General features: G+C 43.7%; 6 protein-coding genes and 3 pseudogenes across 16 annotated transcripts; 5 read left to right on the plus strand and 4 right to left on the minus strand.

Annotated features, from left to right (window-relative positions):
* The window catches only part of LOC121578759, a 6,322-nt pseudogene extending 4,007 nt beyond the window's left edge, over positions 1-2,315 (plus strand).
* A 4,687-nt stretch (positions 2,316-7,002) lies between these two features.
* Positions 7,003-9,152, plus strand: LOC121578760 (annotated as a pseudogene).
* A 584-nt stretch (positions 9,153-9,736) lies between these two features.
* LOC121578514 (methyltransferase-like protein 7A) lies at positions 9,737-12,891 on the plus strand. Its single transcript, XM_041892880.1, has 2 exons — positions 9,737-10,427; positions 12,655-12,891. Exons 1-2 carry the CDS (start codon positions 9,909-9,911, stop codon positions 12,889-12,891), a joined length of 756 nt encoding a protein of 251 aa, XP_041748814.1. The 5' UTR covers positions 9,737-9,908.
* A 6,666-nt stretch (positions 12,892-19,557) lies between these two features.
* LOC121577569 (cyclic AMP-dependent transcription factor ATF-1) lies at positions 19,558-35,341 on the minus strand. 2 transcript variants are annotated; one of them, XM_041891278.2, is made up of 8 exons: positions 34,560-35,341; positions 32,638-32,738; positions 26,278-26,391; positions 25,657-25,754; positions 25,176-25,315; positions 23,203-23,382; positions 22,852-22,996; positions 19,558-20,513 (listed from the first exon to the last, which is right to left on the minus strand). In XM_041891278.2, the coding sequence occupies exons 2-8, from the start codon at positions 32,731-32,733 to the stop codon at positions 20,369-20,371; spliced, it is 918 nt and encodes a 305-aa protein (XP_041747212.1). In that variant the 5' UTR covers positions 32,734-32,738; positions 34,560-35,341; the 3' UTR covers positions 19,558-20,368. The 2 variants fall into 2 exon arrangements, with proteins under 2 accessions (XP_041747212.1, XP_041747211.1); XM_041891277.2 differs by lacking the exon at positions 34,560-35,341 and adding an exon at positions 33,639-34,351.
* Positions 35,342-38,290: 2,949 nt separating this feature from the next.
* On the minus strand, positions 38,291-131,084 carry LOC121577570 (disco-interacting protein 2 homolog B-A). The gene is given in 39 exon segments (XM_041891284.2): positions 38,291-40,519; positions 40,704-40,827; positions 43,530-43,704; positions 43,895-43,969; positions 44,088-44,145; positions 45,820-45,881; positions 46,266-46,436; positions 46,517-46,581; positions 46,584-46,684; positions 46,779-46,909; positions 47,177-47,286; positions 51,553-51,664; positions 51,847-51,968; positions 52,108-52,231; positions 52,335-52,415; positions 54,741-54,853; positions 55,009-55,210; positions 55,342-55,456; positions 57,889-58,016; positions 58,099-58,179; positions 58,327-58,463; positions 61,111-61,250; positions 61,488-61,602; positions 61,861-61,980; positions 62,080-62,173; positions 62,317-62,381; positions 62,516-62,618; positions 62,700-62,809; positions 63,084-63,207; positions 63,307-63,417; positions 63,891-63,982; positions 64,517-64,714; positions 64,926-65,045; positions 70,759-70,908; positions 71,006-71,371; positions 71,530-71,655; positions 74,241-74,420; positions 87,464-87,535; positions 130,869-131,084. Coding segments are annotated over 39 exon segments (4,911 nt in total). The 5' UTR covers positions 130,954-131,084; the 3' UTR covers positions 38,291-40,266.
* A 1,119-nt stretch (positions 131,085-132,203) lies between these two features.
* Positions 132,204-139,483, minus strand: LOC121577571 (cyclic AMP-dependent transcription factor ATF-7). 7 transcript variants are annotated; one of them, XM_041891287.1, is made up of 13 exons: positions 139,431-139,483; positions 138,429-138,490; positions 138,195-138,291; positions 137,365-137,492; positions 137,101-137,259; positions 136,489-136,652; positions 136,317-136,410; positions 136,040-136,159; positions 135,630-135,800; positions 134,772-134,831; positions 134,413-134,601; positions 134,082-134,187; positions 132,204-133,845 (listed from the first exon to the last, which is right to left on the minus strand). In XM_041891287.1, the coding sequence occupies exons 2-13, from the start codon at positions 138,474-138,476 to the stop codon at positions 133,613-133,615; spliced, it is 1,569 nt and encodes a 522-aa protein (XP_041747221.1). In that variant the 5' UTR covers positions 138,477-138,490; positions 139,431-139,483; the 3' UTR covers positions 132,204-133,612. The 7 variants fall into 7 exon arrangements, with proteins under 7 accessions (XP_041747221.1, XP_041747222.1, XP_041747219.1 ...); XM_041891288.1 differs by having other exon boundaries at positions 137,113-137,259; positions 137,359-137,492; XM_041891285.1 differs by having other exon boundaries at positions 137,359-137,492.
* Positions 139,484-152,480: 12,997 nt separating this feature from the next.
* Positions 152,481-191,506, minus strand: LOC121577572 (la-related protein 4-like). Of its 3 annotated transcripts, XM_041891294.1 has the most exons (18): positions 191,422-191,506; positions 191,131-191,295; positions 176,933-177,059; positions 176,399-176,560; positions 173,732-173,807; positions 169,405-169,541; positions 166,964-167,067; positions 166,495-166,605; positions 158,779-158,832; positions 156,650-156,868; positions 155,859-155,965; positions 155,331-155,372; positions 154,538-154,792; positions 154,098-154,149; positions 153,823-153,987; positions 153,488-153,615; positions 153,145-153,367; positions 152,481-152,957 (listed from the first exon to the last, which is right to left on the minus strand). In XM_041891294.1, exons 2-18 carry the CDS (start codon positions 191,242-191,244, stop codon positions 152,574-152,576), a joined length of 2,460 nt encoding a protein of 819 aa, XP_041747228.1. In that variant the 5' UTR covers positions 191,245-191,295; positions 191,422-191,506; the 3' UTR covers positions 152,481-152,573. The 3 variants fall into 3 exon arrangements, with proteins under 3 accessions (XP_041747228.1, XP_041747230.1, XP_041747229.1); XM_041891296.1 differs by lacking the exons at positions 191,131-191,295; positions 191,422-191,506 and adding an exon at positions 178,530-178,685; XM_041891295.1 differs by lacking the exon at positions 155,331-155,372 and having other exon boundaries at positions 191,131-191,500.
* Positions 191,507-193,188: 1,682 nt separating this feature from the next.
* LOC121578761 lies at positions 193,189-204,401 on the plus strand (annotated as a pseudogene).
* A 684-nt stretch (positions 204,402-205,085) lies between these two features.
* On the plus strand, positions 205,086-235,756 carry LOC121577573 (exportin-2). Of its 2 annotated transcripts, XM_045223843.1 has the most exons (26): positions 205,100-205,183; positions 206,354-206,394; positions 206,669-206,759; positions 206,903-207,045; positions 207,162-207,263; positions 207,475-207,620; positions 207,731-207,821; positions 207,961-208,068; positions 208,191-208,283; positions 208,390-208,557; positions 208,650-208,779; positions 208,916-208,981; positions 209,084-209,286; positions 209,404-209,488; positions 209,600-209,661; positions 209,795-209,931; positions 210,008-210,111; positions 210,335-210,432; positions 210,546-210,696; positions 213,971-214,179; positions 214,341-214,438; positions 214,573-214,658; positions 214,855-214,936; positions 230,277-230,423; positions 230,505-230,736; positions 234,727-235,756. In XM_045223843.1, exons 3-26 carry the CDS (start codon positions 206,675-206,677, stop codon positions 234,814-234,816), a joined length of 2,916 nt encoding a protein of 971 aa, XP_045079778.1. In that variant the 5' UTR covers positions 205,100-205,183; positions 206,354-206,394; positions 206,669-206,674; the 3' UTR covers positions 234,817-235,756. The 2 variants fall into 2 exon arrangements, with proteins under 2 accessions (XP_041747232.1, XP_045079778.1); XM_041891298.2 differs by lacking the exon at positions 206,354-206,394 and having other exon boundaries at positions 205,086-205,183.
* The last annotated feature ends 52,602 nt before the right edge of the window (positions 235,757-288,358 follow it).

Raw genomic sequence — 288,358 nt, forward strand, 5'->3', positions numbered from 1 at the left:
CGATTCGCCACCTGGTTATCAGAAGGGGGAAAGGAGAAGATTAGTTGTGTGTCGTCTGCGTAGCAATGATAGGAGAGGCCATGTGAGGATATGACAAAGCCAAGTGACTTGGTGTATAGCGAGAATAGGAGAGGGCCTAGAACTGAGCCCTGGGGGACACCAGTGGTGAGAGCACGTGGTGCGGAGACAGATTCTCGCCACGCCACTTGGTAGGAGCGACCGGTCAGGTAGGATGCAATCCAAGAGTGAGCCGCGCCGGAGATGCCCAACTCGGAGAGGGTGGAGAGGAGGATCTGATGGTTCACAGTATCAAAGGCAGCAGACAGGTCTAGAAGGACAAGAGCAGAGGAGAGAGAGTTAGCTTTAGCAGTGCGGAGAGCCTCCGTGACACAGAGAAGAGCAGTCTCAGTTGAATGACCAGTCTTGAAACCTGACTGGTTTGGATCAAGAAGGTCATTCTGAGAGAGATAGCAAGAGAGTTGGCTAAAGATGGCACGCTCAAGAGATTTGGAGAGAAAAGAAAGAAGGGATCCTGGTCTGTAGTTGTTGACATCGGAGGGATCGAGTGTAGGTTTTTTGAGAAAGGGTGCAACTCTCACTCTCTTGAAGACGGAAGGGACATAGCCAGCGGTCAAGGATGAGTTGATGAGCGAGGTGAGGTAAGGGAGAAGGTCACCGGAGATGGTCTGGAGAAGAGAGGAGGGGATAGGGTCAAGCGGGCAGGTTGGGCGGCCGGCCATCACAAGTCACAAGATTTCATCTGGAGAGAGAGGGGAGAAAGAAGTCAAAGCATAGGGTAGGGCAGTGTGAGCAGGACCAGCAGTGTCATTTGACTTAACAAACGAGGATCGGATGTCGTCAACCTTCTTTTCAAAATGTTTGACGAAGTCATCCACAGAGAGGGAGGAGGGGGGGAGGGGGAGGAGGATTCAGCAGGGAGGAGAAGGTGGCAAGGAGCTTCCTAGGGTTAGTTTGTTAACAAGAAATGTGTGGAGTGGTTGAAAAACAAGTTTTAATGACTCCAACCTAAGTGTATGTAAACTTCCGACTTCAACTGTACACTACAAAAGTATCTGTCAGAGTTCACCAAAGGTAGTGGCCCACATAGCATTTTGGAGATTGGTTGCGGAAGGGATTTGTACCAACCTCAATCCTCACTTCGAGAAGTATCTGCAAAAGAGCCTGGCTGTCAATGATCACCTAAGGTTTGAATGCTTTGTGATTGCTTCGGGAGAGGATATGAGGGCAGTGAAGGATGACTCGGTGGACGTTGTCATCTGCACGCTGGTGCTGTATTCTGTCAACGACATACCGCGAACATTGCAAGAGGCACATCGCATTCTGAGGCCTGTAAGTTGATTCTCTTTAAGGTATACATTTGAGAGCTTATGCATTGGAATGGAAGCACTAGGCTAGACTAACATCCATTCTCAAATTGAAAATATTGTCCATTTGCTGTTAACATAATAAAAAGCATAATAAAATAGAATGTATCAGATAAATGTAGAAAACAAGCCTACATCTGTCTGGCATTATTCCCTTAGGATTATATAACTGAAGTCCCACTAATGTTAGGGCTTCAGGTGTAGATTGTGCAGTCTTGATGATTAAAACTACTTTCCCACGAATCATGGCAACAGTGTTACTCAGATTATCTATTGGTAACATAGCCTGAGTGCCAGTCTGTTTGTCCTATCATGCCAACTCCTTGTCACTCATTGTCATGCCAATAATGTTTGGCTTGACAATGAACAATGGAGTTGGCATGATACCCGGACGACACTGGGCCAATTGTGATGGCCCTATGGCGTTTCATGGCCAGTTTCATGAGACACTGGGCAATCCTGTGCCGGAGATACTATATCACTGAGCAGAAATGCACTTATATTGTGTATGTGGCTAGTTTGGAAGAGTTAATCAAACAAAAAAAACACTGGTTTCAAAAAGTTTGGAATCAATTTCTTAGATTTAGTTCCAACTAAATAGTCAGTTCTGGCAGATGTAAATGTTTCTCTACTAAGCAGCGGTATGGACTGCAAGACTTTGTTACTAATGGTGAAACTTTTATTGATGTCCAACAGGGTGGTGCTCTGTACTTTCTGGAGCATGTAGAGTCAGACCCCTCCTCTTGGATATACTTCTTCCAGCACGTGCTCCAGCCGATATGGAACTACTTTGTGGTAGGATGAGAGGTTAACAGGGCAATATGGAAAGATCTGGAGGCTGCTGGGTTCTCTGAGATCAAACTGAGGCACATTGAGGCACCGATAAACCTCATGATCAAACCACACATTATGCGTAATGCTGTCAAGTAAAGTCTGCAGCTACATTCTCTGGGATTAGGCCTATCCCAGCACACTGTCTGATAAGTATTGTCATGTCATGACTTGCCCTCATGGGCTGAGGATCAAAGATACCGGCCAGGCAGAGGTTTGAACACCCCCTTTCCTGGGGGCCAGTTTTATGACCAGTCGTAAATACCCAGACCAGCAAGCCCCACGGCTTAAAATGGTTGAAACTCTACAGACCAACAGACGTGAAGCGTGAGCCAAATGTTGTAAAATTGTTGAATTTCTACAAGACCAGAAAGACCAGAAAACGTGAGACGTTAGTCCACACGTTTGAAATGGAGAAACTCTGAAACTCTCAACCTTTACACGAGATGAAGAAGAAGACAATGCACTAGACCTTATCATTTCAGTCTGCAGCTGGCATGTATAGTCGTCTAGAGAACTTTCACTAAAGACACGAAGTGGGAAGGACAATCCCTCTCAGACAACCGCTGGTATATCTGAAGTATCCATTCTAACCTGCACTATGACCAGAAACTCTACCAAGGACATTGGGATCTCTGGTGGGCAAACCAGAGTCCTACATCATCAACTCAACTATCGAGCACAGCTACACGTAAATACATGTTGCATAAGTATTATGATTACTGTGAGCATAGTCTCCAAAGGAACCACGATAGCTTGAATCTCTGTCTCTCCCTTCCACTCTGACCCTCCTTCTACCCAAGCAGTCATGCGATTGTTAGTCCAGTCCACTAGGGACCTGTTTTCATTGTATTACGTCAGTAATCAATAACCTATGTTATGTTATTGTGTTATTATTTAGATAGTTAGTAAATAAATAAATAATTAAGTCAATTTGTGTATTGCTGATTCATCAGTAAGGTTGCAGGTTCAAGGATTATGCGACGTTCAGAATGAGACTGATAAGAGGTCTCCCATCTGGATTACTGCAACTCGCTGTTGGCTGGGCTCCCTGCCTGTGCCATTAAACCCCTACAACTCATCCAGAACGATGCAGCCCGTCTGATGTTCAACCTTCCCAAGTTCTCTCACGTCACCCCGCTCCTCCGCACACTCCACTGGCTCCCAGTTGAAGCTCGCATCTGCTACAAGACCATGGTGCTTGCCTACGGAGCTGGGAGGGGAACGGCACCTCCTTACCTTCAGGCTCTGATCAGTCCCTACACCCAAACGAGGGCATTGCGTTCTTCCACCTCTGGCCTGCTGGTCCCCCTACCTCTGCGGAAGCACAGTTCCCGCTCAGCCCAGTCAAAACTGTTCGCTGCTCTGGCACCCCAATGGTGGAACAAGCTCCCTCACGACACCAGGACAGCGGAGTCACTGACCACCTTCCGGAGACACTTGAAACCCTACCTCTTTAAGGAATACCTGGGATAGTATAAAAGTAATCCGTTTGTAACCAAACCCTTAGCGCAACAAGCTGGATGTTCTTTAGGGAGAGTGGGAGCTCAGAATGCCAGGAGATGAGAACCACCGCCATCTAGTGGATATAAACTCACCAATGAAAAACTCACTAATATAATAAACTCACTAATATAAACTCACTAATGCCCTATGCACATAGTCATTGAACACTGGTCACTTTAATCATGTTTACATACTATTTATAAATCTTCTGCTGTACTACATTTGTTATTTTATTTATATTTGGGACTATTGTGTGCTTGTTGACATTTACTGCATTGATTGATAGGAACTAGGAACATAAGCATTTCGCTACACCCGTCATAATACCTGATTTGATTTAATGGGCCATTTTTATCCAATGATGAGCAATGTCTGTGTCTGTATGACATGTACAGGACCAGTACATTTTTCCTGGTCAGGAAATTATTCATCTTAGTCAGGGCCAAGAGTGTTTCCTGACCCCCTTATCAAACAAAAACTCTTGGTCTTAGTCATGTTTCGTATGATTAGTCTGGAGTTTTCTCCTGGCCCTATATTTGCCACAGCCTAGCCTACACTGTACAATCACTACAGTACATTACAATAGGCAATAATAACACTGATAATAATACGAATTTTGATTTCCAATCACTGGTCTTATTATTTTATGTGAAGAAATCCCTTACTGTCCTGCTGGGTGGCTGGTGCTGGTCTGGTGTGATGAACTGGACAGTGGTAGTGATGGGCTGTCCGTGTCCACTGTCATTCCATGACAACTTCCAAAGACTTATCATCTTTCTGCAGCAGACCTGTGAAGTATTAGTATTAGTATGGTCCTCTGTAGCTCAGCTGGTAGAGCACGGCGCTTGTAATGCCAGGGTAGTGGGTTTGATCCTCGGGACCACCCATACACAAAAATGTATGCACACATGACTGTAAGTCGCTTTGGATAAAAGCGTCTGCTAAGTGGCATTATATTATATTATAAGTATTACCAACTTATCAAATAGAAAACATTGACTGGTTCTGTGCAATTATAAGCAGGCAAGCCTATGTTTGAGTCACAAATGGGATGTAGAGTTTTATTTGTCACAGACGGAAATACAAATGCACCCATTACACATTAGAGTCTGCTGCTGCCTATTGAAATCACTGGCCACTTTAAGAAATGGGACACTAGTCACTTTAATAATGTTTACATATCTTGCATTACTCATCTCATATGTATATACTGCATTCTATTCTATAATATTCTACTGTATCTTAGTCCATGCCGCTCTGTCATTGCTTGTCCGTATATGTATATATTCTTAAATTCCATTCCTTACTAGATTTGTGTGTATTGGGTATATGTTGTGAAATTGTTAGATATTACGGAGCTAGAAGCACAAGCATTTCGCGACACCCGCAATAACATCTGCTAAACAAATAAACATTGATTTGATTTAATGTGAAAGTGTGGTAGGTAGCATCTTTTCTTCTTCTGAAAGTGTTTCCCCAGACCAATGTGTGAGTTTATGCAAACTAACAATCCAACACCAGGTTTACAGATAAATTGTGGTTGAATATCTTTACATTTAAAAGTTGTTCATAGGTTTATGTGATGATTACCTGATGTGTGTACACTGCTTCTAAACATTACAGTGGCCATAACATACCTGTAACATAATCAAAGACAGCTAAGCAGACAGATATACAAGATAGGCAAAGCCGGGTAAAGTAGGAGCTGACGTAATAAGTTAGTCATCTAAAAGAGGGAGATTTCAATGACAGCATTGAGAATTTCCCTCTGTTCAGTAGGCTAGAGAGCAAGCCTAATCACACATGGCTGGTATACAGGCATGAACAAACAGAGCAAAGAATGAGGGGAAAGGGGCAATAGTAGCTAATAATAGTAGCTAATAATAGTAGCTAATAATAGTAGCTAATGCATTTCAGAAGATAAGGTGCCTTTATTCTATTCAATTGACATGTGCACTTACGCCTATGGAACAAAATCGAATTTCTACAGTGCACGGTCATGTACACAGTGATGTAAAGTACTTAAGTAAAAATACTTTGAAGTACATTTTACATTTAAGTCATTTAGCAGACGCTCTTATCCAGAGCGACTTACAGTTAGTGAGTTTCAAGTACTGCTTAAGTAGTTTTTTGGGGTATCTGTACTTTACTATTTATATTTTGGACAACTTTTACTTTTACTCCACTACATTCCTAAAGAAAATATGTACTGTTTGTACCCATATATTTCCCCTGAAACCCAAAGTACTCTTTACATTTGGAATGCTCAGGCAGGACAGCAATATGAGCCAATTCACACACCTATCAATATAACACATTGTCAGCTCTACTGCCTCCGATCTGGCGGACTCACTAAACACAAATATTGTGTTTGTAAATTTGGTCTGAGTGTTGGAGTGTGCCGTTGTCTGTTCATAAATTAAAAGTACAATACATTTGTGCCGGATGGTTTGCTTAATATAAGGAATTTGATGTATAACATTTGCTTTTACTTTTACTCAAGTAAGAAAATGAAGTACTTTTTCCACCACTGTACTTAAGTACATTTTAAACCAGATACTTTTAGACTTTTACTCAAGTAGTATTTAACTGGGTGCCTTTCACTTTTACTTGAGTATTTTCCATTAAGGTATCTTTACTTTTACTCAAGTATGACAGTTGAGTACTTTCTCCACCACTGCATGTACATGCCATTTCTACAGTGCAGGTCATTGAACAGGGAAACTCCACAGCCAGTGTTATAAAGGTTCACAATAAACTAGAGGTGTCCCAATACTTGGACAATATCAAAATATTAGGCCTAACCCACAGTGACTAAGGATAATCATTTTTGAAGAAAAATGTGTGGATTAAAAAAATCATTTGGCCAGAAAATTAGAATTCTATAGACTATGACTGAGTCACATTAAAACTGTTTGTTGGTATTGGTATTTTATTAGGATCCCCATTTGCTGTTGCAGTAGCAGTGGCTTAGATTCAGGGCGGGATGTTTTTTACTCACTTTTTGTCTCTCCCACAACGTTATTCCTCTCTCGTACAGCGTCCATCACAATTACATGCACATGGCCAATTACGCAAAGTAGGTGATGGCGTCATTTAGCGACTTCTAGCGACTTTTAGGACAGCCAATAGCTACTTTCCTTACTGAGGAGTTGGCAACATTGAGTCTGCACAAACGAGCTGGCGGCAGTACACTTTTTGGGATGTAGGTCGACAATAAAACCTTAAAGAAGAAAAAGAAGTGCACAAATGCAAAATGACTGTTTTTATGAATTTCTTTATGCTTATTTTCAAGCTAGTAACCTTGCCCCTCTAATTAATGGAGGCAGTTGGCATATATGGCATCTACAAGCGTTTCTTTCCATTTCTTGTTTACAAGATATCTTTCACCTACAACAAAAAAATGCACGACAAAAAGAAGGACCTTTTCAGCGATCTCTCAGAGTTCACGGTTGGCAGTGGCCCACTTCGCATATTGAGGCCTGTAAGTTGATTATCTTATTTACATTGGAAACATATGAGCGTTTATGCACGGGAATGGAAGCAGTAGGCTACATCCATTCTCAAATTGAACATATTGGCCATGGTCTCAGCTTTCAGCATAATACAATTCAGTCTTTCAGAAATGCGAGGTCTGTCAACAGATATTACATAACTGAGGTCCCAACTAATTTAGATTAGATAGAGGTGTCTTGACGATTAAACCACTTTCCTACGAATCATGGCAACAGTGTTACTAACCGGTACACCCTGTATATAGCCTCCCTACTGTTATTTTATTTTACTGCTGCTCTTTAATTATTTGCTATTTTAATTTTTTACTGAACACTTTTTTATATTTTCTTAAAACTGCATTGTTGGTTAAGGGCGTGTAAGTAAGCATTTCACTGTAAGGTGTTGTATTCGGCGCATGTGGCAAATAACATTTGATTTTATTTGAAAATGATGTATTTTAGGAGCCAAAATGGCAACACTAACTTTCAATTTGCATTATAAACGTTGTCCATCTCACAAAGTTCTGAAACCAAGCCTATGTCGAGTTGTGGTTTTAATAAATGATTAATAGTAGCCTATAGGTTTTGCTGATAGCTGCTTTATTGAGGAACATTTTTATATGAATCTATGGCTGTTTGCTACATTACATCTTTTGGACTTTTTTAATTGATTCTTGAAATAAATGCCTAATGAGTTTAGTGCATCTGTAATACCTCATCAGAACCCAAAATATACGCTTGTTTTACTCTATTGTTTGTGACCAATGTAATTGTAAACAAACGTTGTATAGCCTCAACACTGGTTAAAACTACACATTTTATATCATGGATGGTCAGTCCTTGCATCCATAGCATCTGTCTATAAATTTGAGAGGGGTTACATTTCTCCATCCCTCGACTCTTTACCAAAACAGTGTGCGGGGTGCCTGCTTTGTTATTGTTTGAACTGAATGCACTGTTTAAAAATGAATGCTCTGGATAAGAGCGTCTGCTAAATAACTAAAATGTACATGTGAAATGTAATATGGGAAGCTGCAATGAGCTATCCAGCCAGCAATTTTATGTTGCACTACAATCAGCATTTCAACTGATCAAAGCTTTATGATTAGTTGATTATTTGAATCAGCTGTGTTGTGCTAGGGCAAAAGCCAAAACGTGCACCCATTGGACTGAGTTTGGGAAACACTGCTGACTACATGCACTGTAACTACTGTAAGTCAATTTAGCTGATTGAATCAGTAACTTCACGAGGTGCTGGGCCACGAACACACCACTGTGCAGGGTACTTGTACCACTGAACCCAAATGCCCTTGTGGCTATGGCTAGATTTAGAATACTTTGTTATTATGTTTATAAGTTGACTAAATAGTCAGTTTTAACTACGCTCTACTGACTGTGAATTTTTCTACTAAACAGTGCAATCTTTCTATGTTCTGCTGAATGGAGGTTTGGAAAGAAATACTTACCACTGGTAACTTTTATTGTTGTCAATGTCCAACAGGGTGGTGCTCTGTACTTCTTGGAGCATGTAGTGGCGGACCCCTCCTATTGGATATATTTCTTCCAGCATGTCCTCCAGCCGATTTGGTACTACTTTGGGGATGGATGTGAGGTAGTCAGGTCGACATGGACAGATCTGGAGGCTGCTGGGTTCTCTGAGCTCAAACTGAGGCACATCGAGGCACCACTCAACTTCATGATCAAACCACATATTATGGGCCATGCTGTCAAGTAAAGGCCTATCCCAGCAACTGTTTGACAAATATTGTCAACGCCTATGTATTCAGTGTGAATTTCTTGGTCATTGCTTTTGTTATTTACTTGTGCATAAATGTAATTAAACTGGCTTAGAAAATAGGAATGGCATACGTATACTGAACAAAAATATCAACACAACATGTAAAGTGTTGGTTCCATGTTTCATGAGCTGAAATAAAGTGAGCATTTCTCATTTGTCAAGATAATCCATCCACCTGACAGGTGTGGCATATCAAGAAGCTGATTAAGCAGCATGATCATTACACAGGTGCACCTTGTGCTGGGGACAATAAAAGACCAATCTAAAATGTGCAGTTTTGTCACACAACACAATGCCACAAATATCTCAAGTTTTGAGGGAGCGTGCAATTGGCATGCTGACTGCAGAAATGTCCCCCAGAGCTGTTGCTAGATAATTACATTTCTCTACCATAAGCCATCTCCAACATTGATTTAGAGAATTTGGCAGTACATCCAACTGGCCTCAAAACCACAGACCATGTGTAACCACGCCAGGCCAGGACCCCCACATCCGGCTTCTTCACCTGCGGGACAATCTGAGACCAGCCACCCGGAGAGCTGATTAAACTGTGGGTTTACACAACCGAAATATTTCAGCAAAAACTGTCAGAAACCATCTCAAGGAAGCTCATCTGCGTGCTCGTCGTCCTCACCAGGGTCTTGACCTGACTGCAGTTTGGTGTCGTAACCGACTTTAGTGGGCAAAAGCTCAACTTCGATGGCCACTGGTACGCTGGAGAAGTGTACTCTTCACGGATGAATCCCGGATGAATGCAATAGCTCCATCATGAGGCAGGATGAAAAGCTACCAGATTAGCACCTTCCTCCTGAACCGCCCTGATCCCTGTATCACCTTGCTATTAGCTAAATCCTACCTCACCTAGACTGCCTGCAGTGTGCTTCTTTTGTTCACATGGGAGGTTTCACCGGGAAAATGACACATCTTATGATGAACTTCTGCAAGTTAATATGTTTGGCGATAACCTTACCCCTCCAACTAATAGAGTTTGTGGGTTTATATGGCATGTACAAGCGTTTGTTTCCGCTTCTTGCTTACAATATAACTTTTTCATACAACGACAAAATGCACGAAAACAAGAGGAACCTTTTCCGAGACTTGTGCAAATTCTGCAACACGGACGGTACACTTCGACTTCTGGAGATTGGCTGCGGTAGTGGGGCCAACTTCAAATACTATCCATACGGATGCACGGTCATTTGTACAGACCCCAACCCTCACTTTGAGAAGTACCTGCAGATGAGTATGACAGCAAGCAACCACCTGACCTATGAAAGCTTTGTGGTTGCCTCAGGAGAGGACCTGAGGGTAGTGCAAGATGAGTCTGTGGATGTTGTTGTCTGCACGCTTGTGCTGTGTTCTGTCAACAACGTGCCACAGGTACTGGAAGAGGCAAGACGGATACTCAGAAAAGTGAGTTAATAGTTTCAGCTAGTAGGTTATGTGTGTCAGGCAAGGGAGACGTAGCCTGCCCTATAGGCCTAATAAGAGTTATTGTTCCAGCAAAATGATAATTGAGCTCTACTGTACATTTCAGACTCCAATAGTGAATTGAGAGTGCTCTAACTTGCCCCATGTTGTCCTTGTGTTAAAAGTTAAGCTTGTAGCGACGTTAAGTCTTAAGTATTTTTAGACACCTAAAGCTTGTGACAAATCCCTTGTCTGTAAACAAGAGGTGTGTGAAACCACCCAACACAGTATAAACACCTTGCCTAACCAAGCCATGTAATTATATCAATGTTATCAATAGTTTTACACATGTAGCCTAGGCTTTCTACTATGTCTTACATTTGGGTTAAGCCAAGCACATTTGACCAAGTCTACCAAACATTCGATTTGATATCTGGTGGTTGGGTGGGACTGGGATAGATAGTGATATGTACGTTTTTGTAAAGTTTCCCATTGCCTTTTCAGTCACCAGATCAGACACCTACAGTTGAAGTTGGAAGTTTACATACACTTAATTTGGAGTCAGTAAAACTAGTTTTTCAACCACTTCACACATTCCTATTTAACAAACTATAGTTTTGGCAAGTCGGTTAGGACATCTACTTTGTGCATGACACAAGTCATTTTTCCAACAATTGTTTACGGACAGATTATTTCACTTATAGTTCACTGTATCACAATTCCAGTGGGTCAGAAGTTTACATACACTAAGTTGACTGTGCCTTTAAACAGCAGAAAATTCCAGAAAATGATGCCATGGCTTTAGAAGCTTCTGATAGGCTAATTGACATAATTTGAGTCAATTGGAGGTGTACCTGTGGATGTATTTCAAGGCCTACCTTCAAACTCAGTGCCTCTTTGCTTGACATCATGGGAAAATCAAAAGAAATCAGCCAAGACCTTAGAAAAAAATTGTAGACCTCCACAAGTCTGGTTCATCCTTGGGAGCAATTTCCAAACGCCTGAAGGTACCACGTTCATCTGTACAAACAATAGTATGCAAGTATAAACACCATGGGACCACGCAGCTGTCATACCGCTCAGGAAGGAGACGCATTCTGTCTCCTAGAGATGAACGTACTTTGTTGCGAAAAGTGCAAATCAATCCCAGAACAACAGCAAAGGACCTTGTGAAGATGCTGGAGGAAACAGGTACAAAATTATCTATATCCACAGTAAAACGAGTCCTATATCGACATAACCTGAAAGGCCGCTCAGCAAGGAAGAAGCCACTGCTCCAAAACTGCCATAAAAAAGCCAGACTACGGTTTGCAACTGCACATGGGGACAAAGATCTTACTTTTTGGAGAAATGTCCTCTGGTCTGATGAAACAAAAATAGAACTGTTTGGCCATAATGACCATTGTTATGTTTGGAGGAAAAGGGGGGTAATTGCAAGCCGAAGAACACCATCCCAACCGTTCGGCACAAGGGGTTGGCAGCATCATGCTGTGGGGGTGCTTTGCTGCAGGTGGGACTGGTGCACTTCACAAAATAGATGGCATCATGAGGAAGGAAAATTATGTGGATATATTGAAGCAACATCTCAAGACATCAGTCAGGAAGTTAAAGCTTGGTTGCAAATGGGTCTTCCAAATTGACAATGACCCCAAGCATACTTCCAAAGTTATGGCAAAATGGCTTAAGGACAACAAAGTCAAGGTATTGGAGTGGCCATCACAAAGCCCTGACATCAATCCTATAGAAAATGTGTGGTCAGAACTGAAAAAGCGTGTGTGAGCAAGGAGGCCTACAAACCTGACTCAGTTACACCAGCTCTGTCAGGAGGAATGGGCCAGAATTCACCCAACTTATTGTGGAAAGCTTGTGTAAGGTTACCCAAAACGTTTGACCCAAGTTAAACAATGTAAAGGCAATGCTACCAAATACTAATTGAATGTATGTAAACTTCTGACCCACTGGGAATGTGATGAAAGAAATAAAATCTGAAATTAATCATTCTCTCTACTATTACTCTGACATTTCACATTCTTAAAATAAAGTGGGGATCCTAACTGACCTAAGACAGGGCATTTTTACTAGGATTAAATGTCAGGAATTGTGAAAAACTGAGTTTAAATGTATTTGGCTAAGGTGTATGTAAACTTCCGACTTCAACTGTAGCTACTTTTGATTGATTTGACTGGTTTTGTGAAATGAGAATATAATTTACCCATTTGTTGTCCAACAGGGTGGTGCTCTGTACTTTCTGGAGCATGTAGAGTCAGACCCCTCCTCTTGGATATACTTCTTCCAGCACGTGCTCCAGCCGATATGGTACTACCTGGGGGATGGCTGCGTGGTTACCAGGGCAACATGGAGAGATCTGGAGGCTGCTGGGTTCTCAGAGTTCCAGCTCAGACACATTGAGGCTCCGCGGGTCACTTTCATGATCAAACCGCACATCCTCGGATACGCCATCAAGTGAACTCTGGGGGGGGTGGGGGGGGTTCTGATAACTCTACATTAACATAATGTGTAAACTTGTTCTTCAACTGTTCTCTTTTTTAATTTACAGTTTGACTTTTTATCTACATATTTTATACTCTGTCTGACCTAATAAATAACTTTTCTATAAAGATTTGGCCAATATTAAGCAATATTTCTTAACTGTGAATTAAAGCCACTTCCTGCTATTCACAACTTATTTGCCATTCAGTTTAGGAATTAATGAAATGGACTAGGTTGCAGTAACAACAGAGTTGCTATAACTGTATACTACTACTCTCTACACAGCCCATGCAAGCAGACAGTGCATGTTTCTTTGGGTGCAGTTGTAAGTACATGGCCGTCACAACACTGAAGAGTGAATCATAATTCCTTGGACCTTCATGGCTTGAGGTCCCCAGTGGAGATTGTAGCTGTTGAATGTGTTTTTAGATAGTGTTTTTAGCAGGCTCCTTCTCTGTTGGAAGGTCTTGTCTTCTATAGCCAGTAGTATATACAATGCTCCATTCTACTCTTTGTTTAAGTAAAGCTATTCACTCCCATGTGAGGCCTCTGTCGATAATAGCGTTTCCACCTATACATCCATTCACTTGACAGGCTTCCATTGACCCAGGTTTATTCGACAAAATCAATATCGCAAAAAAACAAAAAACAAAAAAATGTGTAATGGAAACTGCAGGTAGGCTAAATGTTCTAAAGATCGACATTTTTATCTGTTCGACCAGGGTGGATTTTTCTTTTGTCTAACTTTATTGCGAGAAATGATGATAGAAACTCAATTTTTTGAATATATTATGATTGCCGAATAATTTTGAAGGTATGCGGAGCACATAATGTCAACCTCAGAGCTCCACTCCACCTGTAATTCTAAATGCCTACTGCTTGCAAAATAAAACAATTTTTTTACTTTTAAAATAATGTTTATTTGCAGGACAAGTATTGTCTTGACTTTCAAGAATGCCTGAATTGCTTCGCCTTTCTTTTCTGGTTGGCTGGTAAGTTTCACCATCCAATTATTTCAGAACTATATGAGTGCAAGTTTCACCATGGCGCGGACCATGGCGAAACGTTGAATATAAAAAATTTGTCAATTATTGCATTATTATATCCATGCTGTCTTTCGCGGGCAACCTGAGACATGAAACTTTGCCTTCATAAAGCATTCACACCCCTTGACTTTTTCCACATTTCGTTGCGTTACAGATTGAATTTAAAATAGATTAAATTGAGATATTTTTCTCACAGACCCTAAACACAATACCCCATAATGTCAAAGTAGAATGATGTTTTTTGAAATTGTTACAAATTATTTAAAAATGAAAAGCTGAAAAGTTTTCAACCCCTTTAAAGCAAGCCTAAATAAGTTCAGGAGTAAAAATTTGCTTAACAAGTCATATAAGTTGCATGGACTCACTGTGCGCAATAATAGTGTTTAACATGATTTTTGAATGACTACCTCATCTCTGTACACCACACATACAATTATCTGTAAGGTCCCTCAGTCCAGCAGTGAATTTCAAACACAGATTCAACCACAAAGACCAGAGAGGTTTTTCAATGCCTCACAAAGAAGGGCAACTATTGGTAGATGGGTAAAAAAAATTAAGCAGACATTGAATACCCTTTGAGCATGGGTAAGTTATCAATTACACTTTGGATTGTGTATCAATACACCCAGTCACTACAAAGATACAGGCGTCCTTCCTAACTCAGTTGCCGGAGAGGAAGGAAAACGCTCAGGGATTTCACCATGAGGCCAACAGTTACATGGCTGTGATAGGAGAAAACTGAGGATGGGTCATTGTAGTTACTCCACAATACTAACCTAATTGACAGTGAAAAGAAGGAAGCCTGTACAGAATAAAAATATTCCAAAACATGCGTCCTGTTTGCAACAAGGCACTAAAGTAATACTGCAAAAAATGTGGCAAAGCAATTCACTTTTTGTCCTCAATACAAAGTGTTATGTTAGGGCCAAATCCATTACAACACATTACTGAGTACCACTCTCCATATTTTCAAGCATAGTGGTGGCTGCATCATGTTATGGGTATGCTTGTAATTGTTAAGGACTGGGGAGTTTTTCAGGATAAAAAAGAAACTGAATGGAGCTAAGCACAGGCAAAATCCTAGAGGATAACCTGGTTTAGTTTGCTTTCCAGCAGTCAGCAGGACAATAACACAAGGCCAAATCTATATTGTAGTTGCTTACCAAGAAGACAGTTAATGTTCCTGAGTCGCCAAGTTAGTTTTGACTTAAATCTACTTGAAAATCTATGGCAAGACGCAGTGGCGACCCGTCATTCAGCCCCACCTGTTTAGCAGTTTTTTTGTTGCCTGTTTTGCATGTTATTTTGGCATTAATACGTGTCACATATCAGTTTGCAAACAATGTAAAAAATAATAATCATGAAGTTAATAAAGCTGCATACAAACATGGTCTCTTTTTTGCTTCCTTGAGTAAAGCAGCTCCAAAATGCAGGTGTTTCAGCCTAGCACAGTGCTTTCTGTGGTGGTGGGGCAGTCAGCGGAAAATACACAGCGTAGGGGTTGGTAATGTTCTCTAGTTGTCACTCATGGGGACACTACATCACCGCAAAATCTACAGGGAGAGCTAGAAAGTTCAAGCCCCTTGGGTGCTGCCATAGATTAACATTAGAAGTGCCCATCCAAAGCTCATTGGCCACAGATAAAATGACGTCAAATCACGTTATATCTGCTGTAGCTTTGATTGGACTGATCATGTCAACAATCATACTTAGCTAGCAAGCTAGACAAGCAGTCATCATCATGAATCAGGTCGACAATCTACTGGCAAATCCTTTTCAATCCTTGTCATATGAAGATAAATTATAGATAAAACGTATCGGTGCTCATCGGCCATTGGACATAAACATTATACAGCAAGTTTGAAATCGCAATTTCAACAATGAGTGGTTTGGAAGGAACCAGTGGCTAACTGCAAGCATTGCAAAGCAATCACAAGCCTGCTATTCGGTGGAGAGGGTGTGTGGTCCAAGTCTGGGTTTAAGGGTCTCTTTTCCAAGCTTAAAAGGATAAACATTCATATGCAACACCATCGGCCAGAAAGGTTGAATACATTGGCCATGCTGTCAATCCAGCTTGACTTCTGCCACGTTCAAAACAACTGGAAACTCGGAACTGGGAAATCTTGGACTTCAGTGAGTTCAAGACAACTGGGAACTCTGAAAAAAACTTTTTTAACGGTCATCCTACTCGGAATTCAAAGTCGGGAACTCTGGCCTCTTTCTAGAGCTCCGTCCAGAAGATCGTGAACGTCATGATTTGAACTGTTTCCGAGTTCCCAGTTGTCATGAAAGCATCATAAATCCACAGAATGCCAGACTTTGATGATAAAGTTTGATGACAAAATTTGCCCACAAGAAGGTCCGCCGCGCCACCTTCCTGTTCAAGTGAGCACAGCACAACAAGGTGAGTCCAAAAATGTATTGTATGCTGCTGCATAAATTATGTAATATCTTTTCGAGAAATGTAATCATCAAATATTTTAAGCACTTTCATTGTCTGCTTACAGTGAGGGAAAAAAGTATTTGATCCCCTGCTGATTTTGTACATTTGCCCACTGACAAAGACATGATCAGTCTATAATTTTAATGGTAGGTTTATTTGAACAGTGAGAGACAGAATAACAACAACAAAATCCAGAAAAACGCATGTGAAAAATGTTATAAATTGATTTGCATTTTAATGAGGTAAATAAGTATTTGACCCCTCTGCAAAACATGACTTAGTACTTGGTGGCAAAACCCTTGTTGGCAATCACAGAGGTCAGACGTTTCTTGTAGTTGGCCACCAGGTTTGCACACATCTCAGGAGGGATTTTGTTCCACTCCTCTTTGCAGATATTCTCCAAGTCATTAAGGTTTCGAGGCTGATGTTTGGCAACTCAAACCTTCAGCTCCCTCCACAGATTGTCTATGGGATTAAGGTCTGGAGACTGGCTAGGCCACTCCAGGACCTTAATGTGCTTCTTCTTGAGCCACTCCTTTGTTGCCTTGGCCGTGTGTTTTGGGTCATTGTCATGCCGGAATACCCATCCACGACCCATTTTCAATGCCCTGACTGAGGGAAGGAGGTTCTCACCCAAGATCTGACGGTACATGGCCCCGTCCATCGTCCCTTTGATGCGGTGAAGTTGTCCTGTCCCCTTAGCAGAAAAACACCCCCAAAGCATAATGTTTCCACCTCCATGTTTGACGGTGGGGATGGTGTTCTTGGGGTCATAGGCAGCATTCCTCCTCCTCCAAACACGGCGAGTTGAGTTGATGCCAAAGAGCTCCATTTTGGTCTCATCTGACCACAACACTTTCACCCAGTTCTCCTCTGAATCATTCAGATGTTCATTGGCAAACTTCAGACGGGCATGTATATGTGCTTTCTTGAGCAGGGGGACCTTACGGGCGCTGCAGGATTTCAGGTTTCACGGCGTAGTGTGTTACCAATTGTTTTCTTGGTGACTATGGTCCCAGCTGCCTTGAGATCATTGACAAGATCCTCCCGTGTAGTTCTGGGCTGATTCCTCACCGTTCTCATGATCATTGCAACTCCACGAGGTGAGATCTTGCATGGAGCCCCAGGCCGAGGAAGATTGACAGTTCTTTTGTGTTTCTTCCATTTGCGAATAATCGCACCAACTGTTGTCACCTTCTCACCAAGCTGCTTGGCGATGGTCTTGTAGCCCATTCCAGCCTTGTGTAGGTCTACAATCTTGTCCCTGACATCCTTGGAGAGCTCTTTGGTCTTGGCCATGGTGGAGAGTTTGGAATCTGATTGATTGATTGCTTCTGTGGACAGGTGTCTTTTATACAAATAAAAAACTGAGATTAAGAGCACTCCCTTTAAGAGTGTGCTCCTAATCTCAGCTTGTTACCTGTATAAAAGACACCTGGGAGCCAGAAATCTTTCTGATTGAGAGGGGGTCAAATACTTATTTCCCTCATTAAAATGCAAATCAATTTATAACATTTTTGACATGCGTTTTTATGGATTTTTTTGTTATTATTCTGTCTCTCAGTGTTCAAATAAACCTACCGTTAAAATTATAGACTGATCTTTTCTTTGTCAGTGGGCAAACGTACAAAATCAGCAGGGGATCAAATACTTTTTTCCCTCACTGTATATGCCCCCTTTATTTATCCTACGGTTCTGACTTGGTGTACAGGGAGAACACTGTAAGAACGGCCCATGTTCTGAATTCTGTCGCTGTACATTTCAAAAGTGCTGGACAAATAGTTATGACTATGTCCGTTTTAGCTCTTCTTAATCGAAATTACAGATAGCCTCTTATCCGCTCATCGTTCCCTAATGCTATAGTTTGTACATCTCAATTGTCAGTAGAAACCACATTTGTTTAAGCAAGTCAGCCATATCAGCTGTTTTTTTAAAAGGCAGTAAATGAGGCTGAATTAACTGTTTCGCTGCCAGACAAGGCTCTGCTGATCGCCAGGTGTAGCGGTGGTAAGGATTCACTCCATGGTGCTGAAAAGAAAGCTCTGCAGTTGGGACAGCTTTATGTAGGCCCTAACAGTTTGTGGGCACTGTTTGTCACCATTATAGTGCAATTCATGTTTTGTTTAGTGATGTGCTGTGTAGTTTGGCCCCCCAAGATCTTTTTGTGTCAGTAAAATTAATTATGCGAGAAATGGTGGTGGAAATGCCGTTATGCGCAAATATTGATATAATAACCATCATATCGAAGTAAACTTGGAGTCACATAATGATATGGTGTGTGGTCCTCCCACTATGACTCGGGAAACCATGCAGTTTATTAGGTTACAGATTAAATTATGTTGAACTTCACAGGGTGGTGAAAGTGCACAGTGATCTTGACGCTTTCTAATATCGAGGGTCATATTTTGGTGACATGATTGATGCTTAACTGCCTTTTGACGAATACAAATATTCTCGCTCTTATCCATAATAATCTCATAATGTAGACTAGCCTACCAGCATTGTATCTGCACGCTTTTAAAATATTAGCATAAATCTGTCCGCCAATTGGATGGAAACCTAGGTAGAGACCACAAGAGGTCGTAGTATATCCATAACCTCAAATACTTGTCACTAAATGGGGGCGACTGGACTAATTTCAGTCGCCCCCATTTACACTTCGTTTTTGACTAAAAGATCCCTTTAAGACTGGTTTTGCAATAAAATGCACTTTCAATTGAACATGCCTTTTAGTCCAGGGGTGTATTCACTTGGAACCAAACAGAACCAAACCAGACGTGGAGGGACCTACCTGAATTTGTCCAATAGAAACTCTCGTTATCGTTGCAAAACAGAACATTTTGCAACTGTTTGGATGTATTAATTACACTGATTATTTTAAAACAGTCTGTTGCAAAACGTTTTGCAACAGAAACCGTTTACTCCAAACGGAAAACATTTCACAACAAAAATGAGTGTTTCTATTGAACAAATTCAGGTAGGTCCCTCCCAGTTTCGTTCGCTTCCGTTTACTTCTTAAACGGTAAACGGTTTCTGTTGCAAGAAGTAATGAATACATCCCAGGAAACAAGTCCAAGAGTGAGCCCCCAAATACATTTTGGGTATAACTTTTCTTTTTTTAACCCCCAGTGAATAATCTGAGACTGAATTTGTGAAAAATATTTATTTCCATTTACAGAATGAGAGACATTGCTTTCCCTCTTTTTGTTTGATTTGCTCATCCCCCTCACCCTCTACAGAAATATAAAATAAATATTACCCTGACATTGCGTGATTGTCTTAGTAACAGCCAATTCAGCCTTACACAATGTTATATTTTCAAACACCCCTTACATCTCTCTGGACAAGGGTAAGGAATGAGACTTGTAACATTTCCTCATGGGGGAAAGAAAGGGGGGTGGGGGTGGAAATAGCTGGTTCACATAAAAGATACATGAATCACACCATGCAATAAGATACATGAATTGTAACCATACAATAACAATTTGGCTGCAAATTGTTTGATGTTAAAAACAGCAGATTGATCCTACTGCTACACTTTTCTTTAAACAAATTGGGGGGGGAACATAAGGAGCTGATTCTGGCAAAGGGGGACACAATTGGAAATTGAATGTCAATGATAAAGCTCACAATTCACGCCTCCCATGTGCTCATAAAATATACACAAATATAAACATTTAAGCGTTAGTTATCCAATCCATTAGCTAAAAAAAAAACTTTGATTAAAAACAGCCAACCTCTCTTTCACACCCTTTCATTGTCTTTTATATGGACACATCCCATTGCCACCGCTCGCGACACGTTTGTTAAAACAAAGAGTATAAAACAAACTGAGGAGGGTGATTTCAGGTCTGAAATGAAAGGTGTTCCCCGGTTAACCCCGCATTGTCCATGTGGCAGAGCAGAGCCGCTCGCTGACGGTAAAAGTCCCGCTTGCTGGCTGGCTTCTCTTCTTGTCCTCCTTGTTATCCTGTTTTGACACAGTATAGGTCCTTTAACGTCTTGAGTTCCTCAATGAGAGTCTTGTTCTGGTTCTCCAGCACGGCCACACGGTTCTCGAGACACTTGACGTATTCCTTCTTCTTCCTGCGACACTCACGTGCCGCTTCCCTGCCAGGGAGAAACACAGAAAACTGCTTTAGAGGATTACATTTAAAGGGATACTGTTAGATTTAGGTCGTCGTTCTACTTACCCAGAGTCACATGAGCTCATGGATACAATTTTTATGTTTCTACGTACCGTTTGTACATTATTTAAGTTAGCAAATCGTTAGCTTAGCGCAATTGCTGGAAGTCTCCATGTACAGTAGCCAGCTCCTCTCAAAAGCAGGGAAATAGACCTACAGTTGAAGTCGGAAGTTTACATACACCTTAGCCAAATCCATTTAAACTCAGTTTTTTACAATTCCTGACATTTCTATCCTAGTAAAAATTCCCTGTCTTAGGTCAGTTAGGATCACCACTTTATTTTAAGAATGTGAAATGCAGAATAATAGTAGAGAGAATGATTTATTTCAGCTTTTATTTCTTTCATCACCTTCCCAGTGGGTCAGATGTTTACATACACTCAATTAGTATTTGGTAGCATTGCCTTTAAATTGTTTAACTTGGGTCAAACGTTTTGGGTAGCCTTCCACAAGCGTCCCACAATAAGTTGGGTGAATTTTGGCCCATTCCTCCTGACAGAGCTGGTGTAACTGAGTCAGGTTTGTAGGCCTCCTTGCTCGCACACGCTTTTTCAGTTCTGCCCACAAATTTTCTATAGGATTGAGGTCAGGGCTTTGTGATGGCCACTCCAATACCTTGACTTTGTTGTCCTTAAGCCATTTTGCCACAACTTTGGAAGTATGCTTGGTGTCATTGTCCATTTGGAAGACCCATTTGCGACCAAGCTTTAACTTCCTGACTGATGTCTTGAGATGTTGCTTCAATATAGCCACATAATGTTCCTTCCTCATGATGCCATCTATTTTGTGAGGTGCACCAGTCCCTCCTGCAGCAAAGCATCCCCACGAAATGATGCTGCCACCCCCGTGCTTCACGGTTGGGATGGTGTTCTTCAGCTTGCAAGCCACCCCCTTTTTCCTCCAAACATAACGATGGTCATAATGGCCAAACAGTTCTATTTTTGTTTAATCAGACCAGAGGATATTTCTCCAAAAAGTACGATCTTTGTCCCCATGTGCAGTTGCAAACCGTAGTCTGGCTTTTTTATGGCGGTTTTGGAGCAGTGGCTTCTTCCTTGCTGAGCGGCCTTTCAGGTTATGTCGATATAGGACTCGTTTTACTGTGGATATAGATACTTTTGTACCCGTTTCCTCCAGCATCTTCACAAGGTCCTTTGCTGTTGTTCTGGGATTGATTTGCACTTTTCGCAACAAAGTACGTTCATCTCTAGGAGACAGAACGCGTCTCCTTCCTGAGCGGTATGACGGCTGCGTGGTCCCATGGTGTTTATACTTGCGTACTATTGTTTGTACAGATGAACGTGGTACCTTCAGGCGTTTGGAAATTGCTCCCAAGGATGAACCTTATTTTTTCCTGAGGTCTTGGCTGATTTCTTTTGATTTTCCCATGATGTCAAGCAAAGAGCTACTGAGTTTGAAGGTAGGCCTTGAAATACATCCACAGGTACACCTCAAATTGACTCAAATTATGTCAATTAGCCTATCAGAAGCTTCTAAAGCCATGACATCATTTTCTGGAATTTTCCAAGCTGTTTAAAGGCACAGTCAACTTAGTGTATGTAAACTTCTGACCCCACTGGAATTGTGATACAGTGAATTATAAGTGAAATAAACTGTCTGTAAACAATTGTTGGAAAAATTACTTGTGTAATGTCGACTTGCCAAAACTATAGTTTGTTAATAAGAAATTTGCGGAGTGGTTGAAAAACGAGTTTTAATGACTCCAACCTAAGTGTATGTAAACTTCCGACTTCAACTGTAACTACTCCAAAGCTGGGTGGTTGGTAATTTATAGTTTTACAAAGCTATATACACTGAACAAAAATATAAACGCAACATGTAAAGTGTTAGTCCCATGTTTCATGAGTTTAAAAAGTAAAATAAAATAAAAAACAGAAATGTTCCAAGCTTATTTCTCTAACATTTTGTGCACACATTTGCTTACATCCCTGTTTGTGAGCATTTCTCCTTTGTCAAGATAATCCATCCACCTGACAGGTGTGGCATATCAAGAAGATGATTAAACAGCATGATCATTATACAGGTGCACCTTGTGCTTGGGACAATAAAAGGCCACTTTAAAATGTGCAGTTCTGTCACACAACACAATGCCACAAATGTTTCAAGTTTTGAGGGAGCATGCAATTGGCATGCTGACAGCAGGAATGTCCACCAGAGCTCAAGGAACCAACTGTGCACTGCCACAACACTTCTCATACACCCAAAGTCCCATCATACCACGTCCTTATCCCCACACACACCTGTTCTTGGCGAGGCGGATCTCTCTCTTCATGGTGGGGTTGCCAGTCTTTTGCTCAGACATTCCTACAGGGGAAGTCATGACCACGGTCTGTTGCGCTGTGGGCGCCGTGCGGATCTGGTACGTCTGCATCTCTCCTCCTGCACCTGAGGGGGATGAGGCCAATCAAAACAATAGATGAGGGCATCTCCTCTTTATAATCTCAACACATTACAATGTGGTCTGCAAGCTGGGATCATTCCTTTTTTTTACACACCTTCAGGGAGGCTTCAGTGACAACGAGAAAACTACTGGGTACTTCTCCTTATGGTATCATCTCAAAGCTTACCGTGAGTCATGAAGCCATACTCACTCTGTACGACCACCTGGTTGCTGGGCACGAGTATCTGCTGTCCGTCGGGCGTCTGGGCGTACTGTAGGATGGTGGTGCCCTGCTGTTGGCCTGAGTTGGTCATGGTGAGAGTCTGTAACCCCTGAAGGCTCTCTGACCCCGTGTTGGCCAGTTGAATGGTGCCGTTAGGGGCAATGGTAACTACAGACAAACAGACAGGAAGTTAGGGCCGATGGTTACTACAGACAAACAGACAGGAAGTTAGGGCCGATGGTAACTACAGACAATAAACACACAGGAAGTTAGGGGCAATAGTAACTACTAGTGATGGGCACCAATATGGAAAGTCGATACCAGATGCTTTATAAAGTGTTTTAGCCTGTATGGACATTGTTTTGCGAACAGTAATTAACAGTTTCAACATTTCTACATGCCGTGTTGCATTATTCAAGTGTGTTAGCTCCCTACTCATGCTGCACAGAAGTTAACATGTTACATGGACACAGCAGATCGAAATGGCTTGCATTGAGCGGTAGCCCAGGTTCTCACGGACACAGGAGTATATCTCTTCTGCCTGTGTGACAAGGTCTTGAAGTCTGACATTACTTGAAGCTGTGGTGACTGTCCAACTCCTGGCTGAACCCTACATCACAGCCACTGACAAAGCACATGCCTGCAATCGTAGTGCAGCAGGGGAGAGTGGTTTCGTCACTCTAGCACATTCAGAGATCGATTTATAGCAAACTTGATCAAAGTAATCTAAAATAATAGACTTTCAACAAAAAACACTGTCATAGATGGACAAGATTAACATGAGATGAAAGGCGAGTTCCTAACGAGTTCAGGAAGCCAAGCTAAACGTTCACAGTGGTGGGGGCAGACGTTTTGATCAAGAGAGACCTTTAGAGAATGTGCACATTTTCTCTAACACTAAACATACAAATATGTATTTTACAGTTATAAGGAAGGTGAAATCTTAGTTGTTTTATAATTTGATTATTCTATATTTAGAGAGCATATAAGTAAGTTCAAGCCTTATTTATACAGTTTTGTTCAATAGGAAATACATCAAAATATTTCTAATTTGTATCATATTTGTACTGTGTACTTGAGCTTGTGTCCAAAAGTGACTACACCTCAGCAATTTATAACTATTTTTTGTCAGAAAGGTGAGGTTTCTTGGAGTATGCAGCATTACTAGTTATTTTTTATGGCCCTCTCATTATAAACAATTACTTTAGGCCATCATTGTAAATAAGAAATTGTTCTTAATTGACTTGCCTAGTTAAATAAAAGGTTAAATTAAAATAAACGTAGATTACATTTTAGATTACATTTAGTTACATTTGTCATTAAACTGAGGATTTCATCCATCGACATAGTCGACACACATTTGAGTATGCTTTATGTGGCCTTGCTGTTGCCTTGGGAACACACACAAACCATGTGTGTGTTCCCAATGGTATGCGTCCAGAGCACACACACCATGAACACACCACGGCAGCCATTTTGCACTCCCTGTCCCTTGCGGTGTGGTATATTTTCACAAAACTGCAGTAGCCCATCATTGATGATCCCTTACATTTTTTGACATTTTAGTCATTTAGCAGACGCTCTTATCCAGAGCGACTTACAGGAGCAATTAGGGTTAAGTGCCTTGCATCGACAGACTTTTCACCTAGTTGGCTTGGGGATTAGAACCAGCGACCTTTCGGTTACTGGCACAACGCTCTTACCCACTAAACTACCTGACGCCCATACTTACTCAACAAGTGCCTGACCACACCTCAGGAGCCATTTTGCACTACCCATCCCCTGCGGTGTGGTATATTTTCACAAAACTGCAGAAGCCCATCATTGATGATCCATTACTTAACAAATGCCTCCAATTCTAACAATATCCAACTGTATAATCTATTTATGATGACAAAGTGATGCATTGGTAGGACGTGTTATGTGGTTGTTGTAGTGCTATGTAGTAGGGCAACCCTTACTGTACTGGCCGCTGCTGGTCTGGTAGATTGTCTGGGTGTTGGGCATTGTAACTGTGGTCATGCCAGAGGAAGCAGGGTTGTCACCCTCTCCCTCGTTCTGTGACGCCACCTCCTCAGCAGACAGCTCATTGAGGATCTTTCTACAGACCACCAGGATAGAATTACCCATTATATGTCTGTCAATTACCTCCTTCTGCCAAAACAACAAACACTGTCTATGCTACAGAATCAAACTAATGAGACTGGAAAATGAATGGAGAATAGGTGGCTCACTATTAAACATCCAAAATGTAACATCAATGTAGCATCATTGTTGGATTTCAGTTCACTACTTCTAAATTGAGATTGACTGTTTTTGCACATCATCATGGATACTATTTAACATCCCAGTCCATCACCAGCAGTGACCTTTGCAGTCTGCACACACTTATTTTCACCATTAAATGGGCAACTTTGGACACAACAGTGCGGTGGCAGCTACCTGTAGGAGGGCCGTCTGGCCAGTATATCTCTGGTCTTCTGGGCGTAGGCTCCACTGTCTGAGGAGTCCTGGGAGTCGTCACTGTCTGAGCCCTGGCCCTGTGGAGGAGAGAAGAGATGCCAGGACATGGTGGGTTACTCATCTACCATGTTTACTTAATACCTAAAATCAGAATGTGGTGGTTCTAGGGTGTACAAGATAGAGATAATAATAATAATAATAATAATAATAATAAGCCACTTAGCAGACGCTTTTATCCAAAGCGACTTACAGTCATGCGTGCATACATTTTTGTGTATGGGTGGTCCCGGGGATCGAACCCACTACCTTGGATACCCTCCCATCAATCGCACATTTACCCCAGTAATACCATTTGGCAAGATAACGTGTAGGATAAAGGCTAACAGAGATTTAAGTTATGCTAGAAGAACAGGGGACACCTCACTGTCATCCAGAGGCACTGTAGTCCAGGGCCAGTATTCATACAGCATCTCAGAGATGGGTGCTGATCTAGGATCAGGTTCCCCCTGTCCATGTAATCTTGATCAGCACTCCTACTTTGAGATGCTTTATGAACAAGGGCCCAGGCCTAGTTCCTGGTTGTTGAGGAGCTCCTCTTACCTGAACAGTCTGCACCTGTGGGGACTGGATGACCGACGACTGGATCACCCCCTGCACCTGGAACTGACCCCCAGGGAGCTGGACCACCGTCACAGGAGAGCCCCCCAGAGCCATCTGCAAACACACAGTCAGATTAGAGGGTGACAGGAGTGAATATGCAATCCTGTACATTCAGTATGCTAGTCTGAATGGATCGTCACTTTTTTTTTTTTTTTTTCCATCTAGTAAAAACTCATATCGCTTCCTATCTCACTCATCAGCATAGCAGGTATTTATATGATAGTGTCTATAATGTTACCTCGTCAGCATATTCATAGGGTAGTGTCCTAATGTTACCTCATCAGCTTAGTGTCACGTCTCTCTTCCCCATTTCCTATTAGCAAGCATATGGAATGTCATTCACCTATTCACTTCAGCCTATGAGCATGGCACACTAAGGCAATTCCACCACGGTTGCTGATTAACCTATTGGCTCAATCGTTCAATAATAACTCCTTTCTTTCAATCAATGGGCCTGAATCTAGGGGAGTATTTATGTCAACTCAAACTGCGCTTCAGAGGGCATTTCTGCGTGGGAATTGTTGCTCATTTCACTATCCTTGGCATATTTTAGAATTCATGGCTGCTGAGCCGGTAACTGTAGGCTATTCAACAAGTGGAATTATTATAAGGGGTGGACCGCGGCCTCTGACAGATCATCATTGTCCACTATTTCAATTTGCAGAGGATAGTTCTCATCTCCCAGCTCAGTCAAGCACACGGCTACAGGCTACTTGCCCAGCTGACGTGTCACTTTAGCCTACCTTTGGTTCTCATTAGTGCATCGCATGTCCCTGGCGGCATTTTGATTCCCCATCATGCTGCCACGTCTAGCAGTTATCCCACGTTAATATAAATTAATTCACTTCAGCTATCAGATCCGGATGGAGCATTGTAAATGCACGTTTACTAGGGGTGTAATGATCCATCTACTACATCGATGTATCGATTTATATTCCTATGATCCAACTACATCGATCTGTGCTCGGCGAGTTGGCCTTTTGGACAACATATATCAATCTAACATCGTTTTAAAATGTAATAAATCGATTGTATCGATACTAGGAAATAACCCATTGGATTTAAGCACGTCAGACTTTATATGGATGTTTTTTCTTAGCACTTTTAATGATAAAGGCTTTAAACATTACTCGATTCAGTCTGCCTATCCGTGACGTCATCGCCCGCGCCAGCAGCAGCGCAAAGGCGCAAAGACAACAAAACATAGCATGGCGGACGACAGAGGAGAAGCCGACGAGCGAGAGATTATCAAGCCACCATTGCGGTCCTTACAAGAAACAGGAATCTAGGAAACTTCACCTGCACTGTCCAGTATCCAGGTATTTATTTCAGTCACACTGGTTGAATTTTTGGCTAAAAGGTTACTGAATCGATTTCAAGTCACTGAATCGTTTCGGATCGTATCGTTCTAAATGAACCAATATCGTCCTTGAATTGTATCAACAACCACGAATCGTGATTAAAATCGAATCGTTGTTAAAACGAATCGTTACACCCCTAACGTTTACGCATAGTCTCCGAGGCATTTTTAGACCCACTAGGCCAGTCTGGTAAACAATATGTTGTCTTGTGTCAAATGTTCTTTTGCAAGAAGTGCACGGAGATATATCCAAATCTATCGTCTGCAGGGACAAGGGTGCATATATGCTGCTGGTAATGGCTCCCAAGTATAATCCATGCTTCGCCTATTATCTGATGATACTCATCGTTACTCATTGTCACTTCATTCTTATGTTCTGCACGCAATGCATAGTCATTATAATATAGCCACTAGGGAGCCAGGCCCTGCCAGGCCCCCCCATACAATCAAATCGTATTGTCATATGTACAGGATAGATGTGATGTAGGCTTCACAGTTCAATGAGATGCTTACTGGTGGCAATCTTGTTCACTCATCAAATCACATTTTATTTCTCACATACACGTGTTTAGCAGATGTTATTGCGGGTGTAGCGAAATGCTTGTGCTTCTAGCTCCGACAGTGCAGTAATATCTAACAATTTCACAACATATAACCAATACACACAAATATGTACAGTGGGGAAAAAAGCATTTAGTCAGCCACCAATTGTGCAAGTTCTCCCACTTAAAAAGATGAGAGGCCTGTAATTTTCATCATAGGTACACGTCAACTATGACAGACAAAATGAGAAAAAAAATCCAGATAATCACATTGTAGGATCTTTTATGAATTTATTTGCAAATGATGGTGGAAAATAAGTATTTGGTCAATAACAAAAGTTTCTCAATACTTTGTTATATACCCTTTGTTGGCAATGACACAGGTCAAACGTTTTCACACACTGTTGCTGGTATTTTGGCCCATTCCTCCATGCAGATCTCCTCTAGAGCAGTGATGTTTTGGGGCTGTCGCTGGGCAACACGGACTTTCAACTCCCTCCAAAGATTTTCTATGGGGTTGAGATCTGGAGACTGGCTAGGCCACTCCAGGACCTTGAAATGCTTCTTTCGAAGCCACTCCTTCGTTGCCCGGGCGGTGTGTTTGGGATTATTGTCATGCTGAAAGACCCAGCCACGTTTCATCTTCAATGCCCTTGCTGATGGAAGGAGGTTTTCACTCAAAATCTCACGATACATGGCCCCATTCATTCTTTCCTTTACACGGATCAGTCGTCCTGGTCCCTTTGCAGAAAAACAGCCCCAAAGCATGATGTTTCCACCCCCATGCTTCAAAGTAGGTATGGTGTACTTTGGATGCAACTCAGCATTCTTTGTCCTCCAAACACGACGAGTTGAGTTTTGACCAAAAAGTTCTATTTTGGTTTCATCTGACATTCTCCCATACGCTTCTGGATCATCCAAATGCACTCTAGCAAACTTCAGACGGGCCTGGACATGTACTGGCTTAAGCAGGGGGACACATCTGGGACTGCAGGATTTGAGTCCCTGGCGGCGTAGTGTGTTACTGATGGTAGGCTTTGTTACTTTGGTCCCAGCTCTCTGCAGGTCATTCACTAGGCCCCCCTGTGTGGTTCTGGGATTTTTGCTCACCGTTCTTGTGATCATTTTGACCCCACGGGGTGAGATCTTGCGTGGAGCCCCAGATAGAGGGAGATTATCAGTGGTCTTGTATGTCTTCCATTTCCTAATAATTGCTCCCACAGTTGATTTCTTCAAACCAAGCTGCTTACCTATTGCAGATTCAGTCTTCCCAGCCTGGTGCAGGTCTACAATTTTGTTTCTGGTGTCCTTTGACAGCTCTTTGGTCTTGGCCATAGTGGAGTTTGGAGTGTGACTGTTTGAGGTTGTGGACAGGTGTCTTTTATACTGATAACAAGTTCAAACAGGTGCCATTAATACAGGTAACGAGTGGAAGACAGAGGAGCCTCTTAAAGAAGAAGTTACAGGTCTGTGAGAGCCAGAAATCTTGCTTGTTTGTAGGTGACCCAAATACTTATTTTCCACCATAATTTGCAAATAAATTCATAAAAAATCCTACAATGTGATTTTCTGGATTTTTTTCCTCAATTTGTCTGTCATAGTTGACGTGTACCTATGATGAAAATTACAGGCCTCTCTCATCTTTTTAAGTGGGAGAACTTGCACAATTGGTGGCTGACTAAATACTTTTTTTCCCCACTGTACATACACTACCGTTCAAAAGTTTGGGGTCACTTAGAAATGTCCTTGTTTTCAAAAGAAAAGCAATTTTTTTGTCCATTAAAATAACATAAAATTGATCAGAAATACAGTGTAGACATTGTTAATGTTGTAAATGGCTATTGTAGCTGGAAATGGCTGATTGTTAATGGAATATCTACATAGGCGTACAAAGGCCCATTATCAGCAACAATCAGTCCTGTGTTCCAATGGCACGTTGTGTTTGCTAATCCAACTTTATCATTTTAAAAGGCTAATTGATCATTAGAAAACCCTTTTGCAATTATGTTAGCACAGCTGAAAACTGTTGTGCTGATTAAAGAAGCAATAAAACTGGCCTTCTTGAGACTAGTTGAGTATCTGGAGCATCAGCAATTGTGGGTTCGATTACAGGATCAAAATGGACAGAAACAAATAACTTTCTTCTGAAACTCATCAGTCTATTTTTGTTCTGAGAAATGAAGGCTATTCCATGCGAGAAATTGCCAAGAAACTGAAGATCCCGTACAACGCTGTGTACTACTCCCTTCACAGAACAGTGCAAACTGGCTCTAACCAGAATAGAAAGAGGAGTGGGAGGCCCCGGTGCACAACTGAGCAAGAGGACAAATACATTAGTGTGTCTAGTTTGAGAAACAGGCGCCTCACAGGTCCTCAACTGGCAGCTTCATTAAATAGTACCAATTTGATCATGTCATGTTGATCTAGCGCCTGTTTGCAGTTTAGGCTTCAAGTTTGGTTTAAAGGATTCGTACAGACAGTGGCAAGACAAATTCAAGGACTCAAGTACTGAGCAAAGTACAGAGAGATCCTTGATGAAGTTTGGACACACCTACTCATTCCAGGGTTTTTCTTTAATTTTACTATTTTCTACATTGTAGAATAATTGTGAAGACATCAAAACTATTAAATAACACATATGGAATCATGTAGTAACCCAAAAAGTGTTAAACAAATCAAAATCTATTTTATATTCTTCAAACAGCCACCCTTTGCCTTGATGACAGCTTTGCACACTCTTGGCATTCGCTCAACCAGCTTTATGAGGTAGTCACCTGGAATGCATTTCAATTAACAGGTGTGCCTTGTTAAAAGTTAATTTGTGGAATTTCTTTCCTTCTTAATGCGTTTGAGCCAATCAGTTGTGTTGTGACAAGTAGGGGGGTCCATAGCCCTATTTGGTAAAAGACCAAGTCCATATTATGACAAGAACAGCTCAAATAAGCAAACGACAGTCCATCATTACTTTACATGAAGGTCAGTCAATACGCAACATTTCAAGAACTTTGAAAGTTTTTTCAAGTGCAGTCGCAAAAACCATCAAGCGCTTTGATGAAACTGGCTCTCATGAGGACCACCACAGGAATGGAAGACCCAGATTTACCTCTGCTGCAGAGGATAAGTTAATTAGAGTTACCAGCCTCAGAAATTGCAGCCCAAATAAATGCTTCAGAGTTCAAGTAACAGACACATCTCAACATCAACTTTTCAGAGAGGACTGTGTGAATCAGGCCTTCATGGTCGAATTGCTGCAAAGAAACCACTACTAAAGGACACCAATAAGAAGAAGAGACCTGCTTGGGCCAAGAAACACGAGCAATGGACATTAGACCGGTGGAAATCTGTCCTTTGGTCTGGAGTCCAAATTTGAGATTTTTGGTTCCAACTGTCGTGTCTTTGTGAGACGCGGTGTGGGTGAACGGATGATCTCCGCATGTTATGGTGTGGGGGTGCTTTGCTGGTGACACTGTCTGTGATTTATTTAGAATTCAAGGCACACTTAACCAGCATGGCTACCACAGCATTCTGCAGCAATACGCCATCCCATCTGGTTTGGGCTTAGTGGGACTATCATTTGTTTTTCAACAGGACAATGACCCAACACACCTCCAGGGTGTGTAAGGGCTATTTGACCAAGAAGGAGAGTGCTGCATCAGATGACCTGGCCTCCACAATCCCCTGACCTCAACCCAATTGAGATGGTTTGAGATGAGTGGGACCACAGAGTGAAGGAAAAGCAGCCAACAAGTGCTCAGCATGTGGGAACTCCTTCAAGACTGTTGGAAAAGCCTTCCAGGTGAATCTGGTTGAGAGAATGCCAAGAGTGTGCAAAGCTGTCATCAAGGCAAAGGGTGGCTATTTGAAGAATCTCAAATATATTTTGATTTGTTTAACACTTTTTTGGTTACTACATGATTCCATGTGTTATTTCATAGTTTTGATGTCTTCACTATTATTCTACAATGTATTTTTATTTTATTTTACAAAAAGAAAAACCCTTGAATGAGTAGGTGTGTCCAAACGTTTGACTGGTAGTGTATGTAAATGTCATATTGCACTGTCTATAAAATCAGCAGAAATAATATTGTGATACAATACTGTATTCCCCTCTCCCATCACTAATATGTACCAGCACGCTAGTAAAGATGTGAGGAAAGGCAATGGTCAAAGGAAAATTGATAGACGAGGACCAAGCAAGCCTCATTACCATTCTGATATTATTCACAATAGGACCCTCGTCATGTTCTCTGTGACAATTGGCAGTAACTCCACATGGCCCTCTCTAAAAGTTCACCTGTACAGTGCTTTCCCGTCAGTGACATCATTCCCATTACTAATCCCTACTTCCAGAAAGACAGTGAGTCATTATTAACCTGCTGATATCAGTCTGTTGGTTACCTGTTGGGCTATCTGTGAAATCTGTGAGGCTGTGATGGTGGTGGGGAAGGTGACAGTCTGTGTCTCAGTGCCATTGCTGTTCTGCACCTCTTCCATGGTCACTGCAGAGGCAGAGATACTGATACATTAAAAGGTCCAATGCAGCCATTTTTTTTTCTCAATATCAAATCATTTCTGGATAACAATTAAGTATTTACTGTGATTATGTTCAATTAAAATAGTCAAAAATAAACAAAAATAGCTTCTTAACAAAGATACATTTCTCAAGCAAGAATTGTCCTAGGACTGTCTGGGAGTGGTTTGAGTGGGAGGGGAAACCTGAAAATTAGCCTTTATTTGCAAAGAGGATTGGAACTCTTTCTTATTGGTCAATTAACTAATTTACTGCATGGTGATGTCACTATGGAAGGCCAAAACTCCATCCCCCCCAATATAGGCTGAACTAAAAAGGGCATTATCATTTTCACAATTTTACAGTATTATTCAAATAAAATAAAATTGTATTGGCCACATGCGCCGAATACAACAGGTGCAGACATTACAGTGAAATGCTTACTTACAGCCCTTAACCAACAGTGCATTTATTTTTAATAAAAAAGTAAAATAAAACAACAAAAAAGTGTTGAGAAAAAAAAGAGCAGAAGTAAAATAAAATAACAGTAGGGAGGCTATATAGGGGGGTACCGGTGCAGAGTCAATGTGCCGGGGCACCGGCTAGTTGAGGTAGTTGAAGTAATATGTACATGTGGGTAGAGTTAAACCTCTGTGTGGAAATATATATAAAACACAGGAAAATCACGTTGACTACACTGAGCCTTTAAAGACCACTAATTACTAAAACATTAAAATATAGAGACAACACTACACAACAGATAGACATTATTTTTACTGAGCATATTTGTTAGACCATATAACTAGGCTAGTCTGTCATTCAGTAAGAAAGGGATAGATGTATTTACTAACTTGTAAAATGTTAAGATTTCTGCATGTAGCCTACTTACATGATGGCTCACTGGTGTGTATGGGCACTGGACAGAGCCCTCTGGCAAGCCTATTTTGTAAATAGAGGGATATGGTGGACTGATCGGACAGGCAGAGCATCTCCATGGAAACCGAGGAGAGTCACCCATCCCTCCCCCTAAAAAAATATTGACTAGCTAGCTAACTGTTCATCATAGTTAGAATTCCTATGCCCATACACCAGGATATTTGTTTTTATCCATTAAACAAAACATATAGCTAGCTAACATTAGCTAATTATGTCTCACCAAGGATATGGTCTTACTAAGGACAGGATTTCAAATTCAGTACTAGCTACCTAAATTGCTGACAGCACTAAACTTTCTAAAGACTACCTGTGCTTGTGGTACCCACGTTAGCTAACTAACTAGCTAAACATTGCTAACTAGGTACCGGAGTTAGTTGGCTACGTTAGTTAGCTGGTTAACTACTGTGCAGCGTTTTCTACGGTTAGACAGCATCCTCTAATTTGAATACAACGTTTGCTAGCTAACGTTAACGATTGTTAGTTAGTCAATTTGTCAAATTAGGCCGGGTAACGTGTCAGTTAGTCAGCTAACTACTGTAACGTTAGTTGGCATGCTAAACATTGCCATTGGTGAATAAAACAGATTATATTATTAACATTTCTCCAGGTCTCATACGCCTTGTAGCTAGTTAACTAGTACTGTATGTGCTTTTGTCTCAATGAGCGAATTCGTGTAATACCGAGTCACTGGCACGCAAGTACCCGCGTCAACAGACGTCAGCAATACCACCACCTTCCCCTTCGACAACGACGAGCAGACGGAAAGGGAGCCGCCATTACATTATTAGCAACAAAGCACACCATTTCGCAATTCAAAGCGGAGAACATAGCTAATATATATGCAGGCGGTGACATTTTTGAGAAGCTGTATTACCTTTCAAATCCTTCGTGGGCCTCAGCAATTGCGTTGATTATCTCAAAAGCGAGTATAAACAAGGGGGGATTGTTGCTGGCTAATTGCTAAATTAAAGGGCGGCGCGGCAGCATTTCTTTTTTTTTTGTTAAAATATTTTTTTTTTAAAGGAAGGAGGCCCAGGAAACACATATGACGTAATTGTTTCCTTTGAGTACTGTGATTGCCACAGCAAGGAAAGTGTAAAAATCATTCTCAATCTTTCTGTATTTTGAAATGTAAATGTGATGTATTGTATTGATGTTAATCCTCTGTTTAAAATATAGTCCATTGAATATGAAATAAAGATCATTTTAACGCAAAAAGAAACAAAACAATAAGAGATGATGCAAACAACTGTATCTCATGAAAGAGAAATTAATCAGAGAGCTATTGTTTTAAAGCTGTCTTGTTAAAAAAATGAATTTAAAGAAAGTGTAGTGAAAGGTCAAAGAGGTCTCGTTCAGAATTATCCATAAGTATTACCCTACGAATCATTACCTGAAGAAACTCAAAAAAGACAAACATTTACAGTACTTTTTGTGATGAGCATCCAGAAACAGTTTTTCCATTTATTTTGGCATTGTCTACATGTAAAGAAATGATGGCAAGATCCCGAGTGGCGCAGTGGTCTAAGGCACTGCATCCTGGTTCGAATCCAGGCTCTGTAGTAGCCGGACGCGACCGGTAGACCTATGGGGCGGCGCACAATTGGCCCAGCGTCGTCCAGGGTAGGGGAGGGAATGGCCGGCAGGGATGTAGCTCAGTTGGTAGAGCATGGCGTTTGCAACGCCAGGGTTGTGGGTTCGATTCCCACGGGGGGCCAGTATGAAACAAAAAAAAAGTATGCACTCACTAAATGTAAGTCGTTCTGGATAAGAGCGTCTGCTAAATGACTAAAATCTAAATCTAAGATATTTGTAGATTTAAAATGGATAATATTTTTGATGACTTTTGTTTATTATGGGAGAATGTGCTGCTCGGTTTCCTTAACTATAATAAGGATAACGAAAACAAAATGTACCTCTTGAATGTAATTGTGCTAATGGTAAAATTGTATATTCATAAATGTAAATTCACTAATAAAAAAACACTTGTTTTCTATAAGGAGTTTGAGCAGTACATTAAGATCATTCTACATTCTTTGAATAAGAAAGTTGTAAAAACAGTCAATAGGTCTGTCTTTTAAGGCCTTTGTATACCTGTAATTATTTGTACCCTCTAGCATATAGCGTATATGTATGTTTGTTTGTATACTTCCTGTATAACTAGTGTTTTTGTAAAATTAAAAGTTAAAATTAAAGTGTAGTTAAACAAGGGGAGAATCTCAATTGCATACTCCTCGTGTCCTCTCTCCCCGCCGCATTATCAAACCCCATTGGAAGAGAAGGTCAGAGGGGCGGGACCTCTGGCTTTCTCATCCAATGGATTTTGAGAAGGAGAGAGGACCCGATGAGTATGCAATTGAGATTCTCCCAAGGGCTACCTAGCCAGGGGTGTATTCATTAGTCGGATTCTGTTGCAAAACGTTTTCTAGGAGCCAAACTGAAGCAAGCATAGCTGCGGGAAGTAGGGGTGCTGCAGCACCCACTGAAAATCAGGAGAAAAAAATGGGGGGCGGGGGGAAATTTTTTCTCACAAAAGTAGTGCACTGGGCCTTTAGTAGTCCTGTATTAGCGGACTGATATAGCCATCTGCAGCACAGGCAAAATTAACCATGCAAAACAGCCCCAGACCATTATTCCTCCTCCACCAAACTTTACAGTTGGCACTATGCATGGTGGCAGGTAGCGTTCTTCTGGCATCCGCCAAACCCAGATTCGTCAGTCGGACTGCCAGATGGTGAAGCGTGATTCATCACTCCAGACAATGCGTTTCCACTGTTCCAGAGTCCAATGGCAGAGAGCTTTACACCACTCCAGCCAACGCTTGGCATTGTGCATTGGTGATCTTAGTTTTGTGTGGCTGCTCGGCCATGGAAACCCATTTCATGAAGCTTCCGACAAACAGTTATTGTGCTGACGTTGCTTCCAGAGGCAGTTTGGAACTTGGTAGTGAGTGTTGCAACCGAGGACAGACGCGCTTCAGAACTCGGCGGTCCCGTTCTGTGAGCTTGTGTGGCCTACCACTTCTCGGCTGAGCCAAAACCAACGAGTAAATTTCAATAGTTGAAATGATCAACATGAGTAATGTCCTTGAACAATGCACCCAACATGCATTTGAAAGTTGTGAGAAAAAAAGAACATTTGATGCAAAATCTAAATGAGTGAAAATAATGGGGAGAGGGTAATATAATATAATATCATCAAGTCTTTATTTCTAAAATATATCATATGAGCTAAATCACCCCAGACCACAACAAAATCACAATTGGATCATCCCCATCACAGACCTGTTTTTAATTGACATTATTCATATTATCATTATTAACCAAATAATGTATATACACAGCATACCAAGAGTGCTTACACAAAATATTGATTTAACCCAGATAAAGAGATGTGTGCAGTGCTATATGTACAATACCACTAGTCAAACTTAAGACCTCGTTCTTTGTATATTTATTACAAAATTAATTTCCCCCAGCCTGTGTAAGGGGTTAAACTTCACGGCCATTGATTGCATAGTGTCAAAAACTATTTTGGAGAGAGCAGGAGCAGAGAGAAGAGGAAGCCCTTATTGACCACCCTGTCGTGGATGGATTGCAGCACTGAGTAACCCCCCATTTACTCTTCTTAATGTTTGCAGTCTTAGCAGTAATGCCAAGCAAGTCCTGGGACAAACATCTAAAACATGGGGAGTATTATTCACAGACTGCACCGGGGGACCACCTGGTCCTTCCCTGTTGTCAGAGTAGCCAACTATTGTTCTTTGAAATGTCTCCCAAAAATCTGATGCCTAACTTTCCTTGAATCTGATGCCTAACTTTCCTTGAATCTGATGTCTAACTTTGCTTGGTCTCTGAGTCATGCAGATAGACATTCCACGGTGAACTTTGAATGTAAATTCAAAGGCAGGATATGGCGCTATAACTTGTCACTGCTTTTGTTTTTCTGCATGGATAGGTTCAAATCATATGGCAACCATCTCATCTCTCTAAACATCGTAATTGCACAGCACAAGGGGGACAATTGTTTAACTCATACACATCTCTAGTACAGCGCAGTGCTGCAGTTAGTTCAATCTTCACACATTGTTCTTATTCATACATTATGACAAAATGAAATGCATCTTCTTTTCAAGCTTTTAAACTGTATTTACATTTACATTTACGTCTACGTCATTTAGCAGACGCTCTTATCCAGAGCGACTTACAAATTGGTATTGTTGAACATGACTGAATGTTAAATAAAGACAAACCCATTCACACTTCTCACATATTTAAGATGAAAAAAAACATTTAAAAAAAACTATTTACATGTTAGACAATGATAATTAATAGTTCATCATGGACTCCTATACCACTGCAAGGAGACATTACTTTTTTTTGAGGAGCACAGAACGGAAAGAGCATACAATATAATTATAATTATGTGAAAACTTCTAAAGTTTACAGTAAATGAGAAACCTTTTCCCAGAGTGCTACAAATTGTGTGTGGGGAGGAGAGGAACATATCAAAAGCTAAATTTGTGGATAATAATAATAATAATAATAATATAATAATATGCCATTTAGCAGACGCTTTTATCCAAAGCGACTTACAGTCATGTGCGCATACATTTTTACGTATGGGTGGTCCCGGGGATCGAACCCACTACCCTGGTGTTACAAGCGCCATGCTCTACCTGTTTCATCCACAGGACTGTGCCTAACTGTACTTGTTAATAAAATATTGAAGTTTACAAAAGCCATTGACGTTTACAGGGGGAAAAAACTGGTTCCAGTGATTTAAAGTAGAATATGATTCCATTTTCAAACCTGACCACTATGACAGTGTCCAATGTTTGATTACATTAAATATTACAGTCCTATTTTGCTAATTGGCTACCTTTTCGAATGCAAAATGTTGCATTGCCATATTCTCTCACTCACATTCTTCAATCCCTCAGCCTAGGACAGTCAGTGAAAAGTGCCCTGCATCTAATCTCATTTATCAGTGGTTCACAGAAAAAATAAGAGCTTGCTTTAATTTGCCACAAAACAACAGTCATTTATATTGGTTTAATCATTCTCCCCAAGCTCATAACATCAAAGCAATCTCTGGTTGGGGCCAGGAGTTATCCCTGACTGTACAAATCCCTGACAACCTTATTCATGGTGGGGTTGTTTTCATGGTCCTTCGAGTCGGATGGGACCTGACCTGGGGAAACTCCTGGCCCTATTAGCTAGTTCCTTTCTGCTAATCCTTAGTGAACTCTGATTCCTCAAAAAGTATTCCTCACAATTAATATGCTCCTTGAACATGAGGAATGTGCATAATTGGATCATTAAAAAATATAACATTTTTGGAGAAAGTGCAAGATCAGTGTTAAGATCTTTACAATTCAGTCTACCTTTAAAATGTTTAAAATCTTATGTACAATATATTTTTTGCTTCCATCTGCTCACAACTATGTTAGTTATCCAGACAACAATCAGGTGAGAAGGATGAGTTGAGGGTTTTTTCACATTTATACACATATTTTAAAAATAATATCTATACAGTGAAATACAGTATATCGAAAATACAGAGGCCTTGACGGGTACAGTACAGTAAATGGCCTCTAACTTCTACTCAAAACATCCCTTTGGATATCAATCAGGATTCTCACCCCAATAACACAAAAGGTTATGAAATGGAAGAACAGCAATGGAGAAAAACAAAACGTGAATGGGCAAAGTTTTATAAGGCAAGAAGTAAATCTAATTCAAGAAGATGAGAATGTGTTCCATTACATATTTTGCCTTTGTACAACTTCAAGCAATAAACCTGTGATGTAAGTACAGTACATGATGACTGACTGATTTAATTTATTCTACGGCTGCTGGTTGGTCTTGCTAATATGTGTTATTTAGTGTTCTAACATGCCTTCACACATCCTTCATAACCCCCTGCCTCAAAGTGCACGGATAGGAGGTCACTACAGGGTGAAGCAAGCACCAGTGTGAGTTTGTGAATGTGTGTGTGTGTGTGTGTGTGTGTGTGTGTGTGTGTGTGTGTACAGTACAAATGTGGCAATTTAGAATAAGTACAAGATAAGAAAAAGCAAATAAGGACTGGGAAAGACCTGGAAAGCTTTGGGAGGAAAAACAGTTAGAATGGAGTAAAATTGATGTATTTTGTACATATCACTCAACTCCAGGAAAAGATGTCATCAGAGACAGGAAGTCCTCATCCCTTGGCCCCTCACAATACCCCACAGATGATTGGATCATGGAGGAGTGGGGAGAGAGTTAAGATTGACTTCAGCACCTTAATACTCCCTGACACTCTGTGCAAATAGAGGGCCAGTCAGGCTGTTGAGGTGTTGTTTGATTTGGCAGGAGGGTTGTAGGGGGTGTGGCGAGATTAGAGAGTTCTCTTCCCGTCCAGTTCCAGTTGAACAGCTGTGTTTGGTGTAGACACACTCACTCACCTCCTACTGCCCCTTGTGGTACAATATGCATTGTCTGTGGAGTAGGTTGGTCCAAACCACTTTCTTCCTAACCCCCTCTCCACCAGCCGGAATCTCTTCCATCATACAATAACCAGCCCATCCCCCTGGCCCATCACATATTATAGGCCACATAGATGGGGTCCAGTTGGTCAGCCAGGAAGGAGTCCCGGAGGTGCATGCGCTGTTTCTCCCCCCTGGAGTTGATGGGTATGACCCCCGGGTCCACGATGACCACCACGCCCACGATGAGGTGGTGCTCCTCCAGCACCACATTGGTGACCAGGGGCACCAGGTCCAGGGCATCCTGCTCTGAGCCACACAGCTCAGCCACCACCACCAGTAGGTTGGTCCATGTGAACACCGCACTGCATGGGACACACAGAGAGAGAGGAGAGAAAGGGGTTATAATCAAATGTCAGACTAAGATACATGCGTACATGCGCATCTACACACATGCACGCACACACACACACACCTCACTCAAATTATGAAAACACAGACAAACCAATGGATAATAGTAAGGTTTCCTGGGACCCCCAGTGTTCTGACCTCTCTGCAATGCTGCGGTGAGCCCGGGACACAGATGTCTCGATGTCGATAGGGTGGTAGCGCAGTCCCCTCAGCTCCAGAGTCTCATCCAGGGAACCCACCACAAACAGGGCGTCATGACGATCTGACCGCAGATCGGGAGACAGACAGAGGTGCAAACAATACTGAATACTGGGAATGGTGGGATAGCTCATTTAGACCTCATTGGATCCCTAGTATATCTCCCTTTTCATGTTATCTATTAGCTTTAGCATCCATAGTAACACACGTTACTCAATTCAGTGCTTCCTAGTTCCATGTATCAAACAGTTATTTCAGTTATATTAAAACCAGTAAAATCTGGAGAGTCCCCTGCTGAGTACAGACCCATAAGTTTAATAAATTGTGACAATAAAAGAATAACCAAGCTCATAAGCAATAGAATGGCAAAAAAACAAGATATAGATTTATCAAAAATGGCTGTTGATGCCGAAAAGGCTTTCTACCATCTTGAAAGGCCTTTTCTATTAAAAACTTTAGAAGATTTCAACTTTCCAGCTGAAATAATAAAATGTAATAAACATATTATATAAATGTCCTAAAACCAAAATATACACAAGTAATACATTATCTGATGAAATTGCTTTAGAAAGGGGCACAAGACAGGAATGTCCTCTCTCCCCCCTCCTGCTTGCACTGGCAATTGAACCGCTTGCAGAAAGAAAGGACCCAAACGTAAAAGGTATTAGTACCGGTAAACATGAATATAAACTAAACTTATTTGCAGATGATCTCCTGATAATCCTGACCAAAAAAAACTAAATAATGGCAATAGGAAAAATAAAAATAATAACTCATGATCTACAGCAATCCTTTAAGTGGACCACAAAAAATATTAAATACTTAGGATGCTTAATAAGTGACGGCAAACAACAAATATATCAAGATAACTTCATCCCATTACTTAACAATATGAAAGCAGATCTAATTCAATTGAACAATCTTCCCATAAATCTTACAGGTAGAATTAACCTCTTCAGATTGGCATGACTCCTAAAGTTTATATATTTATTCTTAGTAATACCAATTACCCCACCGAAGACATTCTTTTTAAAAAGTATACTCGGTCATAACAGACTTTATATTGGCAAATAAAACTCATAGAATAAAAAGGAAAGTTTTACATCTTCCTAAGTGTCACGACTTCCTCCGAAGCTGCCTCCTCTCCTTGTTCGGGCAGGCTTCGGCGTTCATCGTCACTGGCTTTCTAGCCACTGACGCTCCTCATCTCATCATTCCATTTGTTTTGTCTTGTTTATTACACACACCTATTTCACCCGTGTGCCTTGTTTTCCAGTGTGCCTGATTTACGCACTGGAGTGTTTGACGCATTGCTGCGTACCGCTGTGTTTTCAGAATAAACCCTTTTATTCTGTGATTTACCCTCCTGCGCCTGACTCCTTCAAAAATCACTCACCACACTAAGTCTGACAGTAGTTTTAACCTTCCAGACTTGGAATTGTATCAACTCGCTACCCAAGGCTTTTACTTGTGACATATAGTTAAATACACTAAGGAGGAATAATGGGTGCATATTGAAGATCCGCATGCTCATCCCCAGAATCTTTTCACGTGTCTATTTTCAAAGGATAAAGCTAAGAACATTAACAACTTCATAACAATAACAATATGGAAGAAAATGAAACTGATTCTACAACAACCAATATATCATTCCGTAAAAACACAACCCTATGGAACAATCCTTGGATAGTGTTTCAGAATTCACCGATAACTTGGTCGCCATGGAAAACTAAAGGCATAGAAACCATAAATGACTTGGTAACAGGAAATACATTTATTTCCATGACAGAATTAAAAAGCAATTTTGGACTGACCAATGTAGATATTTTCAAATACATACAACTTCAAAGTTTCGTATCACGAAATGTCTATTTGAAATCTTTTGAAAATCAGAGCAATCTTGAGGGAATCCTATTTGAGTCAGAAAATGATATTCATATGATAGGTAAGATATACAAAACCTTAGAGAGCATATCCAACTGACAATCTCTTAGAAAAAAATATAAACTATTGGAACCAAGACTTAAAAATAACTGATGTTGGCACAAGATTGAGGGAATGTTGGAACATAACTAACAAAATTACAGTTAACTAAAATGTATGCTTAATCCAGTATAAACTAATGTATAGAATGTATTATTCAAGAGACAAAATTCACAAATTCTACAGCACAACGGCAGTCATGTCTTAAGTGTAAAACTAACACTGACTCAATCCATGCCTTCTGGGAATGCTATAAAGTCCAGAAGTTATGGGCGGAGTTAGAAAGTTGGCTGTCAGAAGTATTACAATGTAAATGTACTTTTAATCAGTCTGTCTGTATATTTCAAGACATGTTATATGAGGGTGCAGTGAGATACCTGATGGGTTGGACAATACTTTTCTTGTCAATCATCTTGAAAAACATATACTAAAAAACGGGAAAATCAACCAATCCTCCATCGTTAATACAATGGATAGGTCAAATGCTTTACTATCTAAATGTTGAAAGTGTGTGGGCGATGGAGAGAAACAAAATGGTGCCGCTTGAGACCATGTGGCAGAGAGTGATACGGGCGCTGGAGATGGATGGGGGTGTGAGCAGGTGGGTCTGGGCAGGGTGATGTCGTTGATGTTTGTGTGTGTTTGTATGCTGCCATTTGTATGTGTGTGTTTAGTATTGTTAAAAAAAAACGGGAAAAAATAACATTAGCATCCATAGCCATCCCTTTTCATGTTAGCCATTAGCGTTAGCCTCCATAGCCCTGACCAGGCCCAGCCACTCACCCCCAGCGGCGTCCAGTAGCTCAGTCCTCTTGACGAAGCCCAAGTAGCCAGTCCTGGCCCACAGGGTCGTGGGGTCTCCAAAGCTCAGCTTGGTGTTGAAGTGGTCGGCCTGCAGGCTCTCCTCTCCATAGATGGCATAGTAGCCACTGGCACTGTGAGGGCTGTTGATCCAGATCTGACAGACAGTAGAGAAGGGGACAAGGTACAGTTAAGGATGGAATAGGAGAGTTATGTATGAGGAGAACTGTTGGTTATTGATAGGGCTAGGAGTTTTTCCTAATTGTACCCTTCATAATGCCCATCCTTTTCTCTATGCCATATGTTGACATTTTCACTCTAATATTAGTGTTCTGATCTCCTCTCACCTCTCCTAGATGGGAATCTCCTAGAGGTCCTCTGGTCTCTGGGTTCACGATGATCACCCTGACTCCTGGTAAGATCTAGAGAGAGTGATAGAGTAGACAGACAGATGGTGAACAACAAACTCCCATAACAACACAACTTGTATCTGAGCACAAAGGGCATTTAATGTGTGTGGATTCATCAGGGGAGACTAACTTTGCCAGACTCCATCAGAGGGAGACTCTGAGGGGCTCCTCTCTCCACCAGCCTCACTCTGAGACAGAAAATGAAAGCACATTGTGATGGTGAACACAATACTGTAAAAAATGTCTTCCTCAGCATCAAAGCTGCTCACACATATTAAAACATACCACTAGGAGTCTACACTACCGGTCAAAAGTTTTAGAACACCTACTCATTCAAGGGTTTTTCTTTATTTTTACTATTTTCTACATTGTAGAATAATAGTGAAGACATCAAAACTATGAAACAACACATATGTAATCATGTAGTAACCCAAAAATTGTTTAACAAATCAAAATATATTTTATATTTGAGATTCTTCAAATAGCCACCCTTTGCCTTGATGACAGCTTTGCACACTATTGGCATTCTCTCAACCAGCTTCACCTGGAATGCTTTTCCAACAGTCTTGAAGGATTTCCCACATATGCTGAGCACTTGTTGGCTGCTTTTCCTTAACTCTGCCGTCCGACTCATCCCAAACCATCTCAATTGGGTTGAGGTCGGGGAATTGTGGAGGCCAGGTCATCTGATGCAGCACTCCATCACTCTCCTTCTTGGTCAAATAGCCCTTACACAGCCTGGAGGTTTGTTGTGTCATTGTCCTTTTGGAAAACAAACGATAGTCCCACTAAGCCCAAACCAGATGGGATGGCGTATCGCTGCAGAATGCTGTGGTAGCCATGCTGGTTAAGTGTGCCTTGACTTCTAAATAAATCACTGACAGTGTCACCAGCAAAGCACCCCCACACCATAACACCTCCTCCTCCATGCTTTACGGTGGGAACTACACATGCAGAGATCATTCGTTCCCCTACTCTGCGTCTCACAAAGACACGGCGGTTGGAACCAAAACTCTCTAATTTGGACTCCAGACCAAAGGACACATTTCCACCGGTCTAATGTCCATTGCGCATGTTTCTTGGTCCAAGCAAGTCTCTTCTTCTTATTGGTGTCCTTTAGTAGTGGTTTCTTTGCAGCAATTCAACCATGAAGGCCTGATTCACACAGTCTCCTCTGAACAGTTGATGTTGAGACGTGTCTGTTACCTGAACTCTGTGAAGTATTTCTTTTGGATGCAATTTCTGAGGCTGGTAACTCTAATGAACTTATCCTCTGCAGCAGAGGTAACTCTGGGTCTTCCATTCCTGTGACGGTCCTCATGAGAGCCAGTTTCATCATAGCGCTTGATGGTTTTTGCGACTGCACTTGAAGAAACTTTCAAAGTTCTTGAAATGTTCCGTATTGACTGACCTTCATGTCTTAAAGTAATGATGGACTGTCATTTGTCTTTGCTTATTTGAGCTGTTCTTGCCACTATATGGTCTTTTACCAAATAGGGCTATCTTCTGTACACCCCCCCTACCTTGTCACAACACAACTGATTGGCTCAAATGCATTAAGAAGGAAAGAAATTCCACAAATTAACTTTTAAGAAGGCACAGGTGACTACCTCATGAAGCTGGTTGAGAGAATGCCAAGAGTGTGCAAAGCTGTCATCAAGGCAAAGGGTGGCTATTTGAAGAATCTCAAATATAACATATACTTTGATTTGGTTAACACTTTTTTGGTTACTACATGATTCCATATATGTTATTTCATAGTTTTGATGTCTTCACTACTATTCTACAATGTACAAAATAAAGAAAACCCTTGAATGAGTAGGTGTTCTAAAACTTTTGACCGGTAGTGTATATGTTCTCACCTGTCATGGCGGAGGGACTTCATGTCCACATACACAGTGGAGGGGTCCGGTCCAGTGGTGCCCTGAGAAACACACAGAAAACTTGGATACACATCCACTGTACTTGGATCAGTCCTTAATGAGACACACAGGGAGGTCCTGCTGTACTAACTCACCTGAACTAAGGCAGACAACCCTCAGAGGCCTTTATTTACATGTATGTTATGTACAGTAAACAGAAGGCTCTAGCCTCCAGTTCAGGGAGACACTGGTCAGTGCATTAACCAACATGAGTCAAGGTTCAACCACAAATCATAGGAACATTGGCCATGGCCGTCAAAACATTTATGTTTTCCTTTAGCCATTAATAAAAGTATTTTTCCAAACAAATTAGTTATGCTTGCATCTTATGAAATTCCCTGTTGCCTAGTACCTCCTCACAGAACCAGTTCTAACTGGTTGAGTACCTGCATGCAAATGGCCAGGTTGACCCTGGATCCGAAGGCTGTGCTGACAGCGCGGGGTGAGAGGCCCAGGTCCTTAAATAGCTTGGAGAAGGACATGGTGAGGGCCAGACGAGGACGCTCCTCGGCTATCACCACACAGCTCCTAACACATGACAGGTTCAGACCCCGTGCCTGGAGGGAAAGAGAGAAGGAGATGGGGAGTTAGCGTGTGTGTGTGAGCATGACCATGACCATGTGTGTGTTGTACTCACTTTGAGTATCTCTGTCTGCGTGCCTATCCCCTTGGTGCAGAGCTCCATGACAGAGTAGGAGCAAAGGTGTCTCTGATGCGGTACTGGCTCAGGGTGCTCAGCCACAGGGGCAGACAGCTCTCCAACTCCAGAGGAGGAATTAGGATGGACTGGTGGCCCGAGTACACACTACACACAGGAAACAAGAGAAGGTAGGAGTTCAAAATGTTTGTATGAGAGAGAGATAAAGATACCCTGTGTGTGTGTGTGTGTGTTGTGTTACCTTGCGAGGCACCACAGTACGAAGCCCAGGCCACAGTAAGGGTCCAGGCAGATGGCTATTTGACGTGAGGAGTAGAGCTCACACTGCAGCTTGATGGAGCGACACAGAGCACTGACTGCCGCATGGGAGATCTGATGGACAGAGGCACACAGCCAGTCACACACACCTCCCAAAGAAACAACCAATAAAAGATGCAGAATCAACTGGTAAAGTCATGGTTATGGCTACCGCCATTGGCCACCGACATTGGCCCACTGTAAATCAGATTTGCAAAATGGGCTGTTGGCTACTGACTTTGCCGATGGCAGGCCGCTCATGGGCCACCATAAGTTTGCAAACTATCTGGGGCTGTTTTAGAGTATTGAGACCAAGGCATAGCCTCCTGTGGGTGACCTTACCTTGACCCCAGTGAGCATGCCCGTGGTGGACACACTGAAGTCCAGATAGGCGATCATCTCTGCCGTGGGGGGCTTATATATCGTTGGGGGTCTACGGCGAGGGAGGTCATCTGGAAGAAGGGAACATATACAACAAGATTGAGTTTCTCTGGCTCAGATTCTATGGTCAGATATGTACTGTATGTAAGACCTTCTATGGCAGGGGTTCTCAAAGTGGGGTGCGGAGGTACTGCAGGGGGTTCGCAGCCAAATCGCTAAATAAATAATTTAAAAAAATATATATACACACACACACACACATACATACATATATACACACACACACACATACACACATACATACATACATACATACATACATACATACATACATACAGTGGGGGAAAAAAGTATTTAGTCAGCCACCAATTGTGCAAGTTCTCCCACTTAAAAAGATGAGAGAGGCCTGTAATTTTCATCATAGGTACACGTCAACTATGACAGACAAATTGAGAATTTTCTTTCCAGAAAATCACATTGTAGGATTTTTAATGAATTTATTTTCAAATTATGGTGGAAAATAAGTATTTGGGTCACCTACAAACAAGCAAGATTTCTGGCTCTCACAGACCTGTAACTTCTTCTTTAAGAGGCTCCTCTGTCCTCCACTCGTTACCTGTATTAATGGCACCTGTTTGAACTTGTTATCAGTATAAAAGACACCTGTCCACAACCTCAAACAGTCACACTCCAAACTCCACTATGGCCAAGACCAAAGAGCTGTCAAAGGACACCAGAAACAAAATTGTAGACCTGCACCAGGCTGGGAAGACTGAATCTGCAATAGGTAAGCAGCTTGGTTTGAAGAAATCAACTGTGGGAGCAATTATTAGGAAATGGAAGACATACAAGACCACTGATAATCTCCCTCGATCTGGGGCTCCACGCAAGATCTCACCCCGTGGGGTCAAAATGATCACAAGAACGGTGAGCAAAAATCCCAGAACCACACGGGGGGACCTAGTGAATGACCTGCAGAGAGCTGGGACCAAAGTAACAAAGCCTACCATCAGTAACACACTACGCCGCCAGGGACTCAAATCCTGCAGTGCCAGACGTGTCCCCCTGCTTAAGCCAGTACATGTCCAGGCCCGTCTGAAGTTTGCTAGAGTGCATTTGGATGATCCAGAAGAGGATTGGGAGAATGTCATATGGTCAGATGAAACCAAAATATAACTTTTTGGTAAAAACTCAACTCGTCGTGTTTGGAGGACAAAGAATGCTGAGTTGCATCCAAAGAACACCATACCTACTGTGAAGCATGGGGGTGGAAACATCATGCTTTGGGGCTGTTTTTCTGCAAAGGGACCAGGACGACTGATCCGTGTAAAGGAAAGAATGAATGGGGCCATGTATCGTGAAATTTTGAGTGAAAACCTCCTTCCATCAGCAAGGGCATTGAAGATGAAACGTGGCTGGGTCTTTCAGCATGACAATGATCCCAAACACACTGCCCGGGCAACGAAGGAGTGGCTTCGTAAGAAGCATTTCAAGGTTTCAAGGCATTTCCTGGAGTGGCCTAGCCAGTCTCCAGATCTCAACCCAATAGAAAATCTTTGGAGGGAGTTGAAAGTCCGTGTTGCCCAGCGACAGCCCCAAAACATCACTGCTCTAGAGGAGATCTGCATGGAGGAATGGGCCAAAATACCAGCAACAGTGTGTGAAAACCTTGTGAAGACTTACAGAAAACGTTTGACCTGTGTCATTGCCAACAAAGGGTATATAACAAAGTATTGAGAAACTTTTGTTATTGACCAAATACTTATTTTCCACCATAATTTGCAAATAGATTCATTAAAAATCCTACAATGTGATTTTCTAGATTTTTTTTCTCTCATTTTGTCTGTCATAGTTGACGTGTACCTATGATTACATTTTTTTACATTTTAGTCATTTAGCAGACGCTCTTATCCAGAGCGACTTACAGTTAGTACATACATTATATATATATATATTTTTTTTTTACTTTTTTAAAATTATTATTATTATTATTTATTTTTTCATACCCCCCGTGGGAATCGAACCCACAACCCTGGTGTTGCAAACGCCATGCTCTACGAACTGAGCTACATCCCCTGCCGGCCATTCCCTCCCCTACCCTAGACGACGCTAGGCCAATTGTGCGCCGCCCCATGGGTCTCCCGGTCACGGCCGGCTACGACAGAGCCTGGATTCGAACCAGGATCTCTAGTGGCACAGCTAGCACTGCGATGCAGTGCCTTAGACCACTGCGCCACTCGGGAGTATATGAGTATGATGAAAATTACAGGCCTCTCTCATCTTTTTAAGTGGGAGAACTTGCACAATTGGTGGCTGACTAAATACTTTTTTTCCCCACTGTACATACTTACATACATACACACACACACAGTGCATTCGAAAAGTATTCAGACCCCTTCCCTTTTTCCACATTTTGTTACGTTACAGCCTTATTCTAAAATTGATGAAATTTATGTTTTTCCTCATCAATCTACACACAATACCCCATAATGACAAAGCTAAAACAGGTTGAAAAAAGGGTCCGATCCTTAAGAGGTTAAACAAATTATGGACAAGGGATCTGTGGAATAAGTTTAGAGAGTGTAATACAATACGATGTGATATTATTCATCTACAATTTCTGTTTTTAACCCTGGGCAACATGGGCCTAGGTGGCTCACAGGGATATCCACAGTCCTCCACATTTTTCAACTCAATACTTATTGTAATACCCAGAATGATTTAGAATGTTTTTTTTATTTTATTTTTTTACAAATGCACTGTTATCTAAGCAAAGTTCTCTCAGCCTCATAGCAAAATGTGTGGAATTGTAGGATATTAGCTTGAAAGGTAACGCTCAACCCCAAATTCAGCCTTTGCCCAACCTCTTCAAAAAAATGGGAGAGTGTAAACTTACATTTGGTATTACCATATCATTTTTGTATGTTCTCTATAGTTATGTACTTGAAAATGTATCAATTGACCAATTCGGCACATTTGGGCAGACTTGAAAATATTTATAATTGCATTGAGGTGAGAAGTTGTGGGTTGGGGATTTGCTCATAAATATTCATTTTGGGGGTGGGTAAATGTAGTTGTACCTGATCCCAACACTTTCTCACTTAAGTATACTCACCAGAAGTCCACTGGCACACTCTGATAATAAACCTATATGGATTGCGAACAAATACAGCTCTGGACAGTTAGCTCACAGTGGTAAGGTGCGGATTTCCTGACATCTATTGCAAATTAACTCACAGATTGGTCTTGGGTACTGTATAAAAACCTACAACTACTACCAGGGCAACCCCTCTCACAGGTATGCTTTCACTTTTCAGAATGAGACGTGTGTGGGCACAGGATGAATATTGTAAATTAAGGATTAAAATGTTTAAAAAGACATCTGCCCCGTGTGGGATTAGAACTCACAACCATTGAACTATGAGCCAGGCAACTGTTTTAGCAGACTGCGCCACCAGTCACTACAACCAACTGACATGACCACCATTGTCATCTATTTCTTGTTACAATGGATGTAGCTACGAATAAACGCATGATCCTCATAGCCTACATGTTTTTTTTCTTTGTCAAAGCACATACAGATGTATGAAATGGTAAGCAAAAACGTTGAATTTGGTCATATGCTGAAATGTGCCTTACTGCCTTTAGAATGTTGTGTAATGTCAGTCGAGTCAAGGAAGCATCATGCAAAAGATATTGGCACAATCCATTTACCAAGACCATTGCCAAATAAGGTGCGCTGTCACCTGCTTTTATAGTAAGCCTTGAGGTGGTACCACCCAGCTCATCTAGAAGGGAGGTAATTTCATACTGAACCCCTCCCTTGTGATGACACAGTTTACATCACGATTTCAATGGCAGAGTTGAACCGCTAGGGGCAAAAAGAGCTAGATTTACTACTAAAATACCAAAATATATCACTTTTGAGTTGCTACGAACTGTCAAAATGAAGACCAGAATTGATGTGTTTCACTATAACTAAGCCTAAAACATCTGGTTTTCGATGAAAAAAACGTTTTCATGAAAGTTACTCTTTAAAGCTGCAACAACAAAAAATATCTCTGCCCCATGACAAAATGTGTAGAATTTCAGGAAATTAGCTTGAAAATTAACAAAAATCTCTCAGATGCCAATAGGCGGCCCTTTAAAATGTACCTTCCCAGGGCATGAGACTTGGTTTGTCTGGCCATGCACTGCTGAAGTCATAGTAAAACTCCTTCTATGCTATTTTTATCTTAATCGAGTTGTGTTCTGATTATGTGGGGTCCCTGATGAATTCACTATCACAAAAGGGGTCCCCTGCACCACACTCTTTTAGAACCCCTGTTCTATGGTACCTGTGTCTATGATTGTCGGCCATGTTTTAATGTTCACAGTGGCAGCAGCCTCTTTGGAGCGCAGGATCCTCATGAGGTTCTGAGTGGTGAGGATACAGGCAGCTTTACTGACCTGGGGACAGACAGTGGCACCACAAACAACATGTTAGTTAGTAGAAAAGTATGGTTCCAACTTCCTACCTTTGGAAGACCAGAATAATGACACCCAAACATCATGCTCCTAAAATAGCACCCAACCTCATACACTCACGTGATCAAAAGATAGCACACATGCACACAAACACACACACTTACGTCGATGATCATGCGGACAGTTGGCAGTGTGGCTGCCAGGTTCTGTGGATGAGGAGGTCTGACAGTGACAGGAACACAGCCAGCATACAGGCAGCCATAGAAGGAGGCTATCAGATCAATACCTAGAGTGAGAGACAGAATGAGAGAGAGGGACTTTAACAGTAAGTCATCCTGAATGTGTATGACTATGCCACTTCTCAGTGTGAGTGTGACAGATGGACAGACGGACAGAAAGACAGACAGGTGGACGGAAGGACCCACCAGGAGGGTAGAGCAGTACCACGTTGTTCCTGGTGTTGATGGTGCCTTTCTCTGTGAGCGCCGCTGCAATCTTCTCTGCCCGCTTGTGCAGCTGCACACATGTTGCTGTGCATACCGCTACTCCCTGAAGACAGCGAGGGTAGGGGCAATGGGGTTTATTTAAAACTGGGCCCAACTGTATATGGGGGGTTCTGTTTATTGTCAGTCTATAAGAGTGAGAGTGCTACCTTTGCATTGAGCAGCACATAGAGACAGTGGTCTGGGTCAGTCTGTGCCCTCCACTGTAGAGCCTCGGACAGGAACTGGTGCTGAAGAGAGAAAAGAGAGGGTCAAAGGTCATTCCATAGCAATCATGTCAATATGGATATCAATTTTATATGAAACAAGATTTGTATAATACATTGATATAAAGTTAAGACAAAATAACCACAAATAAATATAATAGGAGTTTTATTTTGCTGATGGGAGGAACTCGATAGAACTTTAATTTCCTCAAGTTCATTCTCTTAACTTAAGTCTAAGGACATGAAGATGGTCAATACAGTCACTGCAGTAAATAAACCTGGAGCCAAAATGTCCTCCGTAGGCAGCTTTTCTCCCAGGAGGAAGGCAACTGTCACTCCCATTGGCAAAGCATTAGCCAACCTACTTCTTAAAATAATGAAAAACTGAAGTTGTAGCTAACAGCAATGATGGGGAGAGATCGATTGGGGAAAGAAAGCAAAGCACATAAAGAGGAGATATGGATGTCTGGATCTCGGGAAGATGGCTTGCCAGGGACTTCCTCTGAGTCCACACAACTCTGCAGATCAGCAAGGCGTGTGTGTGTGTGTGTGTGTGTGTGTGTATCAGCAAGGCCTGTGTGTGTGTGTGTGTGTGTGTGTCTGTGTGTGTGTAGCAACGGTCATCAACATTTTAAAAACTATTCTAATAAATGCAACAGTTGGACAATGGATAAAGATAATCCAAATGTCAGGGATTTTGGTGAGAATGCACTCATATATACATTTTCTAGAATCCACTCATATATACACATTTTCTAATGGTCTTTTTTAAATATATATTTTGTGTTAAAATAAAGAAAATTACACTGGGTGTATTTGCATATATGAAAACATTAACATAAAGGGGTGGAATAGGGCTGTAACCCCCACAAACATGCTCTATTTAGGCCTACCTACACTACACTCACCTGCCCTGTCTCGACTGCCTCATGAATTACTGTTGTTGTCACGTTCTGTTGCATAATTCAACAAGTGTGTCAATAGCAGGATACCCTCGGATTAAAAATCAACATGCTTGGCTCTAGATGATACCCAGCTATACTTTACATTGTTTGCAAGATCAGACATAATATCACTATAATCTGAGTGTTCATTTTCAGAAGTTGCTTTCATTTCAGCACATCTAATTTGTAAACATTTCAACTGTATTAAATGACTACTTTTTTCAATTCCAAAAAAATGAACACCCATCAAATAAAAAGTTATCTTTCTTCTCTTTCTTGTGATGTAAGTGTCGAGACGATGCGTTAAATCCCATACAAAGCTTTAGCGTTCTTATAGATGCAACGGAAAGACAATGTATTCCATTGAGCCCATTTCAGCCATTACCGGGGAGGGGGGGTTGATAGGTCATTACAAGCATTTCCGCGGTCGTAATGTTAAAGGGAAAAAAGTCAGGCACAAGCAAGAGTATCAAAGAGTCGCAGGAGTAAAATGAAAGCAATCAATCCAACGAGATTTAAGTGACAAGTAGATTTTGCACCCCTTAAACACAGGAAACAGATGGCTGAAAAAGACAGCTCCTCAGGTAGGCGGGCATGCGCATTGCTAGTGTATGTGTGTGTGTGTGTAGTATTTTGAACATTCAGAGGTGATGGGGGACAATGGAAGGCATGGGGCATCAGGTGGCATTAAGAGGTACCACGACAGACTGTCACCATAACTGTGCTGTGATGCAGAAAAATAACAAAAAACTGCGTAATACATTGGCACATGCAGATTCCGCGCATCACTTCTGACACCATGCAAGATCTCACATCTTGCCAGAACTTAACGATGCATCCATATAAAGATCTGCGTGTGCAACTGAAAAATGGCTCCATTCACATTGGGAGCTTCACTGTACAGCCCATTGCAGGCAGAAGCAAAGGTAGGATCAGGGTTTGGGGTGTAGGGGTTACAGAGTTAAGAGGGGGCAGTAGCTCTTACCATGATAGTAGGCCACATACGGAGCTATATACATCCAGAGAGACGGGTGCATTAGGACAGAGAAGAGAATGCATCATGTTGCCCACATGGTTTACCAGCTATCTTGTCCTGTCTAACTACCCAGCTAGCAAACACTTACTGGACCACTGGTGGCAAAGAGGCAGCACACCACTGCAGGCAAGCCCATATCGGACCGCTGTTTGCAACCAATATGGTGGTATTATGCCACTGGCACCCCAACAGCATACTGACCGTGACTATCCGGCAGTCGGCATGCCATTGCTAGTAGTTTTGGCTACCACCAGGTTATTAGTGCCAGATACCGCTATCGTCCCTACCCTGCTATGGGTCACTGTGCATGTGCTAGCTGGGTCCTTTCTAACTGGTGTGATGATGAGAGAGGTCCTGAGGTGGTCCTACCTTCCTGACCAGGTCCTGGTCCTCGATCATTCCCAGATCCCTGCCTGCTGCCTGGGCTATCCTCTTCCCTGCTACCAGGTTCCCCACCATGATGGAGGCTGGACCCACACCCACTAAAGAGAGGGAGAGAGAATGTGAGAGAGAGAGAGAGAGAGAGACATGAATATTTACAATCAGATAAACAGTCCCTAGCTCAAAAGTCCTGGCCACTGTAAGCCAATCAGTTGCCAAGTGTGCTGTATGATCCTCTGAACTGAGCCAACTGTACCTGGCTGTTTCTGCCGTGGTTTGGGGAGGTTGGTGACACAGGTATGGGGGCACATGAGGATGTTACAGGGGTGCAGGTTGCCGTCCAGGAAGTGCTGCTTGGTCTCGAAGATGTGGATCCCTCCCAGGTGGGTCTTAGGTAACGTGTTGGCAGGCACCAGAGCTAGGCAGTACAGACCCACCTGGTGAATACTGTCAATGGCCTGGACAATTGACACACACACACACACACACACACACACAACACCCCTCAGTTAGACAACTTCCCTAATCAAGTGTTTAGAGTAAATTTGGAATGTACCAAGAAAGAGGGGTTTGTAGAGGGGTTAGCTACCTGCAGTACTCTGCTCATCCACTGGAAGCTGTCCTCCTCACTGGCATCTGGCCTCTGCTCTGCCACAATAACTATCCTCTCATCATAGAAGACCGTCACAGAGAACACCGCAATCCTGACACACACGCACGGATGCAAGCACACACGCACACATACAATTAGAATGTATATTCTGCAAGGATCCATAGTCACACACATATATATTCATTACACATAAATACACATCCACACATAAAGCAGAGAACACCACAATTCCTACACACACAAAACCACTCTGATAACAAGCATTTTCACAGCTTGAGATTCTCTTCTCTGCAAGGAGCCAATACACACCACATCCTACACCCCACACAGAAATACGCTGTATACACTCATATTATCACAACAGTATTGTCACTATGGGCCTTCAGTGCTCACTAACAACCACCAGATGACAGTGGTGATACACAACAAACACTCAATGCCAGAGATGTATAGAGATCGCAACGTTGTATCTGTGCCATTATGGCGTCTGTGACATTTTAAAGTAGTCAATTTTCTTCTTCTTTTGATGTTGGAAAACAGTGTCAAGCTAATATTGGTGACTTACTGCCACCTGCATTGCTGGAGTCTTGAACAAAATCTTGTGTATCATTCATTTATTGTGGCCACTAAATGGCGGTGATATAGCTTAAAGCCATTTATAAAATAGGCAAACCAATTTGAAGAAGAAGACAATGCTCTGATCATTGGCTGATCGTTCCCAACCCATAGGAATCCCCACCCAGTTGACTACTTTAAAATGGTGGAAGCCCTCAATGAGAATGTCCATGCAAAAACATGTTATTTCCAAGTAATGATCTCTATATCTCTATACATCTCTATTCTCAAACCCCACTACAATTCTCTCCCATCGAGCCCACACTGCACAGATCTCATCCACTGTTGATTCAAATACAGTTGAAATCAGAAGTTTACATACACCTTAGCCAAATCCATTTAAACTCAGTTTTTCACAATTCCTGACATTTAATCCTCGTAAATATTCCCTGTCTTAGGTCAGTTAGGATCACCACTTTATTTTAAGAATGTGAAATGTCCGAATAATTGTAGAGAGAATGATTTATTTCAGCTTTTATTTCTTTCATCACATTCCAAGTGGGTCAGAAGTTTACATACACTCAATTAGTATTTGGTAGCATTGCCTTTAAATTGTTTAAATTGGGTCAAACGTTCCAGGTAGCCTCCCACAAGCTTCCCACAATAAGTTGGGTGAATTTTGGCCCATTCCTCCTGACAGAGCTGGTGTAACTGAGTCAGGTTTGTAGGCCTCCTTGCTCGCACACGCTTTTTCAGTTCTGCCCACACCATTCCTATAGGATGGGGTCAGGGCTTTGTGATGGCCACTCCAATACCTTGACTTTGTTGTCCTTAAGCCATTTTGCCATAACTTTGGAAGTATGCTTGGGGTCATTGTCCATTTGGAAGACCCATTTGCGAACAAGCTTTAACTTCCTGACTGATGCTTCAATATATCCACATAATTTTCCTTCCTCATGATGCCATCTAGTTTGTGAAGTGCACCAGTCCCTCCTGCAGCAAAGCATCCCAACAGCATGGTTCATGGTTGGGATGGTGTTCTTCGGCTTGCAAGCCACCCCCTTGTTCCTACAAACATAATGATGGTCATTATGGCCAAACAGTTCTATTTTTGTTTCATCAGACCAGAGGACATTTCTCCAAAAAGTACGATCTTTGTCCCCATGTGCAGTTGCAAACCGTAGTCTGGCTTTTTTATGGCAGTTTTGGAGCAGTGGCTTCTTCCTTGCTGAGCAGCCTTTCAGGTTATGTCGATATAGGACTCATTTTACTGTGGATATAGATACTTTTGTACCTGTTTCCTCCAGCAGGTCCTATGCTGTTGTTCTGGGATTGATTTGCACTTTTCGCACCAAAGTATGTTCATTTCTAGGAGACAGAACGCGTCTCCTTCCTGAGCGGTATGATGGCTGCGTGGTCCCACGGTGTTTATACTTGCATACTATTGTTGGTACAGATGAAGGTAGTACCTTCAGGCGTTTGGAAATTGCTCCCAAGAATGAACCAGACTTGTGGAGGTCTACAATTTGTTTTCTGAGGTCTTGCCTGATTTCTTTGGATTTTCCCATGATGTCAAGCAAAGAGGCACTGAGTTTGAAGGTAGGCCTTGAAATACATCCACGGGTACACCTCCAATTGACTCAAATGATCAGAAGCTTCTAAAGCCATGACATCATTTTCTGGAATTTTCCAAGCTGTTTAAAGGCACAGTCAACTTAGTGTATGTAAACTTCTGACCCACTGGAATTGTGATACAGTGAATTCTAAGTGAAATAATCTGTCTGTAAACAATTGTTGGAAAAATTACTTGTGTCATGCACAAAGTAGATGTCCTAACCGACTTGCCAAAACTATAGTTTGTTAACAAGACATTTGTGCAGTGGTTGAAAAACAAGTTTTAATGTCTCCAACCTAAGTGTATGTAAACTTCCGACTTCAACTGTACATGCACACACACAGAGTCCTCACCTTCCGCGATACACAGTCTTGACAGGCTCCACGGCCAGTGCTGTGGCCACCAAATCATCAGCGTTGTGTCTCCTCCCACTCACCATCAGCAGGCCTTCGTTCTTACCCACCACAAATATCAGACTGCCCTGTAGAAGGGTTAAACACAGCCGTCAATATACACTGACACACAAATGTACGCACGCGCACACACACGACAGTCCTACTTACGGGTCCTACGAAGCCTAGGAGACCAGATCTCACAAAGGGGATGTCTCCAATAGGAGCACCAAGAGTATTGACAGGAATCACCTATAGACAGACAGAAACAGATGTTTCATTAAAATGTCTAATAGAAGAAGGGTTGAACAGCATATTGGTGTGTCTGACCAGGTGTCTGACCAGGTGTAAGATGTGCTGTAACACATAAGGGGGAATTTAATGGTTGTGGGTCCGTACCTCAAAGGTGTTCTTGGTGACTCCTGGGAGGCCATAGTACATGTTGCCTCCGGCACGAGAGTTCACCACGATCTCCCCTATCTCATCTGTCTTACACAGCTGAGGAGGCCCTTCAGGCTTAACTATACACATCAGAGCTGCAGACACAGAGTCAGGCTTCACTATACACATCAGAGATACAGACACAGAGTCAGGCTTCACTATACAGATCAGAGATACAGACAGAGACAGGCTTCACTATACAGATCAGAGATACAGACACAGAGACAGAGTCAGGCTTCACTATACACATCAGAGATACAGATACAGAGTCAGGCTTCACTATACACATCAGATACAGTTGAAGTCGGAAGTTTGCATACACAAATGTCTTGTTTATAAACTATAGTTTTGGCAAGTAGGTTAGGACATCTACTTTGTGCATGACACAAGTAATTTTTCCAAAAATTGTTTACGGACAGATTATTTCACCTATAATTCACTGTATCACAATTCCAGTGGGTCAGAAGTTTACATACACTAAGTTGACTGTGCCTTTAAATAGCATGGAAAAGTCCAGAAAATGATGTAATGGCTTTAGAAGCTTCTGATAGGGTAATTGACAACAATTGAGTCAATTGGAGGTGTACCTGTGGATGTATTTCAAGGCCTACCTTCAAACTCAGTGCCTCTTTGCTTGACATCATGGGAAAATCCAAAGAAATCAGCCAAGACCTTAGAAATAAAATTGTAGACCTCCACAAGTGTGGTTCATTCTTGGGAGCAATTTCCAAATGTCTGAAGGTACCACGTACAAACAATAGTACGCACGTATAAACACCATGGGACCACGCAGCCGTCATACCGCTCAGGAAGGAGACGCGTTCTGTCTCCTAGAGATGAACGTACTTTGTTGCGAAAAGTGCAAATTAATCCCAGAACAACAGCAAAGGACCTTGTGAAGATGCTGGAGGAAACAGGTACAAAAGTATCTATATCCACAGTAAAACGAGTCCTATATCGACATAACCTGAAAGGCCGCTCAGCAAGGAAGAAGCCACTGCTCCAAAACCGCCATAAAAAAGCCAGACTACTTTTTGCAACTGCACATGGGGACAAAGATCGTACTTTTTGGAGAAATGTCCTCTGGTCTGATGAAACAAAAATAGAACTGTTTGGCCATAATGACCATCGTTATGTTTGGAGGAAAAAGGGGGTGGATTGCAAGCCGAAGAACACCATCCCAACCGTGAAGCATGGGGTGGCAGCATCATGCTGTTGGGGTGCTTTGCTGCAGGAGGGACTGGTGCACTTCACAAACTAGATGGCATCATGAGGAAGGAAAATTATGTGGATATATTGAAGCATCAGTCAGGAAGTTAAAGCTTGGTTGCAAATGGGTCTTCCAAATGGACAATGACCCCAAGCATACTTCCAAAGTTGTGGCAAAATGGCTTAAGGACAACAAAGTCATTGTATTGGAGTGGCCATCACAAAGCCCTGACCTCAATCCTATATAACATTTGTGGGCAGAACTGAAAAGTGTATGCGAGCAAGGAGGCCTACAAACCTGACTCAGTTACACCAGCTCTGTCAGGAGGAATGGGCCAAAATTCACCCAACTTATTGTGGGAAGCTTGTGGAAGGCTACCCAAAAAGTTTGACCCAAGTTAACCAATTTGAAGGCAATGCTACCAAATACTAATTGAGTGTATGTAAACTTCTGACCCACTGGGAATGTGATGAAAGAAATGAAAGCTGAAATAAATCACTCTCTGCTATTGTTCTGACATTTCACATTCTTAAAATAAAGTGGTGATCCTAACTGACCTAAAACAGGGAATTTTTACTAGGATTAAATGTCAGAAATTGTGAAAATCTTAGTTTAAATATATTTGGCTAAGGTGTATGTAAACTTCCAACTTCAACTGTATACAGACACAGAGACAGGCTTCACTATACACATCAGAGCTGCAGACACAGAGACAGCCTTCACTATACACATCAGAGCTACAGACACAGAGACAGGCTTCATTATACACATCAGAGATACAGACACAGAGACAGAGACAGGCTTCACTATACACATCAGAGATACAGACACAGGCTTCACTATACACATCAGAGACACCGACACAGAGACAGCGTCAGCCTTCACTATACACATCAGAGACACCGACACAGAGACAGCATCAGCCTTCACTATACACATCAGAGATACAGAGAGAGACAGAGTCAGGCTTCACTATACACATCAGAGATACAGACAGAGACAGAGTCAGGCTTCACTATACACATCAGAGACACCGACACAGAGACAGCATCAGCCTTCACTATACACATCAGAGATACAGAGAGAGACAGAGTCAGGCTTCACTATACACATCAGAGATACAGACAGAGACAGAGTCAGGCTTCACTATACACATCAGTGATACAGAGAGAGACAGAGTCAGGCTTCACTATACACATCAGAGATACAGACAGAGACAGAGTCAGGCTTCACTATACACATCAGCGATACAGACACAGAGACACAGTCAGCTGCACACATAAATACATGTACAGGAATAATAATGCACACATAATTACAGGAAACTATTTACACAAAGAAACAAACACATTCATATTTAAAAATGGACATGCCTTGGAGGTGATTTGGAATCACACTCTCGTGATGAGTTACTGTAGCCCTGCCTGTGACTTGTAAGCCAGTTATACACATACAAATGGATTTCACTCCTGATATCATTCCCCATTTCTCTCTCTCTTTTATACTGTGCACCCCCTATCCCCTATCCTCACCTCCAGGCATCACGTGACCCACGTCTTGCACGGTGAGGGCAGAGTTCTTGTCCTCCGTGTTGACCCTGATGACCCCGTGACTTAGACCCCCCATGGAGAGGATGGCCCTGGCTGGGAGGGGCGTCCCCGGCACCCCCGGCCTGCACACAGAGGGGTACAGGACGGGACAGGGATTTTACAGAAAAATATACACACACTACCGAAAGACGATCCTTGTATCAATACATGCTTTCAAACATTGAAGGTGCAGTACGTCACTTTCATTTTCTCCCATTTTTCTAGAGGCAAATCAGGGTCCTAAAAACACATTTGGCCAAGAAGCAAAACAAAACACAAACTGTTACATTCGCCAAGAAGACCCATCAGGCCTATCCTACCTGCGGATGGCCACCGTCATGGCCTCAGGGGAGGTGGCACAGGGACAGATGACCTCTGGCTTCAACCCGTGGATCTGGAACACGTTGAGGAAGGCATCACAGGACGACACCGACCCTAAGGGAGAGACACAGATATAGAGAGAGACATCTCACAACACTGACCATTTTTAGAGGGTATCCATTCTAACCATACAGGGCTTTGTTTTTCACTTGCAATTGTCCTATTGCATGTGGGATGTCTGCTGTCTGTCAGCCCCACTGACTGCTTGGAAGATTCCATGCAGACCAGTTCCAAGCATGTCTGCCATCTGTAGTTCCAGTGTGGCTTCCACACAGACTACATTTCCCTGCATGGACTACATTTCACACTCACAGGGGTTGGCTCCATCAGCGACGATGAGCATGCGCAGTGAAGCCAGGCTGGTGTCCCTCTGTTCCCTGTGTGCCATCATGGCCCAGTGCAGGTCACGACACTTCACCAAGGCAACGCGCGCTTTGGGGGAAGAGGAAGGACAAATGAGTACATGAACATCACAGTGTTCTCATGGTCACACAGAGGGAGAGAGTGTGGAGGTGGGGGTGGTGTAACTACCTTTGTGCATGTGGACCCTCTGAACCCAGGAGAGAGGGCAAGCCTTCATCACAGCGTAGGGCACACTGATGGTGTGGATCCTGTTCATTACACTCTGAAAGAAGAACAAAATTCAACTTATTAAACGGAAATACATATGATATGAAATCAGTAACTATTACAAAATTCAACTTATTAAACGGAAATACATATGATATGAAATCAGTAACTATTATCCTCCCATCACCACACACTCACCGTGAGAACTCCATGCCACAGGCCCATGTCCTTTTTAAAGTCCAGAACATTCACTAGTGTCTCACCTAAGAACAGAAACAGATAAGTCCCTATGAGAAGCATCCTTCAAACACTTGTTCCCTGTGTATCGTCCTCATAAAATGCCATAGACTTACTCTCACGATAGAGTATGTCTCTCTCATATAATGTAGTTACTCACCCTCACAGTAGTTGCAGGCCTGGGTCAGTGCTTGGCAATGGGTCAACATGGCCACCTTAGACACAGCCACACCCATCACTGTGCCCTCCTTACTAGCCTTGTACTAGAGGGAGAGAAAACACAATTACTTAGGATTGGATTAGGAGTACACACACATGCACGTGCACGTACACACACGTCTCACCTCTATGTATGCAGGGTCAGTGTTAGCTGTAGGGATGTGGGGCTGCCAGTCCTTGCCAGGTTTGATGAGGTACTTGGAGTCTGTCACCACCCACTTTAGCCGAGGCCAGCCTATAAGAGACAGTCAATATCATACATCAGCCAATCAACTTCATTAAAAAGAGACTCATAGCGAAAGAGGAAAAGTATCACATTTGGATCTCCAGAGACAATGGTTGTGTTTGAGATCGACCAGATTGCAGTCGCCGACTCGATGACTACAAACCACCTGGCTTCCTAAATAACTAATTATTATTTGTAGATCAGTCAGTCTACTCAGTCGGTCACCTGTGACGGAGTAACATTGATGCTCTGGAACACGGCAGTAAGAGAGGCAGCTCCTGACCTTTAAACTGTAGTATCTCTCCGGAGGGCATCTTGGGAAGTCCCTTCAGACAGATCTCACTGGTCAGTGCCAGACTCACACTACAGCTGCCCAGCAGGAAGCCCACCTGACTACTGCCTGCATCCTGGTGGCGGAACAACAATGAGACATGGAGTCAATCCCAGAGCAGATATAACAGCATGTCAATGTGGGTTTGAATAAGTTCCAATGGCATGTTCCTTACCTTGCGAGACAGAGGTACCTCTATAGGGACAGGGATGACCTCAGCCAGTAGGCAACCATAGAAGGCCACCAAGAACATCCCAGGGTCACTGTTAGGGTACACTAGAGCCACCTACAGGAAATAAAAGAAAAAACGAAGTTGATGTATGGACCTTAAAAAGGTGCACTATGCAGAAATTGCTCCGCCACTTCCTGGTTGCTAAAATTCGAATACTTCGCCTCATTTCAGTTTATGTGACAAAACAACCAAGTATAATGTAGTGTAGAGAATCATTGTACCATCTAAACTGCTGTCAAATATATTTTACATAACCAAAAATATTGTATTTTCAGCTGTTTGAAGCTTGTGTACAAAACCGAAAGTAAAAGACGAAAAACGTAAGCACGGGAAGCATAGAAATAGTGCACATAGAACATATCTACTGCTTCAATGATAATGACAGATCTATAACTAAAATGTCTATGTGAATTTGGTCACGTCGCCCAAAAATGTACATATTGCAGCTTTAATGTATGGGATTGTTTTGACGCTATATCATTACGACACAGAGGGAAGTAGAAGTAGTGTGAGTCTGTGTGTCTCACCCTGTCCCCAGGCTTGAGGACCTGCTCGTTCTTGGGCCCCAGTTTATTGAGTAGGGTGTAGGCCAGCTTCACACTGTGGCTCCACAGCTTTCCTGATGGAGGGAGAAGGGGAGGAGGGAGGAGGAGAGAGGAAAGAGGGAGGGCGGGCATCGTAAATAACAGTGGCACAATCTGTCAATCAATCTCATACTCCTCCTCTCATAACCCTCCATTACTTTGATTACTCTACCCACACCATGAGTACAGTATAGTACCAACAATAACCTGAAAGAATATAAGCAATACATTATCCAGGGCCAGGCCTTGACCCTCACTATATAGTAAGTTGAGTTATTTAACTTTAAGCAATGGTATTACCATGAAGGGGGGGAGGGTTGATACTGTGACGTACCGTAGGTCAGTGTGTACAGGGGTTTGTTTGTGGGCCTAGTTTCTTACCGTAGGTCAGTGTGTACAGGGCTTTGTCTGTGGGCCAAGTTTCTAACCGTAGATCAGTGTGTACAGGGGTTTGTTTGTGGGCCTAGTTTCTTACCGTAGGTCAGTGTGTACAGGGCTTTGTCTGTGGGCCAAGTTTCTTACCGTAGGTCAGTGTGTACAGGGCTTTGTCTGTGGGCCAAGTTTCTTACCGTAGGTCAGTGTGTACAGGGGTTTGCCAGTGATGTCCAAGGCGGTGAGGGCGGGGCTCTTGCCCTGTGTGGCCCCCCAGCGAGCCAGGGCAGCCTGGAGGGCAGGGGGCCAGTTACTGACCACCCCCAGGGGCTCCCCCTTCACTGGGATGATCTGACGGCCCTCTGGCCGCGGGGTGTTGGGGTCCGGCTGAGGCACTGGAGTAGGAGGGGGGGGGGAGCAGAATTAACCAGAGAGCACTTTTGAGGTTGGGACAGAGGGGTGGAAATGAAAACATTGTAGGTGACATTGACAGAGATATAGCCTGGTCCCAGATCTGTTTGTGCTGACTGGAGTTGGCAAGACTGCACTAACATCTGGGACCAGGCTAAGAGAGATCTACTGATTGAAGAATAAATGGTGACTCACCCTCTACGATCTCCTCCTGGTCGTCCATGAAGAACTCACTGAGGGGGGGCCTCTTGGGCCTCTTCAAGGTGTTGAGCAGCTGCTGAATCTTAGTGGACACCCTGCTGTTAACCGGGACACCTGGAGGGTGTGGGGTGGGGGTTGGAGGGGTGGGTCCGACAAACACTGTCACAAACACATACACACACTCTCCCTGCCCCGATACACGAAGGGAAGTCTTGACTTCACACACAATTCTGGCTTGCCTTATTTCGCCATAATATTTCTCCACTCGCAGTCTGCTAGTTTTGAATCCAAATCATAATTTCCCCCTGTAAGCGTTTTTTTTTCTTAAATTCTTTTTAGAATGAAAACCAGCAGACAAAGGGCTACATCTAGACCAGGACTGGGAGGGTCGGCATGAGGTAGAAGAGAATAGGAGTCATTGGTGTCATAATAGGAAAACACATGAGGATTCATTCGGTTTCAGAGGTTGGTTCTGGTTTCAAATATCTACTATTCTCCCTAAGATCATTCGGTACAAACAGAGGGTAAGAACAAGGCACAAACAGCACACAGACGTACAGTGAGGGAAAAAAGTATTTGATCCCCTGCTGATTTTGTACGTTTGCCCACTGACAAAGACATGATCAGTCTATAATTTTAATGGTAGGTTTATTTGAACAGTGAGAGACAGAATAACAACAACAAAATCCAGAAAAACGCATGTCAAAAATGTTATGAGGGAAATAAGTATTTGACCCCTCTGCAAAACATGACTTAGTACTTGGTGGCAAAACCCTTGTTGGCAATCACAGAGGTCAGACGTTTCTTGTAGTTGGCCACCAGGTTTGCACACATCTCAGGAGGGATTTTGTCCCACTCCTCTTTGCAGATCTTCTCCAAGTCATTAAGGTTTCGAGGCTGACGTTTGGCAACTCGAACCTTCAGCTCCCTCCACAGATTTTCTATGGGATTAAGGTCTGGAGACTGGCTAGGCCACTCCAGGACCTTAATGTGCTTCTTCTTGAGCCACTCCTTTGTTGCCTTGGCCGTGTGTTTTGGGTCATTGTCATGCTGGAATACCCATCCACGACCCATTTTCAATGCCCTGGCTGAGGGAAGGAGGTTCTCACCCAAGATTTGACGGTATATGGCCCTGTCCATCGTCCCTTTGATGCAGTGAAGTTGTCCTGTCCCCTTAGCAGAAAAACACCCCCAAAGCATAATGTTTCCACCTCCATGTTTGACGGTGGGGATGGTGTTCTTGAGGTCATAGGCAGCATTCCTCCTCCTCCAAACACGGCGAGTTGAGTTGATGCCAAAGAGCTCCATTTTGGTCTCATCTGACCACAACACTTTCACCCAGTTCTCCTCTGAATCATTCAGATGTTCATTGGAAAACTTCAGATGGGCATGTACAGTGGGGAGAACAAGTATTTGATACACTGCCGATTTCCAGAAAATCACATTGTATGATTTTTAAGTAATTAATTTGCATTTTATTGCATGACATAAGTATATGATCACCTACCAACCAGTAAGAATTCCGGCTCTCACAGACCTGTTAGTTTTTCTTTAAGAAGCCCTCCTGTTCTCCACTCATTACCTGTATTAACTGCACCTGTTTGAACTCGTTACCAGTATAAAAGACACCTGTCCACACACTCAATCAAACAGACTCCAACCTCTCCACAATGGCCAAGACCAGAGAGCTGTGTAAGGACATCAGGGATAAAATTGTAGACCTGCACAAGGCTGGGATGGGCTACAGGACAATAGGCAAGCAGCTTGGTGAGAAGGCAACAACTGTTGGCGCAATTATTAGAAAATGGAAGAAGTTCAAGATGACGGTCAATCAACCTCGGTCTGGGACTCCATGCAAGATCTCACCTCGTGGGGCATCAATGATCATGAGGAAGGTGAGGGATCGGCCCAGAACTACACGGCAGGACCTGGTCAATGACCTGAAGAGAGCTGGGACCACAGTCTCAAAGAAAACCATTAGTAACACACTACGCCGTCATGGATTAAAATCCTGCAGCGCACGCAAGGTCCCCCTGCTCAAGCCAGCGCATGTCCAGGCCCGTCTGAAGTTTGCCAATGACCATCTGGATGATCCAGAGGAGGAATGGGAGAAGGTCATGTGGTCTGATGAGACAAAAATAGAGCTTTTTGGTCTAAACTCCACTCGCTGTGTTTGGAGGAAGAAGAAGAATGAGTACAACCCCAAGAACACCATCCCAACCGTGAAGCATGGAGGTGGAAACATCATTCTTTGGGGATGCTTTTCTGCAAAAGGGACAGGACGACTGCACCGTATTGAGGGGAGGATGGATGGGGCCATGTATCGCGAGATCTTGGCCAACAACCTCCTTCCCTCAGTAAGAGCATTGAAGATGGGTCGTGGCTGGGTCTTCCAGCATGACAACGACCCGAAACACACAGCCAGGGCAACTAAGGAGTGGCTCCGTAAGAAGCATCTCAAGGTCCTGGAGTGGCCTAGCCAGTCTCCAGACCTGAACCAAAGGAAAATCTTTGGAGGGAGCTGAAAGTCCTTATTGCCCAGCGACAGCCCCGAAACCTGAAGGATCTGGAGAAGGTCTGTATGGAGGAGTGGGCCAAAATCCCTGCTGCAGTGTGTGCAAACCTGGTCAAGACCTACAGGAAACATATGATCTCTGTAATTGCAAACAAAGGTTTCTGTACCAAATATTAAGTTCTGATTTTCTGATGTATCAAATACTTATGTCATGCAATAAAATGCAAATTAATTACTTAAAAATCATACAATGTGATTTTCTGGATTTTTGTTTTAGATTCCGTCTCTCACAGTTGAAGTGTACCTATGATAAAAATTACAGATCTCTACATGCTTTGTAAGTAGGAAAACCTGCAAAATCGGCATTGTATCAAATACTTGTTCTCCCCACTCCTCCATACAGACCTTCTCCAGATCCTTCAGCTTTCGGGGCTGTCGCTGGGCAATACGGACTTTCAGCTCCCTCCAAAGATTTTCTATTGGGTTCAGGTCTGGAGACTGGCTAGGCCACTCCAGGACCTTGAGATGCTTCTTACGGAGCCACTCCATAGTTGCCCTGGCTGTGTGTTTTGGGTCGTTGTCATGCTGGAAAACCCAGCCACGACCCATCTTCAATGCTCTTACTGAGGGAAGGAGGTTGTTGGCCAAGATCTCGCGATACATGGCCCCATCCATCCTTCCCTCAATACGGTGCAGTCGTCCTGTCCCCTTTGCAGAAAAGCATCCCCAAAGAATGATGTTTCCACCTCCATGCTTCACGGTTGGGATGGTGTTCTTGGGGTTGTACTCATCCTTCTTCTTCCTCCAAACACGGCGAGTGGAGTTTAGACCAAAAGCTATATTTTTGTCTCATCAGACCACATTACTTTCTCCCATTCCTCCTCTGGATCATCCAGATGGTCATTGGCAAACTTCAGACGGGCCTGGACATGCGCTGGCTTGAGCAGGGGGACCTTGCGTGCGCAGCAGGATTTTAATCCATGACGGCGTAGTGTTACTAATGGTTTTCTTTGAGACTGTGGTCCCAGCTCTCTTCAGGTCATTGACCAGGTCCTGCCGTGTAGTTCTGGGCTGATCCCTCACCTTCCTCATGATCATTGATGCCCCACGAGGTGAGATCTTGCATGGAGCCCCAGACCGAGGGTGATTGACCGTCATCTTGAACTTCTTCCATTTTCTAATAATTGCACCAACAGTTGTTGCCTTCTCACCAAGCTGCTTGCCTATTGTCCTGTAGCCCATCCCAGCCTTGTGCAGGTCTACAATTTTATCCCTGATGTCCTTACACAGCTCTCTGGTCTTGGCCATTGTGGAGAGGTTGGAGTCTGTTTGATTGAGTGTGTGGACAGGTGTCTTTTATACAGGTAACGAGTTCAAACAGGTGCAGTTAATACAGGTAATGAGTGGAGAACAGGAGGGCTTCTTAAAGAAAAACTAACAGGTCTGTGAGAGCCGGAATTCTTACTGGTTGGTTGGTGATCAAATACTTATGTCATGCAATAAAATGCAAATTAATTATTTAAAAATCATACAATGTGATTTTCTGGATTTTTGTTTTAGATTCCGTCTCTCACAGTTGAAGTGTACCTATGATAAAAATGACAGACCTCTACATGCTTTGTAAGTAGGAAAAGCTGCAAAATCGGCAGTGTATCAAATACTTGTTCTCCCCACTCCTCCATACAGACCTTCTCCAGATCCTTCAGCTTTCGGGGCTGTCGCTGGGCAATACGGACTTTCAGCTCCCTCCAAAGATTTTCTATTGGGTTCAGGTCTGGAGACTGGCTAGGCCACTCCAGGACCTTGAGATGCTTCTTACGGAGCCACTCCATAGTTGCCCTGGCTGTGTGTTTTGGGTCGTTGTCATGCTGGAAAACCCAGCCACGACCCATCTTCAATGCTCTTACTGAGGGAAGGAGGTTGTTGGCCAAGATCTCGCGATACATGGCCCCATCCATCCTTCCCTCAATACGGTGCAGTCGTCCTGTCCCCTTTGCAGAAAAGCATCCCCAAAGAATGATGTTTCCACCTCCATGCTTCACGGTTGGGATGGTGTTCTTGGGGTTGTACTCATCCTTCTTCTTCCTCCAAACACGGCGAGTGGAGTTTAGACCAAAAAGCTATATTTTTGTCTCATCAGACCACATTACTTTCTCCCATTCCTCCTCTGGATCATCCAGATGGTCATTGGCAAACTTCAGACGGGCCTGGACATGCGCTGGCTTGAGCAGGGGGACCTTGCGTGCGCAGCAGGATTTTAATCCATGACGGCGTAGTGTTACTAATGGTTTTCTTTGAGACTGTGGTCCCAGCTCTCTTCAGGTCATTGACCAGGTCCTGCCGTGTAGTTCTGGGCTGATCCCTCACCTTCCTCATGATCATTGATGCCCCACGAGGTGAGATCTTGCATGGAGCCCCAGACCGAGGGTGATTGACCGTCATCTTGAACTTCTTCCATTTTCTAATAATTGCACCAACAGTTGTTGCCTTCTCACCAAGCTGCTTGCCTATTGTCCTGTAGCCCATCCCAGCCTTGTGCAGGTCTACAATTTTATCCCTGATGTCCTTACACAGCTCTCTGGTCTTGGCCATTGTGGAGAGGTTGGAGTCTGTTTGATTGAGTGTGTGGACAGGTGTCTTTTATACAGGTAACGAGTTCAAACAGGTGCAGTTAATACAGGTAATGAGTGGAGAACAGGAGGGCTTCTTAAAGAAAAACTAACAGGTCTGTGAGAGCCGGAATTCTTACTGGTTGGTTGGTGATCAAATACTTATGTCATGCAATAAAATGCAAATTAATTATTTAAAAATCATACAATGTGATTTTCTGGATTTTTGTTTTAGATTCCGTCTCTCACAGTTGAAGTGTACCTATGATAAAAATGACAGACCTCTACATGCTTTGTAAGTAGGAAAAGCTGCAAAATCGGCAGTGTATCAAATACTTGTTCTCCCCACTGTGTATATATATATATATATATATATATATATATATATATAACACCACTAGTTCATGACATGTGTTACCTCTTCTGTTACCTATTGCCAGTCAAAATAACATGTGACAGTGTGGAAAAAGACCAGAAGAAAAGAAAGCAACATGGTTTGGTTAATGATATGGTCCAGGCGGAAATCAACATGTTATTCAAGAAAAATACTATTACTTCAAAAAGGTTATTTTCGATGGAAATGCAAAATTGTATGAGTCGATGAGGACACACACTCACAATCTCACACATACACACTTCTGTACTCCTACATGACCCATCACACACACATACACAGCGACCCTAATAAAGATGCTATTCTTACCGTCGGCTGTTTCCATCATGCTGGAGCGACTCTGTCCGCGGCTCATCCCCCGGACCACGGGAGGGTTGTTGGGTCGGTCCACCTGAGAGAAGCCCCTGGCCTGGGGGGCCGCTGTTGTCACGTCTGGGGGGGCGCTGTTCTCTGAGGGACCTGGGAGGAAGACAGGGTCATTTTATCTGCTCAGTTAACCTTATATAGGGTTACAGGTCATGGCATTCTAGTGTCGTGGTCATGAGGACATTCTTACCGATGCGTGCGTGAGCCAGCATGTCAGCTATGACTGGATGCTGTGACTGTGACTGGGGCTGATACTGGGGCTGATATTGGGGCTGATACTGGGGCTGATACTGGGGCTGATACTGGGGCTGATACTGGGGCTGGGCTTGGGGCTGGGGCTGGGATGGTTGAGGCTGGGGCTTGCCCTCTCCGTGGGACAGGGTGGAGGAAGCAGAGGAGGAGGTGGACGAGCCCTGGACAGAGCGGTTGATCCAGGAGTCAGGGCTCTGCAGACTGGGTGGCTGCAGCAGAGCGGGAGGGTCCGGAGCCCCCAAATCGTCCCCCACTGACGACTGCCTCAGCATAGCACCCTCATCCTCTGAAGCTGACGACGAGTCTGAGATAGGAGAAAGCGTAAGAGAGATGGAGAGAATTAGAAAGAGAGAGTGTGATATTAAGATTAAACTCTATAGTACTAACAATAAAGCTTACTTAGGCTGTTCCTTAGGAAATAGAAGCAGTCAGGCTGATTTGAGGGGGTCAGTCCTACGCTACCTGGTGGGGTGCAGTTGATGACGGGCGACTGGATGTAGGTGGAGCGGCGTTTGGTGGGCATCGGCAGTGCCATCTTCTCCTTCTTGTGTTTGGCCAACGCAGCCTGCACCGTTTCTGTGTGGATATCTGAGGCAACGAGAGAGAGAGAGAGAGAGAGAGAGAGAGAGAGAGAGAGAGAGAGAGAGAGAGCGAGAGCAAGAGCGAGATTCCCCTTTAGAATTTGGATGATCGGATAGGGATGGAGAGGAAGAACTTGAACATGAGAACACCCACGGATAAACTGCCCATGACGGAGACCTTTCAATAATCATTATTCTATAGATATTGATGCATAAAGATAATCAGCACAGTAAAAGCTGAAGTGATGTTTGACTTTTAACCATCAGAGGAGAAGAGACGCCAGTTAGGTCCTGCTGTAACAGGAAACCACTGTTTGTGTGCTGGAGAGAGAGGGGCTATTACCATCCTCACCCATCCCTTACCTTCAGAAAGTATTCACAGCACACCCCTTGACGTTTTGGAATACTTATCTAATCAAGATATATTAGGGTTTTATTTTTCATCTATGTTTTACAACTGTTCAAATTTTTCTTACACTTTGACATTAGAGTATTTTGTGTAGCTCATTGACAAAAAATAACAATTAAATCAATTTTAATCCCACTTTGTAACAACAAAATGTGGAAAAAGTCAGGGGTGTGAATACTTTCTGAAGGCACTGTACATACACACATGCACACACCCACCCCCCACACAGGCACACGCACGCACACACACACACACAGGCACACGCACACACACACACACACACACACACACACACACACAGAGGAATCATGTGCAGAAGACACACAAGCACTTTCATGAGAGACACAATCAGAATACATAGGCTACATGTAAGAAAATCTACATAAACCATCATCAAAAACAACTCTTTGCATAACCAACACTATAGAATGTCATAAGATAACATTTGATTCTTCTAAAAATAAACTGCTATTCTGTTTCCATTCTTCCCATATGCTGCATGCACAATCATTCATCGCCATAGAAACATGAGAGAATGACCATCACACATGTCTGAGAGGCCAAGAGGCGTCTCCATTGATATAGGTGAGGTTGCCGGGTGTTAAGATGTTAACATTGTAACGCGTCTCTCCTCCACCTCTCCGGCCCCACACGGCAACCAACAAATGAACAGCAGAGACTACACACATACACTAGAAGCACCTAGCAACACACACACTGGCTGTTACCTTCCACACACCCATGTAAACACATGTAGGCTACAAACACGTGAACAGAACAAGCCCTTCTGGATCTAAACATCCATCATATCGCTGACACCTAATTCTACATCTCTCTGTCCTCTTGCCCACACCCTTGCTGTCTTCCTTTCTCTGTATATCTCCTCCCTCCATCTCTCCCTCTTCCCCCCCTCCCCTCTCTCTCAATGAGACTGAAGTGTCAGAAGGTTCATCATAAGGAGGACTAAACCACCCAGACCTGCTTCTCCCTGACCCCTCTCTTTATCCCTCCTCTCTATCCCTCCTCTCTATTTCTCTGTAATAGAACAGTGTTTTCCTCAATCCTCTTCAGTTCTTCTCCATTGTCCCTGCAGCTTGTGTTTCCTCCTGACTACCAGCTACCACTCCCCTTCCCTTGTTCCCAATCCTTCTTCACTTTGCCCAAAATGCAGTCGGACTTCCAGCAAGATCCCCGGAGATCCCTTCACATATCAAATGGAACTTGAAGAAAACGTTCATGCAGTTCTCTCTATCTGGTCAGCCATCCTATAGGATCCAATAGATCACACACAATGGTAGTCCTTCAGCCCCTCCGGCACATCAGACTGGCATTGATTTATGTGTGTGTGTGTGTGTGTGTGTGTGTGTGTGTGTGTGTGTGTGTGTGTGTGTGTGTGTCACGTGAGAGGCGAGACCAGTCTGATGCAGAGGCTGTCCAGACAGGGAAGGGAGGAGACGGAAGTGGAAGGAGAGAGAAACGGTAGAGCATGAAGCTGCCTAGAGGGAGGATACATTTACACTGTGTGCACCTCTAGTAACACAGACAGACAGACAGACAGACAGACAGACAGACAGACAGACAGACAGGCAGACAGGGAGCGAGAGAAAGAGAAAGAAAGAGAGAAGGTGGACAGAAAAATACTCTCATAGACTTCCCTGCAATCCTCAGTTCTTTCATGTCTTTTCAACCATCTAAAGATCCATTCTAACACTCCTTCCCTGCACTCTTTAGAATCTACAATCGAATTCTATGGTTCTGAGTTCATCATCCTGTTTAGTATTCCCCCTGCTCTCTCCACAGCCAAGCACATTGCCAAGCCGTGACATCACTCTGGACTCCCCTGTAGAGGCTGAACACTGTAAGGAGTATAGGGACTTTCCTTTCTCCACAACCCAACAGGACACACAGACACATGACCTCAAACAGTATTCACACTCCAACACACAAACGCAAAGCGGTGCTTCCCTTTTATTGTTCTATTTGAGACAATTATGGGATTACGAGATTCCGCTTCAAACCAGATTAGACCAAAAAATGACTGAAATTAAAGAACATACTGAGAGAATAGACCAAACCTAACATGAATGAAAAACTCAACATTTTTGCCTATGACTGGATTTCCTTAGGTGACTAATTGTCGATTGAAAACATAAACTTATGTAAGGAGAGAAGTTGTTGCTCACCTGATCGGTATCGGTCATCCCTGGTCCCTCCGCTGCGGTGTGGTCGTCGGGAGCGACGATCACGGTAGCGAGAGGAGGAGCTGGGGGGAGGAGCCTGTGTGTGAGCGTTGACATGGGTGGAGCCAGAGCCGTTGCTAGGACCAGGAGCCTGCGCTTCGTAGGCAGGGGGGGGAGGTTCCACTGGGGAGCACAAAATAATTAAGTAGATGATTAGGAGATCACAAGACAGTAAACAAAGTACATAGTATATAGTAGCTCATGTTCCACAGAGTACATGTATAGAGATGTGGCTATGTCCTTTCCATGGATACAGACAGAAAGGGCTCAGAACTATCCACGCTTTCAGTTCTTCCCTTGACCCTTGACCTGACTAGGCCTGTGGCAGTCATGAAAATTTGTCAGCCGGTGATTGTCAAGCAAATAACTGCCGGTCTCACGGTAATTGACCGTTAATTAACATAAACACATTTAGCATCTCCAGGCTTCCACACAGCCTACAAGCCACTGATGCAGATCTTTGGAACATCTACATTTTAACAAGTCTAATAAATCAATTGAATATAGCCTACACCATCACAATAAATCCATTATTTATTTTAGACAGGTATGAAAAAACATGATATGAAGAAAATGTAGTCTATTTCAGAAGAACAGAATAGCATATTCTGAGTTGTCCTTATGTTAGGTACTGATCTGGCTATGCCATATGGCTGTGAGCTACACTAGTTCATTTAGCAGACAAGATTTGCTTAGAATTCCGTGTCATTATTTTATATTATTTTATAGTATGAAGAACACAATTTCTCCAAAACAATTTGAGGGAGTGCGCACATGCAGCTATTCTGTGTTGAGCGGTTAACAAAGAAACATTACTCTTACTGAATTTCCACGTGGGCGAGGATATTGGAAATTTAATCAAAGCCTATTGGATGATAATTTATTTATAATTAGAACAAAGGAATTTATAACTGACTTTTTCAAACATAACATAGGTACAGCAAATCCACTTATTGTATGGGACACCTTTAAATGTGCCTTTAGAGGCCATGCAATTCAGTACTCATCTCGAAAACAAAAGCAATTTAGGTCAAAAGAGTTTATACTAACAAAGGAAATAGAAAGTCTAACAGAACAGATAGATGGCAATAAAAACTGTAACATAGAGGCTCAGAATAAATTAGAGGAAAAACAAAAAGAAATGGAGAAACTTATTCAAGAAAGATCAAGTGTAATATATTATAAAAAATAAAGCAAACTGGATGGAATATGGGGAAAAATGCACAAAATTCTTTTTTAATCTTCAACATAGGAATCCTACCAAAAATAACTTAATGAAACTGGTTACAATTGACGGAGTCACCCATGATTCACCAAATGATATTTTGAAGGAGGAAACGAAGTACTTTAAGCATATGTTTTCTTTTCAGTCGCATCCATCTCCTCTAACTGAAGCTAATTGTAGAGATTTTTTTCTATTGATAATGTAAAATTAACGGCCATACAGAAAGACTCATATGAAGGTGAAATTACAGAGAAGGAACTTCTGGATGCAATTAAAGATTTTAAGTCCAGGAAAACTCCAGGGTTGGATGGCATACCAGTCGAGGTATACCAAACCTTGTTTGATATACTAAGAGGACCCTTATTAGCATGTTTTAACCACTCCTATGTAAATGGTAGATTATCTGACACTCAAGAAGAAGGTCTGATCTCATTATTACTGAAACAGGATACAAGTGGAAAATATAAAGATCCAGTCCATTTAAAAAATTGGAAGCCCCTTACACTTCAGTGTTGTGATGCTAAAATTCTAGCAAAATGTATAGCGCATAGAATTAAAAAGGTATTGTCGGATATTATTCATTCTAATCAGACAGGTTTTTTACATGGAAGATACATTGGAGATAATATAAGGCAAGTATTGGAAACAATAGAACACTATGGAAAATATGGGAAACCAGGCCTGCTATTCATAGCAGACTTCGAAAAGGCATTTGATAAAGTACGACTGGGGTTTATACAGTGGGGGAAAAAAGTATTTAGTCAGCCACCAATTGTGCAAGTTCTCCCACTTAAAAAGATGAGAGAGACCTGTAATTTTCATCATAGGTACACGTCAACTATGACAGACAAATTGAGGAAAAAAAATCCAGAAAATCACATTGTAGGATTTTTAATGAATTTATTTGCAAATTATGGTGGGAAATAAGTATTTGGTCACCTACAAACAAGCAAGATTTCTGGCTCTCACAGACCTGTAACTTCTTCTTTAAGAGGCTCCTCTGTCCTCCACTCGTTACCTGTATTAATGGCACCTGTTTGAACTTGTTATCAGTATAAAAGACACCTGTCCACAACCTCAAACAGTCACACTCCAAACTCCACTATGGCCAAGAACAAAGAGCTGTCAAAGGACACCAGAAACAAAATTGTAGACCTGCACCAGGCTGGGAAGACTGAATCTGCAATAGGTAAGCAGCATGGTTTGGAAGAAATCAACTGTGGGAGCAATTATTAGGAAATGGAAGACATACAAGACCACTGATAATCTCCCTCGATCTGGGGCTCCACACAAGATCTCACCCCGTGGGGGTCAAAATGATCACAAGAACGGTGAGCAAAATCCCAGAACCACACGGGGGGACCTAGTGAATGACATGCAGAGAGATGGGACCAAAGTAACAAAGCCTACCATCAGTAACACACTACGCCGCCAGGGACTCAAATCCTGCAGTGCCAGACGTGTCCCCCTGCTTAAGCTAGTACATGTCCAGGCCCGTCTGAAGTTTGCTAGAGTGCATTTGGATGATCCAGAAGAGGATTGGGAGAATGTCATATGGTCAGATGAAACCAAAATAGAACTTTTTGATAAAAACTAAACTCGTCGTGTTTGGAGGACAAAGAATGCTGAGTTGCATCCAAAGAACACCATACCTACTGTGAAGCATGGGGGTGGAAACATCATGCTTTGGGGCTGTTTTTCTGCAAAGGGACCAGGACGACTGATCTGTGTAAAGGAAAGAATGAATGGGGCCATGTATCGTAAGATTTTGAGTGAAAACCTCCTTCCATCAGCAAGGGCATTGAAGATGAAACGTGGCTGGGTCTTATAGCATGACAATGATCCTAAACACACCGCCCGGGCAACGAAGGAGTGGCTTCGTAAGAAGCATTTCAAGGTCCTGGAGTGGCCTAGCCAGTCTCCAGATCTCAACCCCATAGAAAATAGGTGTAAAATAGTAAATAATGGCTATTTCTCAGAAAGTATTAAACTGTCAAGAGGAGTGAAACAAGGTTGTCCACTATCGGCATATCTATTTATTGTGGCCATCGAGATGTTAGCTATTAAAATCAGATCTAATAATAATATCAGAGGATTAGAAATCCAGGGCTTAAAAACAAAGGTGTCATTGTATGCTGATGATTCATGTTCTTTTAAATCCACAACTAGAATCCCTCCACAGCCTCATAGAGGATCTAGATACATTTTCTAACCTCTCTGGATTACAACCAAATTATGACAAATGTACCCTAATTAACTCTTTAGTATTATCCCAGTTTACCTATTTGCTTATGGTCTTGCCTACGCCTAGCGAACAGTTTTTTAAATTATATGAGAAAAAAATATTCAATTTTATTTGGAACGGCAAGCCAGACAAAATTAAAAGGGCCTATTTATATAATGAATATGAATTCGGAGGACAGAAATTATTAAATATTAAAGCATTAGACCTATCACTAAAAGCTTCAGTCATACAAAAGTTATACTTAAATCCGAATTGGTTCTCAAGCAAATTAGTAAGATTGTCTCACGCAATGTTCAAGAATGGCCTTTTTCCCTTTATTCAGATTACAACCACTCATGTTCAGTTATTTGAAAAGGAAATCATCTCGCAAATATCACTATTTCTAAAACAAGCCATAGAAAGTTGGTTGCAATTTCAATTTAATCCTCCAGAAACGACAGAACAAATAATGCAACAAATATTGTGGTTAAATTCAAATATACTAATTGACAAAAAACCTTTATATTTTGACAGAATGTTAAAAAATGTATAATCTTCGTAAATGATATCATCGGTAGGACTGGTGGAGTTATGTCGCACATGCAGCTAACAAAAACATATTGAAATGTCTGCTCTACCCAAAATTACAACCAAATAATTGCAGCCTTACCGCAAAAGTGGAAGAGGAAAGTGGAAGGGGGAGAAAGTAAGGAACTTGTCTGTCGGCCTTGCATTAAAGAACATAATTGGTTAAGGAAAACTGTGATAAATAAAAAAGTATATCAGTTTCATTTAAGGACCAAAGGATTTACAGCCGTCCCATATAGATTGCAAAATAGTTGGGAAGAGATTTTTGACGTACCGATCCCATGGTATAGTGTTTATGAACTGACATGCAAAACGACACCGGATTCAAAAATTTGAATCTTTTAATTTAAATTATTACATAAAATTCTTGCTACCAATAGAATGTTATTTATATGGGGGATACAATCTTCCCAGCTCTGCAGATTTTGCTGTGAAGAGACAGAATCATTAGATCATTTGTTTTGGTTCTGTCCATTTGTAGCTTGTTTTTGGACACAGGTCCAGGAATGGCTAAAGGATTGCAATATGTACCTGGAGCTAACCTTGCAGATAGCATTACTGGGTGATCTGAAAAGTCATAGTCAATCGATCAATAATATAATAATACTTTTAGCAAAAATGTTTATTTTAAATTCACAATCTGTAGAAGCAATGAGAATAGAAAGGTTCAGAACTTTTGTAAAACATCACAGTACGGTTGAAATATATATGGCAAATAGAAATCCTATATGGATGGTGTTACGAGATAGATGGGAGGTATTGAATGGAGTTGAAGGATGGGATAAATAACAAATAACAACAAATAATAACGATTAGTTACCGGAGTGTAACTCCAGTTCTATGAGTGGAGCGGAGCCCCATAGGGGAGCTCTGCTCCTAATGGTTTACCCTCTGCCCTAAGGCAGCAGCAGCCTGAGACAAAATTATGCACACACCTACAGCCAATAGGAGTACAGGTGTCCCTATAAGAGGGGGTGCCTCCCCTCAATCAGCCTCCCGAGATATTTTTCTTCAGCGAGACTAGAGAGGGTCGGCAGGGCCTTAAATCCTATGGGGCTCCGCTCCACTCATAGAACTGGAGTTACACTCCAGTAACTAATCGTTCTATATCGTGGAGCTCCGCCCCATAGGGGAGCTCTGCTCCTAATGGTTTAAGGCGGAGCGTAGCGCTCCAAAATGTACTCCCTGCCGAGCCTAACACTTCCCATCGAAACGAGAAAGTCAAGCCTAGCAATGGCTGCAACCGAGTCCCGCAGTACTGCAACTAAAAACCCCTACGGGCGTCACAATATACCGCGTCATCGGTTAAAAAACCCGCCCCACCTAGTCCAATGGCAATGCCAATGACTAGTGGGCAGATCACCAGAATAGAAGCCATACTAATCTGTACTAGCAGATAGATGTGCCTCAATATCCTGTGAAAACACTACCGACCACTAATGGAATGACATCAAGTGTCACTCTACATTATGAACGCGGTAGACCGCCTCACTCACTCAATGGAATCCCAGAGATTAGTGGGCAGGAACAAAAACATGAGTCATACTAACTGAACAAGCAGATAGATGACCTCATATTCTGTTAATCAACGCATGCCTCTACTGTACTGATCCTGTCAGTCAGGATTCATGTCACAAAATATGTTTTCTTATCCAAAGCGGACCTGATGGAAACCCAGTCCATAGTCCTGCTTTTCCCTCTCTTCCTAGCTCCAGATCTCCCTTCAGCTATGCTGAGTACAGACCGAGCCAAAGAGTTAGAAAACACATCTGTCAAAAACACGTCTTCCCTAACCAAAGCGGACCTGATGGAAACCTGTGTCCACAGTCCTGCTTCTCCTCTCTTTCTTGCTCAAGATCTCCCTTCAGCCACGCTGAGTACAGATCGAGCCAGAGAATTAGAAGACATATCTAAGAGATAGAAACGGATAAATGGAGACGGGCGTCGACCAGGATGCTGCTCTACAGATATCCTCTACTCCTGTTCCTCTAAAAAGGGCAGTAGAAGCCGCTACTCCACGAGTGGAGTGAGCTCTGATACCCTGAGGCAATTGCCGCCCCTGCTACCTCATAAGCTGTCTCAATGCCTTCACAAAGCCAGTGAGACAGCCTCTGTTTTGAAAGTGGTCTACCTAGTGCAGCCGCACCGTGACACACAAACAACTGAGGCGATGACCTAATCGCTGCTGTGCGCTCGACGTAACACGCCAAAGCGCGTACCGGGCACAGGCGATGGAGCTTCTCCTCACTCCTCTCTCTATGAGGAGGAGGAGAAAAAGCCCACAGCTCCACGGTCTGTGACCTATATGAACTCTTAATAACCTTCGGCACAAATGCCGGGTTAGGACGTAACACTGCTCTGCTCAGGTCACCATTGATGGCCAGGCAGTCAGGTCTCGTCGAAAGAGCACACAAATCACTGACCCGCTTAGCTGTAGTCAAAGCGAGCAACAGTGCTGTCTTGATAGACAGCATCTTGAGGGGTATTTGATTCAATGGCTCGAACAGCGACTTACATAGCGCTTCGAGTACCAAAGCCAAATCCCACTGAGGAAGCGTGACTCTAGGTGTTGGCCTAAGTTGCCGCGTTCCTAATAGGAAGCGTTTCACTAAAGGGTGACTAAAGACATTGTCTCTGCCAAAACCCTCATGACAAGCTGAAATCGCTGCTGTAAACACTCTAATCGTGGCAGGCGATTTTTGCTTATCAAACATGAGCTGCAGAAAAGAGAGAATACTCTCCACCTGACAGCTCATGGGGTCCACACCTTGTGTGACACACCATCGTGAAAACACGTTCCATCTACTGGCATACATCTTAGAAGTGGAACTGGCACGTGAACCCTGTATGGTCCTGATCACTGTATCAGATAACCCACTGCGCTCTAGCCTGTCCCTCTCAGCAGCCAGGCCTTCAGTGGTTGGCCGATTATGGGCAATTTCCCTATCGTGCCAGCCGCCTGAGACAACGCGTCCCGTCGATGTGGAATTGGCCAAGGTGGCGCAATCAACATCTGACTCATCTCCGCAAACCACAGAGCCCCCGGGCGATCGGGGCGCTATCAGTATCACTGACAGCCCCCTGACCTCACCCTGGCTAGCAGTGGGAGAATGCAGGACAGCGGAGGGAATGCATACAGGAGAACTCTCGGCCACGGTTGGTGCGCAAAGGCGTCCCTTCCCAGTGGCGGTTCGTCCTGTTCCCTCAGAGAGAACCACAGAGGACATTGCGCATTCACGCGTGACGCGAATAGGTCCACCTCGGCTCTCCCGAATTGTTCCCAAATCTGGAGAACAATGTCTGGATGCAGACACCACTGGTCGTCTCGAGGACCCCCTCTTGACATGAGGTCTGCTCCTACGTTCAAGTAGCCCGGAATGTGTGCTGCTCTCAATGAGCGAAGGTGCTCGTGAGCCCACAGCCACAATTCCTCTGCCGCCCGATGGAGAGCAGGAGACCTGACTCCACCCTGGCGATTTATGTGGGCTACTGTGGTCCGGTTGTCTGACCAGACCAGCACATCGCGACCCCGAAGGGTAGACGCGAAGTGGGTCAGAAACAGTCGAACCGTTTCCAACTCCAGGAGGTTGATGTGACGACCAGATTGAGGCCACACACCTCCTATCGCTTGTGTCTGACATGTCCCTCCCCATCCCGTCAGGGACGCATCCGTGAATACTGGGATGTGAGAGGACACCTTCCTATCGGGACTCCGTGCGTGAGAACGCGCGAGTTTCTCCAATAGTTTAGGTCTGCACTGAGCGAGAGGGGGAACCACCACCAACCGATGACGTTGACGCAATGGGTCTAGTCTTAGTTGGGCGAACCATCGCTGCGTCCTGCGCATGTGCAGGAGTCCCAGCGGAACCACAGAGTGGGCTGACGACATGAGACCCAAAAGTGACATGATCGACAGCGCCGTCACCGTGTGATTCGGACGACACTTCCTTAGGGCTAGCAACAAGGCTACCCTTCGGGGGTCCGAAATTCGAGCCCTCATCCTCACAGTGTCTAGCTGTATCCCCAGGTAGACAATCTGATGAGTGGGCCAGGGCGCGCTCTTTTCCAATTCACAGCGAACCCCAGACTTGTGAGATGCATCACTGTCTGTGTTGTGTGAGTGATCGCCAGCTCTGCTGACGGGGCGAGAACCAGTAGGTCGTCCAGGTAGGCTAGTAGCCGTATTCCCTGACGACGCAACGGTTCCAATGCCGCCTCCACACACTTGGAAAATGTGCGAGGTGCCAGGGCGTACCCAAATGGCATCCTCGTGTATTCGTACGCCACCCCTTGAAAGGCGAACCGCAGAAACTTCCTGTGACGCGGCTGAACCGGCACATGAAAGTACGCGTCCTTTAGGTCTATGCTCGTACAAAAGTCCCCTCTCTGGACACATTCCAGCAGACGTTTTGTCGTTAGCATTCGGAAGGGCCGTTTGGTTATGCTCTCGTTGAGAATGCGTAAATCCAAAATCGGCCTCACTCCCCCCGTCTTTTTGGGCACTAGGAAATAAGGCGAATATAGCCCTTTGTTCCTTTGCTCCCGGGGAACTACTGTCACCGACTCCTTCACCAAAAGTTCCGTAATCTCTGTCATCAGAGCGGCCACTTTGTCTGGCGTTTTCATCACCGTCTCCACCACTCCCCTGAACGGGGGTGGGATCCGGTGGAATTGGAGAGCATAACCCTTCTGCAACGTCTGTTCTAGCCAGCGTGAGAGGGTGCAGCTTCTTCGCCACTGCCAGCAATGCAGAGAAAGTGGCTGGGCGCGAAGCTGTGGTGCATCCAGTAGGAAGGACCTGTATTCCTCTATGGCCCTTACCGCCACTGTTCCCCAACATTGAAGTGGTGGAACAGCCCAAGGTGGGCCTCCCGTGAAAGGGAGAGGAAATGCGTTCTGAGAAAGAAAGAGGAGTAGGGACGTCGGTTAAACCCGTAACCGTCGTATTCCTGCCCTCCTTGAACGCATCGCGGGTCTGAATTGCGCTGACCGAGGCCACAGCCTGCGGCAGGGCACCATCCCAGCAAGCGATTGCGTCATCTTAGGTGACTGCAATTCGCTATCAGAGCCCTTCACTACAGTACTCCTAGAAGTCTGTAGTATGAGGTCTCTATGAGGTAAAAGAAGGCGGCGCCTTGATACCTTCTTAACTTTCACCTTCTGTGTGTGTTCAACTCTGCACCCCTGGTGGGTTGATTCACGCTCAGTGTGGTGAGTACTGGCTCGTTCTGTCAGGGGAGCTGATACTTTGGTTATACCCATAACACTAGTAATCCTGCCCTCCGTGAACGTAGCATGGGTCTGAATCGCATTAACCGAGACCTTGGTCTGCGATAATGCGCCGTCCCCAGATAGCTGCTGTGTTACAATGCCTGGGGGGCGCCGATACTCTGGGCACCTTGGTGACCGCGGTAATCGGGCCCTCCGTGAACGCAGCATGGGTCTGGCTCGTACTAGTGGAGACCTTAGTCTGTACTAGTGCGCCATCCCCAAATAGCGGCTGCGTCCTCATGTCAGAATCTGACCGGGACTGCTGCCTTCTATGTAAAGCACTTCTTATACGTGAAGTGTGATGTGACGACCTGATTGAGGTCTTCTGGATACCTACTCTTAGTGCCTGTTCAGCAACGCACCCTCGGTGGGCTGAACGGCTCTTAGAGTGGTAAGGAAGAGAGGGTGAGATTTGAACGCTCTCGGACGTATTATGGAAAAGAGGCTATATTTTGACAAAGTCAGGTGGAGCCAACTCTTTATTAAACACATCAACAAAAGCATTTACATCAGCACCCGTCCCTTCAACCGAAGGGTGGGGGGGAACAGTGGGCACGTTCGACACCATCGATGCGTCCTCCATCCTCTCCCCCGCGTCCCGTCACGTACGCCTCCTCTTGTCTCCCTTGGAGGGCCAGGTCGGCGTCCTCGTCACCTCCCTCACCGGCTGTAGTGGGGCTACCGTAGCTGCTGGGAGGGCCGAGCCCGCTCCCTTGCTGCTCGTGGCCGCCGGATGACGCCGATTACGCCGCCTCGTCGTAGACCCAGGTCTACTTAGAGGGGCGGAGGTAGATGGCCTTTGGGGAGGAGGGGGGCCGAGTCGTCCTGCCAACGGCAGGTGCTTGGCCAACTGCTTCTTCTCCTCCTCCAACTTTGAAAAACGCTCCGTCGCCTCTTTGACTGCGACCCCAAAGAGGCCGTCGTCAGAGAGGGGGGCGTTCAAGAGAGACGTCCTGTCTGCCTCTTTCATAGATGTCAATGACAATCAGAGGTGTCGTTCCCCGACCACCGAAGTGGCCATGGATCTCCCCGCGCAGACTGCGGACGCCTGTGTAAGGTGGAGTATGGCGCCAGAAATTCTGGACGCCTCCTCCACCTCCTCCGGTGCCATCTCTGTCTTACCCGTGGTTAAACGGGACAGAGATGCCGCCAAGAGGGCAATGTTGTTAGCTGCTGCTACAGCTTGGGCTCCCAACCCAAAAGACTTCTCTAACAGCGACGCTGTGAGTCGGTCCTTCTGGGATGGCAACGTGGCCTTCTTGGAAGAGGGCCAAGGGCTCGCACCCGGTACGAGATACGCCGCCATGGCGCTCTCTAACCTGGGGATTCCCTGACCCTGAAGCCTTCCTTCCACTCTCGTGAATGGGAGATACGCTTTTACAGGCGAACGTGCCGCTAAAGGTGCCTCCCATGAGCCTCCAACGTACCTAGCCAAAGAAGGCATGGCAGGAGCCACTGGCTCTGCCGCCTTCCTTGGCCTGGAATAAGGACCGCCCTCCATCATATCAACCTCCGGTGCGGAGGGAAGAGGGGGCAGCTTTATTGCCAGCCGTTGAGCAGCTCTCTCAATGAGACCCGGAAAATCCGCTCTCAGAGAGGCTGCAGCGAAAGAGAGAGCTTCTGATCTCTCAGAGCTCGTATCCCCTTCGCTATAGGGACTACAAGCCCTCTCGCTCTCCAAAGGAAAGGGGGGCTTGAAAGTATGAGGGACGGGGTCCGACTGTTCCATTGGAATGCCAGACCCTTCCTCAAAGTCCCTATCTTACCCGAGTCTGCGCCATCGGACGACGCCTCTGAAGCAGAGGCTAGTATCGACAACACATCCTCAAGGGGGATGTCCTCCCTGAAAACGCCCAACGCTGCTTCCTCTCCTTTAAAGAAAGGAGGGCGCAGGAGGCGCAATTGGGGACTGCAGACGCCTTCCTTGGCATGCTGGGATCCCAAACACACGAAACATAAGTCGTGGTGGTCACCGGCCGCCATGGAAGTGCATCTGCACTGAGCTCTGAAAAGAGCTTTTGGGGGGGGGGAAATCTCCCGGTGTGCTCATTTAGACGACGTTGATGACTGGAATATCAACGGCGTTTTCGTCCTGAGTCTTCGTGCTTCGTCTCTTCTTGGCTCTTCAGTCTAGTCATCCAGTCGCTGAAGAAAAAGGGAGGCTGATTGAGGGGAGGCACCCCCTCTTATAGGGACACCTGTACTCCTATTGGCTGTAGGTGTGTGCATAATTTTGTCTCAGGCTGCTGCTGCCTTAGGGCAGAGGGTAAACCATTAGGAGCAGAGCTCCCCTATGGGGCGGAGCTCCACGATATAGAACAAGATAATTAATAATGTAAGCATACTGTGTCCATAATAAGTATATAGGTTGTATGTTGGGAGCTTTTGGGAAAGAGCACAGTTAGAAAGATATGGCATATAGAAGCAAACCAGATGGACATCATGAAAATGATCGGAGAGGTTGAGAGTAGAAGAAGTTCAGGAGCAAAAACAAATAAAATAGAATTATTGTAAAATTGACTGTGTCCATAAGGTGTAGATAGTAAGTATAGGCTGGAAGTAGAGGCCTGGGCATTGTTGTTCACTAATTTACCCCAAGTAGGGAAAGGATGGCGGGGTTGAAAAGTAATAAAGGGGAGTATATATATAAAAAACATGGGGGATTGGAAGTGATGCAGACAATTACATTGATGGAAGTTACAATCTATCTGCAATATTAAGCAACAGGTCCTCCTATATGTTTAATTTAGAGTTATTTATGCAACTTTAGTTGTGATACAAGCACATATTGAATATGTTGGAAGAACTACCAATTAACTTTTCGTCAGCCAACAAGATGAGTAGGCCTAACGAACAGCAAAAGCACTAGCCTATGTCCATTTACTATCCCCCATAGTACAAAAGTTGACATATTCTATTCTGTACGAGAAATAAATAATCAAGCAGAGTCTGGGACAGTTGTGGGAGGCGATAGATCCCAAATGAATACAACCACTAGTGTTAAAAAAACGTTTAAAAGCAATGAGGCTGATGCAACAGATCAGAACATTTAGCTTAAAATGTTGATAAACTAGTACCAGGCAGTTGGCACGTTTGGTAAGCTACTAATGACAATCAGCAGCATCAGAGCTTGGAGAAGACTAACTACCATGACTAAACGGTCACGTGAAATTTGACTGCCATCATGACTCGTGACCTCCGGTGTGGTTGTAATACGGTCACCGTAACAGCCCTAGACCTGACGTCTATGTGACCAAGTCAGTAAGTGATGCTATGTTACATCACATGATGAAGAGTATTGCAGCCTCTCAAATAGAGATTCCTAATCAACTCAAGAGAAATCATCCTATAATCTGATACAATCTTACAAAATGTCATTAGGTTCTACATGTGCTTTTACAACATAAAGTATTTTCATAAATGTTTTAAAGATGTTTATAAAAGGATTCCGTCTAACCATAACAGCTCATCAAGACATTGTAAACATGGGAGCAGCTTTAGTAATTCCCGAGAATAGCTGATATTTACAGACAATCGTTAGTGGGCTAATAAAGAGGGAAGTGGTGCCTGGCTGTCAGGAGAGGATAATGGTCTTTCTCTGAACTGGACTGGAGGAAAGACTGGATAAACTGTAGTGACCGGAGCTACCACTGAGAGGAAGCAGTGAGCACCAAACAGCTATGACCATGAACATCATGATGATTTTTGTAAATAAACTAAAACCAAACAAAAACAGTAGTTGGATATGAAAGGTATGTTCTCATAGGCCTAAGTGTCACATGGCTCAAATTCTATGAGTGGGAAAAGAGGATAACTTTTTTTTTATCCAGGATAAGAGGATAGGTCAATGTTTCTTACCTGGTGTTTGAATGAAGAAGGGAAGCAGAAGTTTAGTCTTTTTCTTCTCATATCCCTTCTGAGTGATATCACCTGAGAAAGAAGAGAGCGAGGTTTACTATTGTGTTCAAACAATCACAACATGCAACACACACAATACTAGTTCTGCAGGCAGTACACATACATACAGTGCCTAGCAAAAGTATTCATCCCCCTTGGCATTTTAACTATTTTGTTGCATTAGAACCTGTCATTTAAATGGATTTTTATTTGGATTTCATGTAATGGACATACACAAAATAGTCCAAATTGGTGAAGTGAAATGAAAAAAATAACTTGTTTCAAAAATTGCCCCTAAATAAGATCTGGTGCAACCAATTCCCTTCAGAAGTCACATAATTAGTTAAATAAAGTCCACCTGCGTGCAATCTATGTCACATGAGCTCAGTATATATACACCTGTTCAGAAAGGCCCCAGAGTCTGCAACACCACTAAGCAAGGGGCACCACCAAGCAAGCGGCACCACCAAGCAAGCGGCACCATGAAGACCAAGGAGTTCTCCAAACAGGTCAGAGACAAAGTTGTGGAGAAGTACAGATCAGGGTTGGGTTATAAAAAAATATCAGTAACTTTTAACATCCCATGGACCACCATTAAATCCATTATAAAAAAATGGAAAGAATATGGCACCACAACAAACCTGCCAAGAGAGGGCCGCCCACCAAACTCACAGACCAGGCAAGGAGGGCATTAATCAGAGAGGCAACAAAGAGACCAAAGATAACCCTGAAGGAGATGCAAAACTCCACAGCGGAGATTGGAGTATCTGTCCATAGGACCACTTTAAGCCGTACACTCCACAGAGCTGGGCTTTACAGAAGAGTGGCCAGAAAAAACATTTGGTGTTCACCAAAAGGCATGTGGGAGACTCGCCAAACATATGGAAGAAGGTACTCTCGTCAGATGAGACTAAAATTGAGCTTTTCGGCCATCAAGGAAAACGCTATGTCTGGCGCAAACCCAACACCTCTCATCACCCCGAGAACACCATCCCCACAGTGATGCATGGTGGTGGCAGCATCATGCTGTGGGGATGTTTTTCATCGGCAGGGACTGGGAAACTGGTCAAAATTGAAGGAATGATGGATGGCGCTGAATACAGGGAAATTCTTGAGGGAAACCTGTTTGTCTTCCAGAGATTTGAGACTGGGACGGAGGTTCACCTTCCAGCAGGACAATGACCCTAAGCATATTGCTAAAGCGACACTCGAGTGGTTTAAGGGGAAACATTTAAATGTCTTGGAATGGCCTAGTCAAAGCCCAGACCTCAATCCAATTGAGAATATGTGGTATGACTTAAAGATTGCTGTACACCAGCGGAACCCATCCAACTTGAAGGAGCTGGAGTAGTTTTGCCTTGAAGAATGCGACTAGATGTACCAAGCTTATAGACACACCCCAAGAGACTTGCAGCTGTAATTGCTGCAAATAGTGGGTCTACAAAGTATTGACTTTGGGGGGTGAATAGTTATGCACACTCAAGTTGTCTGTTTTTTTGTCTTATTTCTTGTTTGTTTCACCCAAAAAAATATTTTGCAACTTCAAAGTGGTAGGCATGTTGTGTAAATCAAATGACACAAACCCCCCAAAAAATCTATTTTAATTCCAGGTTGTAAGGCAACAAAGTAGGAAAAATGCCAAGGGGGGTGAATCCTTTCGCAAGCCACTGTTCAGTTCCTTCAGAAAGTATTCACACCCCTTGACTTATTCCACATTTTGTTGTGTTACAAAGTGGAATTAAAATGATTTAATTCATAGTGGTAGAAAAATTCTAACTTTTTAAATTAATGTAAATTAAAACACTAATATATTTTGATTAGATACACTATATATACAAAAGTATTTGGACATCCCTTCAATTTAGTGGATTCGGCTATTTCAGCCACACCCGTTGCTGACAGGTGTATAAAATCGAGCACACAGCCATGCAGTCTCCATACATAAAAATTGGCAGTAGAATGGCCTTACTGAAGAGCTCAGTGACTTTCACTGTGGCACCGTCATACGATGCCACCTTTCCAACAAGTGCTGTTATTGTGATGTGGAAACGTCTAGGAGCAACAACGGCTCAGCCGCGAAGTGGTAGGCCACACAAGCTCACTGTCACGAGGGGCCGTAACGATACGATACGTAACGTCCTAGGTAACAATGACCAACTGGAACAAAAACCCACAAACACAAAGGGAAAACAGACAGTTTAAATATGGCTCCCAATCAGAGACAACCAACGACAGCTGACACTCGTTGCCTCTGATTGGGAGCCATATTTAAACTGTCTGTTTTCCCTTTGTGTTTGTGGGTTTTTGTTCCAGTTGGTCATTGTTACCTAGGACGTTACGTATCGTTTATTGTTTTGTATCGTGTGTGCACTTTAACTAATTAAAGTATGTTCGCTCAACACGCTGCGCCTTGGTCCTCCTCTCTTAACGACGATCGTGACAGAAAAACCCACCATACCAGGACCAAGCAGCGTGTCCAGGAGCAGGCAGCCTGGACGTGGGAGCAGATTTTGGACGGACAGGGGTCCTGGACCTGGGAGGAAATCCTGGCCAGGATGGATCGCCGGCCATGGAGTGAGACTGTAGAGAGGCGACGGAGAGAGGAGCAACGGCGTGATCAGGGTCGTCGTCGGACGGTCGAGAGGCAACCCCAAATAATTTTTAGGGGGGGGCACAGGGCATGGACGACGGGGCTGACGGTGGCAGAAAAGGGGCGTATTCAAAAGGCCACCAGGTTACGGGGGTCACTGGTAAAGGAAGGGAAGGAAGGTTTAGAGGCACGGCGAGAGGTACTGGGATGTGTTACCAGTCCGGTCCGGCCCGTTCCAGATCCCGGGGTAGAGCCAGTGGTGTGTGTCCCCAGTACGGTCCGGCCTGTTACGGCCCCTCGCACCAAATGGACGGTGCGCGTCGCCAGCCCGGTCCGGCCTGTCCCTGCTCCACGCACCAAGCCTACGGTGCGCGTCGCCAGCCCGGCCCGGCCTGTTCCTGCCACTCGCACCAAGTCTACGGTGCGCGTCGCCAGCCCGGTCCGGCCTGTCCCTGCCACTCGCACCAAGTCTACGGTGTGCGTCGCCAGCCCGGTCCGGCCTGTCCCTGCCACTCGCACCAAGCCAGGGGTGCGAGTCGTCAGCCTGGTCCGGCCTGTCCCTGCTACTCGCACCAAGTCTACGGTGTGCGTCGCCAGCCCGGCCCGGCCTGTTCCTGCCACTCGCACCAAGCCAGGGGTGCGAGTCGTCAGCCTGGTCCGGCCTGTTCCTGCCACTCGCACCAAGTCTATGGTGCGCGTCGCCAGCCCGGCCCGGCCTGTTCCTGCCACTCGCACCAAGCCAGGGGTGCGAGTCGTCAGCCCGGTCCGGCCTGTCCCTGCTCCACGCACCAAGCCTACGGTGCGCGTCGCCAGCCCGGCCCGGCCTGTTCCTGCCACTCGCACCAAGTCTACGGTGCGCGTCGCCAGCCCGGTCCGGCCTGTCCCTGCCACTCGCACCAAGTCTACGGTGTGCGTCGCCAGCCCGGTCCGGCCTGTCCCTGCCACTCGCACCAAGCCAGGGGTGCGAGTCGTCAGCCTGGTCCGGCCTGTCCCTGCTACTCGCACCAAGTCTACGGTGTGCGTCGCCAGCCCGGCCCGGCCTGTTCCTGCCACTCGCACCAAGCCAGGGGTGCGAGTCGTCAGCCTGGTCCGGCCTGTTCCTGCCACTCGCACCAAGTCTATGGTGCGCGTCGCCAGCCCGGCCCGGCCTGTTCCTGCCACTCGCACCAAGCCAGGGGTGCGAGTCGTCAGCCTGGTCCGGCCTGTTCCTGCCACTCGCACCAAGTCTACGGTGCGCGTCGCCAGCCCGGCCCGGCCTGTTCCTGCCACTCGCACCAAGCCAGGGGTGCGAGTCGTCAGCCTGGTCCGGCCTGTTCCTGCTCCACGCACCAAGCCTACGGTGTGCGTCGCCAGCCCGGTCCGGCCTGTCCCTGCTCCACGCACCAAGCCTACGGTGTGCGTCGCCAGCCCGGTCCGGCCTGTCCCTGCTCCACGCACCAAGCCTACGGTGTGCGTCGCCAGCCCGGCCCGGCCTGTTCCTGCCACTCGCACCAAGTCTACGGCGCGCGTCGCCAGCCCGGCCCGGCCTGTTCCTGCCACTCGCACCAAGCCAGGGGTGCGAGTCGCCAGCCCGGTCCGGCCTGTCCCTGCTCCACGCACCAAGCCTACGGGGTGCGTCGCCAGCCCGGTCCGGCCTGTCCCTGCTCCACGCACCAAGCCTACGGTGTGCGTCGCCAGCCCGGTCCGGCCTGTCCCTGCTACTCGCACCAAGTCTACAGTGTGCGTCGCCAGCCCGGCCCGGCATGTTCCTGCCACTCGCACCAAGCCAGGGGTGCGAGTCGTCAGCCTGGTCCGGCCTGTTCCTGCCACTCGCACCAAGTCTACGGTGCGCGTCGCCAGCCCGGCCCGGCCTGTTCCTGCCACTCGCACCAAGCCAGGGGTGCGAGTCGTCAGCCTGGTCCGGCCTGTTCCTGCCACTCGCACCAAGCCAGGGGTGCGAGTCGTCAGCCTGGTCCGGCCCGTTCCTACTCCACGCACCAAGCCAGGGGTGCGCGTCGTCAGTCCAGCACAACCCGTGCCTGGGTCACCGGTGCCTGGTAAGGTACCGGTCAACTGCTCCACTACGGAGCTGAAGCTAACCGCTCCTGCTACGTCCAGTTCAGCTCCAGCCAGCGGGGCCAGACCGGACCTGGGGAGGGTGGTGGGCAAGGCCGGAGCCAGAACCGCCGCCGAGGAGGTATGCCCACCCAGCCCTCCCCTGTTTTGCTCTAGTTGAGGCGCGGTCGCAGTCCACGCTTTTAGGGGGGGGTACTGTCACACCCTGGCTCTGGGACTCTATATGTTGAGCCAGGGTGTGTTCATTCTATGTGTTAGATTTCTATGTTGGTAGTTCTAGTTGTGTTTATTTCTATGTTGGCTAGAGTGACTCCCAATCAGAGGCAACGAGTGTCAGCTGTCGTTGGTTGTCTCTGATTGGGAGCCATTTTTAAACTGTCTGTTTTCCCTTTGTGTTTGTGGGTTTTTGTTCCAGTTGGTCATTGTTACCTAGGACGTTACGTATCGTTTATTGTTTTGTATCGTGTGTGCACTTTAACTAATTAAAGTATGTTCGCTCAACACGCTGCGCCTTGGTCCTCCTCTCTTAACGACGATCGTGACACTCACAGAACGGGACCGCTGAGTGCTAAAGCGCGTAGCGCGTAAAAATTGTCTGTCTTCGGTTGCAACACTCACTACCGAGTTCCAAACTGTCTCTGGAAGCAACATGGCCGAGCAGCTGCACACAAGCCTAAGCTCACCATGCGCAATGTCAAGCGTCGGCTGGAGTGGTGTAAAGCTCGCCACCATTGGACTCTGGAGCAGTGGAAACGCCTTCTCTGGAGTGATGAATCACGCCTCACCATCTGGCAGTCAGACGGACAAATCTGGGTTTGGCGGATGCCAGGAGAATGCTACCAGCCCCAATGCATAGTGCCAACTGTAAAGTTTGGTGGAGGAGGAATAATGGTCTGGGGCTGTTTTCATGGTTCAGGCTAGGCCCCTTAGTTAGGTACAGTGAAGAGAAATCTTAACACTACAGCATACAATTACATTCTAGACAATTTTGTGCTTCCAACTTTGTGGCAACAGTTTGGGGAAGGCCCTTTCCTGTTTCAGCAATGCCCCTGTGCACAAAGCGAGGTCCATACAGAAATGTTTTGTCAAGATCGGTGTGGAAGAACTTGACTGGCCTGCACAGAGCCCTGACCTCAACCCCGTCGAACACCTTTGGGTTGAAATGGAACGCCAACTGCGAGCCAGGCCTAATCGCCCAACATCAGTGCCCGTCCTCACTAACGCTCTTCTGGTTGAATGGAAGCAAGTCCCTGCAGCAATGTTCCAACATCTAGTGGAAAGCCTTCCCAGAAGAGTTGGAGGCTGTTATAGCAGCAAAGGGGGGACCAACTTCATATTAATGCCCATGATTTTGGAATTAGATGTTCGACGAGCAGGTGTCCAGATACTTTTAGTCATGTAGTGTAAGTATTCAACCCCCTGTTAGAATCACATGTTAGAATCACCTTTGGCAGCGATTACAGCTGTCAGTCTTTCTGGGTAAGTCTCTAAGAGCTTTGCAAACCTGGATTGTACAATATTTCCACATGATCCTTTTTAAATTATTCAAGCTCTGTCAAGTTGGTTGTTGATCACTGCTAGACAGTCATTTTCAGGTCTTGCCATAGATTTTCAAGCCGATTTAAGTCAAAACTGTAACTAGGCCACTCAGGAACATTATTATTATTTTTTTGTCATTTAGCAGACGCTCTTATCCAGAGCGACTTACAGTTAGTGAGTGCATACATATTTATTTTCATTTTATTTTTACATACTGGTCCCCCTTGGGAAACGAACCCACAACCCTGGCGTTGCAAATGCTATGCTCTACCAACTGAGCTCCACGGGTCTCAATGTCATCTTGGTAAGTAACTCCAGTGTATATTTTGCCTTGCGTTTTAGGTTATTGTCCTGCTGAAAGGTGGAATTGTTTCCCAGCATCTGTTGGAAAGCAGACTCTATTCCTTTTTTTTCATCCTAAAAAACTCCCCAGTATTTGTCGATGACAAGCATACCCATAACATGATGCAGCCACCACCATGCTTGAAAATATGAAGAGTGGTACTCAGTGATGTGTTGTGTTGGATTTGCCCCAAACATAATGCTTTGCATTCGGGTCAAAAAGTTAATTTCTTTGCCACATTTTTTGTAGAATTACTTTAGTGCCTTATTGAAAACAGGATGCATGTTTTGGAATATTTTTTATTTTGTACAGGCTTCCTTCTTTTCACTCTGTCATTTAGGTTAGTATTGTAGAGTAACTACAATGTTGTTGATCCATCCTCAGTTCTCCCATCACAGCCATTTAACCCATCACAGCCATTTAACATGGTGAAATCCCTGAGCGGTTTCCTTCCTCTCCGTCTACTGAGTTAGGAAGGACCCCTTTATTTTTGTAGTGCCTGGGTGTATTGATACACTATCCAAAGTGTAATTCATAACTTCACCATGCTCAAAGGGATATTCAATGTCTGCTTTTTTTTAACCCACCTACCAATAGGTGCACTTCTATGCGAGGCATTGGAAAACCTCCCTGGTCTTTGTCGTTGAGTTTGTGCTTGAAATTCACTGCTCGACTGAGGGCCTTACAGATAATTGTATGTGTGGGGTACAGAGATGAGGTAGTCATTCAAAAATCATGTTAAACACCATTATTGCACATAGTTAGTCTATACAACGTATTATCTGACTTGTTAAGCACATTTTTACTCCTGAACTTATTTAGGCTTGCCATAACAAAGGGGTTGAATACTTATTGACTCTAGACATTTCAGCTTTACATTTTTTATTAATTTCTAAAAACATAATTCCACTTTGACATTATGGGGTATTGTGTGTAGATCAGTGACACCAAATCTAAATTTAATCAATTTTCAATTCAGGCTGTAGCACAAGAAAATGTAGAAATATTCAAGGTGTATGAATACTTTCTGAAGACTGTATGCACCAAACCTACAATGGACAAATAGATTCAGTTGAGCAGAAATGAGCATTTCATGACAAAATTGTAACCACTTCTTTCCAAACAACAGTGTGTTCTTTATTTACAATACAAATGCTTTACTGGCGCAACTGTGTGTTGGCTATGTGTTCATTTTGTTCACACACCCAGCTATAGCCCTCAGAAAGGATACTGTAGCACACACACACACAGGCAGAAACACACACTAGAATGTCCAACTTTGATGAAGAAATACTAGAATATTCCGACCAAACGCTTTGAGGATTAAAGTGTTAGTGGTTTTCTTTTCATGTCTGAATTCTTCACATCTCAAAATCTGTTTGGGAAATAAATCTACAATATTTATACTTTTTTAAGGCACTTTGATGGCAGTTCTTTTTCCACTTTTTTCCCCTGACTCTTATTCTCTGTGGATTACATAAAATAATGTAAGAACATTTGTCAACAGTATTTTCAAATAGCACCTGACAAATCGGGCAACCCATAAACCCTGAAAGTAATGGTAAAGGCAAACGGGGCTAGAAACATAATTGAACTGCCTGTAGTTGGATTCCCAATTCCCACATCAGACTTTAGCAACCCTGGTAATGACCCTCTATGCTCAACAAGGTGTGGTGTATTACCCAGCTGTTCAAACACAGGCATTTTATATGTCACTCCCATTTGAGAGAGAGAGGGGGTGGAGAGAGATTAAGCAAATGAAAGGAGGAAGGAAAAGGGGAAAAGGGAAAGACAACAGAGATGACCAGAAAACGGTGATAGATTAAAGTAGCAAGCTACTAGTGTTTAGCGGCAGTGCTCTGACGGAGAAGGACATATGGAAAGACGTGAGCCGGCTGATGAGTGTTCAAATCAAATCAAATGTTATTTGCCACATGTGCCGAATACAACAGGTGTAGTAGACCTTACAGTGAAATGCTTACTTACAAGCCCTTAAACAACAATGCAGTTTTAAGAAAAATAAGTGTAAAGTAAAAAATAGATAAGTAAAAAATAAAAAATAAATTTAATTAGAGCAGCAGTAAAATAAAATAACAGTAGGGAGGCTATATACAGGGGTTACCGGTACAGAGTCAATGTGCAGGGTCACCGGTTAGTCAAGGTAATTGAGTGTCACGTCTCCTCCCGTTGCTCCCCTCCGTAGCTCTGATTCGCCGGTCTCCTTAGCCACCGGTCTGAGCGCACCACCTCGGCAACACCGGAATGGAAACCCAACGCACCCTAATCACCTCCAGCGCACCTGCACCTCATCACCACCCCTATTTAGCCCTGGACTGTTCGGTATGATATTGTGTGTGATTGTTTAGCTTCGTGTCGTTTACTCTATCTTTGTTATTTCTCTTTATCATTGTTAAGTAAACCTTGACCTTTTTATTCCTGCGTCTGCATCCTGCCTCTTTGTATACTCAGTACTCGTCACAGAATCACACACCAAACGAAAATGGATGCAGCAGGAGTTTCCCAGTGCCTCGACCAGTACCAGCAGCAGCTTGCCCAGTTGAATGCCGCCATGCAGGAAGTGCTCCAAACTCTGCAAAATCTGCCCAGCGCTCCGGTTCCACCTCAGGGAGCGGCGAGTGCCCCCAATCCACCTGTTTCCGTACTATCACCCACTTCTGCGGGAACCCTCATCCTACCGGAGCGCTATGACGGTAAAATCACTAAATGTAGCGGCTTCCTGCTACAGGTTTCACTTTATCTGGCGCGTCAGCCTGGGGCATATCCATCTGACCAAGCCAGGATAGCGCTGGTGATTTCGCTCCTTAAAGGAAAGGCGCTGGATTGGGCCACGGCAGTCTGGGAAGGAGAGGAGGCAGTGGCGCATCCCTACCCCACCTTCCTCGCTCGGTTCAGGGCAGTGTTTGATCATCCCACGGAGGGAAAGGACGGGGGTGAGCGTCTCCTCCATCTACAACAGCGAGAGGGGCCCGCGTCCAAGTACGCTCTGAACTTTCGCACGGTAGCGGCGTCTTCTGGCTGGAATGAGTGTGCTCTGCGCACTGCCTTCAGGAGAGGCTTACGGGAGGACATCAAGACGGAACTAGCATGTCGGGACGACGAGATGGACTTTGATACCCTCATCACCACGTCCATCCGTCTTGACGACATGTTGAGAGAGAGACGACGTCCCCAACACCTCCCGGAGCCTCGATGCTCACCCCATCTGAGCTATGGAAGCCGCCCTGCTTCTGAGTCCTCACCTATGGAAGTGGGCAGCACCCCCTACACCACCACGGACCACAGATCTCCTGGTGGCTCCCTATCTAGGCGGTATGACTCCCGTCGCCGCTCCGTGAGTGTTACGTCTGCTCCTATCACAAAACCATTGTTTTTAGTTCCCATAACGGTGACTGGTTATTCCTTCTCTTCTATTTCTACTGCAATGATAGATTCCGGATCGGCGGGGAACCTTATAGATAGGGAGCTGGTCTCTGAATGGTGGTTGCCCACCGTGCCACTGCTATCCCAGCTACACGTCACCTCACTGGACAATAAAACCCTTGGATCAGGCACCATTACGCACGTCACTCTCCCCATCACCATTCCCACACTACTGGAGCACCACGAGGAGCTGTCAATCCACATCGTCACGTCACCCCTTCACTGGATCGTCTTGGGATTGCCCTGGCTCAGATTAAACAACCCCACCATCAATTGGAGCACCAAGAGGATCACAGCCTGGTCCACCTCATGCCGGAAGACCTGCCTGCTGGTGGTTTGTTGTTCCACATCAGTGGAGAGTCCGGAGTCCACCCTCCAGCCCAACATTCCACGTGAGTACGCAGATCTCTCCGATGTCTTCTCTTCATTAAAGGCTATGTGTCTCCCTCCTCACAGGCCCTGGGACTGCGCCATTGACCTGCTGGAGGGACAACACCCCCCGAAGTGTCGCATTTACCCCCTTTCCATGGCGGAGACTGAGGCCATGGAGAAGTATGTGGCAGAGACCCTGAAACAGGGGTTCATCAGACACTCTACCTCTCCTGCCTCCGCCAGCTTCTTCTTCGTGGCCAAAAAAGGGAGGACTGAGACCATGCATTGACTACAGGGGGCTGAACGCAGTCACCACCAAGTACCGGTACCCCCTCCCTCTGGTTCCGTCGGCCATCGAGCAGCTACGAGGGGCCTGGTACTTTACCAAGTTGGACCTGAGGAGTGCCTACAACCTGATCCGAATCTGGGAAGGAGACGAATGGAAGACGGCATTCAGCACTACCTCAGGCCACTATGAATACTGCATCATGCCCTACGGCCTCGCCAACGCACCTTCTGAGTTCCAGTCCTTCGTCAATGACGTGTTCCAGGACATGCTGAGTAGACAGGTGTTGGTGTACATCGACGATATCCTGATCTACTTGGCTACGTTCGAGGAGCACGTCAGGGTCATCCGAGCTGTCCTACTCCGCCTCCGGGAACACAGCCTGTTGATGAAGGGGGAGAAATGCGAATTTCTCCCCCTCCTTCCTGGGATACCGGATCAGTCCTCAGGGGGTGTTCATGGAAGGAGTGAAGACGGACCAGTCAGGTCATGGCCAGTTCCCACCACCATCAAGGGCCTACAGAACTTCCTGGGCTTCGCTAATTTCTACCGGCTGAAGGAGAGGTTCACCACAGTGCCCATCCTAAAACACTCAGATCCTTCTCGTCATTTCATCCTGGAGGTGGACGCATCGGAGGAGGGCGTGGGTGCGGTCCTCTCCTAGCGGCACGGTAAGCCAGAGAAAATGTATCCCTGTGCCCTTTTCTCTAAAAAGCTTACCCCCGCAGAGAGGAACTATGGAGTTGGAGACAGGGAGCTGTTGGCGGTGGTCCTCGCTCTGGAGGAATGGAGACACTGGCTGGAGGGTGCAGTCCATCCATTCTGGATTCTTACTGACCTCCGGAATTTGGAGCACATATGGGCAGCGAAACGGATGAACTCTCGTCAAGCCAGGTGGGCTCAATTTCTCACTCGCTTCCAATTCATTCTGTCCTACCGCCCAGGATCCCAGAATGTGAAGGCCGACGCACTCTCCAGGATGCACCATACCGGAGAAAGGAAGGATCTGGGGAGTCCTATCCTGCCCTCGTCTCTCATCATTGCACCTGTCATTTGGGATGTGGACGAAGACGTCCGCCTGGCGGCTCAGGAGGACCCAGCACCTGCCAACGCCCCTCCGTGGCGCGTGTATGTACCCACCAGTGTCCGTGACCGCCTGCTGATCTGGGCGCACACTATCCTTACGGCAGGGCACTCTGCTATTACACGCACACTGCATTCTCTAGCCCCAAAATACTGGTGGCCCACCTTGGCTTCTGATGTCTCCTGCTATGTCAACTCCTGTTCCGTATGTGCCCAAACGAAGACACCTCAGAACGCCCCGGCAGGCAAACTAGTTCCTCTCCCATTGCCTCAGTGACCTTGGTCACACCTGTCCATAGACTTTGTCACCGACCTTCCACGTTCTGACGGCTTCACCACATTCATGGTGGTCGTAGATCGGTTCTCCAAATCATGCCGTTTTTTGCCACTTACTGGTCTTCCTTCTGCTCTCCAGGTCGCTGAGGTCCTGTTCCAACAGGTCTTCCGGCATTATGGACTTCTGGAGGACATCGTCTCGGACCATGGCCCCCAATTCACCTCCCGAGTGTGGAAGGCTTTCCTGGAGAAGATCGGGGCCACGGCCAGCCTCACTTCCGGGTATAGGCCTCAGTCGAATGGGCAGGTGGAGCGCATGAACCAGGAGCTGGGGAGGTTTCTTCGTTTCCACTGTCAGGACCGGCAGGGTGAGTGGGCAAGGTTTCTTTCCTGGGCAGAATATGCCCAGAACTCCCTCGTTCACTCCTCCACGGGGCTCACTCCCTTCCAGTGCGTCCTGGTGTACCAGCCGGCCCTGGCCCCTTGGATACCCAGCCAGACCGATGCGCCCGCAGTGGACGAGTGGTTCCACAGGTCTGGGACGCCGCCCATGTCCATCTCCAGAGGGCCATTCGTCGGCAGAAGGAACAAGCCAACTGCCACCGCAGTGAGGCCCCTGTATTCTAGCCTGGGGATCGTGTCTGGCTGTCCACAAAAAACCTCCCTCTCCGCCTGCCCTGCAAGAAACTGAGCCCCCGGTTTGTGGGGCCATTTAAGGTCCTCCGTCGGATAAATGAGGTATCATACCGGCTGCTCCTTCCCCCTCACTACCGTGTCTCACCCACTTTTCATGTGTCTCTCCTCAGGCCGGTGGTTCCTGGTCCTCTGTCGGATGCCGTCCCCCGGGGTACGCCTCCTCCGCACCTGGACATTGACGGGAGTCCGGCGTATGCGGTGAGGGACCTGCTGGACTCCAGGTTCCATGGGGGACGCTCCATTACCTGGTGGACTGGGATGGGTATGGTCCTGAGGAAAGGAGCTGGGTTCCAGCTGGGGACGTTCTGGACCCCCAACCTAATTCGGGACTTCCACCATCGCCGCCCTGACTGGACCCGCTCCTCGTCCTCGGGGTCATCCTCCTGGCCGGCGATGTCCAGCGGCTGGAGCCGCGCGTCCGGGGGGGGTTCTGTCACATCTCCTCCCGTTGCTCCCCTCCGGCGCACTGGGACAATGCTAATAGTCCGGGTAGCCATGATTAGCTGTTCAGGAGTCTTATGGCTTGGGGGTAGAAGTTGTTAAGAAGCCTTTTGGACCTAGACTTGGCGCTCCGGTACCACTTGCCGTGCGGTAGCAGAGAGAACAGTCTATGACTATGGTGGCTGGAGTCTTTGACCATTTTTAGGGCCTTCCTTTGATACCGTCTGATACCGCCTGGACCTATAGAGGTCCTGGATGGCAGGAAGCTTGGCCCCAGTGATGTACTGGGCCGTACGCACTACCCTCTCTAGTGCCTTGCGGTCGGAAGCCGAGCAGTTGCCATACCAGGCAGTGATGCAACCAGTCAGGATGCTCTCGATGGTGCAGCTGTAGAACTTTTTGAGGATCTGAGGACCCATGCCAAATCTTTTCAGTCTCCTGAGGGGGAATAGGCTTTGTCATGCCCTCTACACGACTGTCTTGGTGTGTTTGGACCATGATCGTTTGTTGGTCCACAATCATCTCCTTTGTCTTGATCACATTGAGGGAAAGGTTGTTATCCTGGCACCACACGGCCAGGACTCTGACCTCCTCCCTATAGGCTGTCTCATCGTTGTCTGTGATCAGGCCTACCACTGTTGTGTCGTCGGCAAACTTAATGATGGTGTTGGAGTCGTGCCTGGCCATGCAGTCATGGGTGAACAGGGAGTACAGGACGGGACTGAGCACGCACCCCTGAGGGGCCCCTGTGTTGAGGATCAGCGTGGCAGATGTGTTGTTACCTAACCTTACCACCTGGGGGCGGCCCATCAGGAAGTCCAGGATCCAGTTGTAGAGGGAGGTGTTTAGTCCCAGGGTCTTTAGCTTAGTGATGAGCTTTGAGGGCACTATAGTGTTAAACGCTGAGCTGTAGTCAATTAATAGCATTCTCACATAGGTGTTCCTCTTGTCCAGGTGGGAAAGGGCAGTGTGGAGTGCAATAGAGATTAAATCATCTGTGGATCTGTTGGGGCGGTATGCACATTGGAGTGGGTCTAGGGTTTCTGGGATAATGGTGTTGATGTGAGCCATGACCAGCCTTTCAAAGCACTTCATTGCTACAGACTATGCCTCGAAGCGAGCATAGAAGTGATTTAGCTCGTCTGGTAGGCTCGTGTCACTGTGCAGCTCGATGCTGTGCTTCCCTTTGTAGTCCGTAATAGTTTGCAAGCCCTGCCACATCCGACGAGCATCGGAGCCGGTGTAGTACGATTCAATCTTAGTACTGTACTGACTCTTTGCCTGTTTGATGGTTCGTCGGAGGGCATAGCGGGATATCTTATAAGTGTCCGGGTTAGAGTCCTGCTCCTTGAAAGCGGCAGCTCTCCCTTTAGCTCAGTGCGGATGTTGCCTGTAATCCATGGCTTCTGGTTGGGGTATGTACGTACGGTCACTGTGGGGACGACGTCATCGATGCACTTATTGATGAAGAGTGTTGGTGTGACTCCAGTGACAGGATGAGAGGAGGAAGTGGAGGGAGAGAAAGAGTGGACTAAATATGGAGAAACACGTTGGATGCCAGTGCAGGATGGTATGAATCAGAGATATACACAGAGAGTGAGGGGGAGGACAGAGGAGGAGAAGAGAGGAGAGATAAGGGAGAGGAAGAAAATGGAGGAGAAAGAGCGAAGGGGACTTGGGGGAGGAAAGGAGGGGTGCACAGAGGTGGATTCATGTAGAAGTGGGGTGATGGCAGGTCATAGTGAGCGTGTCTAAGTCAGCCTCTCTCTCTCTCTCTCTCTCTCTCTCTCTCTCTCTCTCTCTCTCTGTCTCTGTCTCTGTCTCTCTGTCTCTCTTCTCTCTCTCTCTTCTCTCTCTCTCTTCTCTCTCTCTCTGACTCACTGAGCTCTCTGCCTGAGAATCTGGCCTTGAAGCAGAGCAGCCTCTCCGCCAACCGCCTCCGTAGGCACTGCTGCCACACACACGCACACACTCTCCCACGCATACACAATCCATCTGGAGTGCATTCACCTCGTTATCCGCCCGTTGAACACAGATGATAAATATGCCCTCCCTCAAGCCCTCTGTTCTACCTCCTCCCCCACCTCCCTCCCTCCCCGTGAACAGCTGTTGAATGAACCCCTGACCGCCCTGCTGAGTCCGAGATAACATTTAAATAACGCTTTGATAAAGGCAGAGGGTTTCCGTTGTCTGACGGTTAGCTGAGATGACATTTCAATAACGCTTCGATAAGGGCTGAGGGTTTCGAGTGTCTGACGGTTCACCTAATCTGAACGGGTTTATCTGAGGCCAAAAATTACATTCCTTCTGGGTAGCATCATCTCAGAGAGCTCTCAGCGGGCAGCGGACATAAACCCAGATTACAGATTAGAGGCCTGGCTGAGGAAAAGGTAGGAAATGCCAAGGTGAGTTTTAGATGTTGCAGTGGTCTCCTTCTATAGGGATTCTAAAGGGATTAGAGTGCTTTTCCCTGAACAGACAGAGTCAATAATATACACATAGGGATTCAGTATACAAATACAGTTGAAGTCAGAAGTTTACATACTTAGGTTGGAGTCATTAAAACTCATTTTTCAATCACTCCACAAATTTCTTGTTAACAAACTATAGTTTTGGCAAGTCGGTTAGGACATCTACTTTGTGCATGACACAAGTAATTTTTCCAACAATTGTTTACAGACAGATTATTTCACTTATAATTCACTGTATCACAATTCCAGTGGGTCAGAAGTTTACATACACTAAGTTGACTGTGCCTTTAAACAGCTTGGAAAATTTCAGAAAATGATGTCATGGCTTTAGAAGCTTCTGATAGGCTAATTGACATAATTTGCGTCAATTGGAGGTGTACCCTTTGGATGTATTTCAAGGCCTACCTTCAAACTCAGTGCCTCTTTGCTTGACATCATGGGGAAATCAAAATAAATCAGCCAAGACCTCAGAAAAAAGACCACAAGTCTGGTTCATCCTTGGGAGCAATTTCCAAACGCCTGAAGGTACCACGTTCATCTGTACAAACAATAGTACGCAAGTATAAACACCATGGGACCACGCAGCCGTCATACCGCTCAGGAAGGAGACGCGTTCTGTCTCCTAGAGATGAACGTACTTTGGTGCGAAAAGTGCAAATCAATCCCAGAACAACAGCAAAGGACCTTGTGAAGATGCTGGAGGAAACAGGTACAAAAGTATGTATATCCACAGTAAAAACGAGTCCTATATCGACATAACCCGAAAGGCCGCTCAGCAAGGAAGAAGCCACTGCTCCAAAACCGCCATAACAAAGCCAGACTACGGTTTGCAACTGCACATGGGGACAAAGATCGTACTTTTTGGAGAAATGTCCTCTGGTCTGATTAAACAAAAATAGAACTGTTTGGCCATAATGACCATCATTATGTTTGGAGGAAAAAGGGGGTAACTTGCAAGCCGAAGAACACTATCCCAACCGTGAAGCACGGGGTGGCAGCATCATGATGTGGGGGTGCTTTGCTGCAGGAGGGACTGGTGCACTTCACAAAATAGATGGCATCATGAGGAAGGAAAATTATGTGGATATATTGAAGCAACATCAAGACATCAGTCAGGAAGTTAAAGTTTTGTCGCAATAAAGTCAAGGTATTGGAGTGGCCATCACAAAGCCCTGACCTCAATCCTATAAAAAATATGTGGGCAGAACTGAAAAAGCATGTGCGAGCAAGGAGGCCTACAAACCTGACTCAGTTACACCAGCTCTGTCAGGAGGAATGGGCAAAAATTCACCCAATTTATTGTGGGAAGCTTGTGGAAGGCTACCCGAAACGTTTGACCCAAGTTAAACAATTTAAAGGCAATGCTACCAAATACTAATTGAGTGTATGTAAACTTCTGACCCACTGGGAATGTGATGAAATAAATAAAAGCTGAAATAAATCACTCTCTACTATTATTCTGACATTTCACATTTTTCAAATAAAGTGGTGATCCTAACTGACCTAAGACAGGGAATATTTACTAGGATTAAATGTCAGGAATTGTGGAAAAACTGAGTTTAAATGTATTTGGCTAAGGTGTATGTAAACTTCCGACTTCAACTGTACGTAGTCTAGCCTTCACAGAGACACAGGTCAATAGGTCTATTTTATTTAGATGCACATTGAAACAGAGTAAATTACCCAAATGTAGGGATGCATCAACATGGACATTCTGGGACAGACAGTGATACATGGTGACATGTTTCTATTTGATCACACAGCCAGTTCCTAAAGAAGAGCCAGTGTCATGGTTACATGGTTTCCCCAGCAGCTAAAGCCATGTTAGTCTCTTTATGTCCAAACTACTTCTGTGAACACACACTTCTTATTCTGGAAGCATCTATCTGGTAGTAGGTTTTACAGTGGCCAAAACCATTCTGGGATTTTATTTGACCATAGGGAAAATAGTTTCTACAGTGAGGGAAAAAAGTATTTGATCCCCTGCTGATTTTGTACGTTTGCCCACTGACAAAGACATGATCAGTCTATAATTTTAATGGTAGGTTTATTTGCAAAATACTATCCTCATGGACAAAATACTATCCTCATTGACAAAAGACTATCCTCATCAATCTATAATTGTAATGCCACAGATGTCTCAAGTTTTGAGGGAGTGTTCAATTGGCATGCTGACTGCAGGAATGTCCACCCGAGCTGTAGCCAGAGAATGTAATGTTTATTTCTCTACCATAAGCCGCCTCCATCGTCGTTTTAGAGAATTTGTTAGTACGTCCAATCAGCCTCACAACCGCAGACCACGTGTACCACGACAGCCCTGGACCTCCACATCCGGCTTCTTCACCTGCGGGATCGTCTGAGTAGGGAGCGGGGGGGGTGCCGAGGAGTATTTCTGTCTGTAATAAAGCCCTTCTGTGGGGAAAAACTCAATCCGATTGGCTGTGCCCCTGCCCAGTCATGTGAAATCCATAGAAATCATGTCACAGCAGGACACAGGATGACATATGGTCCTCTCACTCCCCCTCCACAGCACCCTACATGCACTTATGTGTGTTCTGTGTAGTGATGGGAAATAAGGTTACATATTATTTTTGACGATATATCATATTGTTTTGTCAATGTCGCAATATCATTTTTGTGCTAGTTGGCTGTACCTGCATCAAACTCCAGTATTTTTCCTTCATAGCTTGTTCTACATCTTCTTTTTAAATAGGGAGCCAATTTTCTTTCAGCACATTATTTCCATGACTGATCAAAACTCGTTTTCTCATGGGTCTCTCTTGTCTCTCTGCAGCAGACATATGGTGAGCAATATGTTGGAACATCGAATCGCAATAAAATCACAGTATCGAATCACAATATATATATAGAATCGCAATAGATATCGTATCGGCACCTAAGTATGGTGATAATATTGTTTCGTGAGGTCCCTGGCAATTCCCAGCCCTAGTTCTGTGTGTGTGTGTGTGTTCCACCATGCTATCCAAGGCTGATGGACACACTCCATAAGGCGATCAGAGGGAGCATGTTCAAGATTAATATGTTTCACATCGTTCCAAGACGTAATGACTTTTAGGGTATCTTTCAACTGGATTAGGCTATAGTTGTTGGGCTAACTGTTTGGTATGTTGCACAATATCTGGTGGTGGGTCTGGGAGAGCTAAGGGAACTTGTGTGAATCACAGCCAAACAGCCCTTCCCAAGGAACCAGCATGTTTCTATCTGTGTAACAAACATCCTACTAAAACCTCCCCCAGGGTTTCCCCTACCAGCAGCCAACCAGCCCACTCCTGCCAAAAGATAACCCCCCTTCAACCCACACACACACAGTATCGCCACCCATCTGTCTCACTAACTTACAGCTTCCCAGTGACACCATGTTGTTAGGCTAGTCTGTTTAGCAAGAACTTACTCCACTTTTCGAACTCAAATAAAACCCTGTTTTCAAGGAACCAACCAACCACATCCCTACTGATCCTTCCTACCCTGTTCTATTCGCCTCTACTCTGCCAAAATATACCCCACACACACCACCCTCCACTGAGCCAACCACACCTTTGTCTGTCCTCCTGCTCCTCAACCCTCTCTCCCAACAGGCCTCTGTCTGCCTGCCTGTCTGTCTGTCCTGACCGCCTAGCCTGCTATGACTCACTCTCACTCAAGTTGTTCCTCTCCATCCCTATCCGATGATCCAAATTCTAAAGGGGAATCTCTCTCTCTCTCTCTCTCTCTCTCTCTCTCTCTCTCTCTCTCTCTCTCTCTCTCTCTCTCTCTCTCTCTCTCTCTCTCTCTCTCTCTCTCTCTCTCTCTCTCTCTCTCTCTTCTCTCTCTCTCTCTCTCTCTCTCTCTCTCTCTCTCTCTCTCTCTCTCTCTCTCTCTCTCTCTCTCTCTCTCTCTCTCTCTCTCTCTCTCTCTCTCTCTCTCTCTCTCTCTCTCTCTCTCTCTCTCTCTCTCTCTCTCTCTCTCTCTCTCTCTCTCTCTCTCTCTCTCTCTCTCTCTCTCTCTCTCTCTCTCTCTCTCTCTCTCTCTCTCTCTCTCTCTCTCTCTCTCTCTCTCTCTCTCTCTCTCTCTCAGCAGGAGTCATTGTGAGAGCGACTGGAATTATTTTCACTCTGTTGGGTTTCGGTGTGTATATATACATATATTGATTAGTTTAGATGTTTTAAGGTTATCTTGTCTAACTATCACTAAGCACATATAGGGGTGGTGGGATCATTGAGGTTGTTTTTCTCGAGGGCACAACCAGCGGGTGGGGCTGGTTGCAATGGCCATTCGCGGAGGTTTAGAGTTTGAAAAACGTAGTCGGCGGCATGGAGTAAGGATTCCTGTTGCGGCCGGGTGTTCAGTGGAAGAATGTAGCTTAGCAGTTAGTGCTATCATTGGGTATGATAGCATAAAATCAGCCTCAAGGATGAATAGCGCTGTAGTGATATTCTTAGATTCCATTGAAAAGGTGAATACGATAGTTGAAAGTGGTGTTGTGTTGCGGGAGACACAGACGTCGGTATTTCCTCTTATGAATCCGGCGAAGAAAGTTATACTTTCTAACGTGCCACCCTTTGTTAGAGATTAAGTGTTGGAGCGAGAGTTATCTCGTCATGGTCAACTTGTATCTACAGTAAAGAAGGTTATTTTTGGATGCAAATCACCTTTGCTGAAACATGTTGTGTCTCATAGGAGACAAGTGCATATGATTTTAAAGAAGGACACTGACGAAATGAATTTAGCGTTCACTTTTCAGATTGATGGATTTGATTATGTCTTCCACGCTTCTACTGAATCAATGAAATGCTTTGGCTGTGGAAGAGAGGGGCATTTGGTACGTTATTGTCCCAATAACGATCGCGCAGAGCCCGGTAGCAGCTCTAGTGCTGGTGCAGCTAATGCACCCCCGCGAAGGGATGAACATTCTAAGGGTGGAGGAGAAGGGAGAAGGTGGGCAGATGTGGTTGGGAAAGTAGGAAAGAAAGCAGTGTGGCTACGGGGGCAATTGTGGTAGATCAGAACAAAGAGAGAGGGGAAAAAGTCGGTGAGATTGCGACTGCGGTCGCTGAGGTGGTGCTGGAAAATGAAATTGGAGGTCAAGAGGAGATTGAAATAATGGAAAAGGAAGCAGCTGTTTTCAAAGTACCGAGGAGTAAGAGGAAGAATTTAAGGGGTGGTGAAGGGTCTAATTCTAAGAGGAAGGTAGAGATTGATAAATCAGTTGAGGATAAACAGGTTGTAGAGATGGTGGAGTTTTCTTCTGGGGAGGATAGCGAGAGTGAGTCATCTGACGCGTCACAACAAAATAGTGAGAGAAATGGGGTGGAAGGGAGGTATGGGATTGAGAAGGTACGTCAATTTCTGAATTTGACAAAAGGGAAGAAATATATGCAGGATTATAATGTAACAGATTTTTTTCCTGAAAGTGAATTGTTTATTGAATCCGCAAAGTTTCTGGTGTCAAAAATAATGGGGGGAGGTTTGACAAGCCCTGAAATTGCTAGAGTCAAGAAAGTGGTCACGAGAGTGATAAGTGATGTAAATTCTAAAGGAAATGAAAGAGTTCAGTCGCAGCCTTAACTCTGTAAAGAGATGTGGTTTCTGTGTCTTCCTCTGTATTATTTTTTTCATCCATGAGCAGTTTTAAAATGTCTTCTTTAAATGTAAATGGGGCGAGAGACGTTAAAAAAAGACCCGTTGTGTATGAGTTATCTAGGGGAAAGGGAAGTGACATAAGTTTTCTACAAGAAACGCATAGTAATATGGGAAATGAAGTTATGTGGCAACAGGAGTGGGGGGGGGACAGTGGTGTGTAGTCATAAAAACTCAAAAGTGGGGGGTGTGGCCATCTTGTTCTCAAAAGGGTTTTTGCCTTTGTCATATGAGGTTGAAGAGGTAGTTGAGGGGAGGTTATTAAAAGTTAGAGCGAGGTATGAAAACATCACTATGTGTCTGATAAATGTACAGTGAGGGAAAAAAGTATTTGATCCCCTGCTGATTTTGTACGTTTGCCCACTGACAAAGACATGATCAGTCTATAATTTTAATGGTAGGTTTATTTGCAAAATACTATCCTCATGGACAAAATACTATCCTCATTGACAAAATACTATCCTCAGCAACAAAGAATATTGAGCAAACACACAAAGACACACAAACAGCAACGCTTGACTCTCTATTTTGATTCACCCCTCCTTTTTCCATTGAGGTTTCTGTCTCTAGAGGAAGTGCTTCCCTCTCAGTAACAGCAGCAGGGTGTGTCCACACACACAGGTAAAGACAGGTGACTCAAGTTACACACTACACACTAATGACATACTGCTCATGGGTGGGGAAAAGCCATTCACACACGCGCACACACACACACACACACACTGTCGGGGAGTTCATGAACAAAGAAATGATTTCATGCTGTCATTGACCTAACAGCAAGACAGTGTAAACAAGGAAGTTAGTACCTGCAGCGTATGTGTGTGTGTGTTTGTGTGGTGAAGGGGACACCTAAGGGGAGTGGGAGCAGACTGATACTGCAGTGAAAAAGGTGAGTTACCTACCCCCTGTCCCCCTCCCCCTCTCCCGCCCTCAGTGGAAGACAACAGTGCTAGGCAAGGCCCAACTGACTCATAGCACACCTGTCTTACAGAGGTTCCTGTCCTGCTCCTCCTACTTCAATACCTTATCACAATGACAGGCTGACACATTACACACTACACTACACCCACCCCCGTGCTCTGAACTGTCATCAAAAGCACACTCACTCACACACACACGCACACACGCACGCACACACGCACACACACACACACACACACACACACACACACACACACACACACACACACACACACACACACACACACACACACACACACACACACACACACACACACACACACACACACACACACACACACACACACACACACACACACACACACACACACACACACACACACACACACACACACACACACACACACACACACACACACTACATACTGTTATTACTCATGCTTTTAAAACACAACCCACTAATGACTGGTTTTGGACAGGATGTCCAAAATAACTACCCTGTTACATCCTTAGGGAACCTGGGAGTGTGGCTTTTTCACCCCGGAGTGTTTGTGTGTGTGTGTGGTATGGGGTGATCATCAGTGCCCACACCTCAGGCAAGACTGTCTGACTATAATCGCCAATGGGCCAAGCCAGTGGTTGATCTGTGTTTTTGTCTGGGGAGGAGGGGGAGAATGGTCTCTTCATCCAAATGTGTATCTATTATTTATTATATGGGCCATACATGTAGCATTATTCATGCCATGCACTGTCTGAGACTGCTAATGCTAAGTCATGCTATAGGCCTACAATACTAAACTAACGCAAAGTAGGCCTACAATTCACACTGTCAAGTACTGAAAAGACTGTATACTGTAAAGACTAATAGTGCAATAAAAACATTTGCTAATGCTAACAGGCCCAGTAGGCTTATTGATATGTGAGTCTAATGGTTCTGCAGACTCACTCAGCTGTCCTGCGGCAGAATCCACTCAGCTCTGTTCAATAATTCAGAGTGCACCACAGTGACCTGGGCTCATGGCTAACGCTAACACTAAAGCTAAAACTACTACTCTCTTATCTCTCTCGTTCTCTCTCTTTCTCTTTCTATCAGACAGCCACAGGAGGAGCATTGGACAAGATAATACGTTGTAGTACTGTAGTAATAAGCTAGTAGTAGGTCTAGTAAGTAACTACGTAATAACGTATTCACAACATAACATCTGCCACACCAACACCTTTTTCTTGAAGTATAGCTAGTAGCATGGGAAGGGTCTGTATGTGGGGCAAACAATGGTTGAACTTGAATGTAGGCCTAGATTGGGATCTGGACTCTGAACTTGACAGTGGACCTCCCTCTTGTCTTGAGAGTGGATTATAGGTGTGAGTCTAGTGTGAAAGTGGAGACGAGTGGAGGAGCCAGTCTGTGTCAAATCAAATTGTATTTGTCACATGTGCCGAATACAACAGGTTTAGACTTTACCGTGAAATGCTTACTTACGAGCCTTTTCCCAACAATGCAGAGTTAAAAAGCAAAATAAAAGAAGTAAATAGTAACACAATAAAATAACAATAACAAGGCTATATACAAGGAGTACCGGTACCGAGTCAATGTGCAGGGGTATGAGGTAGTTGAGGTAATATGTACATGTAGGTAGGGATAAAAGTGACTAGGCAATCAGGATAGATAATAAACAGAGTAGCAGCAGCGTATGTGAAGAGTGCGAAAGAGTGTGAATGTGTGTCTATGTGTGAGTGTCGTCAATATCCATGTGTGTGGGTTTTGTGTGTGTGAGTGTATGCAGTGTGTGTATGTGTCCAGTGAGTGTGCATACAGCCAGTGCAAGAGTCAGTGCAAAAAAATAGGGTAAATGCAGATAGTCCGGGTAGCCATTTGAAAACTGTTTCTCAGTCTTAAGGCTTGGGGGTAGAAGCTGTTCAGGAGCCTTTTGGTCCTAGACTTAGCACCCCAGCACCGCTTGCCATGCGGTAGCAGAGAGAACAGTCTATGACTTGGGTGGCTGGTGTCTTTGACAATTGTTAAGGCCTTCCTTTGACCCCAGTGATGTACTGGGCCGTACGCACTACCCTATGTAGCGCCTTACGGTCAGATGCCAAGCAGTTGCCATACCAAGCGGTGATACAGCCTGTCAAGATACTCTCAATGGTGCAGCTGTAGAACCTTTTGAGGATCTGAGGGCCCATGCCTAATCTTTTCAGCCTCCTGTGGGGGAAGAGGCGTTGTCGTGCCCTCTTACGACTGTGTTAGTGTATTTGGACCATGATAGGTCCTTAGTGATGTGGACACCGAGGAACTTGAACGTCTCGACCCGCTCCACTACAGCCCCGTCGATGTGAATGGGGGTGTTCTCGGCCCCAACGTTTGCACCCCTATTTTGTCTTTTCACTTTGCCTGTATGAACCATGATGAGCACAGGCATGTCTGATTAGGCTTCACTGTATCGCAGCCTCTGGGAGTGTCTCAATTGCTTGCATCCTCTCTCCTCACTCCTTGCCTCGTCTCTCAAAACCTATTGGAGGAGAAGGTCAGAGGGGACTTCTGGCTGTCTCATCGAATGGATTTTGAGAAGGAGAGAGGATGCGAGGAGTATGCAATTGAGATTCTCCCACTGACTCAGAGTAGTCTTCCATCAGCCTACCAAAAGTTGCACCTTTGCAGAAAGCTGCATGTCCGGTACCTCGCACCAAGCCAGTGGTGCGGGTCGCCAGTCCGGCCCGGCCTGTTCCTGCTCCTCGCACCAAGCCAGTGGTGCATGTTCCTAGTCCGGTTCGGCCCGTGCCTGCTCCTCGCACCAGACCAGTGGTGAGTGTGTCCAGTCCGGCACGGCCCGTGCCCGTTCCACCGGTGCCTGGTCCGGCACCAGTCAGCAGCTCAAGTCCGGAGCCAGAGCAATCCGCTCCACCGGTGCCTGATCCAGCTCCGGTCAGCTGCTCCAGTCCGGAGCCAGAGCAGTCCGCTCCACCGGTGCCTGATCCAGCTCCGGTCAGCGGCTCCACTCCGGAGCCAGAGCAGTCCGCTCCACCGGGGTCCAGTCCAGATCCGGTCAGCGGCTCCACTCCGGAGCCAGAGCAGTCCGCTCCACCGGTGCCCAGTCCAGCTCCGGTCAGCGGCTCCAGTCCAGACCCAGACGTCAGCCCCTCTCCAGGTTCGGGGTCTCCCACACCAGGGTCCAGACAGGGCTTGGAGTATAGTGGGAGGAAGGAGAGGGGAAGCAGCGCGCCGAGGTCCAGACCAGACCAGGGGCGCAACAGGGAGGCGGAGAATAGGTGGTTGTCACGCCCGGAGCCGGATCCGCCTCCGAGGTGGAATGCCCACCCGGCCCCTACCCTGTTAAGTAAAGGTTGTGCGGTCGGAGTCCGCACCTTTGGGGGGGGGGGGTACTGTCACGCCCTGACTCAGGGGGCGCTTATTTGTCGAGTCAGGGTGTGTATATTCTATGTTGTGTAGGTCTATGTTTTCTATCTAGTATGTCTAGATCTATGTTGGCCGGTGTGGTTCCCAATCAGAGGCAGCTGTCGCTCGTTGTCTCTGATTGGGGACCATACTTAGGCAGCCTATTGGCACTAGTGGGTTGTGGGATCTTGTTCCGTGTGAGATATGTTGTTGGAACACTGTCCAGCTGGCGACCGAAGTCAGTGCCTTGCCTTTGACCACTGCACCACTCGGGAGGCCGAGCTGCAGTTTTGGAATAATTGCGTCCTGTCTATTTACCACTTAGGTTACTTTGCGAACCGCTAGTGCCATTTTGAATTGGTTAGCCTAGGGCTAGGCTATAACCCCCCTAAACAATAGACAGGTTCCAAACTAAAAATATGCAAAAACATTAGTTTGATAAAGACAAAGAGCATATTTTCATTAGAATCATTAAGCCTACCCACCAAACAGATGTTGTCGCCGTAATTCATCACCATGCAGTGTTCAATGTGGAATTGTCCATTTAGAAAATTCCAAAGAACAGGTAGAATAAACCCCATAATGACAACATGTTTTTAGAAATGTTTGCTAATTTATTGAAAATGAAATAAAGAAATAAGTATTCAAACCCCAGAGTCAATACTTACAGGTGTGAATCTTTCTGGGTAAGTCTCTAAAAGCTTTCCACACCTGGATTGTCCAACATTTGTCCATTATTCTTTTCAAAATTCATCAAGCTCGGTCAAGTTGGTTGTTGATCAATGCTAGACAACCATTTTCAGGTCTTGCCATAGATTTTCAAGTAGATTTAAGTAAAAACTGTAACTCGGACACTCAGGAATATTCACTGTCTTCTTGGTAAGCAACGCCACTGTAGATTTGGCCTTTTGTTTTAAGTTATTGTCCTGCTGAAAGGTGAATTAATCTCCCAGTGTCTGGTGGAAAGCAGACTGAACCAGGTTTTCCTCTAGGATTTTGCCTGTGTTTAGCGTTAATTTTTTATCCTGAAAAACTCCCCAGTGTTAAATATTACAAGCTTACCCAAAACATGATGCAGCCACCACTATGCTTGAAAATATGGAGAGTTCAACGGTAATGTGTTGTATTGGATTTGCCCCAAAGATAACGCTTTGTATTCAGGACAAAAAGTTAATTGCTTTGCCTTGTTGCAAACAGGATGCATGTTTTGGAATATTTTTATTCTGTACAGGCTTCCTTCTTTTCACTCCGTCAATTACGTTAGTATTGTGTCGTAACTACAATGTTGTTGATCCATCCTAAGTTATCTCCTATCACAGCCATTAAACTCTGTAACTTTTTTTTAAGTCACCATTGGGCTCATGGTGAAATCCCTGAGTGGTTTCCTTCCTCTCCGGCAACTGAGTTAGGAAGGACGCCTGTAGCTTTGTAGTGACTGGTTGTATTGATACACCATCCAAAGTGTAATTAATAACTTGACCATGCTCAAAGGGATATTCAATGTCTGCTTTTTATTTAGTTATACCAATCAGAATGTGCCCTTCTTTGCGAAGTATTGGAAAATCTCCCTGGTCTTTGTGGCTGAATCTGTGTTTGAAATTCACTGCTCGACTGAGGGACCTTACAGATAACTGTATGTGTGGGGTACAGAGATGAGGTAGTCATTCAAAAATCATGTTAAACACTATTATTGCACACAGAGTGAGTCCATGCAACTTATTATGTGACTTGTTATGCTAATTTTTACTCCTGAACTTATTTAGGCTTGCCATAAGAAAGGGGTTAAATACTTATTGAGTCAAGACATTTCAGCTTTTCATTTTTAATAAAAAGTGTAAACATTTCTAAAAACATGATTCCGCTTTGACATTATGGGGTATTGTGTGTAGGCCAGTGACCAAAAATCTCAATTTAATCCATTTTAAATTCAGTATGTAACACAACAAAATGTGGAAAAAGTCAAGGTGTGTGAATACTTTCTGAAGGCGCTGTAGGTGCGTCTTGACTGTGATAAGGGCTCGGGAAATAAGAGGGTCTTGTCTGCTAAATTAACAAAACAAGGCTATGCCACTGCACAGACATAGGCTTCTACAAGCAAGCGCCACTGCTGAGGTTACTGCCTTTTTTAAGATTGTGTTCCACGATATAACATAACCAGTTGATATTACAGTTTCAATAAATTAGTCTTAAATGGAACTTCTTTTTTTATTGACTGAATATACAGAGTATACAAGACATTAAGAACACCTTCTCTTTCCATGACATAGACTGACCATGTGAATCCAGGGGAAACTATGATCCATTATTGCTGTCACTTGTTAAATCCAATTCAATCAGTGTAGATGAAGTAGATGAGACAAGTTAATTAAGGATTTTTAAGCCTTGAGACAATTGAGACATGGATTGCGTATGTGTACCATTCAGAGGGTGAATGGGCAAGACAAAAAATGTAAGTGCCTTTGAACGGGGTATTGTAGGTGCCAGGCGCAATGGTTTGTGTCAAGAACCGAAACGCTCCTGAGTTTTTCACACTCACCAGTTTTCCGTGTGTATCAAGAATGGTCCACCATCCAAAGGACATCCAGCCAACTTGACACAACTGTGGGAAGCATTGGATTCAACATGGACCAGCATCCCTGTGGAACGCTTTCGACACCTTGTAGAGTCCATGCCCCGACAAATTGAGGCTGTGAGGGCAAAAGGGGTTGCAACTCAATAATAGGATGGTGTTCCTAATGTTTGGTATACTCAGTGTCTATGGGGCAATTTAGCAATTAGGATTTGTTCTCTGTAATGGTTATGATAAATTAGGCATTGTTGAGCTCTGTTGGCATATACAGTGGGGGAAAAAAGTATTTAGTCAGCCACCAATTGTGCAAGTTCTCCCACTTAAAAAGATGAGAGAGGCCTGTAATTTTCATCATAGGTACATGTCAACTATGACAGACAAATTGAGATTTTTTTTCTCCAGAAAATCACATTGTAGGATTTTTAATGAATTTATTTGCAAATTATGGTGGAAAATAAGTATTTGGTCAATAACAAAAGTTTCTCAATACTTTGTTATATACCCTTTGTTGGCAATGACACAGGTCAAACGTTTTCTGTAAGTCTTCACAAGGTTTTCACACACTGTTGCTGGTATTTTGGCCCATTCCTCCATGCAGATCTCCTCTAGAGCAGTGATGTTTTGGGGCTGTCGCTGGGTGGAAAATAAGTATTTGGTCACCTACAAACAAGCAAGATTTCTGGCTCTCACAGACTGTAACTTCTTCTTTAAGAGGCTCCTCTGTCCTCCATTCGTTACCTGTATTAATGGCACCTGTTTGAACTTGTTATCAGTATAAAAGACACCTGTCCACAACCTCAAACAGTCACACTCCAAACTCCACTATGGCCAAGACCAAAGAGCTGTCAAAGGACACCAGAAACAAAATTGTAGACCTGCACCAGGCTGGGAAGACTGAATCTGCAATAGGTAAGCAGCTTGGTTTGAAGAAATCAACTGTGGGAGCAATTATTAGGAAATGGAAGACATACAAGACCACTGATAATCTCCCTCGATCTGGGGCTCCACGCAAGATCTCACCCCGTGGGGTCAAAATGATCACAAGAACGGTGAGCAAAAATCACAGAACCACACGGGGGGACCTAGTGAATGACCTGCAGAGAGCTGGGACCAAAGTAACAAAGCCTACCATCAGTAACACACTACGCCGCCAGGGACTCAAATCCTGCAGTGCCAGACGTGTCCCCCTGCTTAAGCCAGTACATGTCCAGGCCCGTCTGAAGTTTGCTAGAGTGCATTTGGATGATCCAGAAGAGGATTGGGAGAATGTCATATGGTCAGATGAAACCAAAATATAACTTTTTGGTAAAAACTCAACTCGTCGTGTTTGGAGGACAAAGAATGCTGAGTTGCATCCAAAGAACACCATACCTACTGTGAAGCATGGGGGTGGAAACATCATGCTTTGGGGCTGTTTTTCTGCAAAGGGACCAGGACGACTGATCCGTGTAAAGTAAAGAATGAATGGGGCCATGTATCGTGAGATTTTGAGTGAAAACCTCCTTCCATCAGCAAGGGCATTGAAGATGAAACGTGGTTGGGTCTTTCAGCATGACAATGATCCCAAACACACCGAAGGAGTGGCTTCGTAAGAAGCATTTCAAGGTCCTGGAGTGGCCTAGCCAGTCTCCAGATCTCAACCCAATAGAAAATCTTTGGAGGGAGTTGAAAGTCTGTGTTGCCCAGCGACAGCCCCAAAACATCACTGCTCTAGAGGAGATCTGCATGGAGGAATGGGCCAAAATACCAGCAACAGTGTGTGAAAACCTTGTGAAGACTTACAGAAAACGTTTGACCTGTGTCATTGCCAACAAAGGGTATATAACAAAGTATTGAGAAACTTTTGTTATTGACCAAATACTTATTTTCCACCATAATTTGCAAATAAATTCATTAAAAATCCTACAATGTGATTTTCAGGATTTTTTTTCCTCATTTTCTCTGTCATAGTTGACGTGTACCTATGATGAAAATTACAGGCCTCTCTCATCTTTTTAAGTGGGAGAACTTGCACAATTGGTGGCTGACTAAATACTTTTTTTCCCCACTGTAGATAAATGCAAACATATTTTTTCTGTTTGTTTTCATTCGAGTACTCGAGTTCAATATAAACCTACAATTTTTTTGTGTGTTTTGTTCATAAATATGGATTCCCCCTGTAAAGAAACAGTGTAGAATTGCAGAAAATGGTTTTAAAATTTTAAATTCAATTTGTTTGCACCCCTACTTTCAGACAAAGTCAGGCGCCCATGTGCGTGTGTGTGCGTGCGAGCGTGTGTATGCAAGTCAACTAGAGAGCCTGCCTCACCCCTATGGGCTTCCATAGACACATCTGAATTATTCACTCTCCTTACAGCCACATAGCAAAAGCCTAGCACCCCGGGGAGGCCTGGGAACCATAGGAAACTATTCAGCCACCCCACTAAGTAAGTGTGTGTGTGTGTAGGCACACACACTTTACAAGGAGCTAAATAGTGTGTGTGTCTGTGTGTGTGTGTGTGTTTTATAGTGTGTCTGGGAGCGTGAGATGCATGCTATTATGTAACACAAATGCTTAATTTCCAAAACAGAGAACTCCCCTGGACATTTCAAACAGTTTTTCCACAATAGGTTCACACACTGACTGTAGAGCTGTGCTTCCTTCTCCATTTGGCATTTTTTGGCCTTCATATATGGCTGGAGATCAGTGCACAGCTCCTGTCACAGTTAATGAGCTTTTCAATGGATAGGCTAAAGCAGCTTCCTGCAGTGTGTGTCTGTGGCCAACACTGTGAGGGCAGCTACATTTGCGTTAGATTCCCCAGACACACACACGCGCACCTATATGCACGATAGATAGAGAGAAAGAAAGAAAGAAATAAAGATAGAGAGAGAGAGAGAGAAAGATAGATAGAGAGAGAGAGAGAGAGAGAGAGAGAGAGAGAGAGAGAGAGAGAGAGAGAGAGAGAGGGGAGAGAGAGAGAGAGAGAGAGAGAGAGGGAGAGAGAGAGAGAGAGGGAGAGAGAGAGGGAGAGAGAGAGGGAGAGAGAGAGAGAGAGGAGAGAGAGAGGGGAGAGAGAGAGGGGAGAGAGAGAGAGAGAGAGAGAGAGAGAGAGAGAGAGAGAGAGAGAGAGAGAGAGAGAGAGAGAGAGAGAGAGAGAGAGAGAGAGAGAGAGAGAGAGATCCCCAGCAGCAGTGCTGGCTCACTGTGACTCAGAGGGCTAAATGAGCCAGGCATGTTGCCTCCTGATGCTCTGTGACCTAGATTGGGAGACAGGCACGGCGTTCTCTCTCTCTCACTCTCGCTCTCTCACTCTCTCCCACTCTCTCCCGCTCTCTCCCGCTCTCTCCCGCTCTCTCCCGTTCTCCACTCAGCATGGAACAGGCTGCTGTGCTGAAAAACCTGCCTCTCCTCCCACAGCAACACAGACAGAACACACACACACACACTCAAACATACACACACACACATACAGACGACTGGACAAACACACACAAGTCACGAGAGTCCACACTGGGACAAAGACAGGGCCCAGAGCAAAGCCAAAGGGGAGTCATATCCACTCAGCTCTTATCAGAGCATTACACCACTTACGCCATTCTATAATACTATTATACACACAGGCCTTGGAGAACAGGCAGGGGGACACCAAAACCAGGCAAAGGGGCACACATTGTCTGTGTGCGTGTGTTTGTGTGTGTGACACAGTTAATTTGAGAAGCTTAATACACACAAAGGGTTGTGGTTGAGTGTTCTGAATTCCAGCCGAGCTCCCAGCCACCATGGCTTTGATCCTCTCAATGGCTCCCATTGTGTCCACACAGTCACCGGGGTTAGAGCTAGGTGGAGGAGAACTTAACACACGCACACACAATGCACCACCACTACTGACACACATAGACACACACACAATGCACCACCACTACTGATGCTAAAATATGCTGATGGTGCACATTTCCTCTATTTGTTGCCATGGCAGTCCTGTCTTTGGGACAGAGTGACAACAATGGGCTGATTATTAGAAATGTAAAGGATATGCATGAGAAACATTAAGAAGACTGCTCCTACTCCATACAATGTAGTTGTACTGGCAATCCAATAAAATGGATGATGATGTGTTTTGGTGCATAATACTGATAAAGTACTTCCCAAAACATAGATAAAAGAGAATAGGCTATGTGCTTACAGTAACAGCTTTGACATGATTGGGGAAAAGACTGTTCGATGTTCAGTACAGTGTCGTCCTCCCTTCACCGCTATGACAGAGATGACAGTTGAGTGATGGCCACACTGGGGGTGTCGAGTTTCTATTGAGTCACTGTGCTGCTGAAGTCTTAACTGACTCTAGTTCCAACTGATCCAATTCATCTACTACCACTAAAGCTACAGGTATACCACAACCACCAGCAGCCTGATGGAACTACAAACATGGCCACTCTGGTCCGGCCATCTGGTCATGGCTCAGTGTGGTTGGAGTAATGAGACAGCCTTCTCTCTGTGGTGAATCAATCGATAGATGTTGTGCTGCTGGGGCTCAAAATGGAGTCTGGGTGAGTGTCAGTGGACTAGCTGAGGGTTACAAGGCTGACGGGAGGGAGTAAACACCTCATACTGAAGCCATAACAATTACAAGTTATTTCAACATCATTCAAAGTACTATGTATCCTAATAAACATGTATCTAGGCTATATTTTAATAAGGCTACACTGTCTGCCAATGTACAGAGATTGTCAAGGGGTAGGCCTACGTGAGGAACTGGTCGTAGGCCTAGGTCTTCTCAGGGGTAGGAAACTACTGCTCTAAATGTCTGAGGACAATGGACCAATAAGCATACAGCAAGCTGGCATTTACAGTTGAGTAGTAGAGTTGTATAGGCCTACTACTGCTGAACTCTTCAGTCAAAAATCCCATACTGGCAATCAACCAGTGTATGCCACACAACGACACACTCTCATCAAACATTTCCACTTGATTTGCACACACAGCAGAAAAATAGTGACAGTCTGTTTATGCACTACATCATAAAATGTGCCATGCCATTATTATTAATAGATAGCTACTCTCTCTCCATCTGTGTGTGTGTGTGTGTGTGTGTGTGGGTGTGTGTGCGTGTGATCCTAAGCAGAGCATCACCCCTCCTTAACCAAACTGTTAATTGATGTCTATTATTAACGAGGCCACACTGTCATGTAAAAGTGAGGTCACCCACTGTGTGTTACAGTGAACTAGGTCTCCTCCATCGCTCAGGCCTTTTCAGAAGTGCCCTGTGACATTCAAACAGCCCAATCTAATTGATTTGATAAAACAGATTTCACACGTCTTTTTGAGGGAGTTGTTTTGATTTACTTATGGTTTGTAACCACGGAGAGGCCGTCGCTGTGGCTGTATCCCAGGGGGGTTGTATTTGATGATGTGTGTACAGGCTAATTGATTCTACTATGATTCTCTTGTTAGCCTTACTTTGAGACGTTTCAGAAAAGCAACCCTATTACAGGTGGGTAGTGACTTTTGGACAAATTTGGAAATTATATTCAGCAGATTTGATGGAAAATCACAAGTGCCAGGGCCCACAACCAAAGATCTGGCAGTGATATATCACCTTTGATATGGATATGGAGGCCTTGGGGAAAAAATAACTATTCCAGGGTTAGGGTCAGAAGACTGATGTGGGTTTTTCTCTAACTGTTTACCTGGGCTTTGCTCTTTTCATATTTATTTTGATCCTGACAAACTCTCTCAGTCCCTGCCAATGACAAGCATACCGATAACATGATGCTGCCACCACAATACTTGAAAATAAAGAGGTTGTATTGGATTTGACCCAACCCTGTAGTTTTTAATTTAGGTCAAAAACTTAATTTATTTGCCATGTTGTCTTGCAGTATTACTTAACAGTCTTGTTGCAAACAGAATGGATGGTTTGAAGTGGATTTCCTTTTACACAGGCTTCTTTCCTTTCACTTTGCCATAAAAGGCCAGTAACCTGGAGTGAATGCAATGTTGTTGATCCCTTTGTGTTTTCACCTAACCATGGAATAGGGTTTTATTTTTCTGCAGGACAATTACACAAATGTTTGTGCAAAAGACACACCAGAATAGCTTTCCAAGACGTGTTGAGTGTTTCTGAGTGGTCTAGTCTCAGTTCTGACATAAATCTGCTTTTAAAAAATCAGAGACAAGGGTTAAATATCGCTGTCGATCAATGAGCCTGAGCAAATTGGGCAAAAAACGATGGATACAGTATACAGTCAATTCGGAAAGTATTCAGACCCGTTGACTTTATCCACATTTTGTTACGTTACAGATTCAAATAAACCATCAGATGAACTTTCAGAATATAAATCATTATAGGGCTAATAGATTGAAGTTAGTATCAATTGCGGATCTCCTTTTATGGGAGAAGGTAGCATTGTTAGTCTATGCTCGCTAGCTAGTTAGCTAGCTTAGCTTGCTAGCTTGCTAGCTAATTAATTATGTTCTCAGATCTACTTAGCTAGCTAGTTCTTACCAGTGTCTGGTTTAGGCGTTTCAGAGCAAGTTCAACCATCATTTCCCCAGGGAATGCTGTGCCATGATGTTGTGTCCCTAGATTAGCAATGCATGTGTGTGTCAGTGTCATACAGGTTCGATTGTGTCACTATCAGAATAAAATGATATGATACCTAGGTAAAAGGCAGTAACTGCTGCCAAGGGCAGGTTGAAACCAAGCTAAAAGGCAGTAAGTTCAGTTACTGCCATTTACCTTGGTTTCACAGTAACTTTTTGCAGTTACTGCTAATATGACCCCCATTTTCTCCAAAACACAATACAATAGAGGCAGGATACTTGTCCACATGATTAAGCATGTATTTAATGTAGAAAAAATGACTAACTAATTTTTGACCAAATTAGTAGTTACTGCCTTTTTGCTTGGTAGGGCAGTAAAGGTTCACCCATGTCGTTTCGCTGGGCAGAGCCATCCACAAAAAACTCAAAGTCCGAATTCAAAAGAGGAATGTCTCTTAAGTCAAGCCTAGGGCTACAGTCAATCTCAATGGTCAATTCACAGTCATGTTCTTCAACGGCATCAGCTGTAGGGAGGAGAGTAGAGGGGTTAGGTACAGTACGTCTCTTTAGTGTAATATGAGACATCGTCAAAAGGATGTTCTGATCATCTGGCAGGTGTAAGATGGGCAGTTTTAGCTTGTGTAATAATGGTATGAACCGCATGGGAAACATGCACCGTCAGCTCAGTCATTGCTACAATATCAGAACATGCCAAAACCGCCTCAGTTGCCTCAGCAACAGAGCGGAGGCAAGAAAGCATGCCTTGGATAACAGTGTCTAAACGCTTAGAGTTGTCCATTCCACCACTTCAGACATGTCCATCTTTCTGCCATAAATACAATCCTGCAGAGGCTATACTGTCTCCGCATAGTCTTTCAACCATGGGCGACAGGAGCCAGCCACTCCCAACAGCGACATTGTGCTGATTAGTAGCAGGTTTAGGCAGGGACTTTATTGCCTCAAGCCTATCTTTAGAGAGGGCGCGACCCTCAGAAGTAATGTCATGACCCAAATATTTAACAGAACTTCTACACAACTGCATCTTAGAGGGGGAAGCTTTATGACCATTTTCAGCTAAGAAAATGAACAATGCCTTAGTATCGTCGTGACAGATTTCCTCAGATGAGGAACAGACCAACAGGTCATCAACGTATTGAACCACAGTACTACCCCCAGGGGGAATAAAACCTTCCAGGTTCCTCGACCATTTCCTGGGCAAAAATGGCAGGTCCCTGGGGGAACTTGGGAAGGAATAGTAACTGTGTTCGGCACCAGGAGTGCTCTTGCGTGAACAGTATCATTAACTATTCTAAGCTCTTGCACAAAACAATATTCACCAGGTGGCTTCCTAACAGGTAAAATAGGGGTGTTACAAGGAGAATTTGGGCATGGGATACAAGCCCCATTTTCAACCAGGGCCTGATGGATGGGAATAATACCCTTTTCTGCTTCTTTGCTAAGAGGGTACTGAGCTTTATATGGTCTGTGATTATTCTTTGGGACAACTTTCACCGGGGTGGCACCTCTCATAGCTCAGGGTGCCATCCTCAGGGAAACCACCATCAGTCCATGCTGTCCAATCTTCTGTCTGGCACAGTACCCACTTACAAAACTTTTAGTCATCACTTTACTGGGTCCCTTTGGTGCCCAATCTGGGTCTTCATATCTACTTTTACTGTTCCCTTTCCCCATTATTACTTTGAATTATACCTTAACAATTTACTTTACTCTAACAATGATCACACTCATACCTCAATCATCTGGGAACTAATTTCCCTTTTTCAGTAAATTAGTCAATCATGCAAAAATCATTCCACTCAATCACTTACTATTCTCTAAATCCTAAAATGGAGTTCCCAGAACTTCCATGTAGTTCCCAGACATACGTAAGGATCCCTGAATACCTATAGACAACGTTGCTGACGGGGTCCCTCTACCCCCGCCTAGTCCCATCTTGGGACTCTGGATCCTTTTCTAAGCTTCTCAAAACAGTTCTTATTGTTCAAAATTCATTTAAATTGACTTGCTGAAATTCAGTTGTCAGTCCTTCCAAGTTTTGTAGATGATGTGTTTTCTCCCAGGCAGCCCACAGTGGAGGTCTGGTCTGGGCGGGTCCACGTCGTCTTTGGTCAGACGGGAATTTCCCTTGCACGCCTTCACATGGAATGTGACACCGGTGTTCCCTCGCAGACCCCCAATGCTGAGCTCCACAGGTAGAATCAATCATCCTGTTTCGTGACGCCAAATTGTCATGGAAATTACCACTAAGGACTCCAAGTCAAAGTTAAATGAACAGATCTTTATTATCACGGCCGGAGAGGTTAAAACAAACGTAATACTCAAATTACAAGTCTGTCAGAAGCTCTGAAGGGGTGCTCCCCTTCAGCACTCTTTATACTCATGCACAAACTAGGTGTCTCTGCTCTCAGGGTGCAATTAGCTGATCATGACCTTGCACACATAGTTTCTAGGCGTTGGGCCAAAGTAACAATGTGTTCCCTTCTTTCTGTCCTCTTTCTATCAGGGTGATCAATGGAAACAGGATGCACCTGAGCTCAATTTCAAGGGTCTGGATACTTATGTAAATATGGTATTTTTGTTCTTGTTTTTGTATAAATTTGCAAAACTTTCTAAAAACCTGTTTTCGCTTTGTCATTATGGGGTATTGTGTGTAGATTGATGAGAAGGAAAAAAATGTAATCAATTTTAGAATAAGGCTGTAACGTAACAAAATGTGGATTAAGTCAGGGGGCTGAATAATTTCCGAATGCAATGTATGTTGCCGTAAGAGTTGTGCAAAGTTGGTAGAATTAAAATTATTCTCAGCTGAAAATGATTCACAGCTGTGTACCTTCAGACAAAGGTGCTTCCTCCAAGTATTAACTCATGGGGGTGGAAACTTATCCAATTATGATATTTCAGTTTTTGTATTTGTTCTTAATTTGGAAAATGTTCTATCACATTCTATCACTTTGAAAATGTGGAGTAGGTTGTATAGATCTGTAGGAAAAATATATAATTTAATCAATTTCCAGTGATGAAGACATGGATGTCTCATGGTATGGTGGGGTATGCAAAATACGTAAACTTTGAGCACCTTGATCTCTTGAATATGTTGGCATTCTGGTCCAAAAAGTCACTTTGTGAGCACTTCTACAATAGGCCAGGGGCGCAACTTTCACTGGGGACATGACCTCCCCACATTCTGAAATTGCATTTTTGTCCCCCCCAGTTTTATAATTGCACTGTGATACAAACAGCGGCATCGATGTGCTTTAGGAGCATGTGGACACCTCAGAGCGGTCGGGTAGGCTGTTTGGCGGTTTCAGCGGGCTGGATTTAGGACCGGATGGACACCACAGAGCGTCGGACAGGCTGTGTGAAGGCAAAGCTATTATTATAGGACCAGCACGGTGCTGCTGTCTGCAGCTGCTGTCTCTGTGTGTTGCGCTTTTTCTCTGGGTTGTAAAAGCAAGCAGAGCAGAAACTGGTACCTCTTTATTTGACTGATGTAGCTGGCAAGGTAACAGCTGTTTGACTTAACAGCAGACAAAATATATATTCCCAGTGCTGAGGTAGTAGTGTAAATGACGTGTAAAGTTAGCTAATGTTTCATCACCTGTCGACTGAAGTTCTGTCTGAAGAGAATTAAGCTAGCTAGCTAGCAGTTACCACAGCCAGTTCAGCTCTAGCCTCTAGCTATATGTCAGGTAGCAGCATCTAACAGCTGTTGTGTGTATGGAAATGTTTTGTAGCCTTTTTTGTCACGTTTCGACAGATGTAAATTAACTTGGCTAGTTTTCACCAGTTGATGTACCATTAGAACTAGCCAAAAGTTGGCTAGTATTTTAGCTATTATTTTTGTATCAATCACACTAGACCTAAATCAAACGATGAAACCAGCGGCCAAACCATTGAAGACCGATATTCTGACATTTTCTCACAGCACAATGTGAGTTTTTATTAGCGTCAGTATAGCAATGTCAAATTATTGATCTGTCAGTTTGCCTAGCTAATTCCCTACTTTTCACACCAACATGGTATAAACAGCTCTACAGGCTACACTGTCATGGTGCATAGTCAGTACACAACACTATGCTCATCATGTCTAAGCAGGATCAAATGGTGACAGGTGTCCCAGCAGGGTCAGACAGCCAAGGAAGACCAGTCTACGGAGCTCAGGTGAATTTTGCAGTGTATGATAACAATCAGTGAATGGATACAAAGTTCCATCTTGAGTTGATGGATAGTCTGGGATCTGTGAATAATGGTCATTTCAATTATTGAACCATTAATTATATTATTGGATAATATAATGAATAAATGTACATCAAGGTAATTATTTGTCATGCCTCATCTGAGCAGGATCAGATGGTGACAGGGGCCTCAGCACAGTCATGTAACCAGTGAAGACCAGTCTGTGACGACGCTGAGGCGAACTTTTGCAGATACAACACTTTATTCTCTCTGTGCAACAAACACTGGACAAGCCAGAAGCTTCAAAGATTGAAACTATTTTAAAGCAGTCTGACAAACCTCTAAAGTTGATTTCCAAACTGTATCAAGGGTTGATAGAGGCTTTTCCTGATGACACAAAACATGTCAAGCAAAAATGTGAAGAAGACCTGGGAGACACTATTGATGATGATAAATGGATTCAGATTCTCCCTTCTCCCTGTTTTTGTTTGCTTGGAAATGTTGATACTGGAAACCGTTATCAGAAGAAAATGTGTAACCTAGCATTTATAGCGGCTAAGAAATGCATTGCCATTAATTGGAAGGTTGGTTATCCTCCCACAATGTCACAATGGATGGCAGAAATGTCAAGTTATGCATCACTAGATTTGATTTATTACAAGATTAAGGGTATACTGTGCAACTTTCATAAGGTCTCGGTGCCTTATATGGAATACTGTATGACAAAAGGGGTCTGTGACGAAAACATTAGATTTTTCTAGTCGAGTAGTCGCAAATATATTATTTTTTAATGGCACACAAGACACCTTTCTGATTTGCACCTGTCTCAGTGGACTAATCCATTGAGGAGGCTGCGGGGATGCCATGGTCCAAGAATAGGAGGATTGTGGCTCAGATGCACAAGGCACGTCTCTCTCCAGAATGCGCTCTCCCGCCCTTTTATTCATTGTTTCCTAACTTCATTGTGTGCATTGTTTGCTGTGTCTATCAATTCCCCATCACATATACAGTGGGGGAAAAAAGTATTTAGTCAGCCACCAATTGTGCAAGTTCTCCCACTTAAAAAGACGAGAGAGGCCTGTAATTTTCATCATAGGTACACGTCAACTATGTCAGACAAATTGAGAGAAAAAAAACCCAAAAATCACATTGTAGGATTTTTTATGAATTTATTTGCAAATTATGGTGGAAAATAAGTATTTGGTCACCTACAAACAAGCAAGATTTCTGGCTCTCACAGACCTGTAACATCTTCTTTAAGAGGCTCCTCTGTCCTCCACTCGTTACCTGTATTAATGGCACCTGTTTGAACTTGTTATCAGTATAAAAGACACCTGTCCACAACCTCAAACAGTCACACTCCAAACTCCACTATGGCCAAGACCAAAGAGCTGTCAAAGGACACCAGAAACAAAATTGTAGACCTGCACCAGGCTGGGAAGACTGAATCTGCAATAGGTAAGCAGCTTGGTTTGAAGAAATCAACTGTGGGAACAATTATTAGGAAATGGAAGACATACAAGACCACTGGTAATCTCCCTCGATCTGGGGCTCCACGCAAGATCTCACCCCGTGGGGTCAAAATGATCACAAGAACGGTGAGCAAAAATCCCAGAACCACATGGGAGGACCTAGTGAATGGCCTGCAGAGAGCTGGGACCAAAGTAACAAAGCCTACCATCAGTAACACACTACGCCGCCAGGGACTCAAATCCTGCAGTGCAAGACGTGTACCCCTGCTTAAGCCAGTACATGTCCAGGCCCGTCTGAAGTTTGCTAGAGTGCATTTGGATGATCCAGAAGAGGATTGGGAGAATGTCATATGGTCAGATGAAACCAAAATAGAACTTTTTGGTCAAAACTCAACTCGTCGTGTTTGGAGGACAAAGAATGCTGAGTTGCATCCAAAGAACACCATACCTACTGTGAAGCATGGGGGTGGAAATATCATGCTGTGGGGCTGTTTTTCTGCAAAGGGACCAGGACGACTGATCCGTGTAAAGGAAAGAATGAATGGGGCCATGTATCGTGAGATTTTGAGTGAAAACCTCCTTCCATCAGCAAGGGCATTGAAGATGAAACGTGGCTGGGTCTTTCAGCATGACAATGATCCCAAACACACCGCCCGGGCAACGAAGGAGTGGCTTCGTAAGAAGCATTTCAAGGTCCTGGAGTGGCCTAGCCAGTCTCCAGATCTCAACCCCATAGAAAATCTTTGGAGGGGAGTTGAAAGTCTGTGTTGCCCAGCGACAGCCCCAAAACATCACTGCTCTAGAGGAGATCTGCATGGAGGAATGGGCCAAAATACCAGCAACAGTGTGTGAAAACCTTGTGAAGACTTACAGAAAACGTTTGACCTGTGTCATTGCCAACAAAGGGTATATAACAAAGTATTGAGAAACTTTTGTTATTGACCAAATACTTATTTTCCACCATAATTTGCAAATAAATTCATTAAAAATCCTACAATGTGATTTTATGGATTTTTTTTCCTCATTTTGTCTGTCATAGTTGACGTGTACCTATGATGAAAATTACAGGCCTCTCTCATCTTTTTAAGTGGGAGAACTTGCACAATTGGTGGCTGACTAAATACTTTTTTTCCCCACTGTATAACCACTTGTAGCCTACATTTACCGTTAATTCCCATTATTTTTAATCTCCAATGTTTGTTCGGTTACCGTAATTTCTGTTAATGCATTCAATATATTATTATTACAGTAATTTACCATTCTCATTGTCGGAGTTGACATGTCTTTTGCAGAACTCACATCATATCCTACACTTGTGAGATAGACGTTTTTGTTAATTTCATTCCATTTACAAGTTTTGTCAATTTATTAATCGTCTTTGGTTTGAAACGCTCCTGTCAATGTTGAGTAAGGACGAGCACCTGATTACGCATATAGACGTAGGACTAGTCTACCTGGCCTGTGCATAAATGTAGGCCTATAAATGTGCCCATTTGGGGATGTCTGATAAGATTTCTGATTGTCTTAACTCACCACCACTAATGAGCTGTGGAGCTTCTCAAAGTAAATTTTTTTCACCTCAAACAGTAAGTAAACAAAGTCTGTTTTTAGAATCAATTGACAATGACAATAGTTCCTCAAAGTATTGGAATAATATTTCAAGCTCTCTCCTTTCGATAACCACTAGGAATTAAAGAGAAAAATGTAATGCTCAGATCCAGTGGAAACGTCATAAAAAACCTGGTTACTTCTTATCCCTTGCACAAATAGCCTACAGCTGTGTCCGTCCCATGCTTACTGGCACGGGAAACTGAGGGCCCAGAATATTTTCTCCAATGTTTTAAGTTTGCCAGCAGGAGTTTCTGGGGAACCAGTTGATAGTTGATATAATGTTTCAAGTTCTTTGCAAACAGGCCACGCATAGCCAATGTGATTCATAGGATATTTATTTTTATCAGGATATTTTCTGCCTGCAGGCTGCAATGTTTTTATGTGTTGGCTTTATGTTGGATATTTTTACATAGTTGACAATGGCAATAAAAGTTACTTTAAGATTTGTATAATTTTCATTTAGATATAATTTAGATTAACCACAGACAATGATTTTTAGATAAAAATACTATAAGAAATTAAATTAAACTGTTTCACAAAAATGTGCATATGAAAATCATAACTGGCACGCAGATTGGTAGAAATGGTAAGATAAATTGGCACTCCAAATGGAAAAGGTTGCCGACCATTGGTGTAGCCTATTACCAGCAACTTGGAACCGGGCGCGTTGGAACAGCACCGCACAGATCCAGCAATACTGTGATTAACCCTCCAAGGAGGAGACTTGCATAACACCATATTATTTCTTTTTCTTTTTAGCATTGCCATTTCTCAAAACAAGGCAAAAGCTGCATTCCCACATGACTTCAGAAACAGACATGTGAAGAGGGAGAGAGCTTTGACCTAATTTCTATGACAGGAAGAAAACCTGTATGGGCTCCTTGATATTGCAATTAACATGAAGGCAGTTTATATCCTAGCGACTAGAGAAGAATGCACTGACTCTGCAAAGCAAATTGGAAGATTGTGTTAACGTTGAGAGCTATAGGGTTACTTCTGATGGTAAGTATTATGTCAAATATAAATAAATAAACAAATAGCCCTATTAAAAAAAACATCCAGTCACGGGATATACTGTAGCATACAGTTAATACAGTAGCCACATCAAAAGCCTCATCCAATAACTCATCTCTCTATATATTCTCATTACTCAACAACAATATGACATGACATTGCAGGCGAAAATAATAAAGACCAACAGCTTTTTGATGACACTAACCAGCTAATCAAATGACAATTAAAAAAAAGGAGGTCAGTGTGTTTTCATCCTCGCGGGCAACAGAGCAGCGCGAGCGAGTCGTGCCTGCCCGGGTATAGACTGCAGTTCTCACCACTGACACCGGACGGGTGTTTGTTGATGTTTTTATCTGGGACACACTCATTGGAGCATTTACCGGACACAACAACTCTTTAACTCTTTCTCTTTTCACTCTCCAAGACCCTTACCTTCAGACAGCTCCAAATCCAACTCCGCCAATTGGTCCCTGACCTCTTTTGGTAGTGCCGACATATCCACGCCTCGGCCCGCCATCGTTGCAGCAATAATACGGAGTAGTATGTAAAAATCAAGGAAAAGTGGTAATACGTTCCTGAGTCAACGAGAAAAGCAGATATCAAGATGTTGATTGTACTCCATCCTTGCGACTCCCTGACACCGCCATAACTGTGAGCGATGAATAACTCACCAAAGGAATATGTCACATGACCATGTCTGATGTGACTGGGGCATGAGATCAGTAGACGGTATGCTCCCCCTGGCGTTACTGTATGGCAACTGAATGTAGAAGAGCATTTTGCACACCACGGACAGAACACATACAGGTAACTGACAAAATAATGGAAACATTTGAGTAAATGTGGGATACAAAGTATTTTGAAAGCAGGTGCTTCCACACAGGTATGAACCAATTAAGCAATTAACATCCCATCATGTTTAGGGTCATGTATAAAAATACTGGGCAGGTCATTATTTTGGCTACCATGGCTATGCCCTGATAGGATGACAATGCCCCCATCCATGAGAAATTACATAATTTGGTGTTTTGTTGATGGAAGTGTTAAATTGGGTTGAGATCTGGTGACTGAGATAGCCATGGCATGGTTTACATAATTTTTGCTCCTCAAACTATTCAGTGACCTCTCGTGCCCTGTGGAAGAATGGCATCGCATCCCTCCAATAGAGTTCCAGACACTTGTAGAATCTATGACAAGGTGCATTGAAGCTCTTCTGGCTCGTGGTGGCCCAGTGCCCTATTAAGACACTTTATGTTGTTTCCTTTATTTTGGCAGTTACCTGTAGATATGGCTACTGATTATGAAACGATGGTCCATGATATGTCAGTTATTTCAATTTCATGACAAGATGAACATCCCAAGCTCACACAAATCATGGTGAAGGACACAATTTTAGGGGCTAATCCTAACTTCCAACTCAATATTAGGAAGGTGTTTGTATGCACCACAAGAGGTTGGTGGCACCTTTAATTGGGGAGGACGGGCACGTGGTAATGGCTGGAGCGGAATATGTGGAAAGGTATCAATCGCTCTGTTCCAGACATTATGAGTCGTTCTCCCCTGGTACACACCTTTTCATTTTCTGCGTTTGTGTACGTACTCGGGCCACCAGTCCACTAGTTTTCAGCACCTGTAGCTGAGCACCCTGAGCCAGTACCGCATCAGAGACACCTTCTGCTCCTACTCTGTCATGGAGCTCTGCACCAAGGGGATAGGCACGCAGACAGAGATCCTCAGCATGAAAATGATTAACCTGAAACCATTACGTTATTTATTTTGTCAGAGATAGTTTATTAGTTGAGACTATACACAAGTTAATTCCACCCGCCTTGAGGTGGAATTATTTTTGGGGAAAACTCCCGACACATTCTTAGGGACAATCAAATTCCACAATAGTTTGTTTGTAGAGGTTACACTCTGGGTTCACTGTTGAAGACAGACATTTCCCTCCTCTTGACAGAACATGAGGGGGACTGGTAACATGACAGGGTGGAGAAGCTACAGCAATAACAATAAAATGACTTGAATAGAACATTTTAAAACATTGATATGTTAAAGACAAAAAGATGAGAAAAATCAACAATATGGTATTCCTCAAAGCAAAATATAGTTTTTCAAATAGCGTAAAGCATCTGAGCCTAGGGCATAATCTATAACTTCGTATAGATGTTCCCTAATCCAGACTTGCATTCAAGAATGTCATAGATTTATATTTCCTTTGATCACCTAGAATTTCATTCATTTTCATTGAATTAGAACAAATCGTTCTACCACTGACTTCACTACACACGCTTCAGCTAAAACGCAGGAACATTAATATTGAATATAAAAATATATTTTACTACTTTTGTCAACTTACTTTAGCCTGGGTCAATTATTTATAAATCTAATGAAGTTTGTTGATTATTACATAAAGTATAATCTAAAACCTAACCAATTTCAAGTGTTACATTAGGACATTATCATTGTTTGCATCAGTCATTTGATATCACTTGGGTGAGAAAAGCAGTATCATAAAAACCAGCGATAATATTAACATACACCAGCATACAGACAGTGGTCTTCATCAGTGTCCTCTAATATCCATGCAGTCAATAAGGGGTTTCATACACATTGTCTGAATGCAGAATTCCTACGAGGGCAAAAAAAATCCAGACACTGACTGTATCCTTACTTTGGCTCACTCCATGACAATGGGAAAACAATATTTCACACTTATTCAGCACTAAATATGAAAAAGAGTTTCCCAAGGATGAACAACTGTATAAAGAACATAAATATGTAAGGAGCGATTTACACTGTAGACAGGGGAGAGAAGAGTTGGAAATAGACAAAAAACTACATTCTTTGATCGAGTGTGTGTATATGTCACAGGTGTGTGAGTATGTACATACGCTTCTATATACACAGTGACAGTGCTTCCAAGCTAGGGTCCATCAGAAAATGGGCCCAAGGGAGTACTCAGTGATTATCATTGGCTGTGAGGCTACCAGTGTGTCCAAGGTCATAGAGCGTTGGATGGAGATAGATGGGGAGGGGAGTGAGACGTACTATCAACAGGTGGGATTTCAGATTTCAAATCAGGTCCCTTTCAATCTCTCTCTCACACGTCATTGTACCAGTCCAGCCTCCTAAAGCCCAATGTAGAGTTCTTATTGGCTCCCTGTGCCTGCTCATCATCTAGGGGCAGGCTGCGGCTGTGTGGCCATGAGGACCCCTCCCTGCTGGGTCGCCCCCATGCTGGCCAGGACCGACATGGCCACTGCCTCAGCCGCACGCACACTCAGCCCGTTGACGGTGATGGCCCCAGGGCTGGGGGCAAGGGGCGAAGGCCCGTGCTGGATAACCGGGGCTGGGGAGCCCATAGGCTCAGAGGGGGAGTCCCTGGAGCACTCCTCCACTCCTGCAGCTACAGACAGAGAGAGAAACATTCACCCTTAAAGAGAGGTGAGAGGCAAGCAATAGATTAGATGGATGAGTAGGAGGTTGATCCTGGATTGATGGATCGGTAGGTAGGTGGGTGGATGTACACGTTGATGGAATGGAGACAGATAAATTAGAGCCTAAATGATAAATCAAACAGATGGAGTGAATGAAAGACTTGTGTGATTGATAGTTGATTCATGTATGGTAAGTCTTTATTACCTAAGAAGGCAGACTTCTTCTGCATGGCAGTGACAGGGCAGTCTTTGTGGGCCAGTAGCAGCTGTTTCAGTTGGGTCACCTCGTTCCTCAGCAGACCCACTTCATTCTGATAGAAACAGAACACATAACAAATCACACAAGACAATGTACACACAAAGTTGTCTTCTCAACAACTGACAATCATACACTAAAACCTCATGGGCACAATAATAATATTAGGGATCCTACCAGTATAATACAATCACAGACAGGTTCATGGTTGTAAGTTTGCCTTTCTCTGCTGTTGTAATAGACAGTTACAGTCTAGGTCCAGTTACGGTTGTAGACTCACGGTCAAAGAAACATTCATGGTAGCCAGGTCCTCTGCCTTCCTCTCCAGAGAGCCGACCCAAACCTTGCGTTTTTGTCGGCAGCGAGACGCCGCCGCCCTGTTCCTCTCCAGGAAACGCTGCCTCCTCTCGTCTGGGTCGACCTCCGCACCCCGCCGCCTTCTACCCCCCGTGGGCTGGGCTGGGGACACCTGGGGAAGACGGGAGGGGAAGGTGTTATACACTCTGGACTGGGTGTGTGTATGAGAGTGTGTATGAGAGAGAGAATAAGAAAGAATGCAAGAGTGTGAGCTTGTGTGTGTGCGCGTAAAAGTGCATTTGCATGTGTATTTTAAAGTGTTTCCATGTATACGCCTCTCACCATCATGTCCTCTGAATGTAGACTATACCCAAATGGAGAGGAGGAGCCACTGCTGGTTTGCTGTGTGAGTATATGTAAATCATATAGGCATGAGAGTGTGCCTGTGCATATTTGAACTCACTGTTTGTGCACAATTTAGGAAAATACATGCAAGCGACATGAGATCTAAGAACTATATCCGCAATTTTATATTCCATTTTGTTGGGGACTCGGGCTACACAGAAGTATCGCTCGAGTCCAACAAAATGAAATAAAACGTTGCGGATAAAGTTCGGAAGGACACTATTTCATGTGTACAACATCTAAAGACCTGCATCACTATACTGAGAGCGTTGCAGTTCTAAAAGTATTTGGGTGTTTTTGGAAGCTTTATTCATGTTTTGTCTGTGCCCCTGCAACTGTAGAACAAGCATGAGGCAGTCTATCGCTGGTAGGTAGGGAACGTTTCTCAAAACCAAGTGAAATCACAAAAAGTGTCCGGACACTTCTATAACATGCCATTTACAAACAAAATACTGATTTGGTAAAGTGAAATTGTCCTTTAACTATATACAGGGCCATAAGGAATCTGCAGAGATGTTATCCAGCATATTTCATCTACAAAACATGTTTTGTAACAGCTTTTGGTTTGTTCAGTGTCGTTTCTAGTATTTTGATAATTTCTGGAGGTTCAGTCTGTCGTTGCCACTAGCCCCCTTCAGGCCTTTCAGAGGTGACTCCTCACATCAGTTCTAGTATAAACTCCCCTCTGGTGACTGGGCTGCAGCCCTAACAGAGTATAACAACCAGGGAGAACAGAAGATTTAGCAGATTCCACCTGACCCTTAGGTATTATGTGTGTCAGTATGTGCGTGTTACCTGTGGCTGTGCGGGAGATGGGGTGTCAGAGTGCTGCGAGGGCTGCTGGCTCTGCTCGTGTCTCTGGGGGACAGCGGGACTGGACCCTGCCCCCCCTGGGCCTTCTCCAGACCCATTCTGAGCCCCCGGGCCATGCTGCTGCTGCTGTTGGGTCAGCACTGCCTTCAGCCTCTACAGAGAGAGAGGGAGGGATGGGGACACACATAAATGCCATACAGACATCAACAACCTGCCTTACTAAGGTTGTAAAACTACCATTAATTTACCAAAATGACCAGAACTTTCAGTAATAAACAGTTACCGGTAACATTGCAACCCTGTGCCTTCCACTGCCACGGGTATGGGTAGGCCCAGTGCTATTTGTTTCTTAACTCTGTGTGTGTGTATCCACCAGTGCATGCGTCTCTCACCATCTTGGCCTCTGAGTGTAGACTATACCCAGATGGGGAGGAGGAGCCACTGCTGGTCCCACCAATCGGAGGGCCTGGAATCCCAGGGATGTTGGGCACCATATTAAACGGCCTTGCCAGCTACATATTACACAGGAAGGGTCAAAATAAGAGAAGACAAAATAACACCTACCAATGATCTGCCATTATCAAGACTGTTCATGTTCATTAGAAATTACTACTTTCACTCACAATACTGATGTAAAAAGGGCATTATAAATAAATGTGATTGACTCACAGATATGACTGAGGTCATATTTGGGCTGGGGAGGAGAGGGACCGTCTGTCCATTGGGGAGATGCATTACAAGTGGGAAGGAGCCTGTCGGAGAGCTGAGAACAGGAGATAGATTAGTATAAATTAAATAGAGTGAACACAAATAAAGAGAGATGTTGGCAGATTAGACTCACCCCAGTTGTCTGTTGGAGGGCGGGGTTTGTGTGATGACAGAGGTTGGCGAGGGCAGGGTCGGGTGCAGGGGGTCGTAAACAAGGTGAATGGGAAGGGACCCTGGGCGTACGATGGTTGGCGTGGGGGCGGAGCTCACCACTGGCCGTGGAGGAGGAGGAGTCTCCTGTCAACACAAATCACATCCAGTCAGACAGAGGCTACGTTTGCACAGGCAGCCCAATTCTGATATTTTTTCCCACTAATTGGTCTTCTGACCAATCACATCAGATCTTTCCAAATCAGATCTTTTTCAGAGCTGAACTGATTGGTCAAAAGACCACTTAGTGAAAAAAAGATCAGAATTGTAAACACAGCCAGAGAGAAACTCAGGTGGGAGTTGGACACTATAGGCCGCTGAGGTGAATCCACTAAGAAACCTACTAAATTTCTACTTTTTGCTGACATCTTTACTTGCCTCACAGTTAAGTGATTCATTTGCAGCCTCTCTTTGGCCACCAATGTTCCCTTCTCTCTCTCACCCAAGTTACCATGCAAACTTGACAAGAGGAAATCACACACATCAATTAATCTGTTCAACCATACACCCTGTTCACATGGCCCCCAGGTTGTACCTTTCCTCTCACCGTTGGCTCTTTGCTGCTGTCTGACATGCTGGAGGTGGAGTCAGGACTTCCTGGTGGGGAGGAGTCAACCTCCAGAGGCCCCTCATCCTCCTCCTTCACCCCAGAGGGGGTCTGTAGGGGTGGAGCTGGAAGCTGGGGGGCCGTGAGCTGTGTGGGGACCAACAACCAGACACACAACATTTATCAGTTGGTAAAACTACCGGTGTTTCAAAACCGAACCCATCCTAGCCCCTACACCGTCCTCACCCTCACCGGGTTTTTGTTTCTCTGGTCATCCTCATGGGCCTTCCGGAACTCCTGCTCGAAGGAACTGGCCAGCTCGTTGAACAGACCCACCTCCTCACAGTTCTTCAGGAAGCGGGTGGGTGTGGGGGTCTGGTCTGGTGGGAGAAAGAGAGAGAGAGGAGAAACTGGTTTAGAGACTTCATAGTACGTGTTAACAACAGAGATGGCTCATCTGTCCACACTAGCCCTGCTGCCGCCAGATAGCGCTATTATCCTTACGTTTGTCATTTGCCATTGACATTAAGCTGCACAGCTGGTAATACACTAGTGTCTCCAGCGCCCGGTTCATACATAAATCATCCTCCAAAGGCATCCATTTACTCCTTAACTAGCTTTAATGGTGTGCTTCCGGGAGAAAAAAAACAGGAAAAATATGCATACTGTCTTAATAATACACAATTCTCCACCACCATTTTCGGACAACTTCCGTATATTGCACACCGCATTCAGCCAATTAGGTGGCAGCAGTCTTATTTACCCCTGGCTGCAACATCAGGAAGTAGCATTAGCCAGTCTAGCGTGGTGGAACCATTAAAGCGAGTTAAGGAGGAAACCGAAGCCTTTGCAGCCTGAATGGAGGATGTTTTATGGGGGACACGAGTGTATAGCCGGCTGGGCTGGCTGCGTCGACACCAAGAGGTAGTACGAAATCAGGAAGAACTACGCCCTCTAGGGGTCTTGGTGCTAGTCCACACAGGGTGGTGTTTGTTTAACAGCTAGTCAAAAATATGTTCTTATCATATAATTGTTTTATACAGTATAATTGAGAAATGCTTGGGACTGTTAAAGGCAAGCACCTGCAATGATGACGGAGTCAGTTCTGGCAGGACCAAATTTCAGGGTCATCTCATGCTTGTGTTTGTGGACTGATAGATGGTCTTCATTAGTAAATCTCTGTGCACAAAGATAACACAAGATACAGGTGATAGTCGAACATCAGATGGCTCCTGAAATCCAAGATATGTAAAGAGGGGAAAGGGTGGGGGAAAGAGAGTGAGGGATGAAGGGAAAATGAGGGAAGGAGACCTTACCTGGCCACAGCCTGGGGCGGTGCACACAAAAGGTCGATCGTCCCCCATCTCACACAAAGAGCCTGCAATAAAGAGGTATGGAAAAGGAAGAGAATGGAAATGTGTTATTTTGTCTGCTTCTTACACCTAGGTAATAAAAAAACGGCTGTATTGGACAATAAATTAGGGTTAACAGATGATATATATTCTTACTGCCTACATGTTCATTACTTCCAATCAAAGCACTTCGTTTACATTACATAACACAATGCCATTTATTTTCCTAGTATCAAACAAAGGTAGCTAATAATGGTGACACGTTCATTTTCTTAGCGCAAAAAGTTATTAAATACAAAGCTAGCTAGCTAATAGTAAAATACGCCTACTGGTTAGCTGTCCTAGGTAAATGGCCTCCTTTCTGCCAACTGTCAACAAACAGCGCAGCCTCAACTAAGCACAGAATCTAGTTAACATACACTGCTAGCAAGGTAACGAACTAGCTAGCTAGCCATTTTGCCCCTTGCTTGGTAGCTAGCCATGGGCCAATGATTACAACAGCACTTCAAGTTAACGTTAGATATAGCTAACTAGTTAGCAAGATAATGTCACACAGGACGAAGAATGAACCTCGCTATTCAAGATCTGACAGGCCATTAGCATTATCATCAGATGGTTTGGTACAGAGAGTACAGCAGACCATCAACCACCATTGGCAATAACGGCCGAGCGAATTTAGAGGGCTTCTTGGCGGTCGCTGTTATTGCTAAGCTAGTTTATTGAATATTTTCAGCTAAAAGCTAACTGACTAACGCCTTGCCAGAGAGGATACTTACTGTACACAACAAGGGTGTCACACAGGCTAGCTGGCTAGGGCACTGACACAATTTGAGGCGCGTCAAATAAGTATTTCAGAATGGCGAAGAGGAAAGTAAATGTGACAGACGGTCAATTGCTCCGCGACAAAGTATTTTCGGTAACATCTTGATATCTGAACACGAGCATGTCAAATGTTTACAAACTCACCCAACCTCCCTCGCTAGCTACCTCTCCGCTGCTGGATATCCTCTGCGGTGAAATAGCGCGAGAAGTGAAAATATTCAATTTCTTACCTAACGGGATGCTGAAAAAAATCAAATATTACATAAACATGAGGGTTGAATGTGTCATCTAATCGCAAAAAAAAAACTGAGCCCTTCAATTGGTTTTTCATGACATTTTCATCTAAATATACACTACCAGTCAAAAGTTTGTACACACCTACTCATTCAAGGGTTTTTCTTTATTTTTACTATGTTTTACATTGTAGAGTAATAGTGAAGACATCAACACTATGAAATAACACATATGGAATCATGTAGTAACCCAAAAAGTGTTAAACAAATCAAAATATGTTATATTTGAGATTCTTCAAATAGCCACCCTTTGCCTTGATGACAGCTTTGCACACTCTTGGCATTCTCTCAACTTCATTTTTCCCCAGAAGGAAATTCAGTTGTGGCAAGTCAGATAAGAGATAAAGATATATAGTAAAGACATACTGTAGCAGCAACATTCACACAACATATAAATCAAATCAAATGTCACATGCTTCGTAAACAGGTGCAGACAGTAAAATGCTTACTTACAGCCTTTCCCAAAAATGCAGAGAAAAAAAGAGAAACAGAAAAATAACAAGGAAAAAATACACAATGGGTAACAATATCTTGGCTATATACACGGGGCACCAATGCTGAGTTGATGAGCAGGGGTACGAGGTAATTGAGGTAGATATGTACATACTTTTTCCACATTTTTAACGTTACAGCCTTATTCTAAAATGTATTAAATTGTTTCTACACACAATAACGACAAAGCAAAAACAGCTTTAAAAATGTTTGCTAATTTATTAAAAATAAAAAACGGAAAAATACATTTACATACGTTTTCAGACCCTTTACTCAGTACTTTGTTGAAGCACCTTTGGCAGCAATTACAGCCTCGAGTCTTCTTGGGTATGACGCTACAAGGTTGGCACACCTGTATTTGGAGAGTTTTCCCATTCTTCTTTACAGATCCTCTCAAGCTCTGTCAGGTTGGATGGGGAGCGTCGCTGCACAGCTATTTCCAGGTCTCTCCAGAGATGTTTGATCGGGTTCAAGTCCGGGCTCTGGTTGGGCCACTCAAGGACATTCAGAGACTTGTCCCAAAGCCATTCCTGCGTTGTCCTGTTGGAAGGTGAACCTTCACCCCAATCTGAGGTCCTGAGCAGGTTTTCATCAAGGATCTCTCTGTATTTTGCTCCGTTCATCTTTGCCTAGATCCTGACTAGTCTCCCAGTCGCTGAAAAACATCCCCACGGTACGATGCTGCCACCATCATGCTTCACCGTAGGGATGGTGCCAGGTTTCCTCCAGACTTGACGCTTGGCATTCAGGCCAAAGATTTCAATCTTGGTTTCATCAGACCAAAGAATCTTGTTTCTCATGGTCTGAGAGTCTTAAGGTGCCTTTTGGCAAACTCCAAGCGGGCTGTCATGTGCCCTTTACTGAGGAGTGGCTTCCGTCTGGCCACTACCATAAAGGCCTCATTGGTGGAGTGCTGCAGAGATGGTTGTCCATCTGGAAGGTTCTCCCATCTCCACAGAGGAACTCTACAGCTCTGTTAGAGTGACCATCAGGTTCTTGGTCACCTCCCTGACCAAGGCCCTTCTCCCCCGATTGCTCAGTTTGGCCGTCGGCCAACTCTAGGAAGAGTCTTGGTGGTTCCAAACTTTTTCCATTTAAGAATGATGGAGGCCACTGTGTTCTTGGGGACCTTCAATGCTGCAGAAATGTTTTGGTACCCTTCCCCAGATCTGTGCCTTGACACAATCCTGTCTCACCGCTCTAAGGACAATTCCTTTGACCTCATGGCTTGGTTTTTGCTTTGACATGCACTGTCAACTGTGGGACCTTATATAGACAGGTATGTGCCTTTCCAAATCATGTCCAATCAATTGAATTTACCACAGGTGGACTTCAATCCAAGTTGTAGAAACATCTCAAGGATGATAATTGGAAACAGGATGCACCTGAGCTCAATTTCGAGTCTCATAGCAAAGGGGCTGAATACTTTTGTTAAGGTATTTCAGTTTATTTTTAATACAATTTCTACAAACCTGTTTTCGCTTTGTCATTATGGGGTATTGTGTGTAGATTGCTAAGGATGTTTTATTTAATCAATTTTCGAATAAGGCTGTAACGTAACATAATGTGGAAAAAGTCAAGGGGTCTGAATACTTTCCTAAGGCACTGTAGGTAGGCTTAAAGTGACTAGGCAACAGGATATATAAACAGTAGCAGCAGTGTATGCGAGTCAAAAGAGTTAGTGCAAAAGGGTCAATGCAGATAGTTAACCAATTGCTACCCGGACTATTTAACTATTTAGCAGTCTTATGGCTTGGGGGTAGAAGCTGTTCAGGGTCCTGTTGGTTCCAGATATGGTGCATTGGTACCGCTTGCTGTATGGTAGCAGAGATACAGTGGCTTGCGAAAGTATTCACCCCCCTTGGCATTTTTCCTATTTTGTTGCCTTACAACCTGGAATTAAATTGATTTTTAGGGGGTTTGTATCATTTGATTTACACAACATGTCTACTGTCGTGGTCAAACGTTTTGAGAATGACACAAATATTGATTTTCACAAAGTCTGCTGCCTCAGTTCTTATGATGGCAATTTGTATATACTCCAGAATGTTATGAAGAGTGATCAGATGAATTGCAATTAATTGCAAATTCCCTCTTTGCCATGAAAATGAATTTAATCCCAAAAAAACATTTCCACTGCATTTCAGCCCTGCCACAAAAGGACCAGCTGACATCATGTCAGTGATTCTCTCGTTAACACAGGTGAGAGTGTTGACGAGGACAAGGCTGGAGATCACTCTGTCATGCTGATTGAGTTAGAATAACAGACTGGAAGCTTTAAAAGGAGGGTGGTGCTTGAAATCATTGTTCTTCCTCTGTTAACTATGGTTACCTGCAAGGAAACACGTGCCGTCATCATTGCTTTGCACAAAAAGGGCTTCACAGGCAAGGATATTGCTGCTAGTAAGATTGCACCTAAATCAACCATTTATCAGATCATCAAGAACTTCAAGGAGAGAGGTTCAATTGTTGTGAAGAAGGCTTCAGGGCGCCCAAGAAAGTCCAGCAAGCGCCAGGACCGTCTCCTAAAGTTGATTCAGGTGCAGGATCGGGGCACCACCAGTGTAGAGCTTGCTCAGGAATGGCAGCAGGCAGGTGTGAGTGCATCTGCACGCACAGTGAGGCAAATACTTTTGGAGGATGGCCTGGTGTCAAAGGGCAGCGAGGAAGCCACTTCTCTCCAGGAAAAACATCAGGGACAGACTGATATTCTGCAAACGGTACAGGGATTGGACTGCTGAGGACTGGGGTAAAGTAATTTTCTCTGATGAACCCCCTTTCCGATTGTTTGGGGCATCTGGAAAAAAGCTTGTCCGGAGAAGACAAGGTGAGCGCTACCATCAGTCCTGTGTCATGCCAACAGTAAAGCATCCTGAGACCATTCATGTGTGGGGTTGCTTCTCAGCCAAGGGAGTGGGCTCACTCACAATTTTGCCTAAGAACACAGCCATGAATAAAGAATGGTACCAACACGTCCTCCGAGAGCAACTTCTCCCAACCATCCAAGAACAGTTTGGTGACGAACAATGCCTTTTCCAGCATGATGGAGCACCTTGCCATAAGGCAAAAGTGATAACTAACTGGCTCGGGGAACAAAACATTGAAATGTTGGGTCCATGGCCAGGAAACTCCCCAGATCTTAATCCAATTGAGAACTTGTGGTCAATCCTCAAGACGCAGCTGGACAAACAAAAACCCACAAATTCTGACAAACTCCAAGCATTGATTATGGAAGAATGGGCTGCCATCAGCCAGGATGTGGCCCAGAAGTTAATTGACAGCATGCCAGGGCGGATTGCAGAGGTCTTGAAAAAGAAGGGTCAACACTGCAAATATTGACTCTTTGCATAAACTTTATGTAATTGTCAATAAAAGCTTTTGACACTTATGGAATGCTTGTAATTATACTTCAGTATAACATAGTTACATCTGACAAAAATATCTAAAAACACTGAGGCAGCAAACTTTGAGAAGACAAATACATTACATTTACATTTTAGTCATTTAGCAGATGCTCTTATCCAGAGCGACTTACAGTTAGTGAGTGCATAATTTTTTTTACCCCCCGTGGGAATCGAACCCACAACCCTGGCGTTGCAAACGCCATGCTCTACCAACTGAGCTACATTGTGTCATTCTCAAAACTTTTGACCACGACTGTACAACTTTGAAGATGCAAAATATATTTTATTGTGAAACAAACAAGACAAAAAAACTTGAGCATGCATAACTATTTCCCCCCCCTCCCCCTCTATAAGCTTGGCATATCTAGCCACTGGGATTTTTGCCCATTCTTCAAGGCAAAACTGCTCCAGCTCCTTCAAGTTGGATGGGTTCCACTGGTGTACAGCAATCTTTAAGTCATACCACAGATTCTCAATTGGATGGAGGTCTGGGCTTTGACTAGGCCATTACAAGACATTTAAATGTTTCCCCTTAAACCACTCGAGTGTTGCTTTAGCAGTATGCTTAGGGTCATTGTCCTGCTGGAAGGTGAACCTCCGTCCCAGTCTCAAATCTCTGGAAGACAAACAGGTTTTCCTCAAGAATATCCATGTATTTAGCACCATCCATCATTCCTTCAATTCTGACCAGTTTCCCAGTCCCTGCCGATGAAAAACATCCCCACAGCATGATGCTGCCGCCACCATGCTTCACTGTGGGGATGGTGTTCTCGGGGTGATGAGAGATGTTGGGTTTGCGCCAGACATAGTTTTCCTTGATGGCCAAAAAGCTCGATTTTAGTCTCATCTGACCAGAGTACCTTCTTCCATATGTTTGGGGAGTCTCCCACATGCCTTTTGGCGAACACCAAACTTGTTTGCTTATTTCTTTCTTTAAGCAATGGCTTTTTTCTGGCCACTCTTCCGTAAAGCCCAGCTCTGTGGAGTATATGGCTTAAAGTGGTCCTATGGACAGATACTCCAATCTCCGCTGTGGAGCTTTGCAGCTCCTTCAGGGTTATCTTTGGGCTCTTTGTTGCCTCTCTGATTAATGCCCTCCTTGCCTGGTCCATGAGTTTTGGTGGGCGGCCCTCTCTTGGCAGGTTTGTTGTGGTGCCATATTCTTTCCATTTTTTAATAATGGATTTAATGGTGCTCCATGGGATGTTCAACATTTCTGATATTTTTTTTATAACCCAACCCTGATCTGTACTTCTCCACAACTTTGTTGCTGACCTGTTTGGAGAGCTCCTTGGTCTTCATGGTGCCACTTGCTTGGTGGTGTTGCAGACTCTGGGGCTTTTCAGAACAGGTGTATATATACTGAGATCATGTGACAGATCAATGACACTTAGATTGCACACAGGTGGACTTTATTTAACTAATTATGTGACTTCTGAAGGTAATTGGTTGCACCAGATCTTATTTAGGGGCTTCATAGCAAAGGGGATGGATACATATGCACGCACAGCTTTTCCGTTATTTTTTAGAATTTATTTTAAATAGTTATTTTCATTTTACTTCACCAATTTGGACTATTTTGTGTATGTCCATTACATGAAATCCAAATAAAAATCAATTTAAATGGCAGGTTGTAATGCAACAAAATAGTAAAAACGCCAAGGGGGATGAATACTTTTGTAAGGCATTGTAACAGTATGACTTGGGTAGCTGGAAACATTTAACATTTTTAGGGCCTTCCTTCGACACCACGTGGTATAGGGGTCCTGGATGGCAGGGAGCTCAGCCCCAGTGATGTACAAGATTCAAATACTATACATGGTATATAGAAGGTAAACATAACTCACAATGTAATTGTAATTTTCTTTTAAAAACCGGACTGATGCCAGTACAAGAGTTAGTGGCTATTGGTTTTGGGAGGTTAAGACCCGAGTCCGCAACCTGATGGCACAGTATACAGTAGGAAATAGGGGGACATTTGAGACGCATACCAAGCAAGATGGACATTTATGGACTGCACTCCTGCAATGACAACAAAACAATTGTATTGCCCCACTATATAGTTTGATTTAATAAATACAATGCAGTGTTTATTCTCATACATGTTCATGTTTGCAATGATACAACATTCACCAGACGGTAAACCAGTGTGTCTATGTTTCTGCTTCCACCACCATTGGTCTTGCTTCACACATCATAGGAGCTGTCACGTTATTGGAGCAGCGTATTCAATTATCAGCACTGTTATGCGAGACTCAAACATGCGTACACACAAGGTCTATGAACAGCCTCAATATGACAGATCAAAGAATACTTATAATTTCTTAGAGGTTAGAGGGCCTTGTATGCTTTCCGGTTGTTATAAACTTCTGGAAACTCATGACTGATACAACACACAAAACAACAAATACCACCACAGCCCATAATTCTGTATTTCATGTGAACAACAAGTTCAATGGGAGTATGAGAGCCACGTATTTCTACCCTTCAACTAAACATGCCTTGTTCGAAATTAAAGTGAATGTGTGTGTTTATGTTACTTTTACTTTGCAGAGAAGGAAAAGCTCAATACTGAGAAGGCACTGAAATTTTGGTTTGGCCTGAAACGTTTATTTGGACATGAAGAAAGGAGACTGTCGAAGTATGACTGGTGGAGAGGCATATGCGCTCTCTAACACACACACAACTATATCATCTTAACAAAGAGGTCCGGTACAAGACCACAGAACTACGGCGCACCGCACACCAAACATTTAAAAATACACGGACGGCAAAATCATTGCAAGCACAGGACTCAGAATCAGCATCTAAGGCCAAAACAAGAAATATCTTAACTTTATTATTCTTTTATGTTCTTGGTCAGACATCTATTAAATCAGTAATTCCGTGTCTAACACCCCACACTCGTCTGTTACCATGTCCCAGCTGCACCCCCTACAACGCCTTTGTCCCAGCAGAGAAGTGCTAGAAAAACAAATCAAAACAGTAAAAGAAAAATAACCCCCTATTAATTTCAGCAAGCCTACTAAACACCTTTTCTTCAACGTAGACATCTAAAATGATTTTACATTTTACAGGATTAAGAGAGATTATTTTAAAAGTTAGTACATTTCATTCCACAACACCACTAGCTGCTCTTAGTTTAGCCATTAATGGATGTAAAAATATAAAATCTGAACATAGGCCCAGTGGTTATATAGATACTATGTTCCTGCTAGCACCCAGACAATGCACTGAATTCTCACTTTAACCAAGTCGCAAATCAGATAGTATATACCCAAAACTATTACACACAACATTTTGTGGAACAAACCCCCCCCCACTAAATGCACTGAAAGAAAAAAGGTACATCGGAGTAAATAAAAAAACTTAAGTCAAACTGCATTATTCGTTCAAAACATTTAATCGATCTAAATGTGCTTACTAATACAGCAAAAAAATAAGACAGCAACAGTCATCTTTAACACAATACCGACCAGAAATTAGCCTTCTAGGTGCAAAATATGTACAAGAACATTCAGACCACCTACAGAATTGGCCTTCCCTCAAATAGGGCTACATTCATCAAGCATAACAGGCCAATCAAGAGACAGGGAGCATTATCAATTAACTGACAGCTTTTCCGTCCAGCAGTAGGAGGGTTACGAGTTCTCCACATCCCACCCAGAAACAGTTGTGTTGGAGAAAGTTCCCAAGATTGTCTTTTTGCCTGCTTGACTTGTCTGGATCATAGAGATCACAATGTTGTATCTGTGCCAATGAGGCCATCTCCATTTTAAAGTAGTCAATTTTCTTCTTCTGAGTGTAAATCTAATATTGATGACTTACCACCACCTGCAGTGCTGAGTCTTAAACCAAATCTTGAGTAATTAATTTATTGTGGCCACTAGATGGCGGTCATATAGCTTAAAGTCATTTACAAACTAGGCAAACCAATTAAGAAAATGCTCTGATCATTGGCCGATCGCTCCCAATCCATAGGAATCCCCACCCAGTTGACTACTTTAAAATGGCAATGTCCATGCAAAAAAAAAAAAATTATTTCCATATAATGATCTCTGGTCTGGATAGTGTTCAATCCATTAATACACAAAGGCTGAATTATGAGTTTGTAAGCGCATAGAAAAAGGAACAGATATGAAGGTTGATGCTCCCCACGTCAAGTCAACTCTCCTAACATCACTCTAAAACTTCCATTTAGCAAACAATGGACATGTACGGAATTTAAAACAATCGTGAGATATGCATAAAAATCTTCAATCAAAAAAATCTAAGATAGTAAAAAGAAAAAAGTGAAAATGTACAAAGAATAAGTGCCAAAATCATAATCCTATGATTTAGCCACAGACACACACTAATATCTGAGTCGCTCTTCCCTCAATCCTAGCCCAAAATAAATTCACTTAACATCATCACCCTTAAGAATCTCTGCACAATGGATCAACGGCAACATTGAAAAAGGATAAACCCAAAATGGACATGATCAGACTCCGACAGCATCTCACTGACAAGAAAACAGCCCTCTGTACACGACAAGCACAGAACAACACGAACCAACGCCACACCTGGAAGTCTTCACTGGCCACCCCTCATCTCATACTGGGACAGGTGCAGTACTCTGCATGTTATCAACTCAAATTGAGAAGTCAGAACACTAACCAGACTCTTGCTGGGGAAGAACTTTACTGGCAAAAGAAATATTTTAAATTTGCATATCAAATGTAAAATTCCAGTGTTCGCAGCCCTAAACCAGTAAGCTCATTTATAGATGAATTCCTGATTACAACAAATAAGATAATTGATTCTGTTCATTTGCCTTCAGAATTCAGGCCATTTTAAATGAGCAAGCTGGAATACATAGTACCAGAGACCAGTTTCATGCTTGGGATCCCATTACTACTCTATAAAATACCATCTAACCTATTCTACATGATACAAGCGCTACCAAAATGCATGGAAGACTACTCTGGAGCCTGTTGCACAGATATGATAAGAGGGCATGTTGAAATGACCAGATCTCTGGGGTGGAAGGGTTTCTATTTGATGATAAAGACTACCTGTTCCATCAAGACATAAATATGAAGGTATATGTTAACGCCGGTATCCTGCATTTGACCACGTAATTAATTGTAAATATTAATACAATAGGTTAAACTTCTATGCAAGCCACAAATAATTAAAACTGCTCTTCTTAAAGTGACAATCAGCAGTTGAAACGATAGAACGTTCTCCCTACCCTGTTACAGTAAAAAGCTGAGGGATGGGGTTGGAGAAATGTAACCACTCAAATTCATAGACTGACCATCTATATCATAAAATGATCGTTTTAACCATGTTTTGAGGCTATTAAGATTTTGTTTGCATTTACTTTGTTTACAAACATTGGAGTTAAACAGGCTTATATTTTGGGTTCTGATGGGGTATGACAGTGGAACTAAGCTCATGAGCTATTTAAAAGTTAAATTCTTCAAGAATCAGTTGGTACATAATTGAATGATAAGTCAAAAAATGGATGTAGCAACTGCAGATTGCCCCTTTAAAAAGGCTAGGTACAAAATTGTAGAATTCCTGATATGCATGGTAATGATGTCAGTGGTGACAGTTCCTCACAACAACTGGGTCATGTTCATAAGAACACACTGTAGCAAACCATTTAAAAAAAACATTTTGCAATGGAAAATGAAAGCAAGCAGTTCGTATTGGACAACTTCTGAGAGTACCTTGCAGTTTCACTCAGTTTTGTGCCTACTGAACTTGACCCTGGATTGAGAGATTATGCACTCATGCTTGGCGCAAATCAGCCTTAACCAACCAAAGCATATTTTAGCTAAAGAACAGGATTGGCAGACAGTTGGGACCAATACCCATTCAAACATTTAACCATATGTTTCGAAGTGATAGGAGATGGAGATCGTGGAAAATATAACAATTCAGTGACCGACAGCCTGACTATCCAAACTTTTCCCCAGATTTGCACGGCTCAAGTATTCATGCCCATTATTGTAAAGGTTTTAATGTCCTACTCAAGCAAGGGTATGGCAAAAGTTTCCATCAACCGTGAAAATAAATGTATTGATTCTAATAAATTCATATTTCCCCACTGATTCTGCACACAAAATAATTCCAGACTCTCATAGCTGACAAGCATCCAAGGGTGTTTCTTCACCTAAAAGAAAGTGCAGCTTGACAGGCTTCCCAACTCCCTCCATCTCTCAGAACAGTTCAAAACAGGCACTTCTCTAAAACCATGTGGCCCTCTCGCTTCCAACCTTCATAAAAACACATTTCATGAACTATCCTTTGCCCTTCGCCAAAAATCACTTGCCAACCCCTCCCTCAACAAAAATGCATAATATGTATCAACTCATAAAGATGTCATATCGGTGGATATCCACGTCTTTTGCCGTATTGCATATTAACTAGATTTGCTAACAGCTCTCCCCCCACCCCCTTTTTTTTTTTTTACTTTGCAACTACCGGTATTCTGGAGATACAAGGCATTACTGTATATTTGTCCCCCCTATCCCTACTTTGACATATAAATCAAATTCAGATAGATTTAGCAGTGGAGGTCCCAGCCTTCAAGCTAACCAAGGTGAGGCCGCATTTCAGCGTCTCTCGCTATTCTTTAAAACACGTCCTTCAGTTTGTGATTTGTAACACTCGTCAGCCCCCTCATAAAATGATTACCGTCTTTCCCAAACAAAGGTCGGTCGGTGTCCGACCCAGCTTCAGGAGGGTCTTTAAGATTAAGAACGTGTTCTTTCATCATATATATATATATATATATATATATATATATATATATATATATATATATATATATATATATATATATATATATATATATATATATATATATATATATATATATCTTTACATACATACATACATACATACATACGTGTAAATATATATATACACACACACGTGTGTGTGTATGCATATACACATATATCTATACATACATACATACACACACACACACGTATATATACATATATGTATATATACATATATATACATATACATATATATATATATATGTATATATACATATATATACACACACACACACATATATACATACACACGTGTAAATATATATATATATACACATTTACATATATTTACATATACACACACATTATATAAAAATACATATATATAAATACATACACATACATATACACATAACCGTTCAAAAGTTTGGGGTCACTTAGAAATGTCCTTGTTTTCAAAAAGAAAAGCAATTTTTTTGTCCATTAAAATATCAAATTGAACAGAAATACAGTGTAGACATTGTTAATGTTGGAAATGGCTATTGTAGCTGGAAACGGCTGATTTTTAATGGAATATCTACATAGGCGTACAGAGGCCAATTATCAGCAACCATCAGTCCTAACATAATTGCAAAAGGGTTTTCTAATGATCAATTATCCTTTTAAAATGATAAACTTGGATTAGCAAACACAACGTGCCATTGGAACACAGGACTGATGGTTGCTGATAATGGGCCCCTGTACGCATATGTAGATATTCCATTAAAAATCAGCCGTTTCCAGCTACAATAGCCATTTACAACATTAACAATGTCTACACTGTATTTCTGATCAATTTGATGTTCTTTTAATGGACAAAAAAATTGCTTTTCTTTCGAAAACAAGGACATTTCTAAGTGACCCCAAACTTTTGAACGGTAGTGTATGTATGTATGTATGTATATTTATATACACATATACAGTGAGGGAAAAAAGTATTTGATCCCCTGCTGATTTTGTACGTTTGCCCACTGACAAAGACATGATCAGTCTATAATTTCAATGGTAGGTTTATTTGAACAGTGAGAGACAGAATAACAAAATAATCCAGAAAAATGCATGTAAAAAATGTTATAAATTGATTTGTATTTTAATGAGGGAAATAAGTATTTGATACCTTTGCAAAACATGACTTAGTACTTGGTGGCAAAACCCTTGTTGGCAATCACAGAGGTCAGACGTTTCTTGTAGTTGGCCACCAGGTTTGCACACATCTCAGGAGGGATTTTGTCCCACTCCTCTTTGCAGATCTTCTCCAAGTCATTAAGGTTTCGAGGCTGACGTTTGGCAACTCGAACCTTCAGCTCCCTCCACAGATTTTCTATGGGATTAAGGTCTGGAGACTGGCTAGGCCACTCCAGGACCTTAATGTGCTTCTTCTTGAGCAGGGGGACCTTGCGGGCGCTGCAGGATTTCAGTCCTTCGCGGCGTAGTGTGTTACCAATTGTTTTCTTGGTGACTATGGTCCCAGCTGCCTTGAGATCATTGACAAGATCTTCCCGTGTAGTTCTGGGCTGATTCCTCACCGTTCTCATGATCATTGCAACTCCACGAGGTGAGATCTTGCATGGAGCCCCAGGCCAAGGGAGATTGGCAGTTATTTTGTGTTTCTTCCATTTGCGAATAATCGCACCAACTGTTGTCACCTTCTCACCAAGCTGCTTGGCGATGGTCTTGTAGCCCATTCCAGCCTTGTGTAGGTCTACAATCTTGTCCCTGACATCCTTGGAGAGCTCTTTGGTCTTGGCCATGGTGGAGAGTTTGGAATCTGATTGATTGATTGCTTCTGTGGACAGGTGTCTTTTATACAGGTAACAAACTGAGATTAGGAGCACTCCCTTTAAGAGTGTGTTCCTAATCTCAGCTCGTTACCTGTATAAAAGACACCTGGGAGCCAGAAATCTTTCTGATTGAGAGGGGGTCAAATACTTATTTCCCTCATTAAAATGCAAATCAATTTATAACATTTTTGACATGCGTTTTTCTGGATTTTGTTGTTGTTATTCTGTCTCACTGTTCAAATAAACCTACCATTAAAATTAGACTGATCATGTCTGTCAGTGGGCAAACGTACAAAATCAGCAGGGGATCAAATACTTTTTCCCTCACTGTATATATACACACATATGTATATAGATGCATCTATATACATACACACACACATATACATATATATATATACACACACACACACACACACACATACGTATACATACACATATATATTTATATAGATTTCTGTTTGTTTTCCTGTTAGTCTGTTGGTTGTTGTTTAAACTACTTTGGTGACCGGGGGGGAATGTTCTGTTCCTTCCCACTCCGTCTGGCCCAGCCCTGGGGGGAGATGCGTCGGCTCATGGACGCACCTCTCTGCTGATCCCGGTACTTTAGGCCCATCCCTCCGGATCGGGCAGGGCCATTGACCCCACAGTATGAGCCCAGTGGGTCACGGTGGGGCCGGCCTTCTCCAGACCGCTCTGGTTTCTCCGACCTATCCCCATTGCTGCTGGAGGAGGCGGCGGGCTCGTCGGCCTTGTTGACCCGCAGCTCCCGCAGGGGTTGGCTGGCTGAGGAGGTGGGAGGTTTTGGGAAGGTGCTTGGCTCTGGGGGCTGGGTGGCTGGCCGCTTGCACATCTCAGCATAGCTCAGTTTCCTTGACTCCTGGTTGGATGGATGGATAGATGGTAGATAGACAGGAAAGATAATAGGGGAGGAGAGAAAATAGGCATCCAACCTTACATCAATCTCTTCATTGATCTCTTTTTTAACCAGATATGTTAACTGACAACATTCTATCCAATGCATTATGTATCCAGTGAAATCCGCCAGGCAGTGAGTGAAGTCTTACCGGTGCAGGTGTGGTAGTGGCGGGGACTGGTGTTGCCGTGGAGATGGACTGACTGTGGGTGGGCGTAGGGGTGGGTTTGGTAGCAGCGGCGGGCTGTGAGGGGGTTGGCAGAGAAGAGGGTGGTGTGGGGGTTGGCAGAGAAGAGGGTGGTGCGGGGGTTGGAGTCATCTCCTTTTGGACATGAGGCTCAGCCTTCTCTACTTTTTTCACCGGATGAGCAACACTGCACAGACAGAAGAGGAAAAGGTTACCAATAAGGTTTATTTCCAACAGTCACATCATATTGGATCATCAAAATCCCTACAGCACATCTTTGTAGCTGTAAGCCAGATGTAAACCATACCTTGGAACAGGGGGCTCCACGACCGGAGGGGTGGGGGGTTTGGGGGCCGGCGTGACAGGACTGGGCACACTCACAGTCTCCTTCTGGGCACTAGCAGGAGGGGCCACAGACTCCTTACTCACATCAGGCTGGAAATAAGAGAGATGGACATAGTTGACTTAGAGGGGTGAATAACATGACATTTGTCTGAGAGAGTAACTACAGTGTAAGAGGGATGTAACAGGTGGGATTAAGTGCCGGACCAGACAAAAACGCAGACCTAGTTATTATAGAACACTTCTTCTTGTCACGTCAAGTGGTCAGGAGGGAACAAAACAAATGGGGTTTTTCCTCACCTTGTCGCTGGTCACCTTCAGGCCTCGAACCACATCAGACATGCGAGTCTCTAGCACAGGCTCTCCCTGCGTGCTGACCACACACCCCGGCAACGGAGGGAAGTTGGAGGCAGCCAGATCAAACTTGGGCTGTGGAACCTTTATCTCGCTCAGAGGGATGGGCCTCTGAAAACCAAAACACAGAAGACACACATTTGACCTTTAATCCAACTCCACGTGGGTGGGATAGGGTGTATAAACCACACTAAACATGGGATAGAGGAAATTAAACTGACCGTGATCCTCTCGTCCTCTCTCCTCCTCCGCATCCCTCTGTAGCTGCCTCTCCTACAACAGACAAACATGTTACACACACAGAGCACAGAGATGATCATAAGCCAAAATGTAAAATGTAATTGTTTGTTGGGAAGGCTTTGGATGGCCAAATAAGACATGTTTGAACCCTCAGATCTCATAATCTTACCGCTCATTGGGTCAAGTGTAGAGACTAGTGACTTTGTGGGGGATAGAGTGAGCGCGAGAGAGAGCGAGAGAGAGGAGTGAAAGAAAGGAAAACCCCAAAGTCTTCATCACTTAGCTTGAATCACCTCTATGCGCATCGATTTGTCATCATTGGGTCAAAGCCATCTGATAAAGCCCAACAGGGACATGTCATTTCATGTATGAGCAGGTTGTGGGGTGTGTGTATGTATGAAGGGGCTCTGGTCGGACTGACCTGCCCCTGCCAGCAATGCCCAGGTCTCCATTGGGCATCCCCTCTGCAACCAGTGGGAGGGTGTCCCTGATGGTGAGGGAGGTGAGGGAGGGGGGCGCAGGGCCAGGCTCGGGGGTGCTGCCCAGGGGAGCCCCTGCCGTCCGGGGAGGAAGAGCGCTGGAGGGGCCAGACAGGCCGTCCACCAGGGGGGATACAGGGGTAACAGAGGGAGGAGAGGCCTCATCACACGGCCGGGGCTGGCTCTTCGCGTGGTTCCTGAGGAAAGGAAGATCAGTCAGTCATATCAATTTAACAGTCTCAAATCACTCAGACATAAATGCCATCTATTGTTCAGTCTAAAGATACAATCACATGATCACAAAACAACTAGAGCGGTTCCAGTATGATTCATGCAGACAGAGGATGATGAAGACAGGACATTAAACATTAAGATGGTGGATGGAGGGGATTGTAAATATGCTACTGTATAGAATACTAAGGGAATGGTTTTGGTTTGCTCAGCACAAGCTGATGGTAATGAACTTGCTGGATCTTATATTCAAACAGCAAACTTAAATTGAATCCCTGAGCATCATAGCGTCATCTGTCAGCTACGCTAGCTATCTCAAATATCAGTTGAGGGTTGCCATTCACCACAGTTCCAAAGGACACCACAATGTAGCATTACATGGATGGTTTAAATCGGCATTAACATCGTAGCTTGCTAACGTGTATGTTTTAGAATGAGACTGGATGAAATGAGGGTGTGGGGGAGCATTAACTGATGACATGATTGATATCTGATTGCTTATACCTGAAGGCATTGATTACATTCTTTCTAGAATAGAGGGGGACACTGTGGGACGGGGGGAGTAAGAGACAACCAGTTATTTATGACAGCAGAGCCCCAAAAACTAAAAATGGTCTTAATTTGTTCATGAACATAAATACCATATGTGCACTAAATCAGTGTCTGATCAATTACAACAACCATCCTGGTGCTAGTCAAACTGGCTTTTTTAAACAGAATCTAATGTTGTAAGGCTGTGGATGAATTCACTGGTCCACTTTGGATGGCTAAATAAGACCAGTTTGAACCCTCAGATCTCATAATCTTAACGCTCATCGGGTCAAGTGTAGAGACTAGTGACTTTGGGGGGGAGAGAAGAGAGAGTTTGAGTGAAAGAAAGGTAAGAGGGAGGAGAGAGAAACCCAAAATCCTTCATCCCACAGCTTGAAGCACCTCTATGCGCATTGATTTGTCATCATTGGGTCAAAGCCATCTAATAAAGCCTTACGTTCGAGCCGGATGGGGGTTCTTGCCCTGAGAGAAAACGCCTACCGGTTTCTGTTGAAGGGCGGTCGTCCGAGGCCCAGGGGACTGTTGCCAGTCTTGTAGTTCCCAGGGGTGCTGAAGCCGTTCACAAAGCCACTGTTGGGGAACGGGGCCTGGAGGAAAATAAGAAAACAAAATGGCCGCCCACAATCAATCAGTGTAGCCAGTCAATGACAAAGGTTAAATCACCTCAGTTTAATGATATAGCTCTTACAAGACCAGCTGATCCTGCCAGTTCTACATTACTAAATGTCATGCCCACTCTGACCCCAGAGTGCAATGTGAAGGGTGTGTGTTACAGCTGACGCGGGGTATATTCATATGGGTCTGAACAGGACAGAACATGTTGAGGATGACGTCCACCATTCCTAAATCACCAATACAGACCCTCAGATCTCATAATCTTATCTCTCACTGGGGTCAACTGTGGAGACGCACCAATTCGGAGAAGGGGAGGGGTAAAATAAGGGGAAGGAGGGAGAAAGGAGGATTTGGGGGCATAGATGAACCCAGAGTGGCTTGTCTCCCAGCCTGAACCCCCTCTATGCATGTTTTTTGTCATCATTGGGTCAGAGGTTTTTTATTTAAAGGAGCCATTTGCTAAACAACTCCTTTGTTCAGAATGATCATGCAATTACATCTCAAACTTGAGTACCTACAGGTATACCCAACACTTCTGTACCCATGATAACCAACCAACACACTCTGGAGGGGCTCGTCATCCTAGGAATGAACAACAGTACGAAATCTAATTCAATACGAGTTACAACAGGGAACCACAATAATCCGGGCCTCACCAGTGGGGTCTCGAAGTAAGGGGCAGGCGATGGGTTCCAGGTGGGGGGCACCAGGGGGTAGAGTGGGTACTGCTGCTGGGGGCTGTACACCTGCTGCATGTAGAGGGGTGTAGAGCTGTACTGGGACTGAGACTGGCCCTGCTGGCTGTACACACTGGAGTCCGGTACGCTACGGTAGCCATTCTTCGCAAAGAATGTGTTGATGGCCTTGATACGAGCCTGGACAGAGCGAGAGAGCGACAGAGAGAGTCAGGTAGGACAGGGAGATGTGTAAAGGAATGGAAAGGGGGTGGAAAGGTAGAGAGTATGAACACATGACATGTTAACACATTAATGCACAGTAGAAAAAAACGAATTCACATTACATAGCCTACACATTGTCTCCCCTCACTGCCATGCACAGAGAAGGAAACAGAGCCTTGTTCCCCTCAGATCTCATCATCTTACAGTCATTAGGTCAGTCACACTGTGCTGACGGAGGGAGAGGAGGATGATGATGAAGAGGGAGGATGAAAAAAGGGAGGGAAGGTTAGAGAGGATACAGATTTAGAGAGATGAAGAAGAGAGCCCTCCACAGCGCTCCTGGGTCCTTCCAAGCGCGATACTGATCATCACCGGGGTTACAGCTTTTTCCGTCCTTAAACATCAGGCAAATCAAATCATAGTTCTGCAGTTTGATGCATTAAGCTACTTCATTTAGCACACCAATCAAATTCACATTGTTAGCCACCTTAATGAAAACCCTTTGAAATTGAGTCTGAATGTCTTATGCCAAATACATTGAAGGACAACACTGGCAATCAACAACTACTGCTAAAGAAGAGTGGTTGAATGAAACGTGGACAATGTCATAACATCTTGAATGGGGGAGATGAGTGGAGATTGAGTTTAAACCAGTTTAGAACAGGAGGAGACAGAGAGACTGCTGGCTGGACTTACTCCTTCCTTATCAGACCCTTATGTAGGCACAAACTCAAGGTGACCTTGCTGTAGTGTAGCCACAGCTCAGCCACGTGCTCCCAGCAATCAGACACCAACACCCCTTCACAAGTCAGTCACTGACCTATCCTCATAACAGCTGGCTCCAGAACAGTCTGACTGAGGTAGTCTACACACAGTGCTGCTTCCCCCCACTCCTATCACCTGATCTCAGAGCTATACAGTTGACTAACGTTACGCATTGCCTCCCCCTTGACCAAATTCTATCTGATCAAAGAAAAGTATGGAGCGATTTCAGTCCCAAAATATATTGTACTTAGATATTGAATTTGAATTTAATATTTTTGAATTTGTAATGCACACAAAGAATCAGAATTCATAAACTGAACTTTTATTTCATGATTTGAAATTGAATTGAGTGAACCCAGTCAGCTATATTGGTGCTGTGATCTGAGTATGAGGTCAATGGGGGGGGGGGGTGAAATGTAACCAAGGTTCTCGCCCTTTTGATGAGTAACCTTGCTGGAGACTTGTTAGCTTCCTGTACTCATCCCTATGGGCTTTAGCTAAGTGGGCTAACAGTCTTGTGACATGCAGGAGACCCGGTTCACACCCAGTCAGTCACAAGAGCAAGATTAATTAGGGAGTGTAAATGCTATCCTTAGAAGGGTTATTCAACTAAATTGCAATGGGGGCCAAATTGCTGTTTTCTCCACGTTTAACACAGTGTTCGAGTCTGTTCTCTTCTACCATTCCTTGCTGGCAAAGTACCAGGATTTCTCTGGTTTTGAATCTGAACTTAGAGAACTGAATCTGAATGCATCTGCAAAGCTGAATATATGAAACTTTGGTCAACTTAAAATTATAGTTTGGCAACTTAATACAGATAATGAATGCAATATTGACCATATTGAAACTGAATATATAAATGTTTAATTAAAATATTCAATTACACTTAAATTGAATTTTAAAACTGAATGCAATATTAATTATTCAGTTTCAAATCATGAAATACAAGTTCAATTTATGAATTAAATTATTCAATGTGCATTAGAAATGCACAAATATTGAATTCAAAATCTAAATACAAATTCATAAATATTGAATTCAAATACATTTTCTGTTGGCACTGAAATTGCTCCATAGAAAAGCAGCATGTCTCACGAGAAAGGAACAGTACATGTACTCACCATGATGGGATTTCCCTGAAACGTTTTCACTTCTTCCCTTAGATATCTGTGGGCCTGAGGAAGTAGGAGAGGAAAAATTAAGTACTGTGAGACAGCTGGACAATCCCCCTTCACATGTAGGAGATATGATTACATGTCTCAATAGCTTTTTATTTTATATAGAACTTGCACAGACATCAGCAGCATCAACCCCATAAACAGAAAAGAGCCTCCAAGTAACAAACCAGGGGCCTGCCTGTTCATTTGTAACAGGCGACAATAAATCAGTTCATTAGTAGTCTGTCCAACTCTAAAGTGCATCACTCACTCCACATTCAAACAATTAACAGGTTAGGCTGCATTGAAACAGGCAGCCCAATTCTGATCTTTTGCCCACGAATTGGTCTTTTGACCAATCACATCAGATATTTTTCAGGGCTGATCTGGTTGGTCAAAAGACCAGTTGCCTGTGTAAACACAGCCTTTGACTATGCTGGTAAAACTATACTGAACAAAAATATAAAAATGCAACATGCAATAATTTCAAAGATTTTACTGAGTTACAGTTCATATAAGGAAATCAGTCAATTGAAATAAATTCATTAGGCCATAATCTATGGATTTCACATGACTGGGCAGGGGCTAGGCCATGCGTGGACCTGGGAAGGCAAAGGCCCACCCACTGGGGAGCCAGGCCCAGCCAATCAAAATGACTTTCTCCACAAAAGTGCTTTATTACAGACAGAAATACTATTCCGTTTCATCAGCTGTCCGGGTGACTGGTCTCAGACGATCTCGCAGGTGAGGAAGCCGGATGTGGAAGTCCTGGGCTGGCGTAGTTACAAGTGGTCTGCAGTTGCAAGGCCGGTTGGACGTACTGCCAAATTCTCTAAAACGACGTTGGAGACGGCTTATGGTAGAGAAATGAACATTCAATTCTCTAGCAACAGCTCTGGGGGACATTCCTGTAGTCAGCATATCAATTGCACGCCCCCTCAAAATTTGAGACATCTGTGGCATTGTTGTGTGACAAAACTGCACATTTTAGAGTGGCCTTTTATTGTCCCCAGCACAAGGTGCACCTGTGTAATGACCATGCTGTTTAATCCGTTTCTTTCAACGGTAGTGATGATCGGGAGAGGTCGGGAGAGGTTGTGTTTTCTCTAGCAGGAGGTAAGCTTGGCTTCTTATATGGTGTTGAGTAAAGCTTAAACCATGTATTTAGATTGTAGGTAGGTATTGTAGTTAGGTATTATAGGTAGTTTACTCAGGTAGTTATTGTAGGTAATTATTGTAGGTAAGGACTGTATTCGGCGGACCCCGGCTAAGCACGAGGCTAGCTGACCCACTACTTGGACCAACAAAGCTAGCTAGCTAGCTAGCTAGCGGGTAGCTACTGGTAACTTTTAGCAACAGTGGTTAATTGTTTCCAATGTTATTTCACGCTTAAGAGTACCTGTGATTGAGCCAGCTAGCCGTCACCATTCAGCTGTTTTTCTAACCTCATTATCATTAACGTTAGGTGGTTGGTAGCTGCTGTACTTAATTACGGCTACTGATTGCAGTCTGCCAGTTTGGCTTTATACATAGCTTGGGCTTTGTCGAGTAAGGCTTAAACTATGTATTTAGATTGTAGTTAGGTATTATAGGTAGGCATCGTGGGCTGTATATTATTAAGTAGTATAGGTAGGCATCGTGGGCTGTTGTGGGTAGCTGTTGTGTAGTTATTGTAGGTTACTTTTGTATTCGGCGGTGCCGGGTGTAGCACGAGCTAGCTAGCTAACTCACCTCCTGGATTAGCTGGCGAGTAGCTATTAGCAACGGTAGCAACTAAAAACAATATCCTTTTAGCCAGCTACATTCGTTCGCAGCGACGCCGTTTTTCAAACAAAGTCAACACAGCAGCCATTGCTAGCCAGCCAACACTACCAGCTGGCTGTACTGTGGTAGCTAAATACAATATCTTTGTGCTAGCTACCCAACGTTTAATCATTGCTGCGTTATGAAAGGTAAGCTTGGCTTCTTATATGGTGTTGAGTTAAGCTTAAACCATGTATTTAGATTGTAGGTAGGTATTGTAGTTTGGTATTATAGGTAGCTTACTCAGGTAGTTATTGAAGGTTATTGTAGGTAATTATTGTAGGTAAGTATTGTATTCGGCAGACCCCGGCGAAGCACGAGGTTAGCTTACCCACTACTTGGACCAACAAAGCTAGCTAGCTAGCGGGTAGCTACTGGTAACTTTTTGCAACTGTGGTTAATTGTTTCCAATGTTATTTCATGCTTAAGAGTACCTGTGATTGAGCCAGCTAGCTGCTACCATTCAGCTGTTTTTCTAACCTCATCCGAGGCATTAACGTTAGGTGGTTGGTAGCTGCTGTACTTAATTACAGCTACTGATAACAGTCTGCTGTAGTTTACAACAATTCTAATTTCTAAAGTGGAAGTTGGGAGAGTTTTACTCGGGTGGTTCAGTGAAACAATTATAGTTTCTGAGGTGGAAGTTGGGAGAGTTATATATATATATATATATTTATTTTTTTGGTGAGGGAGGCCTGCTCTCTCCTTTCCCAGATGTTTAGTTCATTTCATTCCGATCTCCTCTGCATTATTGTAGCCATCTGCTGCAGCCTGTCAACTATGCCTCTGCCTATCCCTGTTCTCTCCTCTCCGCACAGGCTACACAAACGCCTCACACCGCGTGGCTGCTGCCTCTCTAACCTGGTGGTCCCTGCACGCACCACACACCTGGAGTTCCAGGTCTCAGGCAGCCTCTGGAACTGCCGTTCTGCCGCCAACAAGGCTGACTTCATCCCAGCCTATGCTACCCTCCAGTCCCTCGACTTCCTGGCGCTGACGGAAACATGGATTACCACTGAAAACACTGCAACTCCTACTGCTCTCTCCTCGTCTGACCATGTGTTCTCGCATACCCCGAGAGCATCTGGTCAGAGGGGTGGTGGCACAGGAATCCTCATCTCTCCCAAGTGGTCATTCTCAATTTTTCCCCTAACCCATCTGTCTATCTCCTTTGTCTATTTGAATTCCACGCTGTCACAGTCACTAGCCCATTTAAGCTTAATATCCTTGTCATCTATCGCCCTCCAGGTTCCCTTGGAGAGTTCATCAATGAGCTTGACGCCTTGATAAGTTCCTTTCCTGAGGATGGCTCACCCTTCACAGTTTTGGGGGATTTCAACCTCCCTACGTCTACATTTGACTCATTTCTCTCTGCCTCCTTCTTTCCACTCCTCTCCTCTTTTGACCTCACCCTCTCACCATCCCCCCCCACTCACAAGGCAGGCAATACGCTTGACTTCATCTTTACTAGATGTTGCTCTTCTACTAATCTCACTGCAACTCCCCTCCATGTCTCCGACCACTACTTTGTATCCTTTTCTCTCTCGCTCTCCTCCAACACTACTCACTCCGCCCCTACACAGATGGTAGCAGCGCGCCGCAACCTTCGCTCTCTCTCTCCCACTACTCTCTCCTCTTCCATCCTATCATCTCTTCCCTCTGCTCAATCCTTCTCCCTCCAATCTCCTGATTCTGCCTCCTCAACCCTCCTCTCCTCCCTTTCTGCATCCTTTGACTCCCTGTGTCCCCTATCCTACCGGCCGGCTCGGTCCTCCCCTCCAGCTCCGTGGCTTGATGACTCATTGCGAGCTCACAGAACAGAGCTCCGGGCAGCTGAGCGGAAATGGAAGAAAACTAAACTCCCTGCCGACCTGGCATCTTTTCACTCCCTCCTCTCTACATTTTCTTCATCTGTTTCTGCTGCTAAGGCCACTTTCTACCACTCTAAATTCCAAGCATCTGCCTCTAACCCTAGGAAGATCTTTGCCACATTCTCCTCACTGCTGAATCCTCCCCCCCCCCCTCCTCCCTCTCTGTGGATGACTTTGTCAACCACTTTGAAAAGAAGGTTGACGACATCCGATCCTCGTTTGTTAAGTCTAATGACACTGCTGGTCCTGCTCACACTGCCCTACCCTATGCTTTGACTTCTTTCTCCCCTCTCTCTCCAGATAAAATCTTGCGACTAGTGACTGCAGGCCGCCCAACAACCTGCCCGCTTGACCCCATCCCCTCCTCTCTTCTCCAGACCATCTCCGGTGACCTTCTCCCCTACCTCACCTCGCTGATCAACTCATCCTTGACCGCTGGCCATGTCCCTTCCGTCTTCAAGAGAGCGAGAGTTGCACCCCTTCTCAAAAAACCAACACTCGATCCCACTGATGTCAACAACTACAGACCAGTATCCCTTCTTTCTTTTCTTTCCAAAACTATTGAGCGTGCCGTCTTTAGCCAACTCTCTTGCTATCTCTCTCAGAATGACCTTCTTGATCCAAACCAGTCAGGTTTCAGGACTGGTCATTCAACTGAGACTGCTCTTCTCTGTGTCACGGAGGCTCTCCGCACTGCTAAAGCTAACTCTCTCTCCTCTGCTCTTGTCCTTCTAGACCTGTCTGCTGCCTTTGATACAGTGAACCATCAGATCCTCCTCTCCACCCTCTCCGAGCTGGGCATCTCCGGCGCGGCTCACTCCTGGATTGCGTCCTACCTGACCGGTCGCTCCTACCAAGTGGCGTGGCGAGAAGCTGTCTCCGCACCACGTGCTCTCACCACTGGTGTCCCCAGGGCTCAGTTCTAGGCCCTCTCCTTTTCTCGCTATACACCAAGTCACTTGGCTCTGTCATATCCTCACATGGCCTCTCCTATCATTGCTACGCTGACGATACACAACTAATCTTCTCCTTTCCCCCTTCTGATAACCAGGTGGCGAATCGCATCTCTGCATGTCTGGCCGACATATCAGTATGGATGACGGATCACCACCTCAAGCTGAACCCTGGCAAGACGGAGCTGCTCTTCCTCCCGGGGAAGGACTGCCCGTTCCATGATCTCGCCATCACGGTTGACAACTCCGTTGTGTCCTCCTCCCAGAGTGCGAAGAGCCTTGGCGTGACCCTGGACAACACCCTGTCGTTCTCCGCTAACATCAAGGCGGTGACCCGATCCTGCAGGTTCATGCTCTACAACATTCGGAGAGTACGACCCTGCCTTACACAGGAAGCGGCACAGGTCCTAATCCAGGCACTTGTCATCTCCCGTCTGGATTACTGCAACTCGCTGTTGGCTGGGCTCCCTGCCTGTGCCATTAAACCCCTACAACTCATCCAGAATGCCGCAGCCCGTCTGGTGTTCAACCTTCCCAAGTTCTCTCACGTCACCCCCCTCCTCCGCACACTCCACTGGCTTCCAGTTGAAGCTCGCATCCGTTACAAGACCATGGTGCTTGCCTATGGAGCAGTGAGGGAACGGCACCTCCGTACCTTCAGGCTCTGATCAGTCCCTACACCCAAACGAGGGCATTGCGTTCATCCACCTCTGGCCTGCTGGCTCCCCCTTCCTCTGCGGAAGCATAGTTCCCGCTCAGCCCAGTCAAAACTGTTCGCTGCTCTGGCACCCCAATGGTGGAACAAGCTCCCTCACGACGCCAGGACAGCGGAGTCACTCACCACCTTCCAGAGACATTTGAAACCCCACCTCTTTAAGGAACACCTGGGATAGGATAAAGTAATCCTTCTACCCCCCCCCCCCAAAAAAAAATAATATATATATATAAAATTGTAAAGTGGTTATCCCACTGGCTATAGGGTGAATGCACCAATTTGTAGTCGCTCTGGATAAGAGTGTCTGCTAAATGACGTAAATGTGCCCTTGAGCAAGGCACTTAACCCTAATTGCTCCTGTAAGTCGCTCTGGATAAGAGCGTCTGCCAAATGACTAAAATGTAAAATGTTGATAAGCCACACCTGTCAGGTGGATGGATTATCTTGGCAAAGGAGAAATGCTTACTAACAGGGATGTAAACAAATTTGTGCACAAAATTTGCAAGAAATAAGCTTTTTGTGCATATGGAAAATATCTAGGATCTTTTTTCTGCTCATGAAACATGGGACCAACACTTTACATGTGGCATTTATATTTTTGTTCAGTATACAGTGGGGAAAAAAGTATTTAGTCAGCCACCAATTGTGCAAGTTCTCCCACTTAAAAAGATGAGGCCTGTAATTTTCATCATAGGTACACGTCAACTATGAAAGACAAATTGAGGAAATTGAGATTTTTAATGAATTTATTTGCAAATTGTGGAAAATAAGTATTTGGTCACCTACAAACAAGCAAGATTTCTGGCTCTCACAGACCTGTAACTTCTTCTTTAAGAGCCTCCTCTGTCCTTCACTCGTTCCCTGTATTAATGGCACCTGTTTGAACTTGTTATCAGTATAAAAGACACCTGTCCACAACCTCAAACAGTCACACTCCAAACTCCACTATGGCCAAGACCAAAGAGCTGTCAAAGGACACCAGAAACAAAATTGTAGACCTGCACCAGGCTGGGAAGACTGAATCTGCAATAGGTAAGCAGCTTGGTTTGAAGAAATCAACTGTGGGAGCAATTATTAGGAAATGGAAGACATACAAGACCACTGATAATCTCCCTCGATCTGGGGCTCCACGCAAGATCTCACCCCGTGGGGTCAAAATGATCACAAGAACGGTGAGCAAAAATCCCAGAACCACACGGGGGGGACCTAGTGAATGACCTGCAGAGAACTGGGACCAAAGTAACAAAGCCTACCATCAGTAACACACTACGCCGCCAGGGACTCAAATCCTGCAGTGCCAGACGTGTCCCCCTGCTTAAGCCAGTACATGTCCAGGCCCGTCTGAAGTTTGCTAGAGTGCATTTGGATGATCCAGAAGAGGATTGGGAGAATGTCATATGGTCAGATGAAACCAAAATATAACTTTTTGGTAAAAACTCAACTCGTCGTGTTTGGAGGACAAAGAATACTGAGTTGCATCCAAAGAACACCATACCTACTGTGAAGCATGGGGGTGGAAACATCATGCTTTGGGGCTGTTTTTCTGCAAAGGGACCAGGACGACTGAGCCGTGTAAAGGAAAGAATGAATGGGGCCATGTATTGTGAGATTTTGAGTGAAAACCTCCTTCCATCAGCAAGGGCATTGAAGATGAAACGTGGCTGGGTCTTTCAGCATGACAATGATCCCAAACACACCGCTCGGGCAATGAAGGAGTGGCTTCGTAAGAAGCATTTCAAGGTCCTGGAGTGGCCTAGCCAGTCTCCAGATCTCAACCCCATAGAAAATCTTTGGAGGGAGTTGAAAGTCCATGTTGCCCAGCGACAGCCCCAAAACATCACTGCTCTAGAGGAGATCTGCATGGAGAAATGGGCCAAAATACCAGCAACAGTGTGTGAAAACCTTGTGAAGACTTACATAAAACATTTGACCTGTGTCATTGCCAACAAAGGGCATATAACAAAGTAGAGAAACTTTTGTTATTGACCAAATACTTATTTTCCACCATAATTTGCAAAGAAATTCATTAAAATTCCTACAATGTGATTTTCTGGATTTTTTTCTTCTCATTTTGTCTGTCATAGTTGACGTGTACCTCTCTCATCTTTTTAAGTGGGAGAACTTGCACAATTGGTGGCTGACTAAATACTTTTTTCCCCCACTGTAGATCAATCAACAGAACTGTGTTGGGATGATTGGCCTAACAAATAGGAAATTACATCTGTACAGTAGACACAATCAGCAAAGAACATGTGCTGTGAACTTTGAATGAGGACCTTGAATTTGCAAGTTATTTTTCACTGACTGACTACAGAGAGTGTTGAATGTGCAATGCTACCTGCTGTGCATCGGTGTCCGACTGGAATGTGATGTACCAGTTGTTGTTGGCCACAAATTCAACACTTATCACTTTGGGACAGTTTTCATTCTTAAAGAGGGCCTCCACTTCCTGAGGGCAAATGAAATAAGGAATAGACAGAAGATGAGGGTGTTAGAACCTTTCTTATAGCGTTCTACCACAAAATAACCATATTCGTCACATGTAATGAGCAAATGGCTACACCAGCGTTTCCCAAACTCGGTCCTCGGGACCCCAAGGGGTGCACATTTTGGTTGTTGGCCTAGCACTACACAGCTGATTCAAATAACCAAGTAATCATCTAGCTTTGATTATTTGAATCAGCTGTGTAGTACTAGGGCAAAAAAACAAAACGTGCACACCTTGGGGTCCCTACCAAGTTTAGCAGACAGTCGGCTACACAGAAGGTAAACCAGAAAAAAAAAGAGCTAATTCTACATTTTGTCACCTCTACAGGTGTGGTCTCTGGCACCTCCCTCAGAATGATGATGCAGCGCTTGTGATTGGGCCGAACCTTTTCCCCCATCTCGTCAACTTGTACCATGGGTGAAGCTGAAACCACACACACACACACACACACCCAAAAATATATCAACATTATATCAAATTTACTAGCACCTTTTCAATTAATGACCAAGTGAGGATTACTTGCTCTCATTTGAGTGAGTTTGCTCCCGAAGCCAGTTTCATGGCATACCTACCCCAAAGTGCTTGAAATACCCCCACTCAACTTTTAAAACTTTAAAATGGATCATGTTCACCTACTTAATGCTGCTTCCATTACTACGATGATATAGTGCCTTCAGAAAAGTATTCACACCCCATTGACTTTTTCCACATTTTGTTGTGTTACAGCCTGAATTTAAAATGGATTAAATTAAGATTTTGTGTCACTGGCCTACACACACACACACACACACACAACCCCATAATGTCAAAGTGGAATTATATTTCTAGAAATGTTCATAAAAAACTGAAATGCTGAAACGGCAATTTCAGGAGTAAAAATTTGCTTAACAAGTCACATTTAAGTTTCATTTTTTTAATGACTACCTCATCTCTGTACCCCACACATGCAAGGTCCCTCAGTCGAGCAGTGAATTTCAAGCACAGATTCAACCACAAAGACCAGGGAGGTTTTCCAATGCCTCACAAAATGGCACCTATTGGTAGATGGGTAAAAAAAAAAAAAAAAAAAAAAAAAGACTGAATATCCCTTTGAACATGGTAAAGTTATTAATTATACCTTGGATGGCGTATCAATACACCCAGTCACTACAAAAGACACAGGCAAGTACACCATGAGGCCAATGGTGAATTTAAAACAGTTACTGAGTTTAATGGCTGTGATAGGAGAAAACTGAGGATGGATCAACAACATTCTAGTTACTCCACAATACTAACCTAATGACAGAGTGAAAAGGAGGAAGCCTGTACACAATAAAAATATTCCAAAACATGAATCCTGTTTGCAATAAGGGACTAAAAGTAAAACTGCAAAAAAAATGTGGCATTGAAATTAACTTTGTCCTGAAATACAAAGCGTTATGTTTGGGCAAATCAAATGCATCACTGAGTACCACTCTTCATATTTTCAAGCATGGCGGCGGCTTTATCATGTTATGGGTATGCTTGTCATTGGCAAGGACTAGGGAGTTGTTTTTTTTGGCGGATAATAAAAACGGAATAGTGCTAGACAAAATCTTAAAGGAAAACCTGGTTCAGTCTGCTTTCCAACACACACTGGAAGACAAATTCACCTTTCAGCAGGACAATAACTTAAAACAAAGCTAAATATACAATCGAGTTGCTTACCAAGACGACATTTAATGTTCGTGAGTAGCCTAGTTACAGTTTTGACTTAAATCAACTGAAAACCTATGGCAAGACTTCAAAATGGCTGTCCCGCAATGATCAACAACCAACTTGACAGAGCTTGAATAATTTTTAAAAGAATAATGTGCAAATATTGTACAATCCAGGTGTGCAAAACTCTTAGAGACTTACCCAGAAAGAATCACAGCTGTAATCACTGCCGAAGGTGATTCTAACATGTTGACTCTGGGTGTAAATATTTACATTTACATTTTACATTTTAGTCATTTAGCAGACGCTCTTATCCAGAGCGACTTACAGTTAGTGAATACATATTTTTTTTTATACTGGCCCCCCGTGGGAATCGAACCCACAACCCTGGCGTTGCAAACGCCATGCTCTATCAACTGAGCTACATCCCTGCCGGCCATTCCCTCCCCATACCCTGGACGACGCTGGGCCAATTGTGCGCCGCCCATGAGTCTCCCGGTCGCGGCCAGCTACGACAGAGCCTGGATACGAACCAGGATCTCTAGTGGCACAGTTAGCACTGCGATGCAGTGCCTTAGACCACTGCGCCACTCGGGAGATTAAATACTTATGTAAATTAAATATTTCATTTTCAATAAGCGTAAAGAATATTCTAAAAACGTGTTTTCACTTTGTCATTATGGGGTATTGTGTAGTTGGGTGAGAAATCTATTTAATCCATTTTGAATTCAGGCTGTAAAAAAATATGGAATATGTCAAGGAGTATGAATACTTTTTGAAGGCACTGTAAGTACATTGTTTCAAGTTTGACTACCACAATCCCTCTCTATACCATTACTAATTAATCTACTGGTGCCGTCCCAGCCACCACATCGTTACTTCCACCACTGTAATCTCGTTCCCAGCCATGTGTCAACACGTCTGGTATGAGGCTACAGCTTGTGTGCTAAGTGTTTTTAGCTTGGGTAGAAATCCTTCAACCTGAGCTTGTTTCTGACCAATCTTGTAGCAGCCTAAAGTATAAGCCTGTCCAGGGAGGCTATTTCCTACAGGGTCAAAGGTGAGGTGGGTTTGTGTTCATACCTCGTAGCACCTCCAGGATGAGGTCCATGTCGGTGGTGAGGAACTTGATGCCCTCCATGCTGGCGATGGTCCAGATGGGGATAAACTGATCACTGTCCATCTGGGACATCAGGTACAGATCCTTGGACAGATTCTCTCTGAAGACAGACAACAGGGCATGAGAAACCAACAAGCCATGTCTGTTACATGCTATGGGGGAGCTAAGACACATTTGTGCCCTGATTCTTGAAGCTGGGTGTAAGACACATTTTCCTACTCCACAGGAGAGGCATTTGAAAGTGAAAACTCATGTAATCTGTAAATATAAATACAATTTGAATCACAAAGCTGTTTAGCCACAGAGAAAATACAGAATCTTGCCTAGCCATGATTGGTTGAGATAATAATGGGGCTGGGACCTTCACGAGAAAGAGTGTTCTGTCACTCAAGGCTTCTGTCAAATGGCAGGTCCTGCGCTCTGCTACCACAGATATTTGAAAGAGCCAAAGATCATTGGATTTACTCATATTTTCATCAAAGTGTAGCTACAGATTTCAATAAAAGTGTTGTCCTGAATAGAGCTGCAGGTATCGACACAGCTCTGTCTTCTGTGGCAAAAGCGGTGTGGTTGAAGCCGAGTGGGAAGGATTATTTTGAAAATGTTCGTCTGCCTTGAATCATCATAATCCATACACAGGTAAGAGTCTACAGTTAAAATGGCAAGCTAGCTACATGTGCATACAATATTGGTTCAACTGTATCAAAAGGTTGTATTCATTGCTCATTGCTAGCTATTGTTAGCTAGTTAGACAGTTGCATACAAGTAACGTTATAGCCAGATATCTGCTGTTAATGTTGATTGCTGATGTGCTAAGCCATGCATGATGCTAATCTTCGTCATACAGTGCATTCGGAAAGTATTCAGACAACCTGACCTTTACCACTGTTATAATACAGCCTTATTTTAAAATGGATTAAATTGTTTTTCCCCCCTCATCAATCTAAACAATACCCCATAATCAAAAAGAAAAAACACGTTTTTAGAAATTGTTGCTAATTTATAATAAAAAATAATCACATTTAAATAAGTATTCAGACCCTTTACTCAGTACTTTGTTGAAGCACCTTTGGCAACGATTACATTATTGAGTCTTCTTGGGTATGACGCTACAAGCTTGGCACACCTGCATTTTGGGAGTGTCTCCCATTCTTCTCTGCAGATCCTCTCGAACTCTGTCAGGTTGGATGGGGAGCATTGCCACACAGCTATTTTCAGGTTTCTCCAGAGATGTTTGATCGGGTTCAAGTCCGGTCTCTGGCTGAGCCACTCAAGGACATTCAGAGACTCCCGCGTAGTCTTGGCTGTGTGCTTAAGGTTGTTGTCCTGTTGGAAGTTGAAGCTTCACCCTAGTCTGAGGTCCTGAGCGCTCTGGAGCAGGTTTTCATCAAGGATCTGTCTGTACTTTGCTCCATTCATCTTTCCCCTCGATCCTGACTAGTCTCCATGCTGCAGAAAACTATCACCACATCATGATGCTGCCACCACCATGCTTCATCGTAGGGATGGTGCCAGGTTTCCTCCAGATGTGACGCTTGGCATTCAGGCCAAAGAGTTCACTCTTGGTTTCATCAGACCAGAGAATCTTGTTTCTCATGGTCTGAGAGTCCCTTAGGTGCCTTTTGGCAAACTCCAAGCGGGCTGTCATGTGCCCTTTACTGAGGAGTGGCTTCCGTCTGGCCACTACCATAAAGGCCTGATTGGTGGAGTTCTGCAGAGATGGTTGTCCTTCTAGAAGGTTCTTCCATCTCCACAGAGGAACTCTAGAGCTCTGTCAGAGTACCATCGGGTTCTTGATCACCTCCCTGACCAAGGCACTTCTTCCCCGATTGCTCAGTTTGGCCGGGGGCGGCCAGCTCTAGGAAGAGTATTGGTGGTTCCAAACTTCTTCCATTTAAGAATGATGGAGGCCACTGTGTTCTTGGGGACCTTCAATGCTGCAGACATTGTTTGGTACCCTTCCCCTGATCTGTGCCTCGACACAATCCTGTCTCGGAGTTCTACGGATATGTTATTAATTTATTTATTTGCAAACATTTCTAAAAACCTGTTTTTACTTTGTCATTATGGGGTATTGTGTGCATATTGATGAGGATTTTTATATTTATTTAATCAATTTTAGAATAAGGCTGTAACGTAACAAATGTGAAGGGGTCTGAATACTTTCCGAATGCACTGTATTTATCATGTTTAACTAGCTACCGAAAATAGCCATCGTGGTGCGAATGATAGTCGATTAGCAATTTAATCAAACCCAATGATAGGGATGCATGCTGATTTGGCTAGCTAGCTAGTCACGATGAAATAGCTAGCCATCTACATTGGATTATAGATTTTGAAGTTATTTTTTTGCATGTTCAACTAGCTGGCTAGCTAGATGAATACCATTTACACGTAACTTAGCCAGCAGCTAATTATTAAGTTAGATGTTGGCTAAAACTAGCTAGCTAGTTATCGTGTAGTGTCTGCATTGCCATTGCAGACGGTGTAGGCCGTCATTGTAGGCAGCCAATTGTTTGGCTGGAAGCAGGTTGAGTGTGTACAGGGCATTTTAGTACAGCTGTAGATGTCAACAGGCAATAACAAGCTATAGGACATTAATTAATTAATGTTTTAACCCATGTTTCTGGAATGTGTCTTTCAGCATAAGAAGAAACTGCTCTCCACCACCAGTACAATGAGATGATAAAGGGTGAACAAGCAGCACTTCAGGTATTTTGTCTTTGTACTTTATGAGCTTATTGCTTGAACTTGGGGGTCAATTAAGGTTATTGCTGGTATGCAAGTTTTAATGTCTTGTCTATTTATGTCTGCTTTCCTCCATTACAGCTTAAATTGTCTGGAGTCTGGTGTTGTGGCCAAGGAGCTTTCACTCAGATGGAACCAGGTTTCAGCTGCTGTGCCACGCTGACGTCCTTACTCCCAGAGATATGGGAGTGGGAGATGCTGCCGAGTGGCGCAGCGGTCTAAGGCACTGCATCTCAGTGCTTGAGGCGTCACTAAAGACCCCCCCGGTTCGATTCCAGGCTGTATCACAACCGGCCGTGATTGGGAGTCCCATAGGGCGGCGCACAATTGGCCCAGCGTCGTCCGGGTTTGGCCGTTGTAGGCCGTCATTGTAAATAAGAATTTGTTCTTAACTGACTTGCCTACTTAAATAAAGGTTTAAAAAATAAAATGCAAGTATCATATCAAACACATTTTTGAGAAGAGCAGGACTTTTGCGATGAAAAGGCCATGGACATTACATGTCCTGCTCCAAAGGGGCAGGATAGAAATATGCCCTTAGGCTAGATTCCTTTGTTCATATCATAACATGACCTGAACCAAAGTCACACAAAGGCTCTCATGATATACACTACCGGTCAAACGTTTTAGAACACCTAGTCATTCAAGGGTTTTTCTTTATTTTTACTACTTTCTACATTGTAGAATAATAGTGAAGACATCAACACTATGAAATAACACATATGGAATAATGTAGTAACCAAAAAAGTGTTAAACAAATCAAAATATATTTTATATTCTTCAAACAGCCACCCTTTGCCTTGATGACAGCTTTGCACACTCTTGGCATGCTCCAGCTTTATGGGTAGTCACCTGGAATGCATTTCAATTAACAGGTGTGCCTTGTTAAAAGTTAATTTGTGGAATTTCTTTCCTTCTTAATGCGTTTGAGCCAGTCAGTTGTGACCTTTTTCTCCTAAATGGGATTATACGTTTAGCAACTTCTTAAGCAGCATTACTTCCCCATGTTGTTTTCTCCAACTATAGTGTATGACATACAACTTTGAAGGTCCGATTGTACTTTTATCCAATGTAAAAAATAAAATAAACATTTCACATTTTGGAACATAAGACCGAAAAGAGGTGTGGGGTGGGGGGTCAAAAGTATACATTCATGTCCCCATGTTTTTTTCCCTTGTTCCCCTCAGATCTCAATCTCACGGTCATTAGGTCAGTCACACTGCGCTGACGAAGAGAGGGGAAAGAGGGAGAGGAGGAAGCGGTGTAGAGGGAGTAGGAAAGTTAGAGGCGGGTGAAGCAATTTAGAGAGATGAAGAGGAGAAACCTCCACAGTCACAGTGCTCCTGGGTCCTTCCAAGCGCGATACTGATCATCACCGGGGTTACAGCTTTTGTTCAAATCCAAGGTCTGCTTGATTCATTACCTAAACTATCACACACCATCTAGAATTGCTTAGGTCAGTGAGAGACATTGAAATTCCGACTGTATTTAAGTTATAACAACCATCTAAAATAGGCTCTTCAAAAGCAGTTCACTACTCACCTTGAGAAGCAGAACTCCAGCTGTTTCTTCAGAGACTCTCTCAGGCTCTCTTCAGAGAGGGGCTGCTGTTCCTCCACTGCACAAACATACACAATTTTGATTCAAAATTAATGTTTGGCTATAGGCTGCGAAGCTACGTTTTAGCCCTTGTGCATAACAAATGTTACCAAAGCCATACATCGCTGATCGTTACCATTGGTAATCATTATTACATTAATTCAGGCAACACTAAATGACAATACTTAGTGAAAGGCAAAAACAATAGTTTAATTTTAAGTTTTATTTGTCACATGCACAGGTACAGTGAAATGCTTCACTTGCAAGCCCTACCCAACAGTGCAGTATTCAATATCAAAATAATATACCTAACAATACAATTAAAGAGAGGAATCTCTATACAGGGTCAGTGCCAGTACCAAATGTACAATGTGCAGGGATACTGGAGTATTTGAGGTAGATATGTACATGTAGGCAGGGATTAGGAGAAAGTGACTGGTAGCAGGATAAAAAATAATAATGGTAAACAGTATGGCAGCAGCATAAGTGGTGGGTGTGTGGGTGCAAGAGTGTCAGTGTAGGTGTGATAGCGGATATACATGTAAACACTGCTGAAAAGTGACTGGTAGCAGGACTATATAAATACTTATGGTAATAAAGTAAAGGTACTATATCCACGCAGTGTTTTTTCTGCATAGAGAAGTACTGGGCGGGCAGACTAAGTGTTTTTTCAGGCTGCGTAAGTACAAAATTCTCGCTCTCTCACACACTACATGACCAAAAGTATGTGGACAGCTGCTCGTCGAACATCTCATTCCAAAATCATGGCCATTAATATGGAGTTGGTCTCCCCTTTGCTGCCATAACAGCCTCCATTCTTCTGGGAAGGCCTTCCACTAGATGTAGGAACATTGCTGCGGGGACTTGCTTCCATTCAGCCACAAGAGCATTAGTGAGGTCAGGCACTGATGTTGGGCGATTAGGCCTGGCTCGCAGTCAGAGTTCCAATTCATCCCAAAGGTGTTCGATGGGGTTGAGATCTGGACTCTGTGAAGGCCAAACCATTTCTGTATGGACCTTGCTTTGTGCACGAGGGGCATTGTCATGCTGAAACAGGAAAGGGCCTTCCCCCAAACTGTTGCCACAAAGTTGGAAGCACAGAATCGTCTAGAATGTCATTATATGCTGTAGCATTAAGATTTCCCTTCACTGGAACTAAGTGGCTTAGCCTGAACCATGAAACAGCCCCAAACCATTATTCCTCCTCCACCAAACTTTACAGCTTGCACTATGCACTATGGCACATAGCATCCTCAAACCCAGATTTGTCCGTCGAATTGCCAAATGGTGAAGCGTGATTAATCACTCCAGAGAACGCGTTTCCACTGCTCCAGAGTCCAATGGCGGCGAGCTTTACACCACTCCAGCCGACGATTGGCATTGCGAATGGTGATCTTCAGCTTGTGTGCGGCTGCTCGGTCATGGAACCCATTTCCCGACTAACAGTTCTTTTTTTTTTTTGTCATTAAGCAGACGCTCTTATCCAGAGCGACTTACAGGAGAAATTAGGGTTAAGTGCCTTGCTTAAGGGCACATCCACAGATTTTTCACCTAGCCGGCTCATGGATTAGAACCAGCGACCTTTCAGTTACTGGCACAACGCTCTTACCCACTAAGCTACCTGCCGCCATTCTTGTGCTGACGTTGCTTCCTGAGTCAGTTTGGAACTCGATAGTGAGCGTTGCAACCGAGGACAGACTTTTTACGCACTATGCACTTCAGCGGTCCCGTTCTATGAGCTTGTGTTGCCTACCACTTCGCGGCTGAGCTGTTGTTGCTCCTAGACGTTTTCACTTCACAATAACAGCACTTACAGTTGACCGGGGCAGCTCTAGCAGGGCAGACATTTTATGAACTGAGTTGTTGGAAAGGTGGCATTCTATGACGGTGCCACGTTGGAAGTCTAACGGAGCTCTTCAGTAAGGCCATTCTACTGCCAATGTTTGTCTATGGAGATTGCATGGCTGTGTGCTTGATTTAATACACCTGTTGGCAACGCGTGGCTGAAATAGCCGAATCCACTAATTGGAAGGGGTGTCCACATACTTGAGTGTGTGTCTATGTGAATGTGTACATACACATTTTTTGTGTGTGAATTTTCGGTATGGAAAAACTTTCTGTTGAAGAAAAGATAATGGACCTATATATTGTTTTTAAATAAGATCATCTTTGACAACTAACAATCTCCAAAATAAAAGCTAGACAGTCAGGGAGAATCTAAAATGTAAAAAATTATGCATTCAGGAGTATTTTTGTCATGGCATGGGGCCACCATTGATTTTGTTATAATGTTTGAATCACTCAGATAGCATAAGCCATGGCAAAATGTGTAGAATTGTAGGAAATTTGATTTTAAACTGCAACATTTTATCTCCAGACATGGCAAAATGTATAGAATTGCAGGAAATTAGCTTTAAAAAAACAAATATTTGCCACTGCGGCCAACAGGAAGGCCACGCTCATGACCACGCCCTCCACCTAAGACCCAGTTTGATCAATAAAAAAATAATAAAACAGTACATGTATCCAATTCCCTCCAACGCCAGATCAGAACATGTCATCTCAAAAGCATCTGACCCAGAGGGAGCTGACCAGAGGACTGCTACTGACCTGCTGACTCAGTCACAGAGTCATAGAGGGGGTACCCCAGTTCAGGGGGGTCCATGCCGATCAGTACACCCTCTGTGGGTAAACGGGCACTGCTGTCCGAGGAGGGGTCTGAGTACCCCGTGCCGTACACCTTACCCCGAGTAGGGGGAGCCTCTGAGTAACCTGGGAGGAAGATGGGAGAGTCATGTGGTAGATAAGAGTCTGACTGGGAAAAGAGCCACTGTCAAGGTTGAACCTGGGAGGCTATGTAATCCACAGACTCATAACAGTGCTTGTTTTCGGTGCCTCCACAGATCAGGGTTAGGATGATCTCAGGCCTGGATTAACAGTCCTTCTAAAAAAGGTCCATTGTGCCCTCTGAACTCAGCTAATCAAGTGCCCTAAACCACATGTAGAATTTAAGAAAATGTGTGTCAATGCCATTTAAAACTCAAAGCAAAAATCCTATCTAGGTCTGTGAAGAAGATCTATTAAGGCCTGTGTGTGCATGTAGTGATGTAAAACCTCCAGCGGTGCATTGGGATTGGCCCTCACCCTCAGGGACATCGGAAGCGGGGGTAGTCTCTAGCCAGTGGGTGCCCTCCGTGACTTGGCTCTGGGGCGCAGGGATCTCCTGCCAGACTTTGGCGTTGGGGTTCAGCCCTGCTCCCTTTGTGGTGACCTGTGTGATAAAATACAGAAACATCTTTAGGCTACTGTAGGTTTCTGTCAAAGTCAAATGCTTATTTAGAGAACATGGATTCAGATTTCAATGTTGCTGCATTTTCAAAACCAATGCTGTCAAATACTGGATAAGAGCGTCTGCTAAATGACTAAAATGTAAATACATTCATAAAATCAACCCTAGGCTGACCAAGTCTATTTGGAGAGCGATATGTTATGAATGCTGCTTAACAGGCTTAATTGTCAATGCCCTCCATCAGATTATCATTATTTATTAACAGCCATGCTTGAAATGGAAACCCCTCAATGAATCAGCCATGAATGCAAGAACGCATGCTGACGTTTAATTCTAGACTAGTGCAAATTTGCTGAGCTTCAAATTACACCTTTCACCTTGAATTGCAAGTCTCACACACACACACACACACACACACAAGACCAGTGCAAAGCACAAGAAAGCACATATCAAATATTTGCACATTACAACATTCACCTCTAATTCAAATTGCGCCATAGTGGAATTAAATGAAGTGCATGACAAAGATGTGGGCCACGTGTAGCTCAGTTGGTAGAGCATGGCGCTTGCAACGCCAGGGTTGTGGGTTCGATTCCAACGGGGGGCCAGTATGGGAGGTAAAAAAAAGTATGCACTCACTAACTGTAAGTCGCTCTGGATAAGAGCATCTGCTAAAATGACTAAAATGTAAAAAATTAGTGTCATTTGTGAAAGACTAATCGGCTAAATATTACATTAACTCCCCCAAAACACTATCGTGGTAAACAAATGTATTCCAACCATTTTCCAGCTAATTAATGGACTTGAAGGAGTACATTGTGATGCTTGTACATACTGTAGCTTCAACCCGCCATATGCAACGAATTCATGTTTAAAATAGTCAAACCTTTCTAACGACTAATCAGATTAGGTAGCGTCAGCTACTCAGTGGTGACTACACTGACTGAACGGACTGGAGACCTGGGCATCTAAAAATGTCTGGCTAAACTCCCCACCTAATTACATACAATAGGAAAAGTTCAAACTGACAACTATGTTTGTTCATTTACATGGTACAAACGTGTTGTAAATAGGTTAAGAGAAAACCATTGTAAAACATTAGCATATCGGTGACTGCTGATATGTAAATTTAAGGAGGCGTTATATCACATGTCCCGCCAGCCAGAACTACATACACGTTCTTGCCCTTTAGGTACACTAGATTGTGAAAACAAATGGGACATGTAGCCTACTAGCTACAGCTCAATTTATTAAAGTTTTTTTTGCTTTGCATGCTCACCAATGATGGAAAGCATTTTCCCCGATTGCAACTATTGATTAACGTTATTATTACAACGCTATTATTGACAGGCATGCAACGGTCCCGGTGGCTTCCTAAAGCGCCATAAAATGTCGTCCATAAACCGAACTTTAGACTAGAATGGATAGCTAATAGTACAGACCAAAACATACCTCAACAAATAACAGCATTGTCTTCCTCCCAATGTTGTACTGACTCGCTAACTACCTGATTCAATGGATGTAGCCAGCTAATCCACGATTTTGCTCACTTTTAATGAGAGAAATGTACAATGGGTGGAACTCGATAACACCGTACAATTCACAAGAGGACAGCATGCTACAGTGAAGGAGCTTTCATGAGGCCTCAACTGATTGTTCATTGGTTATCGTACTCCATTAGACTCCGCCTCTCCCAAGTCGTCACATGTACCGACACACTTCTGTGCATCGCCTCTCATTTGTCCCCACCGAACCTACGTCAAAGACAGTCTCGCAATTGGTCGAAGCGTCGTGTCAATCAAAATACTCGTTCAACTCTTCCGGTACCGAAGCCAACCCTCTGCGGATAGTACGACAAAAGAGAGCACATGGCGACAGACATACAGGCCGCTCCAGCATCATGTATACGCTGCACACTTGTAAACCGAAGAACATAAAATAGAAATTATTGCAGATCATGCGGAAAGAACATCAGTACCTATTTGACCGCATTGGTCTTGGTGGAGGTCAGGAAAACAAAGGTGCCACTTAAATAGCATCCATTATGTCCAAGGGAATCAAAACATGAGTGAGGAAAAGGGTTGAAAGGAATCCTGGGGTGTATTTATTAATTAGTCGGATTCTGTTGCAAAACGTTTTGCAATGGAAACCGTTTACTCTAGGAACCAAACGGGGGACCAACCTGAATTTGTCCAATATAAATTAAAAACGTTTTTTTCAGTTGGAAAACGTTTTGCAACAGACCAAACGTTTTGCAACGGAATACGACTAATGAATACACCCCTGATCTGAGAGGGGGCCAACATCTGCTAGCCACATTTCTTAGCCTGCTGAACTGAAGCCTAAGCCTTGGCTCGAAGCGCCAACAAGTCTTAAGGTCTCAGGCAAGGTTAGTGAATTCACTGAACCACCTGTCACACTACACCCCAATTTGATCTTCTCCTCGCAGTCACTTTACCAATGTGACCAACTGGGTTTTTGAACCTGGGTCTCTTGCATGTCACAAGATTGTTAGCTCAGGGAGACAAAACAAGTGTTTAGGTCTCAGGCAAGGTTACTCATCACAGGAGTGTGGTTCACCGAACCACCTCCATTACACACACACACATTAGCTACAACAAGGATAAAGGTTTCCAGAGTGGAGGAATATGGAAGGTGGATGGACGAATTTGAATCTGGCCCGGTGGTGGCAGGTCGTGTAATGGCGGTAGCAGATGCAAGGTTAGATTTTGTTGGCACGAGTGGAGTTGATAAGAATGATAAGTGGGTGAGAAAGAAGAATGGAGGTAAAAGGGCTGAAGTTGGAAATGAATATACATTTAATTGTTGGAGTGTTTCTCACCAGCATGGATGTTTCTTTGGGTGACCCGTTTGTAGTCTAAAAGATGGTAAAGGACGCATTGGGAAAAGTAGAGTCGGTCAGAGTGACCAGAAGCGGTATGTTGTTGATTTCTTGTGTCAAGAGAACAAAAAGAGAAAGCGCTGTGGCTCTACAAACTATCAACGTATGATGTGGAAAGCTATGATTTTCAGAGTAGGACACCAATTAAAATATGTAATCTCTAGCGGATTTCGAGGCTTCGTGGTTTAGGGAGAACATGCGAGAAGTGGTAGACTCTGATAGATCGAAAGAAAAGAGAAAAGCCTATTGGTTTTGTCGTTTGATCAAGTGTTTCTCCCGACTCATGTAAAACGTGGTTATGTGAGATACTGTATGTGGTGAGACCGTATGTACAGAAGCCACAGGAATGTTACAATTGTAAAAAGTTGACACGTGGCAAGTATTTGTCGAAGGAATAAATATGTCGTAGTTGAAGAGTCAGATGATTGCGTAATTGATGGGAATCATGTTCTCGAGCTCCCGGAGTGCCCTGTAAGGATGAAGGAGGTCACAGTAGATAGGAGACCTGCTGGATAGCCCTAATCCTATGTGTAGGCAGTGAAAATAGCTGAAGGAGAGACTGGAGATATGATGGTAGTGGATGCCCCAGTCTACAGTAAATGCCGTTCAGGAGAAGGATCCCGAAACACTAATAGTAAAGAAGGTGGACTGTTGCGTTTATTGCAATAAATTGCACTGGACAAACTAATAAAAAATAACATATTTTAAGAAACTAGACATCATTGTGAAGGCGGCAAAAATATTTCTGGATCTCCAGGATTTTAGTCTAAATGTTACAGGGAATACTGAATGAAGAGGAGTCTCGAAATGGAGTCTGACGGCAGTGGTGAGCGCTCTGAGGTTAAGCCAGGACAGGGTGATGTGGGCCTACCTGCGGTGACAGGTGTAGTGGAGACCTCCAACATTTGCCCTGAGAATCCTACCAGAGATGATTTTGGACCGGTAGGAGTGAGAGTTTTGGGAAGAGTGGATTCCTGCTTTTTGGCCAACCCACACATTGTGTCAGGCTGGGTATAGAACAAACTAGGAATGGTTACATCTGTGGAAGTTTCGAGAAGTGGAATTGTTTAGATTTTTTGTGTATGCGACTCCCAGAGGAAGCAGGTGCTTCAAGTCATGCAGCTCAACCTGTGGTGTGCTTTGCTCTCCGGAGCAGGGCGCCGCTAAAAGGGGTGATCAGTTGGGTAGCATTGAGTGTAGAGGTGGATCAACTTAAAAATGAATTTTCCTAGTGTTTGTGACGCCCACCGTTTGGTGAGACATAGACCCGGTGGCAATAGCGAGACTGAGAATACCCTGTCTGACAGTTTCTTCCTGATAAGGTCTGGTTAGGTTATATTTGCCATTCTGTGAGGGCCTATGTTCCAAACCCGCTTCGGTGCTTTAGATGCCAAGGATTCTGACATGTTGCAGCAGTGTGTCGAAGGGAGATCCCAAGATGTGAGAAATGTGCAGGAGGGCATAGTCAGAGGGAGTGTCCAGTTGGGATAGAGAAAGCACTGCGTGTCAACTGTGGGGGTGCCCATGCAGCTGGGGCTCCGTTGTGCCCTGTGAGAGAGACAGGTTGAGATTGCCAGAGTTTGAGTGGGGCAGAAAGTTTCCTATGCTGAGGAAGTGAAGAGGGTAGAGCATAGCCCAAGGATGAGCGAGTCAACTAGGAGCCCCTCCAGTGAGTAGGCCTGAAGAGAGCCAGAGAGGATGAGTTTTACACTGAACAAAAATATAAACGCAACATGCATCAATTTCAAAGATTTTACTGAGTTAAAGTTCATATAAGGAAATAATTACTTAGGCCCTAATCTATGGATTTCACATGACTGGGAATACAGATTTGCATCTGTTGGTCACAGATTCCTTAAAAAAAAGTAGGGGCATGGATCAGAAAACCAGTCAGTATCTGGTAGTGCAACACAATCTTTCACTCAATTCATGTAAATATGTACAAAAAGTATCAGCAGATTGTGTGTTTTTGTGTGGCTTAATTTGTGTGAAAATACATTTTTGTGCGACTTAATTCATAGAAAAAAAAAACATGTTAACAACCCAATATTGTTAATCAACCAGGTTGTCACCATAATAATTATAATTCAATAGTAGCCTTACATTTTTTAATTTGTATTAATTCCAATACTGTTTTCTATGAGTTTTTCGCTTTATACTTTCGTGGGCGGCAGGTAGCTTAGTGGTTAAGACCGTTGTGCCAGTAACCGAAAGGTCGCAGGTTCTAATCCCCAAGCCGACTAGGTGAAAATCTGTCGATGTGCCCTTGAGCAAGGCACTTAACCCTAATTGCTCCTGTAAGTCGCTCTGGATAAGAGCGTCTGCTAAATGACTAAAATGTAAATGTATACTGGTGCACTTGTAGTCAGAAAGGCCCTTTTTTTTTAGTGTAGGCAACAGTAGGCCTACACGATTTTCTTCATAACGCATTTATTACAAGGCTCCACTTTTTCGTGTATATTACACCATTTCTTTCATAATGCATTTTATACAAGGCTATGTCGATTTTTATGAGGGTTGCCAGATTAGAGAAAATTATTATTATGATCTTTAACTGGTTAAATGTTTGTAGTTTGCATGTTTCAGTAATGATTAACATGGTTAAATAGTTGTAAATCTCTGCTTGATTTAGCTTTGGTATATTTGGCATTTTTATACATATTCTGCATTTCCACTGAAGAAAGCTATAATTAATCAGCACACTACTGTAAATAAATGGACCCTACCTGTTATAAAACGGAAATTGCGCTCCGTAAATAAATGAGAAATGTTCAGTCTGAAGCCATTCGGCTATGGGTTTCACAGCCCTATAATGATGATACAAGTTATATCACCTTAAAAATATTTTATTTACAACCTCTGGGGTATAACATGTTGGGCAAAGTGGTAGAGTCTGACATTTAACCCCTAAGTTGAGTTCAGTCTTCGCCAATGAGAACCAAGAGGGGCCCAGCTTTGTCCTTCATGATTGAGAAAAGCCTCAATTCTAGGCCGTAGAAAATCCTACATCCATCTCATTAGATCAGAACAGGATGGATCAACAGTTACTCATATTAATGGTTTGCATACGAAAAAAAAGGATAGTTGTGTTTTGCTGCATAACACACATTGTCTACCCATATGATGTGGACCATTGTCAGGTTATTTGATATATAAGCGTCAAGAAACAAAAGAACACCATGGTTGTAATAACACTTTAAAACAGGTAGTTTGTAAATGTGTAGAATGTGTTTGCTTTGGGTCCACAACGGTAAGTTAACTTATGTAAATTAGACAGTCACAGAGGATTTTCTTCTGAATAACTGGTCAGGGAATAGCACTTTCCAGTCAGCTTCAGGCAACTTTGATGTAAGGCTTGATCACACCTGTAGTGACTACTTCTATCCGTCGCACCCATTGTTGCTTATCCATTGTTCACTAGATATATCAATGTAATAACACCCAACACAATGTTGAAAAACAGAATGCTTCTCACTACTAGATCACATAACTAGACGTGAGCTGGATGTCAACCCAACGCTACCACCAATGTAGCGGAAGAAAGTGAAAGCTGCAACAGGGACTCTAACCAGGGCTCATACATGGCAAAGTGAGCTCTAACGGTCTTTGCCATGAAAGCCTAGTAGGCCTCTGGGCAGGCATTAGGCCTACAATGCTGGCATATGCCTTGTTACAATAGCCTAATTATACAACACGACCGTAATAATCATCATAAAACGGCCTTGGAAGTGCCATTCATTTTTTTCAGGTCGTCTGTTTCACCACATTTATTGATTAATTAATTTCCCATCATGAAAATATATCCCCATTCCCCAATCAAATACCTTAATCGATACCACACAAAAACAGACAAATAAAAACTTTTACTCCAATCTGGCAACCCTCATAAAATCTGACATAGCACCAGTATCCCAAAGTATTAAGCGAAAACAAGCATCAAAACAGCATTGGCATAAAAAAATAAAAAAAATAACTACGACTACTATAAGTATTTCCATGACAACCTGGTTGATTAACAATATTGTGTTAAAAAAACATTAATGTATATAAATAAATGTGGGACACAAAGGCAGTGTAGAACACCATTTCCCAAAATGCATTGCTCCAATAACATTCAAAATATTGTTTCGAAGTTTGCCCCCAAAAATCTATTTTCCATTTTTAAATATCATAATTTAGCCGTGATGGCGAGAGGGGATGCAAACCCCGATGAGTCAGTCTTCTGTTAGATGTGTACATTTGTTACATTGGAGCAGCTCACAAAGTCGCTAACTGTAAATCGCTCTGGATGAGAGCGTCTGCTAAATGACTAAAATGTACAAAATGTAAACAAAGCCAGCAATGTTGATACATTGTATAATTTCATTGCCTGTTATAACCAATAGCACAGACCAATCTGAGTAGACTTTGCAAGTTCACTGTCATGCAGCCCCTGAGTGTCAGAGGGGGAAAACGGAGCAACAGGCATGCTTGCAGTAAAGAAAATGGATTGTCTCTTTCTATCCGGATTCGCGCGCATTTTATATAATTTCACAAAACATGTTGCGGACCGTTTTAAATTTATCCCGGGTCTAGCTAACAAGCTAACAACCTGGTAACTTGACAGTAGGTTTAGGCTAATTTGATTGGCACAGGAAGAAAGGGTCTGCTCCTCATGACATGTGCTTCAAAAATGTAGGATTCATATAGGCCTAATGGAAGCCTAAACTATATCAAACATCTATTTATTTCTGGTGCTCCTTCAAATTCTTTTGGGGTGCCTAACGTTTTAAATAGTTGGGAGCAGTGTGTGTGTTTGTGGGAGAGAGAGAGGTGTATGTTTTTGAGAGTGATTGAGACAGTGTGTGAGGAAGGGAGGGAAAGTGTGTGTGTGTCTAAGTGAAGAGTAAAGGTTTCATGCAGTGTTTTCCACTTACTGACACAATGCAGATCAATATGCATGTATGTCACAGGAGGTAGGTGTCACCTTAATTGGGGAGGATGGACTCGCGGTAATGGCTGGAGCGGAATAAGTGGAATGGTATCAAACATGGTTTTGATGTGTTTGATGTAGGGATGCAAATATCCAATTTTACTGCCGACTAACTGACGCTGACTAGCTGACCCTCATTAACCGGTCAACAAACAGAAACAAATTAATCCAAACAGTAAAATGACATGACCAACAGAAAATACTATCAGAGATCTGTATATAATGACGAGATGCTTATGTTTACGCCCTAACAATGGGAGTCGTCCCAAGGCGGGAAGGCAGGCGACAAGCGTAGGACCAAAATAAGCCCATAGAAACACATTGGACTTATTTTGGCGAGTGAAACCTCTCGCTTCGCCTCTTCCTCTCAAAAGCCTATAGGCTATTATTGAACATGCAACTCCTGTAATGAAGCAGCTAATAAAACGTCATTTTCAAACATTTGCCCAAATGCAATTAGCGGAAAACACAGTTCTAAACTGTGCACCTAATGCGAGCAGTTCCATATGTGACAGAGATGAAAATCTCTGTTAGAAACATAGAGGGGGACTCTAATAGCAACTACTATGATGGGTTGCTAATATGACTAGGATTTTGCCTTTGGCTTCTGGACAACAAAATAAAGTTGATATGAAAACCAATAAGGTAAGACATGCTTCATTATTTGAAGTAGTCAAATGTTCAGGTTTCAAACAATTATACTGCCTCAAGCTCACATTGCATAGTGGTGGGTGACGCGATTATAGTCAACAGTAGGCAGGCTATATGGCGAATGAGAGGCACGCTTTACTAGTTGAATGAGAAATAAAAATAGCTCCTTTTTAATTCTGACCACCAAAGTTAACACGCGATTGCATTTAGAATTGTATGTTTGTTGCGCAATGACTGGGCTTACAAAAGTAACCTACAGGCTGAGGAGCTACTCTTGCGCTGTCTGACAGGTGGTAGACTATTCCGCTCCTCAAACTAGGCTTTGTATACTGTGCGCATTTGATAAATAAAGTGCATAACTACTAACGAAAATACACACGCGCCAATTTCATTCCACAAACGTATGCAAATTAACCCATAGACCAATAAGCTATGTGAGAATGCTGTTCATTGACTACAGCTAAGCGTTCAACACCATAGTGCCCATAAAGCTCATCACTAAGCTAAGGACACTGGGACAAAACACCTCCCTCTGCAACTGGATCCTGGACTTCCTGACCGGCCACCCCCAGGTGGTAAGGGTAGACAACAACACGTCTGCCACGCTGATCCTCAACACTGGGGCCCCTCAGGGGTGCATGCTTAGTCAAATCCTGTACTCCATGTTCACCCACGACTGCGTGGCCAAACACAACTCAAACACCATCATTAAGTTTGCTGAGGACACAACAGTGGTAGGCCTGATCACCGACAACGATGAGACAGCCTATAGGGAGGATGTCAGAGACCTGGCAGTGTGGTGCCAGGACAACAACCTCTCCCTCAATGTGAGCAAGACAAAGGAGCTGATTGTGGACTACAGCAAAAGGAGGGCCGAACAAGCCCCCATTAACATCGACGGGGCTGTAGTGGAGCGGGTCGAGTGTTTCAAGTTCCTTGGTGTCCACGTCACCAACGAACTATCATGGCCCAAACACACCAAGACAGTCGTGAAGAGGGCACGACAACACCTTTTCCCCCCTCAGGAGACTGAAAAGATTTGGCATGGGTCCCCAGAGCCTCAAAAAGTTATACAGCTGCACCATCGAGAGCATCTTGACCGGTTGCATCACCGCCTGGTATGGCAACTGCTCGGCATCTGACCGTAAGGCACTACAGAGAGTAGTGCGTACGGCCCAGTACATCACTGGGGCCAAGCTTCCTGCCATCCAGGACCTATATACTAGGCGGTGTCAGAGGAAAGCCCCAAAAATTGTCAACGACTCCAGTCACCCAAGTCATCGACTGTTCTCTCTGCTACCGCAAGGCAAGCGGTACCAGAGCGCCAAGTCTAGGTCCAAAAGGCTCCTTAACAGCTTCTACCCCCAAGCCATAAGACTGCTGAACAATTCATCAAATGGACACCCATACTTTTTACATTGAGACCCCCCCACCCCCACCCCTCCATTTATTTTTACACTGCTGCTACAAACTTGAGCGTGCATAACTTTTCACCCCCCCAAAGTCAATACTTTGTAGAGCCACCTTTTGTAGCAATTACAGCTGCAAGTCTCTTGGGGTATGTCTCTATAAGCTTGGCATATCTAGCCACTGGGATTTCTGCCCATTCTTCAAGGCAAAACTGCTCCAGCTCCTTCAAGTTGGATGGGTTCTGCTGGTGTACAGCAATCTTTAAGTCATACCCCAGATTCTCAATTGGATTGAGGTCTGGGCTTTGACTAGGCCATTCCAAGACATTTAAATGTTTCCCCTTAAACCACTCGAGTGTTGCTTTAGCAGTATGCTTAGGGTCATTGTCCTGCTGGAAGGTGAACCTCCGTCCCAGTCTCAAATCTCTGGAAGACAAACAGGTTTCCCTCAAGAATATCCCTGTATTTAGCACCATCCATCATTCCTTCAATTCTGACCAGTTTCCCAGTCCCTGCCGATGAAAAACATCCCCACAGCATGATGCTGCCACCAACATGCTTCACTGTGGAGATGGTGTTCTCGGGGTGATGAGAGTTGTTGGGTTTGCACCAGACATAGCGTTTTCCTTCATGGCCAAAAAGTTCAATTTTAGTCTCATCTGACCAGAGTACCTTCTTCCATATGTTTGGGGAGTCTCCCACATGCCTTTTGGCGAACACCATACGTGTTTGCTTATTTTTTTCTTTAAGCAATGGCTTTTTTCTGGCCACTCTTCTGTAAAGCCTAGCTCTGTGGAGTGTACGGCTTAAAGTGGTCCTATGGACAGATACTCCAATCTCCGCTGTGGAGCTTTGCAGCTCCTTCAGGATTATCTTTGGTTTCTTTGTTGCCTCTCTGATTAATGCCCTCCTTGCCTGGTCCGTGAGTTTTGGTGGGCGGCCCTCTCTTGGCAGGTTTGTTGTGGTGCCATATTCTTTCCATTTTTTATAATGGATTTAACGGTGCGCCGTGGGATGTTCAAAGTTTCTGATATTTTTTTATAACCCAACCCTGATCTGTACTTCTCCACAACTTTGTCCCTGACCTGTTTGGAGAGCTCCTTGGTCTTCATGGTGCCGCTTGCCTGGTGGTGCCCCTTGCTTAGTGGTGTTGCAGACTCTCGGGCCTTTCAGAACAGATATATATATATATATATATATACACACACACACACTCTGAGATCATATGACAGATCATGTGACACTTAAATAAAGTCTACCTGTGTGCAATCTAACTAATTATGTGACTTCTGAAGGTAAATGGTTGCACCAGATCTTATTTAGGGGCTTCATAGCAAAGGTGGTGAAAACATATGCACGCACCACTTTTCCGTTATTTTTTTTTCCATTTCAAATCACCAATTTGGACTATTGCAACAAAATAGGAAAAACGCCAAGGGGGATGAATACTTTTGCAAGGCACTGTACATGTACAAATTACCTCGACTAACCTGTACCCCCCGCACATTGACTCGGTACCGGTACCCCCTGTATATAGCCTCGTTATTGTTATTTTATTGTGTTACTTTATATTATTTTACGTTAGTTTATTTGGTAAATATTTTCTTTACCCTTTGACATGCATTGTTGGTTAAGGGCTTGTAAGTAAGCATTTCACGGTAAAGTCTACACCTGTTGTATTCGTCCATGTGACAAATAAAGTTTGATTTGATATGCATTACATGTCAAATGTATTTTCAGTGGCTAACAGATTAATGGTTAACCGTTAACATCCCTAGTTTGACGCCATTCCTGCCATTATTATGAGCCCTATTCCTTCCTCCCATTCCTGCAGCCAAATCACAGGTAGGCCTTTCCAAATATTAGAAAATCAGCTATTCTATGCAGTATTCTATTATACACTGAACAGTGTGGAATTAAATTAAATGTGTTGTATTGAGTAGAAGTCTAAATTTCAGCGACAGGTTTTTGGAGAACGTTTAGAAAACGTGAACAAGCGTCCGGGGGACGGGGCGAACAGGATACTAGGCCACTGATTTTTTCCCACTGTGGTATCGCGATACTACTCGGTATTGTGATACTTGGCCTGGTATCGTATCATTTGTAAAACGGTATTGTGACAAGCCTAGTGTCTGGTGTGACCACCATTTGCCTCATGCAGCGCGACATCTCCTTCGCATAGAGTTGATCAGGCTGTTGATTGTGGCCAGTGGAATGTTGTCCCACTCATCTTCAATGGATGTGCAAAGTTTCTGGATATTGGCGGGAACTGGAACACGCTATCGTACACGTCGATCCAGAACATGCTCAATGGGTGACATGTCTGGTGAGTATGCAGGCCATGGAAGAACTGGGACATTTTCAGCTTCCAGGAATTGTGTACAGATCCTTGCGACATGGGGCCGTGCATTAGCATGCTAAAACATTAGGTGATGGCAACGGATATATGGCACGACAATAGTCCTCAGAATCTCGTCACGGTATCTCTGTGCATTGAAATTGCCATCGATAAAATGCAATTGTGTTTGTTGTCTGTAGCTTCTGCCTGCCCATACCATAACCCCACCATGGGGTAGTCTGTTCACATCATTGACATCAGCAAACGGCTCGCCCACACAACGCCATACACGCTATCTGCCATCTGCCCAGTACAGTTGAAACCGGGATTGATCTGTGAAGACCACACTTCTCCAGCGTGCCAGTGGCCATCGAAGGTGAGCATTTGCCCACTGAAGACGGTTAAGGTGCCAAACTGCAGTCAGGTCAAGACCCTGGTGAGGACGACGAGCACGCCAATGAGCTTCCCTGAGATGGTTTCTGACAGTTTGTGCAGACATTCTTCGGTTGTGCAAACCCACAGTTTCATCAGCTGTCCGGGTGGCTGGTCTTAGACGATCCCGCAGGTGAAGAAGCCGGATGTGGAGGTCCTGGACTGGCATGGTTACACGTGGTCTGCGATTGTGAGGCCGTTTGGACGGAATGCAAAATTCTCTAAAAGACCATTGGAGGCGGCTTATGGTAGAGAAATTAACATTCAATTCTCTGGCAACAGCTCTGGTGGACGCTCCTTTGGTCAGCATGCCAATTGCACACGCTTCCTCAACTTGAGACATCAGTGGCATTGTGTTGTGTGACAACACTGCACATTTTAAGAGTGGCCTTTTACTGTCCCCAGCACAAGGTGCACCTGTGTAACGATCATACTGTTTAATCAACTTATTGATATTCCACACCTGTCAGGTGGATGGATTATCTTGGCATGTAAACAAATTTGTGCACATTTTAGAGAAATAAGCTTTTAGTGCATATGGAACATTTCTGGGATCTTATATTTCAGCTCATGAAACCAACACTTAACATGTTGCATTTATATTTTTGTTCAGTGTAGTAAGGTTTGATTTCTTGCTTTTATTGCCATGGTGATCAAATGCACTGTACTGATGGCGCGTTGATACTGATGGCGCGGAAATCACAGAAGATGTGGAAGTTGCAGCAGCAGAGAAATATTTGAGTGTGAGAGATTTTAGTGCAGAAGACCTACTGGAAGTTGAGTGAATGGCTTCCATCCTCCCAGGCCGAAGGCCCGTTTAGGGCCAAGTTGTCGAATGGGATGATGGGAGGTGTATAGGCGCAGGGTTAGATGGTGGTGCAATTTAAGTTTTTCACATTCCCCTTTATTTTTGTGTTTGTCACCATGTAGAATGCACATTCCGAACTGAGAAAGGCAACAATACGACAAAAAGCATCTAGTCTGCCGGAAATTCACATGAAGAATTGATTCCTTGCGGATACTCGTTACAAAACTAACGTTAGTTAGTTAACGTACGCGAGCTAACCTCGTTAACTAGCTAGTTTACGTTGAACTATTAGTCGACCTCCCTTACTAATGTTAGTTTGTCGACAGATGTTCGTTAACGTAATGTGTAGTTACAGGCCAGACTGACAACGGAGAAGCACGCGGAAGAACCAGTCAGTACTGTCAACGGGAGACTGCTTTATGGAATTGGAGTAACGTTAGCTAGCTAGGTTGCAACATGACGATTACGTTAGTTTCATGATGGGGGCCTTGGAAGATTCGAGGGGGAGGGAGTGCCAATTCAGCACAGGGCCCAAACTTACCATGCCGCCTTGATCCTTGTCGGTTTTCGATGTTATCTCCTGTTGTCCACGTTTTTCCGAAACCGGCTTGACCACCTCCGGCTTCTGCGGCGACGGGCAATGCTCCGAACTCATCCGCAGCCCCCGACTATACTCTCCCCCGTCCTCCACCCCGACTTCACCTCACTGTGTGAAAGCAACAAGCACTCGCTATTCAACTTGGTTTGATTTATAACTAAGTGCAATCAATTGGCACAATAAAAAGGAAATAGGATAGCCAATCGTCTAGTATCTTATTTTTCAATTACAAACCAAATCGTTCTCATGGCCGCACGACGAAGCAGACACCTTTCGAAGCTCTGCCAGGCGACGCTGACATATAGTAAATCGCTCTCCGCCACAGTCCCATCATACAACGCGACCTGGGGTGTATTCCTTAGTCGGATTCTGTTACAAAACGTTTTGCAACGGAAACCGTTTACTCCAAAGGTAAAACGTTTTGTATCGAAAACAAGACTTTCTATTGAACAATTCCAGGTAGGCCCCTCCCTGTTTCGTTCCGTTTGCTCTGTTTGCTTCCGTTTGGTTCCTCTAGTAAACGATAACAAACCAAACGTTTTTCAACGGAATCCGACTAATGAACACCCTTATTACTGCCTCCATCCCTGATAACAGTGCTACATTTCCCGGCACGGCATAGCAACGAGAGCGGCACTCTTTCCGCATAGCGACAGCGTGAGCAGAAACAAATATATGGGATGTTTTCTTTATATATACGGTCTATGGATGTTTCAAAGCAGCAGTCAATTTGGCTAGGGAAAAAAACAAGAACATTCTTCCAGACAGTCTGTTTACAAACTTCAATTATCATATGTGGCTGTGCTCTATAACATTTCATTTAATATTTTCCTTGAAATAATCTCTGATCTGGCATAAGTGACAGTGACAAGTGGAACACTGCTTTCAGTGATTTCTTCAAGGAAGGGAAATAACAATGATGTGTATAAACACATTATACACATTATTGGGAAAGAATGATTCATGTATTAAACAGGGACGAATTTTTCGGAACAACAAAGTCAGGAAGAACAGCGCCCGCTAGCGGTCTCTCGAGGCTAGGCAAAGGCTTGGTACAAACAGCAGGAGCGACATAAACTAAATCAATCTGTGGTGTGCATATGGTTTTATGACAACAATACTACACTGCTGTCTAGATGTTGAACAGGTATCATATTCTCTGTGATGTTCTTCAGACATCTGAAGACAAAAGGTGTTGGGAATCATCTTTATACAAAAAGCAGTATAGTATCAGAGCACAACCTATGGGAGAATGGAATGTTTTGCCCATTCATTTCTTGAAAGTTTGGTGCCTACTTAGTTTCCTCTCATGCATTTTCCAACAAGTGATGAATACATTTTGGACCATGCAAGTAAAAAAAAGTATGCTTTTGCTCTTCTAGTTTCCATTCCCATTATCCTGCACTGATGATAGACAACTTTTTATTTTCTTTAAAGAAAAATAGTAATTTATGCAATATGCAATTGTGGATGTTGTATACACAACTGGCAACAGCTAGCAACAATTAGAAAGTTACTTTTGGGAATTTACTGTCAAAATAAAAGCTCGAACAAACCCCTCTCTTGAGTTGCTCTGTCCCTGTCTTGAGCCCAGGGGATGTGTCTCAGAGTAGGAGTGCTGATCTAGTATCAGGTTCCCCTGTCCATGTCATTTTATTCATTGTGGTCTAAAATCATTAAAATATTCAAAATAAAAGCTTTTAGATTGTGGTCTAAAAGTTAGAATTAGAATAAATCTAATTTGAGTCAATCAGATCTTTTATTTTGAAGTTGATAACGGAAGTGATCGGATGCGTCCTCACTGCTGCTACGTTCACACCCATTTTATTGATCAGGTTTCTCGAATGGTTTGCATTCTCTTCTACAGATTATAATTAGTAAGAGACTGAAGGTAAGCTCTTGCAGGTTTAAACGATGAGTGGTTAAGTATTTAGTTACTTACTCACATCTTTCTCTTTGTGTGTCTGGAGATGATGGGTCGCGTTAGCTAGCCGTAATTGAAAAAGGAGAAGAACCTCTAACATTCCCACTGTTGATCCAGTAAGTTCAGTTAAAAGCATTTTTTATGTGGAAACATTGCTTTCCAATACAAATATAGTACTCTACTTCTGTGGTAATGCCTTCGGATAATGTCTTAACCCAAAAATGAATTATTGAATTTTATGGACTCTAAATCCGCAGGCACAAATCAAACCCATGTGTGGTTTTTGAATATGTGTTCATAAACATTGTTGTTGCCTGTATTGTTTTGTGTTCATCTACTATGTTTTGCCTCCAGATTGCAGTATGCCATGAACTGTACAACACTATCAGAGATTATAAGGATGACCAGGGAAGGATGTTATGTGAGCTGTTCATAAGAGCACCGAAGAGACGGTACAGAGGATGGTTAACATAGAACATAAGCCTCATTAAATTCACTTATCTATTGTGTTTTCCTTGAAGGAATCAACCGGATTACTACCACATTGTGACACATCCCATTGACATGATGAAGATCCAGCAGAAGCTGAAGGAGTACGATGATGTGGACCAGATAACGGCCGACTTTCAGCTCTTATTCAACAATGCAAAGGCATACTACAAGGTAATGTATCCCTCCCTGTAATAACAAACACATTCACTTACTGGACTCTTTAGGGGAGACAAATAATGTTTACAAAGCATTGTTTTGTAAGAAGGAGTTTTCATAATAAATGCCCTGTCTAGGGCCTAAAACCTGGAATTAACCAAATGAAAGGGAATGTGTTGCATGTCTGTAGCCAGACTCTCTAGAGTACAGAGCAACCTATAAACTGTGGGACCTCTACCTGCGCACCAAGAATGAGTTTGTCCAGCGGGGTGATTACGATGATGAGGAAGGGGACGATGCACAAGATAATCCTGGAGGGTTCAATGAGGATGAGGTAACACCAGCACTTCCAATGTAGCACAAAAATTATTTATTACATGAAAAAATGACTGCCCTGTCACACATGCAGCACGTTTTTTATTAATATTTTACCTTTATTTAACTAGGCAAGTCAGTTCAGAACAAATTCTTATTGACAATGACGGCCTACACCGGCCAAACCCGGACAACGCTGGGCCAATTGTGCGCCGCCCTATGGGACTCCCAATCACGGCCGGTTGTGATACAGCCTGGGGTCTGTAGTGACGCCTCAAGCACTGAGATGCAGTGCCTTAGACCGCTGCGCCACTCGGCAGCATCTCCCACTCCCATATCTCTGGGAGTAAGGACGTCAGCGTGGCACAGCAGCTGAAACCTGGTTCCATCTGAGTGAAAGCTCCTTGGCCACAACACCAGACTCCAGACAATTGAAGCTGTAATGGAGGAAAGCAGACATAAATAGACAAGACATTTAAAACTTGCATACCAGCAATAACCTTAATTGTCCCCCAAGTTCAAGCAATAAGCTCATAAAGTACAAAGACAAAATATTGTATAAAATTGTCTTTGAATGACAGAATGCACCCAGTTGCCTGAAGGAGGTCCTTGAAGAGCTGTTGGATGCGATGGTGAAGTTTTCAGGGAGTCTAGTCAGTTATCTGTTCCAGAAACTGCCATCTAAAGTGGTAAGAGAACCATTCGCTCCAATCCTATGGTATGACATTGGTTGACGCTCAATGTTAAATCTCCCTACCATCCTATCTAAGCCAGTATCTATTATTCCTCTGAAGAGTATGAATTAGGCTGTTTGAGAAGGTTTGAATCCTAAGCAACCTGCATACACATTGTTTGTTTGAAGTACAATAGACTAGTGTTGTCACGATACCAACATTTGACTAACGATACGATACCAAAAATGTAGTGGCCTAGTGTCCTGTTCGCCCCATCCCACCGACGCTTGTTCCCGTTTTCTAAATGTTATGCGCATGTGCTACATAAAAAAAAAACTGGTTTACATTAGGCCTATGTGAATCCTACCTTTTTAAAGCACATCTAATGAGTAGCAGACCCTTTCCCTTTCTTCCTGTGCCAATCAAATTAGCCTAGACCTACTATCAAGTTACCAGGTTGTTAGCTAGCTAGGTAACATGACTGAACGATGTTTTTTTGTTATCAAACCAATAATTGGGGACCGGGATTAGTTTAAAACGGCCTGCGACATGGTTTGTGAAATTATGTCAAATGTGTGCGAAATCGGGTAGAAAAAAAAAAAGGTTGCTCTTGTAATATAAGTCATATTTGTTTAACCATTTGAGCTAGAGACAAGCTGTTTTCTTTGCTGTAAAGCTGCAAGCATTTTCTTTGCTGTAAAGCTGCAAGCATGACTGTCGCGAAGCTGTTTCCCCTCTCTGGCACTGATGCGTGACAGCGAATTTGCAAAGCCTACTCAGACTGCCCTGTGGTCTTATACCAGGGAATAAATTATACAATGTATCAACTTTGCTCTGCTCCAATGTACAAAATGTAACCGAAGACTGCTCAGGGTCTGCATCCCCGCTCGCCATCACGGCTAAATTATAATAGAAAAACTGATGGAGGAATAGATGCGGAAGGAGAGAAGCAGGTGAGTGATGGCTGGAAGGGGATGCGGTTGGCGGATTACAGCTGCCACCCGTGATATGCGCATGAAAGTGAAGTGGACATTCTTGGACTGGCACATACAAGAGATTAGTTGCTGTTGCTTAATTTTTTTTACTGACTTGATACAATTTTTTATAAGAGGTGCCAGCTGGTTCTTTAAATCGGTAGGGCCAAAACATTTGGTAGTATCATATGAAACGGTACTACGGTATTCTAAAATGTGGGTATCATAAGTATCATGATGTTTTGGTACGGTGATATCACCGTGGTACCGGTATACCGTGCAACACTACAATAGACCAACAAAGCTACTGTAGTAGGTCAAAGCAGGTACAAAAACAATTAAAGAAATGCATACAAAAATAACCCAAACCCATTCCCCCTCTCAGTCCACATCCACCTGCCCACATCCTCCCTCCCCATTCCCCCTCTCAGTCCACATCCACCTGCCCACATCCTCCCTCCCCATCTGGAGACCATGTTTCCCACCCCGCCTAACCACCTCCCCGAAGAAAGCGTGCCTCCCACCTCTTCCCATTCAACCCAGCAACTGAGGTTGCTTATCAGTCCCCCTCCCAAGTTCCCCCAATCCCCCCGCCCTCCCCCCACAGCAACCAGAGACACCATATTCTGTTCCAGTTAAAGGGTTGTTCAGATTCAATTCGATCTGGGGACCATACTTTTTTAATGGCTAGCTCAGAATATGAGCCAAAAGTTGTTTATATATTATGGCGATCAGTCCTTTCGGGAGCCCAGATAATTTATTTATAAATCCCATCATTGGATGGTTCGGTAGTTGGGTGTCCCAAGGGACTCCATGTTGTAAATATAGAAAAAATGAGTTGCCTGGTAATGTGTATGTATCTTTCAAATCTTGGAATGTTCTCGAACAATTACCGTCCATGATATTGGTAAGGGTACGGATTCCACATTTGGACCATTGGGGGGGGGATGCAAAAGTCCGCCCTCCAGATCGCAAGGCATTATTATGAAATATTGGAGTATGGGCATGCCATTTTGATTCCCAGTTACATAGTTTTTAAATTTTGTGCTAAATAGAAATTATGTGTAGAAACAGTTTTGATTGTTGATTTCTTTCCCCTCAGCAATACCCAGACTATTATGCCATAGTAAAGGACCTAATAGATCTGAAAATCATTACCCAGAAGATACAGGTATGCTACCCAACCATCTGACTGAATGTACTGTAGATGGTTAAAGTAACACTACAGTGTGCATACAATAAATCACTGGTCAATTTTTTTCTTAGATGAGCCTCTACAGAAGTGTCAGCCCCATGGCAAAAGACATAGAATGCCAAAACGTACAATGAGCCTGGGTCACAGGTTTTTAAGGTATGCTGTACTACAGAATTCTGACTTAATTCTGAATGGATGTCAGTTTTGTTTGTTATAACTCTTTCTTTCTTATTTATTTAAGGATGCCAACACCATCAAAAATATTTTTCCACAGAGAAAGACAGAAATTGAGCATGCTGAGCCAATCAAATCCAGCATTCGCATCAAGTAAGCGATACCATAGACAGAACAGAAAGTAGACATTTACATTACATTTTAGTCATTTAGCAGACGCTCTTATCCAGAGCGACTTACAGGAGCAATTAGGGTTAAGTGCCTTGCTCAAGGACTTAACCCTAATTTAAGTCCTTGACTTAACCCTAGACTTTATGAGCAAACAACATGCAACATTTACAAGGATTTTCCATGAGTTAAACATCTCTGTGTGTGTGTGTCAGGAACAGAAGGTCTGCCCAGGGAGACTGGCTCTCAGCTATTACCATGGCTCTTCAGTATGAGAGTGATGACGAATGCATTCTGGCTGGTACGTCTCATTGGTCTGTTAGCTGTTTTGGCTCTGCATTATCAACCCTATAAAAAAGAAGGAACATAAGGGACATTGCAGTACTAAGTATACTAATATATGAGGGTTTGTCAGAAGACTTCAGACTTCATCTGTCTGATTCAATTGTCTCTCATTGCCCAGGGTCTGTCCACTATGACGAGGGGGAGTCGGAGGCAGAGAGCATCCAACACAGCATGGACATGAGTACCCCAATCTTCCAGATGTACGAGGCTCTGCAGGGTGGAAGGAACAGCCAGGGACAGCTCATCTCCGAGCCTTTCCTCCAGCTGCCAGGAAGGACTACCCAGACTACTACCAGCAGATCAGCCAGCCCATCTCCCTGCACCAGATTAGGTAGGCCAACCAGTGGAAGGACAGTATCTGCTCAATAAATGGCAGATTGAGAAGTTGTTCTACATAAAAGGGTTATTTGAAACAAATTCATGCAAGTGTGATTTATGTCATCTGGGCTCCAAGATGGTCCATTTAATAGCCTATGTCAAGTTTTATTCAGGCCTCATAATTATCCTAAATCAGCTGCTGTATGTTTTGTGTGGCATAACATGGCATGAGCTGTACAGTGTGTTTCTATCCCATCCCTTCCCAATGAGAGCCCTTAATTCCCCACACACAGGAACAAGATGAAGAACAACGAGTATGAGTGTTGAGCAGCTAGACGCAGACCTCACTCTGATGTTTGAGAACGCCAAGCGCTACAATGTGCCTCACTCCTCCATTTATAAGTGTGTGCTGAAACTCCAGCACATTCAGCAGGTCAGTGTGTGTATGAGCTGCCAATGCTGGAACTGAAGTTCAAGCTCTGCTATAGTTGTGTATCAGTATCTGTATGACTGTAAAGTATCCTATGCTAATTATTAGGTGTAACGTTACTGGAGTATTTAACTTACAATGAGATGATACTGCTGCTTAGGTAATCTGGTCTCTCTGGTGTTAAACATTGATTAGGTCTACTCAGTTGCAATCAATTGTTTTGTGGATAGTTGCTTGTTCTACTTATAAATAGACAGAATATTAAATATTGGAGCTGCCAAACCATGATGGCTTTTATGTTTGGGAGAAATGTTGGAGAGAGATAATGAGATGGGGAGAGTAAGAGGTGCTAGTTTGTATTCATGAACGTGTGGGAGGAAGAGAAGCTAGTTGTAATTGGTGTGTGTGTGTGTGTCTTGTCCTAGCTGAAGAAAAGGAGCCATTGAGGAGGGAGGGGGACAGCATGGATGGGGACAGCATGCTCTCTTCTATCATCAAGATGTGGATCATGCCGCTGAGCTCCGTTAAGTTTGTCCCTTGGGACGTACCGTTGCCTGTAGTCCATTTTGCATCCATGTTCGCCCCTAAGCAAGAAGAAGAGAAGCCTGCAGAGATACAAGAAGAGGGCAAAGCCGCGGACACTATTGTGGATAAGGTGAGTGGTTGGAAAATAATGTGCAATAAGAATTAGATTCAATTGGATTTAACAAAGACATCCTGACTGCGTATGTATGTGTAGGGGAGGGAGGATGTAACCCTGGACATGACCAATGGAGAGCCAGGCTGCCAGTACTATGAGCAGCTCTACTACAACGACACCTGGCTAAAAGTGGGAGACTGCGTCTATATTCGCTCACATGGACTAGTGCGCCACCGAGTGGGCAGGTATGGTAAATACAACTGTACAGACACATTTCCCAGAATAGGATATTGCTTGAAATATAATTATTATTTATGTTGTGTATTTAAAATAAAGTGAGTTTTATTTTTGTCTAAGTGTTCCTTAGCAACTTGGAGGAGTCTTGCCCCATGACCTGTATCATAGGTACTCTCTCTGCCCCTACAGTGTCCCCTTTTGACAGACAGTATTATAATGTTGATGCTATGCTATGTTATTTTCAAATGTTGATAAGAGGAACATCCAAGTTTAAGTGCATGAGTTGATTGTATTTCACCGAACATGTGCCATGCTTATATATCTCTCTCTGTTCACTTGTTCCACAGGGAAGTGTGCAGTGTCCTCCTTCAAGGAGTACCTTATGTGCCGGCCCACTGAAGTGCCTGAGGAGGACATTCTGCTGTGTGAGAGTCGCTACATCAAGAGTGACAAACAGATGAAGAAGTTCAAGGGCCTGAAGCGCTTCTCCATCTCTGGGAAGGCGGGTGGAGGACGAGATCTATTACTTCAGGTGAGTGGTTTGACCTTTACATGCCTCAAGATACTGTGGCATACTCAGCAAAAGTAAGAAAACATTCCACAACGCAATAAAGCAGAATTGAGTGACCCTGAATGGGTGAGTTATGAGTCAGTCACAAACACGCAGGTGTAACTGCACCCAGTCTACTCCACATGTGTCCCGTACAGGAAGCTGATCGTGCCCCAGAAGGAGCCGTCCCCTCTGCTGGACGGGAAGATTGCGGTGCTGGAGGCCAAGTTTGCTGACATGACAGACGAGGAGTTGGAGGACCTGGGGGAGGATGATGGGGAGCTGGGAGACACCTCCATACCCCAGCTCCAGAGCCCCATGGCAGGCAGCGACATGGACATGCCTTACACCCCTCCACAGGTCAGAGCACCAACATACACTGGGAAAATGTGTGGTGATGTTGTGAAGGTAAGGATCGTCCACCCTAGTTTAGATGTGTCAAATGAATCGCATGCATCCTGATTGAAAGAAAATGATTAGCATGTTCAGGGTGAGATTCATGAAAAAGCCCTCTTAGCCATCCAGTTGGGGGTGTGTATAGCAATGACAGTATAGAGATCACATGACATACTCTCCCTTACTTGACTGCAGTCCACTCCCAAGTCCATGAAGGTGATGTCCAAGAATGAGGGCTCCAAGAGGAAGATCAACATGAGTGGCTACATCCTGTTCAGCAGTGAGATGCGTGCGGTCATCAAGGCCCAGCACCCAGACTTCTCCTTCGGGGAGCTCAGCCGTCTGGTTGGCACCGAGTGGAGGAACCTGGAGTCTCCCAAGAAAGCTGAGTATGAGGGTAAGAGATCTTACAAATGTACTTAGAAGGGACTTTTTCAGGTTTCTAAAAATGACTGGTCGTTTTTTCAATCCCCCTTGCAGTAGTGTCTCTGCCAATTCCCTTGCAAAAAGTTTTATTAGTATGTGTGTTTGCAGAGTGAGCAGCCAAAGTGGCCGAGCAGCAGGAGCGGGAGAGGGTGGCCCAGCAGCTGGCTTTCCCTAGAGCAGGTAGCCCAGTAGGAGTGCTGATGGGGGTGGTGCCTCCCCCAACCCCCATAGGGATGCTTTATCCCAGCATGATGCCTGTGTCAGGTAACCCCTCACTGTCGGGGATGCACCCCCCGTCTTGCACCCCCAACCCCACTTGGAGTTGCAATAAAAGCTGAACTGCTAGAATGATGAGCCCTTTTTAATTTTCTCATCACTCCACCCTTGGCTACTATTTTATTGTAGTACTGTGCTATCCCCTCTTTTCAATTATACACTACTTCAACTTTTTATTAAAAAGTTGACCAGTTTCACTGCATCTTTCTAGCATCAGTCTTTTTCAAGTAGTGCTTGTGATTTGTGAATTAATTGCATGTGTATGAATGTCTGATTATGGAATATCAAATATCTTAACTCTAGATTGATGTTTAGTCATTTAGCTAGTGCATGACCTCTGCCAGCTAGTTGTAGTTGCATGTACCACTGATGCATGTATCTGTTGTGTTGCTATACCCTCCTCCTCCTCCCCAAAGGCATGATGGGTACATATATGCCACACAATAATGCTGCAGGGCCCAGTTGATGGCATGTTTAGTATGACTGGCATGCCACCACATTACATGAGGTTGCCTTTCTTGCCCCATCATCGCCTGATGACAGGTATCTCCGGGTTCCTTGGCATGCCATACCCGGGTAAGAGCACTTTCACAGCCACCCTCCCCGCCACACCCCTGTAGTTGCTTCCTGTCTGCAACTCTAACTCACTGGAGGGGCTACCTGTAACATAGGCTGTTGTCCAGTAGTGACTAACCAGTCAACAGCTGATACTCAGTAGCTGAGGGATTCATCAACAGGGTCATGCATTGCTAATTGATATTGGAAATACAATGTTTCTGGAAACATAGTTCTCTGAAGTACCTGAACCTTCAATGTAGATTGTTGCTGAGAGGGTTTAATGGCCCAAATTGGTCTTTCTCTAAATTAAAAGAGCAGTAGTAAAGTCAGTATTCGACAACACAATCCAAGATAGCTAGCTGCTTACAGCTGGAGAAGCATCCAGCTACAGATTGTGCGCGCTGACGCTGCGTGGTCTGTGAACCTCAAAGCTCATGCATCTCAGATGGTATTTTTGGGTCTCAAATGGTATGTGGCGCACAACCTGCAGACGTTTTTGGTCTTGTATATCGCATGAGTCAATAGCTTTGTTCCAGGGCGTCAGAGTGCTACGCACATAAACTATATATACAAAAGTATGTGGACACCACTTCAAATTAGTGGATTTGGCTATTTCAGCCACACCTGTTGCTGACAGGTGTATAAAATCGAGCACACAGCCATGAAATCTCCATATACCAACATTGGCAGTAGAATGGCCTCACTGAAGAGCTCAGTGACTTCCAATGTGGCACCGTCATAAGATGCCACCTTTTCAACAAGTCAGTTCATCAAATTTCTGCCCTGCTAGAGCTGCCCCGGTCAACTGTAAGTGCTGTTATCGTGAAGTGGAAATGTGTAGGAGCAACAACGGCTCAGCCGCGAAGTGGTAGGCCACACAAGCTCACAGAACGGGACCGGCGAGTGCTGAAGCGCGTAGCGGGTAAAAATCATCTGTCCTCGGTTGCAACACTCACTACCGAGTTCCAAATTGCCTCTGGAAGCAACGTCAGCATAAGAACTGTTCGACGGGAGCTTCATGAAATGGGTTTCCATGGCCGAGCAGCTGCACACAAGCCTAAAATCACCATGCGCAATGCCAAGCGTCGGCTGGAGTGGTGTAAAGCTCGCCACCATTGGACTCTGGAGCAGTGGAAACGCGTTCTCTGGAGTGATGAATCACACTTCACGATCTGGCAGTCCGACGGACAAATCTGGGTTTGGCGGATGCCAGGAGAACGCTACCTGCCTGAATGCATAGTGCCAACTGTAAAGTTTGGTGGAGGAGGAATAATGGTCTGGGGTTGTTTTTATTGTTTAGGCCCCTTAGTTCCAGTGAAGGGAGAGCTTAATATTACAGCATACAGTGGCATTCTAGACGATTCTGTGCTTCCAAATTTGTGTTAAAAGTTTGGGGAAGGCCGTTCCTGTTTCAGCATTACAGTGCCCCCGTGCACAAAGTGAGGTCCATACAGAAATGGTTTGTCGAGATCAGTGTGGAAGAACTTGACTGGCCTGCATAGAGCCCTGACCTTAACCCCATCGAACACCTTTGGGATGAATTGGAACGCCGACTGTGAACCAGGCCTAATCTCCCAACATCAGTGCCCGACCTCACTAATGCTCTTGTGGCTGAATGGAAACAAGTCCCTGCAGCAATGTTCCAACATCTAGTGGAAAGCCTTCCCAGAAGAGTGGAGTCTGTTATAGCAGCAAAGGGGAAACCAACTCCATATTAATGCCCATGATTTTGGAATGAGATGTTCGACGAGCAGGTGCCCACATACTTTTGGTCATGTAGTGTACCATTTGGCGCACTAGCTCTGGTCCACTGTGTTATGTTAACCACTGTTGCTTGTGCAGCTAGCTAGTACACACTAGCTAGGATAGTATCTATCTTATAATTTTAAATGTAATTTATGTTTGCGCCTTTGCGGTAACACACAATCTTCTCTGGCACCATTCAACATCCTGTCTTAGCTCGTATCTCACAGTGTCTGTGACGTGAGAAGGTGTCTGCTGCAGCCAGACCCTATTGGACAGCTGTGGCATGGAGCACTCTGTTACTGTTTATGTTAATGCCTTCACTACAGGTGTCAACACTGGTGCTCCTGGAGCCTACGGAACCCAGGTAATCTACACTTCTATACAATGTATTTTAGAAAAGCACAGACTGTAAATGCTTGTTATTTTATTACTCACATCTGTATTTGAGAATGAGTAGAGGCCCTTGACGCTTTTTTAAAATGATTGGTCCTGGGCAGCAGGCCCCGCGGCCCTACCCAGGACAGGGCCAGCCTGCCTTCCAGCAGCCCTCAACACCCATATTTGTAGCCCCGCCACCCAAGCCCAGGTGCCTGCTCCACTCCGATGCATACCTGAAGTACATTGAGGGACATAATGCAGAGTCCTCCACCATCAACAAGTGGGATCAAACTCTCTCAGGTGAGCTCTCATCACTGAAAGAAAGTGATTTACACCACATCTACAAATCACTTATACGATATTTCAGTGATTGGTGTATCAGTAAATGACCTTGAATAACAGAAAAAACATACAGACAGTAGTATAATTTGTCTTCACCTGCAAAGTGTATCATGAATGTACAGTATGTACTATTTCCCAAGAACCTTGTGTATGTACTATGTATGTGTTGTGTATGTGGGCGTGTTTAAGCAGCTCGAAAGAAAGATGTGCGGCAGACCAAAGAGCAGGAGAGCCGGCTGCCGTCCCATTGGCTGAAGAGCAAGGGCGCCCATTCCACAATGGCAGTGGCGTCTGCGAGACCTGATGCTGCGCGACACACTGAACATCCGCCAGACATACAACCTGTAGGATATCTGAGCCACTGCTCCATACACTGTCAGACAGGAAAGGGTTTTTTAGGCTCATTAGAAAATGTGTAAATGTTGTCATGTTAAAGTGGGCATTCGTTTGTAGAATGGTTAAATTAGCTTGCTTACTCTGTTCAAGCTGTTTTGTGTTTGCATTTTAATTGTTCTAACAAGTGCATTATTGTATTGAATGTTTCTCTGTGATGGATAAACGTTTTCATAAAAAATGCAGAGAAGGGACTTGTTCTTGACTGCTAATTTAGTATCTGTGTGCTGCAATATGGGACATTCTAGTGGGCAGTGGGAACCCATGCCCTGACTCCAAGGCACAAGACAAGAAAAGAGAAGAGGAACCAACAAACTTTGTTTCTTCTTTAAGTTGTTCTATTAGACTGGTTTAGCCAATTCTGATATTTTTTCACTTCTTTGAACCAATCAGATCAGCGCTGAAAAAGATCTGATGTGACTGGCCAAAAGACCAATTAGTGAGAAAAATATCAGAATTCAGCTGGTAGTGAGAAAAAGATCAGAATTCAGCTGCCTGTCTAAACGCAGCCTTGGTCTTCCATGACATGACTATGAAGTCAAAACCATAATGTATCTTGGGTAAATTGAGTGACTGACCTACAAATGATAATGAGTTGGCTAGTTATTTATGATGGAAGGTGATTTGTAGATCAGTCAGTAGGCATTCGCCTGCAATGTCGAACAAGCCCAATGACTCGGTGAACACACTTGATCAATCAATAACATGGCCAATGCCATCCACTTCTTTTCAAGTGCGCAGGGGCGTGTCTAGCGTGGTTTTCCAAACTTCTTTTGCGCACGCCCAGTACACAGACGGCGCAGTGGTTTGAGATTTTTGAAAGCCAGCTAGTCAGGCAGCAGCGAATCACAGCACACACGCCGGTTGAGACAACAAAAGGCAAGAGAAGGTATGCGAACTCTTTGTAATCTCATCGCTCTATCAAATTATACATATTAATGTACATTGTTGGCTGGTTTGTAGAAAGATGGAAAACTGCGGTGGCCATTTCTAATCTGCCCATCGTGGATAATTTAGCTACTAGCTAAGAAGTTAAGTAGCTAACTAGCATTAGCAAGCGAGCTAAATGGCTAGCTAGTTTCTTGCAGAACATTCACAGATAGTACTCACCCCTTATTCATTGTATTTCACAGATAGTACTCACCCCTCATTCATTGTACTATCTGTGAAATACAATGAATGAGGGGTGACTATTCACAGGAATGTCCCTGTATTGATGTGTAATATTATTATTATTGTTGCAATAAAAAAAAAAGAGGGCAGAGTTATAAAAAAATATTTGGAACAGTGCCACACTGCGTTGCGAGTACACTGTACAGAATAGGTTTATAAAAATGTTTTTTGACAGGAAAGGCTGTCTGGCCTAATTAGCTAATTCGCCCAAATTTAACACACAAATGAGATACTAACGCGCAAGAAGATGTTCTAAGTTAGCCTGAATGACAGCCATGCCATGGCTAGTACTGCTGGCCTACCAGACAGCCATGGCTACCTTAGCCTGCTACTAGTTAGCTAGTTTGGTAGCTAGTTACTTAGCTAACTTGCGCAGTCATTCAGTTACACTACTCAGTAGCTACGTTTATGTCATTGAAACTAGTGTTGGATAGTTTTAGATGTATGCAACCTATCCTACAGTTGTTCTAAACTAGTGAAAGTTAAGTATTTTGAATGAGCATCATCACCATGCCAGAGTACCATGCTAACATTGCTAGCTAGTGGCTAACTGCAGCCCCAAGTCCCGCCCCAGATTTACTGTGATTAGGTAAAGTGTCTGACCTCTGGAAAATAACGAATTCCATTGGAGCACAAAGAGGATGCAAGTCTAGCTCGCTTGACCTACTCATAAATTGATTGGCTGAATATAACTATCTTTGCCTCAGTTGTCTTCATCGTGCTGTGAAATATTAGTGGGTAGGTGTGAAGTTACTGCGCATAATTAGAAAGTGGGTAGCTTTCTAATTATTCATAATGCCCAGTCATTTATAATGACCAGTCATTATGAATGACAATCAGCAGCTGTATCATTTTCTAAATATAACTTTTCCTCATCTGCTTGTAGCTAAGACAATCATTCACACCTGCACTGTTGGAGCTCAGAGGTTAAGTATTCCACTGTACACTGCAACTACATCTGCGACCCTGTGCATGTGTCTAAATAAAAGTTGTATCTAGTCATTTACGTCATTTAGCAGATGCTCTTATCCAGAGCGACTTACAAATTGGTGCATTTAACTTATGATAGCCAGTGGGGGAGGTGGGGTAGAAGGATTACTTTTATACTATTCTAGGTATTCCTTAAAGAGGTAGGTTAGTAATCAGCTAGTTGAGACCACAACTACTATGTCTAATGTAATTATTATGACTATCTTTCTAGGGCACCATGGAGCTGAATGATGGAAACCTTCAGACCCTCACAGAATTTATGCGCAAAACTCTGGACCCGGATCCATCCGTCAGACGTCCAGGTATGGGAGCTCAGAGTAGAATGCATCTTCATTTAAAACACTCATGCACTGATCAGTCATAGTATAAATGTACATACTTTGGGCATTATGTACAATTTCCCAGTGCTTGACTGGAATGTTCTTATTTCCCTAATTTATTCCAGCTGAAAAGTTTCTTGAGTCAGTTGAAGGGAACCATAACTACCCAATATTGCTGCTTACATTGTTGGAGAAATCCCAAGACAACGTGATCCGTGTGTGTGCAGCTGTCACCTTCAAAAACTACATCAAGAGGAACTGGCGCATAGTAAGTTAGTGGTTGCCTGAATATTTAAACAAATCAAAGTGTTATGAGTTGTGCAAGTATTGTTGGCCCAACGTTGGCATGACACGTCTTACTTTGTATCCTAATGTTGCTTTCAGATTGAAGATGAACCAAACAAAATCTCAGATCCCGACCGAACCACTATCAAGGCCAACATTGTAAATTTGATGTTGAGCAGCCCTGAACAGATTCAGAAACAGGTATGTCTGCACAAGAGGCAATACCTGTTACCTGCTCGTCTACTGTACATCAGTCAGTGAGCTGGTGCTGGTTTGAAGTACTTTCATAGGAGGTTCTTGGAATCCATCTACATGAGTTCACAATCCTTTAGGATAATCCCTGTACACAATAAAAAAGGGCGATTTGTAGAGATGGATTAGTTTTACTGTAGTGTTTACTGTTCTTCTACAGTTGAGTGATGCCATCAGCATCATCGGCAGAGAGGACTTCCCTATGAAGTGGCCGGACCTCTTGACAGAGATGGTGACCCGCTTCCAGAGCGGAGACTTCCACATCATCAACGGAGTGCTCCGAACCGCACACTCACTTTTCAAGAGGTAAACCACCATGGGCATAACACTTGGTCCTCTAATGATAGGTGTCATAGTGAATTATGTCTTTGTGGTTAGTTTTTAAAGATGTTCACACTGATCATCTGTTTACCCAGGTATCGACATGAGTTTAAGTCGAACGAGCTGTGGCTGGAGATTAAACTGGTGTTGGACACGTTTGCGAATCCGCTGACTGAACTCTTCAAGGTTATTGTTTACAGAGTTAATCAACTCTAACAATTTAAATGTATTTCAAGTAAAAACAACATAGTTCTTGAAATTGGTGCTGCCCATCGCTTGCTTTTAGTTTGTAGGACCTGCTATTCATGTCTATTGTTTCTGTCAGGCCACCATTGAGCTGTGTCAGACCCATGCGATGGACATCAACGCTTTGAAGATCCTCTTCTCGTCCCTTACTCTGATTTCAAAGCTCTTCTACAGTCTCAACTTCCAGGTGCGCCCCCCACCTACCTATGATCTGCTTCATGCCCACAAGGACATGCTGCATTTTAATGTGCTGCTTTTTCACTGGAGTAGAAAGTAATCTTATTCTTCCATCTTTCTCTGCTTTCACAGGACCTTCCTGAGTTTTTTGAGGACAACATGGAGACCTGGATGTCTAATTTCCATAACTTGTTGACCTTGGATAACAAGCTACTACAAACAGATGTGGGTGGACTTGGTGATTTTATAAGCACTTTCACTGTAAGATGGTCAAGTTGTTAATGCATCAGTTGATTCAACCTTTGATAATCTTGTATTTTCCACCCAACAGGATGAAGAGGAGGCAGGTCTTCTGGAGCTGCTAAAATCTCAGATCTGTGACAACGCTGCTCTTTACGCCCAGAAGTACGATGAAGAGTTCCAGCCTTACCTGCCTCGGTTTGTCACCGCTATCTGGAACCTGCTGGTCTCCACTGGCCAGGAGGTCAAGTATGACCTGGTGAGACTGCTGATGATAAATTAATGTACCTTATCAATAGATCATGTGGACCGCCTGCTAACACCTTTGCTCCTTTTTGGTTTGTGACATAGCTTGTGAGCAATGCTATTCAGTTTCTGGCATCTGTGTGTGAAAGGCCCCACTACAAGCATCTGTTTGAGGACCAGAACACACTCACCAGCATCTGTGAGAAGGTCATTGTGCCCAACATGGAGTTCAGAAGTGAGTCGAGACTGAAATGGTATCTTGGGGATGAATGGGTACATGACCATATTGTTTCTGCTCTGCCATTGTACTTTAACGGCAGCGATCTGCAAAATGGTCTCTGATACCGATGCATAGATTTCTCTGGTTCCAGGTGCTGATGAGGAGGCCTTTGAAGATAACTCTGAAGAATACATCCGAAGAGATCTTGAAGGATCAGGTAATAACCTAACCATTTTAAACTCATCAATGAGACAAATTGAGCTGGAGGATTGTTTAAGCATACGGTTGTTGACCCCTCTGTTCTGTGTCCTCCCTGCAGACATAGACACTCGGCGCAGGGCTGCCTGTGACTTGGTGAGAGGCCTGTGTAAGTTCTTTGAGGGCCCGGTCACAGCCATCTTCTCTGGCTATGTGAACTCCATGCTTGGGGAGTATGCCAAGAACCCAGGCGTAAACTGGAAGCACAAAGACGCTGCCATCTACCTGGTCACATCTCTGGCCTCTAAAGCCCAGACAGCAAAGGTATGGTGATAATTCCTTTCGTATTTGGGTGTGTGTAACATTGCTGGATTATAAAAATTATTGCAGTAGACATTGAGCAACTGACATTGAGTCATGTAAAATGTGTGTCTTTTTAAGCATGGTATCACGCAAGCTAACGAGTTGGTGAACCTCACAGAATTCTTTGTGAACCACATTCTCACAGACCTCAAATCCCAAAATGGTAAATACAAAGTTTAACTGATAAACAAATGATTAATGAATTCATGATCACAGCTGTGGATTGCTTTATATCTGTACTTTTATCAAACATGTTTACTCTGTTCTATTCTAGTCAATGAGTTTCCAGTGTTGAAGGCTGATGCCATCAAATACGTCATGATCTTCAGGAGTCAGGTTTGATTTTGTTTTTAGGGTTTTTCTTTGAAAATTCACTGTCATGAGTTCAGCCCATTTACTAAGGGTTGAAGTCAACACTTAGAGGGGCCTGTGAATAACCAGTCCTCCTTTGTCCCCTCTTGCCTTCCAGCTGCCCAAAGAGCAGCTGCTGCAGGCTGTCCCTCTGCTGGTGGCCCACCTGCAGGCAGAGAGCACAGTGGAGCACACCTACGCTGCCCATGCCCTGGAGAGACTCTTTACCATGAGGGGCCCCAACAACTCCACACTGTGAGTAGTAACCCAGCTACATAAAGATAATCAACTATAGACTTAATCTTATCCAACACCACACAATTTGTTTCAGTATCACTCCTACAGAGATGGCTCCCTTCACGGAACAGCTGCTCAACAACCTGTTCAAAGCCCTGGCTCTGCCTGGCTCCTCAGAGAACGAATATATCATGAAAGGTACGGGAGTTTGAGGGTTAACTACTCTGCTAATAACTTATATGGCTTTAATGATTAACTATCCTTTTGCGGATAGTATAACTACCCTAGGATAACTATCCTTTTGTGGAGACATGAGGTTGCGGAGGACCTCGTCACTTTCTTAAGGTTTTGTGGCCAATGTTTTTTTTAGAGTGTACTGATCCTTGTTTCCTACCCTGACATCTCCTTCATTCTCTTCCAGCCATCATGCGCAGTTTTTCCCTCCTGCAGGAGGCCATTGTTCCTTACATCCCCACACTGATTGGCCAGCTCACTCACAAGCTCCTTCTGGTCAGCAAGGTAGGTCACACCCTCATCCCTTGTCTGTGCTGCGGTGGATACATACACACATGAGCTGACTTGCATTGTGGCCAAGTGGCAGCTGTATTTACCTGTATCATTATTTATTTCAGAACCCCAGCAAGCCTCACTTTAACCACTACCTGTTTGAGTCCCTGTGCCTGTCTATCCGGATCACCTGCAAGGCCAACCCAACCACTGTGGGCAGCTTCGAGGAGGCCCTTTTCCCAGTCTTCACTGAGATCCTACAGAATGACGTACAGGGTATGTGGCTTTATCCTAGAAAGCAGCAGGTTACAGCAGTCCTTGTTAAGCATAATATGCCCATCTTACTAGAACAGGCCTAGGAAAGTGAGTGGAAGGTGAATGTCCTTGATTTTGATTTATTAGGATCCCAGTTAGCCGATGCCAATGGCGACAGCTAGTCTTACTGGGGTCCGACACATAACGAAAAATACATTACAGACAAAATACTTTAAAATGTACATACATTTCAAAACATTGACATGTAGTGTGTGTGTGCATCTATCAGTTACATATGTATGTCAGTACATACACACAAGTAGGTCACATGGGGGAGAGGTGTTGTGCCTTGAGGTGTTGCTATATTTGTTTTTTGAAACCAGGTATGGTAACTAGGTCTTTCTTTGCAGCACTTGACCATATGACTGGACAATAATCAAGATAAGATAAAACTAGAGCCTGCAGGACTTGCATTGTGTTGTTAAAAAAGCAGAGCATATCTTTATTACGTACAGACCTCTCCCCATCTTTACAAACATTGAATCTATATGTTTTGACCATGACAGTTTACAATCTAAGGTAACACCAAGTAATTTATTCTCCTCAACTTGTTCAACAGCCACACAATTCATTACCACATTCAGCTGAGGTCTACAACTTAGGGAATGATTTGTACCAAATACAATGTTCTTAGTTTTAGAGATGTTCAGGACCATTTTATTACTGGCCACCTATTTGAAAAGACTGCAACTATTTAAGGGTTTCAGTGACTTCATTAGTTGTGGTTGCTGATGCGTATATGGTTGAATCATCAGAATACATGGACACGCATGCCTTCTTTAATGCCAGAGGCAGGTCATTGGTAAAAATAGAAATGAGTAGAGGGCCTAGAGAGCTGCCCTGCGGTACACCACACTTGACATGTTTGACATTAGAGAAGCTTCCATTAAAGAAAACCCTTTGAGTTCTATTAGATAGATAGCTCTGAATCCACGATATGGCAGCGGTTGAAAAGCCATACCGCATATGTTTTCTCAACCGGTTATGGTCAATAATATCAAAGGCTTCACTGAAATCTAACATTACAGCTACCACAATCTTATCAATTTCCTTCAACCAATCATCAGTAATTTGTCAGTGCAGTACATGTTGAGTGCCCTTCTCTATAAGCATGCTAAAAGTCTGTTGCTATATCTCTGTAAACAAATGAACATTGGATTTGGTCAAACACCATCTTTTCCAACAGTTTGCTAAGAGCTGGCAGCAAGTTGATAGATCTGCTGTTAGAACCAGTAAAGGCCGCTTTACCTCCAGGCCTGAGGACAAAGACTTTCCTCTAGGCTCAGATTAAAGATATGACCGATAGGTGTGGCTATAGGTAAGAGTGGCCATCCTCAGGTGTTTTTCATCTAAGCTGTCAATGCCAGGAGGTTTGTCATTATTGATCGATAACAATAATTTTTCCACCTCTCCCACACTAACTTTACAAAATTCAAATGCTTTTCTTTCATTATTAGTTTTTTTATGCATAAGTATGATGGCTCACTGTTCGTTGTTGGCATTTCCTGCCTAAGTTTGCCCACTTTCCCAATGAAGTAACCATTAAAATAATTGGCAACATCAAATGGTTTTGTGATGAATAAGCCATCTGATTTGAGTTGAATTTCTGCCTATAATTTCATTTAAAGTACTCAAGTTTTTTTCCCATCATTCTTTATATCATTGATCGTGGCTTCATAATACAGTTTTTTTGTTTTTTTTTGTTCAGTTTAGTCACATCATTTCTCAATTTGCAGTAAGCCAGCCAGTCAGATGTGCAGCCAGACTTATTATCCACTCCTTTTGCCCAATCTCTTTCAACCATACAGTTTTTCAATTCCTCATCAATCCATGGAGTAGTCAGTTTCTTAACAGGTGCATGTTTATCAATAATTGGAAGAAGCAATTTCATAAATTCATCACGTGCAGCATCTGGATGCTCCTTATTAATCACATCAGACCAACAAATATTTTTAACATCCAAGAGTCACAGCAAAATCTTTTGTATGATCTATTATAGTGTGTAAGAGATGAGAGGCTTGGCTCTCTCATCCCTTCCAGGCCTTTGGGAGGGCGTGTGGACAATGAACCAGTCATAGCAGATGTAAACAATGTCCCCACATGCTCTGGCAGCTTTCATGGCTGGGATAAGTTATTTCCTTTTCTGGCACACAGCTTGAGGATAGTCCTCATTGAGGAAGATTATACTGTACGTTCCTCAAGTTCTTGGCTCTTTCCAGAACAGCTACCTTGTTCCTGTCACCTGGCCGGTGGTGGGTTTTCCAGTCCTGTGGGCACACTCCACCTCAATCTTCCTGTGGTCCATCTTCACTTTCTCCGAGATCATTTCCCTCACTTTTTCGTCAGACTCCGTCCAGGTCTCGTCGAGATTCTGCAATTCCGTCCACAGCAATGTTCCGCCTTAATTGTCCCTCGAGAATCTGATTTCTCCATCATTGTTATCATGGATTCACATACAGAACTGATGTCCTCTCAATGAGTTTCATCTTGCTGTTCTTTTGTTTAAACTAATCAAACTGACCCTGGGAGAACTGCAAACTGTTCTTCAGGTCCTGGACCTCTCTGGTCAGGTCCGTTCTTTTATTAGTTGACTCCACCAGTATTTGGACAAAACACTTGAAGCTATTTTCTTGTAACAACTGCTTGTAGAACTATTTTTGTTCGTTAAAAAAAAATCATTCACTTGTGATAGACAACACTGTCCTCAACGATACTCCCGCCGGCTTTGGTCTTTGTCATGGTAGCAACGTAGGTTATGCTGTTACTCCTCGCAGTTCCAGACAGGGCAGGTCGCAGGGAAGCTTGAAAACAGCGGGGAACTAGACAGCCACAAGCCTGGGACAATCTGCGGTCCCAGCCACGGGCTGCGTTCAAGCCCTCAAGATAACCCTGCTAGCTTGACAGGCAGCTAGGCTAGCTACTACGCCAAACGGGTCCCAGCAACTGATGCCAAACGTGTTTCGGGATCCAAACTCAAAAGGTAGCTAACCAAACTTTTTCAATAGACTTTCAAAACTTTCCAAAACAACAAACCGAGCTCTCCCTCGTTCAACAGGAAGTGGGGTGCTTCCAGGTTGAAACAAGGTTAAAACAAGCATTACAACATCACCTCTTCTGAAGGGGTTGTGGAGCCATCCTCTGAATTGCATGTATGCAAGCTTGTTGACGAGCTCAAATGTTGGCAAACTACACATTGCCCTTCTTACATCAACTTTCCCCCTTCCTGTTGTTGCAGAGTTTGTGCCCTACGTGTTCCAAGTGATGTCTCTGCTGCTGGAGATCCACACCAGCTCCATCCCCAACTCCTACATGGCCCTGTTCCCCCACCTGCTGCAGCCCGTGCTGTGGGAACGCACTGGCAACATCCCTCCTCTGGTGCGCCTGCTTCAGGCCTACCTGGAGAAGGGGGCTGCCACCATAGCCAGCTCTGCCGCTGACAAAATAGTGAGTAACATCTGGGGGCATGTTGGTGGTAAGGGGACTTTTACTGTAATAAGAGGACTCTTACTTTACATAATATTCTGTAACCTACCCATTTTAGTTTAACTGAGGCATGCAATTGGTTAGTTGTGATAATCTGACGTTAAACTGCTCTCCCTGTTCAGCCTGGTCTGCTAGGAGTCTTCCAGAAGCTCATTGCCTCCAAGGCCAATGACCACCAAGGTTTCTACCTGATGAACAGCATCATAGAGCACATGCCCACGTGAGTCAACCACCTCCACCTGTCTATCTGATAACTGTATCCTCACTGTATTGTGTCGACTTTGTATGTAATTGACATGGCAGTTGTATCATGAGTTGTCTCCCTAGCGCTCATTCTCTCTCTCTCTCTCTCAGGGAGTCCATTGTTCAGTACAGGAAACAGATCTTCATTCTGCTCTTCCAGAGACTGCAGAGCTCCAAAACGACCAAGTTCATCAAGAGTGAGTACAGCTTAAAACTAATGTTGACATTATTTTTTTAAAAGTACCATTTGAAACTGAACCCACATCCTCTTGGTCTTTGTCATGCTATCACAACAAATGTGTCTGGTTGTATTAGCCTAGTTTTAGAACAAACTCAGTATGGCTCTGATCTCTCCTCAATGCTGCACATTTTCAAAGGCCCTCTTTTCCATAGGTTTCATGGTGTTTATCAATCTGTATGGTGTCAAGTATGGAGCCATTGCTCTGCAGGAGATTTTTGACAGCATACAGCCAAAGTAAGTGTCTCTTGTCAGATTAAATGAGACTATGACATGTTTGTTGTCTTTTCCATCATCGATATGTTCATTAGTGTAGCCATAAAGCTGTGTGCAGATGACCTACTTGCATTGATCTGCTCGCTGAACACAAGTCAATCAGTTTTCCCTTTTGTTTTTAAAGGCCAACCATAACATCTTACTGAATACCCACACTTTCAGATATATACACTGCTCAAAAAAATTAAGGGAACACTAAAATAACACATCCTAGATCTGAATGAAATAAATAATCTCATTAAATACTTTTTTCTTTACATAGTTGAATGTGCTGACAACAAAATCACACACAAATTATCAATGGAAATCAAATGTATCAACCCATGGAGGTCTGGATTTGGAGTCACCCTCAAAATTAAAGTGGAAAACCACACTACAGGCTGATCCAACTTTGATGTAATGTCCTTAAAACAAGTCAAAATGAGGCTCAGTAGTGTGTGTGGCCTCCACGTGCCTGTATGACCTCCCTACAACGCCTGGGCATGCTCCTGATGAGGTGGCGGATGGTCTCCTGAGGGATCTCCTCCCAGACCTGGACTAAAGCATCCGCCAACTCCTGGACAGTCTGTGGTGCAACGTGGCGTTGGTGGATGGAGCGAGACATGATGTCCCAGATGTGCTCAATTGGATTCAGGTCTGGGGAACGGGCGGGCCAGTCCATAGCATCAATGCCTTCCTCTTGCAGGAACTGCTGACACACTCCAGCCACATGAGGTCTAGCATTAGGGAGGAACCCAGGGCCAACCGCACCAGCATATGGTCTCACAAGGGGTCTGAGGATCTCATCTCGGTACCTAATGGCAGTCAGGCTACCTCTGGCGAGCACATGGAGGTCTGTGCGGCCCCCCAAAGAAATGCCACCCCACACCATGACTGACCCACCGCCAAACCGGTCATGCTGGAGGATGTTGCAGGCAGCAGAACGTTCTCCACGGCGTCTCCAGACTCTGTCACGTCTGTCACATGTGCTCAGTGTGAACCTGCTTTCATCTGTGAAGAGCACAGGGCGCCAGTGGCGAATTTGCCAATCTTGGTGTTCTCTGGCAAATGCCAAACGTCCTGCATGGTGTTGGGCTGTAAGCACAACCCCCACATGTGGACGTCGGGCCCTCATACCACCCTCATGGAGTCTGTTTCTGACCGTTTGAGCAGACACATGCACATTTGTGGCCTGCTGGAGGTCATTTTGCAGTGCTCCTCCTTGCAGAAAGAGTGAATGCACCGCCAGCATTCAAAAGTGACCAAAACATCAGCCAGGAAGCATAGGAACTGAGAAGTGGTCTGTGGTCACCACCTGCAAAACCAGTCCTTTATTAGGGGTGTCTTGCTAATTGCCTATAATTTCCACCTGTTGTCTATTCCATTTGCACAACAGCATGTGAAATTTGTCAATCAGTGTTGCTTCCTAAGTGGACAGTTTGATTTCACAGAAGTGTGATTGACTTGGAGTTACATTGTGTTGTTTAAGTGTTCCCTTTATTTTTTCGACATACATACATACATACATACATACATACATATATACATACAGTGGGGGAAAAAAGTATTTAGTCAGCCACCAATTGTGCAAGTTCTCCCACTTAAAAAGATGAGTGAGGCCTGTAATTTTCATCATAGGTACACGTCAACTATGACAGACAAAATTAGAAAAAAAATCCAGAAAATCACATTGTAGGATTTTTAATGAATTTATTTGCAAATTATGGTGGAAAATAAGTATTTGGTCAATAACAAAAGTTTCTCAATACTTTGTTATATACCCTTTGTTGGCAATGACACAGGTCAAACGTTTTCTGTAAGTCTTCACAAGGTTTTCACACACTGTTGCTGGTATTTTGGCCCATTCCTCCATGCAGATCTCCTCTAGAGCAGTGATGTTTTGGGGCTGTCGCTGGGCAACACAGACTTTCAACTCCCTCCAAAGATTTTCTATGGGGTTGAGATCTGGAGACTGGCTAGGCCACTCCAGGACCTTGAAATGCTTCTTACGAAGCCACTCCTTCGTTGCCCGGGCAGTGTGTTTGGGATCATTGTCATGCTGAAAGACCCAGCCACGTTTCATCTTCAATGCCCTTGCTGATGGAAGGAGGTTTTCACTCAAAATCTCACGATACATGGCCCCATTTATTCTTTCCTTTACACGGATCAGTCGTCCTGGTCCCTTTGCAGAAAAAAAGCCCCAAAGCATGATGTTTCCACCCCCATGTTTCACGGTTGGTATGGTTTTCTTGTGGATGCAACTCGTCATTCTTTGTCCTCCAAACACGGCGAGTGGAGTTTTGACCAAAAAGCTATATTTTGGTCTCATCAGACCATATGACATTCTCCCAATCCTCTTCTGGATCATCCAAATGGCACTCGGCAAACTTCAGACGGGCCTGGACATGTGCTGGCTTAAGCAGGGGGACACGTCTGTGCGCTGCAGGATTTGAATCCATGACGGCGTAGTGTGTTACTGATGGTAGGCTTTGTTAGACTGTGGTCCCAGTTCTCTGCAGGTCATTCACCAGGTCCCCCCGTGTGGTTCTGGGATTTTTGCTCACCGTTCTTGTGGTCATTTTGACCCCACGGGGTGAGATCTTGCGTGGAGCCCCAGATCGAGGGAGATTATCAGTGGTCTTGGATGTCTTCCATTTCCTAATAATTGCTCCCACAGTTGATTTCTTCAAACCAAGTATGATCTCTGTAATTGCAAACAAAGGTTTCTGTACCAAATATTAAGTTCTACTTTTCTGATGTATCAAATACTTATGTCATGCAATAAAATGCAAATTAATTACTTAAAAATCATACAATGTGATTTTCTGGATTTTTGTTGTAGATTCCATCTCTTACAGTTGAAGTGTACCTATGATAAAAAATTACAGACCTCTACATGCTTTGTAAGTAGGAAAACCTGCGAAATCGGCAGTGTATCAAATACTTGTTCTCCCCACTGTATGTATGTGTGTGTGTATGTATATCTGTATGTTTTCAAAATAAAATAATTTTTTGTCCATTTAAAAAAGATCAAATTGATCAGAAATACATTGTAGACATTGTTGTAAATGGCTATTGTAGCTGGAAACGGCTGATTTTTAATGGAATATCTACATAGGTGTACAGAGGCTCATTATCAGCAACCATCAGTCCTGTGTTCCAATGGCACATTGTGTTTGCTAATCCAAGTTTATCATTTTAAAAGGCTAATTAATCATTAGAAAACCCTTTTGCAATTGTTAGCACAGCTGAAAACTGTTGTGCTGATTTAAAGAAGCAATAAAACGGGCCGCCTTGAGAATCTGGCACATCAGCAATTGTGGGTTCGATTACAGAATCAAAATGTCCAGAAACAAATAACTTGCTTCTGAAACTTGTCAGTTTTCTTGTTTTGAGAAATGAAGGCTATTCCATGCGAGAAATTGCCAAGAAACTGAAGATCTCGTACAACGCTGTGTACTACTCCCTTCACAGAACAGCGCAAACTAGCTCTAACCAGAGTAGAAAGAGGAGTGGGAGGCCCCTGTGCACAACTGAGCAAGAGGACAAATAGTTAGTGTCTAGTTTGAGAAACAGACGCCTCACAGGTCCTCAACTGGCAGCTTCATTAAATAGTACCCGCAAAACACCAGTCTCAACGTCAACAGTGAAGAGGCGACTCCGGGATGCTGACCTTCTAGACAGTTGCAAAGAAAAATCTGTGTCTCAGACTTGCCAATAAAAATAAAAGATTAAGATGGGCAAAAGAACACAGACACTGGACAGAGGAAGATTGGAAAAAAAGTGTTATGGATAGACTAATCGAAGTTTGAGGTGTTCAGATCACAAATAATAACATTTGTGAGACGCAGACCAAATGAAAAGATGTGGAGTGCTTGATGTCATCTGTCAAGCATGGTGGAGGCAATGTGATGGTCTGGGGGTGCTTTGGTGGTGGTAAAGTGGGAGATTTGTACAGGGTAAAAGGGATCTTGAAGAAGGAAGGCTATCACTCCATTTTGCCACGCCATGCCATACCCTGTGGACGGTGCTTGATTGGAGCCAATTTCCTCCTACAACAGGACAATGACTTCAAACTATGCAATAACTATTTAGGGAAGAAGCAGACAGCTGGTATTCTGTCTATAATGGAGTGGCCAGCACAGTCACCGGATCTCAACCCTATTGAGCTGTTGTGGGAGCAGCTTGACCGTATGGTACTTAAGAAGTGCCCATCAAGCCAATCCAACTTGTGGGAGGTGATTCATGAAGCATGGGGTGAAATCTCTTCAGATTACCTCAACAAATTGACAACTAGAATGCCAAAGGTCTGCAAGGCTGTAATTGCAGCAAATGGAGGATTCTTTACAAAAGCAAAGTTTGAAGGACAATTATTATTTCAATTAAAAATCATTATTTCTAACCTTGTCAATGACTACATTTCCTATGCATTTTGCTGTATTTCCTATTCAAACTCATTTCATGTATGTTTTCATGGGAAAACAAGGTTAATTTCTAAGTGACCCTGAACTTTTGAACGGTAGTGTGTAGGGGTGTGTGTGTGTGTGTGTGTGTGTGTGTGTGTATAATATATATATATATACAGTTGAAGTCAGAAATTTACGTACACCTTACCCATATACATTTAAACTCAGTTTTTCACAATTCCTGACATTTAATCCTAGTAAAAATTCCATGTCTTAGGTCAGTTAGGATCACCACTTTATTTTAAGAATGTGAAATGTCAGAATAATAGTAGAGAGAATGATTTATTTCAGCTTTTATTTCTTTCATCACATTCCCAGTGGGTCAGAAGTTTACATACACCCAATTAGTATTTGGTAGCATTGCCTTTAAATTGTTTAACTTGGGTCAAACGTTTCGGGTAGCCTTCCACAAGCTTCCCACAATAAGTTGGGTGAATTTTGGCCCATTCCTCCTGACAGAGCTGGTGTAACTGAGTCAGGTTTGTAGGCCTCCTTGCTCGCACACGCTTTTTCAGTTCTGCCCACAAATGTTCTATAGGATTGAGGTCAGGGCTTTGTGATGGCCACTCCAATACCTTGACTTTGTTGTCCTTAAGCCATTTTGTCACAACTTTGGAAGTATGCTTGGGGTCATTGTCCATTTGGAAGACCCATTTGCGACCAAGCTTTAACTTCCTGACTGATGTCTTGAGATGTTGCTTCATTATATCCACATAATTTTCCTTCCTCATGATGCCATCTATTTTGTGAAGTGCACCAGTCCCTCCTGCAGCAAAGCACCCCCACAGTATGATGCTGCCACCCCCGTGCTTCACGGTTGGGATGGTGTTCTTCAGCTTGCAAGCATCCCCCTATTTCCTCCAAACGTAATGATGGTCATTATGGCCAAACAGTTTTATTTTTGTTTCATCAGACCAGAGGACATTTCTCCAAAAAGTATGATCTTTTTTCCCCATGTGCAGTTGCAAACCGTAGTCTGGCTTTTTTATGGTGGTTTTGGAGCAGTTGCTTCTTCCTTGCTGAGCGGCCTTTCAGGTTATGTCGATATAGGACTCGTTTTACTGTGGATATAGATACTTTTGTACCTGTTTCCTCCAGCATCTTCACAAGGTCCTTTGCTGTTGTTCTGGGATTGATTTGCACTTTTCGCAACAAAGTACGTTAATCTCTAGGAGACAGAACGCGTCTCCTTCCTTAGCGGTATGACAGCTTCGTGGTCCCATGGTGTTTTTACTTGAGTACTATTGTTTGTACAGATGAACGTGGTACCTTCAGGCGTTTGGAAATTGCTCCCAAGGATGAACCAGACTTGTGGAGGTCTACCATTTTTTTTTCTGTTTTGGCTGATTTCTTTTGATATTCCCACAATGTCAAGCAAAGAGGCACTGAAGTTGAAGGTAGGCCTTGAAATACATCCGTAGGTACACCTCCAATCATTTTCTGGAATTTCCCAAGCTGTTTAAAGACACAGTCAACTTAGTGTATGTGAACTTCTGACCCACTGGAATTGTGATACAGTGAAATAATCTGTCTGTAAACAATTGTTGGAAAAATTACTTGTGTCATGCACAAAGTGATGTCCTAACCGACTTGCCAAAACTATAGTTTGTTAACAAGAAATTTGTGGAGTGGTTGAAAAACGACTTGAACTGTGTGTGTGTGTGTGTGTAATATATATTACACACACACACAAATGTATATATGTGTATATATACAGTGAGGGGAAAAAAGTATTTGATCCCCTGCTGATTTTGCCCACTGACAAAGAAATGATCAGTCTATAATTTTATTGGTAGGTTTATTTGAACAGTGAGAGACAGAATAACAACAAAAATATCCAGACAAACGCATGTCAAAAATGTTATAAATTGATTTGCATTTTAATGAGGGAAATAAGTATTTGAACCCCTCTCAATCAGAAAGATTTCTGGCTCCCAGGTGTCTTTTATACAGGTAACGAGCTGAGATTAGGAGCACACTCTTAAAGGGAGTGCTCCTAATCTCAGCTTGTTACCTGTATAAAAGACACTTGTCCACAGAAGCAATCAATCAGATTCCAAACTCTGCCCCATGGCCAAGACCAAAGAGTTCTCCAAGGATGTCAGGGACAAGATTGTAGACCTACACAAGGCTGGAATGGGCTACAAGACCATCACCAAGCAGCTTGGTGAGAAGGTGACAACAGTTGGTGCGATTATTCGCAAATGGAAGAAACACAAAATAACTGTCAATCTCCCTCGGCCTGGGGCTCCATGCAAGATCTCACCTCGCGGAGTTGCAATGATCATGAAAACGGTGAGGAATCAGCCCAGAACTACACGGGAGGATCTTGTCAATGATCTCAAGGCAGCTGGGACCATAGTCACCAAGAAAACAATTGGCAACACACTACGCCGTGAAGGACCGTAATCCCGTATGGTCCCCCTGCTCAAGAAAGCACATATACATGCCCGTCTGAAGTTTGCCAATGAACATCTGAATGATTCAGAGGAGATCTGGGTGAAAGTGTTGTGGTCAGATGAGACCAAAATGGAGCTCTTTGGCATCAACTCAACTCGCCGTGTTTGGAGGAGGAGGAATGCTGCCTATGACCCCAAAAACACCATCCCCACCGTCAAACATGGAGGTGGAAACATTATGCTAAGGGGGTGTTTTTCTGCTAAGGGGACAGGACAACTTCACCGCATCAAAGGGACGATGGACGGGGCCATGTACCGTCAGATCTTGGGTGAGAACCTCCTTCCCTCAGCCAGGGCATTGAAAATGGGTCGTGGATGGGTATTCCAGCATGACAATGACCCAAAACACACGGCCAAGGCAACAAAGGAGTGGCTCAAGAAGAAGCACATTAAGGTCCTGGAGTGGCCTAGCCAGTCTCCAGACCTTAATCCCATAGACATCTGTGGAGGGAGCTGAAGGTTCGACTTGCCAAACGTCAGCCTCGAAACCTTAATGACTTGGAGAAGATCTGCAAAGAGGAGTGGGACAAAATCTCTCCTGAGATGTGTGCAAACCTGGTGGCAAACTACAAGAAACGTCTGACCTCTGTGATTGCTAACAAGGGTTTTGCCACCAAGTACTAAGTCATGTTTTGCAGAGGGGTCAAATACTTATTTCCCTCATTAAAATGCAAATCAATTTATAACATTTTTGACATGCGTTTTTCTGGATTATTTTGTTGTTATTCTGTCTCTCACTGTTCAAATAAACCTACCATTAAAATTATAGACTGATCATGTCTTTGTCAGTGGGCAAACGTACAAAATCAGCAGGGGATCAAATACTTTTTTCCCCTCACTGTACATATATATACATATATACGTGTGTGTATATATACACACGTATGTGTATATATTTATGTGTGTGTGTATATATGTGTGTGTATAAATATGTGTATGTATACATACACGTGTGTGTGTGTGTGTGTGTATATATTATATGTATGTGTGGAACATGCACCTGTGGAATGGTCGTTAAGACACTAACATCTTACAGACGGTAGGCAATTAAGGTCACAGGAATGGAAACTTAGTACACTAAAGAGGCCTTTCTACTGACTCTGAAAAACACCAACAGAAAGATGCCCAGCGTCCCTGCTCATCTGCATGAACGTGCCTTAGGCATGCCGCAAGGAGGCATGAGGACTGCATATTTGGCCAGGGAAATAAATTGCAATATCCTTACTGTGAGACGCCTAAGACAGCGCTACAGGGAGACCGGACGGACGCTGATCATCCTTGCAGTGGCAGACCACGTGTAATAACACCTGCACAGGATCGGTACATCCGAACATCACACCTGTGGGACATGTACAGGATGGCAACAACAACTGCCCGAGTTACACCAGGAACGCACAATCCCTCCATCAGTGCTCAGACTGTCCGCAATATGCTCAGAGAGGCTGAACTGAGGGCTTGTAGGCCTGTTGTAAGCCAGGTCCTCACTAGACATCACCGGCAAAAACGTCGCCTATGGGCACTGATGGATGTTTTTTAATGGACTATGAGATAAAACTGGGGTAATCATGAACATAGTTAGAATTCTTTGTTGCTGGGCCAGGAACTTAATTGGGTCATTTTACTGTGTGGGTAAAGTGGGAATCTGACCTAGGGTCAAATTACTCGCTCTTACTTAAATCCATGGCTGTCCTACGTTATCAGTGACTGGAAGCAGACTGTGGCCTTTTGCTTCTCTCCTCAAACAAAGTGGAGTAAGTGGCCAGGGTTGAACAGAGTTCAGGCTAAACCTTTGTCTCTCCTTGGCTATCTTCTTGATTGATTACAGCAGGATGGGGTGGGGTTTGTGTATGTTTGTAAGATTTAAGTATGGACCTGTCATGTTCAACAATCAGTCTTCAGGTCAAGCCCGGGAGAGGCGGGGTTGAACAGTGTTTGAACTAAACATGAGTGTTTTTGCAAGATGAGGGATTGATTGTATTACTATTGATTCTGAACTGAATGAAAGTCGAATTTAGCCGCCATCATAGACAAAGGAAGTGGGCGGAGCGGGAAACTGAAGAGAGGGATTTTAAGCTAGGGTATGTGTGAAGGAGACTATATAGCTAGGGAAGAGCGAGAGAGAGGGGGCCTTAATCTGCAGATTAGCCTGGCTTTATTAAAATTGTAATAGTCATTCTTGATTCTACAAAAACTCTGAAAGATCTTTATTAAAAATCAAAGTATAGGGATTATTTTCCACAACAGCACAAACCCCCCGTCGCTGCACCAGACAGGACTAGCAAAAAGTGTTCTTCAATGACGAGTCGCGGTTTTGTCTCACCAGGGATGATGGTTGGATTCGCGTTTATCGTTGAAGGAATGAGCGTTACACCAAGGCCTGTACTCTGGAGCGGTATCGATTTGGAGGTGGAGGGTCTATCATGGTCTGGGGCGGTGTGTCACAGCATCATCGGGCTGCGCTTGTTGTCATTGCAGGCAATCTCAATGCTGTGCGTTACAGGGAAGACATCCTCCTCCCTCTTGGTACACTTCCTGCAGGCTCATCCTGACATGACCCTCCAGCATGACAATGCCACCAGCCATACTGCTCATTATGTGCTTGATTTCCTGCAAGACCGTAATGTCAGTGTTCTGCCATGACCAGCAAAGAGCCCAGATCTCAATCCCATTGAGCACGTCTGGGACCTGTTGGATCGGAGGGTGAGGGCTAGGCAGAGATGACCTTCTAGGCAGAGTTGCAAAGAAAAAGCCATATCTCAGACTGGGCAATAAAAATAAAAGATTAAGATGGGCAGTCTGAGAGATGGCTTTTTCTTTGCAACTCTACCTAGAAGGTCAGCATCCCAGAGTCGCCTCTTCACTGTTGACGTTGAGACTGGTGTTTTGCGGGTACTATTTAATGAAGCTGCCAGTTGAGGACCTGTGAGGCGCCTGTTTCTCAAACTAGACACTAATGTATTTGTCCTCTTGTTCAGTTGTGCACCGGGGCCTCCCACTCCTCTTTTTATTCTGGTTAGAGCCAGTTTGTGCTGTTCTGTGAAGGGAGTAGGACACAGCGTTGTACGAGATCTTCAGTTTCTTGGCAATTTCTTTCATGGAATAGGCTTCATTTCTCAGTCAAGAATATGACGAGTTTCAGAAGAAAGTTATTTGTTTCTAGCCATTTTGAGCCTGTAATCAAACCCACAATTGCTGATGCTCCAGATACTCAACTAGTCTCAAGAAGGCCAGTTTTATTGCTTCTTTAATCAGCACAACAGTTTTCAGCTGTGCTAACATAATTGCAAAAGGGTTTTCTAATGATCAATTAGCCTTTCTAAAATGATAAACTTGGATTAGCAAACACAACGTGCCATTGGAACACAGGACTGATGGTTGCTGATAATGGGCATCTGTACGCCTATGTAGATTCCATTAAAAATCAGCCTACACTGTGTTTCTGATCAATTTGATGTTATTTTAATGGACAAAAAATGTCCTTGTTTTCGAAAGAAAAGCCATTTCGAAGTGACCCCAAACTTTTGAGTGTGTGTGTGTGTGTGTGTGTGTGTGTGTGTGTGTGTGTGTGTATACTGCTCAAAAAAATATAGGGAACAAATAAACAACACAATATAATTCCAAGTCAATCACACTTCTGTGAAATCAAACTGTCCACTTAGGAAGCAACACTGATTGACAATAAATTTAACATGCTGTTGTGCAAATGGAATAGACAACAGGTGGAAATTATAGGCAATTAGCAAGACACCCCCAATAAAGGACTGGTTTTGCAGGTGGTGACCACAGACCACTTCTCAGTTCCTATGCTTCCTGGCTGATGTTTTGGTCACATTTGAATACTGGCGGTGCTTTCACTCTAGTGGTAGCATGAGACGGAGTCTACAACCCACACAAGTGGCTCAGGTAGTGCAGCTCATCCAGGATGGCACGTCAATGCGAGCTGTGGCAAGAAGGTTTGCTGTGTCTGTCAGCGTAGTGTCCAGAGCATGGATACGCTACCTGGAGACAGGCCAGTACATCAGGAGACGTGGAGGAGGCCGTAGGAGGGCATCAACCCAGCAGCAGGACTGCTACCTCCGCCTTTTGTGCAAGGAGGAGCAGGAGGAGCACTGCCAGAGCCCTGCAAAATGACCTCCAGCAGGCCACAAATGTGCATGTGTCTGCTCAAACGGTCAGAAACAGACTCCATGAGGGTGGTATGAGGGCCCGACGTCCACAGGTGGGGGTTGTGCTTACAGCCCAACACCATGCAGGACGTTTGGCATTTGCCAGAGAACACCAAGATTGGCAAATTCGCCACTGGCGCCCTGTGCTCGTCACAGATGAAAGCAGGTTCACACTGAGCACATGTGACAGACGTGACAGAGTCTGGAGACGCCGTGGAGAACGTTCTGCTGCCTGCAACATCCTCCAGCATGACCGGTTTGGCGGTGGGTCAGTCATGGTGTGGGGTGGCATTTCTTTGGGGGGCCGCACAGCCCTCCATGTGCTCGCCAGAGGTAGCCTGACTGCCATTAGGTACCGAGATGAGATCCTCAGACCCCCTTGTGAGACCATATGCTGGTGCGGTTGGCCCTGGGTTCCTCCTAATGCTAGACCTCATGTGGCTGGAGTGTGTCAGCAGTTCCTGCAAGAGGAAGGCATTGATGCTATGGACTGGCCCGCCCGTTCCCCAGACCTGAATCCAATTGAGCACATCTGGGACATCATGTCTCGCTCCATCCACCAACGCCACGTTGCACCACAGACTGTCCAGGAGTTGGCGAATGCTTTAGTCCAGGTCTGGGAGGAGATCCCTCAGGAGACCATCCGCCACCTCATCAGGAGCATGCCCAGGCGTTGTAGGGAGGTCATACAAGCACGTGGAGGCCACACACACTACTGAGCCTCATTTTGACTTGTTTTAAGGACATTACATCAAAGTTGGATCAGCCTGTAGTGTGGTTTTCCACTTTAATTTTGAGGGTGACTCCAAATCCAGACCTCCATGGGTTGATAAATTTGATTTCCATTGATAATTTGTGTGTGATTTTGTTGTCAGCACATTCAACTATGTAAAGAAAAAAGTATTTAATAAGATTATTTATTTCATTCAGACCTAGGATGTGTTATTTTAGTGTTCCCTTTATTTTTTTGAGCAGTGTGTATATACACACACAGTGGGGAGAACAAGTATTTGATACACTGACGATTTTGCAGGTTTTCCTACTTACAAAGCATGTAAAGGTCTGTAATTTTTATCATAGGTGCACTTCAACTGTGAGAGACGGAATCTAAAACAAAAATCCAGAAAATCACATTTAATAATTTTTAAGTAATTAATTTGCATTTTATTGCATGAAATAAGTATTTGATCACCTACCAACCAGAAAGAATTCCGGCTCTCACAGACCTGTTAGTTTTTCTTTAAGAAGCCCTCCTGTTCTCCACTCATTACCTGTATTAACTGCACCTGTTTGAACTTGTTACCTGTATAAAAGACACCTGTCCACACACTCAATCAAACAGACTCCAACCTCTCCACAATGGCCAAGACCAGAGAGCTGTGTAAGGAAATCAGGGATAAAATTGTAGACCTGCACAAGGCTGGGATGGGCTACAGGACAATAGGCAAGCAGCTTGGTGAGAAGGCAACAACTGTTGGCGCAATTATTAGAAAATGGAAGAAGTTCAAGATGACGGTCAATCACCCTCAGTCTGGGGCTCCATGTAAGATCTCACCTCGTGGGGCATCAATGATCATGAGGAAGGTGAGGGATCAGCCCAGAACTACACGGCAGTACCTGGTCAATGACCTGAAGTGAGCTGGGACCACAGTCTCAAAGAAAACCATTAGTAACACACTACGCCGTCATGGATTAAAATCCTGCAGCGCACGCAAGGTCCCCCTGCTCAAGCCAGCGCATGTCCAGGCCCGTCTGAAGTTTGCCAATGACCATCTGGATGATCCAGAGGAGGAATGGGAGAAGGTCATGTGGTCTGATGAGACATAAATAGAGCTTTTTGGTCTAAACTCCACTCGCCGTGTTTGGAGGAAGAAGAAGGATGAGTACAACCCCAAGAACACCATCCCAACCGTGAAGCATGGAGGTGGAAACATCATTCTTTGGGGATGCTTTTCTGCAAAGGGGACAGGGTGACTGCACCGTATTGAGGGAAGGATGGATGGGGCCACGTATCGTGAGATCTTGGCCAACAACCTCCTTCCCTCAGTAAGAGCATTGAAGATGGGTCGTGGCTGGGTCTTCCAGCATGACAACGACCCGAAACACACAGCCAGGGCAACTAAGGAGTGGCTCCGTAAGAAGCATCTCAAGGTCCTGGAGTGGCCTAGCCAGTCTCCAGACCTGAACCCAATAGAAAATCTTTGGAGGGAGCTGAAAGTACGTATTGCCCAGCGACAGCCCCGAAACCTGAAGGATCTGGGAAGGTCTGTATGGAGGAGTGGGCCAAAATCCATGCTGCAGTGTGTGCAAACCTGGTCAAGACCTACAGGAAACGGATGATCTCTGTAATTGCAAACAAAGGTTTCTGTACCAAATATTAAGTTCTGCTTTTCTGATGTATCAAATACTTATGTCAGGGTTCTTCAATTCCGGTCCTGGAGGGCCGAAACACCTCTGTTTTTCATCCTCTCCTTCTAATCAGGGGCTAATTCAGACCTGGGACACCAGGTGAGTGCAATAACTACCAGATAGAAATAAAAAACAGAAGTGTTTCGGCCCTCCAGGACCGGAATTGAAGAACCCTGCCTTATGTCATGCAATAAAATGCAAATTAATTACTTCAAAATCATACAATGTGATTTTCTGGATTTTTGTTTTAGATTCTGTCTCTCACAGTTGAAGTGTACCTATGATAAAAAGTACAGACCTCTACATGCTTTACTGTATGTGTGTAATGTATATGTGTGTATATGTACAGTTTAAGTCAGGAGTTTACATACACTTAGGTTGGAGTCATTAAATTCTCATTTTTCAACCACTCCACAAATTTCTTGTTAACAAACTATAGTTTTTGCAAGTCGGTTAGGACATCTACTTTGTGCATGACACAAGTAATTTTTCCAACAATTGTTTACAGACATATTATTTCACTTATAATTCACTGTATCACAATTCCAGTGGGTCAGAAGTTTACATACACTAAGTTGACTGTGCCTTTAAACAGCTTGGAAAAAGTGCAAATCAATCCCAGAACAACAGCAAAGGACCTTGTGAAGATGTTGGAGGAAACAGGTACAAAAGTATCTATATCCACAGTAAAACGAGTCCTATATCGACATACCCTGATAGGCCGCTCAGCAAGGAAGAAGCCACTGCTCCAAAACTGCCATAAAAAAGCCAGACTACGGTTTGCATCTGCACATGGGGACAAAGATTGTACTTTTTTGAGAAATGTCCTCTGGTCTGATGAAACAAAAATAGAACTGTTTGGCCATAATGACCATCGTTATGTTTGGAGGAAAAAGGGGGATGCTTGCAAGCCGAAGAACACCATCCCAACCGTGACGCACGGGGTGGCAGCATCATGCTGTGGGGGTGCTTTGCTGCAGGAGGGACTGGTGCACTTCACAAAATAGATGACATCACGAGGAAGGAAAATTATGTGGATATATTGAAGCAACATCTCAAGACATTAGTCAGGAAGTTAAAGCTTGGTCGCAAATGGGTCTTCCAAATGGACAATGACCTCAAGCATACTTCCAAAGTTGTGGCAAAATGGCTTAAGGACAACAAAGCCAAGGTATTGGAGTGGCCATCACAAAGCCCTGACCTCAATCCTATAGAACATTTGCCGACTAGGTGAAAAATCTGTCTGTGCCCTTGAGCAAGGCACTTAACCCTAATTGCTCCTGTAAGTTGCTCTGGATAAGAGCGTCTGCTAAATGACAAAAAATATATATATTTGTGGGCAGAACTGAAAAAGTGTGTGCGAGCAAGGAGGCCTACAAACCTGACTCAGTTACACCAGCTCTGTCAGGATGGGCCAAAATTCACCCAACTTATTGTGGAAGGCTACCCGAAACGTTTGACCCAAGTTAAACTATTTAAGTGAAATGCTACCAAATACTAATTGAGTGTATGTAAACTTCTGACCCACTGGGAATGTGATGAAAGAAATAAAAGCTAAAATAAATCACTCTACTATTATTCTGACATTTCACATTCTTAAAATAAAGTGGTGATCCTAACTGAGACAGGGAATTTTTACTAGGATTAAATGTCAGGAATTGTGAAAAACTGAGTTTAAATGTATTTGGCTAAGGTGTATGTAAACTTCCGACTTCAACTGTGTGAGTGTGAAAGGATGAGCCTGCAAGTTTAATCATAGTCCTTAATTAACCTATTAGCCAGGCGGAAAGGTATTCTCAGTACTGTGTCTCCTCTCTTGTAGGATGTTTGGCATGGTGCTGGAGAAGATAGTCATTCCAGAGGTGCAGAAGGTGTCTGGCCCAGTGGAGAAGAAGATCTGTGCCGTGGGCATCACCAAGATCCTCACTGAGTGCCCTGCAATGATGGACACAGAGTACACCAAACTCTGGTGAGAAATAGTCCTGGAGTATTATCGCGCTTTTCAGTGGTTCTAGTAAATTAATGGTCTGCTAAATTGTTTATTTTTTAGGACCCCCCTGCTCCAGGCCCTGATTGGTCTGTTTGAGCTACCAGAGGATGACAGCATTCCTGACGACGAGCACTTCATTGACATTGAGGACACGCCTGGTTACCAGACGGCTTTCTCCCAGCTGGCCTTTGCTGGGAAGAAGGAGCACGACCCCATCGGAGATGCTGTCAGCAACCCCAAGATCCTGCTAGCTCAGTCTCTCCACAAGCTCTCCACTGCCTGTCCTGGACGGGTAAGTTGATATATTGAAATGCACTAATACTAGGTTATATTTAGAGGCATTGGCTAAATTAGTCCTTATAGCAGGAACATCTATTCAGCAAGGCTCCAAGAGATAGCACATCCACCTTGCGTTCCAATCTTTTACTCGCTTCATATGAGTCAGTTGGTTTTAAGCGGAGTTCAAAACAAAATGGTATAAAAGTTAAACACCAACTCAGTGGCCTTGTGGTTAGTGTCTGCTCTGGGATTGGAAGGTTTGGGGTTCGATACCCAGTCAAGTCATACCAAATACAAAAAAAATGAAGGAGATGGTTTGGGGGTGAGGCCCTGCGACACACTAGTGTTCTGTCAAAGGGGTGTACTTGTACAACAAGCTGCCTCACGCTATAGATACAGGAGATGGGCTCCTGTCCTTGGTTTATTCTCTCCTGTCCTATGGTCCATTCTGTCTCGGACAAGACTTACTTATGAAAGTAAAGTCCCAGCCGACTCAGCCAGCCACCCAGTAGAGCGCCTAAGGTGCTCTAGCGCAGCATAGACGGTGTACGGCCCCAGGAAAAGCAGTGAGGTGAAAACTAAGTGTACAACATTTTGGCTCCTAGATTGCCAATGAATGAATGTTCTTTTTTTATATTTTCGTAAATATTTTGTATGTTTATTAGATAGAGGTGAAAGGTAGACGTGAGAGTGCTGAAAGAGCAGTGGGTCGGATTTGAACCCATGCTGGCAGCGGTACATTGTATACAGTGGGGGAAAAAAGTATTTAGTCAGCCACCAATTGTGCAAAGTTCTCCCACTTAAAAAGATGAGAGAGGCCTGTAATTTTCATCATAGGTACACGTCAACTATGACAGACAAATTGAGAAAAACAAATCCAGAAAATCACATTGTAGGATTTTTTATGAATTTATTTGCAAATTATGGTGGAAAATAAGTATTTGGTCACCTACAAACAAGCAAGATTTCTGGCTCTCACAGACCTGTAACAACTTATTTAAGAGGCTCCTCTGTCCTCCACTCGTTACCTGTATTAATGGCACCTGTTTGAACTTGTTATCAGTATAAAAGACACCTGTCCACAACCTCAAACAGTCACACTCCAAACTCCACTATGGCCAAGACCAAAGAGCTGTCAAAGGACACCAGAAACAAAATTGTAGACCTGCACCAGGCTGGGAAGACTGAATCTGCAATAGGTAAGCAGCTTGGTTTGAAGAAATCAACTGTGGGAGCAATTATTAGGAAATGGAAGACATACAAGACCACTGATAATCTCCCTCGATCTGAGGCTCCATGCAAGATCTCACCCCGTGGGGTCAAAATGATCACAAGAACGGTGAGCAAAAATCCCAGAACCACACGGGGGGACCTAGTGAATGACCTGCAGAGAGCTGGGACCAAAGTAACAAAGCCTACCATCAGTAACACACTACGCCGCCAGGGACTCAAATCCTGCAGTGCCAGATGTGTCCCCCTGCTTAAGCCAGTACATGTCCAGGCCCGTCTGAAGTTTGCTAGAGTGCATTTGGATGATCCAGAAGAGGATTGGGAGAATGTCATATGGTCAGATGAAACCAAAATATAACTTTTTGGTAAAAACTCAACTCCGTCGTGTTTGGAGGACAAAGAATGCTGAGTTGCATCCAAAGAACACCATACCTACTGTGAAGCATGGGGGTGGAACCATCATGCTTTGGGGCTGTTTTTCTGCAAAGGGACCAGGACGACTGATCCGTGTAAAGGAAAGAATGAATGGGGCCATGTATCGTGAGATTTTGAGTGAAAACCTCCTTCCATCAGCAAGGGCATTGAAGATGAAACGTGGCTGGGTCTTTCAGCATGACAAACACACCGCCCGGGCAACGAAGGAGTGGCTTCGTAAGAAGCATTTCAAGGTCCTGGAGTGGCCTAGCCAGTCTCCAGATCTCAACCCCATAGAAAATATTTGGAGGGAGTTGAAAGTCTGTGTTGCCCAGCGACAGCCCCAAAACATCACTGCTCTAGAGGAGATCTGCGTGGAGGAATGGGCCAAAATACCAGCAACAGTGTGTGTGAACCTTGTGAAGACTTACAGAAAACGTTTGACCTGTGTCATTGCCAACAAAGGGTATATAACAAAGTATTGAGAAACTTGTTATTGACCAAATATTTATTTTCCACCATAATTTGCAAATAAATTCATAAAAAATCCTACAATGTGATTTTCAGGATTTTTTTCCCTCATTTTGTCTTTCATAGTTGACGTGTACCCATGATGAAAATTACAGGCCTCTCATCTTTTTAAGTGGTAGAACTTGCACAATTGGTGGCTGACTAAATACTTTTTTCCCCCACTGTATGTGCTCCAGAGGCAGCTGCTTAGACGGCAAAGAGTTGTTTATTTTGTGAGTAGTATACAGTCGTGGTCAAACGTTTTGAGAATGAAACAAATACTAATTTTCACAAAGTCTGCTGCCTCAGTTTTGATGATGGCAATTTGCATATACTCCAGAATGTCATGAAGAGTGATCAGATGAATTGCAATTAATTGCAAAGTCCCTCTTTGCCATGAAAATTAACTTAATCCTCCCGCAAAAAATGTCCACTGCATTTGAGCCCTGCCACAAAAGGACCAGCTGCCATCTTGTCCGTGATTCTCTCGTTAACACAGGTGAGAGTGTTGACGAGGACAAGGCTGGAGATCACTCTGTCATGCTGATTGAGTTAGAATAACAGACTGGAAGCTTTAAAAGGAGGGTGGTGCTTGAAATCATTGTTCTTCCTCTGTTAACCATGGTTACCTGCAAGGAAGCACGTGCCGTCATCATTGCTTTGCACAAACAGGGCTTCACAGGCAAGATATTGCTGCTAGTAAATCGTACCTAAATCAACCATTTATCGGATCATCAAGAACTTCAAGGAGAGAGGTTCAATTGTTGTGAAGAAGGCGTCAGGGCGCCCAAGAAAGTTCAGCAAGCGCCAGGACCGTCTCCTAAAGTTGATTCAGCTGCGGGATCGAGCACCACCAGTGCAGAGCTTGCTCAGGAATGGCAGCAGGCAGGTGTGAGTGCATCTGCACGCACAGTGAGGCGAAGACTTTTGGAGGATGGCCTGGTGTCAAGAAGGGCAGCAAAGAAGCCACTTCTCTCCAGGAAAAAATCAGGGACAGACTGATATTCTGCAAAAGGTACAGGGATTGGACTGCTGAGGACTGGGGTAAAGTCATTTTCTCTGATGAATCCCCTTTCCAATTGTTTGGGGCATCCGGAAAACACCTTGTCCGGAGAAGAAAAGGTGAGCGCTACCATCAGTCCTGTGTCATGCCAACAGTAAATCATCCTGAGACCATTCATGTGTGGGGATTGCTTCTCAGCCAAGGGAGTGGGCTCACTCACAATTTTGCCTAAGAACACATCCATGCATAAAGAATGGTAACAACACATCCTCCGATAGCAACTTCTCCCAACCATCCAAGAACAGTTTGGTGACGACCAATGCCTTTTCCAGCATGCTGGAGCACCTTGCCATAAGGCAAAAGTGATAACTAAGTGGCTCGGGGAACAAAACATTGACAATTTGGGTCCATGGCCAGGAAACTCCCCAGACCTTAATCCCATTGAGAACTTGTGGCCGATCCTCAAGACGCGGCTGGACAAACAAAAACCCACAAATTCTGACAAACTCCAAGCATTGATTATGCAAGAATGGGCTGCCATCAGTCAGGATGTGGCCCAGAAGTTAATTGACAGCATGCCAGGGCGAATTGCAGAGATCTTGAAAAAGAAGGGTCAACACTGCAAATATTGACTCTTTGCATAAATGTAATGTAATTGTCAATAAAAGCCTTTGACACTTATGGAATGCTTGTTATTATACTTCAGTATACCATAGTAACATCTGACAAAAATATATCATAATACTGAAGCAGCGAACTTTGTGAAGACCAATACTTGTGTCATTCTCAAAACTTTTGACCACGACTGTAGATGAGTGAATCTCTCCTGTTCTCCCCCCATGGCAGGTCCCCTCTATGTTGAGCACCAGCCTGAACGCTGAGGCCCTCCAGTACCTGCAGGGTTACCTCCAGGCTGCCTCTGTACAGCTGGTGTGAAATGGACACAGCAGCTTCCGCACTGACGTGTAATGGAGACAATGCCACTGCACAATGACTGGGCACTGTCTGTCGCCCGTGGGCCACACCAGGACTGGGACAGACTCACCAGGACTGAATGGACAGAAGACTGACCGATTTACTTTACTCATGATGGATACTTGGACAATGGGTCTAAATTTATCTATGAATTGGGATTTTTACGGGTTTTTAAATGGAGTGTTAAAAGAAATGGAATAAATTACCATTAAAGAGCACCTCAGAATATTTTTGGGGATGTGGTTGTTTGGCTCCGTCAGTCCCTAATTGGCTTGCTGTGCGGTAATGGCAAGTTAAGCAAGGCTGGCATCACCAACACTCAGCTTTGTGAATATAATGCTTTGATATGACTAATGTTTCTGCTTGTTTGTCGATTGTCATTTATAACAATGACCGGTCATTGCCATTGATAGTGTTCTAGTATTGACAACCCACTCTGGAGTTAACTGCCTGAATTGGACTTCATGGCTGTTTGCAGAATCAAATGGGAAATGTTTTTCTTTGTCCATGTTTTTCAATAGTTGGATTACCTTTGTTTTTACTGTTATGGAGGACTGTAGTGGTCATGGCCCCAAAACATAATGCTTAAAGGGATACTTAGGGATTTTGGCAATGATTTGATCTATTTCCCCGGAGTCCGATGAACGAGTGGATACCATTTGTACATCTCTGTGTCCAGTATGAAGGAAGTTAGAGGTAGTTTCGCAAGCCAATGCTAACTAGCCTTAGCGCAATGACAGGAAGTCAATGGGTAGATACCCATAGACTTACTCTGGGGAAGTAGAGCAATGGCCTCATTTACAAAATCCCGAAGTATCCCTTTAATATTTTTCTCTTCATGTAGCTACTCATAGCATTGTCTCTTTTGATGTGAATAAAGAGGCACTTGTATAAAACCTGAGCTGTTTTGCGCTTTCAGTGACAACTCCTGTCAATATGTGACTAAGTCAAAACTGAGTCTTATGAACTGTCTGCTTTAGAGGGATGACTGAAAAGCCTGTTGCATGATTCCCAGTCGAAACGGTTAAATGTTTTAAGCAAGTCTAAGTTCGGTAGTCGAAGTCTACGCCCCTTCGTCTGCGATTGGTGAACAGTACTACTCCTAGTAGGAATCGGAACTATGGACGGGATTCTTCAATGAAGTGTTTGTCATTCATTTACATTTTTTACATTTTAGTCATTTAGCAGACTCTCTTATCCAGAGCGACTTACAGTTAGTGAGTGCATACATTTTCATACTGGCCCCCCCCGTGGGAAAATAACCCACAACCCTGGCGTTGCAAGCGCCATGCTCTACCAACTGAGCTATAGGGGACGAGAGAGTACTAGTTTTCATGCAAAAAAAATGTAACTTGAGAAATACTGCACCTCTCCTAGTATGCGGGTGCCTTAACTCAGCCCTGTGCTGCCTCTTGAATAGATGTTGCACTCTCAAATGATACAAATCCCACATATGCACATTTACTTAATTTACATGAAGACATTTTGATGAAGCAGATTGTTATCCTAACAAACTTGCATTATGCAACATTTTAAAAATAACCCTCTTATCTAAAATATATTGTCAAATCTTCATAACAGGTTATCAAAAAGTGATTACAGCTGCTATAATACACTTTCTCTCCCTTCAGATATCCTGTCGCGCTGTAGTAAGATTGTCTCAACTGACCCTTTAATGTGCAGATGGTGTTGGTATTTGGTGACAACCCATTTGGGCAGGAAGGATTGGTCCTATAAGGATTTCGCATGGCCGTTGGTGGCAGTCTTCTGCTCCATGGTTTTGATGAAGGGCAGCATCCACTATCACCTCCCATGAAGCAGTACCTCGCAATGTTGGCCTCCCAAGGCAGCAGTCTACAGACAAATATGACGGGGTACTTACTTCCTTCCGTCAAGGAAACATATTACATTAGTTTCTTTAGTTTTGGTCTCCATCTCCTTGAATAATTAGATACTTACGCTCGCGTAATAAAGGGTATGTACATAAGGCATGGTATGCAGATCAAATGCTGGTCCTTAAGGATGACAGCCATGGCAGTCTGCACTGTACTGAGGATGCGGGGGGGAATCAGACCCTGCAGCTCTTTCCTGTAGAGCACGTGTCAAACTCATTCCATGGAGGGCCGAGTGTCTGCGGGTTTTTGCTCCACCCTTGTATTGATTGATGAATGTATCTCCCTAAATAGTAAGGAACTCCCCTCACCTGGTTGTCTAGGTCTTAATTGAAAGGAAAAAACTAAAACCCTCTGTGGAATGACTGGCACCCCTGCTGTAGACGGTGCCAGAGAGAGATGCAGTAGGTCAGGTTCAACGGCACAGTTCATGGCATCATTGTGAAAACTAGATTGCTAACAAGGCTGTCTTACCTGATTTTGTAGCCAGCGAACATGTCAATGTCTACAATGTAAGGACAGACCAGTGTGGTTTTGATGCCTCTTCTGCCAGCAACTTGTGGGTTAATGACTCATGGAACCCCACTGCCCCAAGTTTACTGGCACGGTAGTCCTGCGAGGTGAAGAGGAGAATGTGTTGCATAGGGTTTGTTCCTCTATGGCAGTGGTCACCAACCTTTTTCTGAGTCCATCACTTCGTAGTCAAAAAGCAAGCCGAGAGTTGCCGCTTAGATTTTCTTTAAACGTGACTTAAAAAATTTAACATTAACCTAATAAAAATAGTTCTGTAAGAATGAGGTTTGTGCAGTAGGCCTAATACATTATCACAGCAAATTGGCTACATGCCTGGCCTGACTATTGTTATTCTCAAACCATTTTATATTTCAAAACTAGCTGTGATTACAAAATAGATCAGTTGGTGTAGCACTTGTGAGGCACAGCTGAGCATAAATTGAAATAATTTGCAAATAATTTGCTTTTTTATTTTACTGGACTGATGGTACTGTTCCTGCATCTGATGGTAATGGTGCTTTCAAGACAACTGGGAACTCGGGCCTACTTGGTGTGTGTGAACTGCTGACTGCTCATAATTTGCACATAGTTGTTGACACATCAACCAGGATCAAGGGGCAGGGCAATTTGTGACTTGTTTTGGCAATCAGTGGTTGTATTGGAGGGGGAGTGGTTTATTCTCTTTTCTGTGTGCTTCAATCTATAGCTAGAGGACTCCTGATATCTCCAGGAGTGATGAGTATACATTTTTGGCTTTATCTGTTGTGGTCTAGTACTGTCTTTTTGCTAGCTAGGGCCATCTACTTTAAGTACTGCCTGTATTCCCAGTGGCCTACTTGTTGTGTGAACTGATGACTGCTCATCATCTGAAGATAGTTGTTGACACATCAACCAGGATCAAGGGGCAGGGAAATTTGTGACTTGTTTTGGTAATCAGTGGCTGTATTGGAGGGGGAGTGGTTTCACTTCTCCTAGGCAATCAGCAATTAGTACAGGGAGTTGTGCTCTCCACCTCTGCAAGGCAATTAGAAATTAGTGTTAGTTCATCAGTCTCCCCTGGTTTCTCAGTGGCAGCTGTAAGTGGCGTTCGTGTCAGTGGTGGTTTTGTCGCAAAACTAAGACCGTCACCGAAACAAAGACTGTTCTACTGAGTTGTTCTGCAGAGTTGTTCTTGGAAGGAAAGAGAGGAAGGCTCCACACCACACTCTCACTTAAGTATCTTACCTAGTTATTGACAGATTATCTAATGCAGCTTTGTCAACTATGTGTGTGTTTTCTATACCTGTTCGCACCTCTCCCTGTAGGCCAGGGCTGCCCAACCCTCTTCCTGGAGATCTACTGTCCTGTGGGTTTTCAGTCCAAACTTTAATTTAACACACCTGATTCTACTTATTAGCTGCTCAACCAGACCTTAACTAGCTGAATCAGATATGCTAAATTAGGGTTGTACTGAACCTACAGGACAGTAGATCTCCAAGAAGAGGGTTGGACACCCTGCTGTAGGCTTTACAGACGCTCCCCAATTCTTGGCTGCAACCCTTCTAATTTAGTGTACCCTGCAAGCACAAACCATGTGGAATTCTGGGTCTCTGTCAGCGTTTGGAACTGCCGATCTGCGGTCAAAAACGCCAACTTTTTGGCCCTGACGAGACATGGATCACCCCAGAGAACACTGCTAATCCAGCTGCTCTTTCTTCATCTGACTATGTTTTCTCTCATAGTCCGAGAGCATCTGGTTGTCGTGGTGGTGGCACAGATCTACTCATTTCTCCTAAGTAGAGATTTCCTATTTTCTACCCCTCTCACCTGTCAATCTCGTTTGAATTCTATGCTGTCACTTGTCCACTCAAGCTTAGCAATGTTATCATCTATCGCCCACCAGTTGCCCTTGGGGAGTTCCTCAATGAGCTTGATACCTTGATAAGCTCATTTCCTGACGATGGCTCACTGCTCTTCTTGCTTGGCGACATCAACCTCCCGACATCTGCCTTCGATTAATTTCTTTCCAACTCTCTTTCCCCTCCTTGCCTCTTTTGACCTAACCCTTTCTCATGCCCCTCCAACTCATAAATAAGGCAGGCAATACGCTTGACCTCATCTTTACTAGAGGCTGCTCACCTACTAGACCTGCGCAGGGTCTGAGGCACTGTGTCCGATATTACTGACACCCTCCCAGTACCTGTTGTCACTGAAACATACCCACTGGACTGGCCATATTCCAAGGGCGCTGCTCTGTAAGACAATACATTTTTGTATGGATCAGTCCCACTGTGTGCTGCCTTTTTTAAAAGTCTCTTCACGATTTGCACACCTTTCCAGCCTTTCCGTTACTTTTAGGATATAGCGGACGAGAGGTTATATGTCTGAACTCTGCAAACATCTTAAAAAGAGTGCAATTTCAGGGTAATTTGACAAGTAGTCGATAGTCAACAAATAGTCCTTACCATTGCAGTGAAACAAGTTGACTCCAACCTTCTCCCAGGCTGTGGTGGGTACCTCTCCCATAACCATGGGCTCCTTGGACTGTATAAGGAAATTTGAGACTTGTCACAATTTCCCACCATTTGCTCAATGTCAGAATTTATATTTGGCCAGTGAAGGGACTCTCTGGCCCTTCTCTTACATTTCCCAGCTCCCAGATGTCCTTCAATGCGTCAAGAGATGCTACAGAGAGTGCATGAAGTAGGTATCACCATTCTATTAGTCTTCAACAGCACACTGTTGTCCACATTCCCATCCAGGCTCAAAGCCTCTGGTTTCTTGATAACATCCATTGCACTTCCATAAACATTCATAGAAAAAACACGATTTCCACTCCTGGTACCATGTATTACTTTGTTGGTTACAGCGCGCAAAGACGCCCATCACTATCAATCATAGTTAGCAAGTTTTTAATGGTATTCTGCCATTGCCACACATATAGCACAGGTGTCGTAAAAGAATGGCGTAAACTATCACTCAAAACCACATCAATACACTGGAAAAAAAGTTTGTCGACATCCGCTACTCATTCACTCAGCCTATTGAGTCCATTGGTCTCACTCACACAGAACTACCCTCTACGCCTTGACCTCTTTATCCCCTCTCTCTTCAGATGACACCTGCGACTAGTGAGGTCTGGCCTCCCGACAACCTGCCCACTCGACCCCATCCCCTCCTCCAGACCATCTCTGGAGACCTCACTTCCCTCATCAACTCATCCCTAACCACTGGCTGTGTCCCCTCTGACTTGAAAATGGCCTGAGTTACTCCCCTCCTCAAGAAACCAACACGACTCATCTGACATCAAACTATAGACTTGTATCCCTTCTTTCTTTTCTTTCCAAAACACTTGAGCGTGCTGTCTCTGATCAACTTTCTCGTTATCTCTCTCAGAATGATCTTCTTGACCCTAACCAGTCAGGCTTCAAGACAGGTCACTCAACTGAGACCGCTCTTCTCTGTGTCACGGAGGCTCTCAGCACTGCCAAAGCTGACTGACTCCTCTGTTCTCATCCTCATAGACCTATCCACTGCCTTCAACAACGTGAACCATCAGATCCTCCTTTCCACCCTCTCAGGGCTGGGCAGCGTAGGCTATGCACACTCTTGGATTGCTCTTCCTCCCAGGGAAGGCCTGCCCGCTCAAAGACCACTCCATCACGGTTGACAACTCCACAGTGTCGCCCTCCCAGAGTGCAAAGAACCTTGGCATGACCCTGGATAACACCCTGTCGTTCTCTGCAAACATCAAAGCAGTGACCTGCTCCTACAGGTTCGTGCTCTACAACATCCGTAGAGTACGATCCTACCTCACACAGGAAGCGGTGCAGGTCCTAATCCAGGCACTTGTCCTCTCCTATCTGGACTACTGCAACTCGCTCTTGGCTGGGCTTCCTGCTTGTGCCTTCAAACCCCTGCAATTTATCCAGAACGTAGCAGCGCGCCTGGTTTTCAACCTTCCCAAGTTCTCTGTCACCCCGCTCCTCTGCACACTCCACTGTCTTCCAGTCGAAGCTCGAATCCAATACAAGAGCATGGTGCTTACCTACGGAACAGCAAGAGGAACTGCCCCTCCCTACCTTCAGGCTATGCTCAAACCCTACACACCAACCCGAGCACTCCGTTCTGCCACCTCATGTCTCTTGGACGTCTTGGCAGCACCCACTCAGCCCAGTCCAAGCTCTTCTCTGTCCTGGCACCCCAATGGTGGAACCAGCTTCCCCCTGAAGCTAAGACAGCAGAGTCCCTGCCCATCTTCTGAAACATCTGAAACCCTACCTCTTCAAACAATATCTTAGATAATCCTCAACTCCCCCCCAATATAAAAAATAAATAAAACACAGAACCTGCACTTGTGCACAGGGCTTCTGAATCAAGTGCACCTACCAGCAACAGCGCAACACGAAAAAAAAGGAGCGCAAGCCTTTATCACAGCCTTTATCGTTGGCTTTTAAACAAATGTTTGGTGATCAACTAGGAATGCCTTGAAGATCATCCAGTCGATTGCGAACGTCCGGCAGTTGGTGATCACTGCTCTATAGTGTGGAGCAGCCGAGGGAGATTCTTTCTTCAAAGACATCGACTACATGACAAATTGTGTGATAATTCATTTGATCTGATATGGTGTACATCAACACAACAGATATCCTTTAAATATTTAACCATAAAGAGGAAACCAAGTCCTGTCCAGATTCACTTCTACAGAGGCTGTGCTGAAAAGCCCCAGGGCACTTGCAATGGTCACAATTTGGCCATGGTTCTTAGCTTTCATCTAAGGCAGAAAAGCCTTTGTCATTTGTTGAATGGAAGAGAGAAACAGTAGTCATCAGTGGCATAACTGCCCTAGTTACCTGGAGGAAAATGGGGGAAGGTCATGCTTTTTCCGTTTCAGTCAAGGGGAGAGTTTTTAGATTATTATGATTTATTATTTTATTTTTTAAATCTAGTCCAGGGGAGGGTTATGTAATTGACATTTCTCAGTGTTTTAGAATTAATTGCTTTACAAAAGTTTGGGGTCACTTAGAAATATCCTTGTTTTTGAAAGAAAAGCAATTTTTTTGTCCATTTTAAAATAACATCAAATTGATCAGAAATACTGTGTAGACATTGTTAATGTTGTAAATGGCTATTGTAGCTGGAAAAGGCTGATTTTTTTTAAAATGGAATATCTACATAGGCGTATGCAGGCCCATTATCAGCAACCGTTAGTCCTGTGTTCCAATGGCACGTTGTGTTTGCTAATCCAAGTTTATCATTTTAAAAGGCTAATTGATAATTAGAAAACGCTTTTGCAATTGTGTTAGCACATATGAAAAATGTTGTGCTGATTTAAAGAAGCAATAAAACTGGCCTTCTTGAGACTAGTTGAGTATCTGGAGCATCAGCAATTGTGGGTTCGATTACAGAATCAAAATGGCCAGAAACAAATAACTTTCTTCTGAAACTCGTCAGTCTATTCTTGTTCTGAGAAATGAAGGCTATTCCATGCGAGAATTTGCCAAGAAACTGAAGATCTCGTACAGCTCTGTGTACTACTCCCTTCACAGAACAGCGCAAACTGGCTCCAACCAGAATAGGAAGAGGAGTGGGAGACCCCGGTGCACAACTGAGCAAGAGGACAAATACATTAGTGTCTAGTTTGAGAAACAGACACCTCACAGGTCCTCAACTGGCAGCTTCATTAAATAGTACCCGCAAAACACCAGTCTCAACGTCAACAGTGAAGAGGCGACTCAGACTGGCCAATCAAAAGAAAAGATTAAGATGGGCAAAAGAACACAGACACTGGACAGAGGAAGATTGGGGAAAAAAGTGTTATGGACAGACTAATCGAAGTTTGAGGTGTTCGGATCACAAAGAATAACATTTGTGAGACGCAGACCAAATGAAAAGATGCTGGTGGAGTGCTTGATGCCATCTGTCAAGCATGGTGGAGGCAATGTGATGGTCTGGGGGTGCTTTGGTGGTGGTAAAGTGGGAGATTTGTACAGGGTAAAAGGGATCTTGAAGAAGGAAGGTTATCACTCTATTTTGCAATGCCATGCCATACCCTGTGGACGGCGCTTGATTGGAGCCAATTTCCTCCTACAACAGGACAATGACCCAAAGCACAGCTCCAAACAATGGAAGGACTATTTAGGGAAGAAGCAGTCAGCTGGTATTCTGTCTATAATGGAGTGGCAAGCACAGTCACCGGATCTCAACCCTATTGAGCTGTTGTGGGAGCAGCTTGACTGTATGGTACTTAAGAAGTGCCCATCAAGCCAATCCAACTTGTGGGAGGTGATTCAGGAAGCATGGGGTGAAATCTCTTCAGATTACCTCAACAAATTGACAACTAGAATGCCAAAGGTCTGCAAGGCTGTAATTGCTGCAAATTGTGGATTCTTTGACGAAAGCAAAGTTTGAAGGACACAATTATTATTTATATTAAAAATCATTATTTCTAACCTTGTCAATGACTACATTTCCTATGCATTTTGCTATATTTCCTATTCAAACTCATTTCATGTATGTTTTCATGGAAAACAAGGACATTTCTAAGTGACCCCAAACTTTTGAAAGGTAGTGTGTGTATATATAAACACTACCGGTCAAAGGTTTTAAAACACCTACTCATTCAAAGGTTTTTCTTTATTTTTACTATTTTCTACATTGTATAATAGTAGTGAAGACATCAAAACTATTGTGGTATCGAAATAACGATGCTAATTATGCTGTGATGACAAGAAATCCGCTGACACTGTCCTTGATTATAATGGTTTATTACATCAAAGATTTCAGCGTCAATTTACAGACTCCTGCAGACATCTGGAGAACAACTGACCCAATCTCTAATATGTTATATTCTCCCTGTCCTTTGTTTCAACCATGGTATTTATAATATGTAACATAATATGGGTGGTTTTCCTACAGACCAATCCCTGGCCTCCACATAACAGACTCTCCTCTGTTTTAGGGGGCCCCTATAGTAATGCTTTCCAGATGCTTCCGCAAGCTGAGTCAACTTCCTCTAACACACCATTTGCAAACATCAGCAAAGTCATAAACTGTTTAGCTACTACATATTTCCCCCCTTCGAGACTAATTAAGTCTAGAAAACAAAAATAGTAGGATTATGACATAACAATTTTTCTTATTGAGTCACTTTAGCAATAAACCAAATTGTATGGAGAGTAAACACATTTTTCTATGGAGTGTAAATAAATGTATATGAAATATGAACAAATCTTTATGGAGTGTGAGAGCGAAAAACCTGTCTGGCAGCTTTCTTTCCAAATATCCGTCAATCAATCAAGACAGTAAAATTCTCTCACGGCCCCTCTGCCCCAGGCGACCACCTAAGTACTCCAGATCAATGTATAAATCTTTATCAATGCATTTTAAATAATGATGCAATTGAATACACATGAAAGCCTCAGAAAACAAAATACATACAAAAATGTCCACATTCAGGCTGGTCGACCCATCGGACCCTCCTGTGGATTCTCTCTGTCCCTGCCTAGACCCAATATCCCTAAGCATCCACGAAATAAACAAAAACATCTGAGGTCCCCACATGTACCCAACAACAGAAAATATCATTCTTCAAAAAGTAATACAGGAAGAATATGACACAAATTATGTATTACACATGCAAATATGTCTATATATCATTGCAGACACTGGAATGTAGTCCACTACACTGCATCCCCTCAGCAGTGTCGACTTTTAATGCAACGTCGATGGTGGAATCTGAACATTTCCACACCTTCCTTGTTCCACTTCCTCCAGTCCATTCATATTGTCCATGTTTGAGTATTTGAATCCCCTCTACACATTCCCCCATATGCTTCTGGAAGAAAAGAAAACACCAACCAGTATCTTTTGCAAAACAACACATGCAAATTAAAACATCAATATCAACAATAATATAAAAATGATATCAACAATAATATAAAAATGATATATAAAATGAATCACATTCCATTTCCCCCCTTTGATTCATAAGAAAATACTAAATATCACAATAATATGTAAAGATGTGAAAAATGATCTGATATTCAAAATGGATATCTATCCATCAATACTCCATCCAGTCCCACTTGTTTATCTCCATCTAGATCAGTAACAGTTAACAACGGCATCTGAGTGTTGTCTCCAGGCATCACAACTCCAACCCATCTCAATATCATAGCCTTCGCAAAAGTCAATAACAAAGTACAAAAGCAAAACATCACACACAGCGCTACAAGAGCGGCCACTAAAATCTGAACTATCACTGCTCCCACTGGGCCTAACTGATCTTGCAACCAAGCCTTCGCTGACCATCCAGCTCCTTCAGATCTACCAAACGCATCCCTTATATTCTTCAATGCATCTATAACACTAGTGATATTATCGGAACTATCAGGGATCAAAGTATAACAATCATCCCCCGTCAAGTTCATAGCCAAACATAACATTACATTACATTTACATTTACATTTTAGTCATTTAGCAGACGCTCTTATCCAGAGCGACTTACAGGAGCAATTAGGGTTAAGTGCCTTGCTCAAGGGCACATTTACGTCATTTAGCAGACGCTCTTATCCAGAGCGACTTACAAATTGGTGCAATCACCCTATAGCCAGTGGGATAACCACTTTACACTTTTTTTTTTTTTTTTTTTTTTTTGGGGGGGTGGAAGGATTACTTTATCCTATCCCAGGTATTCCTTAAAGAGGTGGGGTTTCAAATGTCTCCGGAAGGTGGTGAGTGACTCCGCTGTCCTGGCGTCGTGAGGGGAGCTTGTTCCACCATTGGGGTGCCAGAGCAGCGAACAGTTTTGACTGGGCTGAGCGGGAACTATGCTTCCGCAGAGGAAGGGGAGCCAGCAGGCTAGAGGTGGATGAACGCAATGCCCTCGTTTGGGTGTAGGGACTGATCAGAGCCCGAAGGTACGGAGGTGCCGTTCCCCTCACTGCTCCATAGGCAAGCACCATGGTCTTGTAACGGATGCGAGCTTCAACTGGAAGCCAGTGGAGTGTGCGGAGGAGGGGGGGGTGACGTGAGAGAACTTGGGAAGGTTGAACACCAGACGGGCTGCGGCATTCTGGATGAGTTGTAGGGGGTTTAATGGCACAGGCAGGGAGGCCAGCCAACAGCGAGTTGCAGTAATCCAGACGGGAGATGACAAGTGCCTGGATTAGGACCTGTGCCGCTTCCTGTGTAAGGCAGGGTCGTACTCTCCGAATGTTGTAGAGCATGAACCTGCAGGATCGGGTCACCGCCTTGATGTTAGCGGAGAACGACAGGGTGTTGTCCAGGGTCACGCCAAGGCTCTTCGCACTCTGGGAGGAGGACACAACAGAGTTGTCAACCGTGATGGCGAGATCATGGAACGGGCAGTCCTTCCCGGGAGGAAGAGCAGCTCCGTCTTGCCAGGGTTCAGCTTGAGGTGGTGATCCGTCATCCATACTGATATGTCTGCCAGACATGCAGAGATGCGATTCGCCACCTGGTTATCAGAAGGGGGGAAAGGAGAAGATTAGTTGTGTATCGTCAGCGTAGCAATGATAGGAGAGGCCATGTGAGGATATGACAGAGCCAAGTGACTTGGTGTATAGGGAGAATAGGAGAGGGCCTAGAACTGAGCCCTGGGGGACACCAGTGGTGAGAGCACGTGGTGCAGAGACAGCTTCTCGCCACGCCACTTGGTAGGAGCGACCGGTCAGGTAGGACGCAATCCAGGAGTGAGCCGCGCCGGAGATGCCCAGCTCGGAGAGGGTGGAGAGGAGGATCTGATGGTTCACAGTATCAAAGGCAGCAGACAGGTCTAGAAGGACAAGAGCAGAGGAGAGAGAGTTAGCTTTAGCAGTGCGGAGAGCCTCCGTGACACAGAGAAGAGCAGTCTCAGTTGAATGACCAGTCCTGAAACCTGACTGGTTTGGATCAAGAAGGTCATTCTGAGAGAGATAGCAAGAGAGTTGGCTAAAGACGGCACGCTCAATAGTTTTGGAAAGAAAAGAAAGAAGGGATACTGGTCTGTAGTTGTTGACATCAGTGGGATCGAGTGTTGGTTTTTTGAGAAGGGGTGCAACTCTCGCTCTCTTGAAGACGGAAGGGACATGGCCAGCGGTCAAGGATGAGTTGATCAGCGAGGTGAGGTAGGAGGGGGGGGAGGATTCAGGAGGGAAGAAAAATGTGGCAAAGAGCTTCCTAGGGTTAGAGGCAGATGCTTGGAATTTAGAGTGGTAGAAAGTGGCCTTAGCAGCAGAAACAGATGAAGAAAATGTAGAGAGGAGGGAGTGAAAAGATGCCATGTCGGCAGGGAGTTTAGTTTTCTTCCATTTCCGCTCCGCTGCCCGGAGCTCTGTTCTGTGAGCTCGCAATGAGTCATCAAGCCACGGAGCTGGAGGGGAGGACCGAGCCGGCCGGGAGGATAGGGGACACAGAGAGTCAAAGGATGCAGAAAGGGAGGAGAGGAGGGTTGAGGAGGCAGAATCAGGAGATTGGAGGGAGAAGGATTGAGCAGAGGGAAGAGATGATAGGATGGAAGAGGAGAGAGTAGTGGGAGAGAGAGAGCGAAGGTTGCGGCGGCGCATTACCATCTGTGTAGGGGCAGAGTGAGTAGTGTTGGAGGAGAGCGAGAGAGAAAAGGAAACAAAGTAGTGGTCGGAGACATGGAGGGGAGTTGCAGTGAGATTAGTAGAAGAGCAGCATCTAGTAAAGATGAGGTCAAGCGTATTGCCTGCCTTGTGAGTAGGGGGGACGGTGAGAGGGTGAGGTCAAAAGAGGAGAGGAGTGGAAAGAAGGAGGCAGAGAGAAATGAGTCAAATGTGGACGTAGGGAGGTTGAAATCCCCCAAAACTGTGAGGGGTGAGCCATCCTCAGGAAAGGAACTTATCAAGGCGTCAAGCTCATTGATGAACTCTCCAAGGGAACCTGGAGGGCGATAGATGACAAGGATATTAAGCTTAAATGGGCTAGTGACTGTGACAGCATGGAATTCAAATGAGGAGATAGACAGATGGGTTAGGGGGAAAATTGAGAATGTCCACTTGGGATAGATGAGGATTCCTGTGCCACCACCCCTCTGACCAGATGCTCTCGGGGTATGCGAGAACACATGGTCAGACGAGGAGAGAGCAGTAGGAGTAGCAGTGTTTTCAGTGGTAATCCATGTTTCCGTCAGCGCCAGGAAGTCGAGGGACTGGAGGTTAGCATAGGCTGGGATGAAGTCAGCTTTGTTGGCAGCAGAACGGCAGTTCCAGAGGCTGCCTGAGACCTGGAACTCCAGGTGTGGGGTGCGTGCAGGGACCACCAGGTTAGAGAGGCAGCAGCCACGCGGTGTGAGGCGTTTGTGTAGCCTGTGCAGAGAGGAGAGAACAGGGATAGGCAGAGGCATAGTTGACAGGCTGTAGCAAATGGCTACAGTAATGCAGAGGAGATCGGAATGAAATGAACTAAACATCTGGGAGAGGAGAGAGCAGGGCCTCCCTCACCAAAACTTCCACCTCAGAAACTATAATTGTTTCACTGAACCACCCGAACAAAAACTCTCCCAACTTCCACCTTTAGAAATCAGAATTGTTGTGAACCACAGCGGTTCAATGTTTCAAGGAATGGACTCAACCCACTTTATTCAGCTAGCTAACTATGACACCATAGCTAACTAGCATGCTAGCATCCAATAACACACAGTTTAGCACCAATACTTGGTTACAACAAACCACCAATAGTGTGTTAACACACTAAACGGATAATTCGTGTCCGTGTCTAGTTCCTTTCATAACGCAGCAATAATTAAACGTTGGCTAGCTAGCACAAATATATTGTATTTAGCTGCCACAGTACAGCACACAATGGCTACTGTGTTGACTCTGTTCTAAAAAAAACGGCTAGCTAGCTAGCTTCGTGCTACACCCGGCACCGGCGAAAACAATGCCAACCTACAATAACTACCCACAACAGCCCACGATGCCTAACTATGACACCATAGCTAACTAGCATGCTAGCATCCAATAACACACAGTTTAGCACCAATACTTGGTTACAACAAACTACCAACAGTGTGTTAACACACTAAACAGATAATTCGTGTCCGTGTCTAGTTCCTTTCATAACGCAGCAATAATTGAACGTTGGCTAGCTAGCACAAGTATATTGTATTTAGCTACTACAGTACAGTTAGCTGGTCGTGTTGGCTAGCTAGCAATGGTTACTGTGTTGACTTTGTTTGAAAAACGGCTAGCTAGCTAGCTTCGTGCTACACCCGGCACCGCCGAAAACAATGCAAACCTACAATAACTACCCACAACAGCCCACGATGCCTAACTATGACGCCATAGCTAACTAGCATGCTAGCATCCAATAACACACAGTTTAGCACCAATACTTGGTTACAACAAACTACCAATAGTGTGTTAACACACTAAACAGATAATTCGTGTCCGTGTCTAGTTCCTTTCATAACGCAGCAAAAATTCACCGGGCTCACTCGAATACAATACTTACCTACAATAACTACCTAAATAAACTACCTACAATACCTAACTACAATCTAAATACATGGTTTAAGCTTTACTACAGTTGCTAAAAGTTACCAGTGGCTACCCGCTAGGTTAGCTAGCCTCGTGCTTCACTCGAATACAATACTTACCTACAATAATTACCTATAATTACCTACAATAACTACCTAAATAAACTACCTACAATACCTAGCTACAATACCTACCTACAATCTAAATACATGGTTTAAGCTTTACTCAACACCATATAAGAAGCCAAGCTTACCTCCTGCTAGAGAAAACACAACCTCACCCGACGTAAGCCACCTTGTTTGGCTAAAATATAATCAAGAGCCATGTCATGTTTCAACAGCGTCAGTCTGTGACTTCTTTGAGTATTTGACAGAAGGTTAAACCCTCTTATCGTTTCATTTGCAAAACCCTGCAAAGTATAGGTAATATTATCAATGTGATCTGCCAAAAATTTTACACCATACCATGGAAAAAGTCCAAGTCCACACTTCTCTCCTAGACTTATCCTCCAATGGTAGGATTCCAGACTATGAAATTGCGCCATTTCCCTTTTCACCCTATTTCCAGACCTAGAATCAGATTTATCTGTGTCCGGTGCTTCCCCTCTTTGAATGGTAAAAACCTCATATGGAAGCTTCAACGTCGACATGTAACAACATCCTGTCCATCCATAGGGAAAGAATATATATGCTTTATCACCACAAACCCACCAAATATCTCAAATTCCCAATAGTCACATTGCCAGGCAAAAGCTGATCTTTCACCATCAAAGTCCTGCTCTTCTTACTAAATGGAACATAAAAAGTTACATTATATTTCTCATTACTAACCTTACGTTCATGCTTACCCAAAGTCATCATATAATCATCACAATCTGATATTCCCATAAACATACCCGGTCCATCATATGTTTTATTTGAACAAAAACAGCTTTTAGCCCTCACGGGTTTCACCTCCAATGCTTCAGGAATCGCTGTTAACTGATTTTCCTTCCGATCTAACAAATTCACATAGGGTAATTCATTTAACCAAGAACACTTAAACCTAGGCCTAAACAAATGCTTCGACAACGACATCATTATATCTGTTAATGATTGTTGCTGATACAACAGCCATGATAAAGCATAAGATTGACACGTACTTGATAGAGGTTGAGCCACCGTCTCTAAGATTGAACCCCATGTGCCTGGTGCCTGAATTCTCAACAGACATGGACCCTCAAGATTCCTCACTGATCTTACAGAATGAGTTAACTGCTGGAACCATACATTCCTACCTGCCCATCCATCTTTAATTTGCAAAACAGAAGAATCAAATCCATATGCCTTCCATTTAGTTTCTCTCTTCCCTAACGAGCGGTATTGATCAGATATATCTTCTGGCGTTCCATCAAAATTAAAGAACTCATCCTTTACCTCCAGGATAGTATTCTGCACTATTTCAGATGAATCTACATCATTCTCTACTACCATCTGCTGTCCTATTTCAACACTATCCTTACTACCATTCACAGCACTCTCCAACCGTATCATAAACTTCTGAGTCACTCTTACTACATCCTTTAGTTTCAGAAAAGTTGTTGTTGGTGTCTGTCACATTTCCGAAATTTGTTATCGCCGTCATAACATTAATCTCTTTCAAAGTTACTGTTAAAATAGTTGCTTTAGTTGATGTATTAACACTCTTAATTATGTCCAGTGGGAAAGTGACAGATGTCCTCTGTGTATTATTTACTGTTGGAGTGGCAACTGTAATATACTGCTCCTGAACTCCTTTGGTGACTGTGGAAACTTCAACAGACTTTAAATCTTCCATCATAAGCCTCACTTTACGAGTTACATAGCCTTTTAACCAATAATTCTTAACCGGAACAAATTTTAACGCTGGCTCTAAATAAGTACACATATTCTCCCTGATCTTCCCATGTAACATTACGCAAAATAAGTGAGCAATCATTCATAACCCTCTTCCACTTCATATCGTTGTACAAAATATACTTCCTTTGACTAGATGAAACCGCTTCTACTTCTGGTCCTGATAACAACACTTCTTCTCCATAATTATCTCTCCACGTGGGAGGAATATCACCACCCCCACTCCGTCTCTCACATCTACAAGGAAGATGAGCTGTACCACCCATCCTAACCCTAATGACAGTCTTTTCTTCTAAAATTGGTGTTGGAGCGATTTTCTGAGGCGCCATTGTAATCAAATGTGATACATTTATAGCTTTAATATATGTCAATGTTGAAAGAGTTGATTTGCTTCTCACTGTTGTTGTATTAGGCTGAAGTGTTGATGTCATTGTTGTTGATTCATCTATTTTCCCTACAGCTTGGAACTCTTTACTTGTATTTCCATCTAGTCTCACTACATTAACTCTCAGTCCCAACTCTAATCCCTCACTTTCAAACTGTGGATTATAAAAAATACATGTATAATCACCTTGATCCTCCTGCTGGGAATTGTACACATAGAGACTGCAATCACCCTCAATCTTCAGTCTTCTCTTATCATTCAGCAACGCATACTTTCTCAATGCAACTGCTCCTAACAGATCTAAACTCCTGCCATAGCTATCTTCCCACTGAACTCTAAATTTCCCTTCACCACTGTTCTCTCTCGTGCACTGACATGGAAGCTGAGCAGACTTTCCTAGAGTTACTTCAACCCTAGTTTTCATAACGTTTTGGTCTGACCTTTCTCCTAACTGGTCTGGGCCTACTTTGTCTAACCGAATCACCAGCTTCTCCTGTAACAGAGTTGCCTTTGGTGATCTCCGCTGTTTCACATTCCACTGAAATATTCCCTGTTGTTTCTGGGACGTACTGAAAATCAATGTCCCCAAATCTCCTTTCCTTTCCATCCATTGCAGAGTCATCTCTGGCATCATCAGAAGTGTAAACATTATCATCAACGTTGTCCACAACATGGACAATCTCTCCTTCTGGGTTTTCACTCTGGATATTGTCATGCATCCCTCCTTCTGCCTGTTCTCCCCTATCTTCATCCTGCTCTCTTGAGCCTTCAACATCCTGTCTCTCTGCGCGTGGCACCTCTTCTCCAGGCGCTTTAACACATTGTGACAAATGATACCACGTTGGAGACCCTTTAACCTGGACAGCTGTTCCAGTACTACGAACAACTTCAAATGGTCCTTCACGACGTTCGTTATACCACTTCCTTCTAAATACCTTCACGAACACCTTGTCCCCAGGTTGCACTGTACTCCTTTTTTGCTCATCAAGCTTCTCCTGCACCTCTTATTTTCTTTGCCTGTCAGAAACATATGTGGACAACTTTTTATGAAAATTGGCCATATATGTAACGTACGCTCTCATTTCATCTTCCAAAAGAGCCAAGCTTGGACCCTTTCCGCTTGTTCGCAAACAAGGCGTAGGCATCCTTCTTCCTGTGACCAGTTCATGGGGTGTCATACGTAGATCACGCAACTCACTTGAGCGACACACCATTAATGCTAAAGGAAGCGCCGCTATCCAGTTTAGACCCGTATGCTGACAAATTTTGACAATGCGATTTTTCAAGACACCGTTAATTTTTTTCACAAATCCCTTGACTTTGTGGGTGATAAACTGCTCCAAGACGTTGCTTAATTCCCAATTTTTGCAACATCAATTTCACTGATTTATCCACAAATTCCTTCCCATTATCTGAGGATATTCGATCGGGTAGTCCCCACCTGCTTATGACTTCTTTACACAAGAACTTGGCAACCGATTGAGCATCTTTTCGCTTGGTTGGACAGGCCTCCGGCCATCGTGAAAATCTATCTACAACCACCAACATGTATCTTTTCCCATCAACTGGTTTTATCATATCAACAAAGTCGATAACCAACTCACGCATAGGACCTCTCGGTGTAGGAATGTAACCAAGAATAACAGTCACACCCCTGCGAACATTATTTTTCAGACAGATTGTGCACCTGCCTATGACATAGTCAACCTGTTCAAGCAAATATGGTGCCCAAAAACCATACTCCTTTGTGATCTTTCTCCTAACCTCCCCCCTTGCAACACGAGCTAACCCATGTGCTTCCTGAATCATCAGACCTAATAGGTCTAGAGGCGCTACTATCAACCCCTCATGGTTTCTCCAAAGACCAGTAGCATCTTTGACGGCACCTCTGTCTAGCCATAACTGTTTGTTGATCGCGTAGAAGCAGCTTCCTGCATCAAAATCACATCCTTAAGCGTAATTTCTTCTTCCAAGTCCACTCCGTGAGTGACCAGAAAAACTTTTCCCAATTTGTCCGCTCCTGTGACGGCTTTTGCAGCTTCATCAGCAGCTTTGTTCCCTTGTGTGACTTTTGACACATCTGTTTTATGAGCTGCACACTTAGCAATCGCTATCTCTTTAGGCTTCATCATAGCATGCAACAGTTTAATAATTTTTCACATTATGTTGTGTCGGAGAACCATCCGTTTTCTTAAACCCTCGACCTTTCCACACTGCTCCAAACAAATGACTTACACCATGTGCATATGCTGAATCAGTGTATATCGTCACTCGCTTTCCTTCTGCTAACAAACATGCTTCTGTTAGCCCCACAAGTTCAGCAAGTTGTGCAGACGCAGGCTGTGGTATTACTTCAGCCTTTTCAACAACAAATCCAGTTCCTTGGGCTTTAACTACTGCGTAGCCAGCACACAATTTATCTCCCACACGATAACAAGACCCATCAGTCCAATACTCCAGGTCTGCCTCACGTAATGGAAAGGCTTGCAAATCTGATCTAAGCCTCAAGTATTTCTCTGCTTCTTGGACACAATCACGTGGCTCACCATCCTCTGAAGTTGGCAAATTCTCGGCTGGATTCACCGTATCACACCTCACTAGGGTGACATCTTCCTGCTCTAAGAGCCTATGATTGACTATGCCTAGGCTCAGAGACTATGTATATTTCCCATAGTTCAGAAGATTTCTGAGACTATGATGGGTAAGAATTGTTACTGGGTAACCCATCGTAACAGATGATGCTTTGTCATACATTGAATATACTCCCACCATTGCTCTGTAGCACAGTGGTAGCCCTAGTTCTACTTCTGAATAGGCAGTAGAGTAGTAGGAAATAGGCTGAGGATTCGTCCCTGTGCCTGTCGGCTGACAAAGAACTGCACATGCATATCTACCTCCAGTAGAAGTAGACACATATAGCAAGAAATTCTTAGAGTAGTCTGGTAGTGTGAGTGCAGGTGCCTCCTGCAACCTCTGTTTGATCGTTTCAAATGCCACATGGCCTTCCTGTGTCCAGGAAAGATTGCTATGGAGTTGACCATTTCCAGTATCCTAAACCATAGCTCTCAAAGGTCCCGTCAAACTAGTATAGCTCTCAACCCAAGCTGAAGAATAACCAGCAATACCAAGAAATGTCATCATCTCTCTGACAGTTCTAGGCTTCGGAGCCTTACGAATAGCTTCCAATTGACTGTCCGAAATGCTTATATGTCCATGCGTTATATTCTGACCCAAATAAACAACCTTCTCCTGGCAATATTGCAACTTTTTCTGTGAAACCTTATGCCCCTTTTCTGCCAATACCTGTAGCAATTTAATTGAGTCTCTATGACATGTTTCCTTATTCTGTGAGCAGATAATTATATCATCTACGTACTGAATGACAGTGCTTTGCAATATCTGATCTATCCCTACCAAATCATCCTTCAGTACTTTATTGAAAATGTGGGGGCTATGCTTGTACCCCTGTGGCAAACGACTACTCATAGAACTGTCCCTTATATGTGAACCCAAATAAACCCTGACTTTCTACACTAAGTGGAACACTAACAAATGCACCACATAAGTCTAACACCGTAAAATGTGTCGCATCAGGAGGAATTTGGGCTAACAAGGTATGCAGGTCTGGCACTTCTGCTGGAAAGTCAGTCACTACCTCATTCACTGCTCTCAAATCATGAACCACACGATAAATTTCATCTGGTTTTTTCACAGGCAACAAAGGTGTGTTACTCTGAGGATTTTTTGTTGTCCTTAAAACACCTGCTTTCGAAAGTCCTTCAATTTGTGGTTCGATCCCTTGGATTGCTTCATCTTTCAATGGATACTGATTCTTCCAAGTAGGTCTGGCTCCTGGTCGAAGTTAAACTTTCACCGGTTGGGCTGATTTCACAAGTCCAATATCGGTACTGTGTTGAGACCACAAACATTCTGGAACTTGTTGCAACATCTCCTCTTTCATAGGGTCTGAATCCATCTTCGCACTGCAAATAGATTAATGTGTCATCCGTACAGCTTGTGGCTCTCCTTGTCCTTGAGCTGAAATCATTATTTTGAGAAATCGCTGATCTTCACTCCTCCAAATCGCCAAATTCTCTTTAATCGGTACGAAAACAGCTTTCTCTGCTTCTGTCATCGTTTCTCCTATTTGCTTCTGCTCATAGCCTTCAGAAACCAACAAGGTCACATGTGGCACACTCTTCTCAATCTCAAATTCTTTATCCAGATAATCATCTGTGTTTATCTTCATAGCTGCTCCTTGTGGTCCTAAAATTATGCAACATGAGCTGAGTTGAACTTTCTTTGGTTGATGACTCAACCATTCCTCTGAGTTCGATTGGGAAGCATTCTTGAAATACTTGAGCGTACAATGAAATGGATATTCCGGAAGCCTCGCATCTGGCATATTTGCCACAATACATTTCTCCCATATCTTAGCCTGCTTCAAAAAATCTTCACTGAGATTTCCAATCCAGAATACTGAAGAAGAATCCATCTCTGTCGTCATCAACAATTGGTAAAACTTTTCCTTTGGCACTTCTACCAGACAGCCGTCTGGTGTACATTTTATTGTACAGTTCAATTTACACAATGCATCTCTTCCCAACAATGCAATAGGTGTATGTTCTCATACCAGTATGGGTATTGTAATTTTCTGATTTTCATAGCAGAGCTCAATTGGTTCCGTAAGAGGAATCAGCTGTTTCACTCCCTCAAATCCGACTGTCCTAATTAGTTGATTGGACATAGGGAGATGTGTAGCATCTTCAGGCCGAACACAGGTAAAAGCAGCTCCGCTATCCGCCATCACTTCCAATTGTCGGTTGTTTATTTTCACCTCAATTGTTGGATCTTTTTCCGGTCCTGATGCTACCAGCTGACACCCCCCTTTCGGATCTTCTGGGCACCCCTAGAATCCTTGCTCCGGGCCCCTATAAGGGTTCACCGGTCCTCCAGATGATCTTGACTGGCCCCTGTATCTTCCTCTGAAATTCCCTCTGGTGTTTCCTCCTGGCCCATTACACTCACGGGCAAAGTGACCAACCTGTCCACAATTATAACACACTTCTGAAGATTGCTGGAAGTATGGCTTAAATCTTCCTCCTCTTCCTCTTCCTAAGCCTTCTCGTCCTCTTCCTCTCCAATTCTGTGTCTGTCCAGAAACTGGCTGTGGATATGAAACAACTGTTACCGCTATTGGTGGCTGGTACAATTGCGGTTGGAACTGGTCCGGTTGAAGCTGTGGCAGTGATTGTTGATTTGGTGCACACTAATTCTTCATAACCAAAGCTTTTCTTCTCCTTCTTATTCTCCACCAGTTGTATTTGATTGAGTTTTCTGAGAGTTTCTTGGTCCTGTTCTTTCTGGTTGTGTTCCTTTTTCCGGTACAGATCCACTTGATGGGCTATATGATCTGTATAGACACCTTTTGTCATGCTTCCAAGTCCAACCACCTCTGCCAGTTTGCTCCTTACTGGTGAGGGCAGTCCCATCTGCAGTTTAGCTCTCAAAATTGACTGCTCAATTTGACTCACATCTGGATCATTTCCGGTAATATTTCTCCACACTTGATGAACTCTTGACACATAGGCTCTCAGATTTTCTTGTTGTCCTAGTGGGTCAATCAGAATGTTGTCAGGATGCACATTTGTTGGAAACGTATCTTTCAGTGCTCTCCACAGCCGATTTCTACTTGCAGCCAACAATTCAGGATCATTCACCGCAGTCCCCACATATCTATTAAGTCCAGCTCTCTGAAAAATGTCTTCCATATCTGGAATCCCAAGGAGATTAGCCAAAAGTCTCTTAATGTCTCCTATGGCAGACTGTGTTCCCACCGTAATTTCTTCCAATTTTGAAATCCAAGGATATGCTCCATCTTGAAGAGTAGGCAGCTTCTCAAGTATATCTGACATATCGGTATTCTGCAAAGGCTTATACTCCAGGTTCTGTCCTCGAATTATCACTGGCATCATCTTCTTACTTGTGCTCTCTTTCCTTGGCCTCAATGTATACCTCTTCTCCAATTCTTGGGATCCTTTTCTCAGCAGTTTTTTCTTCTGTATCTTCAGCTTCTTGAGTTGTTCTTCCAGTTCTCTTACTTCTTCTAAATTGTTGGCCTTATTCAGGCATGATACGCATCGGTCTATATCTTTTTCTATTTATTCTGTGCTAATCATTGTAGGATAAAATCCTCTTGAATATGAAGCACCTTTTAATCTCAAAATCTTTATCGCTGTCTTCATCTTCACTTTCATCAGAACTTGAATCTCTTGTATTCTTCTTCTTCCAACTTCCATCACCCCTTCTTTCCGCTCTGGCCAACCTCTGTCTGATCACAGGGTCATATCCACCCATGATCTCTTCTGAATCACTCTGATCATCATCATCATAATCATCTTCAAGTTCCATCCTCCTGAACCTCACTCCACCCTTAATTTCCAGACATCTCGTTTTCTTCTTACTTTTGGAGTTTGGATTCATCTTTATGGTCGTTTCTGCTTGTCCTCTCTCTATTATTCGTTCATCTTCATCTCTGATGCAATAATCACCCCCCTGAATGATCACTGGAAGCTGAGGATAGACGTCCTTAAACTCTACTTCTTTCTCGTAAGGTGGGGGTCTTTTTGCTGAATCCGTATGTGAGAAAGGTGTATTGACTTCTGCCATTCGTTTTTCTGTCACCTTCACCTCTTTTGCCATTTTCTCTATACCTCTGCCTCTTATCTTTGGTATCTTTGATCAGTTTTTGTCCTTCATTTTCAAACAGCTTAAGAACACCCAGCTCTCTTTGTCTCTTTTCTTTACGTTGTTCCCTTTTTTTCCCCTTCTTTTGATCTGCCTTATAAATCGACACAAGCACTTTCATTATGTTGATGACGTCAGGGTTAAGAGTCCCTTCCACTGGCCATGGTTGTTCAATGTAAGGCCAACGTTTATTCCATTTTCCAGATAACCTTGCAATACCATTAACTAGAGGATTACTATTTTCTACTACATCAACAGGAGTAATTACTTTCATAGTTTTGATGTCCTTTTTCCCCATTGTAACAACTCTTTTATATTCCTTTATTGTAAATTACCTGTAAAAAGACCTGTAATCCAGCAACACTACAGCACTCACAAACCAATTGCTTAATAAGCACCCAATTACCTTAATTTTACAGAATAATGTCAGTGCTGGATTTCCAACACAACTCTAATCAAACCAACTCATGCACAAAAAACTCCAATGTGCAATTCTTAATTACATCAATTGATCAGTCTGTTGCCAAGTCCCTGTCAAATTGTCACAACATTAAATATGCTAGGCACACACAATATCCTGTATGGGAAGGTACGTTTTGTGAACTGAACAGTACTGGCCTTGATTGGACTGGATCCGGGACAGCACACACTGTCACGTGACGCACTGGTCAGCACCTTCTCTCTCTCTGTCTCCTCCTTCTCGTCTCTCACATCACAGGAGAACAAAGAACACAGACACGAATTTAGTATTTTATACACTCACTGGGTTATTTCAACCATACAATACCCTTTCAGACATACCTATGTTCACATTCGCGCTAAGAAATAAGCAAACCGCTAAACTCAGGAATATTATAAATAGCGCAATAACATTTGTATTTTATTTTTTATCCGTCAACATATCTCTCATTTATAACTTCAATAGATCTCAACCAAATAGTTTCATCGTTAAGCAACAGCCGATTTAACAAACAGAATACTTTATTCGTGTGTAGGTCTCCCCCTCCTTCTCTGTCTGCATGTCACAGCAGCTCTGTGCAGGCAGGGGAGTGGCATATTTGCTCTACGTAACTCTAAACTCATAAAATCCCACGCATGCGCAGTTCATTCACCAATGCGATTTCAGAGTGAAAGGAGCTCTGTCAAGCAGCTCTCCCCAAGCTAAACAACAGAAAGCAGACAGACCAGCTGTAACACAGACAAACAGTAACACTTAACAAAACTCCCAAACCAACACAGAACATAGAACACAAATCCTACTTCGAAGTTTCTTATCTTTACTTATCCTAATCTGCAGATTTATAGTTATTTTCTTATCCATTACAAAACATCTCTATACACTCTTAAAATCCTCCCTGTAGGCTCATAGTCTTTTAACAGTTATTAAACGTTCTCTTTTTATAGAGACTCATAAGATTTTAACCTTAACTTCCTCCCAGGGGGCTCATCGTTTTTTAAAAACAATTATTAACGTTCTCGCTAATGGAGACTCATAAGATTTTAACCTTAACTAACATATTTCCTTACAAAAAACTAAAACCCCTGTTCTCAACCAAAACATATATACGTATATATCTCTAACATAAATCTTATCATAACATGAGTCGACACACAGCTGAAACACAACAGAGACGTCTTTATTTTATTATTATTTATTTTTTCCGTACACACACACAATTCAAGAGGAATGCATCCGTTCCTACGGTCCTATAAAGCATGCTACCGTCGCCCCTTATTTCTCATAGTTCCTTCCTAAATTTCTGCTACCTCGAGTTGCAGATATTCAATGAGAGGTTACTTCGAACAGATACCTTGTCAACTATATGTCGAGGGGTAACATGCAAATGAATGTATCTACCACAAACTCCAGTTCCCAGAACTGACCTTAAAAATCAACCTAGTGAGTTTTCAGGCATTTCGGCTTATCTTAATGATCGCCTCGTTTGAGGGCTTTCGTAGATCAGCGACATCCTAATTAGTATACATTTTCCTTAGTTCCTGGCCTTATTCCTTCATTCTATTCCTTTTCCCTTTAATTTTATTCAAGCCAAATATCCCTGTGCCCAGTGTTATCAATTCCTATAGACACTCCCCCCTAAATTTAGAAATTCACAGCAAATAACAGCAAAGTGCACACAAGTCTTTTAAACGGTACATCTCCTCAGCGCCCACACCCACACAAGCACACGAACCGACCAGCGCCCAAAATTGTGAGAAATCTCACCTTATGTGCCGCCGTCTTGAGCGGGAGTCACTTCGTAGCTCATGAATGCAACGCTGGAGAGACGCAACACGTCCCAAAGGTCCTCGTCGCCATTCTGTGGTATCGAAATAACAATGCTAATTATGCTGTGATGACAAGAAATCCGCTGACACTGTCCTTGATTATAATGGTTTATTACATCAAAGATTTCAGCGTCAATTTACAGACTCCTGCAGACATCTGGAGAACAACTGACCCAATCTTTAATATGTTATATTCTCCCCGTCCTTTGTTTCAACCATGGTATTTATAATATGTAACATAATATGGGTGGTTTTCCTACAGACCAATCCCTGGCCTCCACATAAGAGACTCTCCTCTGTTTTAGGGCCCCTATAGTAATGCTTTCCAGATGCTTCCGCAAGCTGAGTCAACTTCCTCTAACACACCATTTGCAAATGACAGCAAAGTCATAAACTGTTTAGATACTACACTATGAAATAACACATTTGGAATCATGTAGTAACCATAAAACTGTTAAACAAATCAATATATTTTATATTTGAGATTCTTCCCTTGATGACAGCTTTACACACATTCTCTCAACCAGCTTCACTTGGAATGCTTTTCCAACAGTCTTGAAGGAGTTCCCACATATGCTGAGAACTTGTTGGCTGCTTATCCTTCACTTTGTGGTCCGACTCATCCCAAACCATCTCAATTTGGTTGAGTTCGGGGGATGGTGGAGGCCAGGTCATCTGATGCAGCAATCCACTACTCACTTTTGTTTCCAGGGGATAGATAAGCTTTAATATTGCAGATAGATTGTAACTTCCATCAATGCAATTGTCTGCATCACTTCCAATCCCCCATATGTTTTTCCCCCAGCAAATACATACAAATATATATATATACACACACATACACACATACAGTGGGGAGAACAAGTATTTGATACACTGCCGATTTTGCAGGTTTTCCTACTTACAAAGCACGTAGAGGTCTGTAATTTTTATCATAGGTACACTTCAATGTGAGCGGAATAAACAAAAATCCAGAAAATCACATTGTATGATTTTTAAGTAATTCATTTGCATTTTATTGCATGACATAAGTATTTGATACATCAGAAAAGCAGAACTTAATATTTGGTACAGAAACCTTTGTTTGCAATTACAGAGATCATACGTTTCCTGTAGGTCTTGACAAGGTTTGCAAACACTGCAGCAGGGATTTTGGCCCACTCCAGCTCCGTGATGTCGTCATGGAGGAGTGGAAGAGGACTCCAGTGGCAACCAGTGAAGCTCTGGTGAACCCAATGCCCAAGAGGGTTAAGGCAGTGCTGGAAAATGATGGTGGCCACACAAAATATTGACACTTTGGGCCCAATTTTGACATTTTCACTTAGGGTGTACTCACATTTGTTGCCAGCGGTTTAGCCATTAATGGCTGTGTGTTGAGTTATTTTGAGGGGACAGCAAATTTACACTGTTATACAAGCTGTACACACTACTTTACATTGTAGCAAAGTGTCATTTCTTCAGTGTTGTCACATGAAAAGATATACTGAAATATTTACATAAATGTGAGGGGTGTACTCACTTTTGTGAGATACTGTATATATAGATACATACATACATACATACATACATACATACATACATACATACAGTTGAAGTCGGATGTTTACATACACCTTATACATTTAAACTCAGTTTTTCACAATTCCTGACATTTAATCCAAGTAAAAAATTCCCTGTCTTAGGTCAGTTAGGATCACCACTTTATTTTAAGAATGTGAAATGTCAGAATAATAGTAGAGAGAATGATTTCTTTCAGCTTTTATTTCTTTCATCACAGTGGGTGAGAAGTTTACATACACTCAATTAGTATTTGGTAGCATTGCCTTTAAATTGGTTGACTTGGGTCAAATGTTTCGGGCAGCCTTCCACAAGCTTCCCACAATAAGTTGGGTGAATTTTGGCCCATTCCTCCTGACAGAGCTGGTGTTACTGAGTCAGGTTTGTCAGTATACAGTTTATCAACCACGAGAGCAACACGCTTCCCTTTTAATCTATTTTCCTTGAAGATTGGGTACAGAACTTTGCGCCGTTCTGCAATCTCCCTCGGGAGCTGATCATTCATGCCTATTTTGGTGCCAGCAAGTCTTTTACCTAAGCTGTTAACCATTACTTTATCCTTAAAGAAAGCAAATTTGGCAACGATTGGATGCTCATATCTCTGTCCTCTTTGTCCGAAACGGTGTACACGTTCGAGTTGGATTTTATCGACAGGATCGAGTGGGATTTGAAGCGCTGCAAGAAAGAAGTCCTTCACAATTCTTTCGGGATCCTCTCCTTCTTTTTCTTGGATACCCGTAAATACTAGATTTTCTCTCATAGATCTAGTCTGTATGTCTAGTAAGGCTTCTCTCAGAAAGTTGTTCTCCTTTTTAAGTTTATTAACGTCCATTTCTACCCCCTAAAAAAAAAATCTTAGTGACTGTCTGTCACAAGAATTTATATCTCTAATTAATCAAACTTAATGCTCTGAATAATTCCCAGAGGGTGTAAAGCTCTGGTTTAATCATGAATTAAACAAAGGTCCACAACCGGCAAGAATGATCTGTATGTTTAATCATGGAGAGCTCTGCCGCCAAAAAACACATATACAGCTTTTATACCCCTTGACACACAAAGGCACTTTGCTCCGCCCACCTTTAGGAGGCCTTTAACCAGTTTCTCAGTCCCCTTCACCCTGGAATGTTTGTCTCAGCAGTTTCTAATTCACCCCCTCTGTTAGTGTGTTTAAAATGATAACCCTAACACAATTCACACAGTCATCATCAGTATTGGGGTTAACAATTTTAGTCATAATCATAATTCCTCTATCAGTCCACCCTTTGACTAAACTTTTACACCCTTAGGATAAATGTATTTACAAGCATGACCAATCTGATCTTCATACGTCAGAACTAATAAACATTTCATCCAATTGCGGTCTTTCAGGGTCAAAGTCCTCATCATCCACCAAGCCTGGAGGATCGTTTTTCACATTCCACTGGTCAGAGTCCGGATTTCCTCCATATCTCACCATCGGTTGAGACACTGCATTCTCCAACGCCTTACTCACCCTCGGACGCAGGGAACAAGACAACAACATAATACAAGAATACCCATATAACCACTGATGGTGGCTGCTATGGTTTTCCATTTACCAAACATTTCATCAAACCACCCTATCCACGATGTACTAACTTCTGAGTTCTCAGCTCATTCTTCACTTAGAGCAGTTAATTCTGTAAGAGCTCTGGTGACCGTCCCATCCGGTGTGGTGTTGTTAGGGATAAATGTGCAACAATGGCTTACAATTCTATAGACACCGCCCCTTTCTGCCTGATCTAGAGCCAACCTCTTTTCCTAAGTCATGAGTGAGATGGCGGATAATTGTTCAGAGATCCCTTTTACTGCATCCCTAGTCTGGCCAATAAATCGTTGTTGGTCGTAATAGATATAAGTAATCCAATCCACAATTTTGTTTATTGTCACCCACCAAAAGAACGTGGTAGTAAATCCTTCCCCTAATTCTTTCATAGCTTGGTATCCATCCGGTACCCCCCTTGATACCCCAATCGCATCCATCTAAATAGGGCTATTCTCATTCTTGTTAAAACTCCTCCTATGTCTGTTTAACCCATTCCTTGGTTCCTGGTGACTAATTCTAACTAGCTGAATCAGTAGAACCAGGGCGCACGTATCTAGCCACCCTTTTGGTATTCTCTGCCTTATACTGCCTTTACTGGCACACGCCCACCACACATCGGTTACAGGGGCTGTAAGGTTCAGAATTCTCTCCTGTGCTTCTGAACTTAAGTCAATCACATTACTACTATCTCCAATTGATAATTGGTGATGTCTTTGTTTCTCTTTACCCCCCATCTGGATGTTCAGTTCCGCCCGGTCTCATATCCCCGTCCCCAAGTGTGTTTAAACACTTGAGTCTAGGAACAATCCGCCGTGGAGGCCGAACACGAATATAATGGGATTTTATAACCCCAAGTTGCTTATTGACATGTACCCCACCCGTTGGCTACGTCCCTAACCTTTATTTTGAATCCTACAGTCTGCCCTTCTCTGACTCCCATTTTGTAGGCCACTCGTCCTTGACGGTCAGCATGTCGGGTCGCTTCTCTTCTCTTTTACTTCTTAATAATGGTAAGGGCATAGCGTAATTGGTGCGGGGTGGTGGTGGATCTTGACATATCAGGACTATTGCCGAGACTATGATGCAGCTCAGGGTCACCCATATTCCCAAAAACCGCCAACCCTCCCCTGCCCTTAGTCCTTCTGCTTGGTACCACCCCATACTCACACCCTAAGAACACACTACAGTGATGATAGGTCGGGGTAGGAGATCTTTGTTAACAGAGGTGATCCCCAGACCCTATTGGGCCAGTTCTTCTCTCTAACTCTGCGTGTGTTCAGTGGTGCTTGTATGTGTTCTTACCTTTTTGCAGTGGGTAACGTGGACCCAGGTTGCTCTTTCTGCTATTCTAATGGCAAAGGCAGTGACCAATATAACCTGATAGGGCCCTTCCCAACAGGCCTGCTTCCAGTCTTTCTTCTTTAGGGACTGGATGCTCACCAGTCACCTGGTTAGATAGAGTGGGTCACCTTCTCCTTTAGTTCACCTGTGGGGCACAAAACCTCTGACATACCGGTGTGGTTAATAACTACCTTCTCACGTTTTCTGCTAGGGTGCTCTTAATTTCTATTTCTGCCTGCTCCAGTCCTCCTAACTCGGGCATTCTATATGGTCTACCAAATCCCTTCTCCAATGGCAATAACCCTTCTTCCTCTGGAGTTCTCCTGATCGTCATTAATACTATCGGTAGACCTTGTACCCCATTTCTTCCTGCTCTCCTGTGTGTTTTCCTTAACCCCTCTCTAATCATACCGTTCACATCCGTATTCTCTTTCTAGACTTTCTAGACAAATTTTTTAAAGTATTTTGTCCTCTCCTTCGTATATTTATTATTTAATCCTACCATCTACTATCATCCCCCTTTTTTTGAACACATGAGTCATAACGTCACTCATGCTTTCAAAAACAAAATACCAACATTGTTTATTAAACCATAATAAAAATGAAATTAAAATGACAACATCTGATAATACCTCAACTTACTTCTATCCCGTAAAGTAATCCAAGATTAGTACAATTGACTAGCAACAGGTATCCCTCATTCAGGGAAAGCTCTATCTCTCTTCTGTTATTTTATGGTTCAAATCATATATCTTATTACCAAATTATAATCTTCTTCACACTTTTCACAGTATTATAAATTACCCTCAACTTGGTAAAATAAACTATCTTACAGTCCTCTTCTCATGCCTTTAGAATTACCAGTGTGGATGATTAATTAACACCAGAGGCCATTGAAATCATTAAACTAACTATTCCATCCCATAGTATAGTAAACATTACCATCATTCTAAATATTTCATAAATGTTACTTATCCCAAGTGTTCATTAAGTCCTCATGACATTTATTCTCATAAGAAATCATGTATACCCTAAACTCAGTCAAAAAAAACAGAAAAACTCCATAAAATTCACTGTGTGTGCTCCTTTAAGACCCATCACCTATGAACTGTTGAAACCCCCCTAAATTCAACATAACAACCCTTTATAAACATCATACTAGGTGTGTTGTTTTTTATTTGAAAAACCCAATTGAAAAACAACAACCAAAAATAGCCAGGCCCCACTTAATTTGGTAGCTCACTTTTACGACCTAAATACTGCCTAACTTCACTACTGCTCCCCCTAGCCCTGGGCAACATTCCAATGAGATAAGCTAATCTCTTTCTCCTGGTTATACATTTTGTTAACCTTCAATTACCATCAGTAATCTAAAGATGGTAAGTACACACAAAACATGATACAGATATCCCCAGTCCTAACTCATCAATAATCGTTTGTATCAATCTAATTCCTCATAACTAATCCATAAAACCACTCAAGATTCCTCGAGTATACAATGATTATGTTTAATTGATTGCCTCCTGAGTGGCGCAGTGGTCTAAGGCACTGCATCGCAGTGCTAACTGTGCCACTAGAGATCCTGGTTCGAATCCAGGCTCTGTCGCAGCCGGCCGCGACCGGGAGACTCATGGGCGGCGCACAATTGGCCCAGCGTCGTCCAGGGTAGGGGAGGGAATGGCCGGCAGGGATGTAGCTCAGTTGATAGAGCATGGCGTTTGCAACGCCAGGGTTGTGGGTTCGATTCCCACGGGGGGCCAGTATAAAAAAATATATATATGTATTCACTAACTGTAAGTCGCTCTGGATAAGAGCGTCTGCTAAATGACTAAGATGTAAATGTACCCTTCAGATCATATCCTCTTTAATCTGCTCCATGTGATCTCATCTCAAATGATCCATTATCAATTATTTGACCAACACCATAGGAAAATCTGTCTCCCCTTCTATTGTTCCTTTCGCCCCTGTAAATGTCATATTTCATTCATTAGCCAATACAATCACATACTCCGTGTAAGTAAGACATTATATTTTATCCCAGGCATTCCCTTAACATAATGCTATAGGAGACTTCCATCCATCCTGGAAGACACTATTTAATACCACGTTTCATTAAGTTCACTACACCTTCTAATATAACCCTATAACCCCTTTTTATTCATTGAATCATCGCAACCTGTTGCATTGATGTTTTTTTAAAAATATAAACCTATTGTTTAATAACTTCATACTTATAACCAATGTTTATTCAATCCATCATCCTAATAGTCACAACTATATCCCATTGTTCAACGTACCATAAACAGATTATCGTTTTAGAAATCACCAATTATTTTCATACACCACTGGTGTTACCCAACCTATACAATAAAGTAATAACCATAAGACTTTGTCAAAGAAATGCTTTTCATTCAACTATTCAAACTTCTGCTCGATACAGTCAAGCAAGTACAACTCTTTTACCCGGGAACTAGAACCATAAATTATTTTCCTTTGTCCTCAACTTTAAATAATTTTCACAGCTCTATCGCAATTTCAGTTCGCTATTCAATTTCTTTAACTGTTCTCTCTGATTAGGCCCTAATTAATAAAACAAATACTTGCTATCGTTGATAAGCATACATTTAATTATATTCCTATCATTTGAACTATGTACTGTCTCTCACCCCTTCCCCCCCTCCCTGCTCCTTCCTACACAACGGGGGAGGCGCAGGGACCTGCTCTAATCATCTTCCTTCTTAGGAAATCATGTCATTCGTACTTGTAACATATTTTCATAGACCTTTCTAGAATACTTCTAAAGCTATCTAAATCAACTTTTCACATTTCTCAATCCACGTAGTAATCTAGGTCCATAGCCCCAATGCGAAAGCTTTACCCATTGTCTCTACCTGGGTTCGAACCAGGTAGAGACAGTCACTCCACAAAATCCGCGATCTTTTCAAAGCAACTACTTCCAGTTCATAGAGCAAGTGACGTCACCAAATGAAAACCGCACTAGCTCTCACCTCATTCAGCAACACAAAAACTATCTCTCCCTGCACCTATTCCTATTGAATAAGTGAGTCTTTCTATTTAACCCAAACCACGCTGCAAATCCTCCATTCAACATCACCAAACCAAATACTCAATAGTATCCGGTTACCACCCATACCAGCCGTTGAATTCACTCATACATACAGATTTCACCTTATGCCATTGAAATGCCCAATAAACCATAATAGTTCAATGGAACCCTCTATTGGCTCTCTACTATATTATACATTACTTCTATAACCACATTAGTTATGGTACGATTACCCATTAAACCTTATCACATAATCAAACAACAGCACAACCTTAAACTCATATGGGGCGGCAGGTAGCTTAGTGACTAAGAGCGCCGTGCCAGCAACCGAGATGTCGCCGGTTCCAATCCCCGAGCCGACCAGGCGAAAAATCTGTCGATGTGCCCTTGAGCAAGGCACCTAACCCCAATTGCTCCTGTAAGTCGCTCTGGACAAGAGCGTCTGCTAAATGACTTTAAATGTAAATATTCTCTACTTTCTCACCCATGACGTACGTCTACGTTTGGGTGAGAAAGTTCATACGTATATATCGTTAGAAATGTATAGGTACCTCTCAAATAATCGCTTTGTGGTGTTTTTAGCCAATTCTTAATCGACACAAATCACTTCTTCAAACATTTTTCCTGTGGAACCAAAAAATAGACTGTCATTTCCCGGACACTGCCCTTTCCTTTAGCTCTGCAGTCGCGATGGTTATGACCTGTTTTGTTACAGTATTTACACGGGGCCTCACACTCTCTGGCAAAATGACCCTCCTTGTTACAGTTAAAGCACTTCCTCTTATCTCCTCCCCTATTCTGCCTCCCTGATTTATTATAGCTCTCTAATCTCTTCAACTCTCTGTGTTTAAATTCTGTAGCCCTTCTCAACTCTTTCTCTCTATCCAGTTCTTCTCTTAGCCTGCCTATTTCCTCTCTACTCTCCCTGAGTTCTGTAAGTTCTTTCTGTAAAACTTCCCCCTCTTTCTTCTCTTTACTGGCCTCCCTCCTCTGCCCCCCTTCTTCCCCCTCTTCCAACATTCCGGCTTGGCCGTCATATGGTGGGGGAGGGGCGGGGACCAGTCCTAATTTTCTCCTACACATGACAACGTTATCATCTGGGCTTTCTTTCCAAGCCTGCTCTGCTAAAACTCGATATAACCTTTCTGCCCTCTGCTCTGGGGGAGGCACTGAAACCTCAACTTTTACTTTATTTTATCTCTGCATAACAATTTTCTTCCTTTTCTGTCCTTCCTCTCTCTTTCGAGCCTCCAAAAGCCATACTCTCGCTGTCTCTAGCCCCTCCCCTCACTGTTTCTTCAAATCCGTTCCACAGTTTACATGCATCTGCCTAATCATAGCCTCTAATTTCTCTACATCGAGATACCCATGTGATGCCACGAGAGGCTACCGCTTCCAGCGGGGTTGCCCAAGTAGTGCAAGGAGTCCAGGTTCAACCAAAACAAGGATTTTTATTAAAGGTCTTCGGCAACTAACGAAATTATAACACAATTCTCTTCTTCCCCGAGCCCACCCTCCAGACCGTGTCTCTTCCCTTCAACCAACCTTCAGCTCATCAGCTCCTGATTGGTTTCAGCTGCGTGGGAAGATTGGCCATAGAGGGTTGGAGTTCCCGACCATACCAGCAGATGGAGCCATAGCTGTCTGGGTTTGCAGCCATCTCAGGGGGATGTAACGTCCCTCCAGGACACAGCCTCTCGTGACATCACACATCCCCCTCCTCGGGACCGAGCGCCTCGTCGGGTAAAGGCAGCGAAGAAGGCATCACGCCGGGAGAGGGCGTCCGCATTGCCGTGGTGCTTGCCAGCCTGCTCTCTCTTCAACTCCTCCACCTCTAGGACCAGGGACTCAGCCTCCTGTTGTCTCTCCTTGAGTTTCTTACTGAACGCATCAGCCTTGGTTTTAGCAGAGTTTAGCTTCTGTTGAGCAGCTTTCAGTTCCTTCTCTCTCTCTGCCTCCGCATTCTTCATCTTGTTCTCCAACACCTTGTACTTCTCCTCTGCCTTCTTCTGGACCTCCTTACTACTGCGCAGGGTCTCCTCACACTCCTCGATGGTCCTGCGCAGCCTCTCCAGCTCCTCCTGTTGCTTAGGGAAGGAGCTCTGTTGGAGTTTAGCCTGGAGGATATCTAACTCTTCTGTCTTCATGTCTAACTGTTGCTTTAACAAACGATACCTCTCAGCGGTCCCCTTCAGACCAGACAGTTCTTTGTCCAGATTCTGTAGCTCCGTCTTTGTGTCGGTCTGGGCACCTGCCATCCCTATCCGAGCCCGGGCGGGAGTGAGTAACTCGGAGGATTGCACCGGAGCCTTCCCAGGATGAGTCTTGCCTCTCCGTTTCCGAGGTACTCGGGTTATCCTCTCCTGAGACTCTCTCCAGAGTGGGTAAAAGGCTGGGCAGTCTCGTCCAATTAGGACAGGGACGGGGAGGGAATCAACCACCCCCGCCGTCGTGTGTATGGTTCCCCGTGTGCTGGTCATTGTAAGTTCAGTAATGGGGTATTCTCTGGTGTCCCCATGGACACAGGAAACTGGGAGGACTTTCCCCGGGGTCAGACACGTTGGGCCCACCAAATCCTTAAGCACCAGGGTGGCCCGGCTACCAGAATCCAGTAAGGCCTCCACATCCTGGTGATTCACAGTTACCGGGCAGGTGGGGGGGTCGATCTGGGCCGCCATCTACGACTCCCAAGAGCGAGGCAAAACGGTGTGTGGGTGCTGAGCTGGAGGACTCCGCAGTGGGCATAGGTTCATCGGCTGGTTTCCCACACTGCCAGGAGATATGTCCCATCTCCCCACACCGGTAACACTGTCGAGTTTCCCCCTCCTGGTGTACTCTTCTTGGACCCGCCTGGTTTCTGGCTCCCCCTGGAGCCGGGATAAGTCCTGACGTGGCTGGGTTCGAGACCTTGGGGTCCTTTGGACGGGTTCTTCCCATTTGTGGTGGGGCCGCACTCCTGGGGTCTTTTTCGGGAAGCATTCAGCATCTCCGCTGTGGCCTGGTACTTTTCCACAGCTTCCACGGTCCGATCAGCCGTGGTCAAGGCCTGTTGACTGATGAACCGTTTTGCCTCATAAGGCAGGGCGCGTAGGTAACGATCCACCACAACGGCCTCCACCACCGCCGCTGCTGTATTCCTCTGCGGATCCAGCCATTTCCTTGCGATTCGGACAAGTTCATGCATCTGCGCCCGAGGAGGTTGGTCTGGTTGGAAGGTCCAACTGTGAAAGCGCTGGGCCATACCAAACTTTGTGAGTCCATATCTGCTGAGGATCTCAGACTTCAGGGCATCATAGTCAGTAACCTGGTCAGGGCCCAGGTCCCGGACAGCATTCAGCGCTTCCCCGGTTAGAAAGGGGGGCTAACAGACCAACCCACTGTTGCTTGGGCCAGGCTTCCCTAGTGGCCGTGGCCTCAAATGCATGCAGGTATGCCTCAATGTCATCGGTAGCTCCCATCTTAGATATAAAGTCACTTGCCTTTATTGGGCGGGTATTTTGGACCACCCTCTGTCTCTGCAACTGCAATTCCTCTGCCTTCAGAAGGTTGGCTTTCTTTTGCTCCTCCAAGAGAGCCACGTTTGCTTGCATCTGGGCTTGCTGGCCAGCAACAAGGGCTTTCAATATGTCCTCCATTTCAGTCGGGCGGGGAGCCTACGGCCAACTTGGAAAACTGGGTGATCAAACCTTCGGTATCCTCCTCTGACATGCACTATTAACGCTTGAGCGTTGCCCGTATTCTCCACCATCTGTGATGCCACGAGAGGCTACCGCTTCCAGCGGGGTTGCCCAAGTAGTGCAAGGAGTCCAGGTTCAACCAAAACAAGGATTTTTATTAAAGGTCTTCGGCAACTAACGAAATTATAACACAATTCTCTTCTTCCCCGAGCCCACCCTCCAGACCGTGTCTCTTCCCTTCAACCAACCTTCAGCTCATCAGCTCCTGATTGGTTTCAGCTGCGTGGGAAGATTGGCCATAGAGGGTTGGAGTTCCCGACCATACCAGCAGATGGAGCCATAGCTGTCTGGGTTTGCAGCCATCTCAGGGGGATGTAATGTCCCTCCAGGACACAGCCTCTCGTGACATCACACCCAATAAATCCATACCTCTTCTCCCAAATGGATCCATAATACATATTTATTTGATCCCTTCCTAACATATATCTTTCATCCCCCGTTAATTCTCGGACCTCTTTAGAATATTTATTTCCCATGGTAGGAAAATAAGAAATCCCCCCGTTTAGTAATAATTCAATCAATAATTATTTTATTTGGGACTTATTATTAGGTGCGTCTTTTGAGCAAATGTTATGATCTGCTTTTGTAATCAACCATTTAAATTATTCAACCCGTAACCAAGAGTTTTTTAAGACCCCAGTTTCATGACACTGATGGGACAACCATTTTTCTTTCTCACGCGACCTATTTTAGTCCCTTCCTTGAAACAATTATCACGTATTGCGATGGATCATTAGGTCTCACACGTATACAACCTTATACTATTTTTTGCTAACACTATCCATAACCCAGAGGTCGTAACTGCTCTAGTTTTATGAAATAGACAGAGTTAGAGCAAATCCCCAGTTGTTTATGACTCTTGACTTGTTTAATGTATCTATCTCACACCATGATAATTATCTCCCTTCCTGTTTATATTGTAAACACTGTACCCCGTACAATCTCAATATTAACTAGTTTATTTAGGTAATGGCCATTTACCTTGAGTCATTTCCTTCCTTTTAATTATCTTATGAGATTTTGGTAAAATAGCCCTTACACAGCCTGGAGGTGTGTTGGGTCATTGTCCTGATGAAAAACAGGACAATGACTGTTCTCCTCTGAACAGTTGTTGTTGAGATGTGTCTGTGACTTGAACTCTGTGAAGCATTTATTTGGCTGGTAACTCTAATGAACTTATCCTCTGCAACAGAGGTAACTCTGGGTCTTCCATTCCTGTGGCGGTCCTCATGAGAGCCAGTTTCATCATAGCGCTTGATGGTTTTTGCGACTGCACTTGAAGAAACATTCAAAGTTCTTGAAACGTTCCGTAAAGTAATGATGGACTTTCATTTCTCTTTGCTTATTTGAGCTGTTCTTGTCATAATATGGACTTGGTCTTTTACCAAATAGGGCTATCTTCTGTATACCCACCCTACTTTGTCACAACACAATTGGCTCAAACGCATTAAGAAGGAAAGAAATTCCACAAATTAACTATTAAGAAGGCACACCTGTGAATTGAAATGCATTCCAGGTGACTACCTAATAAAGCTGGTTGAGAGAATGCCAAGAGTGTGCAAAGCTGTCATCAAGGCAAAGGGTGGTAATTTGAAGAATCTCAAATACAAAATATATTTTTATTTGTTTAACACTTTTTTTGTTACTACATGATTCCATATGTGTTATTTCATAGTTGATGTCTTCACTAGTATTCTACAATGTAAAAATAAAGAAAAACCCTTGAATTAGTAGGTGTGTCCAAACTTTTGACTGGTACTGTATATATATACTTTTTGACTGGTACTGTAAAATATAAACGCAACATGGAGTAATTTCAAAGATATTACTGAGTTACAGTTCAAAGAAGGAAAACAGTCAATTGAAATAAATTCATTAGGCACTAATTTATGGATTTCACATGACTGGCAGGAGTGCATGACTGCGCAGAAATGTTTCATACGCACAGTACAATTATCTGTACAAGTCAAGGAGTGAATTTCAAACAGATTCAACCACAAAGACCAGGCAGGTTTTCCAATGTCTCGCAAAGAAGGGCACTGATTATTAATGTTTGTAAACTCCTGAGCTGCATGTGTGAGAGAGGACAAGGACACAACATGTGTTATAGAGGTCACTGGTGAGTGACAGAGGGTCGGTGTGCCAAGATAGATTGGGGGCCACTTGGGCTAATCTTAGAAGGTGTACGTGATGGAATGGCCTGGCTAGGGCGCCACACGATACCATGTATGGGGATTCTATTGTAGTAGATGAGTGACACTCAGTAATGGTTGGCAGATGATGGACAGAAGCAGCTCGGAGAGCATTAAATAAACTGAGAGATTTTCTATGGAAGTCATTCAGATAACAAGAGGCTACGCACGTACCGCCTGTCATTGAATCCAGTACTGAATTAAATAATGATGAATCAACTCTCCATCTGTGTCCCATATTCTCTTACATCCTGAAGTACTCGATACCAGAGAAACTCGTCATAACAGGCACCTATTGGTAGATAGAGAGATTGAATATCCCTTTGAGCATGGTGAAGTTATGTATTACACTTTGGATGGTGTATCAATACACCCACTCACTACAAAGATACAGGCGTCCTTCCAAACTCAGTTGCCGGAGAGGAAAGGTGAATTCGTCTCCTAGTGTCTGTTGGCAAGCAGACTGAACCCTCTAGGATTTTGCCTGTGCTTATAGCTGTATTCCGTTTTATTTTTTCCTAAAAAACTCCCTAATCCCCTCTGATGACAAGCATACCCATAACATGATGCAGCCACCACTGAGTTAGGAAGGACGCCTGTATCTTTGTAGTGACTGGGTTTATTCATACACCATCCAAAACCTAATTAGTAACTTCACCATGCTCAAAGGGATATTCAGCATCTGCTTTTTATTTTATTTTTACACATCTACCAATCAGTGCCCTTCTTTGTGAGGCATTGAAAAACCTCCCTGGTCTTTGTGGTTGAATCTGTGCTTGAAATTCACTACTCGATTGAGGGACCTTACAGATAATTAATTGTATGTGTGGGGTACAGAGATGCGGTAGTCATTCCAAAAGTCATCCTTTTTTTGCGTGTGTTTTCAAAACATGAGCAATACAGGTCCTAGAGCTCTGATGCATACTGCCAAAAAGCTGGCCGGTAACAAGTTAATATTCCGTTAACAAGTTTCACAAGGACTGTTTCACTCCCAGTCCCAGGAGTTGTGTTGTTAGAAAGAGCTATTTGTTCATTCATGTCAATTAGCTAATGACCTGAGCCATGGCCAAATCCATTGGCAAAACTGTGTTGAGATAAGGAGGTATATTTTTTGTCATTGTCATGTAATTCAGTTCACTAGAGAATTTGTGATTCACAATTTCATTATCTTTTCAGGAACTTGTATGAATATGTTTAGGGTAATTATGCGTATGACTGAAACGTAGAGATTTCCAGGAAAGGGGCTTTGCTTCATAAAATTGTGATGAAAACATTAGTGAAGTCTAGAATTCCCTCATTGTTGAGAGAGAGAAAGCGAGATATCTGCTATCTAATGCAAACATCCTTCAGCTTTTAGATGTTCCTCACATTTGTAGCATAACTGGGCACTGTTTGAAATGCTTTGATAGATTTATGCACACACACACACACACACACACAAGAACAGACAGAGGCTGCTACTTTTATTTCGTTTTCAGTCACTAAAGGGAGAACATTGCTTCAGAAAGAACATAGACATTTTGTTTTTGCAATTTACAAGAAATGTACAGGTTCTGTAAAAAAAAAGAAAAGAGAGTTGGATAAATGTAGATAAACTTTTATTTTTTGCACAAGGACGTATACAGGATGCTACCCTCTACATCAAAACCTTCAATCCAAATCACAAATCAATACCTAAAACCTTGATTTTGGACAAAATTACCTAAATGGATTATTACTACCAAGGACTAGGATTATCGAGAAATAACTTCTAACAAACCAAAATCTGCAGAGATTGTGCTCCTTTTTGACTGAAATGGAAAATGCATTCAAGAGAATAAACTTTTTCCCAAACACAGAATGGATAAACTCTGGTGCCCAAACACTAGGCATGCCCTGGAGCTGTTGTCAAAGGACAGACTAGGGTCCACAGCCACATCATAATTCACACGGGCACAAACGGCCCAGCAGGAAAGGGTGGCCACAGCACTCAAGGGAGTGATTGAAAAAGCTTCTTCTACTTTCCCCAATGCACAAGTGGTTATCTCCACCCTGCTACCACGAAAAGACTCACCTTGCTACCATACAGCGGGTGAATGCAAGCATTTTCAGGGACTGTGCCTCAAAACCTAATGTCTACCTGGCCCACCACTCGACCCTGGACTTGAACAGCCTTTATGACCAGGTCCACCTCTACAAGGCAGCAATCCCAACTTTTGCGAGGACCCTGAAGGATGTCACCCTCAACCGCATCCCCAGCACCTCACACAGAAGCAACAGAGCAACGGACACCCTGCCCAGACCAGCGAGACACCCTCCCAGACCTGCAACCCCCCCAGTCGCACATATGCCCAGGCCGTGAGCAGAGCAATAGGCCCAACCCCCACTAATACACCCGCCCAAGCCCCATCCTGCAACCTAAGAGGTATGTACCAGATGCTCAACATGCTCTGCTCACACCTACTGTAATGATCCGGGCCTAAACCCCTTGAAAACAACACTAGACACTATGGAACACAAAGCTTTTACTATCTCATCCTGGAATATACAAGGTATGTGGTCATCTGCCTTTGGCCTAAAGAGCAGGAACCCAGACTTCATCAAAGAAATTGGAAATACAGACATTGTCATCCTACAAGAAACATGGTATAGAGGAGATGGACCTACTGGTTGCCCTCTAGGTTAAAGAGAGCTGGTAGTCCCATCCACCAAACTACCAGGTGTGAAACAAGGAAGAGACTCAGGGGGTATGCTAATATGGTATAGAGCAGACCAAACCCACTCTATTAAATTAGTCAAAACAGGAACATTTTACATCTGGCTAGAAATTAATAAGGAAATTATCTCAACATAGAAATGTCCTCATGTGTGCTACCTATATCCCCCCAATAGAATCCCCATACTTTAACGATGACAGCTTCACAATCCTAGAGGGGGAGATGAACCATTTCCAGGCCCATGGACATGTACTGTGGCGACCTAAATGCCAGAACTGGACAATAACCTGACACTCTCAGCACACAGGGGGACAAACACCTACCTGGAGGTGACAGTATTCCCTCTCAAATATGCCCCCCTAGACACAACTATGACACCTCCAAGACTCTTCCTAGAGCTGGCCGCCCGGCCAAACAAAGCAATCGGGGGAGAAGGGCTTGGTCATGGAGGTGACAAAGAACCCGATGGTCACTCTGACAGAGCTCCAGAGTTCCTCCGGGGCGATGGGAGAACCTTCCAGAAGGACAACCATCTCTGCAGAACTCCACCAATCAGGCCTTTATGGTAGAGCGGCCAGATGGTAAAAGGCACATGACAGCCCGCTTGGAGTTTACCAAAAGGAACCTAAAGAACTCAGACCATGAGAAACAAGATTCTCATGTCTGATGAAACCAAGATTGAACTCTTTGGCCTGAATGTCAAGTGTCACGTCTGGAGGCAACCTGGCACCATCCCTATGGTGAAGGATGGTGGTGGCAGCATCATGCTGTGGGGATGTTTTTCAGCAGCAGGGACTGGGAGACTAGTCAGGATCGAGGGAAAGATGAATAGAGCAAAGTACAGCGATATCCTTGATGAAAACCTGCTCCATAGCGCTCAGGACCTCAGACTGGGGAGAAGGTTCACCTTCCAACAGGACAACGACCCTAACCACACAGCCAAGACAACACAGGAGTGGCTTCGGGACAAGTCTCTGAATGTCCTTGAGTGGCCCAGCCAGAGCTCGGACTTGAACCCAATCTAACATCTCTGGAGTGACCTGAAGATAGCTGTGCAGCGATGCTCCGCATCCAACCTGACAGAGCTTGAGAGGATCTGCAGAGAAGAATGGGAGAAACTCCCCAAATATACAGTTGAAGTCGGATGTGTACATACAGTTAGGTTGGAGTCATTACAACTCGTTTTTCAACCACTCCACATATTTCTTGTTAACAAACTATAGTTTTGGGAAGTTGGTTAGGACATCTACTTTTTGCATGACACAAGTCATTTTTCCAACAATTGTTTACAGACAGATTATTTCACTTATAATTCACTGTATCACAATTCCAGTGGGTCAGAAGTTGACATACACTAAGTTGAATGTGCCTTTAAACAGCTTGGAAAATTCCAGAAAATGATGTCATGGCTTTAGAAGCTTCTGATAGGCTATTTGACATCATTTGAGTCAATTGGAGGTGTACCTATGGATATATTTCAAGGCCTACCTTCAAACTAAGTGGCTCTTTGCTTGACATCATGGGAAAATCAGAAGAAATCAGCCAAGACCTCAGAAAAAAAACAGGAGACCTCCACAAGTCTGGTTCATCCTTGGGAGCAATTACCAAATGCCTGAAGGTACCACATTCATCTGTACAAACAATAGTACGCAAGTATAAACACCATGGGACCACGCAGCCGTCATACCGCTCAGGAAGGAGACGCGTTCTGTCTCGTAGAGATGAACGTACTTTGGTGCAAAAAGCGCAAATCAATTCCAGAACAACAGCAAAGGACCTTGTGAAGATGCTGGAGGAAACAGGTACAAAATTATCTATATCCACAGTAAAACAAGTCCTATATCGACATAACCTGAAAGGCCGCTCAGCAAGGAAGAAGCCACTGCTCCAAAACCGCCATAAAAAAGACAGACTACGGTTTGCAAATGCACATGGGGACAAAGATCATACTTTTTGGACAGTGCAGTTAGATGAACAATAATTTAAGCTTTCTGCTCATGTCCATGTCCTGGAAAGTTTGCTGTTACTTACAACAGTCATTCTAATCACATTAGCACACGTTAGCTCAACCGTCCCGTATACGGGACACCGATCCCATAGAGATTAACCTAGAGAAGAGTCCCCTATGCAAGCTGATCCTGGGGCTCTGTTCACAAACACAAACAGACCCCACAGAGCCCCAGGACAGCAACAGCATCACAATTAGACCCAACCAAATCTTGAGAAAACAAGAATTTACCAAAAACAGAGCAAACTGGAATGCTACTTGGCCCTAAACAGAGAGTACACAGAGGCAGAATACCTGACCACTGTGACTATCCCAAAATGAAGGAAAGCTTTGACTACGTACAGACTCAGTGAGCATGGCCTTGCTATTGAGAGAGGCTGCCGTACACAGACCTTGCTCTGAAGAGAAAACAGGCTGTGCACACTGCCCACAAAATGAGGTGGAAACTGAGCTGCACTTTCTAACCTCCTGCCAAATGTATGACCATATTAGAGACATATATTTCCCTCAGATTACACAGACCCACAAAGAATTCCAAAACAAATCAAATTTGATAAACTCCCATATCTATTGGATGAAATACCACAGTGTGCCATCACAGCAGTAAGGTTTGTGATCTGTTTCCACAAGAAAAGGGCAACCAGTGAAGAACAAACACCATTGTAAATACAACCCATATTTGTTTTTTATTTTCCCTTTTGTACTTCAACTATTTGCACATCATTACAACACTGTACATAGCCATAATATGACATTTGAAATGTGTCTATTCCTTTGAAACTTGAGTGTGTTTACTGTTCATTTTCATTGATTATTTCACTTTTGTTCATTATCTATTTCACTTGCTTTGGCAATGTAACATGTTTCCCATGTCAATAAAGCCCTGAGCGAGCGAGAGTGATAATCTTGCACACTGGAGGGCGCTATTAGATATAATATTTAATTTAATGATATCTGCTATCTAATGCAAACATTCTTCAGCTTTTAGATGTTTATCACATTTGTAGCATAACTGAGCACTGTTTGAAATGCTTTGATAGATTTATACACACACACAAGAACAGACAGAGGCTACTTTTAAATTATTGTATTTTATTTCGTTTTCAGTCACTAAAGGGGGAACATTGCTTCAGAAAGAACATAGACATTGTTTTTGCTATTTACAAAAAATTTACAGGTTCTGTGTTTCACAGCTTGGTAGCGCTAGATGCACCAATGAACAGAACACCACAGAGACAAGAGCCGAGAAAGTCTACTGGTACAAACAAAGTATGAAACTTTACAAAACAAACAATCCCCGAGACTTACAAATGACAGCATAGAGGGCTGTGTGAGAGAGCAAAGGTGAGGATAAATTCCCTGAAAAAGTGGGATAATTCTGTTGAGTTTGTGCAGCATTAGCAGTTGGCTGCATCTGTTTGTATTGCAGTTTGTGATGATAAAAGAAAATGATGAATGTTAAATTGTGCTTTTTTGTATATACAACCTTGAGTAAGAATGTAATTAATGAGTCTGTCTGGAGACAGTGTGTTTCCTTTGGCCTCATAGGAGGCCTCGTTTCAAATAGATATGTCTCATAGTACAATAAAGTGCATTGATAGAGTGCCTTCAAAAAGTATTCATACCCCTTGACTTATTACACATTTTGTTGTGTTACAGCCTGAATTCAAAATGGATGAAAAATATTTGTTTTCACCCATCTACACACAATAGCCCATAATGACAAAGTAAAAAATATTTTTAGAAATTTTTGCAAATGTATTGAAAATGAAATACAGAAATATCTAAGAGTCTCTAAGAGCTTTCCACACCTGGATTGTGCAATGTTTGCCCAATATTATTTTCAAAATTCTTCAAACTCTGTCAAATTGGTTGTTGATCATTGCTAGACAACCATTTTCAGGTCTTGCCATAGATTTTCAACTAGATTTAAGTCAAAACTGTAACTAGTTGGCAACTCAGAAACATTCACTTTCTTCTTGGTAAGCAACACCAGTGTAGATTTGGCCTTGTGTTTTAGGTTATTGTCCTGCTGAAAGGTGAATTCATCTCCCAGTGTCTGGTGAAAAGCAGACAACCAGGTTTTCCTCTAGCATCTTTCCTGTGTGAGCTCCATTCCATTGATTTACTATCCTGAAAAACTCCCCAGTCCTTAACGATTACAAGCATACCCATGACATGATGCAGCCACCACTATGCTTGAAAATATGAAGAGTGGTACTCAGTAATGTGTTGTATTGGATTTTCCCCAAACATAACACTTTGTATTCAGGACAAAAAGTTAATTGCAGTATTACTTTAGTGCCTTGTTGCAAACAGGATGCATGTTTTTTTGAATATTTGTTATTATGTACAGGTTTCCTTCTTTTCACTCTGTCAATTAGGTTAGTATTGTGGAATAACGACAATGTTTTTGATCCATCCTCAGTTTCCTCCTATCACAGCCATTCAAGTCTGTAAATGTTTTAGTCACCATTGGCATCGTGGTGAAATCCCTGAGTGGTTTCCTTCCTCTCTGGCAACTGAGTTAGGAAAGATACCTGTATCTTTGTAGTGACTGGGTGTATTGATACACCGTCCAAAGTGTAATTAATAACATCACCATGCTCAAAGGGATATTCAATGTCTGATAATTGTATGTGTGGGGTACAGGCATGAGGTAGTCAATACAAAATCATGGTAAACACTATTATTGCACACAGAGTGAGTCCATGCAACCTATGTGACTTGTTAAGCACATTTCTACTCCTGAACTTATTTAGGCTTGCGATAGCAAAGGGGTTGAATACTTATTGACTCAAGACATTTCAGCTTTTAATTTTTAATTAATTTGTTTAAAAAAACAATTGAACAACATAATTCCACTGACATTATGGGGTATTGTGTGTAGGCCAATAACAATAAAATCTCAATTTAATCAATTTTAAATTCAGGCTGTAACACAACAAAATGTGGAAAAGGTCAACAGGTGTGAATACTTTCAGAAGCCACTGTAAGTTTAAAAAAAACTTGGAAACAAAAACAAAAAAGAGCCACTTTAGAATCATAAAAGTGAAAAAGTCACTGTTACGTGTGGTTTGAAATGTGTGTTCAATTTGACATTACCACGTGTGAATGAGCTCTGCTGTAGTACTGTATATGGAACCCTTACTTTCATATGATCTAGGCATACAGTGTATTCAGAAAGTATTCAGACCCCTTTACTTTTTCCCCATTTTGTTACCTTACAGCCTTATTCTAAAATTGATATTTTTTAAAATCCTCATCAATCTACACACAATACCTCATAATGACAAAGCAAAAACAAATGTTTATGATGCTACAAGCTTGGTATCTTTGCAGTTTCTCCCATTCTTCTCTGCAGATCCTCTCAAGCTCTGTCAGGTTGGATGGGGAACATCGCTGCACAGCCATTTTCAGGTTTCTCCTGAGATGTTACATCGGGTTCAAGTCCGAGCTCTGGCTGGGCCACTCAAGGACATTCAGAGACTTGTCCCGAGGCCACTCCTGCATTGTCTTGGGTGTGTGCTTAGGGTCGTTGTCCTATTGGAAGGTGAACCTTTGCCCCAGTCTGAGGTCCTGAGTGCTCTGGAGCAGGTTTTCATCAAGGATCTCTCTGTACTTTGCTCCGTTCATCTTTCCCTCCCATCCTGACTAGTCTCCCAGTCCCAGCCGCTGAAAAACATCCCCACAGTATGATGCTGCCACCACCATGCTTCACCGTAGGGATGGTGCCAGGTTTCCTCCACACGTGACGCTTGGCATTCAGGCCAAAGAGTTCAATCTTGGTTTCATCAGAGAATCTTGTTTGTCATGGTCTGAGAGTCCTTTAGGTGCCTTTTGGCAAACTCCAAGCAGGCTGTCATGTGCCTTTTACTGAGGAGTGGCTTCCGTCTGGCCACTCTACCATAAAGGCCTGATTGGTGGAGTGCTGCAGAGATGGTTGTCCTTCTGGAAGGTTCTTCCATCTCCACAGAGGAACTCTGGAGCTCTGTCAGAATGACCATCAGGTTCTTGGTCACCTCCCTGACCAAGGCTCTTCTCACCCGATTGCTCAGTTTGGCCGGGCGGCCAGCTCTAGGAAGAGTCTTGCTGGTTCCAAACATCTTCCATTTAAGAATGATGGAGGCCACTGTGTTCTTGGGGACCTTCAATGCTGCAGACATGTTTTGGTACCCTTCCCCAGATCTGTGCCTCGACACAATCCTGTCTCGAAGCTCTACGACAATTCCTTCGACCTCATGGCTTGGTTTTTGCTCTGACATGCATTGTGAACTGTGGGACCTTATATAGACAGGTGTGTGCCTTTCCAAATCATGTCCAATCAATTGAATTTACCACAGGTGGACTCCAATCAAGTTGTAGAAACAGCTCAAGGTTTGAATACTTATGCAAATAAGGTAATTCTGTTTTTGATTTTTAATACATTTGCAAACATTTCTAAAAACCTGATTTTGGTCTGTCATTATTGAGCTCAGGTGCATCCTGTTCTAAAATTGTGTGTAGATTGATGAGGATTATAAAAAAAAAAATCAATTTTAGAATATGGCTGTAACGTAACAAAATGTGGAAAAAGTCAAGGGTTCTGAATACTTTCCGAATGCACTGTATATCCTCCCATTTCCCCATCTCCAACTTTGTTACAATGTGTTTATGCATTGTTATACATCAATATCCATATCCTAGACCTAGAAGACTACTGAGACAGGAACAACTAATCATTCATACTCCTAGATGTTTGAACAATAAGGTTAATGAAATTACAAAGTTTGCAATGTTCACTGGACAAGATATAATGGCAGAAATGCGATAAGAGAAAAATGCAGGCCTACCCTCTTTCCCCTGCCTCTAAAATGCTACTTTTCTATGGAGGTGCGGTTCCCACAATGGAACCCTCTCATACATAAACCTGGCCTGTTGTTTTCTTGTTAATGCCAATTCCTTCCCCACCTTTCCTTGACACTTTAATCTTTAAAAAGTTTAGTTTCAAAGAACTCTATGACTCAAGCTGCCAAAGCCACAGGTGTAGCTGAGCCTCTCTATTGGTGGCCTGATCTTTCCTCTGCCCTGCCCAGAATGGTATTCATAAGAACCAGAGAAATGGACTCGCATCAAAAAACCTGCCTTTTGCACATTGTCATTCTACACAGAAAAGCTCAAGAGGACAGCACTTTCAGTAGAAATACTCAAAAGGTATACACAAACACTGTTGTGTTTAGTGTAGAACAGAAGAATGGAACACACTCAAAATATCCCAGACAGGCATTAGTCCCTGACTCAGCACAGTAATCCTATTAACTAAATAGCCATCATCTTTCCTTGAAAAGGAAAGAATGAACATCATAGATGATAAACGGATCTATATTTAATATAAGTCTTTATGGAAGTAATGCTGCTCTGGAGAGTCAGGGGGTAATGGTCTCTCTACTGGGTGTGGGTTCAGGGGTCAAGTGTCCTACAATGCTCTGTACTGCTTATTCAATAATTCACCCATAGACTAAATGGCCCAATGTTCCATGGTTAGGGATCAAATCATCTGAGGCTAATTCTGGGTATGTGTAAATGTACTTGGCGAATAAAGGTGATTCTGATTCTGATAGTGGACTGGCCATGGATATAGAGTGGGGCTGGACTGTGGCCTCAGGTCCACAGGGATAGCTACAGACATCAAGAGGAACAGTAGACAGACAGATCTCTGCCCCACTCTTCTCTCATTATCTGTCTGTAACTACAGTGGGGGAAAAAAGTATTTAGTCAGCCACCAATTGTGCAAGTTCTCCCACTTAAAAAGATGAGCGAGGCCTGTAATTTTCATCATAGGTACACGTCAACTATGACAGACAAATTGGAGAAAAAAAAATCCAGAAAATCACATTGTAGGATTTTTTATGAATTTATTTGCAAATTATGGTGGAAAATAAGTATTTGGTCACCTACAAACAAGCAATATTTCTGGCTCTCACAGACCTGTAACTTCTTCTTTAAGAGGCTCCTCTGTCCTCCACTTGTTACCTGGATTAATGGCACCTGTTTGAACTTGTTATCAGTATAAAATACACCTGTTCACAACCTCAAACAGTCACACTCCAAACTCCACTATGGCGAAGACCAAAGAGCTGTCAAAGGACACCAGAAACAAAATTGTAGACCTGCACCAGGCTGGGAAGACTGAATCTGCAATAGGTAAGCAGCTTGGTTTGAAGAAATCAACTGTGGGAGCAATTATTAGGAAATGGAAGACATACAAGACCACTGATAATCTCCCTCGATCTGGGGCTCCACGCAAGATCTCACCCCGTGGGGTCAAAATGATCACAAGAACGGTGAGCAAAAATCCCAGATCCACACGGGGGGACCTAGTGAATGACCTGCAGAGAGCTGGGACCAAAGTAACAAAGCCTACCATCAGTAACACACTACGCCGCCAGGGACTCAAATCCTGCAGTGCAAGACGTGTCCCCCTGCTTAAGCCAGTACATGTCCAGGCCCGTCTGAAGTTTGCTAGAGTGCATTTGGATGATCCAGAAGAGGATTGGGAGAATGTCATATGAAACCAAAATATAACTTTTTGGTAAAAACTCAACTCGTCGTGTTTGGAGGACAAAGAATGCTGAGTTGCATCCAAAGAACACCATACCTACTGTGAAGCATGGGGGTGGAAACATCATGCTTTGGGGCTGTTTTTCTGCAAAGGGACCAGGACGACTGATCCGTGTAAAGGAAAGAATGAATGGGGCCATGTATCGTGAGATTTTGAGTGAAAACCTCCTTCCATCAGCAAGGGCATTGAAGATGAAACGTGGCTGGGTCTTTCAGCATGACAATGATCCCAAACACACCGCCCGGGCAACGAAGGAGTGGCTTCGTACGAAGCATTTCAAGGTCCTGGAGTGGCCTAGCCAGTCTCCAGATCTCAACCCCATAGAAAATCTTTGGAGGGAGTTGAAAATCTGTGTTGCCCAGCGACAGCCCCAAAACATCACTGCTCTAGAGGAGATCTGCATGGAGGAATGGGCCAAAATACCAGCAACAGTGTGTGACAACCTTGTGAAGACTTACAGAAAACGTTTGACCTGTGTCATTGCCAACAAAGGGTATATAACAAAGTATTGAGAAACTTTTGTTATTGACCAAATACTTATTTTCCACCATAATTTGCAAATACATTCATAAAAAATCCTACAATGTGATTTTCTGGATTTTTTAAAATCATTTTGTCTGTCCTAGTTGACTTGTACCTATGATGAAAATTACAGGCCTCTCTCATCTTTTTAAGTGGGAGAACTTGCACAATTGGTGGCTGACTAAATACTTTTTTTCCCCACTGTAACTACATGGCTGGTCACACCAGCCTACCACTCATTTCTATTCCATTGACACCACAGATCCACCCCACTAACCCAGCCAAGGTGACAATACACACTGCAACATCACTTTAGTGTGGGGCGTCACGCCCATGCATGGCATTCTTTACTGTGCCATACAGAGTTTTTTTTATAGTGTATTTCTTTAGCAGACTATGCCCTCATGTGTGATCGTGTTTGGCTATGTTTATTCAAAAGCAGTAGTGTGTTTGTATTTTAGTTACTGTGGCAACATACTATGGCTGTGTGTGTCTCTGTGTGTTAGAGAGAAAACATCAGTGTGTGCTGTGAAAGTGTGTTTAGTTGAGCCTGACTAGCTATGAGTGTTTGTTGGGGATACGTTGGCCTACATGCCTTTATGTGACACTTTAAGTGTTTAAGATTCCTCTCCCCTCATATAGGGCCGCTTGCCATGTCAGTGTAAGCCATTTTGTACTGGACTGCTTATCACCATGGAAACTGTGTTGTCAATTGCAGTGAGTACCTGTGTGTGTGTGTGTGTGTGTGTGTGTGTGTGTGTGTGTGTGTGTGTGTGTTTGCACGCGCTTTAATATCACACCCTCGCACATGGCGAACCAGTTCTATGTGTTTATTTGCTGTCCACTTTATTGAATTGTCATGTGAGCTCTATTAAACTGAGGCTACAGTGACAGACCTTCCAGAGTGGAGATGGGGAGGGAAATAAGTTTCTTAGCTACCAGCAAAAGCACAGAAATACATAGGCCTATCTTTTCACGTAGAATGACAATGACAATGGAAGAATAGGACAATGGAACTAAACAATAAACTTGTTTCTCACTCTGAGTAGCCAGGTATTTCAACAGATAAAATAAAATCATATCTCTAACATTATAAAGTTCATGGAGGACCGGATGTATTGAGCTGGATATGTGGTCTGTATCAGATGCTACCTCTGGGATGTACTGGAATAGATCACGTTTAGGTTGAACCCACATAACACACAGCACATGTGCCTGTGAGCATGTGGTGTGGACTGCATGGGTATGAGCATGTGAGTGGCTCTGTGTTCAACTCCCTTAATATCTGCTGTGTTTGAGTATGTTCTGGCTGAAAAATCTCTGACATTCTGTTGTTTTTAAACTATTGTTGTTGAAATTAATTCATAACATTGTCTGGGTCCATTATATTATTAATGATGCTCTGGCTTTAACAGGGCATTAGATATTAGTGGTCTGTTTATAGCTCAGTATCCCTTGTCTTTCTCCTGCCATCAGAAATAAAAACTCTTTGGCTCCTCACATTGTACAAAGGATGGAAGGACAAACATTTACACCAACTTGGAGACAGTAGCAAACAATACAAATTAATTATCTTGCAATATTCTCTGGTAAATACAACCCCTCTAAAATAAAACTATGCATTGAAATGCAAAACTATGAGATTAGCATAATTTATTTTTCTAATATTCCATTATTTAGAAAATATCTTAAAAATATAAATATTTATTTTAATTTACCTTGCACAATAACTGTTATTTTTTTCATGTTCTACTTGAATTATATGCTCTTACATTATTCACCATCATACAAATGTGGAACTTAAAAAGGGAAAATAAAAATGGATGCTGTCAACAGGATATCATGGGAAAAAGTCATCCTGATTCATTTTTGCTAAAAGGTAAAATGTCACAGGAGCCACATTGTAGTCAATAAGAAAAGATGAGTGTCACAAGGTTGACGTTTTTCTCAGTACATTGCGGTCAGTGGGATAAGATGAGTGTCACAGGGTTAATGTTTTTCTTGTTTATCTCATGTCTGTCTCGCTCTCAGCTTCT

Source organism: Coregonus clupeaformis, chromosome 12 (assembly GCF_020615455.1).
Source record: "Coregonus clupeaformis isolate EN_2021a chromosome 12, ASM2061545v1, whole genome shotgun sequence".
Lineage (NCBI taxonomy): Eukaryota > Metazoa > Chordata > Actinopteri > Salmoniformes > Salmonidae > Coregonus > Coregonus clupeaformis.

Bases quoted from the DNA above. Each gene is read 5' to 3' on its own strand.
- LOC121577572 (XM_041891294.1), bottom strand. From the start codon at position 191,244: ATGAGTTCGGAGCATTGCCCGTCGCCGCAGAAGCCGGAGGTGGTCAAG. The intron at 169,542-173,731 runs GTGAGTAGTGAA...GTCTGTCTTCAG, and splicing joins CTGGAGTTCTGCTTCTCAAG to AGAGAATCTGTCCAAGGATC. The intron at 153,616-153,822 runs GTGAGGAAAAAC...TCTTATTTCCAG, and splicing joins TGAAGGTGACCAGCGACAAG to CCTGATGTGAGTAAGGAGTC.
- LOC121577569 (XM_041891277.2), bottom strand. From the start codon at position 33,744: ATGGAGATGCTCTGCCTGTCCGATCAGTCCACCATATCCCTCTATTTA. The intron at 32,739-33,638 runs GTAAGTAGGCTA...CTGCCTCTGCAG, and splicing joins ACACACCAGTGAGCCATCAT to TGACCATGGAAGAGGTGCAG. The intron at 25,755-26,277 runs GTAAGAGGAGCT...TCTCCTCCACAG, and splicing joins CACAGGTGCAGACTGTTCAG to GGCCAGGGCTCAGACAGTGA.
- LOC121577573 (XM_041891298.2), top strand. From the start codon at position 206,675: ATGGAGCTGAATGATGGAAACCTTCAGACCCTCACAGAATTTATGCGC. The intron at 214,659-214,854 runs GTGAGTACAGCT...TCTTTTCCATAG, and splicing joins AACGACCAAGTTCATCAAGA to GTTTCATGGTGTTTATCAAT. The intron at 230,737-234,726 runs GTAAGTTGATAT...CCCCCATGGCAG, and splicing joins CCACTGCCTGTCCTGGACGG to GTCCCCTCTATGTTGAGCAC.
- LOC121578514 (XM_041892880.1), top strand. From the start codon at position 9,909: ATGGGAGGTTTCACCGGGAAAATGACACATCTTATGATGAACTTCTGC. The intron at 10,428-12,654 runs GTGAGTTAATAG...GTTGTCCAACAG, and splicing joins CAAGACGGATACTCAGAAAA to GGTGGTGCTCTGTACTTTCT.
- LOC121577571 (XM_041891285.1), bottom strand. From the start codon at position 138,476: ATGGGGGACGATCGACCTTTTGTGTGCACCGCCCCAGGCTGTGGCCAG. The intron at 137,493-138,194 runs GTGCTTGCCTTT...TTCTCCCACCAG, and splicing joins TGACTCCGTCATCATTGCAG to ACCAGACCCCCACACCCACC. The intron at 134,188-134,412 runs GTGAGTCTACAA...TGTTTCTATCAG, and splicing joins CCATGAATGTTTCTTTGACC to AATGAAGTGGGTCTGCTGAG.